Source organism: Larus michahellis, chromosome 5, assembly GCF_964199755.1.
Source record: "Larus michahellis chromosome 5, bLarMic1.1, whole genome shotgun sequence".
Classification (NCBI taxonomy): Eukaryota; Metazoa; Chordata; class Aves; order Charadriiformes; family Laridae; genus Larus; species Larus michahellis.
Genome location: NC_133900.1, coordinates 37618317 through 37904212, shown reverse-complemented (window position 1 = coordinate 37904212; position 285896 = coordinate 37618317). Strand labels below are relative to the sequence as shown.

At 45.2% G+C, this 285896-nt stretch overlaps 6 protein-coding genes across 14 annotated transcripts in view; 2 read left to right on the top strand and 4 right to left on the bottom strand.

Annotated features, from left to right (window-relative positions):
• The window catches only part of LOC141744207 (uncharacterized), a 13698-nt gene extending 2893 nt beyond the window's left edge, over positions 1–10805 (bottom strand). The window contains exons 1-26 of the mRNA XM_074589641.1: positions 10656–10805; positions 10076–10195; positions 9561–9680; positions 9252–9479; positions 8906–9019; positions 8691–8810; positions 8277–8402; positions 7970–8176; positions 7634–7802; positions 7332–7500; positions 6859–7084; positions 6344–6469; positions 5923–6138; positions 5403–5711; positions 4947–5159; positions 4173–4760; positions 3545–3760; positions 3110–3348; positions 2898–3027; positions 2382–2560; positions 2079–2265; positions 1504–1722; positions 1093–1276; positions 602–803; positions 367–531; positions 1–76 (exon numbers count right to left, since the gene is read on the bottom strand). The exon at positions 1–76 is cut by the window's left edge and continues 125 nt beyond it. Coding sequence (XP_074445742.1) covers positions 1–76; positions 367–531; positions 602–803; positions 1093–1276; positions 1504–1722; positions 2079–2265; positions 2382–2560; positions 2898–3027; positions 3110–3348; positions 3545–3760; positions 4173–4760; positions 4947–5159; positions 5403–5711; positions 5923–6138; positions 6344–6469; positions 6859–7084; positions 7332–7500; positions 7634–7802; positions 7970–8176; positions 8277–8402; positions 8691–8810; positions 8906–9019; positions 9252–9479; positions 9561–9680; positions 10076–10195; positions 10656–10749 — 4942 coding nt within the window. The 5' untranslated portion in view covers positions 10750–10805. The remainder of the gene's footprint in view (positions 77–366; positions 532–601; positions 804–1092; positions 1277–1503; positions 1723–2078; positions 2266–2381; positions 2561–2897; positions 3028–3109; positions 3349–3544; positions 3761–4172; positions 4761–4946; positions 5160–5402; positions 5712–5922; positions 6139–6343; positions 6470–6858; positions 7085–7331; positions 7501–7633; positions 7803–7969; positions 8177–8276; positions 8403–8690; positions 8811–8905; positions 9020–9251; positions 9480–9560; positions 9681–10075; positions 10196–10655) is intronic.
• A 25531-nt stretch (positions 10806–36336) lies between these two features.
• PPP1R3B (protein phosphatase 1 regulatory subunit 3B) lies at positions 36337–42889 on the top strand. Of its 2 annotated transcripts, XM_074589640.1 has the most exons (3): positions 36337–36452; positions 37046–37326; positions 39395–42889. In XM_074589640.1, the coding sequence occupies exon 3, from the start codon at positions 39426–39428 to the stop codon at positions 40284–40286; it is 861 nt and encodes a 286-aa protein (XP_074445741.1). In that variant the 5' UTR covers positions 36337–36452; positions 37046–37326; positions 39395–39425; the 3' UTR covers positions 40287–42889. The 2 variants fall into 2 exon arrangements, with proteins under 2 accessions (XP_074445741.1, XP_074445740.1); XM_074589639.1 differs by lacking the exon at positions 37046–37326 and having other exon boundaries at positions 36384–36452.
• A 33919-nt stretch (positions 42890–76808) lies between these two features.
• ERI1 (exoribonuclease 1) lies at positions 76809–93255 on the bottom strand. 6 transcript variants are annotated; one of them, XM_074589638.1, is made up of 7 exons: positions 93142–93255; positions 86650–86825; positions 84005–84215; positions 82662–82745; positions 81898–82007; positions 80563–80677; positions 76809–78666 (listed from the first exon to the last, which is right to left on the bottom strand). In XM_074589638.1, exons 2-7 carry the CDS (start codon positions 86700–86702, stop codon positions 78424–78426), a joined length of 816 nt encoding a protein of 271 aa, XP_074445739.1. In that variant the 5' UTR covers positions 86703–86825; positions 93142–93255; the 3' UTR covers positions 76809–78423. The 6 variants fall into 6 exon arrangements, with proteins under 6 accessions (XP_074445739.1, XP_074445737.1, XP_074445733.1 ...); XM_074589636.1 differs by lacking the exon at positions 93142–93255 and adding an exon at positions 88657–88750; XM_074589632.1 differs by lacking the exon at positions 93142–93255 and adding an exon at positions 87695–88238 and having other exon boundaries at positions 86650–86820.
• MFHAS1 (multifunctional ROCO family signaling regulator 1) lies at positions 89314–124708 on the bottom strand. 3 transcript variants are annotated; one of them, XR_012587362.1, is made up of 4 exons: positions 121351–124708; positions 95009–95135; positions 93142–93572; positions 89314–91530 (listed from the first exon to the last, which is right to left on the bottom strand). XR_012587362.1 is itself a non-coding variant. In XM_074589631.1 (3 exons), the coding sequence occupies exons 1-3, from the start codon at positions 124544–124546 to the stop codon at positions 93569–93571; spliced, it is 3327 nt and encodes a 1108-aa protein (XP_074445732.1). In that variant the 5' UTR covers positions 124547–124708; the 3' UTR covers positions 92119–93568. The 3 variants fall into 3 exon arrangements, 1 of the variants encoding a protein (XP_074445732.1); XR_012587363.1 differs by lacking the exon at positions 89314–91530 and adding an exon at positions 92119–92265; XM_074589631.1 differs by lacking the exon at positions 89314–91530 and having other exon boundaries at positions 92119–93572.
• A 7240-nt stretch (positions 124709–131948) lies between these two features.
• Positions 131949–275524, top strand: TNKS (tankyrase). The gene is made up of 27 exons (XM_074589629.1): positions 131949–132479; positions 143810–144034; positions 166659–166754; positions 207712–207748; positions 208634–208709; positions 229971–230065; positions 232990–233056; positions 233520–233706; positions 235712–235833; positions 238463–238554; positions 238639–238717; positions 246939–247110; positions 250934–251013; positions 252045–252190; positions 253204–253369; positions 256035–256254; positions 256528–256637; positions 259164–259352; positions 260466–260703; positions 261386–261468; positions 263432–263552; positions 264185–264282; positions 265649–265723; positions 266925–267030; positions 267886–268072; positions 268837–268993; positions 270474–275524. The coding sequence occupies exons 1-27, from the start codon at positions 131981–131983 to the stop codon at positions 270558–270560; spliced, it is 3810 nt and encodes a 1269-aa protein (XP_074445730.1). The 5' UTR covers positions 131949–131980; the 3' UTR covers positions 270561–275524.
• Positions 275525–275599: 75 nt separating this feature from the next.
• On the bottom strand, positions 275600–281691 carry DUSP4 (dual specificity phosphatase 4). Its single transcript, XM_074589630.1, has 4 exons — positions 281172–281691; positions 278169–278305; positions 277512–277731; positions 275600–277280 (listed from the first exon to the last, which is right to left on the bottom strand). The coding sequence occupies exons 1-4, from the start codon at positions 281572–281574 to the stop codon at positions 276895–276897; spliced, it is 1146 nt and encodes a 381-aa protein (XP_074445731.1). The 5' UTR covers positions 281575–281691; the 3' UTR covers positions 275600–276894.
• Positions 281692–285896: the final 4205 nt, after the last annotated feature.

Genomic DNA, 285896 nt, shown 5'->3' with positions numbered 1-285896 from the left:
TCAGCAGGCACAGGTGGGAGCAGCCACGCGCCACGCAGGGGCTGGGGGCCACAGGGCGCAGAGCTGGGTGCATCACCTGTGGGAAGGGCAGGCTCAGCCTCAGCCCCACCAGCAGTGGAGCTGAGTATGACTGACAACACACCATGCTCCCGAGGCCTGGACATGGCCCAGCTGGGGGCAGGATGGTGAGGCAGAGATGCTCCAAGAGGACCAGAGACCCTTGACCACCAGGACTGCTGCACAAGGATGACTGCGATGGGGGTACAGCTCCCAGTGGCTCCGCACTCGGAGGATGGCAGGGCCATGCAGGGTAGGAGCCCCAGCAGAGATGGTGCAACAGGGTTTGGGGTTCCCCCAGGTAGATACCTGAAGGCCATGGGGCTGCCCGTGTCGCTTGAGCAGCACAGTCCTGTTCTTTCCACTGGTCTTGTCCACCTGCTGCACAGACCATGCCTTCCTCTCCGACCAGTAGAGCTGCCCCTCGCACACAGCTGCCGCGAAGGGGCTCTGGACCCAGCCCAGCTGCAGGACCTGTCAGAAAGGCCATAAGCGCCCACCCCAGCCCCCATCAAGGCCCTGTCACCAGAACCCCACCACATACCTTCACACTGGTACCATCCAGATGTGCAGAACCAGCGCTGCCCAGCTTCTCATCCAGCCAGAAGATCCTCCAGGTGGGGAGGTCAAGGGCCAGTGCTGTGGGCCAGCCCAGCCCCTGGGCCAGCAGCACGTGCCGCCGACCCCCATCCATGGTGGCTTCCATCAGCCGTGGGTGGCTCCCGACTTCTGACCAATACAGCAACCTGGCGGGAAGAGAGGTGCTGGCCCATGGACCTGCCACAGCATCGTCCCAATACCAGGGCAGCCCAGAGGAGCTGTGTGGAGCATCCCATCTCATCAGGGACACACTCAGAGCTCCACCCAGGGCAAGGGCAGCTGCCCGGGCTCCTTATTCCCCAGCTGCACAGCCCCAACAGCACCCAGTTGGCACCATCCCAACTCTTCCCCAGCCTGTTGCCTGCCTCTGTGGAGGAAAATAGGGCAGTGCACGGATGGCAAGGTAGTCCCCGTGTCCTCTTGTCCCAGCCTTACCCTGCCAGAGGCCGGAGCACCAAGGAGTGGGGCTGGTCCAGGTCCCCATCCATCACTACAGTGTACTCTGGTATCCCTCGCCAGGCAGCCCCCAGGTGAGTGGCCAGCACCTGCCCTGCTGCCCCATCTGTCCAGTACAGATTCCTCCCGAGCCAGTCCACTGCTATACAGTCTGATCTCACACCTGCAACGTGCCCAAGAGTCAGCACCCCTAGGGTGATACCTGCATGGCCCTCTGGCACAATGCTCCCAGCGCAGGTGCCTTCCATCCCCGGAGCTCTGGCTCCTCCCAACCCTGCTCCCACCAGCACCTCTCCATGCAAGGGAACACAGCCTGGCACCCCCACTATAACCGGGAGATTGCACAGCCAGAGAGGCAAGCCCTGCTAACCCCACACTGTCACAGCCCACCTTTCACCAGTGTGCCTTTCTTGGTCGAGTTGAGGTTCTGCCAGCGGATGCTCTCTGTGGCCAGGTCCATCCAAAAGACTTTCCCCTCCACCAGGTCATAGTCGAGTGAGAAGACAACACGGTCTTTGTCAGCAGCAAGCAGCACCTCCTCACGCCCACTCCGCAGGCCATAAGACAACACCTCTGACTGCACAGCCACCAGCAACACGGGCTCTGGTCCTGGAGCAACAGAGAGACACCCAGACCTTGCTCAGTGCTGGTGGCCCCACAGCCTCAGCACACACAGGCAGGGAACACGGCACTTACAGACATTGGAGCTTGCTGAGTCTCGGCCCTACCGCATAGCATGTTCCCCAGCTAGTGCAGAGGGATTTTCCGACCAGCCACAGGCTGGCAAGCAGCAGCTTACAGCTGAGTGGGGCCTGGGAGACCACGTGGCAGAGGGGACAGGGCCATTTGCGGGACTACAGGGCTCCCAGTGGGTAGCAGGCACAGGGGGACAGGTACCCACCAACTCCTGGTGTACCCTAGAGTGCCAGGGACCCTCAGGTCTCCTTGGCCATCCCAGGGCTTACCAGTGAGTTTGCAGACATGACCATCAGGCTCCAGCAGGTAGCCAGGGAGACAACCACAGCTGTAGGACCCCGGGGCATTGAGGCACGTCTGGGTGCAGGCTTCCTCACGCTGTTCCATGCACTCATTTATGTCCACGCAGGACAGACCGTCCTCAGCCAGCCGATAGCCCGGGTCACACCAGCACCGCTGTGGGGAAAGGGGCCATCAGGGTCCCCCCTAGGGGACACAGGAGGCTCCCTCCTGCAGCTGGACCAGGGCAGCATGGCAGGGGAAGCCCTTGGACCAGGGGTCCTGGCACTCACAGGGCCCTGGGGCGAGGGGTAGCAGAGATGAGCACAGGACCGGTGGCAGGGCACAGAGCAGTTCCCCCCTTCATCTGAGCCATCTGTGCAGTCCCGTCGGCCGTCACACACCAGGGATGCATTCAGGCAGGCCCCCAGCCCACATGGGTACTCGTGACTCTGGCAGGGAGCAGGTGGGCCTACAGGGACACATGGGGAAGGCTGCCCTGAGCCTCACCCACCAGCTCCTTTTGCTCAGCTGGAGCAGAATCAGCTGCTCCTCCAGGGTGCCTGGGGCTCAGTGCAGCCATATCCAGCGCTGTGCCTGTAGCCTGGCTTCAGGCTATCCTAATCCCAAGGCCACCAGCCCTACACGGACAACAGCTCCGTGGCGTGCCTGGAGCCACCACAGATGGTGGAAGAGGCAACGAGCACACAGGGCCTTTCACCTCGGCACAGACACGTCCCTACCTCCCTCTGTGCTGGGCACCCACCAACCACCCCTGGGTGAGGGCATAAAAGCAGGGTGTTGCTCACAGCCAGCCTCGTCGCTGCCATCCGTGCAGTCACTCTCTCCGTCGCAGCGCCAGACATCAGGGATGCACTCACGGCCATGGGAGCAGCTCCACTGCCGGTCCCCACACAGCCTTTCCTCCCAGGGACAGCCCTGCAAGAGCTGAGGGTGAAGAGGGCCACCAGCCCTCCCGGGAGCGAGTGAGGACATGCTGTGTCCCCATCACCCCACCCACCTGCTCGTCTGTGCCATCCCCACAGTCGGCGGTGCCGTCGCAGCGCCAGGCCTCCGGCACACACTCCCCGCTGCGGGGACATGTCACCTCGCCTGTGCGGCAGAGCAGCGGCCGGGGCACAGCACAGCCCTCCTCATCCGAGCCATCCCGGCAGTCGCGGTCGCCATCACAGCGCAGGGCCAGGGCCACGCACTGCCCGCTCCGGCAGGAGAACTCGGCTGGGCTGCACTCCTTTGGCACTGCAGGCAGGGCCAGGGCTGAGCTGGGGCACTGTCCCCATCCCCGTCCCCATCCTACGGCACTGAGCAGGGTACAGCCCCTCCAGCCACTTGGCAGGTTGCCCCAGGCTCCTGGACCCACAGGAAACCTGGTGCACCCACCTGTGTGGCAGGCAACCCCCAGAAGCCCCCGTCCCACTCAGCCCCAGGGTCTCACCACAGCCCTGCTCATCGGTGTGGTCCAGGCAGTCGGCATGGCCGTCGCACAGCCAGCTCTTGGGGACGCAGCGGGTGGCAGCATCGCAGCGCAGGGCGCACTCCTGTGTGGGGCTCCAGCAGCCTGTCTCATCCGAGGCATCGGGGCACTGCGGCACCCCATCACAGCGCTCCCCAGCACCGATGCATGTGGCTCCGCTCACACAGTGGAAGGCACCTGGGGAGACACAATGGGGCCTTGCTAAGCCTGCAGTAGGCAGCCAGGGTGCCCAGACCCTCTGCTGGACCCCCAGAGACCTAGAATAGCCCCACACTACAGCGACAGGTCTTGGTCCCTCCTAGTCACTGCATCCCAGTGCATCTAGGTCCCAAGTAAGGTGACTGAGGCAGCCTCAGCTCAGCGACGTCTAGGTCACCACGAGCACCAGGGCCAGCCCTGTCCCCTTCTGACAGGGCCTCCAGCCCCATGCCAAGCTCAAAAGAGCCCAGCATGCCACATCACCAGCACCAGAGCCCAGGACACATTCAGACCTTCTGAGGGCTCCATCCTACCAACCCCACCAGGAAGCAGACAGAAGTCCTAGTACAGGGTGATCCAGCGGCACAGGGGACAGAAGAATGGCTCCTACCTGGGGTGTCACAGAGCTGGGCACACCCATCTTCATCAGAGCCATCTGCACAGTCCTTCTCCCCGTCACACATGTACTCCTGGGCCACGCACTCAGTGCCATCACGGCAGGGCACATGTGTGCGAGGACAGGACAGACGGAGGACTGGGGTCAGATGGTGTGCAGTGCTGGATGGAAGGGGTGGGGTGGGTGGCACTACCCGTGCAGGACTGGTTGTTCGCTGGGTGGTAGTCGTTGGCTGTGTGGCAGTGGTCTTGGTTGGCAAGGACCGAGTGGTGGTGATGGTCGTGCTGGTGGTGGTGGTGCTGGTGGTGGTTGGCTGCACAGTGGTGGTTTTGGTTGGTGTGGTCCGGGCAGTGGTTGGCACAGGGATGGTCTTCTTGGTTGATGTGGACTGGCTGGTGGTGGTTGGTGTTGTGGTAGCCTTGCTGGTTGGTGCAGGAGTAGTGGTGAGCACAGTGGTGGTCTTCCTTTGCGTAGGTCTTGTGGTGGAGGTGGTGGGCCTAGCAGCAGTGGTGCTTGTGGTTGTCCTCGTAGTGGTGGTCATCGGTGGAGGGAGTGGGAGGGCAGACCCCTTGCTTGGTGACACTGGAGAGGCATGGGAACATGAGCCTGGATTTGGGTCTGCGCCCTCCCCATGCTCCAGGCACCTCCAAGAGCACCCCACATGGCCACCAGCAGCCAGGGACCCTGCCCCAGCTCAGAGCAGCAAGGGCCACCCAGTCCCATCAGGTACAGCCCCAGCACCAGGCACGGAGCCACAGCCACTCTTACCAGCCTGTGGCTCTGAGTCAACGAAGGCCACCACTCCCTGCACGCCTGCTGCCGGCATGGAGAGCACAAGGACCAGCGTCCTCCGGTCCCACAGCAGCAGATGCGTCCCGTTTGCTGACACCAGGTATGGCTCAAAGGCGGCCGCAAGGCCGTGGGACCAGCTGGGTGCCAGGGTGACTGCTTGCCTCTTGGTCAGACTCAGTGCCTGCAGGCCTGTGAGGCAGAGGGATGGTAGTGCCTGATGGCCCGCAGGCACCCCTCATGGCCCACTCCATGCCCCCACAACCCACAGTTATGGCAGGGACCTCATGGATGAGGCCATGGGCCCACCCATGGGACAGAGTCTGCCCCATGAGCACCCCACTGCCCGGGCAGGGACCTGCTGCATGTAGGGGTGGTCACTCCTGCCCATAGAGACCACCCCTGCTCCCTGCTCCAGATACCACCAGAGCTCACCCAGGGCTGAGCTCCAGAGCAGGCTGAAGGCTCTGCTATCCATGGCCGCAGGAAGGTCTCCAGGCCATGTCTCGTTCCAGGCGTCCCAGGGGGCACCCCCAGCCAGGCTCAGCTGCTGCAGGGGCTGCCCACGGGCCAGCCAGTACAGAGTGCCGCGCTGCCAGTCCAAGAAGAGGTGCTGGATGATGCTGCGAGCACGGTGCAGGATGCGCGTGGACATGTCGGACGCCCGGATCACCCCGATGTCCCTCCGGTTACATGCGAGCCAGTACAGGTCACCCGAGCGGATGTCCACACGGGCAGAGCAGACTTGGCAAGCAATAGGAAGGCAAGCAAGTTACGAGGCTGTCCCATTATCCTGCTTCTCCGCCTGGGTCCCCCCGACCCAGGCGCACAGCTGCCCAGTGCCTCGGCACGGCCCCATTGTGGGCACCATGGGGCTGCTGTGCTCTGCACCCAGGAGAATCTCAGGGAGCACCCGGAAGGGGAGCATGCCCTCCATCACCCCATAGGGTTTCACCTGGCAGCCCAGTCGCAATGGCCTCTCTCCTGCCAGGGTGCCCCACGACACGCAGCAGTGTCCCACGGTCATCTGTCCCGTAGAGCATGGACCTCTGCCAATCCACGTCTTGCAGGTGGAGGGAATGCTGCCACTCCTGCACCCGTTTGCTGTGTGCTCCGGGACCCACCTGCACCAGGGAGATGGCCTTCTCCGATGCATACACAATGGAGAGCTCTGTGGAGTACAAGGGCAGTGTGTGAGCATGGCTCCAGGGGCACTGGATGGGGTCACCATCACGAACCGAGGCAGAAACATGACAGCACTGGTGTGTGCCAGGAACCTCATCCCACCGAAGCCACAGCTCCTTATGCCCCCTCTGACTCCCACAGGGATCCATCCCGCCCCAGACAGCCAAGCCCACCTTGCAGACCCTGCTCACCTGCGCACTTCCCTGAGGGCAGGAGGAAGAGGCCCTCTGGACATGCACACTTGTAGCCCCGAGGGTGCACAGGGGACAGGAGGCAAAGGTGACTACACAGGCCTGGAGCACACGCAGCAGTGTCCCCTGGGAGCAAGGGGACATTAAGAGCTCAGGCAGCCATGACCCCCCACAATGCTTCTCCCCTTTCCGCAAGAACCACCAGCTGTCCTGGGGCTGGATAAGGGCCGACTACCCCAGGCAGGGTAGCAGTGTCACATGGGGTAGGAGGGCTCAGCTCTACCCAAAGCCATGGGACTTGGCAGCTTTCCTACGGGTTCATACAACCTCTCTGTGACAAACCCACAACCCCGCACCACAGGGCCAGGATAGCCATCACGTTGTCCCATAAAGTACATCAATCGGGCAGGAGCTGGTGGGCTCCAGGACCCAAGGACAGCCTCTGCTGGCACCCAGGGAAGTGATGGGGATGGTGCCAGCCCTGCACCAGCGCGGGCACCTGGCAGGGTACTCACGGGGAGGCTGCTGCAGTGCGTGCAGCACGGTGAAAGCTGAGATGGGGGCACGGAGCAGCACCGCGTGCTCCTGGGGAGAGGCCTGGGTGGCTGACACCAGCTCTGTGCCATCAGTCCAGAAGAACCGGCTCTCGAAGACAGCCAGGCCCAGTGGCTCTGTGTGGCTCCGCAGGACAGCAGGAAAGGAGTGGCGCCCACTGCCATCCACCCGCAGCGTCTCAATGGACTGGGGACAAGGCAAGGCATGGTGACCACATGGCACCCCCACACCCTGGCACTGTCCCGCAGCCACAGGGCTCACAGTGGTGCCTTCCCCCTCCCAGCCCAGGGATGTGTGCCAGACCCGGGCACTTCTCCCTACTCCGTCCCATGCCTTGGCTGTAGCCACAGGGGAACTCTCCCCACTCCCACCTCATTGCGTCCCAGCATCTGGGGAGGGGGGAGGGCAGAGCCCTGCTGCCCCACATCTCTACCTCCTTGTACTCGCTGATCCAGTAGAGCCTGCCAGCCACATGGTCCAGGCTCAGCCCCACAGGCTCCTCCATGGACACCACTGTGAGCTCCCGCCGGTTTGAGCCATCCATGCCGGCTGCAGCAATGACTGTCCGGCCCCTCTGCCCACGGTTGACCCAGTACAGGGACCTGGGGGCAGGGACTAAGCATACACTTCATGGCATAACACCAGTGCTGCCACAGCCCCACAGCAGGCACAACACGGTCAGCACTGGTATCACTCACCCAGGAGCCTGGGGCCAACCCTGGGCTCACTCCTCACCTTGCAGCTGGATGCACTGTCAGCTGCTCTGGTGCCACGTCCTTCCCCAGCACTGTCACATAGCCCCGGCCATTGCCCAGCCCTGCGCAGATGGCTGTAGGGTGGCTGCTGGCCCAGTACAGCTGCCCTGTGAACCAGTCCACGGAGATGCTGTTCACCTCCCCGGCATCTACAGAGACAGAGCGATTTAAGGCACACCACCTCTGCTCCAGGCTGGGAGGCAAAATCCAGGTTTTGCCCCTTCCTCTACAGCAAAGGCAGGGCTGGGGTGGCAGGCCAGCTCTCGGCACCCATCTCAGCTCTGCTACAGCACCCAGCACCCTCGCTCCTCCCCACCTGCATAGAGGGGCCGTGTGCCCTTCCCTGGGAGGCGAGCACGGAGCTCGCCCTCCTCTGTCAGCCAGTAGTAGGTTTCCCGGAGCAGGTCATACACCAGGGCACGGGGTTCAGTCTCGGTGGAGAGCAGGGGTCGGTAGGCTTGGGTCCGCACATCCAGAAGAGCCAGGTCCTCCCCCACTGCCACCAGGATCTGCGTTGCGTTGTCTGCCAGAGCGAGGGGGATGCTACCCAGTGAGCAGGGACCCGGCTAGCTGGCGGCACTGCCCAGCCCCTCCGACAGCCTGGGCTCCCCGGCTCACCCTACCTGCCACTTCGCAGGCAGTGCCGTGCCGCAGGGTGTAGCCCTGGAGGCAGGCGCAGCTGAAAGCACCCGGTGTGTTGCTGCACATCTGGCTGCAGGGGCTGTACTCCAGGGAGCACTCGTCCACATCTGTAGGGATAGGCACTGCCAGGAGCCCGCTGCACAGCTGGCGAGCTGCCCCCAGACAGGACCACCACTGTTCCCCAGGGACCATAGGCAGGCTCCCTAGAAACCAGGACCTGGGCCCCAGCATGCACCAGCTGCTGCTGGGACATGACCCAGACACAGCCTTTGTGGGGCCAGGCAGGAGTAGGGCTAAGGCAGGTGTTCCCACACAGCCCTGGCCCCCAGCAGACTCAGTTCTTGGTGGCTGAGGACTCACATGCCTGAAGTGTGTGTGCCCTGACCTCTCCTTACCAGCACAGCTCTGCCCATCTGCCTGCAGCACCCAGCCGGCCCCACAGGAGCACTGCACGCCCCAGTGTGTGTCAGCGCACGTCTCCGCGCAGCCCCCGTTGCGTACAAAGCAGCTCCGGCCTGCGGGGGCACATTGGAGGGGTGACATGACGTGGGATGGCTCTGTGGCTCGCCCCAGCCACAGGGACAGTGGCCAGCAGCCACATGCAACTCACCACATGTGCTGGGCTCGTCAGTGCCATCCAGGCAGTCGTCCTCTTCATTGCACATCAGGGACTCCAAGATACACTTCCCCTCATCACACCGCACCATGCCAGGCGGGCAGGGGGCTACGGCACACACAACACATGTCAGGAGGGCAAACCCATACCAAGGTGGGCACCAGGGCTACCGTGGGTCCCAGGCTTGTGGGGAGGCCCCGCAAAGCATCAACAGATTCCTGGGATGTTTGCCACCACCCCAAGTGGAGCTGGAGCCTAGGAAGGCAAAGTACACCCCCTACTTTACCCATGGCCTGGACAGGTCTCACCCCATCGCAGAACATCCAGGGTGCCCACTTACCGCAGACATCTTCATCCGAGGAATCGCCACAGTCATCAATCCCGTTGCACTTCCACTCGGCCATGATGCACACCCTGTTCCTACACTGCCACTGCCCGGGCAGACAGGGCTGCTGGGGACACCCCTCCTCATCCCAGCCATCCTCGCAGTCCTGGTGCCGATCGCACAGCTCCCAGTGCGGGATGCAGTGGTGGGTGCCAGGACACTGCACCTTCTTTGCCCCACACACTGAGGGAACAGAGCAGCACTTGAACCTGGCCCCATGCCCCCAGCCACCCCCACTCAGCCCACCCAGCAGACACTACATACCACAGTCCTGCTCATCAGAGCCATCCAGGCAGTCAGCAGCACCGTCGCAACGCCAGCTGCTAGAAACACACCGGCCATCGTCACACTGCCAAACATGGGGGTCCCCACCACAGGCAACATCTGCAGGAACACCACACAATCACTGGGACCTACCGCTCTGGCACAACCACGAGGCTCCCCTCCGTCCTGGCAAGGGGCAGGTGCTGGCTGGGTGCCAAGGGGCGGACCCACAGCAGCACCCAGCAGGGCTCTCTGGCAGGTGGGGGGCTGCCTTGCTCAGCATAGGATCCAGAATCTGTCCCCATGCCCCAGACATCCCCCAGGAGCTCTGGGGCACACAGGTCCCTGCAGGGTGCCACACAGGAGCCACTGGAAGAGCCAGCAAGGAGCAAGGTGTCTCTGGCCTGCCCTGCCACACCACACCCCAGAGCACCAGGGCCCCTCAATGCCCTCATAGCACAGCCCCCCAGGCCACCCCGCGACTGCAGATGGGTGCCAGCTCCCCCCCAGCTCACCACACTGCTCATCCGTCCCATCAGGACACTGCTGCTCGCCATCGCAGAGCCAGGGAACAGGGATGCAGACAGTGCCGCAGACAGCCTGGCGTGAGGCTGCACACGTAGGGCCGGCGGGCGCTGCAGGAGAGAGGGACCCCAGCCCATGGTCAGCCCAGGAGATCACCATCACAGAGCCCCCTGCATGATCCCAGCGTGGGTCCCAGCACAGCCCTGCGGTGCGGGGGACTGGCCCCAGCCAGGCCGCCCTAGGACCTCCTGCGGAGCCGGAGGGAGAACCGCAGCCCCTTTTTTTCCCCCAGGGAAGGCAAGGACCCCCACCCAACCGCCCTTGGCAACAGGACAGAGCTCCCCAGGGTGCAGGGACCCCCACGTTGTCAGAGTGGGAAGGATGCCACAGGAGTCAGGGACCCCCACATCAGTGGTGGGGAAGACAGGGACACCCCAGGGGGCAAGGACCCTCCCATAGCCCATCGCGGGGGGAACAGCAAGCAGCCCTGCGGCGGCGGCCGCCCACCGCAGCCCCTCGGGATGGAGCAGGGACCTCCCTGGCCGCCCCCCCACCCCGGTCCCGGCTCACGGGCGCGGTGGGTCCCGGCGGCGGTCCCGGTCAGCGGCAGGAGGATGCTGAGGACGGCGAGGAGCAGGCGGAGCGGCGGCGGGGGGCGGCCCATGGCGGCGGGGAGGGGCGGCTCCGGGGGGCCCGGCCGGCGGGAGGGAGCGCGGTACCGCTGCCGCCGCCGCTGCCTTTATGCCCGGGCGCGGGCGGCCATTGGGCACCGCGGGCACCGCCCGCCGCCGGCGGAGACCCCGGCCCGCCCCGCCGCCGCGGGGGCTGCGCCGGGCCGCCCTGGGGAGCCCCCAGCCAGGGCCTGGGGAGGGGCGTCCTCGGTCCGCGGTGCCAGGTCGGGCCCCCTCGGGGCTCACCCCCCCCACACCCCCAAAAGCTGGGCGGCGCGAAGGGTCCCCGGACCCCCCCCGGCCGCCCCGTTAATCGTCCGCCTTATCGGGCGGGGGTTGTTGTGAGAGCCGGCCGTGTGAACCGGGGCCCGCAGCACCTGCGCCGGGCGTGGGAAGGCAGCGGCAGCCTTGAACGCGGGGGCTCCCTCCGAAAACACCGGCCCCGGGGCGGCGCGCTGGCCCCCGCCCGGCCGCCGCCGGTCCTCGACCTTGAGGGCTGGGAAGGAACCGCTAGAGCACAACAAGGAGAGCAAAAGCAGCGGATGAGGGAGGAAACCAGCCCAGCAACAGGATAAGGCACCCGCTACCGCCTGGGAAAGGAGCCCCCTCCCACCAGGCAAAGCGAAGGGGCATCGCCCAAGCCGAGGAGATGGCCACGGGGAGCTGGCAGCCCCGTCGCTACGTGCCCAGGGGAAGCTGCCAGTATGCTGCTCCTCCATGGCCTTTGGCTTGCCACCCGGCTGTGTGGTGGCATGAGTGTCTGACCCCCCCAAGACCAGTCTGTGCTTCAAACACATCCGTTGCCCCTGGATGCTGTGCATTTATCCTCTCTAGCCACCCTGTGAAACTTCCCCACAGGGGCAGTTACCGCTGTGGGTACACACTTGCTGGCACCACTGTCTGTCTGTCTGTTCAGACATATACAAAGGGCCTTTGCTTAGGAAGGGAAAGCTCTGAGGTGATCTCCTGCATGCTGTGGAAGAGACTGGGTACCAGCTACGGGGCCAACACAGGAAGGGCTCTGGCACAGCCGAGTCAGTTGGGAGCTCAGGGCAGAGGTACCATCAGGTAGATGGAGAGACCAGGGTGTTGCACAGCTCTGGGTGAGGTGTCCCAGAGCACTGGCACAAGGGAGATGCCCCAGGCCCATGACATGGCCAGAGAGACCAGGATGTGGTGCCTCGTGAGCACTAGGTACCCCCCTCTGCCAACACCATCACAGCACAGCCCTAATACACACCCCTACCAGTGCTGCAGCCCAGCAGGCAGATTTACCCAGCTGTCTTCTCCCAGGGGCAGCATCCCAGCACAATTGGTTTCCCCAGGCAACCCCCAGGGAACAGGGGTGTGCAGGTCCCCTGGGGGATAAGCATCCCTGGGGCAGGGGCACCAGGCAAGGGGGTCCTAGTGGTGAGGGAAGGGAGTGGAAAGGACAGATGGACACACAGCGGAGCATTATTCAGGCACCCCCAGGCCATGCAGAAAGCCCCCACGCCCTCATCACCCTTGCAGACCATCACTGAGAGCCGTGGTAGGTCCCTGGGGATCTGCCTCGTCTCCAGAGGCTGCCCCAGCTCTGCCACCCCCAGCATACGCTTTTCTCCCCAGGATGTCCAGCACTGCCTCCACCCAGGCACTGAGCCTGGGTCACTGCGAGAGCCAACCCAAAGAAGGGGACAGATAGGGTCCCCCCAAGACCAATACCTCTGTGATGGGAAGGAAGAGGACAGCACTTTGGGCAGGCCTCCTACCTCCCTGGGGTGCCCAGCATGTATGGTCCTTTTCCTGCTTTCCATATCCTTTCCTCAGCCTGGCAAGGGGCCACGGCAGCCTGCCCAGGCGGATGTACAAGTCTCTAGTAGTTCTCTGGGCTGGGGGCTGCAATGTGCAGCATCCCTGGGAGACTAATGGGCTCTCCTTGCCCACCTGTCCTTGCATTCAATTTAATTCCAGCGTGGCCTTTGCCTTCCCCTGATATCAGGCTCCCCCCATGTTGTAACCTCACCACCGAAGCAGTAATTCCTCGTAGCAGCTGGCTGGGAAGGGCAGGTGGTAGCAGAAGGACTGTGGAAAAGGGTTCAGAAGTTAGTGGATACAGCAGAAATTTCTGGTGCACCTGAGAATTAGCTTGGGCAGCTGGGGCGGAGAGGACACCTTGTGTGGCCAGCCTCTTAAAATGTGTGAGTTTGGTTTTTTTAAAAAGCATGATTTTAAGTCAAATTGTTTTAAATATATGTGTATAGATAAAAGAACATACAGGCATATGTATGCACAGACAGTGGCCCACTGCACACAATTATATTCCTGTGCACATTCAGTGGCTTGTGCTCTATGAGGTACTGGGATTTTTTTCCCCAGCTTCTGGAGATATTTGTTGCATATTTTCAGGTTTTTCTTTACAATTCAATCAGTTTGGAAGTCTCCTTTTCTCACTGGCATTTACATTCTCCCTTCTCTGCCTCCAAAAGCTAAGGGGGGGGGCAGGGCTTGAAGATAGCAGAAAGCTCCCACAGAAGCAATAAGAGGGAGCAAATCTGCACTCACTTGATCAGCAGCATGCAAAATGCTATACAGAAGTCCAGCACTATGTCCCAATAAGTGCCAAATAACTTTTTCACCTTTAACTATTCTTAGTACAGCAAACAAATTTTTTAAAATATCCAAAGGCAGTTTCACATTAAATACTGTGATGAATTTTATAATGTTCATATAAAATTATGTGTATCCTTTCTGCTATATGATTGATCAGATTCCCTTCTCATTATTGGTGTAAGAAGTTTGAAACTATTCCTGTTCCTTTCCAGTTCCAGTTTTCCTTTAAGCACTCTTTTCCTAAAGGTGAGGAATGTCATGCTTGTAAATAAAAAGAAAAAAAAAAAAAGAAAAAAGAAAATTCAGGGCGATACCCTGCTTCATATGAGTTATTAAGCTACTGCAACCTTGTTCCCATAAAGAAAGTACACTTCTACTTGACTCTGTGCTGTATCTGTGCTCAAAATTAAACTGCCTGCAATCTGTTATCCAAAATTTATTCCAGCAGAAAAAATGGATTTCATGAAACACCCATTTCTTCCTAGGAAAACATCCCATTCAATGTTTAAGTCACTAAAAATAACATTTCAGAGCATTCAAAACTATTTCAATAGAGGTGTTCTGTTTTTTTTTTAATTTTGGTTTCAAAAACTGAAGCTTTTTCCAGGTAACAAAAATCCCTTTTTCAATCCTGAACAAACAGGCTGAATACTTTGTGCCGGAGAACTACAACTCCTACTTCAGCATCTGACCCACAGCAACCCAAAGCATTGTCCGTGCTGACTGCAACGCTCCCGCGAGACTTGTGGGGTGGTGCCCCAGTGCTGGAGGACTCCCTGACATCCCAGGTAACCCCAATAACTCCGGTCTGGGACAGCCTTGCAAAATGGGTTACAGATGCTTTGCCAGAGGGACAGGAAATGACTGGAGACATTGTCCTTCATTTGTCATTCTTCTACCTTACTCCTTTAGCAGCATTGCCTTTCTTTTGCTGTAACATTCCTCCAAACTATACCCTTGTGACCAGCACACTGCCCAGCACCAGCCCCAAAGCAAACAGCAGCAGCGGTGGCATCTGCCTTGGTGGGTATTTTAATGAGCAACGAAGTGCTCTCACAAGCGGTACCTCCAGCCTCCCAGAGCCTCAGCATAGGCAGGAGGAACACCAACACTGAGACATGTGGGCAAATCCTCCCACAGGCCAAACAGCCCTGGAAAAATAAGTTTACAAATCTAAGGCACTGCTTGGGAGAACTAGGAAATATTAGCACCTGCTGTGACAGAGCCTGGCAAGAAACTGAAAGTAACATCATCCTTCACCATAGTAATCTTTCCATTAATTAACAGGGTTGATTTGGAAAGGAACAACATTCAGGCCATCTGGAGGACTAATTTTATGAATGCACTAAGGAAACAATTTCTTGGTCTCAGAAGTAATAGCAAAAGCTACGCTCCTCTCATCACCCTAGAAGTGGCTGGAAACTCGATGCATTTGCCCTCATGCCATTTGCTTCGGAATAGAACAGGAGAAAACAATCTTTTTAAGCAGCAAGTGAATTAACGGGATAAGGAAATTGAGCCGGTTTCAACCTCTTTCACTGATTCTAGAAAATAAACACAGAAGGTACTGTTTGGTGCCCAAAAGGGTACAAAAAAGTTTGCTTATTTTCTAAAAACTCTAGGCTCGTGATTGCATCTCCACCACATCCTTGTCATCCTGCTCTTCCCTAGCCCGCTGAGAGTTATCCGTGAGAGCTGGGGAAGATGGAGAAGGAAATCAGGACCTCCACTCACAGATGCCACAACCCCCTTACCATCTCCCACCAGGGCTTCACCCATCAGGATCTGCCTGTGATGTCTCTCCACGCAGCCACTGGGGAGCAGCAGAAGGCTGCAGGAAGGCCCTGCCTTGTCGTCCTGCTCTTCCCAGGCTCCGAGTTATCTGTGAGACCTGGGGAGAACGCAGAAGGAAATCAGGACCTCCACTTTCAGATGCCACAGCCTACGCCCAGCCTTACAGCCACCCCTGTCGCACATCCCACCTTCCAGCCTCATGGGCTGCCACCAAACCCTGCTTAAAGCTTCCCTGCACCCCTGCTGAGGAGGCAGGACAAGGTGGTACAGACTCTGCTAGGAGGCCAAGCACAGGTTTAGCCCAGGACAGGATGATGTGGGCAAAGTCTCCTGGCCCTGGTAGCTCTGACCTGGCTCTGGGGCTCTGATCCTTCCACCTTGGGAACACAAAGGAAAATCACTGTCAGCCAACACCAACAGGGCAGGAGCATCTCCCCAGGGTCGTAGGCAAGCCGGTCTCTCTGGGGGATAGCCGTGCTAGTAGGACATTAGGGGCCTCCCACTTGGTGACACACATGCTCATGTGTGTGTATATATGCACACACATATATAGACAGATAGATATATGGATTCACACACACCTATATGGACGTTGAAGGATAGTTTTCAGTTCTTTGATGCCCTGCTCCACTGAGGTGTCTCCTGACAGGCAGGTCCACGAGGTCATTTTATCCTGGACACGATATTTAAAGCAATGTGAAATGCTGCTGTCCTCCCTTGCTGCATGTTATGGCTGAGAGCGTGGGAAGATGGGCAACCCCGCCATGAGCAGCTGAGCGTCCCTTGCAGGGATTAAGCAGCACAGCGGCTGGATAAAGGGCAGCACTGACTGCTGCTTACAATGATTGTGGATTGAATTCATCACTATGGATGTCTTGTCGGCTCTCATGGGCAGTGGTGGACCCATCACTGTCTCTTCTGGCTTCATCTCTGTGTCCCACCTTGCTTTCTGGCACAGTTCCTCTGCTCTTCACAGCAGCCATGCTATTGCACACACTTCTTGTTCACCTGCTTTCAGCCAAGCTGCCACCTCACACCAACATGTGTCTACCCTTCGTGTCCAGGACCTGGTAGGCCAAATTTGTACCAGGAAACTTGGAGGCTCCTTACCCCAAAATAACCAGCTGTCCACACCTTCCTCTTCCCCATACAGAAGTAAAACTCTTCACAAAAAAATAAATTGCAGAGGTCTTCCTTCTGTTCTCTTTTTCCATCCTCTACTTAATAGCTCTAGGTTCCTCCTTGCTCATGCTCAGTCTTTGGTTCTGCATTCAACACCCCTGGCAAAGTTGCATTCTCACTGTGTCCCTTGGCTGAGCTCATTATCTAACGGAGTAAAAACCCAAATCATGAGAAAAGGTCCTTCTCTTCCAGAAGCAATGAACCCAACATTGCTCCAGCATCACAGATACCCATTAGCATCACATTGCTGTTTTTAGCTGCTTAATACAGCATACCAAGAAGAAGAAATGTCTTTATCGTCTCTTCTCTAGATGCACGTAACTTCACAAGAAAACATCTCATTCACCGTTGCTTGGAAAACTAGCCTGGCTTTAATATGCCCCCAGAACAGCTCCTACCCACCCAGCTTTGACCAGATTTATTTTTTAAGAAGAATTTGGCTTTCTGATTTCCAAGAGTCTGCAGATTTTTCTTCCTTCTCTATGTACTGAAGGCTGCGTCTGCACTTGGCCACTGCTGCTAGGCTCAGCTAAAGCAGGGACCGGCTCATACACATGATGGCTTCTCATCTAGCCCACCCATGTGTGTTCCCTCCATGAACACCTGGGTACACTCAGTCCTCACTGCCAGCAGCACAGTTGGTATCCTGGGCTCCCGGACCAGGATGTCCTCCTTGACTCATGATATCGCCCTGGAGTCACTGATGCCTGCCCTGATGTCTGCTCTCAGTGTTTGCAGTAAAACCTCACTTTGATTGCTCCAGACCTGGGGTGACGGTGCAGCCCACTGCAATGTGAGGCACATGGTGAAGACACTCATGCAGGAAGCAACAGCAAACCTCGTCTTCTACCAATGCTTCCAAGGTCACTTCTTTAATGGCTCCAAGCAGCGCCGAGAGCTGCAGGGAGACAAAGAAGGCTATAAAACAGGCCAATCTGCCCTCCTCTCAGACTATCACAGCAGATCTTATTTATTGCCAGTGAGCAATAAAGCATTATAACCCTGGGACAGCCTGTGCTCCACACATAACCTCCCTTTCTTGTTCCCCAAGGAACTTTCAACAAAATTAAGGGGGAAAAAAAGCCACAAAGAAAAAGAAATTATCTTTAAGGAGGAGAGAGAAGACTGGGAAAATGTGCAGTTCTCCCGGAAACCTCACCCAGGTTCCAGTGATCAGCATTTCTTGAGCCAGACAAAGTGTCTCCATCTAATAGCCCTTGATGGCTTAGTTCTTCAAGGTATCCCTTTTTGAACTCTTGCAAGCCTCAATATCCCACAGCAGGGACTTCCTCCTCTCAGTTCTGCACTGTGGGAAGAAACCAGCTCCGCTTGCTTCCTTGTAACAGGACACCCAAGAACTTCACCTGGTGAAAGACAGTTCCTCTTTGTCTCTTCACAGCTGTACCTCATCTGTCCTCCCAAGGCTGAATAACCCTAGCTTGTTCCTGTTAAGAAACAATTCCAGACCTTTAAAAATCCTTGGTGCTCTCCTCTCTCCCTGGGGAAACCATAGCTGTGCAGAGCATCTGAGACATGGGCACACCCTGGCTGCAGAGACACTGCTGCAAATGGCATTTCCATTTTGTTCCCTTCCTAACTATTCCTAAGGTCTGCCTCAGACATGGTAGGAGTTAATCCATTCCTTGGTGTCCTGTGAGCTGTAGCTAGCAGCCAGGTGCCTGTGAAACAGGACGTCCCTGCTGCTGGCACAACCTGCACAGCTTCCTTTTGACGGTGTGCTCTCCTGGGACGCGGTGTGGCCAACCCTCACTCTTCAGCCAGAAGGGGGGGCTTCTCACCTTGCACCATCGGCTCGGATTTGAGCACAAACCCAGTGCAAATCCCAGACGTAGGCTTTCATGTGCAGGCATCCTCACAGGGCACTCCTTGCATCTCTGCCTCTACCACACAGTGAGTTGCCACATATTTCCGGGATAATCCTTCCCCTCCAAAAGCTCTTCAGAGGCAGCCAAGAGCATGCTGTGCTAACCGACTGAGTTACCTCAACCTGGCCCACACAAAGAGATGACAAGACCAGGTTAGCGCTGATCATGAAAGCTCTCCCATCACCTCGCAGGATGTTGCTCTTCAGCATCAGCACCTGCACTTCCTGGAGCAGATGGCACGGTGCACTCCAGGGGAGAGAATGGCAAATGCGGAGACCCAGACTGCTTTAAACTAGGTGTATGCGTGGTTTTGTTCATCGCAGCCCATTCATGTCTTCCTTCTTGATTGTCAGCACTGGAAACAATATTATCTGTGTGGGAAATGTGCCTTGCTGCCTGCTTCTCATACTGCAAGAGCATAGAGGACACCTTTTGGTGTGGGGTTCCAGGAATGGTGTGATAACATCAGGCTATCTGCAGATCACCTTGAGGATACTGGCCTAGGAGACCCAACAGCTGCGATCATACTGTCTGGAGTTGGTACGAATCTTGTCACTTCTCAAACACGTGTTTTGCTTGGGGACTTTTGTCACCTTCCCCTCTCCTGATAGGTTTCCAGACCATCTAATTGAGAGAGAAAAGCAGCAGGATGGGGTCAGCCCCTTGCAGTCTGGCATTGTGATGCAGCCGCTGCTGCCAAAGTCAATCACCAGCAGCTGTTTCTCTTACCTAGCAGATACCAGGAAGGTGGGCATTTGGAGCGTCAGCCCAGGCAACTACAGCTGTTTGCTATTGCAGGGCCCACATTTTGCAATGGGCTTTGGTATGCGCCGTATTTAGTCTTTCCTGTTGAGTGTCTGTTTGCCTTGAGTCTGGAACAGGCAGAGAGATCCCAATACTCAAGCAGAGGGGAAGAGCACTCCAGGAAGATTCAATGGGAGCAAGAGATGTAGGCAAAGTTGGTATTCCTCCTTGGAATAACACTGCCTAAATCCTACTGATTGCAAAAGTCTCATGAAGGATGAGCATTTTGGCTTTATTTCATGATTCACGGCAGCTCTACTGTCTGCCAGATCAAACCGCACCGCACACTGCTTTGCACTGACTGGGCTTTTAGCCCCTCACAAAACAGTGCTGTTGCCACACTGCCCAAAAGCAGGCAGCCAGGGAGCTGGGGCTGCGCCCAGAGCATCTTGCTTAATCCCACGAATACCAGTCCCCACAAAAATAGAAACAATTGCCTTCTCACAGAGCAGCTCGCTGTATCAAGTTTCTAGCGCTCACAGCAACCAAGATAAATTAGTATTATCTTTGTGTCTGGTAGATTAAATGGTTTCTTTCCTGTAATGTTAAATAAGCGAGGGAATATTTTTTTTTGTCTTTTGGGGATGCAGGGAGTTTGGGGTATCGTCTTACCTTTATGACAGACTGTGCCCACTTAATTTTTTTGCATTGATGACATGGAAAGTGTGCTTGAAGCCAAAAATGGAGCGTGTTTGCGATACATAGCAAGTGTGTTGGCAGAGGGAGGCTGGTTCAGTTAATCAAGCAGCCCGCATTATTTAAAACAATCCTAAACCTGCAGCGGGCCCTGCAGTTAGCACATCATCTCTGGAGCTCAGCATCTGGGACGATGCTGCTGTGGCAAACTTGCTGGGATGAGACTGGAAAAAAAGCGGAGGATAGAGCCCTGTAGCCATGGCTCTGACACTGCCTCGATTTTCTTATAAGAAGTATTTAAATGGGCTTGCCAAGACTGCTTCGGAGGCTAGTCTCCCATCTCAGGGCAGGGTTTCCATTTCCAAGACGTATTCTTTCTTTCATTTTAGTGCCAGAATTTTAATCAACTTCAAATGAATAAACGCGAAAGATTTGCCTACACGCTCACCACCGCTCGCTGTAACTTCAGCTTGTCTCAGGTGCCTTTTGGTAAGATGCCCCACCAGCCTTCCCTGGAAAACCTGAGGGAAGATTTTTAAATCTCCTGTAATTTGGCCTGTCTGTTCAAGTGGAATGGCCAGAAGCTAGCAAGGTCCTGATTTTTAAGGTGTGCAAGGCCTTTCTCAGAGACTGGTAGTCTCCCAGGAGGTGCCCAAGTGCATGGGGAAGTGCTGATGTCCACCCTCCGGAGCACAGCCGCCTCTCGGGAAGCGGGCGGTCTCTGCATTTTCCCATCACAGCAGTGTGGGAGTGCCGGGGCTGAGCATTTTGTCACCCCTTGGAGGGACCGTGCCACTAAGTTCCAGGACACAAATCGCTGTGCTCATTTTCTTCTTTTAGGGTGGCACCCTCTTTCATTCCTCCCAGCTCACTCTGGTTTAACGCCATTTCCTACAAGCAGGGGTTGTTTGATACCAGCCACTTAGTCTGTGTGGCCCTTTCTCAAAACCTTTGAAACCCACAGGTCAACAGCAAGCCATAGGTCAACATTAGGCCCAAGCATAAAGGTCTCCAATACATCCTGTTCCAGGAAAATCAAGCCCAGTAGAGGCAAAAGACCTCCTAGCATGACCTCCCTTCAGTCCCTGCAGCGCCATCAGCCAAAGACAGGGAGCCATAAGGCAATGTGGGGTGCTGGCTCTGCTCTCCATGAGACCATTTGCTTTTCTCCCGCCTTGAGCACCCTTGGGATACACTCTTACCACCACGAAGGAAGAGCTTTGCAGGGAACGGTAGGATTGTGACCTTCAGCGCACATCTTTCCTGCAGTGAGCCGATACTGCCAATCTCTTCGGAAAGCCCTGGGGCTGGCTGTGGTAGCATGTCTATTGCAAACTAGAGCTCTGGGCAGCCACAGATTGCAGCATCTAGCACAAATGCACGGCCTGGCTACTTTCTTCCTGGGAAACAAAGGCATGCGAACCCTGGGACCATGACTGTTGGGCTCTTGCTTCTTAGAAGTGCACCTGTGCTGATCCAACCAAACGTGTTTCCCGTGGCATTGTGGCTTTTTGGGAAGTACCAAGGGGCTGATGACACTGGCATGAGCAGACAGCACTGCCTGAGCTGGCTGGGAGGGAGATGGAGAGGGTGCACGGGATGCTGTCATGCAGAAGATCCTGTGTGTGATTGGCATTGTATTCAATGGTTGTGGGGAGAAGCTGTCCTGAACAGACTGTGTGGTGTGGAGATACAGGGGTAAAGACAGGGCAGCCCAAAATCTTCAGCGTGGGTGAGCCGTCCACCTATCTAATGTATGCCAGGATGCAGATTGCCTTATTCATGAAGAAAACGCACATATTTAACCTGGCATTCACTATTGCAGCCCCCATCTCAAATTAGGGCTGTCTCAGGCCCTTTGGGGAGGTGATAAAGGCTATAGGAGATTAAAGGTAACTGGGACAAGCTTAAGGGCTGTGAAACTTCCTCCCCCATTAGCCACACACGCATATAACCTGCCAGGCTGTTTGGTTTTCCAGAGATAACCCTGGGGTTACACCGTCGGGAGCGCAGACTGTCTGAGCCTGCCAGTGCCTCCCAGCCTCGCTGAGAGCCCCAAGCCCCGGCAGCCTCCAGGGCAGCACACAGCACAGCACGAGGACCAGCGGGCATGGTAAATAACTGTGGCTTAATTAAACAGCCCCAGCCTGGCAGCAAAAAGTAAAACAGCAGGAGCGAGACTTTGGCAGCTCTTGGCCTTGCAGGACTACCACGAAACCAGCCACCAGATGTTTCCCCAAATGCCCTACCTATCTCTGGAGGAAGAGGCGAAGCAAGATGCTCAGTCTAGGGTTTAGCCCCTCTGTGGGTGGCTGGTGTTGCGTAGTCCCTGTTGAGCCATGCCAGCCTGGCAGGGCACAAGTACTCTGATGTGGACTCGCTGCGCTGTCCTGAGGCTACCTGAGAGGCCACTGAGCACCTGCCAAGCCCCCCCTGCATTCCAGCCAGGGAAGGCTTCTTCACAGAAAGGAACCCCCAGCCACCTGGAAGGGACATGGGAGTCTGGAGGCTCCTCTCTTCAGCTGCAGCCCAAGGCCTGGCAGGGGGGTTGTGTTGACTTTGTGCTCCAGGGCTGCAGAGGCATGTGTACAGAGCTCACCGCCCTGCGCAGCAGCTCTTCTCAGAATAAATCTAGGACTTCAGCCCTGAAGCTGGCAGCACTCACAGCACACCACCTCTGTGTGATGGGTGGCCAGCACGGACCCCACAGCTGCCCTCCTGCCTCCCCATGCAGAAGCAGGGGTTGCTCCGAGCCAGGCAGGGAAAGGCCCCACCGAGTCCTGTAATGTGCCACCTACAACAGGGGAGCTCCAAGACCCTGCCTCAGATCCTGTGTTTCACCATCACGGTCCTGCCATCAGGCAAAGCAGAGGGACTATTCCCATCAGCTCAGCATTGGGCAGGGTTAACGCCATTCAGTCTGAAATTCCTGGGTGCTCCACTTCTGGCTTTTGGAGCCTATTCCCCAGCCATGCTCAGTTTCCTACCCTTCTGTGGAGATAGCAAAGCTTTTTACTGCTAGGTTCAGCCCTTGTTTCACTTTGCTCTTGAAGGCCACTGCAGGGTACAGAGACATAGAATGGAAACAGCAGGCCAGGAGCAGAAAGAAGAAGGCTGGGTAACTGTCTGCAGCTGGTTTCCCAATAAGTCTGCGTGAATTCGGGGAGAGGATTGCCACCAGAGGATTTTCAGCATGTTTACATTGCATCTGCACTGGATATGAAACAGGCACTTCAACTCAATAGACTCTTTGCCAGCCTTTCAACCACCCCTGCAGAGCTGGGACTCCCATGTTGCTCTTGCATTTGCAAGAAGGGAAATGGGGGTTTCCGCTGCCTTCCCCCAGGCCCACCCAGAGGAGAAGTCTGGCTTAGACTAAACTCTGTGCCAACAGGCACCCCAAGGAGAGGGCTGTGCAGAGGCACTTGCATAAGACACAGCTGCCTGTGCCTAAGGCAGATCAGCAGTGACCTCCCAGGGAGGGCGGATATGGAGAGGGAAATCTCGAAGTCCCAGAGGGATGACAGGGAGGCCACAGTGCTTCTTGCTGGAGGCATCTTCTGAAAGGTATCTGCTCATCACGTTTGTTTGAAGCCTGGAGTTAAGACTGAACTAATCAGATGTTAACCTGTGCACCCCAAAGAGCATCTGCCACCAACACAGGGGGCTTTGCAACAATATCCACAGGGAACATATCTCTGTTGGCTACAACTGCTCGATGTGAGCACCTGCTTGCTTCTTCCTCCAAACTGAATCCAGGCTAAGACTAAAAGCCACTAAACAACTTGAAAAATGTGGAGGGAGCTTAAATACCCTTTTTCATGAGACAAAAGGGAGAGCAAGGTTGGGACACGGTTTACTTAGAGGTTAAAAAATAGCCTCCAAAAAGCCATAGTCACATGACCACACAGCAGCTGGCTGCCACTGGCACTGAGCTTATCTAGCACGCTCCTCCTGGGTGCGAGCCCATGCCTGTCTCTTGCAGTCTCTAGCTTACCCCAGAAAGCAGCATGCTTTATCTCATGCTGGGGCCCATAGATCAAGATATCTCAGATAACCCAGTAAAAGAGCTCAGGAAAGCTCAGGGCCCTTTTTTGGATCACCTTCGGTCACTGCGGGATGTGGTCACTGAAATAGAAATTGGGTCACAACCTCTGGTAAGAGCAAAACTCATCTGGCATAGGAAAGGCAAACCATGAGAGAGTCTCCAGTCACTGCTCCAGTTTTTGGAGCTGAAACCTAACTTTGATCTGCCACTGAATTTACACCTTGATCTGACGCCGTCTGCACTGGCTTTGGGTCAGACGCTTCAGTCCAGACTTCAGGAGATTGCCTGTGGACAGGACAATGATACGCACCACCACAGAGTCCTGTGAGACATGGAAACTTATGAAAACCATCTCTTCCCCTCTCCCTGTGATGTTCCCTAAACCAGGCCAGCACAGTAGCAACCCATGATGAGGATGCTATGGCTGCCAGTGTCTCCAAAACTTCACCCAGGGAGGCAAAGGATGAGGCCTGGGAACTTGGAAGGGCAGCAGGGAGAGCTGTGCCCCACCGTGGGACATGGGATGTCCCAGAGGGAGCTGGGGAGGGCTGTGGAGCTTCTGGGGTCCTACCTCAGTGGCCAAGCTTGGTGACCTCTTGGATGACATTCTGACAGCAATGTTTTTGCATTGGAAGCACGGGGCACATGACACAGAATTTGAAGGGCTGCCCGGCAGTCCGGCATGCGTGGCTTGGCAGGCAGGGCCACTCCTCATCACCCAGGGGTTCCATGGAGTTCAAGCTCTGGGGACTGCCTGGGAAAATGACCCCTCTCCTCTTGCAGCTCCGAGTAGGGCAGGCAAAGGACGGTCTCCGTGGTGCGTTTCAGATGCAGCACCATGCGAGTCTCCTCCGGAGTGAAATGTGACACTGAGTGTGTGGGGCAGGTGCCACCTCCTTGCATACCAAGCCCCACTGCCCCAGCCCCTGTGCCCATATGAGGCAGTCCCCAGCTGCCCTTATCACTATTTCAGGACCACTTGAATTCCTGGCTCTTATCAGGCATTTTCTAGACACTTGAGCCCCTGAGCTCAAATGCCACTAGGCCACATCTGGGCCCTTCCCTGCCCACACGCCGACCCTGCTGCTCAGAAGTTGGGGTACCAGCGATGACATAAAGGGCAGCTTTTGGATGATAAACTGGTATTTTGCTCAAAGGATCACAGAAATCACAGATTCTCAGGCTGCTACTTCTCATGGCCCCGTTTATTATCAAGCAGAGGCTCATTTCACCTGCCATAGGGCAGGCAGCTTTGAGTTTTACACCAGTGATGCTCACCAGTGCCCTCGTTGCTGGTCCCAGCTCTCCCAGTACAGTTACCAATGCTGCCTGGGTTCTCCAGATGAAGCACGTGGGTGGGGAAGGCTCATCTCAGGATGGCCAGTCACTACCTGTCCCTGCAGGTGATTTCAAGCTATTTGCAAACTGCAGGAGCATTTCTACGTGGGACCCCTTGGGTTGGGAGGAGGATTTGGGCAGCATTGCTCTTTGCTCTGCAGCTGTCCCTCTGCCGGTCGGATTTTGCCTTCTGTGAAGATTTCTAGGGAGAAATGCCAAAATATCTGTGGCGCTAGCTTTTTTGTGAGTCCTTAAGCTTAAATGTGGTCCATCTTCCCCCGCACCCTGTCTGGTAGGGAGCTAAGGCCTGAGGAAGAGAAGAGCTAGACAAGCCTGTAGTGATTCCTCTCCAGATTACTTCTCCAGCCAGCTCCATTTGCAGATCAAGGATTTCCTGAAAAGGCGGCAGTGTCTTTGTGTGCAACGGTGGCATTTTTTCCTTCTGTGAATGCGTCTGGTCCCTTTTTGATCTCGCATCAGTTTTTAGCATCCACAAGCTTCCGTGACAGGGAGTTGCACATTTTAGGTACACCTCCTTTACAAATGGAAAAAAAATTCGAGTGGTCTAATGCTAGCAGCTGATGGGATGACAGGGTCTCTGATATAATCTTCATTCACGTAGTTGGTCTTAGACCGGAGTGAGCGGTGAAACAAACCAGCCAAACTTATTTAAGGGAACAGCACAGACAGCAGCTGAGCGTGTCATGGGTAACAGCGATGCCCAGCACCAGCCCATCTGGGCGGCAGCGGGAGCTGAGGCAGGCAGGAATTTGCAGAGGTGCAAGAGCCACATGGCGCGCTGTGGGCAAAGGTCTGTGAGCCAGATCCCTTGCACACAGCCCACAGATAGGCTTATTTGCTCTACGCAGAATAAGATACCTCTGCACTGGGAAGAGATGCATGTGTTTACCTTAGATTAGGATTAATTGGCTTTCGCATATTTGATTGCTTCCTACAGATTAGGACAATTTTATATTAGTAATAAATCAATTAAAGGAAAGGCTTTGCTCTGAGACAGTGTAGTGAGCTCACGCTCATCTACTACTTCCTATCCACAAGAGCTTTGAGACCTTTACTAAACCATTTTGAGTCATCCTCATTTTCTTTCTTTCTTCCTTTCTTTTCCTTCCTTCCTTCCTTCCTTCCTTCCTTCCTTCCTTCCTTCCTTCCTTCCTTCCTTCCTTCCTTCCTTCCTTCCTTCCTTTCCTTCTTTCTCTCCCTCTTTCTCTTTCTTCTTTCTTTTTTTCTTTCTTTCTTAGACACATAATAATGGATTTCATACCACACTGATGTATGAGTTCTCCACGTCTTATCTGCCTCCCATCATTCTGTACTTGCTCATTTTATCACATACTCTTAATTTTAAGCGCTGTGGTTTTTCCTCTGAGAGCCATGGTCCCCTGAGATGGGTCTATGAACTCCCACAGAGCACATCAGAGTGATCAGTAGCCATCAATGCTTTCAGGGGGCAACAGTTTCAAATGGGGACAACAGTTTCAAATGGGGAAATATAATATAATCATATAATCATGGACAGCTTTATGTGGAAGAGAGGTTTGGAGGTGTCCGTCCCCTCCCCACTCCTCATGTGAGGGCCACCCTAACTGTCAGGTCAGGATGTTTAGGGCTGCATGCAGGTGAGGCTTGATGGTCCCCAAAGACAGAAATGCCACCACCTCTCTGGGCCATTTACTGCTGCCCCATTCTTCTGGAGCAGAGTGGTTTCCACCTATCCCATCAGAGGTCCCTGTGTTGCAGAAGTGCCTGTTGGCTCTTGTCCTTTCAAGGTTTGGCTCTGCATTCTCTGTTTATATCTCACGCAGTGAAAGATGTGTCTGCGGCCCCATCAGCCATCTCTCCTCTGGGCTGAAGAAGCCCGGCTACCTCAGTCTCTCCTTCTACACCATGTGCTCCACACTCTCGCCAACCCGGTGGCCGCTGCTGGGCTGCAGCTTGTCACCATTTCTCTTGTACCAGGAGCCCAGACTTGACACAGTGCTCCATGCACAGCCTCAGCAGTGCCCGGCAGTGGGGAACACAGCCCTGACGATGATTTAAGAGCCTCAAACACTGGAATGACCCGGAAAAGGCAATTAAAGCTGGAGTGCGGTGCAATGCCTTTGACATATCACAACAATGCCTTCTGATCGTAAGGTGATAACACACCCACAGGCAGAGTGGGCTGCAAAACAAAGGAAGTCCACTCAATAAATAGGATGCATGCTCGCGCAGATTAGAAATGCTGGGGCCAGCAGCACCAGCTGAGGCAGCCCTCAGGCCCGTGACAGACTGCCCGCTGCAGTGTCCATACCGGATGGAGACATTGCCTGCTCTGCAATGTTGGTGTCAAGCACCCGCCCTGCCCTGAGGCAGCTGCTTCCAACCCTTTATCTAGAGATTTTTTAAAAATATATTATTTAACTTTAGAAATCTCTACGGTTAGCTTTGCACTTAAGTCTTAATTTGCAATTTATGCTTTATATTTTCTATTACAAACTGCATATTGCAGTTATGTTCAAATATTTATTGCCATATAATATATAAATACACATTTTCATATTTATGGGTGTCTAATGAAACATATGTCTCCCCCCTCCCAACACCATTACCCAGACTACAAGGCAGCAATGAGCCAGGAATACTAATGAACTTGGCTCTCACCTGGTATGAGAGCTGAGGCCGAGAGCAGCCAAGCACTGACACGTGGAGCCAGCTCCATGATCAAAGCCCCTGGGTTAACCAGGGGCCACCGACTGCTATTTATAGCTGCCTTAGCTCATGTTTAAGCAGAGGCTTTAAAAAGCTTGGGGGCAGTTTGGTTGCCAGGATAGTTCCATCCTGCACGTGTGGCACATAGTTCCTTGCATGAGAATGGTGCAAAGCCCAGATTGTGCCATTGCAGAGCCTGGATCAGGCCCTGGCTGTTGAGGAGGCCACAAACAGCTTGGGTTAAGCTGTTAATCAAATAGTACTTGATTATTTGATTTGATTGAGCTAACTTTGCCTACCCTTTGGAGGATCCAAGCAAATCCCTTACCTGAGCAAACCCCCACCACAACCACAACTCTAGTGGCTGTGGGACTGGGGGCTACAAAGGTTGTCCCAAAACTGTCAAACAGCTCAAATCCAACTTACATCAGCAACGACCTGAGCTGCACTAGGCCTTGTAAGGGCTCTTATGGAGGATCCAACTAGCAATGACCTTGAGGGAGAGGAAGTCGGAAGCCTGGACTTGAAGTCATTTCAAGATCACACAATCAACAAGAGCTGAGAAAGTTGGCAGGGTTTGAGGTGGGTCAGCCCTCCATGGGGCAGCCAGCCTAGATATACAGCCCTTCTCCAGGATGTGACAGCACCTTCCTGTCTCTGGGACGTGCTGCCGACGAGACCCAAAGCTCTCTGTGAGTCTCAGATGATAAGGTTACAGAAACCAGCTTCAGAAACACAGTGTTTGGTCTTTTACAGGCTGTCACCACAGTGGGAGCCTGAACATCGCAGGAGACCCAGGAAACAGGTTCTGAAGTGACCCTTACACAAATGGAAATAATCAGTGCAGAGAGTTTGGTATTGCCTGCAATTTTTCAGCATTGCACTATTAGTTTTGATGGAGTGGTACTGCACAAAATTGGACTAATGCAGTGGGGATCAAAGTATTTTTGAAAGATTAGGAAAGATGGCCTATCAGTAGAGACCAAGTGGCATTTGGCTTTCAGAAAAAACACCTGAGTTATCATTGCAGTTCTGGAGGTATAAAAAAATCAAAACCTAAAACAGATCAAAACCTGTGGGACCATGTTTCTTTTTTCTCTGCAACTGAGGAGCTCAAGAGTAGATGATGTTCTGCTCTCTGAGCTTATTTGAGAGTAGGGCGTAACATTGAACTCTTGCATCTTTCCATACAGACAGATTCTTAGCCCTTGCGTGCACATCTTTGTGCAGGAGTGTGTCCATGCGGGTATATGTGTATGTGTGTGCCCATGCATACGTGAGAGTCACACTGACGCCACGTTGCTGTCCCCTTGCACAACATGCGAAAAAGCAATATTGCATTCACTTCCTGTCCCAAACCCCAGTCATCCGAAACACAGTGGTCACCGGGGGGTGTTCAGCTGCTATGCACTATTGCACCTCTTCTAGATTTGCCTCTCCTCCATCGGAAGCAGCTAAGTCAGCACATCCCATTCCCAGCCTACTTGTGATGACTTTCAGAACCATCGTATTTATTTCAATTTACTGATTTTCCTACAGCCCCTGGCTATTGCTATTATTTTTTCCAGCTTTGCTGGTGCCACCTGGTTCAGATCATTATAGGCCAGTCTCCCATCTTACAAAGCCAGCAACCTTCTCCTTCTCCATCTGCTGTGTTTGCACCACCTTGATCTGCCTTCCAGCACTTTAACTTCTGCTCGGGAACAGAGGCATCCAGGGAAACTTGATGGACACTAAGCAGTTTGTTTTAATTTTGTGAGGGGGGTGCATTTTCTTTACGTTGGTTTTCAGCCACTGCAGGATCCCAGCGGTTGCTGCTCAAGGCTGGCAGCACCCTTCTCTTCCGCATGCCATCCCTTGTGGCAGAGGGAAGCTGGGCAGATCAGTAATAGGAGATGAAAAAAGACTAGAAGAGGAGGGATGAAGGAGACAGCCAAAAACGCTCACAGGCTCCATGGCCTTGGGACACGCACTATTCCCAGCTGTCAGCCCTGGAACGCTGCTTATCCTACTGTCCGATGGTCTGACTTCCTCCTCCTCGACCAGCAGCAGCCTTCCTTTGAATAACAAGCCTGCTTTCCAGATCCCGTCAGAGCTATTCCCGACCCGGGTGTGTCTCTCGTCTGCAGGCACATTTCCTAAATTCTGCCTTGTCCAATCCAAGTTTAGAAGTCCTTGCTCTGGTGCAAAGATGCTGCGCATAACCGATCCCTGCCAGGTGCAGATGAGATTAGCTCAATCTTGTGAGATCAGGCAGGGAGAGAGCTGTCTCTGCAGGATCCCGAGCACTCAGGAGAGGAGGCAACGCCAACCTACCTGCAGACAGGGGACTGACTTACTTGTATGCACCAAACCTGGGATCTCAAGTGACCTACTTAGCGGCATTTCATGTGCAACTTCAGAAGCACAGGAACCCCAGAGGTGGGTAATTTTTGCTAGCCGTCAGTTTCTTCAAGTTTGTGGATAATTAGGTAAATCCTTGAACATCACCAGTTTTTTGGTTTATTTGTTTGGGGGTATTTTTGTTGGTTGCTTTTGGGTTTGTTTTTTTTTTCCTGGGATTAAATTAAAACTTCCAAGTAAAAAGGCCAGGTTACACTTGAAAAATGTTTTCAAAGAATGCAAAGGCTGATGACAGGAGTAGCTCCAGGTGTCCAGGTGACCTCCTTCCCCACCACCCTCCATTCAGCTCTTGCCTTTACCGTTGACATTGCCTTTGAGATACAATTTAAAAGTAATCCATCTTGTTCCTGCTAATTTTCAGATTCCCTCTATAATGAATGCACAGAGATTGGCAAATTTGGACAGCAACAGATCCCATCTTTCATTGACACTAATCTTAGGATGAGATACTGACAGAGGCTCAGATGAAGGGCATGAACCCCTGAGAGGACCTCAGGATGGTATTTATTATCAAGAACTACATGCACCCTTCTGTTTGGCCTTTTCTCTCTCAGCCTTCATCAGCATACAAGTGCCTTTCAGGCAAAGCACAGTCTCTCATGCAAAGATAAGCCCTCTGAGTCCCCAGGCCTGGATACATGCAAGTTCCCAAGACATGTGTCCCGCCAAATAAGGTTTGCAGTCTTTGTAGGGCACCAAAGTTAAAACTTACATTGCTTCACTATGACTTGTTCATCTAGGGCATATCCAAGTCCAGCCAGTGGGACATTTGTATGGTGCAAACCAGGCAAGCTGTCAATGCAGTTGGACTCGTTCAGGCTGCCTGAGAGGAGCTGAGCATCCCTCGGTCTCTGCAATCACATTGGTGTATCGATGGAATAGCCCCGATTCCTCTTCATATTCTTGCCCCTCCAGCCCAGCCCTTGCTGTCCCTCTCCTGCAAGGGCACACGGGGAATTTGTAAGATTTGAGGTTCTAGTCCAGGGTGTGTGTTTATGCTCCTTTTTCCCTTCATGTAGGAGGGCACATATTGCTTACAGATAATTTTATTATTTTTTTTCCTACATTGAATTTTCTCAGCCAGGTACTTCTGGTTTCAAGCAAGCAGCAGAAGTCATGGAAAGCCACTGTGTTTCTCTGCATCAACTGAAGTGTAACAAAGAAAAGTTGCTAGGAGATCAAGCCAGACACCTCCACAGTGAATGTTCAGTAGGGGAAGTGATGCTCCCAAGAAGAAAAAGTAAGGATGGGTACACAGTTGTTGCACTGATGTGTGCAATCTTGGGGCAGACAACCAACCTCCTTTCTTTTGCTATGATTTTTCCAGGACTTCACTGATGGGAATGAAATTTGTAGACTGCATGAAAGCAAAGTCCTGGAGCAGCTCTCTGAAAAGAACATCATAGATGCTGAGAAACCAGGATGTACCCTTCTCTTCTTGGAGGGGTTTGCCCAGTTTTGGGTCCCAATCTCTGGGGAAGAGGTTGTTTTATGGTGGTACCCTGCATACAGTGCCTCACCTTAGCACAGCTATAACATTTTTACAAGCACATTGTATGCCTGGCCAAGGACTTAACTTCTTTGTTGTTCCTGCCCACCTGTCATTTGGTCGCTCTACTGTCATTTTGTCTCCTTGTGCTGCTCTTTGGGCTCTTCCTTCACTGGAAACACATTCCCTTTTTCTCTGCGGGGACCAGCTTTCCTTAAGGCTTATAAGGCAAATTTGCCTTAAGGAAAATAAGTAGTAACTTACTTGCATTCATTTCCTCCCCCATAACCTCCCTTTTTTGCAAGGATTTTCATGGTCTCTCTTGCTGGGAATTTTTATTATTAAGAACCACAGTTTTATACTACCCAGTCTTTTTCGACAACACACAGTACCAGATCAGGCTTTGCATCTGTCCCCACACTATCTTCTCTGTGCACGCTGGGCTGGAAGGGAAGGCGACATGTTCTGCAGCAGGGCAGAGTACATGTTCCTCGGGGTGCTTGACCATGAGCGCATATGAGATCCAAAGGGAGCCATGCCAAGGTAAATATCCTAACTCAGGCCTGCAGCCAATGTACTGAAGTAACTCCTCATTTCTGTACAGAGCCAGGAGAGGAAGGGGGGCTCTGCCTTGGAGCACAGGTCCCCAAAGCGCAGTCAAGAGCCTTAACAGAGAGCAGGATTCCCTTTGATAGTGGGGCACATTGAATGCTCTTTGCTTAATTTGCTGGGATGGCCACAGGAGTTGGAGACCTATGGAAATAAAATAAGGGAATCCCATCACCTGACAGGGCTTCTTAAGTCCTTTCTTTGGTGGAGCTGTGTTTGCTGTGACCCAACAGGAGCTGGACAGGGGCCTGGGACCACAAGGAGCTCCCAAGCAACACACGTCAGACCTCAGTACACAGCTGCAGCTAAGACTGATTTGGCTGGTGAATCACAGAGCGAGAGAAGCTTTGTTTCCTACAGATTTCTGTCATGTTGTCCCTCTCTTCTGCTTTCATTATCCCATCTTTCTCCACCGCTCCAAGACCAGCTCCGTGACACATGCTATAGCTGGCCAAGTGCCTGTCAGTGCCATCTGGCCAGCTGGTGCAGACACTGACTGGCCAGCGGGACACCGCAACCAAGTCCCACTCCACTTTTGCTCGGTGAGGATGTTCACTGGGTCTCTCCCCACCAGCTGTTGATTCTCACAAAACTTAAAAGAGGTCTGTAAGCTCCCCCCGTCAAGCGTGGCTGAAACCCACCGGTACATCGAGAAGGGACAAGAGAGGACTGACGGCCAGACAGACACAGACATGGAGACATCCTTTCTGGATGATGGTACGTCATGCCGCTGATGGCCATCGCTCCTGGGGCACTGCACTGAACTGGCCTGGCTGCCTCTCCCGTTGTACCCCTGTGCTGCCCAAAACAGCCTGTGTTGTTTCGGTCAGGCTTTCCTCCCTGACCACATGCCCTTGATGACAAAAATTTTTCCAAAATTAGTTTCTCTCTTTGCATTTTGATATGAGGCAACATCTGATTAAAATTGCTCCAGAGTTACCCTCACAGCCTTGTCATAGGTGGACTTTTAAAATAAACCTTCCTCTGCTTGGTGCAAGCATCGCGGCCTGGCTCAAAGGCAGCAGCAGTTTCTCAGCCCTGACAATTTGGAAATTGCTGACAAGCGCCAACGTTGCAACAGCATCAGCCGCACCACCATGGCAGGCACCATCTGCCTCCACAGGCTGCTGCAGCGAGCACAAGGAGCGTGGCACCTTTGCTGCCACCCCAAGGACTTCCAGCAGCCAGGCATGGAGATCTCCCCCCAGACCACACCACCGGGCTCTCCTGGACAAGCTGGGGCTGCGGTTGGGTGTGGAGGGAAGTGCAGGGAGCCGGGGCCCCTGTGCCCATCGGCAGCGATGAGGGATGGCAGCTGGGCTGGTGGGGAGAAGAAGGTAGCAGGAGGGGGCTGCTGATCTGGGAGAGGGCACAAGCGGTGGGATGGGATCTGAAAGGCCCCTTCCAACCTACACAATTCTATGGGTCTATGATTCTATGGCAGCAGCCCCGGCGCGGCTCCCTGGGCAGTGCTGTTATATCAGCTGCCCCAGTGGTTTACAACACTCGCCCTTGAGCCTTGGCCCTGCAGCCTGCTGCGGTGTGGACACGTTGCACAACACCCCCAGCCCTGCTGCCCTTCCCTGACGGGGCTGTCCGGTGGCCAGTTGCTGGGAGGCTGAGCTGTTGCAGCATCCTGCTGGTTCCTGACAGGGAGGAGAAGATGCTCCATCCACTCCTGCCTCTAACAGGGCACCAGAGAAAGTGGCAGGACCAGGAAGGGTCCCCAAGGACCTACTCAAGCCTGCTGGTAGAGGTGGGTCTTGAGGGAGTGTGGTGGGGAAGGAGGGCTGACCCACAAGAGAGATGGAGAAGCTCTGCCTCCCCTCCTGCAGCATCCCAGGGGTGCAGGAGCCACCACATCCTATCCCAGAGGGCCCTGGGGTAAATCCTGAAGCTGAACTAGGAATAAACCCCAGACCTGATGGAAGAGTGGGACCCTCCTTCCAAAGCTGTCTATCATGGATGGGACTGGTTCTGCAACACTCGCTCAGGGAGAAACACCCCTGGAGCCTCTTCCCCATGCCATGGAGCAAGCTCTTCCTTGTCCCTCATCAAGGCGGGAGGGGTGTAAAGCTGTGGGGAAATCACAAAGACCACTGTGCAAGGACCCAGCACAGAGCTAAATATAGCCACTATCTCAACTGCCCAAAGATAAGAGCCTGTGTCCACAGCCCGCCACAACGCCCTGCCCTGGCTTCCACCTACCTTTGCTTTGGGAGCAAACACAGAGCAGCAGTTGTGAAACACCCTGCCCTGCTCATGGCAAACAGGGCTTGTATCTCAGAGCAGAAATGCACCCTCAGCCACCTCGCATGTCTTCCTTCCCTGGCGCTGGGGGGGCTGGCCAAAACCCACACCGCTCAGAGGCTAACTGCCATCTCCACCAGCACCTCCGTGGTACTGAGCAGCAAGCAATGCACAGGAGAAACCTACGTCAGGGCAAAGCAGTAAGTATAAGTCAGGTCGGGGCTTCCCTATTTTTGGGCTCATCCCGTTAAACTCACCACTTCCACCTGAATCTCTCTGGTGTCCCAAGATCAGTGGCGCTGAGCCAGGCAGCGGTGGCCCTGCCTGGATAAGGGGAGGCAGCAGTGGAGAGGGCCCATGGGCTGTGACCACTTTATCGTGTCTCTGCCTCTTGCTGCCAGGCAAATCGGAACATGGTTCCCTCATCCCTGCTGTAAACCCCGTCACTAAGTCACACGTGCTGAAATCCCACCATACCCTCGGCACATAAAATATTGCTGGAAGTCTGCAAGCCTCCTGCAGTAGATACACCTTTCAGCTCTCTCTCCCCCATTTTAAATCTTATCACTGCCTTTATCTGAAAAGGGCTTTTAAAACAAAAAAACAGCATGGGTTTTTTTTCCCCCCTCAACAAAATCGTTTTGCCTTGCAGAGTAACATGTTTCTGAAATGGCAGCTTCCAGCAGGAAGTCTCTGGCTTTAACAATAGCTGTATGTGTTTCCACAAGTTAATTGAAAACAAATGTTGACACTTCAATCCTGCTTTTGTGCTCTCTCAGGGAGTCGAGAGTGAGCAGCACTGCTTGCAGCTGTGCCGTTAGAGGCCAGATGTGGCACAAAAAGAGGAAAAGACTATTATCCCCACTATTGCCGTGGGGAGAAGGTAGATGCACCATCCCCACCTTGCAGCAGGCTTTACAGCCTCCGCTGCTCGCCCAGGGAGGCAGCAGTTGTCCCCAGAGCCGCTTCCCTGCCGGGGTGGCCAGTTCTGTGTCCACCTTCTGCGTGGGGGAGGACACTGGGCTCTGCCGATGCTGACCCAGGAGCCCTCCCGGGGAGCCGAGACAGGCACTGGCAGCAGGACCCCTTGGCCCAGTCGGCCCTGCAAAGCAGCAGGGGTCTGTGCCAGAGCATCGCCTCGCCCGACAGATGTTTTCAGGGTGCGGGAAACACCTTCCCAGCTGTGCCCAGACAGGGGCTCCCATGGGAAAGGGTCTCTGTGACAGCTGTGTTTCTTTCTACTGTAACTCACCTCTATGAGAAAGTAATTTTTTTTCCACTCCACACTTACAGATATTGTCTGGAAAGAGGATTTTGGAGTATCCTCTGGCGTTTTCTCCCTAGCACCATCCGTCACTTTGGTCACAAGTCGTGGCCGTGTGAGTAGCCCTCCTCCCCACCCGTCCCGGCGCACCCAAACAAGATCAGTGCCCCTCAAAAAGGCTTTCCTGCCTCAAGAACATATTCCTGCAGTTTTCGCCCTTATCTCTGCTCATTTGCGACGTCCGCCCCGCCCCGCTCTGTCCTCCTGGGCCGGTGGAGACAGCACCGTGACACCGGCCAGGGGCTGCGAGCATCCGAGCCCTGACACCGTGCCGGTGCCTTCTCGACAAAACAAGGGAGCCCTGCTGGGGGCCGGCTTGGCGAGATCCTTCCGCCAAAGGACGGGGTCCCCGGGGTTTGAAGCCGACGCCGGGTCGGGCAGCGCCGCCCGGTCCCAGCTCCCCCCGCTCCCCCCGCGCCGCCTCCCCCGCCCCTTCGCGTGCCGGTGACCGGCTTCCCATTGGCCCCCCGCCGGGCTGAGAGCGCGCTGATTGGCTGCGGCTCGGGCTGGCCGGGCGGGAGGGACGGGGTGGTGCGGGCGGGCGGGCTTAAGGTGCCGGGTCCGGGGCTACTTGGACGGCGGCGGCGAGCTGGGGGGGAGGGCGTCGGGACCGGCCTCATGCACTGCACCAGGTATGGCCCCGCCGGGGCGTGTGTCCTGCTGCCGCCGGCAGGAGCGTCCCGACCTGCTGCCGTTTGCCTTCCCGCGGTGCGGTGCTGCTACCCGGGGCGGGGGTGCGCTACACGGGACGCCCCAGGCTTAGGCTGCCCGGGTGAGCCGGGAGCGGTGGCGATGGGGCCGTCCGTCTGCCGGGCTATGCCCTGCTGCCTCTCCCCGGGCTCGCCGGCGTGGTGGCGGGCGGCTCGGCGGGGTCGCGTCGGGTTTCCAGCGCGGGTTTGGCTTGTAGAGCAGAAGGGACGGGATGCGGCGGGGGGATCGTACCGGCCGGACCTCCCGTGAATGTCTGTGGGAGCTGCCGTCGGAACAGCTCGGCCTTTCCTGAAGCGGAGCAGAGGAGGAGGAGAGGGCAGAAAACCCGAGCGCTGCTTCATCCCGCAGTGTGTCACCTCTAAAAACTTGTGGCTTTAGCAGCTGCTGCCCGTCCAGCCCTCTGCAAGAGGGTCCCCTGCTCCCCAACAGCGCTGGGAGCAGGGTGGAGGCAATCGAAGGGGTTTGATACGTGTAGCTGTAAATAATTCCTTTGCTCTGACTTCCTTCTTCCTAGAAATAGAGGACGGAAGCGTGAGTGGTGACATTGCCTTCTGGAGAGGGTAAAGCTGCGGGAAGATGCCCCCAGGCAGAATCTGGTCTGTCCTCCTTTGGAGAGGAGGGGGAAAGGAATGGGCCCCTGTACCTGTGCAGGGCTGCCTGCCTTCACCCCTTGCTTCCCAGAGCTGCCTTTCCTGTGTGCGCTCTCAAAAGTATTTCCCTGCTGCCACCTTCAAAGCATCTGAAGTTCAAGACAGCCAATGCTAGCGCCAGAAGGGAGACCTTCCTCTGTTAGCTGTGAGTTGGCCATCAGCAGGCTTTCAAGAGCAGAAAGAGGTGTCTGGGGTATCAAATGAGCTGAAAAAAGACAGTTCGTAAAAGCATGCAGCTCAGCCTAATAGTAGGTACGAGAAGCTCTTACTATTGTTCTTAGCTTGGAAAAAAGCTCCAGGTAATGCAAATCAGGCTGGATATTTCATGCCTTCATTCTAAAAATGATGAATAACCAATGCTTACTAAGAAATATGACTTCTCAGCAGTTATGGGAATTCAGCTGAATAAATTTTCCTAGGAAAAGATGCAATGCAGATGAAACTGGCCCAAGTAAGGCAGAAGCGTTGGAGGCTGCATTAGTTTAAAGGAGGAAATGACCTATATAAAGCGTGTGTGAACAAAAACTTGGCAGAACCAGGTAGGGATGAGCAGAACGGAGTTAGCAGACAGGTGGATCTGCTGTCTGTCTTGTATAGCTGCCCTTGAGCGGGAAGGAGGCAATGCAGAAGGAGCTGGCTGGTGGGTGTGTTGGGAAGCCAGCCTTGGCACATGTGCTCTGAATAAACAGATGCCCCTGCTGAATGGATGCTGTGAGAGCCCGCTCAGAGCTGCTCTGTTGGTGTTGCAGGGTGGGGAGTTAAAGCACTGAATTGGAGAGCGTAGTTCTTGCTTTTTCTTGGCACGGGAATGACGATCAAGTACTAGAGCTGGCTGTATGTGGCTTTGGCAGCAGGAGCTCTGCTGTGTCATGTGGCTGCTGCTACTGCTGCTGGCTTGTTCCGCTCCGTGGGGTGGGAGCAGCTTTGGAGCCTGGTCTGCAGCCAAACAGGGAATTTTTATTAAGGGAATACTCTGTGCTTAAGGTCAGCTGTAACGCAGTTGACTTAAGGGGAATGTGTATGATAAATCTGTCCAGCAGTTTATCCAGAGACAGGCCAAAGAGATTCTGCCAATTGCCTTCAGCCTAACCTCAGTGTAAGGGCAGGAGCAATAGGTGCGATGGTCTGGGAGCTGCCTGGCTGCAGAGGCTACTCCAGGGCTATATCTGGCAAGATGCTGGGTGGGAGCTGCCCTGGAGCGGGTACACGGAGAAGAATGGTGCTGCATCCCTGGAGGAACAGGCTGGAGGCAGGGAGGCTGTGGTGGAAGGGCACACAGCCTGTGTTTTCCTAGGGAAGGATTTGTTTCCAAAGGCTTGGTCAACCTTGAGTAGGTGAGTTGTGTTTGGCAGAGCTCTGTGACTATATGGATGATTCCCAGAGGCTCAGCACGAGCACAGTGGAGGCTTGAGGGGTGAACTCTGCACTGGAGGTGGAATCTGCTGGGCCATCTGAGCTGACATGTGTTTTAAAGTGCAGTAGTGGGAAGAAAGCAGCTCCTCTGTAGGTGTGGAGCTATGTCAGCTGAGTCTCTACCCTGCTGTTGTATCAGACTGTCGCTCTCCTTACAATACCACTTGCAGGCATTTTAGATGGAGCAGTTCTGGGAGACAGTGATGAGCAAAGTATGAAACTCAACCAAACAAGTGCTTTTTAGCCTCTAAAAATACCAGATATTTGGTGTTTTATGAAAGGTGAGGTCAGTTGTGTACAGTGGCTTGTGACAAACTGAGTTCCCGCCCCTACAAAAGCATCCTATGCCCTGGGCAGAGTCTCTCCTGGAGGAAGGGGAGTGCAGCAGGAATAGTGCTTTATGTAGCATTGAGGTTTGATAACTTCTGTTTTTTGTGGACATCAGCAGGACTGAGGTGTGGGCTTTGCTTTGGGTCAGAAATGCTCTGGAGCCTGCTATTGCTACCTTAGCAGGACAGTGCTTGTGTGTGCCTTCAAATGGTGACTGTCCCTGCAGCAATTGGAAGAGATCTTTAAGGGCACAACAGGCTCTGGTCCTGCCACTTCTGCTGTAGCACGTTTCTCATGGTGTCTGTAAATCACACCATGCAAGTACCTGCCTTTAAGCTTGAGGGACTTGTGGGGTGGATGGAAGCAAGTTTCTTTGAAATGGCTGGTGGGAAGTGGTGTAGCATTTCTCTGTCAAAAGTCATATTAAAATGCCTCTCTAACATCAACTGACCCTTCTTCTTATCTTCCAGAGTATTAGACTATTTTCCTCACAAACAAGCAATGGCTGTGGATGTAGCAATGCAGCTCTACCTGTGCTCTTCACCCTTGCGAAGAGAGAAGCGTGCCTGCAAAATTGCTCCGAAGCCAAGCAAGCCGTTGCGGCCCTGCATCCAGCTGAGCACCAAGACCACACTGAATGGGCCAGAAGAGGCAGCAAACTCCTTCACACACAACAAAGTGAAGAAGAGGGTGTCGTTTGCAGATAGCAGAGGCTTTGCTCTGACAATGGTGAAGGTGTTTTCAGAGTTTGACGATCCGCTAGATATTCCTTTCAACATCACTGAGCTGATAGACAACATTGTGGGCCTGACAACAGTGGAGAGAGACAGCTTTGTCCTGGATTTTGTTCAGCCCTCTGTGGACTACCTGGACTTCAGAAACCGCCTCCAGGCAGACTGTGTCTGCCTTGAAAACTGTATGCTAAAGGAGCGATCCATTGTGGGAACAGTGAAGGTAAAGAATCTTGCTTTTGAAAAGACTGTGAAGATCAGGATGACATTTGACACCTGGAAAAACTTTGTAGATTACCCATGCCAGTATGTCAAGGATACGTATGGAGGGTCAGATAGGGACACATTTTCCTTTGACATCAGCTTGCCTGAGGGAATTCAGTCCCACGAAAGAGTTGAGTTTGCCATCTCCTTTGAGTGCAATGGGAAGGTGTACTGGGACAGCAACAGGGGCACAAATTACAGGATCATACGGTCAGAACTGAAGTCTGCCCAGGAAGCCATCTGCCCCCCCCGGGGCCCTGACTTCGTCAGTGCCTTCGACCAGTTTGGGAGCCCTCGGTGCTCCTATGGCCTGTTTCCTGAGTGGCCCAGCTATTCAGGCTATGAGAAGCTAGGGCCTTACTATTGACCCAAGGACAAAGTCCTGATTTGACTAACTGTTGCTGGCATGTTGCAGGCCTCGGAGCTGGTCTGAACATGAGGTGTACGGAAAGGTGGAAGAAATATGGCTCCACGTAGCTCTGCATAAGCCTCCCAGCAAAACCAGATGTGCCATGCTCTGCTGGCAGTGGGCTTATAGTCAGGGAAGCATCTCTGGCGTAAAGGGCTGCCTTCCCTGCCTCAACTCGGATAACTGGCTCTCCAGATGCTCAAAGGACCAGGAGCCGTTGCTCATGTGTCTCTTCAGTGCTGCTACTCCTTCCTCTTCTATAAAGCTGCTAGTCTCCAGGGAAACACTACAGTGCTTATATTGTCTGTCCAAGCTATGTAGTGGTGGCTGGTTTGTATTGCTTGCCTAGTGTTAAAAGGCTTTTTCAAAATATGTTCTAGTATTAATTTTTAGTAGGCTGTACTGCAGCTGCAGGCTTCTCCTTGCAAAGCTAGCCCATGCCTGTTGGGAAGCGGAGTGGTTGGCTTGCAGGGAACGGAGTCCTCTCCTTGCACGCACCCTTGTAATGTGAAGTCCTTCCTACTGGAGGCAGAAAGGGTGTTTTGGAAATGAAAATGCAACTGTGGTGACAGGAAATGTGGCCCTACAGCCTGCTATATTAGGAGACGTATGTGCCTGTGGGAGAGGATCTGATCTGCTTAGTCACCAGCTGTTTTATCAGCTGATCTTGAAAAACTCTCATTAGACCCTTGGTGTTACCAAAAATAGAGATCAGCTGTAGCTATGTGGTGCTTGTAACACAGCTGTGGGTTGACAGCCTTGACTGTTGCCTTCAAAACCTTTCTGTTTCATTGATCACTTGTGATTGAAGATGCTTTTTCTCTGTGGACATCTGAAGTCAGCTGTTGGCCATGCTGGGCCCTGAAAATACAGTTTTTCCTCCTGTGGACTGTAAAACAGGGCTTTGTCCAGCTGGGGACCCAAGTCCTGTGCAGGAGGCTGTGCTCAGGTGTTGCAGGAGCTAAATGCAAACGGGCCACATGGCTGCTCTTTGATGTGTCCTGTTATAAGAAGATGACTGTGTACCTACTGTGGTGGAAGTGCCTTGACTGAGAAAGGGGTGGTGCGTGCGATCCCAGCAATGCTTTGGGATAAACAGGCTTTGGAAATTATGTTGCTTTTTAAAGAAAAAAAATCTCCTAATGATTTGTTACTCTGTGGCATGGACTGCTTGGCAGCTAATGGCATGGCACTGATCACATGTGAGGCTGTACTGGATGAACATCAATGTGCTGGGCTTCCATCACTGTTGTAGCTGCCATTTCAGCCTGTAAATGCCCAAGCTTTGCATCTCTGAGTCTGTAAGTGGCTCACCCTACCTGTGTGAAGGAGTGTGAGATGTGGGGTTATCCTGACACCAGCCTGGATGTGAAACAAATCACTGACGTGAGCCATTCCTATCTTCAAAGAGGTGGCTTGTCTTCTGGGCCTGTGCTGAGGTGGCCGGCTTGTGCAGTGCCAAAAAGCCTCACAAAGCTTTCTTGCCTGCTAGTTGAGCAGAATAACTTAATCCCTCAGCTCAAAGGGAGGGTGCCAAATAGTTTGTAGAAATAGAGGTCAAGGGAATCTTACTTTTTGTAGTGCATAAGCTTTATATAATTTTTGGGTGCCTATAATAGCCTATGGATGGGCTGGAGAGAAACAATGGGGTGGACTACTTAACTTTTTAAACCTAGCTTTTAATTCGGGAGACTACTGTATAAAATACTTACAAGCTGTTTTACCCTAACCTAGAAGGGATACTATGATCACTGTTGGATGCCAAAAGGGACAAGAAGAGCTTGCAGGAAGAATAGCTAACCTTCAATTGCTGCTTTTTCAAAAACATCAATGTGTGTCATCACTGTGCTTGATCACTTAGCCCAGGTGGTAAGTCTGCTTGCTGGCCCAGAGCTCATCAGGCTTGGTTCCTCTGTTCAAGAAGCTTCCTGAGTCAGCCCTTATAACCTGCATCTGGTCTCCCTTGAAGGGACTGTTGCCTAGCTTGGCTTGAACCTGGCTTTAAACTTAACGCAAGTCTGAGTGACACTTCTTTCTTTCATTTAGTGTATGGTGTTTAATGCTGTAAGACACTGACTGTAGAAAAGTCATGTTCTCCTGGCATGCTGTCGTGCCTATGGAGAGCTGTTTGTGGGCTGAAACAAGGCATGTATGTCTGGGGTGCTGTGGATGGTGCTATCTCCTTATGGGCCTGCTCATTTCAGGCTGTGGATGGGGGTGTGCTTAGGGAGGAACAAGAAAGATAAGCTAGAAGAGCAATGCCATAAGTAAAAACAAGGCTGGGAACTGACTATTTGACCAATAGCGGTTTAAAAATATTACTTGTGGCCTTTCCCCTTTTCCCTTTTTCCATTGCCAATGTGAACATAGAAGTGAGGGGTTGCTGTCCTCGCTCTATGCCTGGAAGTGCCTTGTGGGGTGTTTTGCATGTTTGTTTTTAAAAGATATTTTTGTACACAACATTCAAATGGAAAATGCACTTTATAATTGCCATGTAATGACTCTTTTAAAACTATAGTTCTGTTTTTATCTGATTGTTAAAATAAAGGTGGAACAAAATGTTGGCTGTGTACCTTTCCATCTTATTTAAACACCCATGGGGCTGGGGAGGTGATTTGGACACAGGACCAGCTTCCTGCAAATGGCCATTGGCAGGGAGGAGCACGCGTCCACAGTGGCCTCCACTGCCTGAAACAGGAAAGAGCTGCCTTATTCCTGCTGCCTTCCTGCCAACACAAATGCTTCCAGAGCCTTCGCAGCAGTGGGAAGGAGGAGAGGAGCCAGGCCCTTGTCTCCCTGCTCTGAAGTTTCTCTGCTAACCACTGTGTTCCTGAGCTACTCTTCACTCAGTTCCCTGTTTGCAGAGCCAAGAACAGCCTTTTCAGGTTTTTCCGCATTTATTTTAGGTCAGTCTTAGTCCTTCCCCCTACCTGGGTGGGTCTGGGATCAATGCTTTCTCCCTGCCTGGGTACTGGGGTGTAATGGGTGCTAGGAGAGGTGTTGCACTAGGAGGGTCAGGCTCTGTTCCAATACCAGGATCAAATGAATGTCAGACCCTTCTTCACCTCAAACTAGTTGTTCCTGTTGTTACTGCAATAAAAAGCACTGGCAGGAAATGTGCCCCTTTACAGGAAGGGAACAACTCTGGTGCAAATGCCAGCCAGGGCTAGTTTTAGGATTTGACCTGGCTCTGATCACCAGGGTGATGCCCTGAAGGTGTTGCATTTCAAACAATCAACTTGCCTGAGTTGCGTGGGTTTTTGCCACTTACAGATAAGAAAAGAAGGGAGGGGGGAGAGCACAGGTGGTCTTGGTGTGGGCTGGCTTGAGGGGCTTTGCAGGCAGTACTGCCCATCTTGCTGCACAGCCTTGCAGAGAGTGAGCTTAGCCCTTGCTCTGTACAGAAATGAAACTGAGCACCTTCTGGCTGTGGCTATTTCTGAGTCTCTCGCTTTCATAGGATGAACTGTCTTCCCACGGTGTTTTGCTTTCTGCAGCAGCTGGGTAAAGTAAAGCTTTTGGTTTCTCAGGTTCCTTCCCCCAGCCTTTGCATCACAAAGCTGAGCATGCTGACACAGTGGGGTGCAGGCCCTTCCAACAAGTCGTGAAGCTGCTCCCCTCCACAGAGGTATTTGGGATCTACATGCACCTGGGTAAAGGGTATTGAATGGTGTTTCCTGCTGGTCTGTGGTGCTTCCCTCCCCTATGGCTCAGGGGAGCCTGCACTGGTTGTCACCCACTGCTGTTTTGTGCCCAGAGGCCTTTCTGGCATGGTCTTTGTGGCGGGATTCTTCCAGGGGTAGCAGATCTGCCCAAAGGTGGCTGAGAACTGCTCTGCAGTAGGAGTGCTTGGATACTGGGAAAGGGAACAGCACAACCTGAAGGGGGGGAAGAAGTTATGTGTGTGTGACTTCTCACATGCGGGTGGGTAAGAGAGAAACCCTGCATGTAATCTCCTGCCTGACAGCAGTTGCCATGAGAAGTAGCATGAGGCAAAGGGCTTAAATTTCTTGGCAACCATTTGCCACCCCCTTTTCTCTCCGAATTCTTTGTCGCTGCCACATCTAACCAACTGCTGTTAATCTGTAGCATTTTTAATGGTGCTTTTTATTTTCTTTTGATCAACCACACAACACAGATCTCTCTTAAAAGGCTGTCTGTTTTTCTGGTTGCAGAGGGAAAAACCAAATATTTTTTTAAAGCTATTTGTGCCCCAGCACATCCCCAGGTGATTTGGGTGGCTTGGTCAGGGCTGCTTTCATATCCGAACCCTGGCCCAAGGTCATGAGTGAGACAACTGCATCAGCCATTTCCTCTAACAGTTTTGTGGCCAAAACCCCTGTGTGATGACAGTTTCTGTTTGACAGATAAGGAAGTTCAAGCTAAGCCTGCTGACATCCAGGGCAGCTGAGATATGTGGGCATTAGAAGGGCCAAGAAAGCTCTTGGATTTCTCTCCTAATGCCCATGCGTTACTTGCTAGAGCACACAGACATTGCAATTACTGCTTCTGTAAAGCCCTTAGTGGCAGGTGTGATTGTGCACTTGCTGTGTAATATACAGAGATTCCTTAGAGTGCTCCTGGCATTCCCCTCACCCCCAGCCTTTGCTCTGAGGCTCCCAAACCTCAACCCTGAGGGTTTTCAGTGCTACCTCTTGGCAGAAATAATTAAGCTGGGATGTCATGTTGACCTCAGATGAGGTGTTTGGAGGTTCAGGTTTCCTAAGTCTGTGCTCCATGGACAGCTCTATTAAGGAGAGGGGGGCAGGTGTTCCCCTGGTCCATATCCAGCTCCCTTTGCCAAGCGCGATCTCCCACTGATGTGGGGATGCTGTCCTACAGGGGAGCAGCTCTGCTGAACCACTGCCACCACAGCAGCCTCATCTAGAGCACATTGGATTGCAAGTCCTGGATGCGGTGACAAAGGCAGGATGTGGGTGCTCTGCACCTGCATCTTGGCAGAACAGGGTCAAAACTGTTTAAGAAATTTGTTAAAAGTAGATCCAAGCATGCTAGGAAGAGCACAGATGAGAGTTTGCTGCTCTTTTCCCATTCTCATGCTTGCTAAAAGGGTCCCTGCTAGGGAATATGGGCTGCCAGAGTTGTCCCCAGCCTTGTCTAGCTTCCAGAGCTGGTGATGGGCTGAAAAAATTTACTCTTTGAGGCTGCTCATGTATTGAAGAAGGTCCTTGAGTTCAGGTTTCAACGCATGCTTAGCTCATGGCCCTGCTTAATCAGAAAGTGAGGCTCTGTTGCTAACTGAGCATCAGACAACAGTGCGAGCAGAGCTACAGCTGAGACACGTGAGCCTGAATGTGGGGCAGTGACGAGCAAAAAATGTAGGAAATCCAAGTGAGGCTGACTGCTTTCAAACCCAACGAGGACAGTTCAGCCTGCTGTCTGGCTGCGTCTCTGTACAGATGCGGTATGAGCACCCCGAATTCTTGCCTTAGATGTTTGCTGGGCCAGACTCCGCATGGGGGATGCTCTGTTGAAAAACTGCCCACAGCAGGGTAAGATGCAGAGGGTAGGAAAAACGTCTCTGCCAAACCATGGGAGTGTAAATGCATCCAGATAGTACTTTGCTGCTGGAGCAAATTTTTATTTGGTGTTAAACGTAGCTCTTACAGGCATGCAAAGTGGAGAGTGACCTGTGGAAGATGTGTTTGCCTTGCTTAACACAGGACAACAGGAACGTAAGAGGGGAGAAAGACAGAGCGCATCATTTCCCAACAGCAGTCAGCACTTCTTCTTCGGTTTCCCCTCCGCAAACTGTCAGCAAATAAACCTCACTAAGAGACTGGGTCTCTGGGGGGATGTCTCTTATCCGCAAGGCAAGGGATAAACAGTGCTTCCTTTTTGTCATGTACCATGGGGCTTCCATGTAGTGTCTCCCTCATGCTCTACAGCAAGGCATTGCCCTTTGCTCTTCTTTCTTACCGTGATGCTGTTTCCTCCACCACCAGCGTATCTGTCACCAAACTGAAGCGTGAGTTTGGTTTCACAATGTCTTCCGCAAGCTTGTGTGTGGTCTGGGGGCAGGAAGGGCATTTGTGTGCAGTGGGAGGAGGCTGCACTGAGGGCACCCTGCACCCCTGGGAACAGCACAGAGCTTTGCCATAAAGCCAGCAGCGTGGGACTGGGTTGCGATGCTCCCAAGCTCCCCTGCTATTTCTACAGACTTACTCCTACTGGGCAGTTCAGCTGGCTCTAAATTATTGCAATAAAAAGTATTTATGTCCTTGTCTCTTTTTAATGGAGCTGAGCTTCAAACCAGCTGCTCTAGCCCTGCAAGGTTCTGCCGTGCTGCAGCCAGAGAAGCAGCCTGGCCTGTCTTTATCCTCCCCCTTGGAGGGTTACTGTGCCAGACAGTTAGCTGTCTTTAAAGACATGTTAATGACATTTACACAAGGCTTAAAAAAAGAAAAACGGTGTCTTTGTTGAAAAATAATTGCAGCTGGCGTGTTCCTTTGGTACAGATAAGTCAGAGCAGTCACGGAGTTAAGTACTTTGGCTCCTGGGACAGGGATATGGGCAAGGCCTTCCAGCCCATGCATTAGTCACAGAGCTCCTCTCTGCTCCCATGCTGCTGTGTAGTCTTGGGAGGAGGGAAGGCTTAAACTTCATAACCCAGGAGAGTAAGCTCAAAAGAGCATAAGAAAAGGGTTCAGGATAACTCCATAAATGCTTTTATAGCTTCCAGCTATTTCTGGTGTGGGAGTCTTGTTGAGACCATGCTGATGTCTTTATATTTAATGAATCCTAGATGTCTGCTCTAAGTAGGACCACTCACACAGCTAGGTGAGGTCACTCGAGGCCTCATCTATGTGGATGCTGATGACCTCAATGATGGATGTCACCACATCTCTGTGCCCTGTCCCAGGGCTGCACTGCTCTTCTGGGGAAAAGACACAGTTCTCAGGAATCAAAGCTCTGACCAATGTTGCAGTCTTGCCAAACTAACCTATAGTCCACCTCCCAGTGATACCCATTGAGGTCAGCCTGAGCAAACCAGACCCCAATTTCCTTCCCAGCACTCAGTATTCAGCAATAGGGAACTAATGATCTCCTGCACCTGCTTTGCATCTTTATGGTCCCTGCCAGAACAAAAAAGGAGCATTATCACCAGAAGCGTAATTCCTCAGTGTTTGTGTGGTGACACTCCAGCACTATGGAGACAGGCACTTTTATAGGAAAAAATATAATAGCCCTCTCCAGGCTCACTCAGGGTTTTACAACCATTCCCCTTTCACACAGTGTTCCCCTGGACACCTGGCAGGTGTTGCTTCTCCTGTATTTCCCTACTTGCTGTGATTTATTGGCATCTGGGTGGTCATCAGAAATGCAGAGTGTTTCTTCATCTATGAGCTCAGCTGAATGTGTCCTTGATGGCATTGCAAGCCAGGGTTAAGGGCAGCTATATGTGATGTGGTGACAAAGACCATGAGTGGCACCTTCCACCCCTCACTCAACAGCACACTTGGTCACTGGGGTAGGATATGTTGGAACAGGTCTCCCTCTTGGGCTGAGGTCTGTCACAGCCCAGCTTTACTTTCTCCAAGAAGCTGTCTCCAAGCAAATCAACTCACAATAGGAGGCAAAATAAAAATAAATAAATCTATTGAACCCTCCACTCCTCCGCGGTGGCTTCTGCAGGAGAACTTCACTTCAGAGACCAGAACAATCGTCACTTGAATGCTTTATAGCCATGCAAGAAATTATAGCAGACACACACTAACTTTTAAGTTGGTGGTCAACAAGATTTCTTAGACAACCAATGAATCGACACACAAATCTTTCAGTGCTTCTAAATGCCCTGCAATAACAGCCCAATGCTGGTAAACAGTGAGCCGTAAAGCCACCAGGGATGCACTCACTGGGGGTTAATAGCAGGATGACTGAGCATTTTAGTCATTTTTCCTTTTTTTAGATTTGGTGTTGCTGCAAGAAAACACAGCTTTTGTTCAGGCAAGCTGTCTTGTGAGTGCTATTTCTGCTAATAGGTATCCTGTTTTACTCAAAAATTGAGTATTTATTAACAGTTAAGTACAAAAAGCTTTTGCCACTACTTATCTGCACCAAACTGGATTTAGTGTTTAACCACTAACCTCGACAAATACTGGCACTGCACACATGACTTGGTGGCCCACTCTGAGACCTGGGAAAACCATGGTACTCTCAGGCCACTTAGGACCCTCAGAATCCAAGTCTGTCTTTGGGGCTGGGCACCATACTGAGATGACTCCAGCTGGCAACTCAGGATCACTTTGGAGAAGCTGGGAAGGAAAGCAGAGTTATCTCCCTCTGAAATCAGAGCAACATGTGCTAGCAAGGAAAGAAGATCTCTGAGGGCCTTGTCTTGGCCACAGTAATGTCTGTAGGATGCAACTGTTCCCTGAGTGAGGGGACCAGGAGCTTGCATTGGCCATCCTCCTCTGGAGCACTGGCCACATGGAGCAACTCAGCTGCGCTGGGAAAAGTTCACCGTCAGCCTTAAGGTGACTGAATAGGGAAGCAGGACCCGGCCACTCATCCCCCTTTGCCCCTTGCCTCTCCTCTTCTTGGAGTAATTTCTCAGGATGGGGGACAGGACCCTGGTTCCTTCAGCACCTGTTGGCCCACATGGCCTGTCAGGGGACAGCCCATACCAGCACCACTTGCCCTCAGCTCCGTTGCCAAAGACATCAGAGCCCATGCTTACGCACGTGGAAGTCACACAGGGAAGGCACAGAAATTCATACCAATGATCAATTATTGAGCTTACGTTAAAAACACAGTATGCTCTTTAAAGGCCGTGGAGACACCCAGCTGGTTACATGAAATCTACATCTCTTGCTACCTGCCAGCAGCTGAGCAGTGGTCCCCCGAGTCTGCATGTCCCCTTCCCTGACAGATCAGGTAACATGGAAGCAACACTGTCTTCTCCTCTCCAAGACTGTCCCCTGTCCCAAGAGCAGAGCATTGACCTGCCTCCCAGTAGCCAGGCAGATCCATTAACAGGCAGAAAGTACCTATGAAGTTACTGTCAGGCTGGTGTGCTTCATGTCATGCGCAGCGGGTCCTGTGCTGTTCCCCAGGTTGGCTCCATGCAGTTGGTTAGAGCCAGCCCTTCACTTGCCTGCAGCCTGGACTATTCACCTGCAAATGTCTACTAGACCGGGCGTTATTTCTGAGTGCTTGTTGCAACTTGTCTTGCTGCTGTGTAGCTGTCTTGTAGGATGTGTCTCAGAAGGCACAATGAATCAAGTGGGGTCCTTTCAGCACAAGCTATGATTCTCACATCATCCCCCTGGTCCAGCAGCAGCATCAGCTAGAACTGACAAAATAGCCCTTCGGTTTGCTAGGCTGACTTGTGGGTGCCAGGCTGGAGAAGGCCAAATTCTGGCTACATTAACCAAATAGCCATATATAACATACCCGTATTATTATAGCCAAATAGCCATATAACCCACCCCCGAGGAAAACAATGGTATGTGGGAAGCCATGGCTTCAGGTCATCTCAAGTGAAGCTAAATACGCTGTGTAAAGATATAGGATGGGCTACACTCCTACTGAGGAGAGGAGCCCAAGTCACAGGGAGGTGGCATGACCAGACCATCTGTGACCTCTGTTGTGGAGTGGAGAATATGGTCTCATGTTGTAGGGGCTGGGACAAGACCCTTGTGCTGGATTACACAAGTAGGCATCAGAAACACACACTCTTCTTGCCTGCTGTGTGCTGGAAGGGCTAAGTCCATCAAAACTGCAGCTAGAGTATGTCAGCTTGGGAAAATCCTGCCTCAGGGATGAATGTCTGGGATGAGAGAGTGCCACCATGCCTGCAGACCGTGCCAAGCTGAGCCAGCACAGGCTCTCAGGTTCCCCCTGTCTTACTACAGCCAAGCTCACACTCAGCGTTAAAGCACTGCTTAGATAATCAGAGGTTGCTGTCTCACAGCCACACTGCAGAAGGTGCAGCTCCTTTGAACACCCCTCAGCTACCTCCCAACTTGAGCCATGCTTTTCATGGGGCTGGGAATGAGCAGCTGGTCCGCCCTGACTGATTCTCTTTGGCTTCTCCATCTTGATGGTCCCTTTGCTGAATGGAGACAGGATGGCATTCTGGCAAGGCACATGCAGTTATTCGTCTTTTCTTGCCATCATCCAGCTTGTTACAGTAAATCCCCCCAGCAACGACAGGCATCTTCCCCCCATCATGGGTAGGAAGAGCAAGGGAGAAAGAAGGCCTCAGCTCAGCTTTCTAATTAACAAAATGAGAGATCTGCCACAGTCTGGAAAAAGCACCCAAATGGCAGGACCCTGCAGCTCCACCCTCAGGGAATTTGCATTTCTGACACTGAATCTGCCTACTCGAGAGAATACGCTTCCAGGATCAGCTGCAAGCAGAAAGACTTTTGAGCCAGTTATGAACAACTTTAAACAAGGCTCCACCCAACTCTAGCTGCAGCCAAACAAAAGCAAAGGCTTTTTTCTTCTGAAATACACAAGAGGTCATAAGCTAGCTCAGAGCTGTATTTTCAGCTCTGACGTTGCTTTTCAGCTCTGCTGCTTGTGTTCGTGCTTGGCTGCTTCTCCCTTTCCAAATTCCAGCAGTGGGTTGCCTTTCTTTCTTTAACGAGGTGAAGAAGGAAGAAGTTTGGATATCGTCTTACAGGAAAAGAGCAGATGCAATTTATAGCGTCTTGCACGAAGGGATCACTGAGAACAACTCGGAGCCTCAGACTCAAACCCATCTGAACCTGAATCAGTAGCCTAATTTTTCTAAGGTGTAGATGACCCAGCAAGAGGAATGAGTGAGGAGTGACCAAGGGGTGTTCCCAGTGGCAGTACAGACCCTGAGAAAAGAAAAGATGGGCAAATCTGAACCCTGGGGAGAGTCCAGAACTCAGTGTTTTCCATTGATCGGAAAGAGTGATCACTTCTCAGAGGAGCAACTGTTTGGTATGGAGCAGTTCCACGGCCCAGCAGACCAAGCTGTAAATAGAGCCCCAGGGAACCAGACCACTCCGAACTGGTGCCATTATTGAACTGTGGGGATGACTAATCATCCAAATAGCTTTCTCCAGGCCATGCAGGGAAGAAATGTCACCATCATGTGAAAAATTGAGACCATATGCTTCTAGGACGCTTTCTGAGAGGAGTGTGCTTGACAAAGCTGGTGTGAGTTCGAGACTGGTTCTCAGGTCAGACCCCAGCACAGCAGTCCCTCCTCTTCTAGTCCCAGGGACTCTCCCAGCTCCGGTCATTATTTTCACTGCAGCCAGTGCCTACTTTTCTGAAAGGCTGCTGCAAATCCTTCAAGGCCAAGACAGAGCTTGTGCTTTGTTTGTTTGGAAAAAAATGAATGCTAGGAAAAAAACAGATGCTGGAGTACTGCCTCTGGCCTCCCCTATCTGTGCCTGAAGGCAACTCCTCCATGGCAGCGGCAGCCTCTCATTCAGCTTGGCAGGTGTTGTCTGGACCAGAGCCATAGATGCGGGGTCTATTTCCTGTTGAGCACGCAACGGAGAAGCAGTTACCTGGCATAGCCTGCGCCAGAAAACACTTAGCTATGCACTTTAGCAGCTGATCTGACAACACAGAGGTGCTGGCCCCTGCTCCCTGTGCTTCATTCCGTGGAGCAGCAGGGTGATCGTTGCTTTTTCTTTCCATTAGGAAGCTGTCAGACATAACCTGGCAGCTGAAAGGAGTTCTTCCACTGTGCAATTAGTTTCTGGGAATTTGGGGTTTTCGCATCCCACCTCTTGGGAGGCCTGTCCCTCATTGTCTGTCTCTCTGTGCACCAGTAACGGAGCCAGATATACATGTACCAGAGCCTCCCCGGCGCTTTGGCCTGGTTATCCCGTTCTGAACAGCCTTGGCTACAGCTCCCGCATCTCTGGAGGGCACGCACCAATGGCTGGGAAACTGGGAGAAGGCAAAGTGAGCCCTGATCAAGCAAGGCGGCTGGTTATTACCAAGCTGCTATTTCTACACAAGAAGCCCTGGAGCAGCAAAACTGCTCGCCTCATGTACGTTCATTAGCAGCACAGATAAGAGCAGCGTTGATTGCAGGCTATAATTAGATCTCTGGGACCTTTCTGGACTGGCTTTCTCTGGCATTGTGCTACTTTGAAAGCACTTCCAATTTCTTTTTCTCATTCTTTTTTTGTTTTCTGAATGGTCGGGATGGCATTTCCCTATTCAGCAGATTTGGGACATTTTCTCCATTGTGGCTCGCAGAGCTCTCCCCAGCTTGATGCTGCAAGCCCTACACCACAGCGTCAGCAAAAGCTCCATTGTTTGACTGCTCCCACCCAGTCCCTTGGGCTGTAGGGTTGGCCAGACTGTAGGTCTCTTCTTAGCACTGCACAGCCAACCTGCCAGGCAGCCCTACCCGCTTTGGTTAACCCGCCAAGATGTAGTTTCATGAGCATCTTCCTCTGATGATCACTCTGATTTTCCTGGAATCGCTTTCTTAGCATGTTCTGCACAGCCGGCCTGAAGCTCTCCCAGAAAAGATGGATGCAGTAAGCCAGCACGAAGCACGTACTCCAGGCACAGTGGCCTACATGGAAATTATTACTTCTCCCCTGGAGTGCTGGAAAACAGCCTCAGCATCCACTCAAGTGAAAAGAGGGGAGGAAGAGCCAAGGGAAGGACCTACACCACAAAGGCCTGGTGTTCACGTAGCACCACTCCACATGGCAAATGGGACCCAGGGGTCTCCCTCCTTCTGGCTTACCCTCCAAAACGCTGCTGTATTGGTGACAACCACTAAACAAGGCCCTGCGGAGGGCACGTGCCATCATGACTGCACCACATTCATCTTTCTTTGCCACATCCACAGACCATTCCTGCATCTTCCACTGTGCCACCCACACAGCAGCCGGGAGGCAAGGGCAGAGGGGCCGGCTGCCCACCTGGGATTATGGAGCCAGAGGCAAATACACACCCCAAAGCTTGACTGACCCATGTGCTGAAGGAGGATATCTGAGGAAGCATATTTGTACCTCTGGTTTTGAACCCAAGGCCAAACTGGATGAGCTAAAGCATATTCAGGCAGAAATTTTTCACTATGAGGGTGGTGAGACACTGAAACAAGTTGCCCAGAGAAGTTGTAGCTGCCCCATCCCTGGAAGTGTTCAAGGCCAGGCTGGATGGGGCTTTGAGCAACCTGGTCTAGTGGGAAGCGTCCCTGCCCATGGCAGGGAGGTTGAGCTAGATGATCTTTAAGGGCCCTTCCAACCTAAACCATTCCATGATGATTCTATGATATTTTTGAGTGGCACTCTCTTTGAGGACAGAAATTCACCCAGGACAAAACATTTTGGTGATGAGCTACTTTTCAGCTTCCTGTGTTCTCATCAGAGACTCGCTGACCTCACGCTGACGTGTAACCTGAACTAGATATACTGAGGGCCTGCCTCTTCCCAATACCTTCAGGCAGCAATACAAACTCTGACCCACCCAATGCAAGTTAATCGTGCTATTTTCTGCAATGTCAACATGGATTTTATCCTATTGTTTGTGCTTCAAAGCTATGTGAATTGTTGGAAGCAATTTCATCTTTTTTCCATAGCCTCCCCTTCCCTTTCTCTTACCTAATCTTAAATTGCTTTTCTGCTGGTTTAAAGTTAAAGCAGTTTGAAGTTAAAGCTCAGCTCTGAGAAATGACTTTGTGAAACTGTATTTGCTTACATATTAAATTTGTTCTCTTTCTGAGATCTAGGCCAGATCTGCTGAGGTTAGTGGCTCTCATACAGGTTTATTTCTTGTCACTCCTCTGAACCCAGGAAGAACCAGTCCAGCAGAGTAAGCAGGTGATTTATTCTGGGTGATTTTCTAATTACCTATATCAGCTCTGCACGTGCAAACCACAGTATGTAGCCAAAAGGTCATCATTAGCAGAACATGGCCTGGCTGGAGCTGAGAAACTTGATTATAAGCAAGGCGTGGAAAAGATATTACAAGCTTGAGTTTCAGAGCCCAGCGCAGGTTCTGACCCAGCTCACACTGATTAGCAGCCAAAAATTTACGATCAAGATCTTCATCTGCAGATATGGCAGGAAGAAGTTCTCTGAGCAGCATGAATCGGGTCTCTCCATTGACTTTCTTTTATATGTAGGTGATTTTTGACCCACAACGGCCTTTTGGTACCTAAATCCCCATCTCCCCTGTGGGTCTTACAAGTTGTCTACAGCAGCCTGTAATAAACCACCCTGGAAACACTGTCAAATAATTTCTAGCACAGAACTGCCTGAGCAGTAGGACAAGAATGTTTCTAACCAGCAGGGTCTAAGGCCGGAGCCTCTCTCTCCTAAGACAACCATGGGTTTTCAGCAAATCCGTCTGTCAGAAAGAAGAGACAGCCACAACCATTTCTGTCCCAAGGCATTTGACAAGGCAACGTATAGTTTGCACTGGAGCCAAAGTCCATTAGTTTAGCAACAAAAAGCTGGCAGCACCTGACTTTCTAATGTAACCTGATACCACTATTTAATGTCTACAGTGTGAATTATTAACAGAGTTCCACCCCACGCCTTATCATTGGGAGGCTGGAAAAATCACCTGCTTTCAAGGGCAGGTTCAATTTCTTTTGTCTGACCTAGATTCTATAATTCCCCGCATCTTAGCCTTATTTACACTTTTAAATTGACATGCACAGTGTGTGGCTTACTGCACGATGTGAAGGTCACTGCTAGTGATCTATTGGAAAGCGACAAGCTGAAGGGGAGGCAAAGAGAGAGAGAGAGGGCGGTTCTGTTTTCTTTGGATATAGTTTGGCACTGAAAACACACATGCCTAAAAAGAAATGGAATGTTTAAAGGACACTATGACAGGGACAGGTTTGCAGGGTAAAGACAAATCCTTTCTTGGCCAGACAGAAACTCAGGTCGTCTCTGCCTCTTCCAGGCCACTCTCTCATGCTCCCATCTCCCCCTTGCCCTGTGCTCCCCTGGCAATCTCCCTGATAGAAACCCCCATTTCAAGTGTCCAATTCCCCTCCTGATCTCATCTCCCCGCCTCAGTTTCCCTCTGAAAACCCACTGTTGATAGAGAAGCCCATTATCATCCTCTCCTCTATCAGGGGCCAAGCCATGTCCCAGGTTTCTCCTGAGACATCCACAAGCTAAGTGGTACCTGAGCATCTGGTGCTCCTATACAGGCTGTGCAACCAGCCATGCCATGACGTGAGAAACGTGACAGCCATGCTGCTCAAGGGCCTGGCTTCTTGCCCGATAATTGGCTTGAAGACGACGGAGAAAAAAAAATTGTTTGCAAGAGTATCGTGGAGAGACATCAAGACAGAGCTATTAATAACAGGCGAGACATAACCTGCAGGCCACATGTCACGGGGCCTCATGGTGAGGCCATCGTGTGGTATGTGCAACTCAACGTGCCTTCGTGGGGAGGCAAATGTAACCCTCACTCCTGTGGGCCTGCAACTACTCAGCCTTTACAATGGATATCCCAATGCTTTGTGATCTTCTTGGGAAATACCTCAGGACCCCCAGGAGTGTTTTTCCCTTCTATGAATGACCTTCGCTTGGTCCTGTGCCTGTCCCCTACCACTGCAAAGGATGCCACAATAGGGAGGCATCATCCATCTTAATCCTCACTTAGCTTAGTTTACCTAGACTTACCTAGACACAGACTAAAAGAGACTTTGACGCACTCCGGGCAATTGCTCCCCCGATGGCTCCATTGGCAGCTCATCCCACAGGGTGCTACCGGAGCACTCAGAGGCTGCGTGACCGGGCAAAGCAGGCAGCAAATCCAGCAGACAGCAAGTTGGGCTTCCCTCTATGGCACGTGGATCTTGGACCTGATGGACACAATGCATTAGGCTAGCGACCTGCCTGCCTGTCCCCTGCAGCTGCTTAACTGTTGTGGAAGTTCCTCCAACCTCAGGACTGCAGATCCAGATGCTTTTCCCCTAGAATATACTGCATTTATTTGTAGCACCACAAGAATTTTCCTTGCCTTGTTTTCTGGCCACCTTCCTAATTTTTCCAGGGCAACTTGGGTTGTTATTTCATGACACGTCCAAAATCCTGGAAAGTTATTGCAAGCGAGTGCCCTCACTTGCCATTAGGATGTGCAGTCTCAAACTCCCCTTTACACAACCCTCGCTTTTGCATGCGGACAACAGCCCTGTTTCCACAGGATCCAGTCTGCTATCCAACACCTCATAGACCTCTGGTGATGTTATACCCAGCACAAACCATTACTCTGCGGAGTCTGATTGTCTCCCTTTTCTGCCAGCACCATGCAGAGACAATGGCACACTCCTTCACAGCAGCATTTTCTCTTCTGCAAACAACAACTGGCTCCTGCTTTACAGCAGCGAAAGCAGATGTCTTTATTTCACTGTGTTACTAGGAAGTGAAATTATTGCACACTATTTGCCAAAATATCCTTCTTCCCAGATTTCAGTATGACCAGAGATGGGAGGAAGACGCTGTTCTAGTTCCATCTACTTGAAGAAGTGTTTAGCATGCAGCTAAAGAGCAGAGCATGGCACAGCTAAACAAGAATGGGGAATATTTCCCTGTGACCAGGCTGCCTTCAAGACCAAACGCATCTGCCTAGAGAGCCTCCAGAGCCTCCTGGAGACTGTCAAGTCGGGGAACGGCTCTTGAGGCCAGCCTCTACCCCCCTTTCATGGGGTAGCCCACAGGGAAAGCCCAACCGCCCACATGGGAACCATCTTCCAGGACAGCTTCCAGCGCTACTCGCTCCCCATGACTGTCACATCTCTCCGGCCAAGGGACAGAGGTCTACAAAGGACCTCAGCCACATGTGTGAACCAAGCCCTGGTGTTAGAACAAGAGTAGGGACAGCCTCAGGGGTGACTCCATCCATGCATCCACCCTGCTGAAACAAGGTGCTCTGCACAGGGCAGACACCTCAGGGCACAGCTAAATACCTCCCCCTTTATAAGGAGGAGATGGAAAGAGGACAGTGGTCAGGGGGGACTGGCAGCTGGGTGGAGGACAGGGAGGGCAGCCTAGGAGAGAGGCTGGAGAAGGCTGATAGGGAAAGGTGGAGAAACCCCACCGTGTTCCTCCTTGTTGGCTTTGCTCTCCCCTCCTAGCACTTCCAATACACAACCACCAGGAAAGCAGCTGTTGGTTGATGAGAGGATGTGCCTTTAGGCTGGGGGAGGAGGAAGGGACCTGGAGAAGGAGCCCCAAGGCCAGAAAGGCAAGTGGAGATGCCCCAGCACCACTTAATGGGAATGATGGGAGACTGAGACTTCCCGGCCTGAAAGAAATGGCAATGAGAGGCCTCTTCTGTTTGCACGCATGCCCTCACAGGTCTGAGGAAGGAGTGCAGGGTTCCCCAGACTCGCCACAGCCATCCCACTCCATCATAGTGCTCCACAGCAGAGGAGAGTGAGAGGTCACTCCCCTGTCCAAGACACAGCAACAACCACAGGCGAGGATGCCTCAAGGTGAGGTAAGATGCACATTTCTCATACGCCCAGCAAGCCGCTCTGCCCAACAGACTCCCCTGAGGAAAGAAGGAGAAAAATGTGCGTTACACCCTGTCCAGAAGCCAGCCAGCAGCTCACAGTCACATCAGCTGTCATAAAACTGCAAAATTACCTTGTGGTTTAGCCGAGCCAAACCCCGTTGCTCTGAAATTAATTTAGTAAAGCATATGAAACTCCAGTCACAAGGCCCACGGGAAACACCCCAAAAGAGAGACATGAAGATTTCTCAAAGTTGCTTGTAGGGTAGGTTAAGAAGGCCTGCCTTAGATGACCATGAATGGCCATCTAAGTATAAGATAGCAGAATCAGCTGTGATTTTGCTGGAGCCAGTTAGACTTCGGAAGCGAAAAATTCTCCCCATGAGATAACCTGAAGTTGCTTAGGACCAAGCTTTTTGTAAGAAAAACCAAGCAATGGCTTGGTTAAGAGGAAGACCATAAGATTTTAAGAGGCCAGACATCAAGTGTTTTAAAACCACGTGATGGAACGTTTGGAGAAACCAAAACCAAAGTATCCCCTGTGCCTTGATTCACATTCACTTTGACCCTCCATCATAGTTTGGGGTGAGGAAAGAGTGAAAACTCTGTAGTTTTCTTGGCACAAGCCTTCTTACAGCATGTTTGAATTTACCATGAGAGAGGCCCGAAGGCTTGCGGGTAGCGGTGCCTGCATTAGGCACAGCTATGGCTGCCTCGCCAGTGAAACCCAGACACTCGACTTAAGCCTTGTGTTCGTTCTTCAGGGAGGCTTTTAACCGAAAAAAAGGATTAGCATGGAAAAAATTCCTGTGCGGGTACTGTGTGGGAGTCTGGGGCTTCGTTGACTCATAGCATTGGCAGAGCATTCCAAGCTGGGCTTCAGAGTTGGACCCAGGCCTTGGAGACCTAAAAATCCCAGTGGGACTTGGGCCCCGCTGCCTGGAAAGGCCCTCTGCCAGGCTTGGAGCCTGCTCCTCCTCACCCCGGCAGGCTTTATTACAGGTTGTTGGCTCCAAACCTTTCCTCTGGTGAGAGCAGTTGTATTTTCTCCAGCTGCTGCAAGTCTCCCTTCCTCAGCTGCTCACCCTCACACCAGAGACAGCTGCAAGCTCGCAGGATACCTGTCCTCCCCCCCGGTGTGAAATCCCAAAGTTCTTTGGTTTCTCCCAGGAGGATATGGAGGGAAGACAGCCCTCCTTCTTCCTGCACAGGCTAACGAGAACACATGGCTGCTATTCCTCCCTCTGAGATCAGGCGAGCAGAGCCCATCGCAGACAGGGGGTGCCTGCGGCAGCCATCCTGCCTTTCTCCTGCCTCCAGCAAAGTCAGACCAGCGATGCTCTTAAAGCACTGAAACCACTGTCTTGCACGGAGGTAACCAACACGGATCCACAGCCCTTCCACGGCGAGGACAGATCCACACAAGCCAGGCAGTGATCAGTGCCGAGACCTGGAGATGGGAGAAGCCTAGCGAGGCAGGGGAGGTGAAGTTTTGGAAGAGGCGAGGAAGAAATGGCTTACCTCTTTAGCAAGTCCATGAGGCAGAGATGGCAGCCTGTGAAGATGTGACAAGACACGTGATGCTGGGCCTTGTAGCAGAAGAGCCAACACTCCTACAGACAGCAAAAGCCCCACAAAAAGAGGTGTCCAACCGGCTGCCCTTTGAGCCAGCCTGGAGGATCTCCAAGGATTTCAAGATGAAAGGAGCAGAGGGCAGATGAAGGGGCCCGGCAGAATGCACCAGCGCAGCTCCAGGCAGCCTTTTGCACAAATGGCTGAATGCAGACAGAATGGAGGTCAGACTGAGAGGAGAGGGAAGCCTGGACGCCTGCCCAAGACTACCGAGGAGCAGTCTGACCGGGAAAGATCAGTCCTACAAAGCTTTAAGGCCCAGCACCGCTTCTCTGGGTTTGCTCTTGCAGCGAGAGGTGTGTGACAGGCACCCAGCCCAGTCCACCCTGATGGACTTGAACGTGACCGCAGAGGAATGCTGGGAAGCAAAGGCATTCACAAGAGATGAAGGCCATGGTGGACATTTTGGTGATGATTACCAGGTTCTAAGCCTGTTGGCAAAGTTTCCAGACACAGAATTTTCCCGTGAAGTCATCTGATGGGCCTGCACACTGGAGCCAGAACCTCACTGTCTTCCATATAGGGAATCAAACCTTGTGTCACTCCCTGCCCCCTTCTCCCCCTGTATTTCTAAATCCTGTATAAAAATAGGATGTTTCCGAGTTCAGCCTCCCCTAGTGAAAACCATAGGAACAGTTGCTACCCAAAACAGTGTTGTCATGAGTTGTGTACACTGAAAGACTGTAAAACTGGAGTGCAGAAGCCAGTGACCTCAGAAGAGGTAAAAATGGCTGCAAAATTACTCCCTCTCCATTGAAACGTATTGCTTTCTCAGCCAGTGTCTGCCAAAAGAGACAAATGCTTTTTAATTATTTGGTCCCCAAAGTCATTAAGTAGACTAGTACCAAGCTAGCTGAAGTCTGACACCTTTGCTTTTGCTTTTTTTTTTTTTTTTTAATAAGTCTGCTACATTTCCTTCAAAAAACATCTTTGCTGTGCAAAAGAGTAAAAGCCAGCAGTCCATGTTTAATCGTGTCCCTGTATGTTTGGCTTACGCGCACTTTAAGAGAGAGAGAGAAGTATGCAAACATGGGAACAGGGCCAGCATTTGCAAAATTCATGAGAAAAAAATCCCCACCGTCGCTGCTTCTGCAGAAGCACTGCCTCCCAAGAATTTATACTTACATAACCAAACAACAGAAAAGAAAACCGTGCAGCATGGTCACTTGTGCTTAGCTCTCCTTCCCTTCTCGCTCCAGCAGCACAGGGACATCAGGTCAGGGTTGTTTCTCAGCCTGTGATGCTGTGAGATAGGAACAGGACAGTTGAATAAGCTATCTGTAGTCTTCCTGTCAGTCAGATCTTCCTTGGTCAAACATTGCTCTTAGGAAGGTCAGAAGTCTGCAGGAAGGAAGGAACTGCTGCAGTAGGCTTTCAGTCTGCTGCAGCAGAAAACACGTGTGCCACTTCTCCTCCAAAGTGAGAATCAAGGCTGAAAATACCAGTAGTTGGAATCCTTCCCTAAGGACTTCACACTCTACGTGACTTGGTGCAGGACCACTGGTGGTGAGAGATTCCTTGTTGCTGCTGGCTTCTGGGAGCAGAAAAGCCAGGCGGGAAGTACTGAGATCCAGGATGCTCCTGTTGCTCCATGCTACTTGGCAACCAGACAGCCTATCACAGCAGTTTTCATCCCGTTCCCAGGAAGAGGGCAGGGGAGGAAGTCCCAGTGCGGAATCTGAGATCATGTGACCTCGTGCCAAAGCCCCACAGCAACTGTAGGTGAACACTGGCTAGCAACACCACATGCAAGCATACCAGTGTGGGACACAGCCGGGCTGCTGTGGTCAGGCCTCTGTCCACCATAAGGCACTAGGATCTCACAACACGAGACCCCCCGAGAAGGAGCTACATATGCAGCTGACCGTGTGTCCAAGCTGTAAGACCAATGACTTGCCTCTGGCTGAATAAGTGCTCTCAACTCTGAGCAGTTGAGCAAGGTGACCTCGCTGTGTTTTCCCACTCAGAGACCTCTTCTATGTTGCTGTGAGGACAAGCAGAGTACAGACCACCTTTGAACCAAACGCTTGGCTCTGAGCAGACCACGTTAAGCAGAACCCAGAATGAGAGCAGCTTGCCAGCAACTGGAAGGACTTCCCAAGCAGAAGGTGGCTCTCAAAAGTGTTCAAAAATACATAGAGCCCTAAAGTATTGTGTGGCAACAGCAAGAAAAGAAATTCTGTCTAGTACGAAGTCTTCTCTTCAAACAGAGACAAGGGACTGGCCCTGAATTTCTCAACGACTCTGAAACTCAAAGCTTTCGTCTTGGATGTTATTTTCTGTCAAGCACAATCCTTAAACAGAGTGTCTTTAGCAGTGCAAGCAGAAACTATTGCAGCTGGCTTAAGCTATGGACAACCATTGCGAAAATGCCTACAGTGGTGCCTATTTTCTGGAGGTTATTGCCCTCAGATATATTAGTGGTTTTGATCCCCCACTGCTAGTTGTGCTTGCCTCTCCGCAAAAGACTGTTTGAACTCACCTGACCAACATTTTGCTCCTGTTACAGTTGGAAAAAAGGACATCTGAAAATGTCCCTGGGGGGATGAGGGTCTCATCTTGAGAAAGGTCATCGCAAAATACAAACAAACAGCAAAGAACAGGGGGCAGTCACTTGAGCATGCACAACGTGGAAATTTATCCTCAGCTGATCCTTGTAAAGTAAACAAGCAAAACCATAATACCTCTGCAAAACTCGTACATCTCAGGGTACTGCAAATACCTGAAAATTGGAATAATGTGTGGGCTAAACACTACTTTGGTACATTCTTATATTTTCCTTGCTAGAGATCAAAAGACTTTCTGTATATGAAAAAAGCAAGAATTCTCTCTTTCAGTAGTCCACAGACAAATCAAGAGCCTGTGGTATCAAACATTGGCAAGCGTAGAAAAGAACCTAGGGCTGAAAAAAACCAAAAAACATCAGCAATTTGGGAAAAACTCCGGTGCTTTTTTAGGAGCCTGAGGAAAGGCTAGAAGTTAAAACTGGCCTGAGCATCTCAAGTAACACTTATGGCTACACACACCCTCCTGCTTTTTCTGAAGAACTGGCTACTAGCACTGGCCATGACTTAGGAGCCATTGGTCCTTCTCATCTCTAACTCTTTGTTGAGTGACCTTGGAAATGTACTTGGGGTCACCTCGGACACCTAAAAAAGAGCCATATATAGGCACTAAGCAAAACTGTTAAGTTCCATGTCTCGCCTTGACCCTTTCCTCAGTCCTGCCTCTCCCTGAGCGCGTTCAGACCCTCCCTGCCTGACGTGACATTTCCCCAGGTGTCAAGAGCTCAGAAGTACCTTGAATAAAAGATGGGAGCAGCACTATTTCTCCACACCCTGCCTCTCCCCTACAGTCATGGCTCAGGAGAAAGGCATGTCTTTGTCCATCACACGTACACCATTTATAACAGAAACCACTCTGTCCGAGGACTGTTCCTGCCTTACTGGTGAGGATTGTGGTTTTCCACCAACTTACTATTTTTCAAGCCTACTTACTTATAATCAATGCCTGGCTCACCCCAGTTTGTTGACATCTTTCTTCTGGAGGTCCTCAAACTGAATACCGTGCTTCTGATACAACCCTACAAACACCAAGCAGAGGGAAATCATCTCCCCTGCTCCCATCACCTGGGTGTGAGCTAGGCAGGAAGAATCACCTCTGAGGACTGAAGTCACATAGCTCTAGAACGTCAAGGATACTTTTGGGATCATCGAAAAACTGTAGTGAAGCCAGAGGAGCACCACCTAGAACTGTGCTTAGAGGTGTGGTTATTCTGAAAGGGAGACATCTCAAAGCTGACAACCTCTGCAGAAGTCAGGGCAGCAGCTGGGAGAAAGGGTGTTCTTGTGGATACCAAATCCCTGGGAATGTGGCCTGCAGGAAAGGCTTAGTCACTGGCAAAGATGCATTTGGGTGTTAAGTTTATGCTAGAATTACATTTGCATATTATCTATTCAGATCTCCCTTACTTTCCAGTCTTGTGCAATCTTGTTTTCTGAGTCCCATAGCACTCACTGGAGACTCCTTTTCATATTGAGCTTGCCAGTATTGGGATCAAGATGAAGTGGAATAAAACCTATAGCCTTTTGGAGAGAGGGTGTCCTACAGTCCTCAGAAAAGGCAACGAGAGGGAAGACGTTACCTACAGAAAGTTTGAGAGGACTGAGAGTCCAAGAAGTGTGTGCCACTTAAGCTCTCAGTGGACCCTGAACAAATACCACCACTGATGCTAAGAAGGTGATGGGGAAAAGTGTCATCAGGCTGAACTCTGGGAAGGTGTTCTAGATGGAAACCTGAAGCCAGGATCCCCCCTCCACCAGAGCTGAGGAGCTGTATTGTCAGTCTCCTCTAGAATAATATTGGCTACTTTACAAGTTTGTTTTTGGCAAGATGGTGAAAGACTTTGTGCCTGATTTGCTAGGTAAAAGGGGACTAGTTTGTAGTGATGCTGTCACACAAGGTCAAAGTCACCTGTGAAATAGCGCAGGCCCTGGGCCAAACACGGAGACAAGCCCACAATAGCATTAGCTGCCAAACTCTGAAAGCCTTTGAGTGCGGCATTATTACCTAAATTTAAGGGCAGCAGGACTGGTTGAATTATTCATTGCAAGCAAACTCTCTGGCAAACCTTAGCCCTGCTACCTGTTAACAGACTGGGCAAACTGCCTTTCTGTTTACAGATGTTTGCTATGCAGAAGTGTACGAACTGTTCATGCAAAACACATTTCAGCCTAGGAGCTGTCTGCCTGGCCTTTACTTCCGCAACTCCCTGCCCATGAGTTGTGCCATGTCTCAGATGACAGAGTGGTATCCCTGCTCCCTGCAGTGCCTGTAAGCCCTACCCGCGGGCAGAAGAGTGATACAGCCCAGGGAGGAGGAGGATTCTGCCTGTGAAGTGTGTGGGTAGATTTCAACGTCCTTTTTTTTTGCAGATGCTTGTGCATGTGTTTGCTTGTATCCATTTCCCACTCTTTCTTCTTGTCCTCTGGAAGATGATCCTCTTTCTCCAGAGGGTTTTTTTGCCCATCTGGAGGAGCAGAATGGAGACAGTGCTGAAAGTCCATCCTTAGATGCACTTCTACTGCTGTCCCTCTGTTTGCAGCCAGCGCTCTGTCCCCTTCTGCCTTCAGCAGTCTCCCAGCCATTTCCCACTCTCCCAACTAAATAATCAAAACAAAGCACTCGTGTGCTTGTGGAAGAGGCCATTGCTGTGCTATCAATGTTGCAGGCGCATCCTTTTGAAGCCTCGCACTACCCTTTCTAGATGCAGAGCTCCATTACCAGGGACAGTTGTTAGCACAGAAAAACTGCTTTCTGGGAAGAGGATGAGGCTGAAGGCAGCCCAGAAAGACTGGCTGCTCCAAACTTCTGAAGGGAAAATAAAGTACAAGAATACTTCTTTTTTTCTTTCTTTCTTTCTTTCGGGGGGGCATTTTTCTTTTTGCAGGGAAGGGCCAACCCCTTTCACACACACTCAGCTATGGCAGTGCCTTTGCAAGGCTGTGTTGACTGCCTTGCACTCTAGTTTCCTCCACTTGTTCTCACACAGTTGCACAGAAAGCAGCTCTGTCCTGCTCATGCAAGTGCCTTTTCATGTTCTACCAGTGGCAAGGAGACAACAGTCTCGGTCTCTGTGGTTTGTGCAGACAACCACAGAGATGGTTTGGCAGGCAAAAGTTGCCCTGAGAGGGAGTGACACCTAACCCTGAAAGTGCTAAGACAAAGCATTCCAAATGCAGCATTTTGCTCTAAGAAACTGAAATCCCTTCATCCCAGCTTAAATACTTGCACCAAATCACTACCAAAAAAAATAAGCATCACTCTTTCCTCACTTCAGCAAGTGCTTCAGAGACTCTTGCCATCTTTGAATCAGTTCAAGACTTCCTAAAGGTCAAAGGCTAAGCACCCCAATCTGCAATTGGGTTACTTGGCAAGTAATGGATTTCCACAAAGGTTGGCTCCTCCATCACTCTTGCACAAACAGGCAGTATAGCAGAAGGTGATCCCAACCCTAACAATCCTATAGCAGCTGTCGCAATTCATTGTCACTGAAGTGCAGAAACAAACCAACTAAATCCAGATCTAGCTATCTTCCTCCCATGCTTTTTGGGAAGACTTGCAAGCGAGCCAAACAGAAATATGTCCTAATTTCCCAAAGCCTTTAGTGTTTGGGAGCTGATGTCTTGGCCTAACAACTGCCTGGCTGCTTGAAATCCCCATCTCTGCAGCAAAGCCTCTGTGGGAGCTCGTATGCTGCACAGCAGCAGCACAGCTGCTGCCTTCCAGCTAAGTCATGTTAAGAGGCTGCGAAGACCAACGGGACAACTCACCCTCTGCAGGTACCTGTCTCTTCCTTTAAAGCTGATTGGGCCATGGGCTTGCTCCAGGGGCACCATTCCAGTGCCCACACACAGGTATGAGCAATAGCTCTACTGGAGATATCTCAGGTCTCAGGTCTGGCTTCCAGCTGCTGCTTTAGAAGACAGGAGGACTCCTGCAGGTCCCATATGGTATCTGCAAGCTTTGTGCAGATAGCTTAGATACCAGAGGGCACCAGACAGTTATGTTTAGGTAACTAAATCTTTCCCCTAGCAGGCCCTACAGGTCTTATTCTTAAAGGGCTTAAGATAGGATGAACTATGTGTTGTTTGTGTCAAGCTCTTCTGAGACAGGAAGAAATAAAGTGGGATTGGAAACAGGACTAGAGTGAAAATTATAAATCAATGGCAAAACCAGCAAGTGGGAACCATTTCTAATCAACAGGGATCCTTCTGTCACCTTGAGAAAATAGCCTCCTAGTTGGTCTCCATTTGCCCATTAAACTCTGAAAAAAATGCACACTTCATCATGCTTCCTTTAGATATTTTGTAGACTATGTCTGGAAGGACTCAGAGACACCTTTTCCATTTCAAGTCCTGTCATTTGAGGTTGTAGTCTCCAGAGTGGACCACCAAACCTGTTTTGGAGTGGGACACTGCGATCCCCTGCCATCCTTTGAGTTTGCCCTCGTACTGGTAAATCCTGGAAGGATGGCTCCAAGCACAGCCAGATTGCCCTCTGCATTCTGTGGGTTCCCAGCAGTCCAGTAGGTCATTGCTGCCTTAGCAGTGTGCTAAGTCGTGCACCAGACACCTTGCAACCCAAGGATTTGGCTGCATGTATGCTCCCAAGACCACCCTTCACACTCAAAAGCCAAAATAAATCCAACAATATAGATCAGTAGAGGATCCTGGCAAGACGTTCTAGTGCTACTGCTAAAATCACTGGCAGCTATTGGTTCCCAGCAAGCTTTCAAGAGAAGACAGCCTGTCACAGGAAACCAAGGAACAAAAAACAGTATCAGAGCTTGCTTTTAAAGCAGCAAAATCAAGCCATAAGTGAAAGAGAAGAGACAGCTGGAGAAGGTGACTTGAAAAGGTGACTTTCCCCCAAAGACATTGGAGCAAGAATGAACACTTTGCATTCCAGCACTGCCTGTGCACTGATAGATCTCTGCCCTTGCACAACTGCAGCAACAACTGCAGCAAAGCTCAAGGTGAGACTATAGAAAGTGACTTTGTTTAAAAAAAATCCAAACTGATTACACTCATACATACTCACATACATATAAATCACAAGTACTATGACATGTTTCCATCTGGTCAGTCCAGAACGCAAGCACCAAGGGTCCATGCTCTTGCCAAGATTACTTTAAATGAGATGGAAGAAAAAGAGATGCCAGTTGTCTTCCACCACCCTCCTGAACTTTCAGGTTGGTGAGCATATGCAGGTTTTAGATGTGCTCTCTGTACCTGTAGGAGCCCAATCAGCAATTAGGATCATCTTGCCCTGTCTCTGTGAATCATTAGGATATACTGGTTGTCTTTTGTCTCCTTATCTTAATGACTAATTGCTCCAATCCCATTCTTTTAATCATCCAACCAGCATATTTTTACGCCTTGAGATGTCAGGTTTGTCTTGTCTTGAGATGTCAGGTTTGTCTTGTCTTGGTTTAGGCTGCTCCTTGTTCATCCCATCTAGGTATTCTAAGGAGCTGTAGGCGTGCTGTAATTTTGATGACCAGCTAACACACGTGCCGTCAGCATTTGCCATTCTCATAAACCTCTAATGCCTTCCTTCTGGTGCTTCTAGACACTCCCATTCCTTCTCCATTCATAGCAATGTGTCTGTTACAAATCTCAAGAACTCCTGGTAGCATGAAAGAGCTGAAGAGCAATTGCTGACGTTCCTTTGCAGTCATCACGACACGGTCTACAGGGTTTTATGCTGTCAGCCCACGTGACTGCACGCACTCAGAGCTCTTGGAAGACTCAGTGCTAGAGCCAGGGCAGGCAGACTGCAATGTCACATTGCTCAACAAAGCATTTGCAGAAGATACCTCCTGCGTGTCCAGAGATGAGATGTAGAGCCAGCTGCTTTAGAGACCAGGAGATTGAGTAGAATTCCCTCAGGCAATGGGCCTGTCCCCAAGAAGAGCTCAGCCAAAATCACGACAGCAGTTGCACAGCCTCTTCCTCTAGTGGCAACCTACATTAAGATGTGGTCTACAGAAAAAGACAGTAGAGGGTTTTGGGGAGACAGCAGCTGAGGAGACGAGGCAGTTGATTTCCATTTCTAGCACTATCCTTACTCACTGCATAAACATGAACAGCAATTTAATTCTATGCCTGAATTTCACCCTCTTTAAAACAGGGCTCGTAAGTTCACCGTAAACTCTAGTCAGTGCATAAAATGTACTACACCTGTGCCCCTCCTTAAAGCAAGCACAGGGCTCAGCACATACTTTTGGGAGGTTACATTCTTGACATCGAGGGGTTGCTGAACTATGGTAAGATGCCATGGTCAGGATCACAGCATAGGGAAAGGAAAACAAGAGGGAGAACAAGAAAAGGTAAGCCTTAGCCCAGACACACAGAGCACAGCTGGCGCAGGACAGAGTGGAAGGCAAAAGAGGGACAGAAAGCTGTCAGTTGTACTTCAAGGGATGTTACAGACACTTAGTCTTGCCAAAAAACCCACAAGTGAACGCAGCAGTGGTTGTCTGCCAGGTTGAAGGGTAGCTGGTGTGGATAGAGGAAGAGAGGTCAGCTAGAGTACATGAAAACAGTCCAGCCCATTCTACATATGCTCCAGAACTCGAAGACTGGGGCGGTGGGGTGGGAGGTGGTGACACCTTACTTTCAAGACATTTATATTCCAAAAGAGAGATGACCATATGTACAAAGGGCTCTAAAGTATGAGGAACTGGCCAAGCTGCAGGATGTGCTTGAGGAGATTTTGTGCAATTTTTAAAAGATGATGCAGATGGCAGAAAAGAAGAGGAGGAACAAATGGAAAGCTCCCCACAGCAACGGCCATTTGCTGCAGCCACCAGCTCAGATGTTAAGCCATGAAGCCCTTTCATATACAGTATGAACATAGTCAGACAAGCTTCTTATATACCCAGTGGCACACAGCCAAGCTCTGCGTTCTTCATCTCTCAGACACAAAAGCTGATGTTTCCACCATAGAGTATTTTGCTCACTACCACAGCTACCAGGAGGGACCTGAATTAGGTCTGTGATCTCTTGGCTCAGGAAGGAAGTTTAACAGCCTTGAGCATGGCTACCTTGGTTCAAGACAGAGGTTTCATCCAGTATGACACATCTACTGCAACCTCTACGGAAGTGTTTCACACACAGACAGAATCAGCCAAGCACAGAGGAGTTCATCAGCTCTCTGCCAAATCATGCCATTAAACAACGAAAAAATTCCCATGTCTGTCAATCAGTATCCACCAAGGTGGGCAGGTCTCTTGGCTGGAGGACAGGAAGAAGGCATTTCCATTTTCTGCCTGAAACGGAGCTAAATCATAGGCTGTCACAACGATTCTGTTTTCTTAGTGAAAGAGCATTGTTTGAGGATCACTCATTTTGGAAGCCTTGATCCAAGACTTACAAGAACATCACTGTCTCCCAGACAGTGGAAGAAATTCTCCCAGCTATGGAAGAAAACTTCCTGCCAATATGTTGAGGCATAATGTTTATAATACAATTGACTTCCTCTATGGAGCTGCCGCCCTCTAAGCCTGTTAATATCTTGCTCTGTGCTAAAAGCTGCACCCCTGCTGGGATTGCTCCACAAAAACAGCCAGCAAGGCTGATCAAGGTCCTCCAGAGCTCCACGCTGCCACAATCCAAAGGATTAAACAGATACACAACGCTAAATGCTACACAACTATCACAAGGAAGTCTTGCTCTGAACAAAATCCTTGCTGTTTGTCACACACTCCTGTACTCAACAGCACAAAAACACTGTCTCAGCACCACTGTGTTTCTTCTAAAGTGCTTCCAATTTCCCGGTCCTCCTGAAACCATATGTAGACCTCTTCAACTCCCCAATCCCTCAAATACAAACCTTTACAAGATTTTTATAAGTTTAAAACCACCGTTTTCCTCTTCCAAGCTCAACACAAGTTTTCCATGCATGAAGGCTAATGACAATCTGTCAAGAAAAATCAAAGGCATTTGAAGGGGCTTACTTGCTGAATCTAGTAAAGCATCACTCTGCCTCCTCCACATGATGCTACACTTACCGACGCAGCTCTAGCGTAGAAACAAACGCCCATCGCTCAAACAAATACCCATCACACATCTAACTTAACTCACATTCGGTTTCAAAATGACCCTGTCCTCGCCACCACCTCTAACGGTGGCAGCAGCCCCAGAGGAGATGTGCATGTGATAGCAAGCATGAATGAAAGCACCATTAAACCACGCGAATTTGCCACAAGCCTTTTGCTATGACTTGTGAAGGAAGCTGAGAGATTCTCCATTTACTTACACTGCCCTCTCTACTGTTAGCATCTGTTAAATGTCTGCAGCGCTCAGGAACCACAGCACTGCACTACGCAAGCTCCTAACAGGGCAGCAGTTCCTGATCTGATAAGGTTCATAACAGTTAGGCTAGCAGTGCAGACAAGATTACAGCACAGAGTACGGCTGCTTCCAGACATGGCTTGTTAGAAAATCAGTACAAGCAGGGTCAGGAAAGGACTATTTCATGTAAGCAAAACAAGCAGGAACAAGGAGCAGGAACAGTAAATTCCAGAGAAGCCAGCTCCGAACCCAGGAAATTTGAAGTGTTTGAGAGGGACCTGAAGAAGAAACATGTCCCCGTGGCTCTGCAGATTAACAGGGGCAAACAAAGCACCAGCATCGCTGAAGGAAACTGCTCCCAAAGAGCCGCAGCACGCCAACAGACGGGCTTTGAAGGCACCATAGCAATTCCCTCCGACGCCAGATAAGAATGCCCGATTTCTTTTTTGGCCATGCCTCACCCAGGCTCCCCGGCTCCAATAAATGCCCCTTATCTACAGGGCTGCCCGTGTACTGAAGGCTGCCAAGTGCAGTGACCTGCTCTATGGTATTACTCTCAGCAGGACACAGTTTAACTTTCCAAATTAATACATCGCAAGACACTGCATTGGTAGGAAAGAACAGCTCTCTATCAGTAATGAGAAACAGAGTCCTCTGAGGAGTAAAGCTGGTCTGAAGGCCCTGTCTGTGGCCAAGAACGCATGGAAAAATCCCAGTTAACAAAGTGATCCCAGCAGCATATTAAGACTACCGGATAATCTACAGCTTGTTTTTCCACTTGGCTGGTTTTCACAGAAGCAGAGGAGTGTTGTTTGGAAAGGAGGTGGGGAGGTCTCTTGCCCAGCCTCCCTTCTGCAGCAGAGCTATCACTAACGTGAGTTTGGGGCGGGGGCTGGCTCCATCTCCCCTCTCTTTGTGGAGGACAGCAATATATGACCATGCTGTCCCCCAGACTGTGCTTAAATACAGCCAAGCTTAGTGCAGAAGCGGTCAGTCACCCTCTCTGTACACAGTGCCTGGCATCCCAAAAAAGCCTGTTCTCAAAGTTCACCAACTGTATTAAACACTCAGCCTATACGGATAGGTATAAGCACACACCTGGCCTACCCTGCCTGGATCAGCTAATAACGCGTCACTTCTCCCTTCTTTTTAGTCTCTATCAGCTTAGTCCCTATCTGCATGAATGGAAATTAATCACAAGTGTTCAAGTGCTTTCAAGTGGGAAAGGGAGGCACTTTGAGTCTCGTACTGCTGGCTGCTACACCTGTCTCTACATATAAAGTGCTTTCATGCTGCTCAGAGCATACGTACTCACAGAATCACAGAATCTTCAGAGTTGGAAGGGACCTCTAGAGATCATCTAGTCCAACTCCCCTGCTAGAGCAGGATTGCCTAAAGCACATCCCTCAGGGCTGCATCCAGGAGAGTCTTGAAAGTCTCCAGAGAAGGGGACTCCACAACCTCCCTGGGAAGCCTGTTCCAGTGCTCTGTCACCCTCACCATAAAGAAGTTTTTCTGTGTATTTGAACGGAACTTCCTATGTTCCAACTTGTGCCCATTACCCCTCGTCCTGTCACTGGGAACCATTGAAAAGAGTCTGGCACCATCCTCCTTCAACCCACCCTTTAGATACTTGTATGCCATAATAAGGTCTCCCCTCAGCCTTCTCTTCTCCAGGCTAAAGAGTCCCAGCTCTCTCAGCCTTTCCTCATAAGGGAGACGCTCCAGTCCCTCAATCATCTTTGTTGCCCTTCACTGGACTTGCTCCAGCATTCCCTGTCCCTCTTGAACTGGGGAGCCCAAAACTGGACGCAGTATTCCAGTTGTGGCCTCACCAGTGCAGAGTAGAGGGGGAGAATGACCTCCTTCGACCTACTGGCCACACTCTTCCCTATGCAGCCCAGGATTCCATTGGCCTTTTTGGCAACAAGGGCACATTGTTGGCTCATGGATAATTTACTGTCTACCAGGACCCACAGATCCTTCTCCTCAGAACTACTTCCCAGCAGGTCCACCCCTAACCTATACTGGTGCTTAGCATTCTTCCTCCCCAGGTGCAGGACCTTGCACTTGCTTTTGTTGAACCACATTAGGTTCTTCTCTGCCCAGCTCTCCAGCCTGTCCAGGTCATGCTGGATGGCAGCATGGCCCTCTGGAGTGTCAGCCACCCCTCCCAGTTTGGTATCATCAGCAAACTTGCTGAGGATACACTCTGTCCCATCATCCAAGTCATTAATGAATGTACTGAACAAAATTGGACCGAGTATTGACCCCTGAGGGACACCACTGGTTACAGGCCTCCAACTGGACTCTATGCCACCGATCACAACCCTCTGAGTTCTGTCACACAGCCAGCTCTCAATCCACCTCACCATCGCCTCATCTAGCCCATACTTCCTCAGCTTCCTAATGAGGATGTTATGGGAGACAGTGTCAAAAGCCTTGCTAAAGTCAAGGCAGATGACATCTACGGCTCTCCCCTCATCCAGCCAACCAGTTATAACATCATAGAAAGCTATCAGAGTGGCCAACCATGATTTACCCTTGGTAAATCCATGTTGACCACTTCCAATAACTTCCTGTTCCTCAACATGTTTGGAGATGACATCCAGAATGAGTTGCTCCATTACTTTCCCAGGGACAGAGGGGAGACTAACCGGTCTGTAGTTCCCTGGGTCCTCCTTCTTGCCTTTTTTGAAGATTGGAGTGATGTCAGCCTTCCTCCAGTCCTCAGGCACCTCTCCTGTTCCCCATGACCTTTCAAAGACGATGGAGAGTGGTCTAGCAATAACATCTGCCAGCTCTCTCAGCACTCACAGGTGCATCCCATCAGGGCCCATGGACTTATGAATGTCCAGATTGGCCAAGTGGTCTCTGACCCGGTCCTCCTCAACTGAGGGAAAGCCTTCCTCTCTCTAGACCTTTCCCCTTGCCTCCAGGGTATGGGATTCGTGAGAGACAGCTTTAGCAGTGAAGACCGAAGAAAAGAAGGCATTCAGTAACTCTGCCTTCTCTGTGTCTTCCACCACTAGGGCACCCGTCTCATTCATCAGTGGGCCTACATCTTCCCTAGTCTTCCTTTTTCTATTGATATACTGAAAGAATCTCTTCTTACTGTCTTTAACTGCAGGGACCAAGCTGAGTTCTGATTGAGCTTTGGTCCTTCTAATTTTCCCCCTACATAGTTCCGTTATATCTTGATAATCCTCATAAGTTGCCAACCCCCTTTTCCAGAGAATTTTCTAGAAGTTACTCAACTACTTATCAATTCAAACTATGAATTATTATGTAATAAAAAAAAAAAGGAACACAGCAAGGAGACCTCCAAGTCACACTCATTGCAGTCATACGTAAAAATAAGCGATGTCCAAGCATGGCATTTTGCTGAGCATGTAGCTGCCTGGAAAGGTGTGTCACGCTCCATGGCCAGCCTGTGGCCCAGGACCTGCACACACCACCCCAAAGCTGAACACAACCATGATGAAACAATTCCTGCTTATTGGGACATCTCTGGCACACAGAGGGCCATTTGGCTACACATGCTCTTTAAAAAAAATCAACATCACTGAAACAGGGAACGTAAGCAAAGAAGGTCAGAATCACCTGCAAGTGCTTTACCAATGCAAGATCATTGCTACCATTCATTTCAAACAGCAAAAAACACCATTAGCAAGAACTTAGCCAGGAAAGTAGCCAAAAAAAACCCACTGTATATCTGCAAGCAACATCACAAGATTTACAACTAACATGGGTATTCATGATGACACCAAGTTAAGACTGCAGGAGCAGGGCATGGTACTACCCGTGGGGCACCCCTGAACTGAGTGGCCACAGAGGAGACAGCTGCCAGAGCCATGCAAGCACTTCCCTCATCACAACGCACCCAGAGGTCACCTCTGCCATAAAGAGGTGTCAAGGCTCTTGTCCTTCATTCAAAAAAGCCTTTCCTCCACGCGAGGTCACTTAGTGCAAAGCAGTCACACTCCTTTAATTTAAGGAGCACATCCCTGAAGCTACTTCAGGCTTTTCTCCCACAACACAAAGTCCTCCACTTTAAAGAGGGCAAAAGCCAGTCAGTGTCGGAGGCTGCGAATGTGCAAAGACCAAACTAGAAGGAACCTGAGAGAGAAGCAACTTCTCATCCTCCAAAGCCTTGTCTGCATCTATACTTGCAGATCAGCACCCTGTTCTCCGTCAGATGAGCAGAAAGGTCTTCTAAAATGAAGTCTTAGCCTGCTCCCTACTCTGGCTGTTCAGCTGGCCACAGCCCAACACAAGGTAGAGCAGAAGCATGGACTGACCACCACCTTGCCACTTCACGTACCGCTGTTAGGGGAATCCTTCTGGTAAGCTGTCACTGTTACCCATGGGGCTATCAAATATAAAGTCCTCAAGAGGGGGCTAGAATGGTTTTTATTGCAACAGAACAATGTTCTATACGTTTAGCCCACTTCAAAAGACTATCTTCCACAGGTAGGACTTCCTACTTCTTTTTAAAAGGCCTGTTTTTTTCCCCACCCAGATTAAACAGAGCATACAAATATATCACCTAGCACAAACTTCTTGCTGGGGGAGGCAAAAGTTCACTAATGACAAAAAAAGGGAAGGGGAGGACTTAAAATAACAGCCTTGGGAACTGTAGTGGGAGAGAAATGAGTTGTCCTTTAGTGGAGCTGTGGTGAAAAAACACTGCTTCTGCAAGGTCACCAAAGAGCCTAAGCCTGCAGTGAAGCACTGAGAGCTCTCCAAGGGCATGAGAACCTCAACTCAAGGTGAACTGAGGTTCCTTCACCTGTTTCCACTGCTGAGATCGGCCCCCGCCTCATTGCAATGTTAAATTCCAACAAAACATGGAAACAACAACTACCTTGTTAAACTAAATTATTAAATGACCTTATTATAAGACAGGCACAGACAGGAGCTGTTTCTATGGACAACTGACCCGCTAAAACTTCCCCCTGTACCATATCTCACTAAGAGGTTGGTGGGATGCTACAGACTGTTGTGACCTCCTTCTCCCCAAGCAGCTGCTGACATTTGCCGGGGCATTTGTTCATGGAGACAGAGAGGTCATTGCCCTTTAACCTGCCTGAGAAACCTTTTTTTCCTCTCTAACACAACCCCAAGATTCTGTGAATCCCTCTCACATTCATATAAATACATATTAAGAAATCTACTTGAAAGTGCTCATGTTGAAATTTGTCTGCAACTCCTTTGTTTAAAGTTCGCTAGTGTTTTACAAAGGCTGTCTGCAGTAGAATTGCTCAAGTACAGCTCCTGAAATGTGAAATAAAAAAAAAACAAAACCCAACAACAAAACAAGGCCTCTTAATATATCCGCAGGATAATGTCTGCATGGTTTTTTTCTGCCTAAAAAGGACATTGTTTTTTACATAGCTGTCAATGAATTTTTCCAGCATGGGATGACTCCTCTAATAAACAATAATATTCATTACAGCAGAGATGCACTCAGCAAGCTTCTCTGGGCAAACAAACGAGATCAACTTGAAAAAACATTGTTTGGCTGAACACGAGCATCACTACTAAAATGACCATACCACATTTATTTTATTTTTTTTTTCCCCTCAAATGCTTCCTTCCCCCTTAGTATGAAACCATCCAGGAAATGTTATCCATTTACTGAGCGTTGTGAACTAGTCACATTCATGAGCTTTAAGCCAGCTAGCCATGGCAATGTTGCTAGTCCACCAGAGAAGACTAATCACGGGCCACGCTGAGACCAAGACCCCAAGACTGCTGAAGTCACCTCATGCTTTATAGAGTGAATTCAGTACCTGACATGTTAATAAATACCAACTTATCTTCATTAGTTTATTTACATTTCAAGTAAACTAACGAACATGGATAAAATTCACTTCATCTCAAAATCACAGAATCAAACATTCTGTGAAACGTTACGGCTTACGGTTTGACATTAATGCAACTTGGATAAAATAGTAGCTGGAATGATTCTACTGATTTCTGCAACTCTGATTAAAAAAAATACTCAAGCAGTAAACACAAAACAACTATTAATATTTAACCCTTATCTCAAAGTATCCTTTTGAAGTTATTTACAAAAACAAACAACTCTGTACTTAAAATAAATGATGTAAAATTACCAGGTCTCTTCACTTATGAAACCTGTAGTATAATCTGTAACAAATAAAGCTTTTCATCGGACTGTGAGCCTGGTTGCAGACCTGTAAATAAAAGACTGGTGACAAAGTCTATAATACTGCCAGCATCCCAAGGGGGGATCTGCTGAGCTAGACTCAATTTTATCATGGAAACCGGCACCACAGTAACTCAGAGAGAGGAAAAAAAAAAAAAAAGTAGATTACCATGGTTCTTCAGAAAAGAGGATACTATGGTTGCTATAGTGAAAAGCAAATATATAATTAACAATTTGTACAAAGTACGGGCTAACAAATAAATGGTATTTTCAGAGTAAGCATATCAGAGGCTTGGATTTTACCCTTCTGAAAATACATCAAGTATTGCTACAGAAAGAAAGGACACTATAAAGTTCAACAAAACTATAGAACCAGTATTTACTTTCAGAAAAAAATTAACATAATTCTAATGCACTTGTGTCTGCCAAAGTCTGTGACTCTGGAGAGAAAACTGCTTCCTTCCTACACATGAAGCAACCGAGAATCGACTAATACTTCTCTCTCTCACATGAATTTAAAATAAAGTTTTCACGCTTCCATTGATCCGATTTAACAGTCAGAAGAGCGAGGGGAGCTGGGAGGAGTCTGATTAGCCAAGCAGTGAATATTCTCAACAAAGCTTTATTATGAATCGGTTATTTTGTTTCCTGTATGTAAGTGGTAGAAAGAATGAATGAATTACAATACAGGGATACCAAACTAACTTTTTTTTTTTTTGACTAAGAGCAATCAAAATTCGTCATTCTGCTTTTCAGAACAAGCCATTCTAATGCAAAGTTGATCACATTAATGTTGTACTTCATAAACAAGCCCATAGAGACAAAGCAAATCAACACTTTGGTCTCTCTTGAATATCATCTTATCTGGGGTCTAGGAAGAAAGTAGAACTTTTTAATAATTAGACGTGGCCTTTACTAATAAAATTACATTAATCTTCCAATGTTAGATTTTGAGATAAAGGCATAGCTTTATGGTGGCAGAGGTACAGGAAGGTACCAAAAATAGTTGAGTATGTCTTTAACGATGAACTAGAAGCTTCTTGTTTTGTTTTATGTAACAACCACAGAGCACAAAATTTTGATGATCTGGCATGTTTTGAACTTATTTTTACTTCACTCATTCTTAAGTCCAAATGGCTGACAGTGTCTAGAAGCGACATTAAACGAAATGCAGATATGAGTGTAGCAGGAACAGGAGATACGATCATCAAAGTGAAAATCTGAAGAACCTTCTCTTTTTAAAGACAGGTTAAAAAAAATTACTATCATACTGCATTAATAGAATTTTTATTCAATACTCAGCTTCTATTTGATGTGGAAGCAGACAAACATATCCCTTAAAGAAAAAAAACAAAAAAAACCCCAACAAACCTAAGCAACGCAGTGCTTCTCTACCGCTTTAGAATTGATGAACATGCTCCCATTTCTCCTAGACTTTGTAAAAAAAAAAGCAAAAAAAATTACCAGCAGGAACCCTTAGAAGATTGCCTTATCAGGAAAGGCCAGCCTGACCACTTGCTATTTCAGTTCTTCCAGCAATGTCTTATTTGTGTGCAATGAATAATCAGATGCTAGATATCACTACAGTACAGCATACTGAATAAATACTACCCACAGGCTGGGGTGGAACAGCAGTGCACAAGCCCAATCGATCTTTGCACGTGTTTAAATTACATGCTCTTAAAAGCTTAACACTTTGCCTGGATTCCGCATATCAACCTTACTGCTAGAAAAGTTGCAAAAAACAACAACAACAAAAATCATCATTATTAAAAAAAAAACCAATGCCGTAACAGAGGCTTCAAAGAGCAAAGAACTTCCACACTCCTCTTTATTTCAACAGAGACTATTAGTTAAGGTGCTTTCAGATTCTGCATTGCAGACAGGTTGGCAGAGGTGGCCGTTTAATAAGCTGTTAACAGTCTAGCGTGTATCTGAGAGCAGTTCCTAAGGCAGAACCCCCAAATTTCTAGTTTCTGTAGCGGGGCATCTGTGGAGCAGGGGCTCCCTCTAAGGGGGCTGAGGAGGAGACTGTCATAAGCTGTCCAGCATGCATTCTCTCGTTCACCCGCAGTTCACAGCCATCCTGCAGCATCCTTATAGCTATCCTTGCAATGTTTTTAGAGTCATCAAGTCCGCTGTGAGGTCTCCCATCGTAATTCATGCCCAGCTTTTCAAGCATGATTGTCAGCTTGGTCTGGTTCCTAGGAACCTGATGGAGAAAGTGAACCACAATCAAGAATTAGGTTCTGTACCGAGTATTTTTAACCTAACACAGTGCAGTAGGAACATATGCAGATTTTAAGTCTACTTAAGTCACATACTACTTTCATGTTGGCTTTTGTCAGATCACTAACAATTTTAACTTCAAAGCACCTTGGTGAGACAGACACTCTCATTTTTGCAGAGCAGACACAGTCAACAGGAGCTTGTCTAGACTCAGGATAATCTCAAGCACCAGCTCAAGATGTGCCAGCGCTGGCAACAGTGGCAGCTGTGGCTTAGCTAGGTTTAACAAGCCTTATAAAAAAGGAATTACCATCCAAAGTGGCACTGCAGAAGGAATAAAATTTTGGTTTTCCTTTTAAATACCATGCGATTAAAGAAGCACCAGGCTCCTGATTCTCACTGACATCAAGCTTCCGAATGCCTCCAAACACCACAGGAACAGATCAGCAACACCTACAGCAGCCCATGTTTACAGGGATGACCAACAGCATGAACAGACAAGGAAGCTTAACTGACTTACCCATGCAAAGTGCTACACCAGCAAAAGCACCAAGTCCTCTCTTGATTAACTACTAAATATATGTTTGTTCTTTGGAAAAGCCAGAGAAAAACAAAAGGGTAACTTTAAAGGAAAATTTTAGTTTGTTGCCTTGGTGGTGGTGGCTGGGGTGGGGGAACACGGGTCACAACAAGTCCCAGGATATTGCAGCATCCTACTGGATTTAATAGCTAGGCAGAACGGTGACAGCACAGGTGCCAAACCCCAGCAATATGCAACTCCAATAATAACACCACAAACTGGGCAGGGGAGACATACTGCACGTTGTGGGATATTCCACAGGAAAGTTACAATACATTCGTTGTCATTAATTTTATCTATTGCTTAACAACAGATTCAACATCAGCACAGAATAGCTAAACAGAAGAACAACTATGAATGCTACAACTGTTTGCATTTATGACAAAAAATAATCACTAAAAATAAAAAGAAACTGTTTCCTCCTAAGTTACAATCTTCATTGCCTTTGATGAAAATGCAGTCTCTGCTCAATAGAGCAGGAAAAGGAAGGTATGTCTAGGTTAAAGCTGATAAGACAAACAAGAGTGTTCTGTGTTCTAGCATGTTTCCAATGGAAACGGTCAAGCCATGCAGAGAAGGCACAATCATAGCGGGAGAAATGCAGTAACCCTGTAATATTTGCCTAGCACAAAGTAAAGTTCTCTGCTTATTATACATGAACCTCTTTTTTTTTCCCCTAGAGATTACATTTAGTATGAAAAAGCACTTCAAGAGAAGATCACCAGTTAGGCTGAAATCATATTTAAACACATGGCTTAGTTCAGACTGACTGGGAATTCGCTGGAATCTCAATAACCAATTTTATGGTAATCTGACAGTGAAATAAAGCAGCAATAAGGTCCAGCAACGAACTTGGTATTACTCTTCTCTTGACAATTTGATTCCGCTGTATGTATGTCCTAATCTTTCTCTGTCAGAAGTGGAGATAACCGCATGTAGTGGTGCAAATTAGTTTTGTAGTGCATTACATGAAAACAAGAAAAAATAATTGAAAAATTGATAGAGTCTTTTCAGCCGACACACTTGATCTAAAAGCACCCGTATGACATTTTTAGACTGTCCTTCATGGAACATCTCCTGATTCTTAAAAACAAGCTTAAAATCAAAATGCAGGAGATTATATGATCTTCAATTAGTAAAGTGAGATCTAGGCATGAAGCACATTTGAAAATCTGGCCCCAGGCAACTAATTTAAGTACTATAATTTTATACTACACAAGTAAAGATGACAAGCACAACAGGACATGCTAGACTTTTAAACCAAATTTTCCCGCAAGAGAAACAGCAATCTGTACAAACCTTATAGAAGTTCCCATATGATTTACGAATATTGATCCACTTTTTGGCAAAAGAAGGGTATTTGATGCGGCTAATACGGCACTGGATGTTCAAGAATTTACTCATATCCCAAGATCTTAAAAAGTCAAAAGAGAAAAAGAGAACAAGATTAGAAATATATAATTCGGATGCCCTGCGTTCTATGTATTGCACAGCTGTAGCACAAAAAGCTGTCTTTTCTTTGGTGCTCAGGAGAAGGAAAACAGTTAAGGAAAGAACAAAATGCTCTTTTGCTATAATCACAGTAAAAACTTTTTTAATACAAATTTATTAATCATGGGGAAAACAAATAATGACATGAGCAAGATTTTCACTAGGATGGTTCAAATAAGAAATAGCATGCCAACTTCTCCACCTACCACATCTACTCCAAAACCTGCCAATAAACAAGATGTTTACACAGCCCTTGGGGAACCAAATGACACCTTAAATTTTCCTCATTACTTGCGTATGCATGCATCTTACTTACCATAGGTTACTGAAACAAGACTGCACTTAGTTTCAGGAAAACCAGACCTTTATGGAAAGAAGATGCTGGATAAGGCCAGTGCTAGATAAGGTAAGGCTCAAGCAGTATCTTTCATCATATAACAAAACTAAGATCATAAGAACAATGTTGCCTCACAGACATATCTAGATCTAAAGATCTGTTCACTTTGCAGTCATTAGGGGACTTGATTTTCCCATGAAGACCTTGTGAGAGAGCAAGTTCAGGTGGCACTTCAAGGACTAGTCAATCCCTCGCACACAAAGCTTGTCACAGCTGGGACCCACCTGAGCCACAGTCCTCTAAGCCAAAACAGAGAGCTTTCTGTGCTAGCCACTTCTCCTTGTTCGATAAACAGCATAATCCATTATTGCTTTATGGCAAAATATGCAGGACATATTAACAGCAACACCAAGAGACACAGAACACAACACAGCCACCACACATCTCTGAAAACTCAGATTCAGAAGAGCATATGAGTTGCTTAGAACTGAAATTGAACAATGTTATTTTCAGGTATTTTGTGCTATGTGAAAACTAGATGTAAACTGAGAATTACAACAGAAAATGATAAAAAGTATACTCAACATCATTTAGTTGCATACAGAAAGCTAGGAGAGAAACACTGCCATCTAGTGGATTTATACTTCATTTCAAATTATTTAGTTAGCTTTTCTCATTTTCCCAACAGGTAAAATTATAATAAAATGGCAAAATGGCAGTCATGACCCACCTTTAACAATATTCTCACAAAGATTAAACACTGTTTTTCAGTTTTAGACTGTGCTGAAGGTTACATAAGGACATACCCATCTGTCAACATGGAATAGCTGTACTTTGTTCCCAGTTCTCGCTGTCTCATCCACTCTATGACATTCTGCAGAACTTGAGGAAACGTATCAGCTTTATCAACAATGTCCTAAAAGAAGCAAAAAAAACAAGAGAGGAACATTTTTTCAGAAAAAAAAAAACAGCATGAAGTGTAAGAATTACATTGGTATATAGGCACACTAAACCACTCACTTGCTAAATTGGCTTCACAAAAATCTTTAGAAACAGATTACACATTAAAATAAGCAGACAATTGGTCAGATTTTTCTAAACTGAAAAAAAGCCCCACAAAAGCACCACTAAAAACCTCCAAATGACAACTATAAAGGTAACAAAATTAGTTAGCTGTTGAACTTAGATTAAAACCTTGGAGCTCGTTTCCCATGCTCCTCCTCAAGTCACTTCAACACAAGCCATTGCCATCCTAAGACTCTAAACCCTTTAGAAGAAAAATCTTAGAAAAGGAACTGACGCAATTCAAAAGGTGTTTTCCTCTGTTAAAGATTAAGTTTCTACACATGGATTACAAAGTGAATGCTTTTTCCTACAGCCCCTTACAAACACCTAAATGACCTACTTAGTGAAATCAGTTCTGTAATAACTGGGAGAGGGGGGAAAACCCCAAGAATTAAGAAAATAAGCCCTACAGAAAAATTACGAGGAAAGATTACCAGTCTGAAGACATCAACACCACATCTCTTTTTTTCATATTTTTTCTTGAAAAAACAGAAGCGCAAATTACCTGGGTGATTCCTGTCAGACTGATGCAGAAGTTTGAAAGCTTGGGATTAATCTCTGGCTTCACATATTGCTGAAAGGTATCCTCCTGTAATAACAGAATCAAACACTCAGTAGCCGCACGCTATGGAGCCCGCAAGGCAACTTCTCTGGCTTCCCCATAGCCAAAAGGCAATAGCGGCTACTTGTCCTGCTGGAGGCAAAAGGAGTGTTTACCTCCCGAGCCAATATGAGCCTCCTGACTGGCTATCATGAGATTCCCAATGGGATGGATGGATGGCTTTCCAACCGGAACACGTCCTTCCTCTCAGCCAGTAGGCACCAAAGAGCAGGGATGTGGATGCAAGAGGGGAAAAGGACAGACTGGAATAAAGGGAAGGATTGGGGTGGTATCTCTAAAGGGTCAGCTGTAATTCAAGGAAGGCAACCAGCCGTACACCTCAGACGCTGCATGCAAGTCATACACCTCTGCATGCCAGCCAGAGATAAACACAATGATCTCACTCTGGGAAACTGAGCAGTACAAAAAGAAAGCCCCCAGTCCCTGCTGCTATAGAAAACCTTTTGGACAGAGGAAAAAAACACGTTGTTTCCTACTACTCTAAAGGTAATAAAACAATCTTGATAATCAGCACAATCCTCATTCTGCAGTTAGTCACACATGCAGCTACAGTGACTATTGGAAATCCTCCTCCTCCTCTTAAAAGTTATTGATAAATGAACCATTAGTGAGAGGTGTGTGCCCTTCCTCTGCTTCACTGAGTCACTCAGTCTAAGTTAGACAGCAAGCAGTTTTTCCTAAAAGCTGTACTACAACAGAGTACTTGAGGCTGCCAAACGCCTACTAAGAATGTTTAAAATCAGGTTACACAGCTGTCAATCTGTCGGGTACATTGTGGAAATAGTCTAACCCACCAACAAGCAGAGTTCACTCAACCCCATGTTCTAGACCTCCGCGTTAGTCTCTTCTAGATTGCCTCACACAGGACCACAGAATTTGCTAATTCTTGTTAATGATGAATCCCTTGAATTCTAGAAATAGCTTTGTGGATCTTAAAGAAGGGAAAGAACAGCAGGGGGCGTGGGGGGGACACACGACTGAGAAACTGAAAGTCCCTCATGTCAGTAGACAGAGTCAACAGCAGGAGCATGATCTATTCCAGATGCTTTAACAATAGAAAGAAAGTTTTGTTTGTATGTAAAAGGCACAGAGGATAGATCTTCATGGAAAAAAAAAAAAAAAGGAAAGAGAAGTTACTCTTAATGAAGTTCAACATCTACCTAAAAACTAATCTAGACTTTCTGGAGCAAAGAACAGCATACCAACACAGTAAGCAGATCACTTACTATTTCCAGGGTACGCGTGTTTAGTAAGACAATAGGAAACTCAATTATTTCATGTACAAATTCAGGCGGGTTTCCTTCTTCACATGTTGCTTCAAAGTCAACAACACAGATGTAGTCATAGCAGCTGTCTCCATTAATGGGTTCCTTCTGCATCAGCTTCTGTTTCTTATAATAGTTTTTCAGCCTCTTTTTCAGCACATCTTTCACCCCTCTGAAGAGACAGAGAAAGTGACAAAGATCAGACTCTTATTTAATTATTTCACCATTGTAGAACTGAAGCTGTATTTAACATTTAAAAGTTCATCATTCATTAATCTCATTTTGAACATCCACACTTACGAAGTCTGAATTCAACTTCATCATACAGTTAACGCTCCATTATCTGTGATAATGCAGACGCTGCGATACCCCTGACAACTAATACATCTGGATATCAGTATTTGCGGACAGACCGGGAGGCACAGCGCAGAGACACTCTGCAGTCGCCTCTAGTTCAGCAAGACTTGGTAGTCGAAGCCTTTGCAAAGCCCAAGTCTTTGCAGATTGCTCCTAGGCGACCTCTGTCCCTGGAAGCAGTACTGCTTCACCCCTATCTCCCCGTGCCCCCTGCCTGAAGCAAATGATGCCCGAGGTATTTCTGCATCAGTGGCACAGGTAATGCAAAACCCAGCTACAATGCCCACATTTTAAATTGGTCTCAATTTAAATTTAAAATTGAGCTTGAGTAACTCAATTAAAATAAAGTACTTGAGATTTACGTTGTCAGAAAAACTTCCTGGTCAAGATCCTGCTTTTCAGGAGGATTGTGCCTAACGTGTAAATTGACAGTGGCAAGCAATTAAAGTTACTTACTGCGTCTTTTTAATACAAACATATGCAAGTGCAAGTGCCAGAACTGCCATGTACCAAACCAGAGCTGAATAAACAAGGATAATTTACTTTTCGAAGGAAGTTATTTTTGAAATTACACATTGCAAATGAAATCACAGAAGATGTAAGAGCTACTTGTATCAAGCGGTATTATCAGAGAAGAAGCCCACTGATTCACAAGGAAAAACTGGAATCAGACTACTAAACTGGCTTTTGAGAACATCAGCTTCATCTGCAAACACAGTTAACTCTTTTTCACTTTGGTTTATTAATCTAGTTTAATTCAATGACCAGTTCATTTAAAGTTGAGACAGTACGGGACCTGATGGAGGCGAAAATTACCTTTTTCTTCATGAAACCTATCAAAGAAGGTGAAAGAGGAAAAGATCTGCTATCAAAATAACCCCAAGGGAAAGGATGGTGTGTGGCAATCTGCTCAGTTCCCTACTACATTAGAGGTGATGCACTATTTGCTTACATGCAAGACATATTTTGACGAACTTAATTGACTATATTGACAAAAGAAATCTAGCTTAGCTAAAATACAAGTTTAAAGCTTTCTGCATTTACAACTGAATAAAAAAAACACAAACAGAAAATTAATAACCTAGGATGAAACCACAAACACATCATTCACAATTTGAATTCTGTTTTTTATTTTTAAATCAGAATGACTGCTGAATAGCTGTACAAATCTAACCTGTTTTACCAAAAATGTTATCAGATAATGATAAATTTTTTTCCTCCTGAGGGGATAAACTCATTTAACCAAAGGAGGAATTAAAAAAAAAACTATGCAGCCAGAACATCTGCAGACAGAGTGGAGGTGGCAGGCTGCACTTCCCACCCACACCATTTTGTTTTCTTTTATTCTGTTCAAATGAATCTCTGTTCCTTCCTTTTTTTTTTTTTCTTCCTCTGAACATCCTCTCCACTACAGTCGCCGTCTTCTCTAGAAAGCTAGACTTCTCCTTTCAGACTCCATCTCACCTTTCATATTCCCCCTTCCTACAGAGCAGTAACTTCTCACTTCGCTAACTCCCCACTAGCACCACCACTACTTCCTCATTGCTGCTGCCAACAGAAACAATACGCTCTGTTTTTCCCAGCTGACCTTCTTATGAACATCTCGCATTTGTCTGGCCACAGCAATATCAAAGGGTCTTGCAGGTCATTTCTGACAGAGCAGGAAGCACTTTCTGTATTCCTAGCCCTTTCCTCCTCCTCAGTGAGCACAAACCCAGTTTATAATACATTTATCTATTCATGTTATTCTATCTCAATATTTCAGATTAGCAACCTCTCCATCCAAAGGTACCTGTCCTCTGCATTGATTAAACTCCAAGCCCTATCACCACAGAGGTTCTAGCCAGTATCAGATCTGTACTGGGTACAGTAAATAAAAATACCTATGTTCTGAGTATGTATGAAGTTTATGAGTTTCTATAAACCAACAGTCTGCAACATCACCTGAGAACCCTTGCAGTTCTTTCCCCCTTGACCAAAAACACATGAGAAGTACCCTACAATTACATATTATTTCATGTCTTCGTGCTACCAGTCGAGACAGCACACATTTCTGATAACACATTAAGCAGTATCACATGCACTAATCCTACAACAAAAGCTGCATCAAGATTGCACATAAAACAACCGGCGTTTGGTGGCGTGTCTGCTTTGCGATTTGTGCGGTGTGTTTTTAAGCTTTAAAATAATAATTCCTTATGGCTCTACTCCTTCAAAAATAAACCAAAAGGTTTACAAATCAGCCCAACCTGGTTTCAAGCTTGAACTCTGCAAGTTTACTTCTGAGCTCCTCTCTGGTCATTCTGTTGATATAGCCATTGGTTATAGCAATTTCTTTGTAAACTGGATCACTGAAGTCATGCGAACTGGCAGTTAAGTTTTTCCCATTAGTTTCTTGATCACTGATCCTACAGTGCTGCCTACCCTAGAAGAAAGAGAAATCCAAAGGTAATTTAAGAGGGTCACAAGAAGCTAGAGCACTAAAATTTACATGTTGTTTTGGCACCAAAATGCAGTAAGGCATCGCACTGTTTCACTCGTGATCAAACTGAGTGAACTAGCTTAGGAACAGGTAAGAAAATTAATACTGAAGCCCTCTCTGAAACAGCATTTTCATTAAAAAATCAACATAGAGTAAAGGGATACTAACATGGGTGTCTGAAGTCATACCGAACAGCAGCTCAAAGAGACAAAATCTGAACGTGCACCCTAATTTCAACAGAAAAAGTTCTCTCTCTGGTATGAGCTGGCAAAACCTTGAGCAGCATCAAGAGATTTCTCTCAACACCTTAATTAACCGGAATCTGTATCGACTGAGACACACGCACAGATGTCCAATAAATGTAAAAGAAATAAAATAATTAAGAGGAAAAACTAACGGCACTTCGACTCTAAACGGTTACTGGCTGCCTTTGTGGGGGCAGCACACGGCAGGGCAGGCCTATCCCGGGCCCGCCGCCGCCGCCCACCACCACCACCACCACCACCACCACCACAGCCGCCGGGGCCTGGGGCACAGACGGGCGGCCCCGTGGCACCCCTCGGTAAGGCAGCACTCGGGCAGGCCGTGCCGGGCCCCACCGCACCGGCCTGGCCCCGGGAACGGCCGTGGGGAGGCGAGGCCTTGGGCGGTCGGGCAGCTGGACCGGCACGGGCGCGCCGCGAGGCGGCCTCCGCGCATGCGCGGGGGGCAGCGGTGGGCCGGGGGCGGCGGCGCATGCCTGGGGCGGCCATCACCGCCCGCTCGGCCCCGCCGGGGCCGCCCGCCGCCGCCCGCCGCCCCCGCGCACTCACCGGCGGGCAGGCGACGGGGCCGGGCGGCGCCGGCGCCTCGTTGGGGGCGGCCCGCGGGCGGTTCTCCTTCTGCTCCTCCATGGCGGCCGCGGCGGCGGGGACGGCGGCCCGTGGCGGGGCGGGGAGAGCGCAGAGCCCGCCCCTGGGCGGAGGGGCCGCCCCGCCGCCCCCCCGTCGCCGGGCCGCCGCGGTCCGTGAGAGCCGAGCAGCTGCTCGGCCCCGGCTCCCGCCTGCCCTCTCTGGGATAAAAAATGGTGGCGGGCGTCTGCGGGGGCTGCCGCAGCCCCTGCCTGTCCCAGCGGGCCCAAAGGCAGCCCGGGGTCCCGCTCCTCCGCCGCTGCACCTCCGCCTTCGTGCTCCTGCCGTCCCCCTGCGGAGCCTCCGCTGAACAGCCTCCTGGGTTTGGGGTCCCAGCAGCTTTCTGGAAGCTCCGGACGCGTTACGGGAAGAATGCACTGCGCAGGCACCTCGTTTATGCTTCCAGGTTCCTCTCCTCCTGAGGCTGACTGCGCAGGGCATCCTGAACGCGGATCTGGGACACCCATCACGTGTGGGTGGCCGGCTCCCGGCCACCGGAACGGTTCCCCTGGCCCCCATCCCCTCCCTGCCCAGGGAAGCTGCCTCGCATGCTCTTCCCCACATCCCTTAATCCACAGACAAGCAGCGGGATGCGGTGGATGGCAGGAGACACGTGTGAGCCCTCTGGGTCCTCTCGGCAAAGGGAGGAGGCCTCTTTGTCCGTCATGGGTCAGTCAGTTTTCCCCTGGTGCTTCTCACAGCCCTGGAGCACAGTCCAGGCACGTCCTCAGAGATTCCCCTTCTGTCCCTCAGCGATGGAGGACAATGCATAGGTGGCGCCCACCTGACTAACACAACCACCCCGACACCTCCACATCCGCCAGACCCTAAATAGCCTGGCATCTTCTCATCTGCCCTGTTGTGGCTGGGGCCCAGCCACCCACCCTCAGTCTTGTCTCCTGCCTCACTCCGGCACGCCAGCATCTTGTTGCAGACACTGCCATCCCTTCCCTTAGACCTGCTGTGCAGCATCGCTGTGTTCAGAGGGGTTGCCACAGAGGTCTGTCTTGTCTTCTCCTCCAGATGAGAGCAGTGATGGAAGTAGGGTCACACACAGTTGCTCCCTGCTCTTCATTCACCCTCCTGGTGATGCTGCTAGCACCCATGATGGCAAGCAGAGGGACATCTGTCTTACTGCTCTCACCTCTGAACAATGTAGCACCTGAGCAGGGTTCACAGGGAAACAACCTTTGCAAGAAAGCAAACATGGTACCAATGAGAATCACTAAGCTGGCCTCACTAACCCACAAAACATCCTAAACGGGGTAGGGAAAAAGCTGTTCCCCAGAAATCACCTGCCTTGCTGGAGTGGGCAATGGTTCACAGACATTAATCCACACAGGAGGGGGTCCATGCTCAGATCCACTGAATGCCAAAACTCTTGATGATTTTGTGAGTCATTTGCTAACAGTGGTCCTAAAAGTTCTGGCTCCTGGATTCAGAAAACCCCATACCTACAATTAGGCGCAGACGCTTACAGCAGCAGGGCTGAAGAAGGCACTGGAAGAGGAAAACCAAATCAAACAGCCAGGCCCCTCCTTGAGATTGAGATCACTTTTATTTTCAGTTGTTTTGGCGAGGATGTGTAGGCAAGTGTGGGTGTGGTGCGTGTACGTCTGGGCATGCATGTGTGTGTGCGCAGAGTCCTGCCCAGTGATGTAGATTATATGAATACCTGCAATTACAGTCCATGAACTGAGCCATGAAGCGCGTGATGAGTGCTACACTGAGGCCCACTTGCTTGCCTCTTCTTGTGCTTACTGCAGTGCAGCACCTCCACCTCCCCGCACTGCTGTTCCAAGGACGCCAGCCCAAGATCCCATCCAAAGGGCACGGGAGGAGCTGAGCTCCAGGATCTGGCTCCGCAAGAGTGAGCCGGTGGGTTTTCACCTCACTTAGTGAGCTCCTAAATACCATTTGCAGTTCCCTTTAACACAACCACACCTGTCTCCTCACAGTGAAGAGCCCCTACTGCTCTGACAAACTTTAACCACCTCAGAGGTACAAAGGGGAAGAGAACAGGGACCCCATGTAAGCTCTGGTGTTACAGCACAGCCAAGCGCATCTTGGGTTCCTGGAAAAGCAGCACCCACACACACTATTGAGTTTTCACAGCCACTGTAGAACTGTCGCATGGGGGATGCTGCAAGGGAGATGACCCGTGTTTCTGCAGCCCCCAGTCTCTTCCATCTGATTCGAGAGACCACAACGCAGGTTAAATCTCAATCTGGTCTCTGTTTAAGTTTAAAGCTGAATCTCCCAAGCTCAGAGCAGAGAGAGAATGCAGAAAGAACAGCATTGCCATGAAAGGAGACTAGTCAAATGCATCCTGGCTTTGTGTCAGCTTAGAAACAATCATTTCTCTGACCTTTTTGCCTTTAGTACAGTTAAAGCAGAGATGTCCCATCACCCAGGACGCTCTACAGCTGCCAGAAGCCTCCAAGTATCCCCTGCAAACCCTAAGATGAGCTAGATGTGCAGCATCACCCTTTGGGCTCCCTCTCACTCTACCTCAACAGATTTGTGTGCTGCTTAGGAACATGCAATTTCTCACAGGTTACACAGATCCAGCAGAAGGCAAAGCTGCTATCCTGGGAGTTTCAATTGGACGGATGCAGGTTTGAATCCCAGGTTTTGCTTCAGAGCATAACACAAGGTACTCCAAGACATGTTCCAGCTGCTGAAAGTCCTGCAGTGCAAAGCAACTCGCCAGCTCTGCTTCCAAACCTGTCTGCACCAGTTTCAGTAGGAAATCAACTGGTCAACAAGCAAAGGGTCTGCAAACCAATAAGCAAAACCAGCGCAGTCCTCTCGACTTAAGTAGTCATCTAGTACCAGGAGATTCTCCTCCTATTCCAAAGGGGTTAAATTCACTGTCAGCTCCAGGGAGAGACAATTGATGCCCCAGTCCCTTCTGCCCTCTTCATAATACACTTTCAGCAAAGGCTGCAGGGTGCTTCACAGAGGCCTTAGTCATTTCTAACAGTTCAGTAACTCTCCAAGCAGGGACAAGAACAGGAGTATAACACATGCTCTGAACTCAGGTATCTCTGCTCTTAAGGCATTGCCTTCTAAGCCCTCTTTCCTTGTGGCTTGACTCATGAAAAATAACGGGTCCTTCAAAAACATGGGGCCCTCATCCCTGGGGCTCAGGGATGTTAAGTGGGGTCTAAGAGGCAGGAGCTCAGCAAAGGAACACTGTGCAGAGGATTCCAGGATGCATCCTTAAAAGAGAGTGACAGCAAAATCAAAAGCACTATCAGCCACTTGGCTTGGTTCTCCTGCACAGATCTCCCACCTGGCAGTTGCAAAGGGGAGACACTTTTTGAACTGCATAGAAAATTAAATGGCTTTTGCATATTACAAAAATACAGATGAAAACACAGTTACACCAGTTACTAAACAGTGGGCGGATGAGCGATCACCATTTCGTATTAAATAGACCCAACTAGACTGATCTCCATACTGCCACACTCCCGGCATTACGGCTTCAGTGCGCACAGCAGACCGAGTGCCTGCAAAAGCCAGGTAATGCCGTGCTCCCACGGAGGTGGCATGCCCCGGCAGGAGGGCTGTGGTCCCAAGGAGCAGGCTGTTAAGACGTCTGCTCTGTCCTCTCACTCCTTCAATGCTCACGCATCCCAGACCAGATGGGCGCACTGGGAAACAGGCCTCCGGCTGGAAAAGGATTCCAGTTTGTGGTTTCTTTACAATGTGGTTTCCACGCAACGTCACAGCAACAAATCGCTAGTTTCTTCCTATGGAGAATGGAAAGAGAGAGGTGAGTAGCAGCAAAGAGAGGAAGAGAAGGCTGCCCAGCACAGGAGGTGACAGTAGGGAATGCTCTAACATAAATTCTGATATACCAGGGCCCTTCATGTCTCACGGGCAGAAAGACTCAGGACAAGGGAGTTTTCCAGCACTATTCCTGACATTCAAAGATCTCACCTCCCTTCCACTCCCTGCAGCACCACAGGCAATTTCTAGTCCCCAATTTATCAACAGCGATACATAAGCACCATCAATTAATGCTTCCCACTGACATAAGAAAGGTTCAAACGCCCATTGCCAGAGGTGGCACATGAAATCTAAGCCCAAGCTCTCTCCCCAGCTGGAATAATACCCTGAAGAGATGCGAAGCTGACTGAGTTGCCAGCTTTTATTTGGCAGCTTTTGCCCCCTGAAGTGAGGCACAATGGCTTGATTTCTTCCACCTGGCGTCCATAATCTCCTGCTAGAGTGGATTCTGCCCTGCTTTTCCCAGTGTCAAGTTCCTGCCAATGGGGATATTTGCAGCCCTGCACACAAGGCTGGTATTTGAAGAAACAGAAGCCAGGGGAACGTCACCTGTGCAACAGCAGCAGGTCCCAGCTGGATGCATGTCACTGTCTTGCACTGGTTGCAGGCCTGGCCAGCCTGCATCCTGGTGGTGACTGCTTGCCGACCAGTATCACTCATCCCAGGTCTGCCATCACAGCCCAAAGGGTTAAGAGCTGTACGTTAACACAAACATTTTAAGTCCCTCTTCTCTCAGACCTCCACCATCATCTGATGAAGGGATCCTGGCTCTGGAAATGCCTGCCTCTTTTTGATTTACAGTAAATCAAATATTTCCATGGAGCAGGATTCATACAGCCCCACTATTAGGGCTCAGCTGTAGGGCACAAACTGACAGCAACATCTTAGAAGTCCTCAAAACCACCTAGTAGGGAGAGAAACCAGCACTGTAGTGGCAGTGCTCAGCCTGCCCTTTCCCACATCTGGCCCAGGGAGAATGGCTGCTCACGAAGCACGGCTGTCAGGGTCAGCCCAAGGGGATCAGGGCCAGTTTGTACAACACAGCCACACACTGCTTCACTAGATCTCTGCACAAACATGCCTGGGTGGCCTTGCTAGGAGGAGGACCCAGATCTAGATTTCTACTGCTCTAGTGGCCACAATGTATGGAGAGTACCACAATGGCAACTCTGCTCTGTCAGGGGGGCTGGACTAGATGATTTCCAGAGGTCCCTTCCAACCCATATCTTTCTGTGATTCTGTAACTCCAGAGCATCCAGATGTGGCAGACCATGAGCTGTTGGAGATAGCAGTAAAGAAGAGCTGGCAGTTGCTGGGTGCACACTGACTGCCTTTTTTCCATCCCTGCGTAATTACAACACATCCTTACCGCTTCATGGCACAGCGTAAGTAAACACACAACGCAGGAAACATTTCCCAGCCTTTCCCTGCTTCTCCCACCACTCTGCCAGCCACCGCCCAAGCCTGCTGTGTGGGACACAGCCAGCTGTTTTGCAGTGGAGCAATTTTAAAGGCTTCACAGCATCAACCCCCTCCCCGACAAAGCCTTGGCCAACTGCCACAAAACTCACTTGTCCAGGAACAAATCCAGGGAATCCCGCTACAGCTCATTTCAAGAGACTTTCCTCCAAGCAGGTCTGAATTAAATGGTACCAAGAACATTTTTACATTCATCATGAGATCCAAATGGGTTTTCAACACACAACCAATGGGTCCACAGAATCCTATCCCCAGTGCTTTCCCTCTGGCCAGCGGCCCTGTCATCTGCAGCAATTGTTTTGCTTCATGCTTCGTTGTCGTCCCCAACCTCCAGGTGACTGCATCCACTCCAGCCACGAGGCCCCCACCTGGGAGCTGCCGCCGCCCCACAGCGTTTCAGAGTCCAAAGTCCCATTGATCCCCATCAGCATGCAACTCCGCAACTGGAGAGATGGGAGCACTGCAGAGCATCAGCCATGTTCTGCCCGGTGGAAAACCTTTGGCACCAGTACTGACGATTTATCTGGAAGAGGAAAGGATAAAGAAAAAAAACAATGGAGCAAGAGCAGCAGGGTTCATAGTGCTTGTGATGAATAACCTAAGACACACAATTTTATCTAGGCTTCTAAATAGGGAAGGTGAGGTCTTTAAAAGTAACATAGGCCTTTTTGAGAACAGAAGTTTCCTGCCAGGAGAACAAGTGCACAGGCATAGCCTGACAGCACAGTACAACAAAAATTGAAACCTCAGGTTAGAAATGTGCTGTGCCAAGTACACACACAGGAGGACCAAATGAATAGACAGTGGTGACCTGTGTCTCAGCGTCAGGGCAGCTACCTTATTTCCTGCCCCAGGTGGGGACTTAATTTACACACACAGCTCAACAGCCACACAGCACCAAAGCTATTCTCCAGCAGATGAGCGTATTTTGGGGTGGCAGGGTACCGAACAGAGAGAACAGCATCCAAAGCTACTTTCAGATACGCAAGTGAAAGCAATAGGCATTCAAATGCAGCACAGCAGCAGCTACCAGCAAGACACTCTGCTTGCTCCTCTAAGCTCCCTGCCAAATTCCTTTGTGCTACTCCAAGGAGAGCAGGCCACATCTGCATTTCTGTTCTGCGAGAAAAACTGTGCATCAAAAAGCCAAGGCACTAGCTGTTTTTGTGAATGTTTTTCCACATTTGTTCCCACTGCAACACAGTTCTGTTTTCCACGCACATCCCCGCTCTGTGAAGAACACACAGGCTACTGATACTCAGGAGGACAGGGCTTCTGTTCAGAGGGACCTCACCAAGTTGGAGGACTGTGCCAACAACAGTGCTGTGAAAATCAACAAGGGCAAGTGCATAGCCCTACACCTAGAACTGGACAACTCCATGCACCACCACAGTCTGGGGTCCAGATGGCTTGGGATCTGGTGGAGAACACGTTTAACAAAAGCCAGCAGCGCACCTTCATGGCAATGAAAGCAAAGCTGTACTGAGGGAGCCTCTGATGGGACAAAAGGAAAAAAAGTTCTGCCCCAGGAGAACAGTGTAACTCTAGAGTCCAGAGACGTGGTGGCATCTCCATCCTTGGCAGTCATGAACCCTCGCCTATACAAGGTTCCAAGCAACCTGACCCGGCTGTGAGGGTGGCCCTGCTTGCAGCAGGGAGTGGACAGAGACCTCCTAAGGTCCCATTCTACCTAAACCTGCCCATGATCGTATTATCTCCTGATCTTCCTGCCCACTATGTGTGTCTTGCATCTGACACAACTCAGCTCAGGGAACACCTCAACCCATTTTACTGTACCGCTTATCTTTTGAGCGGGCTGTCTACGTCCACAAATAACTAGAACAGTCCCCAAGCTGTGAGGCTGCTACCTTCCATAAAAAAGATTTAGTGGAGGCACGTTTTATGTAGGTTTTCTGGTGTCTACTGACAGGGGAATGGGGGTTTGCTTTCAGGTCTCACTTGGAACAAGGGCTGATCACAGTAGGAGTGGGGGGGTAAACCAAGGCAACATTAACTCGCTCGCTGCCATTCTTGGGACAGATGATCTCCGTCAGTCCCTCTGGTCTTGGCTGACTCAGCAGTTCTCCTGTGAATAAAGGAAACCGATGAAAACAGTTAAGCATTGGCAAGGCAGTTTTTGCAATTTTTGCTTTTAGCAAGCCCTTCCCCTGCCCTTCACCAAGTAAACATCCATGACCGATGCAAGTGAGCACTGTAAGAGGGCTTACTGGTCCTGCAACCCAAGCAGGTCTCATCTGTGTAACTATGGTGAATGTCCTGGTGATTACAGCTTGGAGACATGCTGCTCCACACTAATGTAACATCTGCCATCTTTCCTGTCTCTGCTTTGAATGACTGCACACAGATTTGAGAGCTCCTTAGGGATTCATAGCATCTAGATGGAGCCTAATGAGATGGAGGTTTTAGGAGTAGGTGTTTTAATTAGGCTTTGGGTACAGATGGGATCCAGAAGTTTACTTTCAATCTCCATGAAAGGGAAGAAGCTGACCTGTAACATCAGCAGGAAATTGGTAGACAGAGCAAGCTACAGATAATAATAAGCCTTATAATTCACATCTGCATACTACAGCCATCCGCACCCACAAAGCTACGCAAAAAGCAGCTGTCTTTCAGTTCAAGCAGAAGGATGCTACAAGGACCCTGCCGAGACCACCTTCTTTGGTATGAACCAGAAAGAAGATGGTTTGAAAGCACTGACACAGACCCTATTTTTGCATCACTTCAGTATTTCTCCTCTAAGAAATTCTAGGGAGGACCTCAAACCAGCCACACACAAGCGTGCTGGACCTTTTCTGAACCTGTATGGTATCTCCTGTTCTGTCCCTGAACAACCCTGCCCATTGCAGCTGTCCAGCCATTGCTGCAGTACTGTGATTTCTGAGCTGGAGAGACCCCACTGCTCTGCAATGGCTGGCCGGCTGCAGGGTGCCTCTCCTAGCTGCCAGAATAATATTTAGAATCGTGTAAAAATACTCGAGAGGATTCCCTAATGCCCCTTTCCCTGGGCGTGCTTGCCACAGCTGCTGTGGGACCGCTGCGGTGTACTGCAAGGGCTCTGGGCCACACTATACTCTGCTGAGCATGCAGATCGCAGATCCCAGCTCCCAGCCATCAGCTCTTCCCAAATGGAGGCAATACCAGCTCTGTACTCAGTAGCAGCCGGGGGCTCTCACACCGCATGGTATCCCTCTGCTAAATGAGCTGCGTCAGCTCCACTCTTCAAGTGCCAAGTTGGCAGCTCCCCACCGCTGGCACCCTTGCAGCATGTAGTCCAGGGCGAGGCACGGGTCAGCACAGGAAGAGGGGAAAGCCGGGTGCTGAGATGTGTCCAGTTCCGAGGAATGCTTCCCCAGCAGCTCGGTCAGAGCAACTCAGGTTTCCTCCTGGCTCCACTCCACACATGACTGGCCCCAGCAGGGCAGATTCCCCAGCCACTGACATGCCATCTTCTCAGCATAGTCCAGCCACAGCTTAGATGCCCAATAGCACCAGAAGCACCTCTTGATACTAGTCCGGCAGGTAGGGTCTGCTCTCAAAGGCATATGGGATGGCAGCATCCATGCCCAGCAAGGGCTCAATTCTTCTGCTGAGCATGCCCACACTGGTGCCGCACAGTCCCTATCCGAGGCAGAAGCACCAGGCCACAACTGGCTTGTGCCAGCTGCATCAGTGACTTCCTTTGCAGAGGCAGGCCAGCTGTAAGCAGGCTGCAGGCACAGGTCCACACAGAACTCTCTGCACCCATCCATCAAGCAGCCACTGTGAGCTGTCCCCACTTCCAATAAAACACTCAAGACAGATGGTCCTTGGACTCCCCTAATTTGAAATGCACTTGCAATAAATTCCTCTGCTGTTAAACAAAGAACATCAGAAAAATGTCTCCCTGTGTCTTGCTGTTATTGCCAGGCAGCCCCAGAAAACCAGAAAAGAAATCACACTTTGAAGAAATACTGCACAGCCTGCACAGCAATGGCACAACAGGCAGCCCCATCATGCCTGAAGCCACCCAAATGCCACTTCCCTTCTCTCCTCCTCACACTGTTTCTCTTCTTGCTTTCAAGAAAAAGCAGTTCCAAACCCCTTGGTTTTTCCAGAGCAAGAACACATCATTCAGTATCGTGAAAGCGGAGGGGAGGGCTTGGCAGGCAACACGCACGCACACAGTTCCTCTTGAGAGATACCCCACCTCCGGGGCCAGTAATTCCAGTTTGCCCCCACGGTCTGCAATCTGAATTCACATTTGGTTTGAATATCTACCCTTGTCTCACCACCCACACTCAAACCTGAAGTGGCAGAGCAGCTTTTAAGCCACGCTGACACGTCTCCCAAAACAGAAGAATCGTGACGGTATTTGCAATTCAAAGTTAAATCTGCAAGGCAGCGTCCTCAATTACGTGAGCTGTCACACATTGAAAGCAGCATTGCATCCCATCAAGCACGTACGCCACAGGGCTCTGTGTCCCCGTGATTCCCAGGTTTCCAACCCCAGGTTGACTTCCAAACTGCAGTATTGCTAAGAGTACTGAAAACACCAGCTCTGAAAGATGAGTCACAGAATCAGTGCATCATTAAGTGCTTTAAAGGCAGGGCTAATATCCATTAGATCTTAAACCAGAGGAGTGCAATAAGACTGGTCTGTCCGCTTGAGCCTTCATTCCCATGTCCCTCTCCCCACTTCAGGAATCCTTAGATGGTGATTTCTCAAGCAGAGTAGATTGCTGCCGGGTAAAACAGATGCCTGATTTGCAGGCAAACCCCTTCCCACAGCTCTTCAGTCAACCCTCCTTTTCTTTATGGCTTTACCTTTGGGAAAAAGCTCACTCTGTCCCCAGCCCCATCCACACCTTCTCCAGCCCCACGTCCATTTCCTGCTGGCATACACGCTGCTCCCCAGAAGAAAAACTTTTCTCACAGTTACTCCATGAGATACATCACATACCAAGTGGGCAGCAGGTCACCCGTGCATCCTTCCTATTCCTCCCCCTCCCAGCTAAGGGATGTCCCACTGCCTTCCCACCATAGCGTTCTCGTCCCCTTGTCTTTTCAAACGGCTCATCTTTGCTGCACAAACTCACCACAGTACTAAACCAGGCATAACCATCTAAATCACACTTCATATCATTGTTAAATAAAAGCCAGTGCAAATCCTACTGCAATAGGCAACCTTCAGAGTTGTAACAAAATAGTATTGAGACAGTGCTTGGATGCAACTCTACGGGACCAGAATCTCTTGGAGGTTTCAGAAACCTCACTATTCTAATTCGGAAATTATTCAAACTACAGGAGATTAGAAACAAAAGTCTTCAGGCCTGTGTCACAGTGGGAAAAAGGAAATCAAAAGAAGTATTGCACTCATACAAATGAAAAAGCTAAGTGCCTGGCATGCAGCGGTGCTTGCTTGGTTTAACTGTTAAGTATAAATGTAGCTGGAGCAGCCCATGTCTGCAGCACTTGTTCTGCCCCTGTGTACAGACTAGCTAGTCTGTATTTTGATTGCACATTCTTTCATGAGCATGTCACAAATTTTACTGGAAACCTCAGTTCCGCCTGCCCCCTCTGAAAGGTTGCCCTGCGATAGCATACACACAAACCACAAAGCCTATCCTAGTCTTGACGTGGCCTTGGTTTTGATGTTAACTTCCACAGAAGCCACTAAGGTTTTAACCAAAACTCTGACCACTTTGTCTTAAGGCTAAAGATGAACACAGTTGAGTTTTTGAAAAACAATCCCATCTTCCAGGAGACAAACCTGCATCACTAAGATTATTCAGCTAAATTAGGAGCACGAGCCCTATTTCCAAAGGCAGTTTAATGCTGGGTACTTGCTAACTAAGGCCTGATTTTTAGATGCATCTAAGTCCCAGTTCAGGTGATAGCAGAGAGGTTCCCACTAAGCCTGGCTGAAAGCACCTGCAAACAGACAGCAGATGCTTTAGAAGATGTTCTTTTGCTGCCTCTCCAGTTACAAGAGCACAAATGGTGCAGAGGAGTTGCTCCTTTCCCATGGCCACCCTCCTGGCTTTTTGGCACAGAAACAGGTCTCCGCAACTGGGTTAAAATGTACTGTACGGCAAGCTAAGGCTGAGACACAAACCGAGACCCTGTCGTGGAACTGCCATGGTCGGTGATGGTTGCAGCAAAAGGTGCTTTGTAAACTCCCCCAGGCAGATGGGCTGAGTGAGTTATGCTGCCCGCACCATTTAAAAGAAACCTGCTACACACGGGCGGTCACAGGCAAATGTAGAAACAAGCCTTCAGCCATGCCCAAAACTCTACCAGAGGGCCTGTTTCCTCCCTCTCTGCATAAGCCAGCTCACCTGAAGCAGGTATTTCTATATCAGCAAGATGTTCTTCGCTGCCACTGTTTTATCCCAGAACAGACACAGGCACAGTCAACTTAGAGCCACTTGTGTTGGGTTCCCGGGCCAGGGCAACCCCTGCACCCCCTGAGGATAACTGCATGTGCCAGACAGAGCTCAACCATGTATCCCCTCTCAGTGCACGAGGAAGACATTTCTACTGCCATATTTGCCCAGGAACACAGAAAAGCCTTGGTGTACACTTTTTGGTCAAGTACAGAGTTAGGCACGTTATTCCTGCTGTCCTTGATTTACTGTGATTTGGGGAAGGATGCCTCCCTCGAAGCTCATGCCAGTGATCAGACCCATGCATGCTGCAAAGCACACTTCACTGGCCTTTAAAAGAAAATACCCGTGAAATGCCAGATACCCATGACAAATCAGAGAGTTAGGAGGGAGGCTGACAGCAAGAAAAGCGAGAACTTGCAGGCGTGTTCGGTTACTCCATGCTGGCAGCCAGACAAGGCCAACTGTAATTCTACTTGGCTGCCTAACAGAGAGAAGGGTTTTGCACGCCAGGAGGAAAATCCCACCCGGACCGTTTGCCTTCACACAGTTCCCACTACCACGGCTCTGCTAAGTGGCACAAGGTTCCCTGTTCACATGTCAACAATCTGCAGCAAGGGCCCGGGGTGAGAGACTCTGCTCCGGCCTGCCGTGCCATCTTCTTTCTCTCAGCTCCCAGGAGAATAATTTGCACGCTATCAGCCTGATAGTGTTTCTCATTTTCATGTCAGGATCTGGCCTCTATTGGGACAACCAGGAAGCAGCGGATGAGCAGGGCCCTGGACCTGGCTTTGTTGTGCTGCTTCTCTCTCTTCAGTCTGCTTGGGACCTTGAAGATACATTGCTTATGCTTCATGACAGGGGCATGAGACAACCAAAATCAAGCTGTTCCTACATCCTGCCCTGCCTCAACACTGACCCACTCACTCCACCCCATGCCCCGCAGCTGCTCCAACCACATACCCACTGTTTTCCACAGCTCCACCACCCATTTGCTCTCCTACCCCTTCTCACTCTTCCTCCTTGCTGAAAGCCTTCAGGCACCAACCACTGCAAGTGGGTTTGGCAGGAGACAGACTTTACATCTCAGCCTCAACTGCTTCTCTGTCAAGACTCCTTTGACTAATCCTTGCTTGTGACATCTCTCAGCACAGCACCCAGCAGTCAGGCCTTCAGAAAAGCAGAAAATAAAACACTTCAACATTGCCTGTATACCAAAAGCACGTCCCATGCTTGGTTTCCAACAGCAGTCAAAAAACAGGGCTCACAAAAGAGCCCCAGGTCCCAGGACACCCCTCTGCTTTGCATGCAGTCCTAGCCCCTTTCATCCATACAACTGTGAAGAGACTGGGGTTGGAGAAGCTATAGCTTCTCTGCCTGTCTGTTAGTTGCTTTGAGGTTGAACAGCTGGAGCACGTACACAGTTAGATCAAACCTGTCACGGAGGCAGGACGAATTGAATAGCCACGTGCACAGATTTCCCCCTCTGCTGTAAGCACAGCCAATGTCCTCATGCGCTGGGACTTTGCAGCCAGCTCTACGGTAGATGAGAAATCTGCCAGCAGTCTTGGCAGAAGGAGGGGGAAGGAGATGGTGTCTCACACCAAGCCTGCTTCTACACCATTTAAATCTTGTCTTCACCACTCTCTGCTTAGATTAAACGAATTAGTTGCTTCCTGCAAATGTTTCTGTGCACGATGCACAAACTTGTTCTCAAAGGACTGCGCACAGAAAATACTGCTCTGTATTGGTATGAATTTTTAATATGCTCCTCACAGCACGACCTGCATGTCACGCACAAAGATACTTCCCGGAAAGTTAGAATTCTGCACGTTCCTTGATTTATTTCTGGAGCCCTGAGCAACCTTATCTACTCAGCCTGCTTGGAGCAAAGTGTTGAATAGAGAGCTCCAAGTTAGAACTTCATTTTCTTCTCACTGGAGGTTATTCTTCTGGCTGCAAACACAACAAAAATAAAGAAGCAGAAACATCACAAAAGGGAGCAGAGCAGGGTGAAATCCACAGTATGAAGACAAAGTTTCATGAGCCTCACATTGCAGTCCCAGCTAAAGGAGCTTAAACCTAACAATCAAAAAAACCCAACAAAAATCCCAGCCTGTCAAAGTGCCCCTGTGGGAGAGACCACTGTGGAAAAAAGCAACAGAGAAGAAAATTCTGTTGGTAAGCACCGATCACAACAGCAGGCTGGTGAACAGAGCCACCCATCAGGTACAGCACATGCTCAGGAACAAATCAGCCTGGGATTAAATATAGTTAAAAAAGAAAGGGAAGGCTTGAAAACAAAAACCAAAGCTTGCTCTGGAAATGTGCAGTGGGAAAGACGGCTGGTTGCAAGGCAAAGGATCAACCTGCAGAGATAAGTCCCCAAGACCAGAAACTGAGAGCACAGAGAAAGGATGAGGAGAGCAAGGAAGCGGGTTAGAGCTTTCCAAAATATGCAAAAGGAACTAATGGCAATTTGCCATTTCTCCTTTGAAGGGTTCAAGAACAAAAATGTCAGCAGTGACATCTTACTTGAACACAGAGCAGTCTTCTGCAGGTGCTCAGCTCCACTCTGGAGCATCACAACTGCCAGCCGACAGGCTCAGCCTTGGACTGCTGGCTGACCCAAGCACAAGAGACCTTTCCAGCTCTTGTATTCACAGCACCAGCTACCTCTCGAGCCAGCACCTCATCTCTAGGCCTCACAGCTCTGGCTGTGGACATGTATATGGCTCACCTTGAATATTTCCCCCAGCTGGCTGCACCGGAAAATGTTTTCCCAAGGCTCTTAATTCATGCCAGATGACAGAAACATGAAACAACCTCTGTGATGGATCTCTGGAAACAGGCAGGAGTGTTTTTCAGCTTGGAGCTGACGGGTCTAGGTCAAGCTTCAGGACCTAGAGCTGCCATTCCCCAGGCAAGGAACCCCAGACCCGTTGCAGATGCTGCACCCTGCTCAGCTCAGGCCCAAGCAGCTTTCCTCACCACAGCTGAGATCACTCTGCACTTCACCTCCTTTACCTCCTACCCAAGGAGCCACCAGGCTAATCACTCTGGCAGGAAGCCTGAGGCTGTGCCAAAGGGTAAGGTGTTCTGCAAGGCCTACCCAGGAGACACAGGGAGACAGATGCTGGACCTGGCAATTGCTACCTCTAATTTTAGCCACTCAGGGAAGGGGAGAGGTCAGAAGCTAGAGACTTAACCCCTCACTGTCATAGAAGAAGAGGACATTGACACACCTCAGTGGTTGCAAAAGCTCCGGGGAAGCCTTTGGCACTGGACCGAGTATACCTTTGGGTGAAGAACTTGAGCATTTTGGATACTTGACTCAGCAGCTACAGAAGGGTAATTATTCAAAATGCCAATTTACATCTCATCCACTAATTTCCCCAACATGAGTTATTTGAGATCATCCCTTACCAGTGTGGCAGTACGTGGTTTCCAAGTATAAAATTTGGAAAACTCTATGTTTGTCCCAAAACATTAGTTAATTATCTTTTTCTCAGGCACATAGAAGTTAATTATAGTTAGAGCTGGAATTCAATTGAAAGCAAATCAAAAAACCCCACACGTTCCCCAAACCATACAATTTGGTACTTCCTATCTCCATACTCACAAACCAGAATGGAGAGAGCAGTAGGAAGTCATCAAAACAGCTCCATCAAAATAACTCCAGGAGCACTCATAAAGGTTTGAGCCCTTCTGTCTCCTTCTGACAGTTTGAAATAAGCAGCTTGGAGAAATGAAGGATCGTTGACATCTAACTTATTCCTAAACCAGTGTGGGTAATTGATCCACCAGCAGCATGGCTACACGACGCATGCAACATCTCTCCTTCCACAACTCACGAAATACTGAGCGCAGAGAGCATTTATATCAGGTAGCACCGACATCTCAGCAAAAGGTGTCTCCTTGTCATGAGGAGAGAAGGCTGTGACTTTTGACGTCAATGCCCACCCCCCCAGAAACACGGGGGAGTGGGGAGTAAACATGATGCCATTTCACCACTCTGTCCCACCAGAATCCACCTATTTCAAATAGTATTTCAGCATGAGTAGTCTCCCGTGTTCAGCTTCATCTCTACCTGTTCTGTTGGGCACTCCATCCTTCTTCTACCTGTGCAACGGGGAAGGTGGGAGCAAGCCACCTCTGCCCATGAGTGACCAGAGCAGACACTGGAGAAAGGAAGCGACCAAAGGGGACAAGCAAACAGCACAGCATAAAGGTTCTGCAAAATGGGAGGGGGCACTGGGAAAACCTTAAATACAAAACAAAGCATCCTCCAAATTGCTGAATATTTTGCTGCCCTTCTAATACCAAAAAGCTCCTCGAATTGGCAGGCTGCAACACAGCACTTTAAGACGACCACAATACAAAGCCATGAAAAATTGATTTGCTTCATTAACATTTTAGGACCTTATTAGCTGGAACGAAATTGACTGTCAAGGCATTTTCAAGGCATTTTAAGGGGGAGCCATGGTATAATGAGCTCAGTGCGAATTATCTACATCCCAGAATAGAAACAGGCCTGTCACTGAGTAACCAAGCCCAGAATCTACCTTTTGGTTATTTTTAATTCCAGCCTTCAGCTGTATCTGCCAAGGCAAAGCACCAGCTGGAGAGAAAGCTGCAGCCATCCCTGACCTGTCTGCTCTCACCCAGAAACAGCAAGGTACGACTGCATGCAGAGCATCCACCCAAACGCTAGACACCACCAGCTGCAGCCAGTCCAAATGGCAACAATTCCCACCAGCCCTGAGCCCACCTTTCCAAACAGTAATTCCAAAGCTATTACAACCCCATCACAGAAGAAATACTGAGCCTTCTTTCACCCAGACAATTAGTGTGCTGCAGGTGCCACTAAAGGAAAAACAAAGAGTTTAAAAGAGCTCTCAAAGCCATTACTGTGATAAGCAAAGTTAACAGGCAGGATTCACCAAGGTCTGCAGGGAGTTGCCAGGACTAGTCAGCATCCTGCTAGCTCTGGATTTCTGTGTTTGGGTCACAACACGTTAACAGCTGGCACATGAAAAGCCAACCCCTGGAGGGGGTCTTACAAAACTCATTCCCGTGGACTTCCAGCCTTACACAAGCATTGAGGCAAGGCCAAGTCTCAGCTTGCCCCTCTGCTAAATTTAGAGAATTAGGCAAGACTGAAAGACATTTTTCCTCACAATAGTTTGGCTACGACATTGCACCCAGAACTGGCTGATCGTTTTTCTGCCTGCTCCAACACAAGAACGAAGAAGTTTCTATGCATGCACTGCGAGGTGCAAAGAAAACCAAAGGAAGCGGTCCAGCACCTGACCCGAGCTGCAGAACTCCCTGCTGCAACACACTGTAGATTCAAGAAGCTCACGAGGGTTCACAAAGAGACCAGACCAGTGTCTTTAAACATTACTAAAGAGACAGATCCCTGTGCTGAGGACAGACAAAGGCTGAGAGAACACCTGGGACAAGGTGGCTTGCTTCTTCCCCACAAGATGTCCATGCATGCTGCAGCAGAAGGTAGGATCCTGGTTACGCAGTCCCTCTTCTGGAACAAGCTTTCAGTAAAGTCCAGCTGGGGAGCGAAAGACCTGCAGTTTCCCTTGTAGTAGCCTTTTACATTCTAACACAACAATCCTTTGTTTGTTTTTCTCCAATTTGCCTGCCCTTCACAAGCCAAGAAAAAAACCAAACCAAAACACACATGCAAGACGTGTGTGTACATGTGCTGCCCAACAGTTTTCCCTGAGATTAAATAAACTCCTTCCTGGGTAAAAGTAATTTGGCTCCATGAGTTGCTGTTGCCCTAGGGCCATTCCAAGGCTTCAGTGCATTCAGCAAACTAGAGGGAGCTGTATTTTCAAACCTGTGTGGTAAGTATTCTCTTCCAGATCATTTAAGGTGAGATGCGTGTGCAATACTCCTCTGTAAAGCTATTTGGGTCACTCTAAAACCCTCCCTGTTCAGCAGGACAACCACAGAGCCCACTTAACCAAAGGAACAAATTATTTTTTCCCCCCTCTTCATCATCAACTGGTATAAGGAGCAAAGTCTAAACACTGCTAAGTCCCACTCAGGCTCAAATGTTAAATCAAGTAAGTGTTTTAACTGTTAATTGAACCAACTTGAACTGATCCCTATTTTAATCTATTAACATGACTTTCTACTGAAGCCACTTTACTGTGGAATTTGACCTATGCATGCACATCACAAAATTTATTCTAGGCTTGTGCTTAATTGGAGCAAAATGCCTCCTCGGTGCTTTTCCTACAAAGCTACCTGCTTCCTGCTAGTTAATAACTAACACCACACTACATGCTGACCACAGGTATGGCTTTAGCTGAGTAGGAACCTGCAGGATCACAGAAATTTCCTTAATTACAAGGGCATCAGATCTAACTTGCTTCTCTGCATATATTTTTTCCCTTTACTGAAGCTTCATGACTACATCCTTAGGTCAAGCGTTCCTTCCTTTTGAGTCAGAGTGTGATGTAGATTTGTGTGAAGTTATGTGGCTGAAATCAGAGGAGCAGAGCACTGAGACCAGTGGCCAACTCTCCTCTTGGTCTCACAGGTAAGGCTGGCGTTTTCTATAAAAGCATTGCTGGTGCACATGGCTGTGACCAAGCAGCACTCCACAGAGCTCAGAGCCTGAGTTTCCCAATGTCAACAGAGGTGGAGCACTGTTTCAAATCTTCTCCATTCGCTTGGTTTAAAGTATTTTTGTTATTACCAAAATTGCCATCTTTGAAGCCTCACTGAGCTGCTGGCTTTGCATTGTTCAACAGTCAAGAACAAAGCTCTGTCTGTCCTTTTACTATTAATAGCTTTACAAAATTTTTTTCTAACTTGTCCCCTTTTTCAGAGGGGATGAGAACCAATCTTTTATATATTTTTTTTTGTGGTGATTCCTCAGCATTTCCAATCACTTACCCATTCTTCTCTGAACCCTCTCATTCCCTAATATCCAAACAGGTGACAACTAATGGCTGTAAATCAAAGTAATGACTAGCTTTTGCTTACAAACACCTTTCCCCCCTGGCAAAGTGCTTATTTATGGACTTAAGATTATAGATTGTTTAACTACCTCTGCTGAAACCAATTCTTACTACTTTTTATTTTGCCACTGGAACACTTTCCAAAATGGTAAGTCATGTGAGTTCAGAAACAATAGCTTTGCTACTTAACTCCTGCAGAGTTCATTGCCTGCTAAATGCCATCTGGTCTGGGGTTCTCAGTGCCCAAAAATAAACTGCAGCATCCGTCTTCTCTGTTTAAAAATCGCTTCTAAGGCAGTCATGTTCGCTACTGAAACAGGAAGGAGCCCTGAGGGCTGTAAAGAACTCATCAGCCTCCCAGGAAGGCAGCAGCATTGCCAGGAGAACATTTCACTCCTCCGTCACCTCCTCTACCCCTCTGCACCTTCCCAGGAGCTGCCTGCTCCACCATGGGAGCTCTGGGACAGAGCTGAGCTCCTTCCTGGCCCCCTAACTATTTGTGCTGCAAATCTGTTTTACTTCCTGGTTTTCTCCAGGCAGCCTTCCACCAAAGGGATGACTCTCAGGTATGTACTCACCAGTGTCATTGTAACACAGCACTGGCCCCCTCTCCTTCAGATGTTTCACCAACCCACCTGAACTGCAAGCTGGCTGGCTCTCCTCTGCCCAGCACCGATCCCCTCAGAGGGATCTGCCTTGGGAGGACGCAACCTTAAAACTTCCCAGGCATTTACTTGTACTGATCAAAGAGGAGAGACTCAGGGAGATCTTAAGCATATGGTCAAGAAACTCCAAGAACGAGGACTATTGGTACTGGAAACGCAGGTATCAGCAGGATGCTTGCTCTGAAATGCCATTCAGTGCTGGAGTTCAGGCCCCAACCAGGCTTTCTCTGAGGGGAGATGAAGCAGATGTGGCAGCTCAAGAGATGGCTTCTGCCAGGAAAGTGGGCAAAACGCTAGCATACAGGAGAAGACGGCACATTTCAGAGCTACTCAGAGATCGCACGTTATTTCAGACAGTGCACTTTCCACAATACAATGGTACAACAACAACCGAAGAAATAAGGTCAATCACACACAAACTCACACAGAAGGCCATTACAAGAGAAGCAAAGAGCATCCCTTCCTCTGCTGCGCTTTGTCCAGGATTGCAGTTTGTTCTGAGATGCAGGAGGCCCTGGAGGACCACCAGAGTTTTGAGTATAGAGAGTTTAAAGGGGGAGCATGAGCCAGACTGGACTGGAAAGAGCCTTTCCTTCGCTCCACCACCACTGAAAGTTTGCTCTGCGAGGGAAAAATTCAGACAAAGCACAGACATACTGGCTACTCCTATTTGCGCACGTAAGGATTCTGCATGCTTGGTGCTAGTGGAAATCTGTCCCACAGCTCTCAACTTCACCAGCAGCTGCCTGGGAACCAGAGGCACTTGTGTCCCTTCCCCGTGATCTGGTTCCCTCCCACCCCCCTCGTCTTCCTGCATTTTTCTTAAACACACAAGCCAAGAGAACAGTTCTCCAAGCAAGGCAAAGCTTTATTAAAAATGACTTCTGATTAGAAAAGAGTTTTAAATCCTTTTGTAATGATGACCGGATTATCCAAATCATGCTACATTATGCAACTGGGGATAAAGCAGAACAGAGCAAGTGGCAAAAATGCCATCTCTAGCACAGCCACAACTTTGAGCAGCTCTCAAGCTCAATATTCACCTGCAAGGCTCAGATGGGGCTGGGCACACGTAGTATATCCCAGATAAGAAGAATCAAGCACGAGGCTTGCATGACGCAGCAGCTATAGAGCAGAGGCTGTTTTGCAACATGGCTTTCAACCAGAAGTGCTGTTTCAGGGGAATACTGCTGTTAAATGCTTCAGGAAACACAAGCAAGAGTGACAAGCCTCTGACCTGGAGCCTGGCCATGGGTGTGCCATAAACCATGACAGCTTGTCATGCCAGACCGGCAATGAACTAGAGGTCAGGCAAGAACTGCACTCAAGCTGCCCAACCTCCCTTACAAGGGCCACACTGCCACCATCCACCCTGCCATTCAGGAGCAGGAGCAGCCACCCAGCAAGTGAACGGCCACGCTGCTCAGCTTCACCTGGCCCAAGACACTCAGCCATGCTTGCAACTGCCAGCTTTTAACGGGAAGTGCATTTTTTTTTTTTAGCACCTGCAAAGTGCTGTGCCAGAAATTCAAGTCACAGATGTAATGTGACTCCCCAAATCATCAAGCATCCCCTCTCATCACACCCTCTTCAGCCCAATGGTTTGATTTTTTTTTTTTTGATTTTTTTTTTAAATGAGATCCCTGTGTGAATCACTAACTTGAGCATGGTCTTGCCTTGTTTGGCAACATTTTCGTAACGCTGTTTTTAGCTTCACTGCAGGCACTCGAAACACGTATGTATGTACATAACGTGTTAGGCTCTCTTTTGCTGTAGAAGAAAGATGTGATTTATTTCAAAGAAGGACAATGAACAAGTTAAAAATAACAGGCAGCTTCAAAAGCTTCATGGTAGCTTTCTGTTACAAATGAAGACAGAGAAAGGTACTTCCCCCCCCGCCACCCTGATTCCAAAGGAAGGTTCCCAACTTCTCTTTATCCAAAGAAGTCTTTACTTTGGCTGAGCCTTTGACGCACAAATAAACTGCTTGAGAGAAGACACGCACAAGACTCAACTCTTGATCATTTATTTCAGCATCTTACCCTAGGAAAGCTCCAAGCTGACCACAGCAGCCGCTTGCTGAGCTGAATTATTTGCCCACACAAGCATTGGTTAAGACCTTGCCAAAATCCAGTAATGATGATCACCACAGAGTCTGTGGACTCCCACTGGGCACACGCATGTTCCTCTAAGAAATTACAAACTTCTCACTTACTAAAGTTGTCATGAAAATGTCACCAAGGCTAGATCACAGGCTTCTGCTTCACCAGCGCAAGCAAGACTCCCTGCACAAAAAACCCAACAGCACAGGTTCAGGTACACAGATCTGACTGGACCTGTTAGCAAGGACAAAGCACACGGGAGCTTCAATCCCCACATAGGCTTTTAGCACTGCCACAGAGCTGGGCAAAAGTGCCTGGAGCTGACTGAAGTTCCAGAGTGAGGCCCGCATCACCTCCATTTTCACACACTGAATGTTTCTGCATAACTGTCCACCAGAAGCTTGGGGAAAAAAAAAAAGTAAGAAATAAATTCTTGCTCAGCAGATCTGTGGGATATTGTAGCCAGCGAGCCATGGTATCTCTTCCCAATGTCCCAGTTGTCTGCCTTCACTCCCATCTCAATGTGAAAGAAGGCGTGGGATGTTCGGAAACAAGTCAGAAGTCAGCTGAAGCTAGCAGTCAGCTATATTAAAATACAAGCTCAAAGCTCCACAGATCCAGCTTTAACAAAGAAGAATCTGACTTGGAAAAAAAATAACACACAACAGTAAAATTCAAAAGCTTGAATTATATATTCCTGACACCAAGAGCTCAAGGTGCTCAGCAGGCCATGATTCCAGCAGTGCATTTTCAAGCCTGGGATGGCTCAGTCCTGGCCCATAACAGGGTACAGTGAAAGGAATTCTGTGTATTAAAGAGACCTGTGAAGCTAGAGGCATGACCGGTTCCTGCACAAACTCCCACTGCACATGCAGTTGTCTCCCTGCTTTGGTGACAGTGACACACCATCTTCCCTATGCCTCTTCTGAGAATTCATAGATGGAGAGTGTGGAGGGGGTGCTAAAATTTATCACCACTGCCACTCACTACACCTCCAAGCCGCTGAAAGAGTTAACTGCTCTCCAAGCAAAGGGCTTATTGCTACCTTTTTTAAACAGAGCGCTGAGCCCCAGAGCAAGGTGGGGAGGGCCAGAGACCCTCTGTCGAGTGGACAGGGCTCGAGAGAGCTGAACAGGACTGCCAAGGGGCCCTGACGCTGCGCTGGCACGAGCCCAGCGTGAGCAGGCTGCCCTCAGAGCCCTGAAGCTGCAGCACGGCCACGTTACTTCACAGAAACAAATGTTGTCTTTTGTACTGTAGCCATCGCTTAGTGCCCAACCAAAACAGATTTAAGCTGTTCCATAGTAAAAATAACAGCAACCACGAAATGTTATGTCAGATCACAGGAAGGGGAAGCTCTTTTTTGATAGACTTCCTAAGTTTAGCAGCTTTGATAAACCAGAGTCATTTGGACATAAGAATTTTCCACATGCAGTGCGTGCATCATTATCTGAAATAAGAGCATCAAAATCTCACTCAGACAAAGAAAGAGCCTGTTCAAAAGGAAGATTTAGAGAAATGCACAGGGAGCTGAAAACTCATCTGGTTACACAACGTGTGTAAGTAGGCCTGGTGCTTGCTGCCGACTCCCTGGTTTGGAAACCTGCCACCAAGCACATTTGACCCCATCCAGCAGTTCTGCCTGTAAAATACAGCCGTGCACAGCAAGGAGGGAAGAAGCCCTATGCAGGCCAGCAGAGGAAACACAGACAAAACCCTCTGCCCCTCCTTGCAACAGCACAGACTTATCAACAGGGTAAGTCTGTGCCTCTCCCCCATGCCTGGGATGCCTCTGCAGCGTGGAGAGAAAGGTTCGCCTGCTTGCTCCTCTCTGGACACAGCATGCTGGCTTCCTGAAGACACAGCCCAGATGAAGCTTCCCCAGGAAAGCCAACCCATCCAAATGGTCTCCAAACTACGTGGAGATTACTTTGAGCCAGTACTGATCATCCCAGCTCTCACTGCTTGCTCCTGGACAGGCTGCCCAGCAATGTGGTGGTGCAAGATGGAGTTACTCAAAAGGGGTAACGGTGGGACGGAGGCTGGCTGGCTCAGAGCCCACATTAAGGCAGCGGAAGCCAAGCCAGCAGCTGTACCCTCAACCCACAGTGCTCTTTAAAACCAGTTTGAGCCCAGGAACAGCTTGCCACCACCGAGTCAAAGTTCGGTACCACACAGCTGTTGGCTCAGTCTGACACCAGTTTGTCTGGATTTACAATTCCCCGTGCCCTTGGGCAGCTCCTGGGCAAGTCTGCAATTTGCAAGACACCTTCCATGCTACAGATCTCCCAACCGTGCTGAGCAGCTCAGCTGCCTCCTTACCATCTCTTCTGCTCCAGCTCCTGTGGGTCTCATCATGACTAAATCCCCCTGCTAAGGAAGGTCATTGCTCCTGTGAGCCACTCCTCACTTCACAGATAGAGAATAGGATGAGGCATTACAAAAGGAAGGGGACATCTCACTTTCATAGCTGCCTCAAGTCCCCTTTGCTCACAGACAGACAAGGCCCCAGCTGCTCAGCCCTTTTTTGAGGAAAACACAAATGAATTGTGCAAAAATACATTGAGACATTCCCGATCACACATTGCAATAAATACAGCTGCATCTCGCTCCCTGTTGAGGATGTAATCCTGAAAAGTGCAAATGTTAGCAGTTTGACAATTATGCTCTTCTTCCCCATAATGTAGTAGAGGAGAACATGTGTACAGACTAGCAAGTTATACATAGTATAAATACAGAGGGAGAGTGGAAAGATACAAATGCAAATATCAGGATGGTCAGCATGAGATGACCGCTTTTCAGAATGGATCACTATCCCCAGCCATTACCCCATTTTTGGGTCCTTCGTTCTTGATTGATCTTGATTAATCTGAGAATTTTAATAAGAGTGATGAAAACTATCCAAACACAGGCAACAGGAATACTTACAGTAAAAGACTGATGTCAGGCAGCCAGTCTCAGACAGAGGTCCCCGCCTCTCCATCCTCCACACCGTATATTCTTTGCCTATGATTTCGGCTCTGCGCATTGCTAAATCCTTGCTTTCTAACATTACCTGTTCAGAGAAAAATTGCTTGCCATCCATACCCAATTGCTTCATTTAAGGAGGCGGCCACACTGAGTGAAGAAAGGTATTAAATGGTCAGCAACAGAGCTCCACAGCAACAGCTAGAGATGCAGCAGTATGCTGCTGCACCATGCAGCACTCTCGGTCTGTGCTGCAGGACAATTTTGCAGTTCTGTTATGTCCACCACAACGTTTCAGAGGCCACACAATAGAGATGCATGTTTCTTCTGCTGCAGGAAGCTCACCCTCTGCTTGTTGACTATATAGCAAGGGGCCTTACTCAATGGGAGGACACTTGTTTTGGGGTAGGTTTGGGACAAATCAACCTCTTTAGCAGTCCTCTGCTGCCAGCCTTGCATTGATACAAAGGCACAAAGTGTGCTGCAAATGTCTCTTGAAGTCAAGCAAGATCCAGTCACTGTGTTCACCTTTAATATTTTTCCACTGCGTGGTTTCACATGGCAGAAACAGCAGCCAGACACTTGTGAAGCAAATTAGGTCGAGCACCTCTGTCCCAAGCCAACCCCTGCAGATTTGGGTGCTGTAGAAACCATGGCCTATTCATTTTTTAGGAAGCTAATCAACAACCCTACCCTGCTACAGGGCAGGTACTATCCCTTATCACAGGCCACTGCTCACTGTGTTGCTGGAGAGGAAAACACCTGCTAAAAATGCAAAGAACATGCTCCAAGACGAATTCAACACACAGAGTTGGAAAGTTACGACACACAGATCATTTGAGAGACAAGTCTTGAGCAAAGTGTGCCACAATCTTACACTCTGTTAGGACAAAAACCTACAAGATTAATTTTATCATCAATCACAGACTGAGGTCCACAAATCCCTATCCTACTATTGTTGTACCTTTATTTGTTTCCTTCCTGTTACACGGTTAACAGGGGGAGCCTGAAAACTCTACAGAAAGCGATGGGTATCAGGTGAAGGAGCAGGGATGTCTCCCAAAATGGTCTGGCCAGTTTGCGTTCCCTCTCATGTAACACAAAAAAAAAAAATGCTTATCTAAACTCGATGCTTGGATGCATCCACCTTAAAACCGGGTAAAGGGGAATCATAAAGGGCCTTACAGAGATGAACTTAGCCAAGCTTGTGAAACCTCACTAACAAAAACCCAGCAGAAGGCTCCCATCATTTCATCAGCACAATTCAATGTAACCTAGATCAAGAACAATACAGCTCCTTCCCGGAGTATTCAAGCATCACCTCCAAGTCAGCATGTGGCAGAACTGGGCAGGTCTGAACAGGATTTGAGATGCAGCTTTGTTTTGCTCTGAAGGTTACTTGCCTCCACAGTTCAGTTTGGCCTGATCCTCACAAAGTGCTAAGCCTAATGGACTTCCCCACAGAAGTGCCTAGCTCACCTCAAAGCTGTTGTCTGGTTCATGCAGACCTTGCCATGCTGAACTGTCAATTCAAAATTAATGTTATCTTGTAAAGTCTGTAGGTCCTAGGCCAGTTTCACACCCATTCACAGGAGTCCAACCTAGTCACTGCTAAAACCATGAAGTAGGTGTACTCATTATACCTTTGGGAGAAGCACAGAGCTCCTGAGAATGACCACTGGGAAAAAAACAAATCTGAAATTAAGGTTTTGCTTTAAACCACAACCGACTCCAGCAGGCAGGCACTCCAGCAGTCACAGCTCCGTTCGAACACAGCCTCCATCCACTGGCCACAGGCAAGTCACCCTTAACCATGGAGCCTGCATCAGTCCTAAACTACACTGCCACTGACCACATTGGCAACCCGATCAGCACATTCAGGACAAAGCTTTAGCCAGGAAAATACCACAAGTACAATATGACTTCATTCTCCAGCAGCCTGCTGGGGCAGAGCCATAAGCCCTCAAAGATGGTCCAACTGAACTCCCCAAATAAAACTTCTCCCAAACGCAGCCAGCCAGTTGTTTCACAGGTCTTGAATCCCCCAGCTCCAGTTTCTTACATCTGGTTCCCAACAAAAACTGCTAGAGGACAAATCTCTCCCAGCTGCTCCACTGGAACAAGGGCTGCATCCACACAGGTGATCTTCCCATTACAGGCTGTAAAGTGCATCCACTCAACAGCTTCTAAAAATGACAATGCCTCCTCATCTTCTGTATGAGACACAGCTCCTTCACACTGTGGTCACCAGAATCCCATCAGCTCTCCTGCTGTAGAGGCAAGGAGATCACCGTATAGCAGACCAAGGAGGCAGGCTGAGGCTCCTACAACCCAGATGGATTGCTTTCTCAGACCTGTATATGTTCTTAGCTAGCCAGAAGCACCAACACATTTTGTTTGCAGTAGCAAGAGTCTGACTGTTATAACCGACACAGACTTCAAGGACTCCCTCCCCATTCCTTGTCCCTACAAGGTGCTTCCTTCAATAGTACATCTTTAAATTGGCATCCCACAAGCTCACCTGAGAAGAGGTGACCTTATTTGGCACCAGCCAGCCTGCTTACTCTCACAGTTGCCCACATCTGTATAGCAAGTGCAACTACCACAAGCAAGGAAAGGAGAGGGAGATAAAAGGAAGTAACTGATTGTCTTGTATTCACCCCCCCAAGCCACAGTTTTCTTTACTTATCTGCGGAGGTTATTATTCCTCTACTCAGGGCAGAAGGGGGAAAAAAAAAAAGTAAAAAAAAAAATAATTGTACTCTGATGACTTTCAAGAATTCAAATCTGACACAGAACTTTTCATTAAATACATTTCCTCCCTTCTCCCCTGGCAAATTGTTTTCAAGAGCCAAACAACTACCCTGCACTATTATTAGCAAATCACTAATTGGAGAGCATGCTAGGCTACCACAATTACCTGCTTAATAATGCAAATGCAACAAGACGCCACAGCATACAGAATTACCTAATAGATGCACTCATATGTTGCTTTTAAACTGATAACTTGTTTTTCAGAGCTCTATCCCAATGTCAAGTAACATGTTCTCAACATTACCAAAAAGCAACAAAGATTCAGCACTGTTGGTGATTTCCAGCCATCCTCTCCTGAGATGCAAAAGGAGTAGGACCTTGCAATGTATCTGCATGTGGATCATGCACATGATACATCTCAACCAAACTTACATGGAAAAACTTTCCACATGTGTTTTTAGAAAGAGGCACCACACCACCAGAAATGCGTGCACACAGCAGGAAGCAAAGGACATTTCATGACATCTGTGTTCACAGAGTGCTGAAGCAGAGCACAAATCAGTCCTCATGTAACCAAATGACTCTGGAGAGGGGAAATCCTACATTAACATTTCATCTCACCCCCACAGCCAGCAGCTTTTAAATAGTTATCATGCAATGAAACAAAGAATCATTTGATACTGAGCGTCTCTTTTACAGGTCATCTCCTGCAAAGACAAATTTCAGTGACTGTAAAAATAAAAAGCACAAACAACAACAACAAAAAAAGTAATGCATTAAAGGCGAAGAACTCTGCTTTGCTTCACTAACCAAACCAAAAAGATCCACTCAACCAAATCTAGTGTTTCCCTGGTTCAGTGATGGCAGCTAAAAGTCCAGAGATGATTCCCATGAGGAATGGGGCAGAGCAAGACAAGCTGTTATGGAACAAACCCAGAGTTTTCTTGTACCAAGCTGACATACCAGGAAACCTTTCATTTAGCAGAAACGCGTAGGAACTTTTTGCATAAGGAAGAGTATTCCTTCAAATAGTGTTAAATATGTACGTTACCATCCTAATTTCAAGTAATTTCAGTAAGTTCCATATTAGGACCCTTAAGAAAAAAACTGCTGAATACACAAAGCAATGCATGCAATACAAGGTCACCAGACACTGCAGGCAGCAGGACAGCTTTAAGAAGGCAATTCAAAGCCTCTGCCTCTCTTCTGGCATCCATGGTTGAGTTTGTTCCTCCCATTCCTATTTAACCCTGAACCAGGCCATCAGGCACAAGCCCAGCTCTGTGCTGGCTACTCCAGTTCTCCCCAAGGACTGGTTCCCACACCTACACCCCACTAGGCACAGTTCCACGGCAGCCATCCACGCTACACACCACACTCTTCCTCTGGCAATTCCTCTGCCTCCTCCAAGACCATGAAATGTTTGTTGTCTCTTTCCTGAATGTGTTAAATTAGAAGACGCCCTACCACAGCCACCAACCAAGAGGACCTCAAATGCTCACCATGCTTAACATGAAGGAAATCTCTAAGAATCCCTGGTGGTAAATAGACCGTGTTTCTACACCATTATGTACAGACAGTCACACCACTCAAGGTTGTTGCTTCAGCATCACAGAAATCAGCTCTTCTTGGTAAGCTCAATAATCAGTGCTAGAGCTTCCCCAGGTTCAGCAACTGATCTGTTCTCTTCTCCTCCTGAATCACAAGGCCTCATTCATCTTTCTCCTACCACCCAGATCATCCACGTCCAGTGCTCCCACTGTGCTCAGGTCTTGCCCTACTGTCTCTGATTATGCCACAGTACTCTGCTGAAGCCACAACCTTCAAGATAACGTGACAACAGCCCCAAACAGCTGCAGCATCTACTTTGAAAGTCAGGCAAAAAAGACTCCACCCTCAAACAGGGAAAATAAAAGGCTGCCAAATGCCAGCATCAGGCTCTGTAACAAGCAGGTGTTGCTCTACTGCAATTGTCTGTGAAAAACCACAACTGCTTACAATTTAATTACAAAGAACAATTAGATATCTGACATCAGCCTTTCATAGAGAGGCAGCTCAGATTTTGGAGCAACTTCTGAGCCCTTCTGACAAAACCAGTCCCGCCTGCTCTCTCCTCAGCTTGCATGGGACTTGACATCATGACACACCATGGGATCTTCCACCTCTCCATCTCCTGACTCCATCCCAGCCACCAAGGGAGCGCGTGCTTGCTTTTGACTCCAACTGATGGTGAGCATGGTTCACTTCCAATCACATGAATAAGGTGGCCTAGAATTAGCTCTGCTCTGGCCATGACACAGAGTCTCACAGGTAAGTTACGCTATGATACCTCCATCTGTACCCCTGAAGATGACTGGCATGTAATCCTTGCTTCTACTCACCTTTGATGTGGGAGATGGGCAGAGTAGAGGCTCATGATCTCCTCCCTGTTCCGACACCTTAGGAAGGGGGCAGCAAGGCAGGCAGGAGATGCACACTTCCTCTCCACAGGACACCTCTTGCCAGTCCTCCAGCATCTCTCAAAGCTCCTCAATGGCTTTGCAGCATCCTTTTGGAGAGGGGCTGCTAGGCTCACACACAGTATTACCCATGGCTTTTTGTCTGTTGTTACATTTTTAATCTGTGAAAACCCAGAATACCTTGTCTTGCTCGTGACAGCATTTTGCCTGTTTTTTGCCATGGACAAAGTCCCCGGCTTTCTTATGTCTGTGTTCACACAGGTAACTTCACAAGCAGGAATAAAGGAAAACCTCCGGTCAAACTCACCCCTCCCCCACCACCACTCCAAACATCAAAAGGATCACACATCAGACATCAGGACACTTTGTGCACACTACAGTGTGGAAGAGCCCAGGGTGGCCCAGACCCTGCCGAGCAGAGGGCAAGAGGAGACAGCAGCAGAGAAGTTAGCAGGTGCACTTGAAAGCAAGCTTAGAAAATCCAGTCACATTTGTCCAAACAAAGCACACATGTCTACTATCAGACAGACAGCAAATGGCCTCCAATCCACCAATTTTAAGTCACTTAATAGCTTATGGGACATGAACAACCTAAAAGTCCTTCAGTCTAGGGGCTAAAAGAATATCACATAGAAAAATTGCAGCATTTCACAATGCCTGTGACAACCCAACTGAGGTCTCATTGTCTTGGAGCAGTGGACTATTCTTCTTGGTCACTCCAAGCAGGGGTATACCTTTCTTAGCTTGGCAGGGCTTATCAGCCAAGTGGATGACTGCAGCCTCAAAGCACACAGATTCCAGCTCAGATGCCAATTCAATTACTATTTCACCCAGCCACAAAACTGTTTCAAACATGAAAACTTCCTTAAAAGGAACCCATCAAGGCATTTCTGTATCACTTATTTTCACTGTTTGTTTGCAATAAACCCTCAGAAGACTGAATCCAGAATCCCAATTCTTATTAACCAATTCTATGCACACTAGCTTGTTCTTAGAAATTTTCTGTGTGTATTATCAATGGAAGTTATAGAGGGTGCACGCGCAGGACAGAGGGAAGAAGAGGAAAAGCAAGGATTAATCCTCAACTCATGAACAACCAAGTCCCCTCTTTGAAGAGGATTCCAATGAAAATTTTGGATGAACAAAGAATGCACCACCAGTTTCATGAATGACGACACAGATTGCGCAACCAGACACACAGCCAGACCGCGCTTCCATTTTTGAGCACAAATTTGGCAATGTCTCTACAGAAATATTTCCCTTATTAAGGTCAACAGGCTGCAAAGCAGTTCTTCAGTGCAGTCCTAAAAAAGACCACAGCCCTATTTAAGAATTAACTGCATTGTAATTGCCAGGGATTTCCGCTGGAAGAGCTTGGAAAGAAATAGACATCTCCCTTGCTATGCATTTGCGTAACATTAGACCCATCTCTTTCCTATACCCTATTAAAAATTACACCAGCCACGATTCACTTGCATGAGAGCAAGCTTGGCAGCACGACTTTAAACACACACACCTCCTAACCAACAAAATTGGGGGGGGGGGGGAAGGCTTCAGCTTCATGATTGCCATTTAGGGGCTCCTAAAAAATCCTTTGTTCACAGGGCAGATACACAGCAAAGAATATTTTAGATTAAGTGCAGAAATACAGGTCTCTCCAAGCCAAATGGTGGTTCACATTTTTCATACAAATGAGATCATAGCTGGGCCAGATTTAAGCATCATCCAAGAAGACAAGCAGGTTTCTCGATTAATTGCAGCCTTTAATCACTCTTCAGCACTTCCACAGATCAGCCCTGCCTTTGAAACACATTTGTCTTCTCAACATGTTCTTCCCCTAGTTAGACCTGCATAGTATTTGTGTTAAGACAGTCACCCCCTGCCCCAGGGCAGGGCCACTTGGGATGGCAAGTCCTGTGCTCCTGTCAGCAAGGCCTGGCTTCTCCTCTGGAGAGCTTTGGAAATGCTGCAACTCCATTTCCACACGCAGCATCACCCAGGTGGCGTTTGGAGGCCTGGTATGTGAGCCCCTGCTCATCCCATGCCCAACGATGCACTGGTTACCTGCATCTCCCCTTCCCAGCACACCCACCCTGGCTCCCAAGAGAGAGCAATCCTTTCCTACCTCTGAGGTAGGAATACATGGCATATATGGCAAACATATATGGCACAGCCAAATCCTAAAGGAAAAGGCCCTTCGATTTCAGTGCCCCTCTTACGCTTCCAGACCTGCTCTGACTGTCACTGGTCAGCAAAGATGCCAACTGTTTGCAGACAGCCCGGCTCCTCTTCACGTTTCACTTTTAAAGCATCATCTACTCAGCAGGGAAAAAAAGAATCAGCCACAAAACATTCACAAACAAAAAAAAAGAGAAAAAAGAAGAAATGCATCTGCAGATCTGAATTATTCACAAGCTAAACCTTCGACAGCCTCCCATCACACCTGCAAACGTAGTTTGCTATCTTGGCTGATTTTGGGGAGGTTTGTTTTTTTTTCTGTTGGTTTTGGTTTGGTTTGTTGTTATTTTTTAGGGGTTTTCTGTTTTTTAGTCTTAGGGTTTTTTTAGAAAGCAGATCACATTGCCCCAGCCACCATGTCAGCAGCAAGACCCAGCCTGCAGATACCACTCAGCAACTCACACAGCGTGGGTTCACACCCCCCCAGTCCAACGGCTCTTACATAAGGCAGCACAGTTAGAGGGAGATGCGGTTGATGGAGACAGGACGCAGGCTGAGGAGCAAACAGCATCTCCTTATTTTCAAGGTCCAGAAAAAAACCCACAAAACAACAAAAAACCAAAACAGCCCCCCAAAACACACATTCTTCACAATTGCCTACAAACCAATTCCGCACCAGTGCTTGCTTTAACTCAAATCATACTCCAGTTCCCACACAATTTCAGGCTACCTGTAAAAAAAAAGAATGTTCCAACATACTTCCAACGTGGGTAGGTGTGTGTGTTGGGGTGTGTGTGTGTGTAAAAAAAATACACATTTTTAGAGCGCTGCTTGCAGTACAGACTGTTTTGATTTCATGAAGATTTACACACAAAAGCACCTTTCCCATTGCCCCCGCAAGCCCCAGAGCAAATCCAGCAGAGGAGGGAAGACACAGGTTAGGAGGCAGTACAGATGCTGCTGGAAAACACCACCAACAAAATCACGACTTTAAGAAACGACAGCTTTAAAAAGCACCGCAACTAGTCACGTTCCAGAGGAGAGATATTATGCTTTTTTTGTTAGATGAAGGGGGTGAGAAGAAGGAAAATAATTGCTCTCAAGAATAGCTCCAAAAGGCGCAGTCTGGGAATCACTTCTAGGTGAGACACTTAAACAAAGAAGATGGAGTATCCCTCTCTCTCTTCAGGGAGGAATGCTTTCTGCTAGAGACAGGGCTCAGATGTGAGAAAGTGTTTGTTATACAGGGCTACGGAGACCAACCCACCCATTGTCTACCAGCAGGAGCTTTCCTGCATTCAGAAAGGCTGCAACACAGGCCAGGTTTTGGCAGTAGAGGGTTGAAGGGGGAGACGGGGGCCACCTGCAGTCTTTTAGGCATCTCTATCCATGTTTACAAATAACCCCAAGGAAGGGGGAGCTGCAGGGCAAAGGGAATGAGGAAAAAAACCGCAGTGCCATTCAAAGGAATGAAAACAAGGAGAAGGATAGGTCAGGGCCTTTTCAACAATGTCACCGCCAATGCTCGGGGCCAAAATCCAAAACATAGAAAGAAATGGCACGGACAAAGTGGGATATAACACCCCCCTCATCTCAGAATAGGGTTATTTTAAGCCTGTCTCCTTGGAGCTACCCTAATATTTTCTCTCATGACTCAAGTCACCAGGGAAGGGAGTTAGAGCAGAGGAGAAGAAAAAAAGAAAGAAAGAAAAGAGACAGAGCTAAGACTAACACCATAAGAGTCCCTTCCAGAAGGGGCAAAGCCCCAGAAGAGGAGGAAAGCTGGGCTGTGGCTTACCTGGAAAAGTGTGGGGGTTGGGTGACCCTCTTTTAAGGCACTTTGAACAGAGGACGTGCACAGTGTAGTACAGGCCCGGCCATTCCTGGAGCAGGACATTCAGTTCTTCCACTAAAGGGGTAATAGCTTGCCAAGCTGTCCAGATATTTGGTAGGGACGCATGACTAGCGATAGACAGAGTATCTGGCTGCAGAGCTCCCCTGGCAGGCCGGTAACTCACCACCACGGGCACCTTTCCCCGGTAGGCATAGATCTGGTATTTGCCATCTGACCGCTGAACCACGTGGCTGTTAATCTGGACGCTGTAGCGTGCAAACAAGCCGGGTGGGAAAATGAATGGAAAGCTATATTCAATCTGCAGCTGCTCAACCACAAAGGACTGTCCGCTCAGATTGGCGCCGTTGATCCACGCCTCTGCATGGGGCACCTCGTTTTTCACGTAGCAGGGAAACTTGTACCAAGCAGCCGCCCCATTTAGGGGCTTGCATTTGGGTTTGTTGACACAGTAACAGAGGCCCATTTTCTCCAGCAGCTCCAGGATGAGCTGCAGATCCTCCCTGCTCTGGATGTGGGGCTTAAGGAGGAGACGGATAACGTGGGCAGGGAGGAGGCCATGCAGCAAGAACCCCTCCACGTAATGATGGAGCTGAGTGGCTCTCAGTTCGTCAATGTGGGTGTCGCTGAGCAGTTTCTGGAGCAGCACAGTGGCATCCCGCTGGCAGAAGACATTGAGGATGTCAATGAGCCGCGGCAGGTTGTGGAACACGTACTCCCGCAAGGTGAGGTGCTCCTCGAAGTAGAGCAGCTTTCCACTCTCGTGCAGGTAGGACAGGGCGCTCTGGAGCCGATCCTCTGTCAGGCCTGCCTGCAAGCCCAACCGGGCAGAGTCCCACCAGCTAAGCCACAGCTGTTGAGCCTGTGGCTGGAAGTGCAGCTCCTCCAGCACTTGCCAGGATTTGGGCAACACTCGATGCAGGTTTGGGAAGATATCCCGGTGCTCAGCCACTGAGAGGAGCTTGTCCCGCAGGCGACGCACCTGGCAACGGTCCCGGCAGCTGAAAGGCAGCACTGGAGAGAGGATCTGTGGGCGGTGGTTGAGAAGGTACTGAAACTGGGCTTTCTTTCGCCGCAAGTTCTTGTCTGAGACCCCATAAAAGGCAGCATGCGGGCTGGAGCAGCGCAGGTCAAAGTCCTGTCCCAGTGCCTCGTCCACCTGCTGGACCAAGCTCTGGAGTCCCTCAGCATCCCTCTTCTCCTGCTGAGCGATCTGGTGATGGATGTCCAGGCACTTCTCTTCCAACTCCCGCTCCGCACAGAGGTCAGCGTGGGTTCCCACCATACACACCACAGCATGGGGCACCTTGGAACCAAGCCAGTGCAAGAAATAGCCCACAGAGGGGTAGAAGTGCTGAGGGACATAGGCACTCAAATTCACCACCAGCACATACAGGGCTCCAGGAGAGAGGAAGAAAGACTGGATCACATCATAGCTCGGGTCCCCCGCCAACTCGTACACAATGAATGTCAGGCCCCTCTCTGCATCCGCTGTCCAGTCCATCACCTCAATGCCCTTGCTGCCTCCTGACAGTCCTGGTGGTACTTGGGAGGCATCCGATGGCAGCGATGGTGCAGGGCATGGTGTTTCCCCTGTCACTCGGTGAGAGGGCACGTGAGAAGGGATGTCCTGCTGCTCAACAGGGAGATGTTCCAGCTGCTGCGTGGCAGGTACCCATGCTGAGGAAGCATCCTGAGGCTCCAGGAAGGGACAACATCCAACTGGCACTCTCCCAATGTCCTGCTGCTTCCCAGGGCACCCTCTGGGCTGGGTGCTCCCTGCTTCCAGATTTCCCATGTTCTCCCTCTGCCCATCCTCCTCCATGAGACATCGTCTCAGCAGGGTCTTTCCTGCATCCTTTAGGCCCATGAGGACAAGCTTGAGGCGGGGTTTGAGGGCAGGCTGGGAGTGGGCCAGCTCGTGCTGGTAAGCTGCAATGTAAGGGATGCCTTTCATGCACACCTCATAGGGGGGCTGGATGAGGGGGTTGTCTTTGATCTTCCACAGGGTGACGCGGGAGAGCTGCCCGAAGCCCTCAGGCAGGATGGCAATCTGGTTGCCTTGCAGGACCAGCTCCTCCAGGCTGTGGAGGAGCACGATGGAGTCAGGCAGGTAGCGGATGTGGTTGTTGTCCAGCCAAAGGGCGCGGAGCTGGCGGAGCTGACAGAGGCGAGGGGGCAGCAGGGTGAGCTGGTTGCGACTCAGGTAGAGCTCCTCCAGGCTGGGCAGCGCCAAGATGGCAGTGGGGAAGTCCCCCAGTAGATTGGAGGAGAGGTTCAGCATCTTGAGCCGCTGCAGGCTGCCAAAGCCAGCAGGCAGAGCCCGTAGCCGGTTGCCGTCCAGCATGAGGCTCTCCAGGGCACTCAGCTGGCAGAGGCCCTCGGGCAGGGCCGCCAGCCCGGTGCCGCTCAGCCAGAGGATCTTGAGGCGGTGGAGGGCGGCGATGCCCTCGGGCAGGGCCCCGAGGTGGCGGTTGCCTGAGCAGTCGAGCTCCTCCAAAGCGGCCAGCTCCAGCAGCGGGGCGGGGAAGGAGGGCAGCAGGTTGTGGTCGACGTCGAGGGCGCGGAGGTGCCGCAGGTGGCCCAGGCCCTCGGGCAGGCGGCGCAGGCGGTTAAAGCTGAGGTCCAGCTCCTCCAGGCGGCCCAGCTCGGCCAGGCGGGGGGGCAGGCCCGGGCCCTCGGCGCCCAGCTCGTTGTGGCTGAGGCTGAGCTTGCGCAGGCCCCGCAGCCCCGCCAGCGCCCCGCCGTCCCCCAGGCCCCGCAGCCGGTTGTGGCTGAGGTCGAGTTCGGCCAGGCGGCTCAGGTGGCGCAGGGCGGCGGCGGGCAGGCGGCCCAGACGGTTGCGCCGCAGGCTGAGGACCCGCAGCCCGCTCAGGGCGGCGCCCACCTCCTCGGGCAGCTCCTCCAGCCCCCGCCCGCTCAGGTTCAGCGCGTCCAGCTCCCCCAGGGCCGCCGCCGCCACCGCCGCCGGGGGCGAGCAGCGAGACGCAGCGGCGGTGGGGGGCGGCGGCGGCCCCCCCGGCGGCCCGGCGTCCGGCTCCGGCTCGGACTCGGGCTCGCCGGGGCCGCCCCGCAGCTTCCGTGCGCGCAGGGCGGCGTCGCGCCACAGCCGCACCGCCTTCGGGGGCTCCGTCTGCGCCATGGCCGGGGGAGCGGGCCCCCGCCCCGCCCGACCCTACCTGCCGCCGCTGCTGCTCGCCATGGGCGCGGCCGCGATGCGCGTCGCCGCCGCCGTCGCCGCCGCAGCGGGCTCGGGGCTCCCCGCGGCTCGGCGCCGGCACTGCCAAGCGCGCCGCACCGCCCCGCGCACGTAACCGCCGCCGCCCCGCCGGGGGCGGGGACGCGGGCACGGCCCGCCCCGGCCTGTCGGGAAACCCCCGCCCGCCGGGCACCGGGAGCTCCTCCCGGGGTGGAAGGGTCGCTGCCGCCGGCCCTGAGCTTCCCAGCCTGCGGGGCTGCCCCTTGCAGCGTCAGCCCCCGGTGCGGGGGGGGCGGTGGTGCCGGCAGCGATAGCGGCGCCGGGGCGTTCCCGGGACCACGGTGTGTGAGAGCAGCCGCCGCCCCCGGGTCGCACCCTGCCCCCGGGCTGTCTGCGAGGTTTGCGAGCCGCTGGGCTCACGGGGCACAGCTCACCCCGTGGGGGAACAGCAAAAGCTCTTTGTACTGCGGATCTCCGCGTCGTTTCTGCAGCAGGCAAAGACTGGTTTTTCATCCAGCCCTGCAAGAAACCGAGATTACGTGCGAAATTACGTGCGTTTCCGTGCTGGAGGGTGCGAAACCCGGTGACCCTCTGGTTAGTCAGAGCAACTCTGCCACCTTCCTGCCGCGCTTTGTTTCCTTTGCTGCATACATCTGGCCAGATCCTCAACACTGCCTTCTTCAGGATCCTCAGCCGAGCTTTGCTCCTAGGGCTCAGAGAAACGCGCCTGGGAATTTACAGTGCTGCTACATGGTGGGGAAACAGGGACTTTTTATAGTGGGACCGCGATGCAGCCTGATAGAGGCTGCGGACACCCAGATCTCCCGAGTTGTGTGACTCTACCCTTAAAAATGCTAGCGATGCACTGTGGCCAAAGGTTTGGAGGTTTTAAAATGTTACCGTTTTTGTACAGTACTGACTACTCCAGCCTGCTTTGGGGGCCTGAGAACAGTTGCGTCCTCCCACCTTCTCATATTGTAACAGCTACCGTTAAAGCACATGCTGTAAGCTGTTACTTCAGAGCCACGAAGAGAAAGAAAAGCATTTGAAATGAAAAGTGGGCCTTGGGACAATGAGTTTCACAGCCTTTATTCTCTTCTTTATTGTGGAGAGCCCCCACAAGAATGATGCGTTCTCTTTTGGATGGCCCTGCAAATCTAACCACATTCACGCTTGGAGAGAACTGACCCGGTGCAGAGTTATAGTCACCACACTAAATTACTAAACTGACTAATTACTAAAACTACAGATCGCAAAGGCTCAGTTTCGGTTCCCATCTTTCCCATCAGTAACAGACAAGCAGGGGCAAAATCACCTTTTGAGGCCCTCTGAGTCCTAACAAACCTTGACCAGATTTCTGCTAAATGCTTTTCTGAGCATGAGGTCACCCCTGGTTAGGCAAAAAATTGCAGCATTAGCTGGTAAAGCCAAACAAAGAATGCAAAAGACAGGGAGGAAACCGCACAGGCCTGAGAGAAAGCATGGCTGTGTGAAGGTAAGAACCAGCTTACAAACCTTATGAAGAACGACTGAGGGAGCTGGGGTTGTTTAGCCTGGAGAAGAGGAGGCTGAGGGGAGACCTTATCACCCTCTACAACTACCTGAAAGGAGGTTGTAGAGAGATGGGGGCTGACCTCTTCTCCCTGGTGACAAGTGATAGGACGAGGGGAAACGGGTTCAAGTTACGTCAGGGGAGGTTTAGATTAGATATTAGGAGACATTTTTTCACTGAAAGGGTTATTAAGCATTGGAATAGGCTGCCCAGGGAGGTGGTGGATTCACCATCCCTGGAGGTGTTTAAAAAAAAGGTAGATGGGGCACTTAGGGACATGGTTTAGAAGTGGCTCTTGTCAGGGTAGGCTAAAGGTTGGACTCGATGATCTTAAAGGTCCCTTCCAACCTCAACAATTCTATGATTCTAGCTCCAAGCAGGGTTCAGGAGTTGCCCAAAGCCAGCGGAGGCAGCCCTGGGGGCTGGGACCATGGTTTGGCTCCGGAGACATTACTCAGGCTCAGGGGGAACAGGTATGCAGGGATGCTCATGATCTGGAAGGCTCTGCTGGGAGGGACTAAACCTGAGGATAAAGCTATTCCCATCCTTCCTGCTTGGCTGGTGTCAGATCCTGACCCTGGGAAACAGAGGTACTTCATGGACACTTCCTAAATTGTGCCCATCTGAGCTATTTTCCAGGCTTGTCCTCCTTTATTTTCAGAGCATCCCTGCATTGGGTCAGTACATCTTTTATTTGGGCTAACCCAGTTTTTGTATCTTTGCTTTTCCTGAAGATCACTGGGGAAGTAGCCCTTCTCTGCGTGCTGGAAGGAGCACTCTCCTTCCCTGCTTCAAAAGTAGCACATTCAATTCCTCCTGGGGAACAGTAATCCTCTTCTCCTACCTCCTTGCCCAATTGCTTGTAATACCAGGTCAATGGTTTCATTTCCAACTGTTTACATGCAAAGCCACTCAGCCTGCTGTTATCAAAATCAGTTTTTGAAGCAAGAAGACATTCCTAGAAAGAAAAGATCTCTGCAGGGAAAATTGACTCTGGCATCAAATTTGCCACCAATTTTCTTCCTCCCTGTGCCTTGTGCAGGTAAAGACAGAGAAAGCAGCATTGTTACTGGGGGCTACCCAAGCCAAGGCAGGCTCCTGATAGTTCTATGATCTGCAGCAAGTGTAACCTGAAAAGCTGCCACTCTGCACTATCCTCTTGCTTCCCACGGGAAAACTGGACAAACCCCTCCACCAGTGACGCTTCAAGCAGCTGCTTGACTCAGCCAGCTGAAAAATACCAGGGAGAGAAGGGTTTATCTTCATTTGCTTGCTACTAGAGGTCCTGGCCTGTGTTAAACGCATCTTTCTGACAGCATGCAAGGACAGCCAGGGAGGAGCTGGCCAAAGCAGGGGAAGTTTTGACTGTCAAAACCCCTATCACAAAATATGCAAAGCAGCAGGAGCTGAATGCCTCCCCAAGGTAATGAAGAGCAGGAGGAAAGTCATGCAGCAGTAGTCAAACTCTGGTGAGCTCCTGTACGTGGTGAATGAAGCTAAGACGGAAAAAACACGAACAGCATGCTGGCACAAAGATGTGCCCAGTGCTGCTCGGAGGTTGTACAAGGAGGAAAGCTCTGGTGCTTTCCCACAAACCTTACTTTTTATCCTGCACGGATGCACAAATCTGTGAATAACTTCAAACAGCCAGGGATGGTGTCTTTTGGCTTCTTCAATACATTCATCGTGGTTAAAGCTGCCAGTTGTGAGCGAGATACTTTCTGGGGAAAGGGAAGATTTTGTTTCTCAAAAAATGTAGCTTTTGCTACAGATCTAGATGATACCTTGTCTTCCCATCTGCTTACGCAGAGGAGAAATGTTTCTCCAGACAAGACTTCCTCACTTCCTCCTGATTTACTTGTCAGCATACTACAAGTCCATTAAACATGATCACTTGCATGCTGGATGCTGCTTTTGGAGCCATTTCCTATTTGTTGGAGCTTAAAAATATTCAGAAACCACCCCAAGCCCCTCTCCTTGCTGCCGTCAGCTGGGGCTGAGAGGCAGGTGGCTGTAAAATTGCCAGCAATGCTATAAAGCATTTTGCTTAAAAAAAAAAGAAAAAGAAATGAATCCCATTTCAGTGGATTCCATTATATACCAGAATTGCATTTGGAGTTATTAATTTTAAATAGTGGCCCTGGAAAGTCCTATTGATGGGATTTAATTATTCAGCTGAAGTCTGAGTTGCCTCCACTTTACGGAGCCCTGCAGCTGCATCATTAATAAGATTTCTATCTAAAGCACTTCCCTCCTGGGTCAGGTAAAAGACACTGCATTATCAACAGTATTTTAGAGCCTGACTCTGGGCTTTGTGGGACAAGAGGTGCAAATGTAATCAGCCACTTGTGACAGGATGTGAACCTAAATCAGCTCAACGTAAGCATCAAGCTGCTGCTGCAGATGCTGTGGATGTGGGGAGCGCTGAGGGCCACTGCAAAGCTCATGGGCTCTGGCTCCAGCTCCCAGTGAGGCTGGTACCCCCTCGAGGGAGCGCTTGCCCTCCACACCACCAGACACACAGCCCCGAGGGTAAAAACCCCAAGTTCCCACTTCAGCAGCAATTGAGGAAGCCATGTTTCCAAGGGCTCAGTGGCTGCCTAGGGAACAAACAATTGGTTTCAAAGATCCTCCCCATGTTCCTCCTCAACTTTAAGTAGAAATCCGGTAAGGTTGAGGAAATTTTGCCCACACCTGCATTCCCCACACTTTTGCCCACTCTTTCTGCAGGAATTATATGAATCTACCCCAAGGCACACCACGCCAGATACAAATGGTGATGGCAGCACTTGAAAGTAACCTGGACATGCTTTGGGCAGTGTACAGAGAAGGGTTGGAGAGGACAGCACTGCTGCTTGCCTCATGTCTCTGAAAGGGAGCAGTGCTGCTGTATATGTGAGGCAGGAAGGTGGAGGCTTGGGGAAATTGGGGGCTGCAATGGGATAGGGACCCCCACCCAAAGGTGGCGGTCTGAAGAGAAGGTGCATCCCCAGAACCACTTGGCATTACACCCTGTGAAACCCAGGGCCAGGTCCCACTTCCCAATGGACAAGTCTCATCCTGTGAATCCTAATCCCTTTACTTGTTCCTTCCCAGGCACAGCTTTCATAGAATCATAGAAAGGTTTGGGTTGGAAGGGACCTTTAAAGATCATCCAGTCCAACCCCCTTGCCGTGGGCAGAGACATCTTCAACTAGATCAGGTTGCTCAAAGCCCCATCCAGCCTGGCCTTGAACACTCCTGATGAAGGGGCGTCCACAACTTCTCTGGGCAACCTGTTCCAGTGTCCAAGAGGTCCATGTCTCTCTTGTATGGAGGACACCAGAGCTGGATGCAGTACTCCAGGTTGGGGTCTCACCAGAACAGAGTCTCACCTCCTTGACCTGCTGACCACACTTTGTTTTATGCAGCCCAGGACATGACTGGCTTCCTGGGCTGTGAGCACACATTGCTGGGTCATGTCCAGCTTTTCATGCACCAGTACTTCCAAGTCCTTCTCCACAGGGCTTTCAGGAAAGGCTGACCCAGAGTGTAGTGCTTCTTACTTGATCTACAACCATCAATGAATTTTTAAGGCCACCATGAATCCCAAATCTTAAAAAGTATTACTTTCATATTTTAAAATCTTTCAGGAAGTAGAACAAGTGTTTGCGTACTGATACATTTCATAAAAGTGATGCTGTCTGTAACCTTGGTTTATGGGCAAACAGAGAGGGGTAAAGGAATGTGATTTGTTTGGCATCGATGCCACAAAAGCAACTGGCTGGTGAAATATAGACTGCAGGAAGCCAGTGGTGAGCTGAACATGTGCATACTGATGCTCTGGCCTCTTAAATGTCTTGCAAAGCTTGGTACTGACAAAGCGGGTGTTGCAATTCGCTTGCAAAGTCCTTTTGAGGGTTTTGAATTCAAAGAAGGCTGCGAAGCAGCAGCTATCTAGATTCGGGTACCTGGGAAGTCTTGCCGAGCCTTGCAGTGCCTGGTCAAGGCTCATGGCTTCAAAGTCATGGCGCAAACAAGAACCGAGCTGGGCACATTTAAGTGGATCTTCATTTACTGTGCCACAAGTCAGGGAGAGTGATTTCCTGCCTACCTCCTCATCACTGGAAGAAAGGTACTTAGTAGCCCTAGACCAAATCCTAATTTTTTCTGAATTCCTGTTTTCTGACTTTCTGTGCCCCCAGTATTGGACCTGGTCAGTGCGTCTTCAGGACATCAAATGCTTCCCAAAGCCCCTTTCCCTACCAAACAACTAAAGCGGATTTGTTTGCCAGGCTGTCTACCACAGGACCAGGGTGGCTGGCTGGCAACAGCCATATTCCCTCCCTTTAACCTGACTTACTCGTTACTCTCCCCATTCTCGGACCCATGGCTGCTGCCCCACCAGTGCCGGCAGCCCCAGTACCTGGAGTACTGGGAATTCTCCAGGAATTGTTGCTGTTGATGTTTTTCCTCCATCCTGGTTTGAGTGACAAAGGACTAATTTCCCTTTCAGTAATTTTACTTTTCAGTAAATTCTCTTCTAATGACTGGGAAAACTCCACTGTTAGAAGACACTACTGTCTGAATTTGTGAAAATATTTACCTTATAACCAGCTATGGGATGTGAGTTTCAAGGTCTCACTGTTTTCGAGCTTGCCACGTGCAGGGTTGAGGAAGAGCAAGACCCAGGCACTTGACCCAAGCTGGCGAACAGGATTATTCCATACCATGAATGTCACATTCAACATAAATTAGGAAATTTTCTGAGGAGCTCTCTCTTTCCCATGATGGCTGCGATCCAGAGAACTTCTTGCCCCAGTGCTGGACCCCTGAGCCCTTCCCTTCCTCCCAAAGCTGCAGCTCTCACAGTGTCCGACATTTGCTGCCCACTGCTGGGAGTGCCCAGCTACCTGCTCATAGAACGGGCTGAGTATAATCCTTGTATATTTTATATTGGTATCGGGATCAATATTGTTTTTTTAGTGTTGTTAATGCAATTCTCTAGTCTTATTCTACTAAATGTGTTTATATTTCAACCTTTGTGTTTCCTTGTTTTTTTCCCCAATTCCCCTTCCCGGGTGGGGAGAGATAATCGGGTGAGAGAATAATTGCCTGAATGACAGTAAATCGTTGTGGGTTCCTCAAATCATAACACCAACTTAAACAACTTATCCGCAAACGGGGTCTATATCCTCCCTGGATACCAGTCAGCCAGAAGCACTTCCACCTCGTCTTCCTGCGCCTTTCCAAACTCAAACCCAAATCCTCACTGGAAATGCTGCCCCCTCCCAGTGGGGACCTGCCCACTCCACAGAGGCCCTCGCCGGGCTCTCCCTCTACGGGACACCCATGGAGGGCTCTCTCCCGCCCTAAGCACCGATAGCTCCATCCTGCCGGGCCGCACTTCCCTCCCCGCTCCGCCCCTGACCACCGAACACGGCGGGGAGCCAGTGCCCGGGCAGGGCCGGCCCCGCCCCGGTCCCCGCCCACCCGCCCCCGAACCCCGCCCCGGTCCCCGCCCCCCGGTCCCCGCCCCGCCCCGGTCCCCGTCCCCCGGTCCCCGGCCCGCCCCTGTCCCCGCCCACCCGTCCCCGGTCCCCGCCCACCGGTCCCCGCCGCACCCCGGCGGCCCCCAGGGGGCAGGCGCGAGCCGCTGCCCCTCAGTGGGGCCGGTCCCGGTGAGGCCGCGCCTCCGCCCCTGGCCCGCCGTAGGGCGTCACGTCCGGGCGCCGCGCGTTGGGATTGGCCGGGCGCGGGCGGAAGTGTGGGCGGGGGTTGCCGCCGTTGCCGCAGTGACGGGGTCCGGGAGGGAGGGGGGTGGCGCCGGAGGGGGGAGGGCGAAGATGGCGGCGCCGCGTCGCTCCCAGCACCACCATCATCATCACCCGCCGCCACCGCCCGGGCCGGCCTCGCCGCCGCCGGCCGCCGCCTCGCCGCCGCGCAGCCCCAGCCTGGCATCGGCCGACCTCGCCCCCGCCGCGCAGCGCCACAGCCTGGCCGGCCCCGAAGGCGAGGCTCCCCCCGAGGCGGAGCGGCCTCCGGCCCTGGAGTGCTCGGAGGGCACGGGCGCCGCCGCCCCGGGCCCGCCGCCGGGCTCGGTCAGCAGCTCCAGCAGTTCCTCCTCGTCCTCCTCCTCGTCCGCGTCGTCGTCTGTCGCGTCCAGCCCGGCGGCGGAGAGTCCCGAGGCGGCGGGCCCGGGCGCGGCCAGCGGGGCCTTCCGCGAGCTGCTGGAGGCCTGCCGCAATGGGGACGTGACGCGCGTGAAGCGCCTGGTGGACACGGGCAACGTGAACGCCAAGGACATGGCCGGCCGCAAGTCCACGCCGCTCCACTTCGCCGCCGGTGGGTACCGGGACCGGGGAGGGGCCGGGGTCGGTCCGGCCGCCCGTTCCCGGTGAGGGCAGTGTCAGCGAGAGCCTCGGGACAGGGAGGGCACCGCGCCCGATCCAGCTGCCCGGAAGGAGCATCCCTGGCTTCGGGGAGCGGAGCTCCAGCTTCTCGGGGGCCGGGAGAACTGGGGCCGAAGCTGGGGGGAGGCGTGTGAGCGCACTTCCCCGGCGGCGTTTCGCTGCAGACTGGGGAGACGGCTGTTAAATCTCCTTCTTTTTTCCCCGTCATAAAATGGAAGAAGATCCCCCCTTTGAGTGAAACGAGTGGGAGAGGAGATCCCGGAGGCGTAAGGGTGGCTGTGTGATCTAAAAGTACAGACGTTTTTCCTCTGTATTTGACACATAGGCTGCAAACTTGTGTGTGTGTGCTTAGGAAGTGAGAAACTGGAATTTGGGACAAAGTCGGCTTGAAGTTAAGGGTTTCATGTGTATTGTAGTAACTCTTGAAAGTCTATGTGATTCATGTAGACTTGACGGGAAGCAAAGTTGATGCCTTGTGTGACTCTTTTTTCCTTTTATTTGGCCATAGCTGTTGATTTATCTCTGCATTTCTTGTGGTCTTAGCAGGCTGGGGAAGGATGTGAAGTAGAACAACTGAACTTGATCAGAAGTTACAGATGTGTGTCCAGGAGAGAATACGCCTCTTAGTGCAGAGAAGAGATGTCAGTGTGATCAGAAATAACGTCGTAAAAGCTGTTAACAGTGAGATCCAACAGCTTACGTTAACTGGAAGTAAACATTACTTTCTAGGATGTATAGGTATTACAGGTTAGCGTAGTCTGTAAAGAGAACATTCTGTACTGGGGGCATAGGGCATGTGAAGCTCAGGATAAAAGTAAAATGAGGAAGATGTTTTAAATCATCAGCCCTAACTTAGGACTTGCACAATTGCTATGTCTGTGGTCAGGCTGAGGGCTTTCTGACATGTCCTACAGTGTTACGGGACTGGACTTTATGTAGTAAGGGACACAGATCTTGTCTGAGCTTTAAGTGCTGCACTAGTACACATAAATTACAATAATTAACAAGGCTGTATTGAGTAGTTGGTATTTAAATGCTGGCATATGGCTCTAAAGTGCTGTGTTGAAATTGCTAATGAATGTTTTATGGCACAGCGTTGCCTAGAATTCTGAATAATGGTGTTCAATTTATCAGTCAGATAATACTCACTGAGATTGTATGGGTTTGTTTTCATTTTCAAAGTACAAGTGGTATTTCACGATGGAACTTTTGGTCCTGAGCTGTTTCCTTTCCATCCTTCTCTGATCCCTGAGCTCTACCAGTAAAGTGTGACCTTATGCAAGTGGAGTTTAAAACACAGTGCACTTCTGCAGTACAGAGACAGACTTAATTTTAGTGAGCCCTGGAACATAACGCTGGTACAACTACATGCGTGCATGTGAAGTTGTTAATGTTTTGGAAAGCTCTTCTCGAGTCCGCTCTGCTTGTTTTGGATTCAGACTTAAAATTAGACCTTGCTGCTTCCCCTTAAACTCTGATCTCAAGTTGTAACTTCAGTGCTAGTACAAACTCTAGTGCTGAAGCTGTAGTTGTAACTTCTACTTTGATTAGAGAAGAAATGGACAAAACTTGCTTAAGGGGATAAAGCTTTGAAAGTCGACAGTGTCAATAAGATGTTACCGTAATAGCACTGGAAGGTGCTTTCTTGTAGCATGAGGAAAACAGCAGATGAAGTTTTCATACCTAACAAATTCCTGTAGCTATCATCCTAGATTTAGAGACTTTCGTTAGCTACCATACATATTTTATCTCAAATCACTGCAGTATGTCTAGTCCAAATGGATTTCTCATGTTTGTACGTATTAGGTGTATTTCTTATTACGGAGATCTTGGGGTCCTGCATTTTGGAAGGGCCTGTAAGCACATTGTTTGGATGCAACTGATCTTATGCAGTATATATCTGTGAGCGATGCAGTTTGTTGATTTGATTTCCTTCTCCTTTCTGGGCAAGAGGAGAAATAAAACTTGTTTGCTTATGAGCATAGGAGTCTACTGTGTATATGAAGCTGTGTATATGAAGCATAATGGCTCATGCTTTATGAGCCATACCTAAGTATGAATTCTGTGGCCTTCACTGGGGGAACAGGAGTTGGAGGGTGCAATATGCAGTGTTTTAAACTGCTTATTTCAAACCTTTTGAAGCTAAACTCTTAAATGACGAGAGAGAGTTCCATTTCTGATCTTGTGATTTATGATAGAAGAATTCTTCTTCTAATTTCTTATTCACCAATTTTGGAGGTAGCTGGATTTCCCTCCTCCCCTCCTTCCCCCGGATACTTGACTTCTCCTTACTCTGTCTGGTTTTCTCGGATGTCCTTTTTGGCTGCAATGCCAGGCAGTTAAGTTACTTTTACTGTAACAGGGAAGGACAACTTCCCTAGTTCTAGTTTTTTGTCAAAAGCACTAAGTTCAGGTTTCGTTAAGCTTTGTGAGGTTTCTAGTTTCAAAATCACCTTTATCTCCTTTCTTATGGCAGAAGGAAGATAAAATGGGTGACTTCTGAGAGCACTCGGAATCCTTAGCATATATGTAAGCTGGGGATAAGGTGAGAACTGAAATCTCTGTAATCAATTATTTAAAAAGCTGAGGATAGATCTTAATCTGTTCTAGACACTGGAGTCATCTGTCCATTATCCACTTCCAAATAAAGTGTGCACAGGCACATCAAGTTGAAGCAACAGTGTTATCCAGATTTTCTTTATCTGGGATATCTGAATTGTCAATTGATCTGAATGAAGGGAAATCTGTTCTTCAGCTCTGTGCTGAAATGTCAGCTAGTGTGCTGAATAAATCTGACTTGCTTTGGTTAGCTATCAATAAGGCACAAATTAATATTTAGGCCATACCAGGGTGATAGAGAGTTCATCCTCTAACTGGACCGTTACTCTGTCAGAGCCTCTCTTGAAATCCTGAATGTTTTTCAGGATGTGCGGTGTTCAGCTTTTCCTTTCCAAGTGATTTGAGGGATTCTTCTGTAGAAGTACACATTTGGAAAGAGGAAAGCTTGGTAGGGTCTTGACTGCTGTGTGGACTGCAGGATATTTGGGTCTCTGGTACCAGCGTAGGCTGTGGATTTTGTCCAGCAACATCCAAGAATCAGAGTAAGAAGCAGATTCTAAAGATTTGAAAGTGATTGAGTGACTTCAAAACACAAAAAAGAAGTTAAGTGGAGGTATTAATGTATTAATATCTCTTGCATTCATTTTTTTCAATGAAAATTAGCTGCTTATAATTAAAAAAAATTTAAAAAGCAGCTGTGCTAGGCACGAACAAAGGTATGTTTGGCTCAAGGTTTTAACTCTGCTAGTGGCTAAAAGCAGATGTCTAGGGTACGCTTGCCCTCTTTGTACTTGATACTTCTCTGACTATTCTTAGTGCAGTTTGTAGCTCAGCAACTATTTGAGCAAGACCCTGTTTTTACGTGGGTTTCTCATCCTGTGGTAAGGAGTTCCACTGAACAATTGGAGTGTTAACTGGTATTAAAAGTAACTTGCTTCCTCTTGTATTTTCCACCATCTTCATTGGAATATCCTGTGTTCTGCTTAATGGTTCTCATCTTCAAACTGTGTTGAATGAGACAAACTATTCTACTCCCTTGCCTTTCCATTGCACTTCTTTGATCTAGAGATGTGTTACCTCTTTCCCTTGAGAAGGATCTTAATTGTCATTGTTGATTTCACCAGATTATGAACATCTTTACTGTGTTATATGCCCATCACTAGTTGAAAAATTTTGTTATGCCTGTGCTGTCTGTTCTTGTAAACTGGCTTGGTAATCCTGTTTTTGGTGATGATGTTGTAACAGAGTTGACAAAATGCATTTTTATTCAGCTTAACCAAAGGAGCTGGTTGTTCAGCATGTATGTGAGAGGTAGATTTTTTTTTTTTCCCTTTGGGGAGTGCTGTTGACTTGGTTTTTTAATGGGTGCATGATTTCAGTCCATGTGATAATGTATCGCATTTAGGTATGCTTTGCATGGGGTAGAGTGGGACTTTACTCTCAGCGTACATATTTTCCATATTTTCTGTGAATTGTTATGTAGTTGAGGTTGGGGAGGCTGTATTGGTCCATTGTGTTTGAAGCAGATTGCCAGGGGATGCTTTCATGGCTCATTTTTGTGTGTCATCCTCCACTTACAGCACTCACATACCAAGGTTGGCTTTCTAAGACTCTTTCTACCTTTAATATGCCTAGATAGGGAGGACTCCTGCGACCTTTTGTCTGAAATCCCAGCTTTTTCCTAGACCTAGCAAGAATTTCTAGGAACTGGTTTGGTAATGGACTTGCTTTTTCCCTTCTGAAACAAAGTTTAGCCTTACAAAAGGATATATATGTATTTGCTGCTGACACCTTGATTCATATGGTTAGGCCATGCCTTACTGGTAAATCATTAGTAATGGCGCCTCTTTCAGAAATAACTAGGTGGATGAACCTGATAGAAATAAGCTGAGTCCTAGCTAATTTCTTCAAATAGCCACAGTCATAGGCTTGTCCAGTTCCACACCCATTTAATGAGAAGTTTAACTTTTTTTTTTCTAATCATGAAGTTACCCCCTCAAGTTCTTAAGCAACACATTCTTTTAGCTTTACGGTTATTCTCTTTCTATCATTTAACCCAAGGATAAAGAGAATACTATTAGTAATTGCTGAACTGTGGCTCAATGCCCACTTCTGTAATGAGGAAGAGGTAAAGGTTTCCAGAGTGGCTTTTGGAAGGTATGGAGTTACGATCACAGACTGGAGTGCTCTTGTTGATATCAGCCCAAAATCAGGTTTGGAGAAACCTGATTTAGGGTGACTTGTTAGAGCATCAGTAATATTCCTTGTTTTCTTTCTGCTTGCATCTATAGTAATGGCAAAAAGCTGTTTGGGGAAAGTAGTCTTCTGTAAGTATGCTTTTGAAATCACTAGTGATAACTGTTGGAAATACTAATCTTTTTATGAAGGCTAACGTATATAACTATTAATTGGGAAATTTCTGGAGCACACAACTTTAATACTGAAGGCAAAGGGATCTCACTTGGGTTGGAAAATAGTCAGTGGTCAGAGTTTAAGAGGAGAGCTGATCAAATTGATTTGTCGACTCGCAAGCTGTTAGTCATAAAAATGCAAGCTTCCTCAACATGTGTGAGATAAGCACTTGAGGAGGGAGAACTAATATAACTGTCTACTGAGTGTTCCTTGAGGGAAAGGGGCAACAAGTAGTTGGCAACTTATGATGCACTTCCACTCTGTGCAGAGACACCTGAATTGACCACTCCACTTCATGGTGCAATGTACAACAGGTTAGCTTAAATTGCTCTGGAAAGCCTTGCTTGAGATACCATTCTTAAACTACTCTGACTCATTTTGTTGAGGTTGTCTGATACATCCTTGCCAAGGAAGACACGTCTGACCTTACTCAAACAGTTGTTTGTATAGTGAAGTCACTGATTAATTCTGCCTTGTCCAACTTAAAGCAGGGGTAATAACAATTTTCAGCTGGGTTCATATGCACAGAATGAAGAGTGCAGATTGTGTAGTCAATTAGGAAATGTCCTGGCAGCCTTACAGACTCAGAGCCTGCAGGATGCAGACTTTTTAATGTAAAAAGAAAAATTGATAAATTACCGGCCTTGACTTTGAAATTATTTCTTTTATGTTTTTATAGCATTTGTAGTACATGAACTCTGCTAATGTCACAAGCATATTACTTCCTAGGAAGTTTCAGTTTGCTTTGACTGGTAACTTACTCTCTTGAATGCTCTTGCGATGCTTTGTACAATGTATTGATCTCGTTCCCATTTAAAATCCTTTGAAGGAATTTACAAGAGGATATAAATGCAAAATCTCAGACCTTTGGTAATACTGAACCAGGTGCCCTTTTTCACAGTGTGAAGGCTCTTTAGTTTACTTAGTTAAATCACTCAGTTTAACTGTGTTCTGCCTAGTGAAGTGGGAGAAGTGCTGGTGGCTTTTGGAAGAGCTGTCTTGGGGGGAAAAAAATCTAGTTTTGGAATGTGCAGTACTAAAGCAAAGAGATGTGCAATGACTTAGCTTGAACTTCTTCCATCCTTTGCTTACAGTTTAAAACCATTCTCAAAAGGTCGTGTGTCTCTAAGATGTGTGCCTCTCCACTTCAACGGCTTGTATTCTCATATGAGCTATGTTTAGTGCTCTAACAAGTGGGATTACATTTAGTAAGAGCATCTTTCCTGCTTTGCCTAAGATCACAGTAAAACCTATAGGTATGCTTAATTATTATACACTTTTGTAAAATTTAACTCCTTTTGGAGTCAGTGTGTTAAAAGCAAGCAGGTGAAAGGAGGAGGAAAAATGCCTAGTGAAAGTTGTAAGTCTTCCATGTGATAACTTAAACTCTTCACATAACAGCAGCTTTGCAGAGGTTGGAATTGGCGTTTGGAGGAGTTCATGCTATGTTGTGATCAAGTGACATTAACTGGGCAGTGGATGAAACTGTACAGCTGTACTTAAACTGATCAAACCGACTACTTGATGTGTTGTACTCACTGGGGAAAGCATTCTTCCATTTCTAGTGGGAAATCCATGTATTTATTTGGCTGTTTTTTTTACCAAACTTTCTGAAAATGAGTCTTGAAATTGGGCAACCAATTATGTGGCTTCTGTGAGTGTTAGTAATTGTCTGTAAACTGTTACCCTGAGAAAACTGAACACAGGTTTAATATGGAAGCCCTAACGGGAGCGCGTAACAGAAGGTATCAACTGATGTGCCTGTTGCTTTCCTTGTATCGCCTCCCTCATCAGTTATTCAACCTGTTCACTCTGTTACCTCTTGTTACTTAGGTTCAATGCCACGAGAAGAGATGGGACAAGACAAGCTTGTGGGCTGTGAGCAGGGTGTGAAGGGGGAGTAGTACAGATCTTGGCAGCAGTAGTAAGCATTTGGTGGTGTCTCTGCGTGCTGCCTTGTCTTAGGGCATTTAAAAGTTTTATTTAGCTTAATTTTCAAGCTGCCAGTTTACTACCTACAACTTTTTTTTCCTCATTTTCAGCCTAAAGTGACAGATATAAATTGGAAAAAAGGCAAGAATACATCACTGGCAAAGAACTAGTTAAGTGTGTTTTCTTTCAGTTGTCTGCCTGTCTCTTGATTTATGTAAAGCTATCATAGCTATGTCCATCTCCTGGCTTTCGCCAAGCCTTAGTCTTCAGTTGTTTCTGTGAGATGACTGGAGAAATGAAGAGCCTGTCAATTGCTCTGAATTTTTGTATTTTCTTTGGTTTGACTGATGAGTGTTTCACCCTTGAATTTAGGGTGTTCTCTTGCTACTGCTTTTTTTATAATGGGATTACTGCTTCCTTTCTCTCCTGGGCAATATGTTTTCCGAGGTAGTGTGACTTGCCTGAAACTTCTAAATTGTGTGAAGAAGCTAAAATCGATGCAAAGCTTGTGCATTTTACCTGTGTGAAATAGCCCAGGCTAATAAGGGACTCTGCCTATGAATGTGCTCTGGGAGCTGGCAGGTGAATCTCATCAAAACAACTTGCATGCTGGGCTTTTAAATGTGACTCTCCTCCATGCTTACCCTGGCTTTGGATGTTTTCTTTAGGAACCTTCTATTTTATTGTGTTTTGGGATCATTGATTAGAGGTACTTTCTCAGGAAGGCTTCCATAGGCTTTGTAAATTAACGTTGCACTGGAAATATGCAAGAGTATGATATTTTTTTAAAGTCATCTTAAAGATGACTTTACGTATGACATTTTAAAGTCATCGGTTTCCTCAGTTTCAACCGAATTATATGTGCTTCATCTGTCACAAATGGCTTGGCATGAGTCTGTTGTTTTTTACAAAAGGTGACCTTGATACTGCAGGAGTTTCAGTAATTACAACTGCTTTGTCAGATTGGGTTGTGTGATCATTTTAAAGACTTTCTGGCACTTTGTCTATTCAAGTTCTTACAGGTTTGCCTGTGGTGCTGGTAAGGCAAGCTGTTCCCTTAATTGGTTACTTTTTCTCTGAAAGATGGGTGGTCTGGTAGGATAAAATCACAGTAACCTTTACTGTGCTTTTTGAGGACTGAACAGAAGAGCTAATTCACCAAAAACTGTAAAGTGTTTAATGCTGGCATTTCCAAAGATACCTTTGGATGACCCTACATCCAGCATTACCTTGAAGAAGTATGTGTGTAGTCCTGAAAATCACAACACTGAACAATTTGAAAAGGAATCTGGGTTTTCAGGCACTGTCAGGTTGTTTTTCCTCAAGAGATAAGAAATATGTGTAAAGCAAATGCTCATGCAGTTTCAGCATAATTTTTAGTAGTTCAGTCTATAAAAACAAAAGGCTAATAAAATCTGTTGATTTACTGTTTACCTGAAAGCATCCTTTTCTAATTCTTGTCTTGCTTAATTTTCCTTTGACAGTCAAATGAACGATATAAACATGGGAACCTTGAGGACTTGCTTCTTGGTATTTATGCCTCAGGCCTGTTAGCTTTGCTGTGGGACCAGATACCCTTTGTTTGCTGTTGTACCCACTAAGTTGTCATTTTCTATTTGAAGTCTCACAGGTGATGTTCCTGGACTATTTTATAACAGAAACAAACAAAAAAAAATCAGGTTTTTTGCTAGAAGCTGCAATGATCTACAGTGGCAGTGGCCTTGCTGGCAGCTCAGTTAAGAAAAACATGTCTTCTGCTAACATTTTTGTCATGATAAATAAGTATCACTTTTAATAATACCAGTTTTGATTTGTATGTTTCCATTTCTGTGGTGTAATTTCTAATGTGAAGTGATCAGTATATAATGTACCAGAAAGCTTTGACTCATCTGCAGCGATGGACTAAAATTGGATTGCAGAGTGGGGTGCCAGTCCGGTTGTGGGCCCCTCCCTGCAGCTGATATGGCTCAGCAGCTTGTGGAGCAGCTGCTGAACTGCTGTTTATCCCCATGTATTAAAGAAAACATGCTTTGGTATCTGCTTGGTGTGCTAACTTGTAATTCATAGTGGTCCAGCATCTGTGCTGCAAGCAGCTGAGGGCTCTGTGCAGTGGGGATGGGGGAATCCTTACAGCTATGCAAAAGTAACCAGGCTGTACTTGTTAACTGGAGCCTTTGGGCTACGTTACCAGGCAGGATTAACCAAGGTGTGAACTGCTACAGTCTGTACTACCTGTGAGTATCTGTGTGCATATCCATGATGGCTTCCCCAGACTGGTCTTCCACCTGCTTGCTTGTGTCTCATAGAAGAATACTTATTTAGGCAGAAATTAAGATATTGCTAAACTGTCATCAAAACTCTCAAACCATGATAAACCTCAGTAAAGGGGCTTTTTGCTTTGGCCCTGCCTGCCTTAACCATAGTATTAGTCAGCGTCTAGAAAACTTCTGTCCTTGAAGAAAGGGTGTTGAAGGACTCAGTGCTTCACTTAGGAGACTGTAAATTCCTGTCGAATGGCTAGCGTGCAGCTTCACTGAAAGCTGGATGTCGAGTTAGAACATTAGCCTTAACTGGATAAGCTAGTGTGGATGCAAAGCTACTAGACCTGGCTTACAGATCTCACCGTATGGACTGTGGGGGGAAAGCCATGTTAATTCTGCACCACAAGTCTGCATAGCTGTAACTAGCGCACTACTCTGGCGAAAAGGAGCCTTAACTCATTGAAATGCAGGTCCTGTCTGGGGACTGCAGCTCTGGGGTATAACGTTCCAGTTTGAGAAGTCTTTGTGCATGAGTTGTTGCCTGCCACAGAGGTTGCTGACTTCTGAGAATCATTTCTGTCACTGTTTTAGCAGCATTTTGCTGCGGCTGAGTTACATGGTCACCTGGGGGAGAACTGACAGGTTCTTTGTTGCTTCCCTTGAGCTTTGCGTTTGCCTTCTAGAAGGGAAATAATATCTTTAGTTATGTTTTCGATCCATGATCTGTGAAGTTAATATAGTCTATATGCTGCCAGTTAGCACCACTGTGATGGAATTTCACTTGCTGCAGAATTTAATTCAGCTGTTTCATAAACATAGTTCATATACGTGGGATTCTTCATACTTAAGCTGGTTGGTATCCATGATTACCAGAAGACACAATAACTCCTAAAGTGACAGTCTTTTAAAAATTCCAGTGGTACTGCTTTTAGCCCCGAGGTTTGTAAGAAATGCAATGCAACCTTTGAGATGCAACTTCATACAAAAATGAACACTTCTGTTTTAGTTCAAACTGTCCCTCTTGGGCCTGATGCCTGATTTTTGTTTCTGTCCTGTAAGGCAGTGGTCTCCAAAGTGGAGTGTGCAAGATACTTCATTGGGGCACAGGAAGAAAAATGTATTTTGTACAATTAGTAAATGTAAAAGAAATTTTATTTAATCTTTGTCTCAGCTTCTTTAAATTTATATTTTTGTGTATGTTTATAATCTGTAATAATACAGTAGTGCATGTATATATTTATAAATGTACATATAATGGGGGGTATGCTCAAAAAATACTTTACTGATAGGGGTGCACAATCAAAAAAAGTTTGGAGGCTGCTGCTCTAAGGCATTTGGGGCAATAGGAAGCACATACGGGCACTAGAACCTTTCCAGGTTTGTCAGAGGCTGGCATGGTGATGAAGGATTTTGAAGCATGTTAGTTTAATGATGCTGGCTTTACGGTGATGTTTTTTCCTGGCCATAATGGAGGCTGTGTTCCTAGGCTGGGGCCTTTCTGAGGTTTTACTTCCCAGCTGAGGTCTCAGTTCTACTTATAGATGATTTCTTAGTCTCTCTGTATCAGTTTATCAGTTGGAGGTAGTCAGGCTTTTTGAAAAAGAGCAAGAATGTAGTTTGGGTTGAAATAAGGTTGTTCTGCTTGAGCACTGACATTGTCTCTCAGTGTCTATTAACCTATTATAGGTCCTCTCCAAGAGAAAGACCTATATCAAGAGATAGTATGTAAGACACTTGTTTTAAGTAATACATATTATACTAAATTTTTAAAATTAATAAAAAAAACTTCTCTTGAAAAAGAATGGCAAGCCTATTGTAGAACTTCCTTGTGAGATAGAGTAACAGCCAGTCTGGCTGATTATAATACAACACTGTATTATAATCTGTATCATTATACCCTGTCATGAGTGTAAGCGCGTCTACCAACTGTTTTTTGAGCAGGTGAATATAGTCTCACTTTATGGTAAAATGGACCAAAAAGTAGAAAAGGGACATGAATAATATCGTTTGCCTGTACGCTGAACTAAGAGTGAACAGTTTTAAATATTAAATCATGTTGTTTTACCAGACGAATGAACAGAAATATGTTCTCTTACAGGTTTTGGAAGGAAGGATGTTGTAGAGCATTTGCTACAGACAGGAGCCAACGTTCATGCTCGTGACGACGGAGGGCTGATACCCCTTCACAATGCCTGCTCTTTTGGTCATGCTGAAGTGGTTAGTCTGTTACTGTGTCAAGGGGCAGACCCAAATGCTAGAGACAATTGGAACTACACTCCTTTGCATGAAGCTGCTATCAAGGGGAAGATAGATGTGTGTATTGGTAAGAGTCTGTCTTTTCTTATATTGAAACTGTACCAGATATGTTTTGTGCAGTTGTAATTGTTTATGTGCTGGACTTAAGGTGAAAGATACCACTTGTTCATAAAGCTAACTTCTTTTAAACCAGCAGGTAGGTATAGTGATAGTCATTTAAGACAAATTTTTTAATGTTATATAATGCAAACTTTGCTAAACTTGCATCTAAAAAACTAACATGAGGAGGCTGGGTAAAGTCTCCTCCTCTGTTAAATTACAATAGTCAAAATCTGAAGATGGAAGTTTGTCTTTCTTCATCGCTCTTGAGAAAACTAGATTTACTAGGTATACAGTCTTTGCTTTTTGGGCTGCTCTAGATGTCGTCTTAGTGGTTAGGAAGATGGTTAACCATTCATTCCATACAGTATGGGGAAACATCTCATTAGTCCTTTAGAGCTTTCAAATACAAGTTACAGGACACCATTGTTCAGAGTGGTTATATATCTTCAGTGTGTGTGCTGTAGCCTGGAGCCAAAGCAATTTCAGATGAAATCGAACACTTCAATAATTTTAAATATATCTAGAACATATAAAGAACTTTTTAGTCAAAACGTTTTTTAACTTTTATGTTTTTTCTCAGCATACTTAGTATTACTTTTTTTCTAAGTGGGAACTTCTATTTTTATTTTTTACGCTCAGATCAGTTCCTTGAACTTATTTATCAATTCTGGTTCTTCTCACATCTACTAACTTGAATAAAATGGTCTGCTCAACATTGTGTATTTTATCAAATGTGGAAAGGAAAGCTTGATTATTTTTTTTTTAGGAACCACAGTTAAGATCATGAACGTGAGTATTGTTCTTAAGTTATCCAGATAACAAGACACAATGTTCAGAATTTCAGATAATGTCTATTTGCTTAAACACTTATTACGTAAAATCCCTGCAGAGACAGCTGCAAAACCTACAGGGCAAGTTCTTGCATTAGCTTTATTGCATTATGTCATTACATTTAAAAAAAAAAAAAAAAAACCAAACAAACCCAACCAACCAAAAATTGAGGGAAAGAAAATTGGAGGAAACCTCCAATAAAATTTTTTTTACTCTTTCTTCTTTTTCCAAGGGATGTGATGGACTTCATTCATTTCATCTCTGTGCACGAGCTAAAACATATGGAGAATATTCTCAGAAGTTACTGAGTATGGTGTGCAGCAGTACTGTGGGAAGAGATACACTGATATAGTAGGTCCTAGTAACAGACTATTGTAACAATGGTGAATGGAAAAGTAAGATTAATTCCAGTCAGTAACTGGAGTTTTGTATGTGACTTAAAGGAAGTAATTTGATCTGTTCATTGCTGGACTCTGCCTGGCTTTGTCAACTGCTGACAGAAAATACCAATTAAATGGGAGAAGGTTAATGGTAAAAGACTCCTTTACACCTGTAAAGAAGGACTGGGTTTGTTTGCTTTGGAAAAGATTTGTCTTGCTCAATCTTTTAAAACCTTGTTATAAAGCAGAAGGGGTTACAGCAGAACACCTTTGCATTCTTACGTGATAAGATGAAAGATTGTTGCAACAGAATACTTTATGATTTTGGGGGGCAGCATGGGTGGTGTAGCTTTAGGTGGTTTGTCTAAAGACTCTCTGGTCCTCTTTGGAGGAGACTGGGCATGTCAGATCAAGGTGGCAGGCAGATTATGTGGTACATCAATTTTGATGTACAATACTGGCAGTAATTTGAGATTATTTAGATCTAACTTTCAAAGAACTGATGATACGTTTAAAGAAGTTGTGGCCTTGGTGCAAGCAAGTACAGAATCAAGTTTATGGCTTGTATTACACGAACTTCGTTATGTGTTCCATGCACAGATTAGATCTATGATTCTAAAAGTTAGCTGTTAGACTAAGGGGATGATCCATATATGTAAAATATTCAGCACATGGTACTGGTCAAATCCCAAAGCTCTTCTGCTCTCTGCTGCAGTTGTAGGGTTCCTTGGAAGCACTGGGCAGGGCTGCAGGACTAGATGCAGTTCTCCTTGCAAAGCTACTTGCAGGCAGATTGGAGTCTGGTAATTTTTTTTTTTTTAACTTATTTTATTTAAAACAAGCAAGTATGATGCTGTTGTGCTCAGTTTAGTTATGGATATCCATGTATGTTGTACTTTAATTAGATATTTGATCTGTCAACGCAAGAGTTATTATTGAAGGCAGCGTCACAAGTCACTATATTTAGTATGTGCCATAGCATGATGCTTCTTTGGGATTTAGTTGATTCCATAAAACTGCTAGGACATGGTTATAGACAAAGAAGTCTATTTCTTGTTTGCAGTGAGTTTGTTTGCAATTTATATCTAGTGGGCAAACATGTTTTGCTGTCTTTAGCAAGCTCCTGTTTCTTTTCAGTAGTTTTATATACAATTTTTATATTAAATCTTCAAAGACCTTAAAAAAAAATCTTTTGAGGGAACACATTATACACAGGGATAATGGAACAATGGTTGCTTAGGGCACAAATTCTGACTAGGAATACTTAAATAGCTTTGTAGAATATATGGTACAGTACTGCTATTTACACCTTAAGTGTAGACTATTACAGATATGATGGATGGAATTGGCCTGTAAAAAATAATGTAAAAAACACATTCTTAGAGTGTTCCTTTTTAAACAACCAAGACATGCTTTTAAAAAAGCATTAATTGAAGAATTGTTTCTGGAAGTCCTGGCATAACCTAGAATTTATTGCTGAACTTAGATATCTGTCTGAAAACCAATAGACTGTGTAGGAATTAGTCATCTAGCCACATTTTTGGCTACCTGTTCTTGGCATCTTCTTCCAAATGATGTAATGGGATAGAATTTTCCAGTTTATGTTCTCTCTTTCCCTTCTTCTGTGCTACCCCATTCTGCATCTTTTCTTTATCATGTCTAGTATAGAACACTAGTTCTTTTGGCTGCTTTACAAGTGAAAAATGGACAGAGTGGTAATTGATGATAGTGCAGAGTTGCAGCACATTCATGAATAATGATTTTCCAGAGGAAAACTCAAGGCATTGAAGTGGAGTGGGAAGACCAGCAAAAGTTAGGTAGTGATTGCACTGCAACTATAGAATGGTCTTGTGTCTAGTACTGGCCTTGGAATGGAGTGTGCTTATTTGTGCTATACATACCATAAGTGCTCAGCTGTACAACGGAGTTTGGCTAACAGGTACCAACCCTGCAACTGGGAAGCTTATGTGGAAGTACAAAGTGTACATGAACTGATGAAAACTCATGAGACTATGCACAAACTCCAGGAAACTGTAAGGTAGCAAATGACTCATATGATTTCTTGTGCTTCTGTTTTACAGGTTGCATATTACAGTGATAGGACAGTGTAGGAGCGTAAAGGGACAGAATGCATATGTGCTGAGTTTGGGAGGAATATGGACTGTAGCTCTTTTAGGTGGCAGTTGCTTTTTTGTCCTGGGACTGGAAGCGTAGGAGATCTTGGAGGATAGTAAGCACTGCTCAGCTGGTTTGCTGACCATCTCTTACAATATATTTAGTCACTACGGATTTGCTTAGTTGCTAAGTAATTGAATCCATTTGAAAGCGTTGTTTGCTATATGTAATCAATTTTTGGACTAAATGTATTGAAGCTTTAAAGGCAATTGTTAGATAGTGTTCTCTGGTATTTATGGCTTCTAGGATTGCTTTATCTGTCAGGAAGATGCATTTTCATTGTCTGTGGACTGCTTCTAGAGCTAATGAAAAGTCATTTTGTTCCTCAGTGTCGTATTTGCTCATGGAATAATGAATGAATGGTGAACACTGCAAAGTGTGTTTGGAGGAATGTTGCGAAGTCAGGGTGGTGACTGTTCTGCTGGTTGGACTGGGGAGAAAGGATGATCTATTTTTTCATCTGAAAGTCTATACTGCGGTCAGACCAAAGATCCATGTAGCTCACTTTTCTTCCAGCAATGACATGTAGCAGATGCTCAGAGACTGTGAATGGTTTGAGTGTACCATCCTTTCTCATGGCAATCAGCAATTTAGGAACCTGATAAAGTAGAGGCTGCATCTGGACTGTGCATGGCCATCGGTATACAAAATTCTTGGAAGATAGATCTAATAGCTTCTTAAATGCTGCTATACTTTTGGCTTTGAAGATGTTCTGTGACAAGAGAATTTTGTAATTTAATAGTCTTGCAGGATGAAAACAACCCTTCCTTTTCTTTAAAACATTATTCTTGATGACTTTTATTGCAGGCCATTCAGGAATCTTCTGAGAAATAGTGAACATAGTGAACAGTCATTTCTATTTGCAGTCTGCATGTCCTTCGTGATTTTATAGTAGGCCTCTATCTTTTCTTCCCTCAAATGTCTCTTTTGCAAGCCGTAAAATGTAGTCTTCTGGTATTTTTGTCTTTTTCTCCCCCTCCCGCTCCCCCCACCCCCCCAAGGGTGAAAGGTTGGTGTGGAGAGTACAGACATCAAAACTGGGTGTAGTAGATTTATAGGGTAACTTAATGTTCTTTCTGGTTTGGTTTTCTGGTTGCTGAGCACTGAATGGGAGTAGCTCCAAGGTATTTCCTGAGTGGTAACAGCTCTATTAAAACTGTGTTTGTGCAACACACAATTTTTTTGTTAAAAAAACTGGGCTAAAAATAACTGTACAGAAACTTTGCTTAGGCAGTCTGTCCAGGCTTGCTTTGCTTTCCACTGTGTATGCTTCTGCAGAGGCTGTAGTTGTTCCTGCAGAGACTTTTTTTTTTTTTAGGTGGATCTCCAGTTAAGTGTTGTGAGAACACTTAACTGGAGTTAGTTAAGTGTTCTAGCCTAGAAGTGACCTCAGGTGTCATACACCTCCTAGTTTTTAAGGGCATTCTTCACAAAGATGCAAACCCTGACCATCTTTTATGGTGATGCCATGATTTATGGATCTGAACATACAGGGTACTTTAGTAATTTTAGGGAAATAAAAAAGCTAGCTACTGAAAAGCACCCTTCAACACTGTACAAAACTGTAAAAGTTTTTTTAAATTACTTTTAGTCCATCCAGTGCTAAGGATCCATCAGGAATTCTTTAATATGACATTAGACCAATGTTTTTACTGGCTTCTTCTGGGCTAGTTATAAAACTTCCTGCAAAGATGAATTTACTGTCTCAGTGCTATGAAGTGATCTGTAATGGTAGCGTCAAGAGGCATTTGTCTCTCTTTTTGATGAGAGAACTTCTGTGGAAGCTGATTTTTTTTCCATTACCCTTTCTGCAGTTGAAAGACAGAGCAAGCAAGCAAACTAAAACTTTTTTAAGCTAGCAGGTTTTCCAACATACAGGTCCTGCCCTTAACATAGGGATCACTTTATTTAAATGTCTCTCTCTTAACATGTCAAAACATTGCTCACCCTGCTGTGCTTCCTCATGACTGGGGAAGGAAAAGAATTCATTAGCTGTTATCTTCTGCTATTACCTATCTTTAGGCTGAAATACGTGGAAGGAATATGATGTCACCCTGTCTTGCAGGGCACATAAACCTTCTGTCGTGATTTAAAAAAAAATAATCTACGAAAGGTACTTCATGGATAGAACTTAGTGCACGGTAAACCTTAAAGCAACTGTAGAAATAGTAATTTGCTCAATCATTGAACTGCTCATCTATTTGGTCACCTTGCAAAGAAGGCACATACAAAAAAGAGTGAAATTATTACAATTTATGATAGTTTTGAGATTTCAGAATGCTTAAAGCATTTTGCATTCCAAGCAGAGGAGCTGTCTTGCTCTAAAACTTAGAGCTGTGTCTGATTTTACTACCTGAAAAATAAAAAAAATCACAGGAAGTGCTATCAAAGAGCAAAATTGTGCAGTTTCGGGGGGTGGAGAGTGGGGCGGGGTGAGGTGGGGGGGGGACGACTTTATCATCTTAACTGAAAAATGATTACAGTGACTATAGATTTAGCTGCTGGATTGACGGAAGCCTGTAAGAAGACTAGTAGCTTCTTAATAAGTATTAGAGGAGGATATTGGTAACCGAGGTACATTGGGAGCTGGTTATGCATGTTGTTTGTTGGAGACATGTACTGAATTCCCAAAGACTGTCTTGGAGATCTGGTGTTCTAGAAGGAAGCTTAGATTCCAAGAGGCATCCCAGGAATCTGGTATTCGGAGGCTTGTAAAATCATTGGAAAATTCTGTCAAGTGAGTACTTCCACATATTTTTTTGTAAACAGTTTAACTAACTGTTGCTGCTTTTTATATCGGAAGATTCTTAAGTATTGTTAATATTCCTGCTTTGACTTGTATTTGAACTTTCTTAAGCTGCAGGACAGCCTAAAGAACTTCAGGCTGTTCTTGTGTACCAGAAATGTGAGTTTTGTTCCATTAGGAGGACACAATCCTTACAGTGGGGGAGATATCCTGTCTGTTGCCTGCAGTTAACATTGACATACAAAGCGAAGGTACCTTGTGGTTTGATATGCTTAAGGCCATCTGGTCCTGATTGACAGCATCTATCTATTATCTGTCCAGATATGCAAAATAAGAATCCTGGCTATTCTTAATAATACTTATTACTCAGATTCTTACAGATCAAAGCCAAATCTGTTGTGGAAGCAGACTCATCAGGCTGTTCAGGTTATGAATTCTTTTCGTCTTTTTCTGCTCTGTGAGTTACAGCATGTGTATGGAACCCTGCTTCTTTGAGTAGCAAATGATTTTAAATTCTGTGCATACACAATGGCTCAAAGACCTAATATGCTTAAGTCTACTTATACTGTTTCTTCATGGGGTCTTTCTCAAATGAAGCTTGCACGACAGCAACCGTAGGTTGAAAATTCCGTGTTTTAGATTGAGTGGAACAATGCATTTGCTTTCTCACTGGAGTTCTTGTTCATGGTTTTAAATGGTTTCACGTCCTCTAACCACTTGTTTGAGCTATGTCAGCTTCTAAATGTCAGTATTCACAGAACTGAGAGCTTCTTGGGCTGAATCTTACTATGTTTCCCACTGTGTAAGTCTAGTTCAGGCTAACCTTATTGCAAGGGATCTGAGAATAAGGCCGCCTTCTCTCCGAGCTGGTGGGGGTGGAGGAACCCATGATTGAAATCATACATTGGTAATTTGGAGGCATTGTAATACTGTTGTCATAGTAACAATGGACTGGAGTGTGAGACAACAGGGCTTTTGTCAAAAGCAACTACAGAAAATGGTTTGTGACGCTCTACCATGGCATATACAACTGCAGTGCTCCCTGGTGGACTTTGGCAAAAGGACAGGAAGGAACTGGGTTACCAATTTCTGTATGTGAAGGATACCTCTTCAGTACGTGACATCTGTGTGCAGGCAGGTCTGTTAATGTGGTGTAGTCTACAGGAGCTATTGCTACGGGAAAAGGTGCCAGAGTAAGATGGGGTTGTTTGCTGTAAAGGCTCCAGGGAATCCTTTCTGCTGACACTTTGCATCTGTGCGCATGTAGCTATGATTGATGCTTTATGAAGAAAATCCTCTGTGAGCAGTGTCAGTTACCCATGTGTGCCTGACAAAGGTCTCGGCATGCTAGGAGCCTTGAAATGAGTGGATCATTGACTCAAGGTGGAAATGCCCTACCACAACATTTTTGTGAGAGGACCAAGCATTGAGCTGGAATAATCATGAAGTTATATCCTCTTCAGAAACAAAATCAACAGTAAACTTGATAGCAGAGAGGATAATGCTTTGTAGAAATAGAGTAAAAATGAGCCTTACTTCAGGTGAGGAAGACTTGTCTGTAGGATTTTGCCAATAAAATGACTTCTTGTTTCCATATCTGGAACTAGTGGTGCTCAGGGCTTGTAAAATCTGTTGTGTTACTGTGTTGCTTATGGTCCTTAAGGGGTATTGTTTATATTATGGTATTTGTATTGCTAAAAGTTGACTGAAATTCAACTTCATGAAGACAGGTTGAAAATGATTGCCTTGTCTGAGGTTTCATACACTGTGTATATTCGGCAAGCCGTCTGTCTTTCTGTTAGGTTTGAACTGTATCTGTGGGTTTTAGACTTTTTCCCAGTTCTATTTCTTTTTTCCTGAAATTCAGGTTTAAAGAAATTAGTCTCTTTGCCTTGTTTGGCTGCTTGGCACAGCAGAATCTGTGGAGGACAAGAAAAGAGTAATTTATTTTATGATGTTTCTTTACAAGTGTTGATTAAATCAGAGTCTGGTCACTTGCAGCAAAGGAGATGGTATGATAATATGCAAAACACTGTTGGAAAACTTGCTGTAAGGCATTTATGGGAAGTAAGGTCTTCAAAAGTACTGATGTTAGCTATTAGCAAATTGAGACGGGGGGAAGAGGAAGTTGCATATTATCCAAACAGAGTAACGGAACAGATACTGCTCTTCCAGACACTGAAACTGCTTTCAGGTGTCCAACACCAGTTTACAGTGGCTTCCTAAATATCTTGCAGAAATACTTAATCTTATGGGACTATGCCTCCAATTACTGTAGCACTATCTGCTTATAGCTTCTCAGAGGAACCATGTGGTCTTAATGCAGTTCACATGTGGTTTAAAAACAATGTCTAGATATATATGTAGCCATTAAGGCTTAAATGAGTGGGGCCAATTCTAGCTGAATTCTCAGATGTTTTCTTAGTCTAATGGAAAACATTGATTAAGGTATTACTGTAGGATATAAAGGTCTTGCTTGTAAAAATGTGCAGGCAATTAAGTATTTGTCATAGAGTGAGCAAAGAAAGGTGTCTCTCTCTTAATGATTTGGTCTTTCTGCAATGCAAAGCAAGTGTACAAAATTAACTACAGGTGATTGAAGCCTACTGAAAATACTGTGTGCTTGCCTCTTGTTCTGTGTGGTCCTCACTTCAATCTTTCATCCAGCTAGGGCTTGTGATGAACATAGACTCCCATGCTCCAGTAATTCATTGTTTTTCCATGTTCATGCAAATGTACCATACTTCTTAGACACAGTGATTCCTTTCTAGAAAATGCTGAAGTGTTTGATGTGAATCCTGCTGTTCATGCAGCTGTGTGTAGTCTTTATGTTTTGCTGATGTCTTGTCCAAGCAAGCAGAACTGAGTAATTTCTTAGTTAAGCACTGTGCTCTTGACCTAGCGGTTGTATTGGATACTGAACTCATATGACAAGGGAGCCAAAAGGAACTGGATGCCACGGTTTGTTTTTATTTTCTTGTTTGGGGTGATACAAGGATGGTGCAGGACACAGGTGTGACCGAGGAGAGGAACCCTCTCAGACTGATCTAATGTGCATGCTTCCCTAGCATGAGACCTGCAATAGTGATGATATCTTACCTGACAGATTGTGGGATTTTTGCAGCGTAGAATATTTGCTTGTTGAGGACCTAATGCTGAATAGGATAAGACTTGCACTGCTCTGTATCAACAGGGCCTGGCAGTGATCAGTTCTGGGACTGGAGAACAAACGGATATAGCTCTGACCTTTAAGAATAGAAAGCAACGTGACTGTTCTATGTAATAAAGTGGTCTAAGGTAGTGGCTGGGGAAGGTTCCTGAGACTGATACATGTAGTACTGCTAGCTAGTCAACTGTTAGTAGAGTTCTAAATCTGCTTGAATTTAATGTATTCTTAGATTCCTGATGTTTATTTAAGAAACAGAATTTTTGGGAATACCCATGTCTTCTGGCCAACCTGTAGCTTTAGCTACAATTTCAGGGACTGATCAACTTGGTATCGCTAAGATTTCATGTAGTTCTTATTTCTTAAATATTTGGTAACTGTTGTGGACTAATGAGTTTGCAAAATTAGCACAAGGTTCAAGTTTTATGCAAAATACGCAAAAGTTATTTGGCATGTTGGTGTTTTTTTAATCTTAAGAGTTCCAGCTCTTAACCCCACCACATTGTTAGTGTGTGTTCCATAGGGTGTGTGACTATGATACCATCCCCAAGTTGCATACTGTTGAAAGCTGGTAGGCACTGAAGTTCACCTCTGGAAAAGGCTGTGCTCTTGGATTGTGACTGTTGTTTGGTGTTTTGGTGGTTGTGTGTGTGTTTTTTTTGTTGTGTTGTTTTCTTTTTCTTCCCCCCCCACCCCCTTTCCCTTGTGCTCACCTCACTGAATGGTGGGTTGAAAGCTTGTGCTAGGGTTTGAATCTCTTAAATGCATATTCCTCTGCTGCTAGAAAGAGAAACTGTTTTTGATTGTGCATGCACCCTTTCTGTTTCAGAAAAACGGTAGATCCAGGACAGATTTGAAGAAACTTTTAAGACCTCCTCAGTTTATGTTACTTTCTGGGTGTTAGATTTTAGTGCACTGGCAAATAATGTGTTCTGATAGCCACATAGCTAATGTCACATGCAATCTATCACCTGACTTCCACCAGGATTTTTTTTCCCCCCAAAATTCACCTGGAATAAATGGTTAATGTATGCAGGAGATTGGAATTGGTCTTTGGTTTCTCTTAACCCTCCTTAGTTATTTTTCCTCTTAGGATGCTACTTGTTGACCTGATTTGCCTTGATGGCTGCTTTTGCTTTTCAAGAACACTGAAAGAAGGGCTCTTAATCTGTCAAGTGGGATATAAGGGTTACAGCTGACACTTATTCAAATAAAATTTGAAGTAGAAAGGTGAGTTTGTTCAGAGAAAAGTGAAATTGTGACCGAGCAATAAAGACTTGTCCTTAAAGTAGCTTTCAGCTTGGGATATAGATGAAAACATAAATTGCTTGGACAGTAGAGCAGCAGTTAAGATTTCTAGCTGTTCAATAAATAGCATACTAAAACAAATGCTTAGAAACTAAGTAGCTGCAGAATTGTTGCTTTCAAGGAAAAGTGGCATGATTTAGGTGTGGCATAGTGACGCCTCAACCATCTAAAATGGGCTTAAATGTTTAGGTTTTGTTGTTTTTTGGTGTTTGGTTTTTTTAAAGCTTTTTTGGTTAAAGGGTCTTCTATTCCATTTTGCACACTAACAACATATGTGTTCTAGCTGACTACTACTTGAACACACTTACGTGTGATTTTTAAGCACCTGTGTGAAATGGGCACAAACTGAAACATGGGAGGTTCCTTCTGAACATCAGGAAACACTTCTTACTGCGAGGGTGACCAGTCACCAGCACAGGTTGCCCAGAGAGGCTGTGGAGTCTCCTTTCTTGGAGATATTGAAAAGCCATCTGGACACAGTCCTGGGTTGTAGGTGGCCCAGCTTCAGCAGGGGGTTTGTTGCAGGTGATCTACAGAGGTCCCTTCAACCTCGACCATTCTGTGATTCTGTGAAAAAGGAGTGCATGGGAATGGCTGCAAATAAATGGGATTGAATAAGTGCTTAGTGTACTGTCTCTTACTGCTTGTTAACTCAAAGAAAGTTTGTGGTGGGGGTGTTGGGTTGTTGGGTTTTCTTGGTGGTATGCGGGTTCTTTTGGTTTTGGTGGGGTTTTTTGTTGTTGTTTTTTTTAACTTAAGTGAAGCTTCTAGAGTTCTTACATTTTGCAGCTTCATCGTGGAAGCCCCAAAGCCTCCTTTACACTACACAACTTTTGGTGTGGATTGTGTGCTTGGGGAGGAGAGATCTGGAATGACAGAGCCATCTCTTGCATGATGCAAAAAAACCCCCGAACAAACAAAAAACTGCAGTGGCACTAAGGTTTTGAGGTTGTTCTCTGGAAGACTGCATTCTACATAATCTGCATAGACCTTTGTTTTCTCATTGTTAGCTAAAATGGAAAATTTTAACTTGAAAAGTATTCCATCCAAAAAAGGAAACAGGAATATTTACTTCATTAAGAACAGGTCACATCAAGGCTTTAAATTGCTGTTCATGTAGGCTGAGCAATCTACCAGCTCTGGCTCTTTCTCTGAGGGCAGAAGGATATTATCAGCGTGCTGTGCTGCCTACACCCTCTGGAACTTTCTGCTTGTTCTCTCTCCCTATGCGTATTTAATCACTGGTAGGCAGAACTGGCATACCAGGGAGTGATTTTGTAGTGCTTCCTACATACAGAAAACTTAATCATAATTAAGATGCACCTACTTATGGGGAAACAGTTGTGGGCAGTCACTGAGGGAGGAGGGAGCCTTTTAAAAAGGTATCTTCTTGCCCTGCTGGAAGAGCTCTGACTGTTGCGATAGCGCTTGTTGTTTTGGTTGTCTGGTTCAGATCCTTTTCCCCTGCCCTACATTGATTAGAGAAATCTGATCTCTGGAACACCTAGTGCAAACTTAATTCTAGAATACATTGAAGTATTGTGCAGTGCATTGGGAAGTGAGGTTTATGGTATGTATATACAGACCAGGAATAAGGCTGTCTTGCTAAGAGGTTGAAACGTCAGTGAGCAAAGTCTAAAATCGCTTCTGGTGAAAACAATGAGAAGGCTGAGACAGAAGAGTCTTTATGAAAATTTAGAGCTTGCATGAAAATAGGATAAAGTCCTCTTAAAGTGATGCTTCGTAACACTCTTTTTGTCTAGATGCTTTTTCTCCACTCAAACGAAAAAAAGTTGGTACTGGGAGACCTTGTTCATGCTGCTGCTTTGATGATTTCTGATTGCTGCCTTGAAGCCTGTTTCTGTGAATTGTTCACCAAAGTCGAAGGAAAGTCTGACCTCTAAGCACTTCCATTTCGTGTTTTACTGGGTCTCTGCCGAATTTGGTAGTTGCATCCTGTTACTGTAGGCACGTTCTGCAGCATATGAATAAACGAGAAATTGCCTTTTAAAGAGCAGATCTGTGTCAAGAAAGTGAGATGTTTGATATGGCTGTCGTCTGTCCCTGATGGACCAAATGGTCATTTGAGCCATGAAGCAAGAAGTGCCTCTGCTAGAAACCATCTTCCAAGCTGTCTGTATGTATAGTCTCCTGGCAAGGTAATAGAAACATGCAAGCAGGTGCTATGATTTTATCTAGATTAAGTCACATTTGGCCAAAGTACCACTTCTTTGCTAGAGGTGGCTTTCTTTTACATAGAAACAACAATTTAAGGCCATGTGTCCATATCGTTTTTAAAACTGTGTATCTCCAGGACCTGGCCTGCAGAATTACAATCATAAAAAGGTTTGGGTTGGAAGGGACCTTTAGAGATGATGTTGTTCAACTCCCCTGGCGTGGGCAGGGATAGCTTTCACTAGATCAGGTTGCTCAAAGCCCTGTCCAGCCTGACCTTGAACACTTCCAGGGATGGGGCATCCACAGCTTCTTTAGGCAACCTGTTCCAGCCTTCCACAAGTTCAGGTAGATGACATCTGTAGCTTTTCATTTGACTGATGCAATCATTCTATTGTAAAAGGCTACCAAATTAATCAGGCATGATTTGCCTTTAGCATCTCTAATCAGCTCCCTGTATTCCATGTGTTTTGACATGTCTTCCACGAGGATCTGTTCCGTGACCTCGCTGGGCATGGAGGTGAGGCTGACTGGTTGGTAGTTCTAAGAGCCCTCCTTTTTACCCTGTTTAAAAATGGGTGTGATGTTTCCCTTTGTCCAGTCACTCGGGATTCGCCCAACTGCCATGACTTTTTGAATATGATTGAGAATGGCTTGGCATTCTCAATCAGCCAATTCCCTCAGGACCCTGAGATACAACTTGCTGAGTCCTATGGACTTATGTATGTTCAGTTTCCTCAGGTGGTCTTGAACCTGATCTTGGCTTACAATGGGAGTGGTGTCATTCTGCAGTCCCTGCCTTGAGGTTCAGGGGCTTGAGAGATGTGGGAAGAGAGGCAAACTGAGGCAAAAAAATTGTTGAGTACCTCCGCCTTCTCCATATGGATTGTCAGTAGTCCTCATGCCTTATTTATAAAGGGGAGGTATGTTTTCTTTAATCTTCCTTTTCTAGCCAATGTTCCTGTAGAAGCCATTCTTATTATTTGCATCCTGTGCCAAATTCAGCTCCAGCTGTGCCTTGGCTTTCCCAGTTCCATTCCTACATACCGGGGCAGAATCCCTATACTCTTCCCAGGATACATGTCCCTGGTTCCATTGCCCATGCAGTTCCTTCCTACACTTTAGTTTGACCAGAAGGTCCTTTGTTAGCCAAGCTTGTCTCCTGCCTTCCTTGTTTAATTTCTTCCATGTGGGAATTGAAAGCTCTTGTGCTTTAAGAAAAATGTCCTTTAAGAGCTGCCAGCCTTTGAGGAGCTGAGGGCAGTTTCCCAAGGGGTTCTATCCATTAATTCCTTAAACAACTGAAAGTTTGCTCTCCTAAAATTCAGAGTCCTGACTGTATTCTTCACCTGGCCTGTATCCCTCAAGATTGTGAGTTCCATCAGGGCATGACCACTGCAGCTCAGGCTGCCACCAACTGTGACACTCCTAATTAGTTCATCTGTGTTGGTAGGCAATGGGTCCAGTAATGCTATTCCTCTGGCTGTGCTCTCTGTCACCTGGATTAAGAAATTATCCTCAAAGCAGTCTAGGAGACTCTTGGCCTGCTTACAGCTTGCTGTGCAGCTCTTCCAGCAGATGTCGGGGTGACTGAAGTCCCCCAGCAGGATCAGAGCCTGTGAGTGCGATGCCTCCTGTAGTTGAAGTAAAAACTCTTCATCAACAAGTTTCCCTTAGTTGAGCAGCCTGTAGTAAACACCAACTGCGAGGTTGCCTTTGTTGGCTTGGCCCCTAATTTTTACCAATAAGCTCTCAACTTGTTCATTGCTGTTTTTCGAAGGCAGCTCTATGGAGTCAATCTTTTTTTTTTTTTTACAGAGGGCGCAACCGCCTGCTTCTCCTTCCTTGCCTGTCCTTTCTGAATAGTTTCTAGCCATAAATTGCAGTACTCCAGTTGTGTGAGCCTTCCCATCATGTTTCAATGATAGTGATTAGATTGTAGCTTTCTAGCTGCACAGTGGTTTCCAGCTCCTGTTTGCTACCCCTGCTGCGTGCATTGGTATAGAGTCACTTCAGTTGGCTCATTGACTGTGTCACCTTTTTAGAGGAACGTGCCCTAATTCCTTTGAGGCATTTCATAGGTATTTCCCTCTTGGTTCCTAATATATCAGCAGTCCCTGGCTTTTCTCTGTTGTTCAAAACTCCATCACTTTCCCCTGCTACTTGTATGCTGCTTTCTCCTGCTGTCGAAACTCTCATTTCTGCCTATGCTGTTGGAGACCACTGTTCTAATTCTCTTTACAATTTTTTTGTTTCAGCATAGTGGGGCCTAGTGTTGCTTTTATAAGCTTCTGTTCATCTACTTCATACTACTGCAGTCGGCATATTTGTTTCTTGCTCTGTCTGGCCCCAACAAAGAACAAAAGCAACATGCTGGTTCATTGGGACTAAAACCGTTGTCTGGGGTAATGGGAAACTGGGATGCCCTCAACAAGGGGAGTAGGGAAGGCAAAATGATGGGAAGTGCTTGGAGCCCACATTGACTCACCAGGACTTTGGCTGGTAATGTTAGCTGTAGTCTTAACTAGAACAACAAAACGGTCCTTTTCAACTGCTGTCACTGATACATGTCATAGAATCATAGAATGTGTTGGGTTGGACGGGACCTTTAAAGGTCATCTAGTCCAACCCCCCTGCAGTAAGCAGGGACATCTTTTTAACTAGATGAGGTTGCTCAGAGCATCATCAAGCCTGGCTTTGAATGTCTCCAGGGATGGGGCCACTACCACCTCTCTGGGCAACCTGTTCCAGTGTCTCACCACCCTCATTGTAAAGAACTTCTTCCTAATGTCTAATCTAAACCTACCCTGCTCTAGTTTAAAACCATTACCCCTTGTCCTATCACTACATGCCCTTGCAAACAGCCCCTCCCCAGCTTTCCTATAGGCCCCCTTCAGCTACTGGAAGGCCGCTATAAGGTCTCCCCAGAGCCCTATACTGTCCTTTTTTGTGCCAGACAGAGCATGTCATGCCGTTCCATGATGAACTAGATTGGGCAAGTGATCAGTTTTCTAATCTGCCTTGTTGCCTAACCAAATGTTTGCAGACACCCAAAGCAAGGTGGGGCAACATAGAGCTGGGGATGGTGATTCTGGCAGCCTGGTCTAGGTGAAACTGTAGCCTGTGATAGTGCTGGTTTGCGGCAGGGGGGGAGGGGAGAGCAGCTTTACAATTCTTTGCAGTTCTTCAATGATTTTTTTTTTTTTTTTTTTAATCGGGAGGGGGAATAGAGACTGCATGCTCTTCTGCTCTTTGACTTAAGTGTTGTCTATTCTCATCCTACTAGAGATGCTCCTTGTTCCCCTGGAGCTTGGTATTTGCACCCTCCCTTCTCCCCTTCAAGCTAAGCACTGTTCTGCACGGCCCGTTTGTCGCAGGGGTGTTGGGACTAGCTGGACATAATTTCTCATCTTAGTGAGGTCCTTAGCCTCTGCCTCAGAAAAAGCAGCGCTCAGCCTGGAAGAGTCCACTCCAGCCTGCCATCTGAGCAATAAAGCCCTGCAAAGCAGTTGTGGTAATGCAGGGCTTGGAAGTCTTCAGCAATTAACTGTTTGCAGGCACTTTTGTTGCTGGAAATCCAGTCTTCTGCAACTCTTCCTTAGTTGTCCTACCTGCACCAATGGAGATTTTTGTATTTCTTCCTGAAGTCCCTTAGGGTTTAGCTGCTCACCCTGCCTTTTTTCTTTCTTCTCGCTGCTTCTGCGTGCTCTTTTATGTTTGTGTCTGTTTCTTCTACCAAATGCATTCCTATCTTTCTGTCCCTGATCTGCCACCTGGTTATCATTTCTTACCAATAAACCACCCGCAGTGCTCCCACATATGCCTGGTTATCACCTCTAACCTACCCTGACTCCAGACTAAATCCTCCAGCGTGCTTAGCCTCTCTGCTCTGTAATCTCTTGGTTCAGCTTTGATGGCTTTCACTATAGAGGGGCAGTCAGCAGCACAGGACCTGCTCCTCTCCTTTTTTTTCTAGCTCCTCTTAGCTGAGCTGGCAGTGGCGTTTGAGGCCGTGGATGTCAGTGGGTCAAGTAGTGATACCCAATCCTTTAGACCTGTGTGCAGCCTCTGTAGTGATACTGCCTCTCATGTTTTCACCTTGTAATTCCAATGGCTGGGCAATATAGCCTTTTTCTTAATCATGGAGCCAAGACTGGGATTCTTCACAGAGATGGAACTTGATCAGTGATACGGTTGGGGGGGTTAATCTTATTAGCTGTATCTCATGTTCAACTTTTTGAAGCAAAGAGTGGGGTGCTACGACTTTAGTTATATGGGATCATTTTGCAAAAAGGCTTATATATCTGCTAACTTGCCAACATAGGATTATTAGATCTTAATCACAGAAGTGTAATTTCTAGGCAAGAAATTGTTGTTCTTGTAACATGAGAAGATGCTCAAAACCTTAGTGGTTTGATTTACGTGTAGAAGTAGTAGGGGGAGAAGATGCATATAGCATTGGCTGGAAAAAAAAATACTACTTTGGATTCCACTGTGTTCATAGAATCATAGAATGGTTTGGGTCAAAAGAGACCTTAAAGATCAACTAGTTCCATCCCCCCTGCCATGGGCAGGGACACCTTCCACCAGACCAGGTTACTCAAAGCCCCATCCAGCCTGGCCTTGAACACCTCCAGGGATGGGTGTTGTCTAGATGTTTTCGGAATGTGGAAGTAAATGAGCACTTTATATTTTTTGTCTGGTATAACTTGGAAACGTGTCCTGCATGGGACTAGAACTGAGGTGTGTGTATTCCTGGGACCTAAGGTTAGTGAGAGACTGGCCAGCTTTAAAGGTATCCTTTAGCGAGATGAAGATAGTGTTTATGTTGTGAGTCAAAAGGAGGGCTTTTTCTTAGGCTGTTTTCTCTGTACCTTGATACTTTGGGAGAAAGTAGATAAAGCTACAGTAATATGGTTTGGAAAGGACCTTTGGAGGTGACCTTCAGAAGGTGAAGTTGAAAAGGGTGAAGAAAAGACATATACTATTGCTGGGGTAGCTGGAAGGGACTGCAAGCACAAGGCTGTGGGACAGAGATAAAAGAACTGGTGGCAAGGGAGGAGGTAGTGGTAGAGCTGTGAGGAACTGAAGACTCTGGAAATGTAATCAAAAGCAGTAGACAGCTTTAAGTACAGATACTTCTGGAAGGTCTGCCTGTTGTTTTTGCATTTTTCACTCAACAGTCAAAGGTTTGGATGTGTCTCTTTTTGTACTTACATGCATCCGATTTGAAATCAAATGTGAACTTTTCCATCAGCATTCCTGTAACTATGCTCAGGAAGCTTGCAGATGTTTGACCTAGACAAACTGTAACAGAAATATTCTGATCTTTATCATGCCTAATATTGGGATACCCAAATTGATTTTTATTCCCATTCTATTCCCATTGTATTTCTGTCTTTCAATCAAAAATGTTTTCCTTTGGCGCACTTTTAATTGAGGCGGTATGAAAGAGGAAGGGCTAAGTACTTGGGTGATGGCTTGCATGTAGACAAACTCAAAAAAAATATTTTTTTTCTTCTAATAAATCTTAGTTCTCCCTTGTTGCTGTATAGTTACCAGGGAAGTTTTTGCCATGCTCTGCTGGTGAAAATGTGAAGGCTGAAACTGCCAAAAGTAAAAATGTTTGTTCTTGGTGGGTTTGTAATTTGACGGCCAAATGAGGTAGTGTTGGTTAGCTTCACAGTTCAAAATATCTATGCCAGGAGGCTGTGGGCCAAGTGTTTAATTTTAGGATTCATCCTGCTGTAGGAAGTTGGCAGTAATCTGAAATGATTAGTGGTTGTAGTTCATGCTCTATGCAATACCATAACTTTTTTATTTGGTGGGAAGAATGTGGCCTTTCTTATCTCTATACTGGTCTGGTATAATAGCAGTGTAATTAAATAAAGCATTTCAGATGGTATGTGAAGATGAGAAACTTTTGTATTGTATCAGTTGCAGTGAGGGTAAAAATACAATTCTGTACAAAGCACAGTCCATGTTTGCTCTATAGTTAAGCTTACAGGACTTTGATGTTCATACACAACATGAAGATTCAATTAAAAGAACTTCTTTACACTGTAAATATGGTCTGTGTGAAAGGCAGGGGTAGCCGAGTAATGGTACTTCTAGATTATGATGGGCTCTGCCTGCAGTACAGAAAAATACTACACCTCAATGTCCCCACTGTCCAGAGGAAATAAACCAGCATATCAAAATATGTTAATTAACAAGGTTCTAGGAGTGAATATGTGTGCACACCATCCTTACGCTTGCCTGTTAACAGCAGTCTCTTGATAGAAACTGTTGCCACATTTCCTTTTCAGGCTACTCAACCCATCCTCTGTGCAGCGCTGTGCAGCGTTTGAAATCCAAAATAGCTACAGTTAGCTGGAATGGCTTGTTCTGTTGTTTTTCATTATAAAGGGAATGTTTTTCTCAAACAGGAGATCTGTCTTGACATTTTTACACATCCCTGGTGCATTGAAAAGGAAATTTAGAGAGACACGCTGTGTCTAGATCTCAAATACCCTGTAGTTAGAAGAGATTTTGTGTTGGGCTAAAGTGTTAAAGGTTTTGAACAAGCAGGAGAACATTCAATTAGAAGCTACCTGTGGTTTGCCGGATATAAAAGTACAGCTGCATTACACCAATAGGCTAAACATCAAATGCTGGATTTCTTTTGTTAATTCATGTTGATGACAACATTGCTCACTTGGATATCTTTTTGTGAGATTATGTACTAAAAAAATATGGAGAGGATAGAATCAAATAGTCAATAGAGGAAATGTAAGAATAAGATTGCCTTTGTGACCTGAATTTGCTTCCTTTATTCATCTGCATTCTAATACAGCCTGTATCTATATCACTGGCTGCTTCTCCCAAGGTGCTAGTGTATTCGTTTCATAGAGTAGATCTCTGTCTGGAGGACCGAATAAGGGGGCTGTCTGCAGGACCATACCCTTGGCTGTTGGAGGGGCTGAAAGGGTTATGATGAGTGGAATGAGTGATTGCAGAGACAAGAAGGTTAAGTCTTATGGGTTACAGCAATTGAGTTCTGACAGGTTCTTTTCCTGAACCTAGCTTGGCCTCTTCGAATGCGTGTTCCACAGGCAGTCACTAATTGAGGGTTTTTGCAGGCAACCACCTTAAGCACTGTTAGTGAATTTTTAATGTATTTCCCTAGGTTTTTTTTTAAAAAAAACACCCAAAAACCTGACACAGAAATTTTTTGCAAGCTGTGCCAGAACTTTGTGGTTCATTAGCATGACTGAACAGGTGAGATACACTGCATAATCCTTTGTCATTTTAGCCAGAAGAGGAGCTGAAAGGATACCGTGTTGTCATCTTCTGCGTGTGCCAGCAGAAGTAGCAGAGCAGTGTTCTTGATTGGTTTGCACGAGAATTGCTGAAGAATTAAGACACTCGAAAAATGGGTTCTTCTATTTTAGTATGTGTCTTGGCCAGTTACAGATCCCTTTGACATCTCTACACCTGTTACCTCTCATTTTTCAAAGTCAGTTTTCTTGCACTGTAACCTGCCTCAGGTTGGCTTCACGTGCTGGTCCAAACCTCCAAACTCTGGTCAAATCCCAGTCGTTCCTCTTTTCTGGTCTTTCTTCCTGGACTTTTTCCCTGCGCTATTATCTCTTTTCCCTTGCCACATCTTCTTGTTCAGTTCTCTCCCCTAGCTCTTTGTCTCAGGCTTTTTGCCATGTGAATCCTTCACTGTCTTCCCATCCAGTGTGTGCCGTTTCATTGTTTTGTACTGCCTGCTTTCTCTTGATAGACACTTAGTTGCTGGTTCCCTCTTTTGGTGTCCTGCTCTTACCCTGATGCCTTTTGGGACAAATGGCTTCCCTGTCTTCCAGAATATAGATTCACTAGCAGGATCCAAGAGAATAGAGATGGAACATACTGAATGTGTCTCTCCGTGCTTACTTTGTTTACTGCCTACTATGTTTTAAAAAATCTGCAAAAAGTCCCGTTCACTACCTCCCTGCTGGAGTATGCTCAACTGGCTTGTGAGGCTGGCTCACAGTCAAACATACCCGTGAGTAAGATCTCTAAGGGGGTGGTAGTGTGTATGGCACAGATGGCATCTTCAGAAACGTAGGTGCTAGATCTTAACAAGCTTCGGTGAGCACGTGCTAGCTGAATTATTTTTTTTTCCATTTTGGTGTCTGCGTCTTGATATGGGGGGGAAAAAACAAACAATCCATCACCAAAAAAAAAACCTCCTAGGAAAAGCCCAATCTGCCTACTTGAATCTTGTTTCAAAAACATGGGCCAATTGCACCTTCTTGGCAAAGAATACATTTAGTCAATTTACTTCATCAAAGCACCAAATTTCAGCAAATGTTCAGCTTAGGGCAAGCATGTAGCATAACATCCTGTAAGCAGAAATATATGAAATTTGGCAATGTTAAAAGCATTTAAAGTCAGGATTGTATATGAAAAGAGGTTTGAATAAAAACAATAGTATCTGTTAAATTTTTAATCTAGAAAAAAGTATGTTTCTGAAAAGGCTTTTGCCCTTAAAGTGATATATGTAATATAATATTGGTAATTACTTTTGTTCTGGATTGGGTTATGTTTTTTTCCTTGTAAATCCTGTCTATGAAGTGGTTTTGCATCCTTAGTTACAAAAAGTGTTTGCAAGTGTCTCTTTGTCTTGGCTCGTTCAGTCCAGCTATGTCTCAACAGACACATTTACATGAGCAACGATAAATGTTGTCTGCTTTTTATTACATGTTTCCTTGAGATTGAGTCTCTGCACCTCTGTATACTGTCTGTATACTGCACCTCTGTATACAGGTGCAAAGTAATTGTGTAACTGTCACCCTGAATTTGTAGTATGTTATGCTTGTTTTGTACAACATTTGGGGAAACGGAGAATCGAGGCCCTTTTTATGAGACCGCTAATGTTGCTGTGGACTTTGTTTTCTAATTCAGTAGAAAATGCCTTGATCTTGAGAAGGGGTGGTCTGAATTATGTTGTTATGCTGTTGTTTCTGATCAAAAGAGTTTATAGGTGAAATGGTGTTTTCCTTTTTTTTCTTATGAGCTTTTCTAGATTTTAATTTACTGTATCAATGCCTTCCTAGCCATATGGTTGCATATTGCATCTAAGTATTTTAAGTACTTGAAATTTTTATGTGTTAATAGGTTTAGTAGGGAAAAGAAATACCAGTGAGAATAATAGTCCAGACTGCAGGGTACCAGGTTGCACATCTTACCCTATTTGTTACACTTCTTGAAGGCAAGCCGGTATGCTGTTTCTTAAGATATTGTGCGCAAGTGAGCAGCCACGGAAAGGCTGGAGTATTACTGATTTACAGAGGCGGGATGACTTAGGATGTTCAGCAGGAAAGGGAACAGGAGTGGTAACAAGCAGCAGTAGTGCTAGTAAAGGCAGGAGCAGGTTCCACAGCAGATTTCCCAGTGTGAGTCAGTGAATGCACGGCTTCCCAGCTAGCTGTCAGGAGCCCAAAACTGAGCATTGCAAGAAATTCAGGGCTCATGTTTATCATGGGAAGTCATGTGATCTTACTATATCTTAACTTGCCAACTTAGCCTTACTCCAGAGAAGATCCTTTGCTGCAGTGCTTAACCAAAAAAAAAAAAGAAAGGGGAAAAAAAAAAACAAAAACAAAAAACCAAAACAGAGAGAGAGGGGGAAAAAAAAAGAGAAGAAAAAACAGAAGGAAAAATAAAGAAAACTGTGCAATGTGTGTTTATGCCTACATCATGCCGAGGAGACACTTAACAGTAAATAATCTGTGTATCCCTGAGGTAAGATACTGTTTCTGCTTTCCCTGCACAGTGCTGCTGCAGCACGGAGCTGATCCAAACATTCGGAACACCGATGGGAAATCTGCGCTGGATCTGGCAGACCCTTCAGCAAAAGCTGTACTCACAGGTAAGATGCATACATCTCTCAGCAGCATTACCTGTAGTTCATTTTGTGTGTATAAGTTCAGCATCATAGGAGCCTTCTGCCGTTTTGGATTTTCTGTTGTGTAAGACCATTTTAAAACTGTCTTTTACCACATTTTATATTGATGTAGCTGTCATTAATCTGCGGTGCTGCTATAAGTTTGCTTATTCTACTTATGCTAATGCTGTAATTTTCTGTTATAACATCATTCATTATTCACTGTTTCTATGTTTTTTTTCTTTGTAATTGCTACCCAATATGCAGATTGAATAGAAGCCCCCAACCCCTGCAAAAAGGCAAGAAAAAAATCAGGTCAATTGTTTTAAGACCTTCACTGTTGAGCTAGCAAGGACGTTTGTATAACTATAAAAGTACCTGTGATCTGAAAGACAACCTGCTACTGATTGCAGAGATCAATAGTTACATTATATTTTGCTGCAGATTCACATGCTACCCTTTCCTTCCTCTTCCTCGTTAGTCATTTTGGGTAGAACTCTTTCTCACCCACCAATTTTTTTTTCTTTTTAGGGGCTATTAGCTGCCAAACAATATGTTTCATGAAAATATTCTACAGATACAACTTTGTTTTTACAGAATTTTTTTTTTTATAAATTAAGTGTTGTAGCATACCAGTAAGCATAAAAAATATAATATAGTAGCCTGTCAAATCGGTATCAAGAAATACATGGTCCTCTGTGCTGATTTTGACATCTAGGAAATAATGTTTAGAACAAAGTAATCTTGAATTTTAAAATATATACAATTAGGTTTATAGAAAGGGATTCAGCAGCTGAGCTTCATTTGAAGAAATAGCTATTTTTCTTCTTTTGCCTTTATTTCCCCTATTCTCTCTCTCTTTTTATTGACAGCTTAATTTATAGGCTATGTGCTATGCAACACCCGTATTATTTCTTCAGATTATGTTCAGAGCACAGCAGCTCCCTTCGCTTTGTCAGGAACATTTCCTCATCTTCTTTTTCCAGTGCGCTGACTGCTATACATAATTATCTACAGCTCTGCAGTGATTTGAGAGTGCCTTCGGAACAATGCACTTTAAATACATATGATTTAGTTTAATTACTCAGTGTCAAATTTAAACACGTTCCTACACTGTTAACACTAATGTTAACTGTGCTAAGCAGGTTAATCTGACTTTTGGCTGTTAATGGGTACAGTTATACAGATGCTGAGGACGGAAAGGGCACCAGGGAGTCAAGGTACCTCAAAGGTGTTAGTGGATGTCTGGCACTTAGTTTTGGGGAACTTGATATATGTACATTTTGGGGGTTCCAGGCTCTAGAGTTACTCTTCAGGCTATGCTCAAAGATCAACTTCAGGGAACAGCAGAAGATTTAGGAAGGCCTGTGATGGTGACTTCACATCTGCTCCATTGAATTCTCTGTGCAATAGGTCGCCACATCGTGCGTTAGGCAATGGAGAGGGCAACATGTCATAGCAAACAAGTGGAGATGGGTTAGAAGCAGCTCTCTGAGAACGTCCTGTCGAGTGCAGCAAGCACTCTGTGTCCCTGGCCTCACCCCTAATACCTTGCACACTGGCATCCAGTGACTGCAAGCTTCCCCAACCAATGGATGTTACCAGGTTGTGCATATAAACACCCATGCACAGAGCCACTTCTGCTGCTACTTAGGTGTTGTATTGTTCATGAAAAGATGTAATTTTTGTACGTGTTTATTCTTCCTAGCAAAAGAATCAGCTTTTTTTGTTTTATCAGCTTTGTCCTCAAGGTGGCTCTTGGCTATGCTGGTTTCTCTCTGTGCTGTGCACCTGAGCTCCAAGCTGTGTAAACAGGGTTTGATTCAGGCTTTAGCTGCTGTATGATTCACAATAACTGAAAAAGCTGACACTGGATGCCATTTAAGTGGAAGCTTTCTATTAAGAGCTTAATTTTTCTGGATGCTGCCCTGCTTTCTAGTATCTCTGTTAGGCTGCTACTTTCTCATGCATTTTCCGTATGTTGTTACCTTCAGGTCTTCCTTCATCCCTCTAGAAGAAGGGGGCTTAAGGGATTTCTTAGGATCTCTCTGGCTTGGGATAATCTTTAGCTACAGCAATGCTTTGCAATTAGGTGCATCAGGACTTAAAGGTATTACCGGATTAAGGATGAGTAGGATGTATTAACTTAATTTTCAGTATTTAATGTTGAATGCTGAGATTTTAGAAATGTTCATATTTAGAGCTTTTAAAAGTGGAGTGTTCCTGAAAGCACGATCTGCAATTGTTACTGTATTTGCATGTTTAAACAGCATGCCTGTCAAGGCTGTTCTCATGATGTTATTTTGGGTTCCTTTTTGTATCGATGTCTATGACCATAATAGACTTTTCCACATTGCTGCTGTATTGGTTGTTGGAGAACAAGGTTCCCCTTAATACTTTTTTGATCAAGCGTTTGCATAAGTTCATGCATTGGTGTTAATCACTTTACAAATGAACTGTGATTATAGTCTCTCTTTGACCTCCAACTTAGCAAAAGTGAACAGAAAACTTGTTGGTAATTGGTTAAATCTTTTAAATTTGACAAAGAATTCTGTATGTGTTTTTAAAAGGACATTTCTGCTGTGTAAAAAGCATTTCTGGTGTTCTGGCAGCAAATGCTGAATCCACAATGATTTGTTCTTTTCTGTCTCCCAGTCTAGAATAAAGTACAGTATCTTTTTCTCCTGAATTACAGTGAGGATATATAATGCAGTAGTTTCTGGGATGACTTCCAGCCATTTTCTTGCAACGCGCTCTTAAAATGTGTGTTTTGTAAAGGATACATGATGCAAATGGAAGGCTAATATTTTGACGGAAATGGACTTTGAAAATTTCTTTGTAGATTAAAGTGAATTTTATAGACATTAAACACCAAGTTCCAGCTTCTTTAAAAAAAAAAAAAGGTGGGGGGAAGGTTATAGAATTGGGGAATCTGCTTTTTACTACTTAAACAGGAAGGCAGCCTTTTTTCCCCTTCTGCAGGATAAGCAGCATTTGTGCGAGCCAAGCACTTCATGACTGAGAGGGTGAATATTTTTTTTTTTGTTCTTCCTTAGTATCCCTTACTGTTCCTGAATGAGGTTGTTGGAAGAGGACTGTAATCTACTTTTTCTCTAGGCTGCAGTGGTAGTAAAGACTCCAAAACCATATTGCATCTACAAAACAGAGCTGTTACACAAGTCAAATTAATATACTAGTTAATTTTACTTTAGTTTTAATTGCCTTTGGGGTGCGTGGTTTCTGAGATGGGGACTCATCTTTGTTGCTGTACATAGCACTGTGGGACTCCCATTCAGAACAGGGCCTTTGGGAGCTTTTGCACTACCAGTCATATTAATCTTCATTATGCTCTTATGCTGCTTATTGCCTTTTTAAACATTAATATCCTTTTATTTCTTTCTGGTACAGTATATGAAGAGCCAATAATACTGTTAATGATTTATGTGAATGATTTATTTTGATTTTTCACACAGTGATGCTTTTTCGCCACTTCCCCATATTATCTGCTGCTTAGAAATGCTTTTTCTATGTGAATGGTCGTTCTTTGTACTTGAGCAGTTTCCAAAGCTGTTAGCAGGAGCTGAAGGCACTTTCATTGGATAATATGTTCTTGACTGCTCCATGCCACTGTTTTGCAGTGTTGGTTTTGGTTGGTTTCAAGAATTATTCCCTTGCAACAGGTCAAAATGAAAAAAAGTTTGGAAACTGCTGCATCTCCAGATTAAAGGAAGATTTCTTGGGTACAAAATAATGTCTTGTTTGTTAATAGAACAAATTTTCAAAGTTAAACAAGACTCTGATCTTCCTACTTACTATGGAAATAATGTCTTTTACAAACAAAGTGCGTAGGTCCTATTGAGCATTTCTCACTTCTGCTTTTTGGATGTGAAGGACAGCTTGATGGGTGAAAGTACAGCTGGGCTAAGGTTACCAGAAGTGTTAATGAAGATTCATGTTTTCATCTATTTGTCATGTCAACTTTTTAATTTAAGTGAGGAGCATAGTCCATTTCTTGAAATATATTTGCACAATTTATTTTTTTTAAAGTGAACTGTCATCTAGGCATACTTTGCTTGCAAGGAAGGGAAAAATCTGATATTTCACTACAGAAAGTTTACTGAACTTTAGAGAGTGAAAAATGGGTCGTAGGAACAATTCATCCATTTTAACATTAGCAGGAAGAGAAGAAATTATTTTAGTTTGGGTTAGTTTTATTTTCACTGTGGCACCTTTACAGCTTGACCTTCTCAAATCCTTCTGGGTTGGTGGTGATTCCTTTCAGATACTCTTAAGATTTTGAAGGCATTTTGGATAGGCACTAGCACTTCGTTTTGTGAGGTGCCCACCTCCTCCCACTTTCCTCTTACTTGATCTAATTCTTATATATTGTATTCTGAAATCGGATCATTTGGACAAGGTGTACCTTCTGTCTTTAAGAAACAGTATAACAAAAGTTAATGCACAAGGAGAAGCGTTTTAATGGTAAGGAGGGCACGTCCTGCTATAATGGTTTGGGCCATAAGTTTATCTGGGCCATCATCCTTTCTGATGGTGACACCGGGGTGTTGCTGCCTTAAAGAAAAGTGCAAGAAACCCAGCAGTTGAGGTATATCCTTGCCCTGCAGAAAACCTTCACCTTATTTGATATAGGCTGTTGGCATACGTCTTGAAGCAAGAGGTCCGAAGGGCCTTTCCCAGCACTCGTTTGTGCTTTGAATGTATGTTTTTTGTTATTGTTGTTTGTTTAGCACTCAGGTAGGTCTACTCTCCTTGTTTTTACCAAGACCACCTCAGAAGGAAACAAGCCATCTGCTCTAGTTCACTGATATATGTGTCATGTAATGCTTTTATGTTTGGAGTCCGTGGTGATACTTTACATCTACTTTCTGGAAAATTACGAGGATTATCGACTTTCCTTTGAGAATGCTAGGGCATTGCTCCTACAGTCTTTGGAAAGATGTGTGCAAAATGTACTTGTGGCACGGACCTCATGTAAGGTCTACCATTTAGGTGTCTCTCATCTAGAAGCTCTAACGAGATGGTTATATAAATCTTGTCTCCTGTTTTTAGAGATCATCATGATTGTGACTATCTTGTTATATTTGTAAATATATAATTTTAAAAAATCTCATTTAGTGTGTGGTCTAGTTCCCGCTTTCCTCTGAAGGAAGCGCACAGGTTACTTGGCAGTCCAGGAGTTAAATGCTTTCCTTTCTCAGTTCTGGCATGGTCACATTTCCGTTTCATTTCACATTGAGAGGAAAGAGGCAGAAACAGTCCTCTCTTTGTTCTAGATGCCATGCCAAACTTTGTGTGCACTTGTTATGTTTCCTCTTCAAGAAGAGCAGTCCATGTTCTTTAGACTTCGTAAAAATGAAATTGCACTTTGGTGATACTGCCAGTATCACTAATTCTCTTTACACTTTCCAGCACTCTATTATTATTTCGAGACAGCATATCTTGATTTAAGTGCTGGGCTCTGATATAACATCCAGTTGACTTCTGTAGTGATGATCTAATAGCTTTCATGGCATTTTTTTTATTCCAAGTTTTGCTTTGTATTACCTCTGTGATTGCAGAAGGGCTAAATGTTTTATGGGAGCCTCTAAAGGAATTCTGAATTCTTAAATTTGTGGCTTAGATTGCAGTAGAATTCCAGATGATTTGTATTATGCATGCAGTGTTTATTGTTTTAATTTGTCAGTACTCCTTTGGTCTACCCATTTTATTGCACATTCCCTCAGTTTATCTTAGGTCCTTCTAATTTCTTCAGTTTTCTCTGGTAATTGAATAATATAAGTGTTTCCTTCAATGTGGTAGATTATTTAACAGAAGTTCCAGTGTGTTTTGTCATGAAAGAAACAAGTTTCTCCTGCTTTTAAGTGTCTGATCCTTGGAAGTACTTTTGTTCTGATTCTCTGACTACATAGCTTCTTTAAGCTCTCACTGAAGGGCTTGTGGAAGGATTCATGTTATGTTCTGATGCCTAAATCTTCCATTTCCATGTTTTAATGCTCTGGATGCTTTTGTTTCATAGTGCCTAGTTTTAGGATAATGAGAGCTTCTCCTCTCTTTCCCCCTGTTCCCTCTTTTAGAGACGAGTGCGACCATCCTCATCTTCTGTTTAAACTTAGTTATGTGTCTTGAAAGGGCTTCTTTTGGAAAGTGGCTGTCTGGCTAGATCAGACAACTTTTCCTTCTTATCCTCTATTTAGGCAAGGAGTTAAAAGTCTTTAGTCTGTTGTGTAGGTGGTGAAACAAGAAGGGGCACTGTGGGATACAGGATTGGTGCTCTTATGAAAAGTGTGGTTTTGATTTACACCTTTGCTAGGTTTTTCACTCTTTCAGCTTTCCTTTTTACCATGATATCCATTTAGGAATATTTGGTAAGAACTCTTTGAATGGAATCAAACTCTTAACTTGTCAAAGGTACAAATTACTTTTTCAAAGCTTTCACAAAGCACCTAAGTGCAGTCTTTCAGTTCTCCAATTCTCAGCTCTGCTACTCTATAGAGTTTTGGATGCTTTGAAAGCTTTCAGAAACCCGATGTACACAAATTTATTTAGCCTATGCTACACACTGAAATTTAACATCAAATTCAAAAGAGCTTTTCTTCCTAAGATTTGTTGTTATTCAAATGGACAGAATAACAAATGAGATCTCTAAACCTTGTAAGTAAAGAGCCCAAAATGTGTTTTCCATGCTGCCCTAGGAAAAATAATTGCAGAAATGTGTAAGAAGCATTTCTATTTCCACAGTGCATCAGAGCACTCATCTTTTTGTTTCTTTGTCTTGAGCACTGACCAATCTTAAACTTCATGAAATTTTTTCTTTTACTCTAAATGTTGATTAGATAATTTTATTTTTGGTTAAATTTAGGATTTGTTTGTTGGTGTTTTTTTGCTTAGTCTGTGTTGTACATTTACGGTTATTAATGGCAATTTCTGCCATTCCTGAGACCAAATACTACTTTGATCTCTACTACATCTTTCCATTGTCCGTGCATAACTTTCTGGATTGTTGTACCAAAGTGGCCTTCTCACACTGTATACTGCATGCGATAGTAAGCCAGGGTGAAGTGGTGTAAGAAATGAATGGATGGCGAATGTTATATGATGTAAGTTTTCATTTGTTTGGTTTTGTTTGTAAGATAGCCATGCTGCAGTTGTAACTATTTCAATGTAGTTTTTGTGTATTATCTTTGATTCTAATGTGTAATCTAGTCTGTAAACAAGTATGGAACTTTCTTGAAAAAAAATTTTAGCTAGCTGGATAATTCCTGCAAACAAAAGTTCACATTATCTCTTGTACTGTAACTTCAAGAGTAGCCTTTCATAGTTGAACTGTTTTCTTCAGAAAGTGAAGCCACATTTAAATTTTGAAAGTGGTGAGCCACCCTCAACTGTGAAATCTGTGGATCCTGTGAACGTGCAGACAAAAGATTTAAGACTGTTTTCTCCAGGCTGAATAGATGAATCTGAAAGAATGTTAGTGTTGTGTAAGAAAAATACACTGACTAGGAAGTGGGAGAGGCAGAAAATCTTAATTTTACTTTTACACATGTGTTAGGACACAGACTCCGCTTATGAGACTGCTTACTGTTCCCCACTGCCTCATTCAACAGGACAGATGGCTATGCACTGGGGAGGAATCAAGACTGCACAGTGAAGTACAGTGCTGTCCGCATGGCTCCTGCTTCATTTGCTGCAAGAGTTGAAACCAAGAGTGAATGGTGCAGGACACGAAAAAAAGGCTTACATATGTGATTAAGGCAGCTAAATATTTCCTTTGGAAACAGGATTTTCTTCTTGGTTCTGACCAATATTTCTACTTGGTCTGCAGTGTCATTCTAACATGCTGAAGAACAGTGGGTTTTTGCTATTCTACTTCATCTCTGTTAGCAACTGAGTAAAGATTCATTGCATCTTGCTATAAAGCACATAGGTGTCAAGTGTCTCATGTGTTACTTCACTGCCTTCCAGACAAGGAAGCACTGTTAAAAAGGCTAGTGTGTGGTAGAAGTAATAGGCTGTTTTCGCCATTCTTTATAAACGTGGTGATACTGGCTCATGAAGCTGTTTCTCACAGTAGTCTTATCTGCTCTGTCCAGTGCTATCCAGCTTCTGGTCCCAGATCCAGGACCAGGGCTTGTCCTTCTTAAGCTTTTTATCTTGGTCCCCACATCCTGCCAACACCTTCGCATGCATGTGTATGTGCACCCCTTACTTGAGATGTCCATCTTTTACCGTGCCTGTCACTAGGCCTGTAGATTTGGTGGTTTTGTTCCCGCGGCTCCTAATCCTGATTGTCTTCTAAATTATTCATGCAGAATCCATGATGTCTTCAGCTCCTCTGTCTGGCTAGCTTCCTGACTCTACGTCTCATTCTCCTCCTCCTCCTCCCCACACCTACATGTTCTCAGTTTCTGGTATGACTTCCATTCTTCTTTTCTTGAGCTAGCAAAATAACTCCTTTGAGAGTGTTAAATAAATGCCCATATTTCAAAAGAATTTCAATACAGTGAAGAGATTGTGTTATGTTTCAGGTTGTTAATTGTAGCTTTCTAACCTCCCTCTTTTATACCAGTCACGTTTTATTTTTCCTTACTTCATTTCCACAGGAGCTGTTTCTGAGTTTGAAGGAGAATGCAAACTTGGGATTTATTTTATTTTAAAGGATTTGTTTCTTTTAAAATGACTAACCTGGCCAGGTGCTTTGGCTTGAAAGGTCATACTGGAATAATCTCAGTAAGAAGCATGGTTTTGATGCCCTGCTTGCAAGCCCTTACTGAGCTGACGTCTTCTACTAAGAAGCTTTGTCAAACTTGAAAGTATGCATTTGAGGAAGATTTGCTATGTGTGTATACCAAATTTAATAATATCACTAAAAGTAAATCCAGAAATTTAATATCACTAAAAGTAAATCCAAACCTGATTGGTAGGGATATGTCAGTCTAGGAGAAGGTTTCTTCCAGCTCCTTCAAAGTGAAAAAGAGCTGAAAGTAGGTCCTTACAGAAGGTCTTGGTTTTGTCACATTGCTACCGAGCGCTGTGGCTGTGGTGGGCACTCTTTCTGTACAGAGCTGCTGCACCAGTTCTGTTGTGGTGACGGTGGGCTTGTTCTTCCCAGCTGGAAAGTGCTCCCGCCTTGCTGAGTGCCCGGCACGGGGCGCATCCCGAGGTCTCTATGGCGCAAGGCACCTGGGTGGGTCAGAACCTTTCTTTCCCCCTTTAATTTTACTGCACACATGCTAGATGTGATTTAATTTCAAGGATAAGACTTTAAAAAGTAGTTAATACTCAGGGGCTTGGGTTCCTGAGTTACATATTGTTAATTTAAATGCTCAAGTGGTTTTAGGGCAATATTTAGAAAGGAGAAATAAAATTACTTTTTGCTTCCATTGTTTCCTTATGAGGCATTAAAAGTCTAAAAGAATTTTTGTACAAATGTATTTAAAAATGCCTTTACCTATTGCTTATGTAACTTTTATTTCTTTGAAAACCATTGTGATTGTTCTCATGTCCCTGTGGCTTCATTAACTTAAGTTTTAAGCTTGTGATTGTTCTCATTCAGTAGGAAATACGTTTTTAACAGTATGTCTGAAAATTCTTCCTTAGATCAGACAATGTATACTTAAAGTTGTGACAGTCCTTTGTGGGTTTATTTGTGCTCTTTGAAACTTCCATGCTTCAGGTTTTGTCTTGCCCTTTTGCTGATGGTGCCGCTCTTGTAGCAGGGTTTGAAGCACAGCATCACAGCATGTGTCTTTGTCTCAGATATCCCATTTCACCCTAGGATGCTCCATCATAAATTGAACAGGGATGTGCATCGGACTCTGCTGTTGCTTTTGCTGCTTCCAGCAGTTCCTATGTACATTCCCATTTATGCAGTAAATAAAGCAGGTGTCCTGCAATTAGTTTGTTGTGCTGTCCTTCCTTATTCATTACTGAATATTGGCTGTCATTTTGTAGAGTGTGAGTGAGGGATCCTACAAGAGGGAAAGTGTGGTATGACCATATCAGAAGGGAAGGCCAGAAGTCAACCAGATCTTGGAGGGGAATGTGTTTAAATATAAATAGGCCACTCCAGCATCTCCTTTTTCAGTCTTTCCCCAGCGTTCTCCTTTACTTCTATCCCCCATTTGCCCTGACCTTTCTAATCTAAGCTACAGTCTTCATCAACCTACAGTTTAGACAGATGGGCTTGGATTTTTCAGATTGGCCATACTAGGCATTTCTTCTAACTTTGGACTATGTTCTGTCACGTTTCAAGCCTCTACTCTGAAATATCTAAATGTTAAAATTTCTTCTCAAAGAAGTTAGAAGAGGTGCTATATCTTGTTCAAATGCGCAAAGCATTATCTGTGAGTTTTGTGGACAACACAAGCACTCTTTGTCTTGTAGTGCAATTCTTTTAGTATAATTTTAGAAATTACACTGAGCTATGCAATAATTTCAGCCTGAAGGAGTCAAAGTTGGCAGAATTACAATGGAAACTAGTCTTTAAATCATAATTGTTAAGTAACCTTTAGTTTCTTAGCAGCTATCGGAATTGCTACCAGCTCTGTCTACGATTAGTATATTGTAAAGAGTCATGTTTCTTGGATGCAGCTTGTTTTGCTTTCATGTTCTTCCGAGCTTAGACCACCTATCTTGAAGTCTTTCACGGAATCACGGAATCTTCAGAGTTGGAAGGGACCTCTAGAGATCATCTAGTCCAACTCCCCTGCTAGAGCAGGATTGCCTAAAGCACATCCCTCAGGGCTGCATCCAGGCGGGTCTTGAAAATCTCCAGAGAAGGGGACTCCACAACCTCCCTGGGCAGCCTGTTCCAAATTAATTTCGAAATTAATTTCAGGGCATAGGGGACTTCTATAATTGTAGAAATATGTAATGGAATTGACCAGACTTACTTGACGAGGTGATCTGATTGAGCAGGCTCAGATACAGTTTACGTTTCATGTGGCCACGGGTTAGTTCGTTGTTGTGCTGCACAAAACTTTCCAGAGGTGAATGAGGAGATACAAGAAACTTATTCTTAATATCATGTAACTTAGACTATCACTTCAACTGGTCTGATGGGGCTCATCTTCCATGTCCTGACACGAGCGGGGTGTCTAAACCCGGAGGCCATCCGCCCCACTCCTTCTGTTGAAGGGGCAGTAAATTGAGGAGAGAAGGGCAGGGGAGGAAGGTAACTTGAAGCAAATACCTGTAACATCTTCTTTATTGTACAGGTTGCAAAGAATAATCTGAGCCTGTAAGAGACTCCATTTTCTTTCTAGAAATATTCCAAATGTCCCTCTACAGTTGAATATAGCACCATTTGGAGTCTGAACATGGAGGCTTGGTGCATGTATCTCTAATTAAAGAGTACACTGTATGTAAGATTGAAATAGAACCGCATTGCTTCTGTTGTATTTTACACAAGCTTTTTAATTCTGGAGAAAGTTTGTGTGTTATACTGGGGGTGTGGTGTGTGTGTGGAGTGTTTTCTCACATGTACACACACATGCACATGTATGTTTATATTATCGGCAAAAATGAGGCAGTTCTCATGTGTTAGGTAACAAGAGTATAATTTTTATGTAATTACTGTCAGAAGTGTTGTTTTCCATTGGTGCATGAAGAGACTTCTAGAATGGATGCTTCTCAGGGAATGCATGTTTTACTGTTATAAGTTTCTGAATAAACTGGTAAGTTTCTACTAAACTAAGTATCCATTTCAGTGGTGACTTATTCATTCAAGGTATCAAAAATAAGTATTGACTGCTAAGATTCCGAAGTCCCAGGCTTTAGAGTTTTTTGAGCTTGTTTGTTTCATCTTTCCCATTCAAAATGCAGTCTTGGTGACTATTTTTTAAGAAATTATAAAATTTTTAATTTAATTGTTAAAATTATTTAATTGTCAAACAAAAATCATCCTAAACCTACCTTCACCTCAAACAGAACCTAGCTTAGATATGGCAAAATGCAAACAAACCTCTCCCAGAAGGCTGGAGTGAGAGTGGAGAAAAACGACTTCCATAGTGTTTGTTTTATTTCTTAGTTTATCATTGTAAAGCCAACAGATCCTGTGGTGAATAGTGCTGATGCATGAACTTGAATTTCATAGAATATGGTGTGTTTAAAATTGTTTAGGTAGCACTAAAAAAAAAAAAAAAAAACACAACAAAAAAAACCCAAAAAAAACCCCAAAAAACCAACCCAAACTTAAAAATTTGTTCAAGTACTTTGAGTACTTTTGTTTGCTGAAAATTTCAGGCTCAACAGAAGATTTATTAGCTTCATTTCATGCTTTCTAACTATTCGTTGTGATCATTAAATAGCAATCAAGGCTGTTTCTGTGTGACGAGAGATCACTTGTTATACTTCAATTTTCACTGGGAAGAATACGTATTAGCATTTAAATTGAAATTGCTAATTTCTCCTTGTGTATGTCCTTAGGGCTCAATCCTACCAGATGCTGAGCACTCTGGTTGTAATCCAGGAAAAATCTGGGGTTAAATTAGGGTTTATTCAGACTTTTAAATGTTGCTTGCTGAAGCAGGGCCATGATGTTCATCATCTCTGAAGATGGAGGCCTTTCCAGTGAAGATCTCACTGGGTGGTGGTGTGCTCTGGGATACTATGGGTGACTTGAGGGCAGTGGCTGTAGTCGGCGTCTTGTGAGTAGGCAAATAAAGCCATGTTCCAGATTTCATAAAATAAATCAAGTTACTTATTTAAAGTATTTTTTTTCTGCATGCAGTTATTTTAGGAGAAGCATAATATATGGGTATAGAGGAATAATGCAGGCCAAAGCAGTATTTCCCATCAGAGTAATAAGCAGGCAGGCCCGTTATTTTGCATTTTCTATTTTTATTGTCTTCATGGACAAAGGAACATAGGTGGGATTTTTTTTCTCTTTAAGAATTCAAATTAAAATTTCTAAGCTGTGAGAGCATGTCTTTAATACGATGGTTGAGTTTTCATGACTTTTCTGTTTCATAACAGTTTCGTAACTATCCCTGATGGCTCTTCATTGAAGCTGTTGTGCTCAGGTATGAGAAGGCAGGACTTGTCCTTCAAGCCTCCTCTGTCTGTGTGAGTCAGCCCTTTTTGGGTGTCTGTCCGACATACTTCCTGGCTACAAGATGGCTGTCTTGGTACTCTCCGTAGAAATGGGGGCTGACAGTTCAAATGCCTTTAGTCCTGGGGTTAACACAGGATCTCTTTCCTCTTAAGCTTTCTCCCACAGCCTCCTGCAGTCACTGCAGTGCAGTCTTATGCTTTGGGGGTGTGGTTCTTCACGGTGGCATTGGCCCGAACCTCTCACAATTCAAGGGCAAACAACAAACCTTGGAAATCTTCCTATGCTGATTACTCTTTACTGCACACAGCACAAGGGAGACATAGAACAATATCCTTTTTTAATTGCCTGCATCTGTCTTTGGTCCCCTTTTGTACAAATTAACATTGTCGCTTTTTTTCCTTGGCATTCAAGGGTTCTTTCTTCTTCTGATTTCATGAGCAGAGTTGGTGGTTCTAGGTGGTGGACTCGTTCTTCCCATGCTTCCTGTTCATCGAAAGCCCACCTGATGAGGCTAATTGCTGCTTTTTTGTTTGGGGTGTTTGTTTTGTGGTTTTGTTTGTTTTGTTTTATACTGCTTTTCTGGAAGCTAAAAGGATTTCACTTTGTATCAGGGCTATTGTCAGTCTCTTGTGGATGTAATACGTGGAGACTCTTTCAGGGCTGTAGGAGTTTTCTCTGAAACTAGATTGAATTTGTCATTTGTACATGGCTCTTCATCAGATTGTCATGAAGGTTCACAGTTTAATTTATCATTAGCTTTGTATTAAGATTTATGCTAAACCTCTAGTAATTTTGGAGGCGATTTTAAAAAGCATGACCTCATTGGGAGCTAAGAAGTCATCTATGCCTTTGAAAATGCATCAGCTGTGGCCTTTCTTTATCATGACTCCTTTCATAAATGAAAGAGAAGCTCTGACAACAAAGATTCAGCCTTCCATGTCTCACAAGCCTGTTTGTTTCCAGGATGCTTTAGAGATTTTTTGAAATTACATTTTTCTTTGTGATTTTTACCTAATTTAGTAGCACTTAATCATATGTTTTATAATTTTTCCCCTGTAGTGCAATGGGACTGTTCTTATGCTTACAAGAACTATATGATTAAGTGCTCTACTTGGTTGATGGCATTGAACAGTTTCTAATTTTAACATAATAGTTAATCTATTGTCCGTCTTGCACCAAGACACAAAATTTTGAATTGGTTACCACATTGTTAATGGAAAATTTTCATGCATCTGGCAAGCTATAACATAAATTAAGCAAAAGTCTTTTGGTGCTTTGGAAATGCATTGATAAGTCATACTCAATTATGTTGTAACACTTAGAGAACCAGAATTAAAAAACAGTAGACCATAAAGTATGAATGTATGTGTTCTACGCTATTGATGATCTTTCATAAATAGTTAGTAAGTACCAGAAACCTTTGTTTCCCATGATGCTTTTTCTACTCCTGTTCCACATAGGTAGCTACGTTTTTGTTCAGAGTAGAATAATAGTTTTCAGTGGTAATTTAGAGACCACGTAGCTGAGATTTGTTATAGGTATGATATATAGACATTGGTGTCATTTTACTTTTCCTTGGAACTGCTAACAGGCCCAAAACTTGGACAAAAGAGGATTTATCCTCTGTTGTGATTCACATAGTCTAATAATTTCCCTTATAACAAAAATAGGCTGTGTCCTGATATTTTATTAATCTGAAATTTTTTAAGATTAGGCTTCCCTCTTTATGGATAATAAGCTTATTTCTCTGCTGCTTTGTTCCAGACTCCACAGATCCTGCTGCTTTGGGTGATAAAACTTATTAGGCCATACGTGACTCATATTTTTCATTGTTGTATATATTAGTCCTTTTAAGCAACTTGGGACATGACATGAGGCAGCAGAAATCCTGTGATTAGGTCAGCTAAGTTTGATCTTTGAGGGTTGATCACGAGAAGCAAGTTGCAGAGTTGGGGCCTAAATTAGCAGTGAGAAACATAAGCTGTCTCAGTGGACAAGAACTGTTTTATAAAATAAAAACAAACAAACCAACCCCCTCACATTTATCAAGTAGATAAAGGGAGCACAAAATACTTTCTCTCTCCTCTTGAGGTCGTGGAAGAAAGTCTGTGAGTTAATTCTTTCCTCTTCTGATTTCCCTTGCTTCTATGCATTTATAGATGCATTGCTGCATAAAGAGGATTGTATCGATGAGCAAGCGGTTTTTAACTGTTTCCTTTTAGCACTTCGTTGGAAAATTGTTTTCATATCCCCAAGCTTATTCCTTTGGAAATGGCAATTTGTATAGCTGTGGCTGAGAGAGTTAGGACAGCTCGGGTGTGAGGGGAGGGATGTTCTAGGCTCCACAGAACATAGGGCAACTGTGTCTGTGTGAAGTCTGGACAAAGTCTTTAGAGTAGAAATAAAATGACATTGGAATTTAACTGACCCATAGATGTAATGGTCCACTGCCACAAATCAGCTGAAACTTCCTTTATTAAAACCTGAGGTCAATTATACAGTTATTTCAAGCAAGTTTCTACAAAGCTGCAGGCCTTGGAAGACATGAGTGATTGGCTCCATGCAAGCAGCAAACTGACAGCAAAGTTCATGTCACCAGGTCTCTCCCCCTGCACCTTCCTCAGTTTCCTGCAGTGCCTTTATTGTTTTCACAGACTTTACTTTGTTAGAAATGACAGGAGGACCCTGAGGCTATTCCCTGTGTTCCTTCTACTTATTCTCTTTTTGCATTTCTACTTGATGCACCTTGTTTCTGGACAATATCCCTCTAAAAATTAGGTGCCGCTCTTGCCTTTCACAGACCATTTTACTTGCTGACACATGGAAAAGGCAGGCAGACCTGACAAGCCAGAAGACAACAATACAGGGTTTGCCTAAGATTTATGAAGTACATGTTGTGATGAGCATATTATTTACAGCAAAGCAGCGGTGGGTTTAATTAAAATCACTAGACAGTGCTGTTATCTTGAAATTTCAGAAAAATACCATTTCAGACAATGCCAGTTACTTTATTTCTGGTAGAGAGAAACACTGTTCTCCATGCTACTGAAAGTAGAGAAAGGAGCCATTGAGCACAGGAAGCCGATCATCTTTTGACCACTTTGAAGAAGTCTGTATTTGTATTGCCTTGAAAAATGATATTAACCAGTATAGGAATTAATGTATTCTGTGTTGTTTGTCAAAATGGTGAACCAAGAGTCTCTCTGGGAATAATCGGATGCAAATATATAGACCTGAGGAAAACCTACACAGTGCTAACAGATGTGTACATTTTTTTCTTTGTATTGCCAGTTGTTTGAAGGATGAGTCTCACGATTGTTTAATCATGAAGCTGTAGTAGATAGTGAAGTCTTGAGATGTTTATTAATCCTAAAGTTAAAAGGAAGCTAAAAGAACTGGGCATGCTTCTTTTTAAGAAGAATTTTTAAATTAGTCCAGTACACTCAGCTTACTTTACATTTAAGCCATGGGATGATGTTCTTTGGCTGTATCAGGGTTTCCTGAACATCTGAAAGGTTGACCGAGACCTATTAGTCATCTCCTAAGTAACTTGTTTACTGCTCCAACACGGGATCCCTCTTCACAGGTTACAGTCCTTCATGAACTTCTCCAACGTGGGTTCTTCCCATGGGCTGCAGTTCTTCAAGAACTCCTCCAGCATGGGTCCTTCCTATGGGGTGCAGTCTTTCAGGAACAGACTGTGCCAGTGTGGGTCCCCATGGGCCACAGCTGCCAGAAAACCTGCTTCTCCATGGGCTGCAGCTTCTTTCAAGGCATATCCACCTGCTGCAGTATGGATATCTCTTCTGGCATGGTCCTCTATGGGCTGCAGGGGGAATCTCTGCTCCAGCACCTGGAGCACCTCCTCCCTCTCCTCCTTCTCTGACCTGGGTGTCTTCAGGGCTGTTCCTCTCCCATTTTCTCACTCCTCTCTCATCTGCTGCACATTTTTGGCCCTTTCTTAAATATGTTACCGCAGTGTCACTGATGGGCTCAGCTTTGGCCAGCGGTGGGTCTGTTGGAGACAGCTGTAAGTGGCTGAGTCCAGCACAGGGCAACCCTATGTCCTTTCTCAGAGAGGCCACCCCAGCAGCACATCCTGCTACCAAAGCCTTGACACCTGCACCCAGTACAGCTTGAAAGCTAGATACATGAAGTCTCCTTTTGGCCATGTTGAGACTTAAGTTTGTTAAAAGCAGTGTTAACTTCAACTCACAAAATGAGCATCTGCTGTAATGATTGATGTCCACTGTGTACCGTGTATTATATATACAGTGCTGTCAGGCTAATTTGAAATACAGCCATCTGGAGTTTAACCTCAGTTATTTAACTTTGCCCATACCAGAAAGCCCCTGAGGTCCATGGTGTGAATATATCAGTCATTCTGTTTCTATCCTGCACATAATTTTGTCTGCAATGTGTTTGTATCTTCTTTTTTTTATTTTTATTTTTCCCCCAACAGAAATCGTGTTTATGTGAAGAAAAGTTTAATCTCTCACTGTAAAACAGCCTAAATTTGCAAGTGGCTATCTTCATATTAATTCTTATCGTAATTGGGCACAGTGTAAAAATGAATACAGCTCTGGCTCAAAACTGTGCAACTTACCTTTTCACATTTTACATGTGTTTTTTTGGAAACACTTTTAAATCGGGGATATTGGATTTTTCCATTTTACATTGTTACCTGTCATGGAAAATATTTGCCCCTGTAGAAGTTAGACATGAAAGATTATCTAAATATTTGTGATTTGGGCCCTCAAAAGACTTACTCCTGAATGTGAGTAATGATACTATTTTCGCAAGACGTATCTGTTGGAAGAAATACATACTACTCTAAAAAATTTAAATATCCCACTTCTGCAGTGATTCGTAAAGTTGTTATGAGAGTTTCAGCTGTAATTAAAGAGAAAGTCTGTTCCATTAGAAGTAGCATGATCTTTCAGGTCTCAAGGATGATTTAAATGCAGAATGTAATTTGTTAGTGTGCACTAAGAGCAGCTGTCATTTTTGGTATACTTGACTTGTGAATTTTAGTCATCTCTATTGCATTTTGCTTTATAGTCCCAGCTACAAGTCAGGTAAGCATTTTTAAAATGTACCTAGATTTCACTTGGCATTGCAGCAGTGATGGTGTTAATATTTATCTAAACAAAAACCTCTATAACATTAAAACCAAAATTTCATACTAGTTAAGATAACACTTTCTACTTTAAAGAATGCATTTACTCCTCCATATAGAGCAAATATAAATAAAACTGAGGATATTAAGTATTGCATTTAATGGGTAAGGAAAATGTCATACTGTGTGACAACTTACCAGACATTTTATTTCTTGGCGTTTTTCCTGCCCCAATAAGTCTCTAACATTTTCCAAAGGCTTCAGAGGTAATACTTTAGGAAATAATTTTTGGATTTTGGCATCACAGCCAGAATAATAATTTAGAAGTTCACAGGTATGCTTCTAAAATGTCCCTCTACTCCCTCTTTTCTCCATGGGAGATCCCTAGGAAGCACTTAGTTTCCTGTTGTATTACTGTGATTTTTCGATGTCCATTCTAGTCTTTAGGATTAGCAGGAGAGGGGTCTTGAAATGGCTCTACAGAGCCATTCACAATGTGTGTATGCTGTGATGCAGAAAGCACAAAGGGAACCACTTGTGGCTTTTTCTGTTTCAAGAAGAGAGCCCCATTGTGGGAGACAGACACCGGTGTATTTGCAGTGAGGTGGGACCAGTTAATATGTAGTTACCAGTGTGCCAAAACCCATCCTGACCTGAGAAGCAAGTTGCCCTCTGAAGGTACCATCAAGACTGCTGAAAGAGAATTCTTTTCCGGGTCCAACTCCCAGGGCTCAGGGTGGTGCTACCGCTTGTGATTTTCTTTTGTGCCAGTGTATCTTGTGCTTCCTTCTGGAGACAGGCATACTTTTACCAGGAGGTCACTCCTCTTTTTTCCCTGTTAATAGTATTCTATGCGTCAGGTATTCAGTCTGGTAAGCTTCCTTCAAAGATACTAAAAATGTTTTTTGTCTCCCCTTGGTGTAGGTATTTTAGCCTTGCTGCAGGCCAGGTGCGCAAACCTGTCAATCTGAATACTTGCTACAAGACAACTGGAGTCAGTTTTTAATCAGACTTAGGTGACCTAAGTCTGATTAAAAAGGCCACTTCTTGCCCAAGGTGGTCCTTCTGAGAATGTCATGGGCATGTAAAAGGCATTATTTGGTATGAGACTGCTGTATCAGATTCATGCCAGCATGCTGCATGATCTACAAAGATATATTTGTGAAAGGGTTCTAAAAAAATATCTTCTCTGTTTGAGCCTGTCTCTCTTGTTGCTGCAACGTTCTTACTGTGTTTTCTGGTTGCTGGCCCAACAAATGCTTGTCCTGGTTTCCTGTACTTGATAGCTAAAGCAAGGAAGTGTCATCAGGCCATGCTGTTTAAATCAGAATTTGCCACGAGTCTGTTCAGACAAGTTTGCTTAAATAGAAGCACTGAAATTATATAGTTCAACAATTCTGCTTGATCTCATTTCTTCCATCTTAGTTGTCGCTGGCTTCTGGGTTTAACAGAGAAATTAGACTGCTGGAGAATGAGAAATGCCTGAGAGTGATTTATCAATGTTTAGTTTAAGCCTACCGTCAAAGTTAATGGATTTATTTCTTTTTTTTATACTTTACAGTTTGGAGACCTGAGGTGTAAAAACTGATTTGGTGTCACAGAATCACAAAAACTCTGATTGGAAGGTACCTCTGGAGATAGTCTAGTCCTACGCACCTGCTCAAAGCAGAGTCAGTTGAAGCAGATTGCCCAGGACCATGTCCAGTCAGGTTTTGAAAAGCTCCAAGGATGGACACTGTAATGTCTCTGGGCAGCCTGACGTCACGTTTGATCATCCTTACAGTTAAACCAAAAAAAAAAGAAAAGATTTAGTGACTACAAAGTAAGAAGAACAAGTAGTTTTTTCAGTGTCTGAAACCAAGTATTTCTGTTTGGAAGCATCACTTCTCAATTGTTGCTCCAGGAAGCATGTTGAACTGTATCAGAATGGGCAGGGAAAGGCAGATAAATACTCTCAGACTTCTCACTCTGATGTGCTGAGTGGAGGTGTACCGTGGAAGAACTTGGGATAAAGGTTAAGTTTCTTAGTGCGAGGAGACAGGTCTAGAACAGTCCCTGAGCATACTTTGCTGTTGGCCCTCTTGGGCATGTCAGAAGAGCTGGCTTTGAGTAGACAAGAGCATCCCTCCCCTCTATATACTGGTGAAATGTAGTTGGTGCTTCCTCTCCTAATAAAGTAGCTATTTCTGTACTTTCTGTTTCTATTACACGGTGAGATTACATAAAATACTGAAGAGCTCTTTCTGTCTTTTGTTGCCGCTTTGCCTGAAAGTTTCAAATGACAGCTCTTCCTTTGTGTAGAGATGGTCATTTTTCTCATATTAACATGCCTGGAATCTATTTTCTGTACTTTTGCCTTAATTCATGTTCCTCCTCCCTTCATCTTTCCATTTCCTCCTCTGTTATATTTGGTGGTTTTTTCCAAGTTAGATTTTTAGTATGCTGCTTTTATATATTGTCAAATAGGCTTGTCAAAGTCAGGTTCAGTTCTCTGCGTTGCAACTACAAAGCCTTAGAAGCCTTTGCTTACTCTTCTGTCAACAACTCTAAATAGTGGGGTTTTTTTAAAGTTGTTTTGGTTTTGTTTGGTTGTGTGTTTGTTTTGGTTTGGTTTTTTGTTATTTTTTCAGTCCAGGGTAACTCTAGTCTGGTCCAGTCCTGTGGAATCAGCACCTACTAGCAGTTGGAGTGCCTTAAGTAAGGGTCTGGAGTACATCCTTTTGTGGATTTTCTGAGAGACATCCATGCATTGTGCTCCAGCATGTGCTCCAGTGTATGCACAAAACTGCAGTAAGTCAGGATAATGAAGATTACTTTGAAAGCCCTCTCCAGATCTAGAAGAAAACACTTATGAAAATACACCAGAGTTCAGAAGTGTCAGAGGCACCTTTGTCAGCTCCTCTTGTTACAGCCCTCTGGTTAAACTCTTCCAGATCATTGAGCTAACCCAGACTTTTACAGTAGTTTTATGGATTGGCTTTGCCTTTGGCAGAAGTAAGGAGAGGTGTTTCTATGCGTGGAAAAAAGGTACTTTTCTTACAGGATTAGCTTTTTTTCAATCACCTTCCTTTTCATTCTGTTAATGCCTGATTTATTGTCCTTAATTCTTTTGATCTTGCCATGCTATTTTTAACGCTGTTCTATGTTATTGAAGCAATCAAAGCTTTTTTTAACAAATTGAGGAGTGTCATCAGTATGAATTTGCTGGCATTTGTGTATTGCATAAACACAGGTGTATGCTTCAGGTTGCAGTATTGCTATTGCTCTTATTGTTCCACTCTTTGCAGGTGTTTGCTAATTATGTAGGCAGGTGCCATGAATCTTGCTATTGTTTAGAGGAGTGAAGACTTGGAAGAATGTCATCAGATGCTGAATATGTTCACCTTGTTATGTTGTCATTGCCAAATGAGCGTGTGCTTGCATGTATCATAGCAGTTAGGTCAATATGGTTTAAAAGCCCTGCTTCTCACATACACTGTTGTGAAAGACTGCCTTGAGCTCCATCTTATTATTGGTGAAGGCAGATAGAAGAACTTTACCTGTAACAATGCACTTACCAGTAGCCGGTGTGTTTTATGAGTACAGTGCAGGGTGTCCAAGTGTTTGGAATAGATTTAGATGCAAAGACTCTATTTTTAATATTTACTTTTGTTTGTACATATGCTATTGGTATTCAGGAAAGTTTGCTACACACCAAAGAAATATTTGTACACCTCAATTCACCTGGAGGATTCTTAATGTCTCTCTCAATGTTAAAATAATTCCCATCTGTAACCCTTCTTTCTCTTGTCCTGGACCAGCTCTGTTGCTGTCCTGTTTTGTTTCTTTTCCCTGCCTGTCATAATTGTCTCTAGAATGGCTTCTTTCTATGTTTCTGGGTGCCTATGTACTTTGAGAAAGTTATGTCTGAAACAGGTTCTTTTTTTTTCTTCCCCCCCCCCCTCCTCCAGTGCTCTCCAGAGGGCTGAAGTACACTTCTCCCTGCTTGACAAACAAGGAGAGGTTAGAGACGTTTGGAGTGAAACTGCTTGACAGAATCAAGTCTGCATCATGTGGAAGTTGAAAGAAGCGCTGGTCCTAGCTTGTCTGACTTGAAGACTTGGCACTCCATGCAATGCAGAAAGAGTCCAGATTTTCATAATTCAGTACTCACAGTTGCTTATTGTTCCTTTTGAGTGCTGAGTGCTTTATTTAGATAGACTGATAACTATTATTATTCAGCCCCACCATTACACAATGCATGTGTAAACCATTTCAGGAAGGAAGGCTGCCTGTGATAATGGCACCAGGTAGAGCAATTGATTATGTGGCTGCAGAGGTATCTTTTACTTCGGGTTTGTGCTACTCACCCTTATTGAAAAAGCAAAATGACATGAGATGAACAACAGATTAATGAAGTAGTGTGCAGACTTGTTTTCTGCATTCTGAAAAAGGTGACAGAGTAATGCAAAAAGAGGTCTAGAGATATTACAGGCAGGTAGTACTGTCTTCCTTGAGAGCCATGATAATCTGACATTTATTGAAATAGGCGTATGTTTGCGGTGGAGCATGGCAGCACAGTGCAGGGCAGCAGGCCAGAATTCATTCTAGTGCTGGTTTGAGCTGAAAAGCAAGGGACTTTTTTTTTCTTTTTTTTTTTTTTGATAAAGAATTGTGATAGCCCTTCTCTGTAGTTGCAGTTCAACAAAGCACATTAGACATGAGAATATCAAGGTCAATAGAGCTGCTCACATGAATGCTTAAAGTTAAGCATACTTCAGTGTGTTCTAACCATACTATTTTTGGGACTCAGAATAGGCATTTTTTTAATCTACAGCTGCTCAGTAGTGGAAAAACATAAATAAAATTTGAAAAGTTCAGATGAAAAGGAAAAGAGCTGAATTAAGCTTGAAAGACTGAAGATAAAAGGTACAAGTAAATACAGAGTGAATTGATTTTTTTTTTTTTAATTCATTTGTTTAAAGTCATCTTATTACTACTTTGGTGGCCTAAAGGACCATCAAATCTGACCTTCAGGATTCTTTTATGCTGCCAGAGCAGCGTAAATGAGCCTTTGTACATTCAGGATCAGAACTACGAAAACCAGGAAAACAGAAGACAGTTCTTAAAATTGAAGCAGAGGAGGTTGAACCTCATGGAACTTTCTGTATCATCATCAGCCTGTACTGTTAAAGATGATCATGACATATAATTTGATTAATAAATTGACTATGCTCTAGCATGCAAGTGTTAAGACAAAACATCTGCTGAAAGCCCAGTTCAGAAATCATTCTGTGCTAGCTATGAACCTAATAGTTTCCAGCCTAAAGGTGTTCATAGCCATTTTACAGTTGTTCGTTCCAGTGCCAGCAATGACACTTAGCATATGGAGATCTTCAGTCCTCTGTCTCTTTCCACCGATTTAGAGGGAGGCTTAAGTGTGGCTGTGAAGTAAAGACAGATAAATGGCCTTGAGTCAAAGTAGCAGAGCATACAAAATATCTCAACTTGTGATCTGAGCTTGAATTTTCAGCAAAATTTGTAAAAGCATATTATGAATGGTGCTTGGGGTTTTTATTGTTTTGTTTGTTGGGGGTTTTGGTTTTTTTTTGTTTTGGTGGTTTTTTTTTTTAGAGTATGTGCAACTAATAGCCACAGGGTTAATGGCATAGTGCTATCGCAGCAAGTTGAGCAGTTAATGATGAAAGTCCAGTAAGGAAAAAGAAGGTGAAAGGGGCTCTTCAGTATAAATATGCAAAAGATGCGAGGACTAGCAGAGAATTGTGATATGTGAAATGCTTCCTGGAAGGCTGCATTGTTGGAAGAAAAACTGTTACAGTAACGACCCCTGGAGCAGAATCCCCATACCTTGTCTGGCCTGGTTCAGTTCCTCCCATGGTGCTCTCCTTCGTCATATCACAGTTTTGTGGGGTTTGGTTGGGTTCGTAGTGATGTTTTCATAGAATCATAGGGTTGGAAGGGACCTCTGGAGATCATCTAGTCCAACCCCCCTGCCAGAGCAGGGTCACCTAGGGCAGGTTGCACAGGAACGCGTCCAGGTGGGTTTTGAATGTCTCCAGAGATGGAGACTCCACCACCTCTCTGGGCAGCCTGTTCCGGTGCTCTGCCACCCTCAAAGTAAAGAAGTTCCTCCTCATGTTTAGGTGGAACTTCCTATGCTCAAGTTTGTGCCCATTACCCCTTGTCCTGTCCCCGGGCACCACTGAAAAGAGCCTGTCCCCATCCTCCTGACACCCACCCTTTAAGTATTTGTAAGTGTTGATAAGGTCCCCCCTCAGTCATCTTTTTTCCAGACTGAAAAGACCCAAATCCCTCAGCCTTTCTTCATAAGAGAGGTGTTCCAGTCCCCTAATCATCATAGTAGCCCTTAGTTTTTTTTTTTCAGTCTGTTCAGTCTAATGGCAGCGTTGATAACTGCTGTGGCTAATGTAGTGATCGGCCCTGCCAAACCACTGCATGAACTGAAGGTATTCCCGTGGAATTAAAGGTATTAGGAATCAATAATTCAAGCCACAGAGTAGGCTGCCCCCCTACTTTTCAGCCCAATGGTTTGCCTTTCAAGGATAACCTGATTTTTCTTCCTTTCAGGTTAATGTTCCTACAATACCTATACAATGCCCATCTGAACTAATAATTCCCCGCTTATCTGCATGGATAACGTATCCATGTTTTCCTTTTAACCATCAGTAATTGGATGAAAGATTTGTTTGGGGTAATTTATCTTTCTGACACTGTCACATACAGTGTGTGTCATCTTTCCTTGAGAATTGTTTTTGACCTGTACTTACGGTTGAGGTCATGCATGTGGATCTGAAGTTGCTCGAATCAATCTCCCCTTAAAGGGAGGCACTGAACTAGCAATGCCACCTGTCTTGATATATTTATAACAAATTCCTCCCAGGGCTTCAATAAAAATGGTGTGCTGGTTCCTTCAGTGTTCTTGGATGATGTATAGGTAGGAGCACATTTAACTCTGTTTTTCTTTTGTGATGTTATGCAGTTTCCATTTCTACATACTTATTGCTATTTTGCTTTTGTCTCCATGCTCTATATTGCTGTCCTGTTTAAAAACTGAGGCGAAACTGGTGTGAAGAAAACTAGGGCTGCCAAGTGAAGAAGGAGGATGTTCTGCCTTCAGATAGCGTTCAAGGCAAGAATGAGTAAAACATTAAAAACAAATTATTTCTTCACGAAGGAGCTTGTCTTTTCTATCCATAAATTGCAGGTTGTTGTCTGTAGCAGTGAAATATCTGTAGTATTTCACAGATGAAGCATCTTTCAAGAGCAAAATTAAGATGGTGAAGTACTAACCTAGAGTTGGTGAATGAACCAAGGGAGGCTGAAAAACTGACTGGTGGTTCATGACTTCCTTGTTGGCAGAAAAGCAAAGTGTGTTATATTCCAGAGAGAACAGCATTATTTTTCAGGTGTTGGGGAAAGACAAGCATGGAATTTCAGTCTGCAAAGAGTATAAGCAATGATTTGAGGCTTTTTGGAGGAAGTAGGGAAGGGGACTAGGGTAAGGATGTCAATATGTAAAATAATTTGCAAACAACAAAAAAAAAATACTTAAAAGATATCTTCAGGAGACTGTTATTCATAGATACCGTTCTTTTTTTGTCAGGTATCTATTCTTTGAATAAAAGCTGTATACAGTCCAGTACTGCACTGCATTGAGATACGAGGACTGATACTATAGCATTTTCTAGCATATATTTTAAAATGTTGTCATCAGAACATATTTTAAAATAGTTGCCTGTTCTGTAGGGTGAAGATTTTCGAATGGCATGTTTCTTTTCTATAGTCCTATATGGACTATATATTTTGAAATGAAACCTTTTGTGTTTTCTGCTGTTTAGTAGCATTTTCAGCACATAACTTCATTGGATTATTTATTGGCCACAGAGCATCACATGCTCTGCAAATTTGGGTTTACTTGCCTTTTTAAGAATACAATGTTGTTCGTGTCTGTTTGAAAGAATAAACCGAATTGTGAATACGCCAACATATTCTTGCCATTACACAAAATAGAGTTCAGTTTGGGCAGGGAAGTAGCTTTATCCTTACACAAGCAGCAGACTCATGGAGTTGCAGCATTACTAGCAACTTTCATCTGACCACCATCTTCAACAAAATCATCACGTTTTGCTATGCTTATGTCATCTGGCTTGGCTTATGTCAGACACATAAGTGCCTGACGAGGCTGCCAGGTGTTCTAGGGAATGAGCCTTGTATGACTGTAGGTAGAGGAGCTTGTCAGTATGACTGTTGTGAAGACAGCAGGAAAAAACCTATGATGCATATTGGTACGTTTGAATACCTCTCTCACATCTACCACTGTCAGCCCTAAAGCAGGTGCTTCCCATGACAAATTACTGATTCTGTGCCGAAATCCCCCAAGTTTCTGTACATGGTCTACTTTTGCTTGTGGGAAGGTAATGTGGAAGGGGGCGGAAGTAACAAAAAACAAACATGGGATGGCATCAAACCCAGGGAAAATGGGCTATTCATTTCTGAAAAGCTTTTGAATAGACTTGTGGAGAGCTGGACTCAGTAAAATACGCACTTTGCTTCGAGCTCTGCTCCTACCAGCAGTGGAGAAGGAGGGCAGAGCCTTCAGAACCTCCCCTGTGAATACCTGAGAACTGACTATATTTGAATCTATTATTTTTTTAAAATAAATTCTAGCCTTCACTAATAATTTTATAAAAGCCATTTCTTGATGGTCATATTACACTTTCTACTTTATTGTAGTAGTAATAATAATAACTACTACTCTAATATAATCTGCTTAGAAGATTAAGCACCATCGCTCCTGTAGCTAAATGCTACTTTCTTTTGCAGTCATTGACATGCCCAAATCATAAACAGGTCAGTGTGTGTTCTGTTCCTCCCTGAACTCCTGCCGACTTCACTGGAATGGTCAGGTCTCTAGTACTCCGTCCCAGGAGTGAAGCAGACTGTAGGCTGCTTTGACATCTTGATTTACATCCATGGTTAAACAGCCCAGTCAAGAGTAGTCTTGCTTCAATATGTGGTCAGTCTGAATTAACCTTCTTTGGGAAGGACTTCCTTCGGTGGCCAGCTTATTGCAGGAATGAATGCAGGGAGCCAAAATTTCAGCTATCCTTTGCCTGCAGGGTAAATCTCACCTGTTAAAGGTAATTCTGTGCTGAAATTGAACAGATAATCTGGTGCTGAGAGACTGCTGCCAGTTTGCAGCACCATCCAAAAACTTCAGTCTCCATTCTGCAGTTGTAGGGAAACATAGGGTTTTGTTCTTGTTATGCATTCTAAAAATGTGGGGCAAAGCAGACCTGAGCAAAGGGATGTTATTTTCTCCATGATATGCTATTTCATGTGTGGCTTTGCTGGTTAGTCTCTTATCGTCCATTGCCCTCGAAGTGAAAGATTTATTTTCTCTGACAGAACACAGAAAAATAACCTTTCCTTTGCAGGGAGGTTTGCAGATTCCACTTAATTTTTGACAAAAATCATAGCAAAAAATCTTTTGAGAACAACTTTTCCGGTTTCCAGTAGTAAGCAATCTTTTTTTTCCTTATATGTAAAAAAGAAAAATACAAACCAAAAGACCTCAAAAAACTTGATGATAAAGCTAGGGGGGTGGAAAGAGCAAAGTAAGACATTAAAAATCAGCAGCATATTCATATATCTAATCCGATACTTGTCTAAGAATGGAGAGGATAACATTTCTGTGTTTGCGTTGCAACTCATGCTGGTCTTCCCCGCAAATCTAAAAGACGGGTATTTTAAGTGATTCCTTTTCAAATGATGCGGTATCCTCAGGGAGCTAGATAAGAACTCTCATCACTTCTCATTCTAGAAATTGTTGGTCTAGTTACACAGTAAATCTTGCCTTTCATGGATCTCTTTATCTCTTGAAGTCATGTTGATCTATACAGAGAAACCTCTTCCTGATCACTGGCGGGGAAAATGTAGCTTCATCTCAAGAATCCGCCCACTTACTGGAAGATGGTAGATGTGTGTTTTCCTCCTGGAGAACTAGCAAATCAGAGGGAAAATAATTTGACTTACATGCATTGTGCTTCTTGCCATATGTGGCTGTACCGTCCCGTGCAGGATATTCTCCCTTTGCTAAGGTTAGGAGCAGCATCTTGGGGAAGGTGAGAAAAGTGGGAAGGAAAGGGAAGGAGTGTGGCTGTTTGCTGAGACCCTGCTGCTTAGCTGCTGGCCAGGAATCCCTCCCTAAATGCACTATACTTCCAAGTATGGTTCAGGTTGTCAGAGGACATGGCTGACTCTTAGAGGGAAATTTTCTCATGAAGCACCATCTGTATGCTCAAGAATTATGAGGGCTTCCATATCTAAGCATGGCATTCTATTTGGGCCAAAATGGTAAATCTAAAAACTGTCTTGACAAAAACCAGATGTAGACTGATGTCTTGCACTGTGACTCCTAGATAGCCCACAGCCAGGGGTCAAGACTGCTGGTATGACTGTCGAACAGAAAAAGGGAAAACAGAAACTTTTAGTACTTCCCTCCTTTGAATGATTCCACGCCTGTTCCTTTTCAGCTTTGTGTCCTTCATCCAAATCCAGAACCGTTTTGATTGTAGTAAAGGATGTTACACCAGACATATATGCCAGAACTGGTTTAATGGCACAGTGTGATCCAGCGAGAGCTGTCCTTTCTCTGGGAGCTTGTTCTTCCTCCCTGCAGTTTTCGTTGTCCAGCTCTCTGAAGACAGACACAGTTCTCTTGTAACCTGTCTCTGCTCTGCTGAAGTATGCTCAGAGGGTGGTAAAAAGGAGAGTCAGTGTCAGGAAGCAAGATCTCTCAGTAACAGATCTCATCATCTCCTGCATCAGTAACTGGGCTCTAACAGAAATGGATAAGCAGGAATCCTAAGCTGGTGGTGGGGAAGGTACAGTATTATTTCTCCTTGATGGTATGTGCTCTCTGGAAGGAGTTGTAATACTGAGTTAGCTCATGCTGAACTAATACACCTAGGACACAATAGAGAAACCCTGTGTTAACTCCTGCATGGTCCTCTTTTATTTTATGTCAAATGGATTTTTAAAATACCACTTTTTTGGCATTAAAAATGAAGTGTACCTCAGAATAACTTTGAAATAAAGCCGTTGGCAAAATAGTCTGGTTTAGGAGCTGCTGGTAATCCTATTAGCTAATAAGAGGATCATTTAAATGTATTTTTGTGGGGATATTTAAGATCCTTAATGGTTGTGATGAATGAGGAATGTAGGAATACTTTTTGCCCAATTATATTTTTTAATTACTTGAGGTAAGCAGAGTCTTTAAATCTAGTGAGAATTACTGGAAGTAACTGAGAATGGAAAGCAGTATTTTTTCCTACTTCATGCAGAACATAATTAAACTACCTTTCACTGCAGGTCTGCACAGAAACCTGCAGAGCTGTCATGCTGAGAGTACACGCGGTTTATGTATTTCCTTTCTGGCCCGCAATGAATAGGCAGCATCTGGTTTGGAAGATGCTTTATTCATGGATATACCTGTGATAGTGAAGCCCTGGCGTTTAGTATTCCAGTGCAATAGAAGTAAAGTGCGCGTGGTGTATCACCAGTGTCAAGCTGGACATAATTAGTGACTGGTTTCCATAGAGTCATCTTGTGTAGGGTATCTCTTGAACAGACAGCCCTGTATTCCATTAGGTGAAGCTTTCTGTGCATAAATGAAAAATTGAAGAATGAATGCTCTCCTTTGGAGGTGAAACATAATGACAGCAGTGGGATGAACTAAAGCTTTTGTCTTTAATTAATGACTTAGTATCTCTTTCCTTTTATCAGCCTTCTTTTTTCCTGTGGTGCTATACTGTTTCTACTCTTTGTAGTGAACCATATTGTCATTTAGGGCAGTGAGGTTTTTTTGGTTGGTTTTTTTTTTTTTTTGGAAGAAATCATATGTGTAATCCTGTAACCCATCGGGTATTTAACCAGCAAAGCATTTAAAGCAATGAGGTTGATATAAGGGACTGAAAATGTTTACAAGATTTAGGCTGTATGTAGTATTTAATTATTCTTTCATTGTTGGTAAATAACGTAACCCTTCACAGCTAGACCGCCTGCATTTTGGTATTAGGTATTATTGCTGTATTTCCATCTTGTGATATGTTATTCCAACAGGAATAGCAAAAAGTGACTGAATGTAAATAACAAATGCATTTCCCCCTAGCTGGTGCTTTAATAGGTATTTTTTAGTGAGAACAAGAGTTTGCAGATTCAGATTCCTAACATTTTTCTGTAAATCCAAATTTCTTCCCCTTACAAAACACCCTTGGTCACACGTAGGGCACAGAGCAGCTCTTTGCTTGAGTACCCAGAGACCACACCACTGCTCAGATCAGGCAAACGTTGATCAGAGTTACTGTGACTGATTGCTGCTAGTGCAAATGTGTGTTCAGAAAAGGCATTAAAGATATAATTTTTAAAAAGTAGACAAAACAAGGGAACTGTCCCTTTGAAGTATATATTCCCTATATCATAAGATCTGATGGGAAAGGATAAGGGAGGGGAAGGATGTATCCAAGTCTAAACGCAGTTCTTTTTTCCTCTGGGGTACCATCACCAGTCTTGTATCAATCCACATATCCTGTTGCCAGTCATGCTGCTGTCTCCTCTCTCCCCAAATTGTACCAGGCTTTACCTTGTTTTCCAACTGTCTTTTGGCTCAAACTGGTGAATAAAAACCCACGGGATGGGAAAACTTGCCCGCAGCAGTGAGGCAAAATTATTTGAATTATATGGCTTTAAAATAAGTGGAACAGCGGTAGGGTTGTTTTCTTACCTTTTTTGTTGTGGGGAAATGCATAGTTTTTAAAATATTTAAACTGAACTGTTGACAGATTAGTTTTCTGTTTGGCGTGACAAAATTGTTCATTATAAAAAAATATTATCTCTGTTTTGACATTGTTTTGGTAAGGATTTACTTGCAGTACTTTGCTTAACTGTTGCATAAAAATAAGTTGACTCTTTTTTTCCCTTTAATGTTATCTCTGCTCTTGGTAATAAAGATAATGTTGTGGCATTGTTCTCTTTAACTTCTAAAATACAGCTAGGTGGTTTCGTTGCTGTGTGCTTGACAGGTTTGCCCTGTGTTTCCTCCAGTTACGCAGGATTTCCTTCCTTCTGCTCACTACTCTGTGGCCCAGCAGGCCTAGGAAATGTTTTGTGTTTTTTGTCTGGGAGGTAGAGAAGTGATTTAACTGGATTTGAGTTCCTTCCAGGGTATGTGCTGCAGGGCAAGCGTGGCAACACACGTGCATTTTTTATGAGGTGGCAGCCTCTGTTTTCCCAAGCACATAGAGTAAGTTTAGATACATGGGGCAGCTTCAGATGTACAGAGGAAAGATTGTGCTGCTCAGTAAAAAACTTTTAGTTGGTAAAAAAATAATTTGGCACACATGTAGGTTTTATGTTTCATTCATTTCCTAGCAAACATTAAAAGAAACACTTCTTTGTACTAACAATTTGTACAGATTTAAAATCCATCATGTTTGCTATATCTAAGAGAGTATGGATTTTTATTTTTTTGGGTTGAAATAAATGCTTCTGTTTTGAATCCAGCTTTTCAGACACAGTGTTCCGAGCTTGCTGGCATGTTTTATCTACAATGGGAAGATTGGAGAGATCACAAAACTTAGTCTGCTCATGTTCACTCCAGAGTTCTTTTCAGAGAAAGATCAGATGATGGAGCGTAATTTTGGAGCTTGCTTTTATACAATATGGCTTTCCTGAGGGTTATATTTTTTTTCTTGCTAGTTTTCTTCCATGCTTTGTGTCAATTATAAACAGGTGTTTCTGCATGCATCTGGGGGATCAAATAATTTCCTTGTTTGAGGAGATTGTTTGGAAGGACAGGGGAGGGAGCTGGCTTTTGAAAGCAATGCACTAATTTGAAAGCAGCTTATTTCTCCTGCTCAGTTCTGGATATACTGCTTGTCTGTCTATCCACATCTACTGTACTCAAGTCATTGACAAAGAGAGTTTCTTAGTTCTTTGTCTTCCTTTGGAAAAATTTCCTAGAAATCCTGGAGAGAAAATACATATGCGGACATATTACAGAAACGAGAAAGAAGTAGTTGCTGGAAAAATGGAATACCACCGTTTATTAGTTATTAATATGGAGCATGGCTTGAGTAGTGGGAATTACAGTGGAGTTTTGTTTTTGCTGATAGCTGGAATTAATACAAGAAATGTAAGGAAGAGGGAGAGCCATGGGAATGTTGCCTTTGTGTTAGGCATGAAGGGGAGGGTCATGGGGAATGCTCAACAGCTCTGGAAACACAATTGAATTTCCGTTTCCCATGTATGTTTCACAAGAGATCTCATGAGTATTGAACTTTGAAAAGATGAGCCTCAACCCCTTCAGTTTTTCCCTCTCACCAGTGTGTTTTGATTTGCAGAAGGTTTGGTTTTTCTCCTCAGTATCTTAAAATTCTGCAGTTCTTTTTCCTGTTCCAATTTCAGTCTGAAGACATGGCAGATGAGAGTGGTGATGTGTCTTCAAGAAAAGTACAGCATTCTGAAATAGCACAGTTGTATTGAAAATAATACAGTTTTCACACTACAAATAAAAAATAGATGTGTGCCTGGTGTTTATATGAGTAGCGTGCACTAATGTGAAGAAATTGAAACTACTTGCACAGATCCACTAAAGAGAATGAGGTTTAGAAGATTTGTCAGATATATTATTTCAGAAGAAATTATATTGTAGGGTATGATAACATTCTTGAAGGTAAGGTGATTACATAGATTACCACATGATGGGTGGTTTTAGTGTGGGGGGTTTTTTTTGTTGCTTTGTTGGGTTGTTGGTTTTGGGGTGGTTTCTTTTATTTATTATTATGGTCTTGCAGTGCGATGTCTTGTGTCTTTTTCCTGCACATTCAGGAAGATTCCTTTCTTTGCTGTGATTGACTTAGCTTCATCTTTGTGTCCTATGATTTAAGGGTTCAGAAATTTGAAACCCTCTGATAAAGGGACTTTTTCATCTTCCTCCCACTGTATGGTGAAGGAAATCTGATAGCATTTTTTAACAAATAAGTCAGCACCACTGAAAAGAGTTCCTCTGAGAAACAGAAGTATGTTATTTGCCAAATGTAAACTTAAAGGTGCTGTAATTGCATGTGCACCAGAGACCCATTTTGATATACCACCTCATCCTTCTTAATGACCAAAACCCATAATATACATGCAATTTATACTTAGATACAAAGATAACATTTAATAACCACTGTATCTTATATATGATTATATATGTGCTTTGAATTGATATCATAATAGACAAGAACTTTGTCCATCACTTAAGATCCTAGCAGAGGTTTTGCCAATCTGCTCTATATAAAGCTGCAGATTTCCCAACAGACTGCTTCCTGCCAGGCCATAGAAGAGATCCAGCTTTCTGTTTCTAGAAGACTAAATCAGAAATGCTCTGGATTCAAGCTCTCCACCTAACTGAAAGTTATTCCAGGTAGGATGCCACTAGCTTAGCAGTTTGATAGAGTTGTAGCCAAGACCAAATGATGCTTGCTTATTTCTTTAATTCCCACTCCTCTTAAAACATGTCCCTGAAAGCACTCACTATTAGCTGAGCCATTTTCGGTTTTTAAATTTCTATTACATATGGCTAACTTGAATCTGCATGCACAGTTCTTGACACATCATCAACAAAAGAGGCAGAGTCGAGGTACCAAACCTTTCCTCCTTGGTAACATTCCCCCTTGTCAGCAGCTTGTTCTTGAAGACATTATGTCCTGAGTTGCTTTTCTGTCACTCTTGTTATATAATAGAGTTGCTTTGGTGTTTTTCCACCTGTGACAAGAGCTTAAAGCTGTGTTCCTGGTCAAGCCAGATAGCTTATAAAATGAGCCCATTTACTTGTGAGAAACAGCTGAGTGGAGAAGTGCAAGAAATTAACCCTAAACAAGTGGGAAGTAAGGGAGTATAATAATAAAATCTAAAATTATTATTTTTGTTCCTCTTCCTTCTCGTGTGTTTCTTGTACTTCGTGGTTATAAATGCCTTTTCCCAAAGGATATTATCTCAACATACCTCTCTTTTTTTTTTTTTATTGTTGAAATTTTTTTTTGCTGTGTCGAGTGGTTATTCCCACAGCATTGTGCTTTTTGGATCGTAAGAATACCTTGCTCTGATTTAGCTCCGTATTTTAGTCTCATTTGTTGCTTTTCTTATACACAAAGTTAAATGGGGAAGAAGGAATCGATGAGTATTTTAATGGTGTGATTGGACCCTTCCAAAAGCAGACACATTGAGAATAAAATTTGAGTTTGTTAGGAAAACAGTGTTTAAAAAAAAAAAAAAAACAACAAAACAACAATAAAAGAAAACAAACCCAAAAAATACAAACACGCACGCCCTAAAAAAAACACCTAGTACTCTGTCATAAGCACTAAAAGCCTCCTGCTCTGATTATAACTTGAGTATTTGTTTAAATACTTAAATACTACTCCAGAGATTGCAGTGGATTAAAAAGGATGGCATGTGTGGATGTGTGCTCATTGGTAGCTCATAGATCTGTGAAGTCCTGGAGAGTCAGAGAAAAGGAGTATTTTAATTTATTTCTATGGTGATTATTTCTTTGCTAAACTCTATTTGGATTCAGGTCCGTAGATTGCTTTCTCTGTAGCAACGCTAACCCAAATTCAGAGTCTCCATTTCCCCTCCCTCCTTCTGCACCATTTTCCCTAGGCTCTTCACTCTCAGGGACCCATTTGGGTGTCCACAGGCTGAGCCTGATGAAGTAACAAATCTGATGAAAAAACAAGTTCTCAGCCACCCCCCTCCCCCCCCCCAGCTGCATTAGGACTCTGATGCTGTTTTCCCAGCAGCTCCATGCATTCCTGTGCTATCAGAATACCTGGTTGGAAAGGCACCAGAAGCACTTAAATGAGGAAAAAGGAGAGATTCTGATACCCACTGTCTCTACTGCTGTGCCAGAGAGCCCATGCCCACTGTGTTGCTGGATAATTGTGAATACTTAGCTGAAAAAAAATCTGCTGTGCTATTCACAAATACCTTGTCAGTCTTAGCATGCGACATGTATTTTCAAAAGTGGTAGTTCAGGTTTTCAGGGTGGGCAGCCAGTAACAAACGGTGGTCTGCACATGGTCAAAGTCAGATGTAGAACTGCCATGTTTTCTAATGGAGCAAGATTTCATCCCTGACTTCCAGTGCTGCTGAGCCTGCAGCTGCCAAGAAAGAAGCAGGAGGTCCTGAAGAGATCGCCGCCTTGAAGGTTAATGAGTCAAGCTCAGTGGGACTGAGCACTGGTACAGGTTTCCCAGGGAGGTTGCGGAGTCTCCATCCTCGGAGACTTTCAAAAACCGCCTGGACACAGTCCTAGGCAGGCTGCTCTAGGTGGCCCTGCTTGAGTAGAAGGGTTGCATGAGAGGACCTCCAGGGTCACTTCAACCTCAGCCATTCTGTGATTGTTATATTCATGAGTCTTCTCTCCCCAGCCTGTGGTCATGGTTGCACATTAATCAGGCCCATGGCCTTTTCTCACATATCTAAGAAGCAGGATACCATTGGGTAGTGTAAAATTTTTCGCCGTTTATCATTACTCTGGAGATTTAAACTTGTAACTGTGATTCCATATGATGTGCAACTTGTTCATCCTCTTTAGTTTTTCAGTTTGGTAGAAAATATTTTCATCCATTTTTTCCCCGTTATTTTCTGCTGTTATGTTGGATAACAATGGCTTGATTTAATCTGTGAGACATTATTTTTTAGGGAATTGTTCTCACTGTGGAAAACTGACACGATAGTTTGATAATGCAAAAACTGCTTTGTCCAGGTTGATATTTTGGCTCCGGCTGTTTCTTTATTAGCTGACATGTAGGGGAAGAGAGAGAGAGAGGAGAGCAATTCACCTTGTTTTGTAGTGTAGATGCATTGAAAACGCACTGTTGATTTATGCCATGCCTTCAGATAGGTTTTTCAGCTTGCAGTAGTCAGATGAAATGTCAACACTTTGAGGAGAGAGTAAAATAGGAGTTGGGAGAGAGTAAAATAGGGTTATTTGTCTGTAAAGTACACTGTAGGGCTGATTCATAATGTTATGTTTTTTCTAGAATTTGGGATTTTTTCATTTGTCTTGAACATAAGCGTATATGATGGTCATGTTTCACAGACTCACCTAATAGGCTTAAAATTTCAAGGTTGCTAGTGAATTAAAGCTAGAAGTGGATTGACTGATTATTCCTTGTATCTTTTTAATAACAGAATTGATTTATGCTGGACCTAGATTTTCACTGCGACCCAGTGTAACACCACATAATCATGTGGTACCAATAACCACAAAAATGGGAAAATGGAACCCTGAAGATGGGAAGCAGGAAGAACAGGTTGATAGTAGAGGAGGGCTCATGGAATCTGGCTGCAAGAGGCTGGTTGTGCTTTTCTGGCTGCAGCTTTTATCATTAAGCTGGAAAGCACAAGTGAAATACATACATTAGGAGCTCATAAAGATTTCAGCCTGTCACTGTTGGTGCGTGCCTGTCTTTCATGCTCCCAAATACAATGTTCCTGCATGTGTCGGTGTATGTCTCTGGCTCCACTCTGCTTTTAGTTACTTTCATCTGCTACGGCTAGATTTAAAGTGGCTGCTGATCAGCATGTTGTCTCAGTGCAAGGCAGGTCTCCTGTCTTCCTCTGAGGTCTCAATTGAGCTTCCAGCTACTGATCTGCTTAACCGCCACTGATGTCTGATAGCTAATAAGCATTTGCTGCTAATCAGCTGCTGCAAAATGCAGCTAGGGCCAGGTTCAGCAGTGGCTGCGTAGCACATGGAGCCGTGGCCACTGTAGTTCACAGCAGCTGATCAATGGTCTTGGAGATAACTGGTTTTTCTCCTGGGATGGGACAGAGATAGGGCTAGTTAGCTGCCTGGTGGTAGTTGTGTCTTGAAAAACTGATTATCTGTGGTTACCAGTGGTAACCTCCTAGTTCCAGCATAAATGGAACAGCAGTGGCACGATCTGGAGCTGGGAGCAAGTAGAGAACCCGATGGTTTAAAGGATGCCGAGTGAGCTGTAAGTAATGAACTTAATCAGATGCAGTGAACACCAGACACTGAGCGGTTTCTTCTTACCTACTGGCTTTTGTCTGACAAGATAGGAACAGGGACACTGCTTTGGTGTAGCTCTCTCTGCTCCCCAGTTCGCACCCTTTCTGTCCTCACCTTCAGAAATTCCCAGGCTTGACTGTTTCTGGGATACCCAGCATGTGAAGGTGAGCAAGTCCAGTGCTCTCCTTGTGGGCTGCCAGGCCAAGAAGTGGCAGTCTTTCTGGGCTGTCTCTCTGGGCTCTCTTGTACGGAGAAGGGAAGCGTGTCTGGCAAGTTCTCACCTACCTAGTGTGGCCGGATGTGTCTGGTGCTGTGGCCATGTATTGTTTGTGCTTGCTGTGGAACACAGAAAGGACAGGTTAAACTGAGATATGGTGGAAGGGATATGGATAGCAAATAGATGAAAATTGTTTACAGTATTGTTGTAATTTCAGTATTTCAGTCTTGGTCTTCTGTGGCATGGTTTAACAACATTAACTTTCACTCCTCTGGCAGAAAAGCTTTGTGCCATACAAAATATTTCTGCTGAAAATCCTCTGTATTGACACTGTGATTGGAAGGATGTTTTCCTCTCAAAGCTAGCAACTGCTAAGAGATTTGGAAGAGTAATTCAGGCTGTTACCTGCACTTTGTTCTGCAGATGCCCTTTTGCAAAACTATAAATCCTAACCTGCCCAAAGGGGCTCTTTAAGTGATGTTATTAGCTTGGTTCAAGTCAAACAATTTAACATTCTTTGAACAGAAGTATTATGTGAGGTTGATAGTCTGTACTCCTGTACTTCAGCTCAGAACTTGAAATTCATCTCTGCCACAAGCATGCATGGTTTGTTTTCAAATGCTTTGCAAATGAATATTTTATTAGGTAGCTGTGGCCAAATGCTGCAGGATGGCCTTTGATATGCTTTGTAGCCAAGCGGCTTTAGCTGTGTTGGCAGAGCCCTCTGGTGGGAATGCAGCCTGCGCCAGCAGCAGCAGCCGGTCCTGCGGGCAGTGCCACCCACTTCTCCCACATGCCACCAGCCAGCCCTCTCTCTGCTCGGTGGCATCCCACCAGCCGTTGGCTTGTTGGCCGAGGGGTTCCCCTCCATCCCATTCCTAGCCAGGAGAGCAGAGCCCTGTGGAGCGCACTAGGCCTTTTTTTAGCAAACCTGATGGTGTGCTGTAGGCGCGTGTATAATTTTAAGTGCTGCTTTGCAAAATGTGACTGCTCTTTGAGAGTAGTAAAGTTAGCTAATTACAAGATAATATTTACCTAATCCATATCACAGTGCAGGAGAGCTGTGACAAATTTCAAGAATTCCTTGAATGGATTTCAATGGTATCTGTAAATATTTTTTTTTCTAAAAGTACCACTTAGTAGAAGTAACTGATTTACTTAAGCATACAGTGGGACATTACTAAATCAAGAGCCACAGCCTTCCAGTTCTGCTTTTCCTAATCAAGGTATTTGAGGAAAAGGCTTTTGTGTTTTAAACTACCAACTTACTGAGCAGGAAGGAAAAATGTTATTACACTTGTCTAACCTAATAGTATTCAAAAGCCTAGTTAGGACTGCTAGATGCACTGCCAAACCAGAATGTGCAAACAGGTCTTTTAATCTGATTAGGTCCCTAAAGTGTTGATATAATACAGGCCAATAACTCTCCTGCAGGAAATCCAGCTGTTTGAGATTGTTGCACAAGTAATGCAGTAGTAATAAAGTGTCTTTTTTTTCCTCCTCACATGCTGTCCAGAGCTTTTCATTCACCATTGATTTGAAACGCTCACAACTGTGCCTAGCATTTTATCTTCGTTAAAATGAAAAAAAAAAAAGGAACAGGCACGATGGCTTGAAAAGGCAATTGCCTGTGGTGGGCAGGAACCCCCTCTGATGAAGTTGGAGAGTGGCAGCAAGACAAAGGCAATCATATTTTTGTGTCATTTTATTTGTTTCATGATCAAGCTTTCATTAAGACAGACATCTAAATTCTTCCAAAAACTAAATTAACCTTCATGGCTTATATTTGAAATGCTAATTGCAGTTCTTTCCCTTTGCGTTGAACTCATCTGCTCCGTAGCTGGGGTTCAGCAACACAGAACCGCTCAGTTAAGAGACCTGTCATGCGAGAGGCAGTCGCGTGGTGGAACTCCTTGCTGCAGGCTGTTGTGAATTCCCAAAGCTGAATATGTTTCAGAAAGCAATTAAACACACTTGTGAAGGGAAAATTCACTAGTATTATGAGATGCAGATACTGCCTTTGTCTGAGAATTCCTCAGCTGCAGCCAGAGGGTTGGGGTGGGATGTGCATGGCTGTGTGTATTCACCCTCTTCCTCCTCACCCTTGGGTGAAGGCAGGGTGCTGAACTAAACACGGCTCCTTTAGGCCCTGGAGAGGGCTGGTTTTGTTGTGGTTCTGGTCCCCCTCTGCTGATAACCAGAGGAGCTGTGGTGGCAGGAGTACTGAGCTGTTCCCAGTGGAAGAGGGCTCTCACCCTCCTCCCGCATCCTAGAGAAATTCTTTGTTGATGGATATTGTTTCCAGAGGAGCCTTCCAGTTTACCCGCAGTCCAGTCTGGCATTTCCCATGGCCTGATGGCTTTCCTTACCTGTAACAAGAGTTTCACTGGAAGCTTATTACAGATGCACATAGGAGGCAGCACAAAGGTGTGTGTTTGTTTGTTTTTTCTTGCAGGACAGCTTCATCTTCCTGTTTCTCTTACAGTGTTGTGGTTAGAGACTTAAATTCTCTGGGAGGTCTCTGCATCTTTTGGCTCTTAGGATACCCTCTGCTCTGTGACTTTATGAAGCTGCTTAAAAGCTATTTTTCAAATTTCTTAATTGAAACTCCCTTCAAGTTATATTGCACAATGTCATAATGATTCAGATTTGTAGAATATGGTTGTACTTCCACAGGTCATCTTGTTCCATGCTCTTTTTAAGATATGCACGTGCAATTTTAATTCTGTGATGCAACAACCCTCCTGAGTTGTCTATTGTAACTCAGAATTTCAAATGTAAATGTTGCTTTAACATTACGCGTGGTTATCTCTAATCTCAGTCTCGTAACAAAATCTCTTGGAGAGTTCATGCTCTTTTGTCTGTGCTTTTTATTTCATATGCCTATTTTCTTGGAAAGTGGCTGATGATATAATATTTGGAATTTTTTAAATAATCACTGCTCTTCTGAAGAACTTAGTGAAATCTAATATTACCATTCAAATAGGCAGGTGAGAGCTTTGGAGATCGGTAATTTGTACCTTTTAAAAAGCCGCACTGCCTCGCTTTTGTCTCAGAATTTATTATGCTTCCCAAGTATAATGTGACATACTGAATAGGGCAGGGGGTGGGGACATTGTCTTCAGCTGACATGCTGTTATCAGCGGGACTGTGTTTCTGGACACAAGATTTCGCAGTCATTGGTCGTCCGAAGAAAGCCTTTCCATCTGAGGATTGGACAAGAAGATGCGTCAATTTGCTGCCCGTCTCCAAGGTACTGGTGATGCTGCCTCCACAAGCTGGCTAACGTCACAGCTCCATCACCCAGCGGGGTGTGGGCTTTTTTCTCCTCTTCTCTGTTTTAATTCTGTATTTGCTTCCTACTGCATTTCTTAATCTGTCTTCTGCCAAATGCTAACAGCATGATATTTTGCAATCATTTAGGTGAATACAAGAAGGACGAACTCCTGGAAGCTGCTAGGTGAGTGCTGCTTAGAATATAAAGCATATTTTGGGGGTGGAAGCAAGAGAGGAAAAAGGATTTTTAAAACAGTAATGTTTTGTCATTGCCTTTCCGTGAAATAATGCAAACAAACCACTTCATTAGCATAGATCTCTTTGGACTTTACAGTCTGGTACAAATGGAAAAGCCTGTTTATGTAATTGAAATCCCCCGCTATGGTGGTTATAAGGTTAATATTGAGTTTTTGCTTTAAGCTGCTTAAATCTTCTTTATCATTTTGTGACTGTTCTTTTTAGGGTCAAATTGAATATTGGAATTTTTCTTTCCTTTTGGTTTTTACTGCTACTTTAGGATATATTTTGAAAATAGGCTTTATCATAACAGAACATAAGGAAGCCTATACAAAAGGTGTAAAGTTCAGTTGTATATTCCAAAGATGCTTTCATCCTGCCTTCTAACAGCACAAGACCGTTTTATATAGACTGTTAACCCTTCTAAAAAATTTCTGGATGTTGGTATGTAGTTTTTTCAAATGTTATGGGCCATATGCTATGAAAATGTATTAAATTTAGAACATTTGATTTGGCAAATGGCTTTCAGAGGATCCATAAAATTAGATAAAGGAAATATAGGATGAGGTTAAGGAGAGAAATTAAGAGGTGGTTTTGCATGATTTTTTGTAATACACTTAACTGCAAATCTAATATTTCTTTTTTTCCTGTATTTACCCTTGGTTTTGAAATGTTCAGAAGATCTTTTAGCCATCTGATATTCTCCCTGGCAGAGTAGAAATTTCAATATACTATACTTTGATATCCAGCTCCTTAGCAAATGTTTTGCAAAGAGCTCTCTCTTTTTTTGTTTTTTCCCACCTTTCCATAATCCTCTCCTCTGCATTTACAGGAGCGGTAATGAAGAAAAACTGATGGCTTTATTGACTCCTTTAAATGTGAACTGCCATGCAAGTGATGGGCGTAAGGTAAGTTAATGCCTGCTTTGTATTTCTGTTATTCAAGAAAGGCCAATTTAACCTTACAGGGAAGCATAGATGTATAAACCAAGAGAGTGTATGGGGGGAAAAACCTGTGATGGCTTTTCACCATGAAATTAAATGCTGTGTACTTTACACTGGCAGTTGTGACAGATCAACAGTCAGTGGATGTGGATTTTGTGTGTGTCTTTTCTTTTAAGTGTCAGACCCTAACATACATGTAAAGTAAAACCTTAAGACCTTTTATAAAAAAAAAAAAACAAAACGTACTGTTGCAGATGAATAAAATAACTAAGGGATGAAAGTTGTTATTTGTAATTGAACATTGTCTGGGTGAGGTGGTTAGTATTCGGCTTGGCTCCTAATGCCCTGCCACGTAGACTGTATTGATGTGCTTAACACCTTCTGCATTTTCTTAAATTTTACACTATTGTTTTGACGTTCTCTGGCAGGGATGTTTGAATGAGTTAAATTAAGGATTAGGCTGAAACTGGAGGAGGGAAGAAAATACAGAGTGAGAAGTAGATCCTATGATTTTTGATGTTTTAGGCATCAAGATGATGGTCTGTCTAGACTGGATTTACAAACGTTGGTTATTTTATTAATTTTTTTCGTTTCTGTGTACTAGAATGTTCTTAATCTGCATCTCTTAAAAACGTCTCTCATGTGTAATGGTACGTGTCACTCTTGGAGAGAAAAGCATGGGAGTGTTTTCCTTTATAGTTTTCTTTATTTTTGGTGGAGTGTTTTGGAGCATAGCGTAAAGATCTGCCCATTCTGGAGCTATTGTGGAACAGCCTAGTTCCACTGAAATCAGTGGGGATAGGCCAGTTGACGCTGCCTTTTACATTAAAAGAAATGTTGTTACTGATTATGAAAAATGTACCTCCATTGTGAAAATACTGCTATTTTTAATACACATTTTAAAATGTTTTCTCGGTTGTAATACCTATGATACCTAATATGTGAAAGAAAACCCAGTCAGTTTTCGCTTGTTTACATTTATCACTGATTGGAAGTTTTATGAATCTTCCAGGTTTTTAAAACAATTAATTTTACAATCTGAGGACGGGTAAATGAACAAGGGCTTTATTTAGTTCAGCTGTGTCAGAACTGGTGAAATAGTCCCCATATTTTTAGGTTAAACGTATTGCCTGTAGTTCTTTGTTTCCCTTTTCTTTTTTTTAAGACTTTACTATTAAAATGAGATTATATTTAGGTAATAATAGTGCAGAGTGTTGTTATAATTAAGAAGGTGGTATACAGCAGTGCCTTACTAAGTAACTGAGTCCCCATCACTATTGATTCAAGGCCAAAGGGAGAGTTGTGATTCTGTCAATATAGAGAGGAATAAGCCCTTGCAGAAGTGTTATCTACAATATTTATCACTCTTAAAACAAAAAAAAAAAAAAACAAAACAAAAAAACAACAACAAAACAAAAAACAAACAGCACAAAAAACCCTAAACCAAAACAACAACAAAAAATAATGGAAAAAGCTAGTGGAAAATATTTATGAATTATTGCTGTCTCTGAATTACTTTGAAAATTTATGCCTAAAGCTCAGAAAGCATATTGCAGTTAAAGCTAACCAATGTGGACACTTTAATAATTTGTTTGTGTGTTTGGTTGTTGGTAAATGCACTGATTATTAAAAGTCCTTTTAAGATGGCTTGCCGTTTATATTAATTAGTTTTTTTAAATGATGTCTACCATATCTTTATTTTTTTTCCCACTGTATGTGTACAGACTGTCAAAGGTGAAGTAATTCTCTCTAGCAAGTGTACTATATAACTATTATGTATTTAATTTTTAAGGCAAAGCTTTCAGGTCCTGTACTAGTGCAAGATTACTTGGGATTTAATCATTCTAAGCTGCGCTGCAATTAAGTGAACTTTTCAGCCTACAGCACAGCATTCTTGTAAATGAAAGTCTTCGCTGGTGTAGCTGCCTCCGATTGGCCAACGCTGATTTACAGCAGCTGAAAATTTGTCCATTTTGGAAGTCGGTTTTTGCATTCCCTGATGCTTTTCATAGTTATTTTTTCCAGATCCCTTGAGTTTTCAAGCCTCAAACTTATCACAGCATAAGGCCACAGACTTAATGCAGCTGTCAGGGCAAGGAAGTGCAGACTCTGCGGAGTGGCCTGAGGTTCTCAGCATCACGTGTACTCTGCAATACAGACATAGCCACAAATTCTTGTGCACATGCTTCTCCAGTTTGTGCATTTCCTCGGCTTTGCATGTTTCTGAGATGCCCAGCATTACTCTCATAAGGGAAACATTTAGCTTGGTAGGTAGAAAAGTAAATTGAGTCCCAGTACTGGAGGGGTAATTATTTTTTCCATATAGCAGGGGATGGTAGAGTGTTGGGTTTTTTCATATTTTGGGTTGTGAGTTTCCAGAAGTTGTCATCTAACACCCATTGCACTAGATCTGAATAGCAGAATAGTCAGGATATTGTTAATCACAGTATTGCTTATTTCATTGCTATATGCACTTCAACATTTCTTTTTTTTTTTTTTTCCTGGGGATCTCTTGTGTCCCATGCGTTCTAACTTCTGGAGTTCCTGGATTTCCCAAACACCACATCTGCTGTGAGGGTGTGCTTCACAGAACATATAAAAGGGATGGAAAACTCTAATGGTAGCTTACTGGTTTGAAACCAGCTTGGGTTGGAAATAATAAAGACTTACTGTGTTCTGTGTGCTGCTTGCAGGCTTTTCGAAAAGTACCGATAGCCAGAGTCCGATTCCTACTGGACAGGAGTCCGTGCTGGTAACACAGTTACAGCTGGTGCTGATAACTATCACTCCATCTGTTTATTTAGCATAGAGATCAAAAACTGAATAGGAGTGAAAACTGAACTTGCTTCTTCCCCTCCAAGTCACAGTTTAGATAGATTACGTGAGCATTGTAGAAATGTTCACATTACTGAAGCTCTTCAGCTGTTGCCTGAAGAGGGAATTTGTTCTCTGTTACTACTCTTGCAATTATTTTCTGGAGTGAAAAATGAAGGTGTCTGTATGCAAACTAAAAAAAAATTTATACATCAGGAAAAGCATTCCTGCATACCAAGGATCTATGTAATTTCTGAGGTTTTGTTTTGATGACCAAGGAAAATCAACAGTAATATCTCAGAGAAACAACTATTTCATTCAACTACATAATGGTTGATTTTTGAGGAAGTATTGGTTTATGTGCCTGTTGAATGTATATGAGGGCACAAGTAATAGTGCACAAGTACAGAGCTGTGCAGTACAGCGTATGCAAGTTAGTGTTATGCAAGGGTAAGATTTCAAAAGAACTGTTTGTTTTGAAACTGTCCCATTTGCTTGCTTTTTAAAAAGCAATACCTGAGCTGAAATATAATAGTCATTTTTCATGCCTTTTAATCTTGCTTTGATTTTTTTTTTTTCAAACCAGAGACTGAGAAATCACAGAATTGTTAGGATGCAGTATTGTATGTAACATAAAATTTGTGTGTTATACCACTTCTGTTTAGATTGCTTCACAAAGTATTTGCTCTGTCAAAACAGAACTTAGACAAAATGCTCGTGGGAACCTGCGTATTTCTGATGGGTCTGAAACTTCACTGTGTCCAGGCTCTGAGCTCTGCCAAGCTGTTTAGTCTCTATGTAATCTATAGAAGTAATGACTTCTAGAAGACATGCTACAGTATGGAAATTAACAGACGGTACTGAACTTTCACACTGTTAAAAAGCCAAGCCACCCATTTACAAGTCTGTCTACATAAACGTGTGTGGGCTCTGGAGACCTGCTTTACAACCGCTGTTATTTTCGCTTAAATATTTTTTTCCTCTGCAGGTATCTTTTTCAAGACTCAGTTGTGGGTGAATTGTCAAAAAATGTTTTTGACTATTTTAAAACAACAGGTTCCTACCTGCTACAGGAAGCTAAAGCTGTATTATTTTGCTGGATTTCTGACTTGTAACAACAGTCACAGCTTAACTAATCCAGTAGTTAGTGGCAACAGACAGGCTTAAAATAGAATGTATGATGCTTGCATGTTGAGTTGAAGCCATCTCTTAGCCCTCTCATTTCCTTTAGAAAGCCATTGTTGACACTTGAAAGGTGTTTCAGGAAGAAATTGATGTTGCCTCCATTTTTAAAATAAAGTAGTATCTGAGCTAATAAGGAAGCACTGGTTTAACAATTCAGATGAGGACTCTTCTCTACAAGGCAGACTTCCCACATCACTTCTTATAGAATCATAGAATCTTCATGGTTGGAAAGGACCTTTGAGATCATCGAGTCCAACCAAACAACCTACAGTCTCTGCCACTAGAGTATGCCCTGAAGTGCCACATCTAGACGTTTCTTAAACACCTCTAGGGATGGTGACTCAACCACCTCCCTGGGCAGGCTGTTCCAGTGCCTGACCACTCTTTCAGTAAAGTAATTCTTCCTAATATCTAACCTAAATCTCCCCTGCCGCAGCTTCAGACCATTTCCTCTGGTCCTGTCATTATTCACCTGGGAGAAGAGGCCAACACCCACCTCTCTACAACCTGCTTTCAGGTAGTTGTAGAGGGCAATGAGGTCTCCCTTCAGCCTCCTCTTCTCCAAGCTAAACATGCCCAGCTCCCTCAGCCTCTCCTCATATGACTTGGTCTCCAGACCCCTCACCAGCCTGGTAGCTCTCCTCTGGACCCGCTCCAGCACCTCAATGTCCCTCTTGTACAGCGGGGCCCAGAACTGAACACAGTACTCGAGGTGAGGCCTCACCAGTGCCGAGTACAGAGGCACGATCACTTCCCTACTCCTGCTGGCCACGCTATTCCTGATACAAGCCAGAATGCTGTTGGCCTTCTTGGCCACCTGGGCACACTGCTGGCTCATGTTGAGCTGGCCGTTCACCAGCACCCCCAGGTCCTTTTCTGCCGGGCAGCTTTCCAGCCACTCTTCCCCAAGCCTGTAGCGTTGCTTGGGGTTGTTGTGACCAAAATGCAGGACCTGGCACTTGGCCTTGTTAAACCTCATACAGTTGGCCGTGGCCCATCGATCCAGCTTGTCCAGGTCCCTCTGTAGAGCCTTCCTACCCTCAAGGAGATCAATACTCCCACCTAGTTTGGTGTCATCTGCAAACTTACTGAGGGTGCACTCAATCCCCTCATCCAGATCATCGATAAAGATATTAAACAAAACCGGCCCCAAAACTGAGCCCTGAGGGACACTACTGGTGACCGGCCGCCAAGAGGATTTCACCCCATTAATCACAACTCTCTGGGCACGGCCATCCAGCCAGTTTTTAACCCAGCGAAGAGTACACTTGTCTATGCCATGATTCACCAGCTTCTCCAGGAGAATGCTGTGGGGGATGGTGTCAAAGTCCAGATAGACAACGTCCACAGCCTTCCCCACATCCAGAAGGCGAGTCACGTGGTCATAGAAAGAGATCGGGTTGGTTAAGCAGGACCTCCCTTTCCTAAACCCATGCTGGCTGGCCCTGATCCTTTGGCTGCCCTGCACTTGCCGTGAGAGCTCACTCAAGATGATCCTCTCCATGATCTTTCCTGGTACCGAGGTCAGGCTGACAGGCCCGTAGTTCCCCGGATCCTCCTTCTGACCCTTCTTGTAGATGGGCGTCGCATTAGCCACCCTCCAGTCATCTGGTACCTCCCCTGTTGACCAAGACTGTTGATAAATGATGGAGAGAGGCTTGGTGAGCTCTCCCGCCAGCTCCCTGAGTACTCTTGGGTGAATTGGAACTTCTTGACAGCTGAACTTCTTGACAGCTTTCCAAAGTGAACTGCATCCAGCTGATATGGTAGCTATTAGCAATGGGAGGTTGGATTTTTGTTTTGAAGTTGGGTTTTTGCTGGTATATAATATCCTGCTGCTGTACTACATTACACATGCTCAAATCATGCTGGCACTAAAATACTCAGGTGTCAGTTGAATAAAACCTTCTCTTCCTGCGAGGGAACCCAGCTCCTCTGGTCAGGAGCTACTCAAAAACCAGTTTGTTTTGCTTCTTTTCTCAAGGTTCATCTCTTTTGAAGTAAAGCAAGTATCTGAGATTTTGAGCGCTTTGGAGCACAGGACAATTATGTTTCTGTAAAATAAAATACATGCCTCATGTTTTGAAAGCATCTTTTCCATTGATCTGTAGCAGCTGTGTTTTGTATTTACATATTGTATGAACTATGTGAAAAACAGCAAATACCACGGCATTACCAATGAACAGCTTGGTCTCAGGCATTTGTTCAATGTGAGGCAGGAATTGCTACCAGAAGGCAGCAGAGAATGCAATTCCTCCACAGCTACATTGTTTTTCTTCCTGCACCTTCCCTCCCTGCCTTGTTCCTTAGAAACTAGAAATGTAGAAATTTCTCGAACGAGTGAACCAGGGAGCCTGCACACAATGCGCTTTCCCAGTGCGGGATCATCCAGCACTGTGGATAAAGCAGTAATCCCATAGAAAAAAAATAATAGGCAGTTATTTATTAAAAAGCCATTTCTAGCATGCATGCGATCCTACTTCATTTTATTTCACTGTAGTCTTCTGGCCCTTAATGCCCCTTTCTTTGTTTATTCCTAGTTTTCAGTCCTTAAGATCTCCCAGTACCAGTCCTTAATACGTGGTGTTATGCCTCTCCCATGCCTCTGTTGTTATGCCTTTCCAAACCAGATGTAGACAACCCTGGATCTAGAGCACAAGTAGCAGGCCTTTGCAGTAAGCTTTGTGAGTCATAGGAGGGAGATGGACTTGCCTCTTGATTTTGAGGCTGTTTCTTCATCCTGTTTTCTTCATCCCATTCCTTCCTGCCATACAGGCATTAATTTTTCTTGTGCATGGCATCATTCAGTTTCATGGATGCAGGGTACAGATGTAAGAAATCCAACTCTGAGAAGGTCTACAATGCAGTGCCGAGTATGAGCATCCTTGACCTGAAGCAACACCTGTACAAGATCTTGTGTGTGTGTGTCTTGTGGAGAGGACGGAATGCCCCTCAGCTCCTGGTGTGGGACACTTCTGATACCAAGTAACATTCTCTTGGATGGGGATGCGTGTTCCTTCTCTTGCCTCCTCTGCTTCCTTCTCTCTATGTGCATCTAGCTTGATCAGCCTGTAAACAAAGGGCTGATAAATAGAAATTGAATTCTAACAAGATCAGTTGAGTTATGTCTCCTCTTACCAGGGAGTCTCCAATTTGCTGCTGGTAAGTGGATTTGCCAGCCCTTGTTCCAGAATTCTGGTTGTTCTCAACCATTTTAATGAAAAATCCTGCAGTTCAAAAGAAAATTGGTATGCCTTCCAATTTCTGAGTCTATATGGAACAATCGATCCATGTTTTCACAAGCTTTTTCTTTACAGTTATTAAACCTACAGACTTCAGCAGAGGTTGAGATTCTCTGCTCTAGGGGCTGGGTGTTGAAGAAAAATGCTATGCATTGCAAGACTTGTGAACAAATTGTGTGCTGGTGACACTACAAACCTTTACAATAGTGTGCGTTTTTCTTGTGCTGCAGTAATAAAAATGAAAACTAATACCAGATAAACCTAACTAATACCACATCTGTGGTGTACAGATCATACGCAGATGAGTATGGAACATCTTTTGAAAGCAGTTATTTCACATATAATAAAAAGTGTTGTTTAAATGTTGTGAGAATACACACTTTTCTACAAACAAAAGTGCATATTTGAGCAAAAGACTTGTGAGCACATACTTGATGCAAGGCATTTTTGTCATACCCCAAGGGTATGTCTGAATCTTCGTGTGTATTCTACGCATATGTGTATTTTTTTGTCACATGTAATATTATTTAGTGTCACAACGTACATCTTATCTTCCCCAAGATTTTGTGAGCTTTTTCTGCTGGTATACATTGTTTGTGGTGTTTATAGATATATCAAAAGTCTCTAGTCTCAAGGCTTATCTGCAACAAAAAATAACTTGTGTGGAGGAGAGGAGCAAAGGAATCATACATTGAAACCAGATTAGTAGTTGACTCTGTATATTGTTGGTTCAGAACAAGGTTTCTCCTTTATTAGTCTAATAAAATACAAAATTTTTAAAATATATTAAAAAATTTTTAACTAGAGAATCTCATTTTATTTCAGAAAAAAAGACAGCTCCACATGGAGTAAATCCAAACCGGTTATTCCAGAATAACTGGGTAGACAAGCCCTTACTGAATCTGCTCACTTGCTGCTTACTGGCATAAAGTGTCAGTGTGGCTTTGATGAAGTACTATAAAACCACTTTTGTGGGTTAGAAATGTGCAGATTTGGGGCTCTTCGTTTGTGGTCCTGCAAAGATTATCCAGAAGTTTCATGATGCATGATTACAGCTTTTTGGAACTGTAGTTATCAAAAGAAGCGGTAACAATGTACCCTGTCAGCTAATGTTTGCTAGCATAAAGTTGGCCGTGACTGGTGACTTCTAAACACTGTAGTCTTTGTTGACACCGATCTTGAATGTGTTTTATGGAATGCATGTGTATCAAAGGTACATCTAGTGGTTTGAATGTGTGTACATACATAGATATAAATAAATTTAAAAGTATATAGGTGTATATATACCTATATATACCCACATATATATTCCTATACACTGTCATATATACCTAGCTATGTGTACTTATATATGCGTATGTGTATATCTCAAAAGATATAGCTAGGTAATGTGCTTGCCTAGGGGAAGAAGTGAGCCAGCACTGCCCTATTTCTGCAAGCTAGTTTTCTGGGGACTGAGGGAGGATGGAGAGCACGTCTATTTCTATTTAAAACAAAAATGTTATTCTGAAAGCTTGTTTCAAAAATTTGTGATTTAAGATCCGTCTTTACTGTGGTCAGTGCCGGCTGCATTCTGCAAGTGCAATAATTGTTTGTGCTGCTTCTGCAGCCTCACCAGTGACCCATATTGGGTACAGGCATGTATACAGTCATGGGAGAACATGTCATCAGATGCCAGCTGCTCTGTGACAACTGACCTATATATGCTCTTATCCCAACCCAGCTACGAAGTCATTCACAGTTCCTGAGTAAATGAAGTGAAAAGGGGCAGCTGGGTCCAGCCTCAGTTATTCTGTGATACCTTGGTGCCCCACAGGAATATATTTGTATGGTCCATACCCTCAGCTTTGATTTGGATGGAGGGCTTCACAACTTTAGAGCCTACTGCTGTGTATGCTATAACTAGGAGGACTGACGGAGGGAAGAAGAAAGTCCTTCTAAGCAACTCTTCCTTAGTGAATATGTGCCTCAGTGGTGAAAATAAGTACTGTAGATCAGATGCAGACATTTTTGTACTCTTTTCAGCTATAGCTGTACTTCTCTGTAATTGAGTTAAATATTTTAAATCAAAGTCTGCACTCAAAATTAAGGGTCCTTCCTGCATTTAGGTAATGGAGCACTGTGAAAAAGGTGACATTTCCAATATTACAAAAAGGTTACAAAGCAAATGCCATAATGTTCATGATGTGCCTGGGGCAGAAGTGCACAATGCAGTACACACAAAAAGAACATTTAAAAACGGCCATAACTGTATTTTACCTTTAAAATACCATTTTGTTTATTTAAAAAGATAGTTCAAAGGATTCATGTCAGAAATAGTGACGAGTTATGCTCTTTCTTATGCTGTGATCCCATCTTACTTCATCAGCCAAGCATGGTCAAAGTGGATAACACAAGAATCCCTCCCCTGACTTCGTACGGTACAGATAACTTGGCTTAATTTCTATCCCTGGTGTCACTTAACACTCTCTATAGCCAAAGATTATACATTTTGAATAAAATGTGAAACTGATCTACCTGCTCTAAGTTTTCTGTTATGGGATCTTAAATATTTTCCAAAAAAAATTTCAGTGAGTATCCCTTCACCTGTTTTAATTTTCTTCAGAAATTATTTGAAGTGTAGTCTATCATGTCCACAATTAGAAAATGTGCACTTGAAGGACAGGAAAGAAATTGTTTGCTCTGTAATCATTCTCTCTGTATTGTTATCTAAAAATCAGGAAATCTCATTAGTTAGGTCTTAATCAATGTGCTCCTCAGGAAACCTTCAAATGTATTAAAGGTGTGGGGGTTTTTTATACCTGAACTGTTTCCCTTTGATGATTAGCTTCACACAGGGGACGGCTTTTTGCATTATGCTCTTATCCGTCTACTGTCAAGAGAACATGCCCGCTCACCAGGGTCCTGGTACAAGAATGACTTGTTTCTTCTAAGCTGTGTACCGTGCAAAGAGTTCCTTTAGTTCCTCCTCAATGATTTCTCACCTGCAACAGCTCCATTTCTTGCCCTAGCATCACCTTGCCCTACTGGACTGTCTGGTGGATTTTGTATTCTTGGTGGGTTGGAAGAAGGATTTATGGCTGATTTGAATTCCTTTCACTAGTTACTGCTCAAACTGGTTTTGCCTGTCTGATTGTATTTTTACCTTTAATCTGCTGGAGTTTATGATCCTTGTGATTTTCTTCAGCTTGTAAATTCAGCTTTTTGAATGATGCCTTCTTAAGTCTAGTAATCTCTTTTAGTTCGCTGTTAGTCACACTGGCTTCTTCCACTTTATCAAGCCCTTCCTAATAGAAGGCATGCGTTAGCACAGCAGTTCCAGTATTGTCTCCATTAGGAGTCTTTATGCTGTCTTCAAGGACTTAATTCTCTTAGATACCACTTTTAGCTTATTGTTAAAAAAACTTCCCAATTTTTTGCATAGCTCCACTTTCTGAAGGCTAGCACAGTCATGTTGGATTATTTTAGCAAGCGTTTCCCCCGCAGGTAAGTTGAATCTAAGCATGTTACAGTCACTGTTAAAAAGCAACTTCTACTGCAAAGTTTTGCACCAGGCGTCACTTGTTACTTGGTACCAGCTCAGTAGTTGCATTTACTCCTGCAGCCTCCCTAGCCAACTTCTCTGTTAAACAATCACGGATACTAACCCAGCTGTTAAATTACCCAAAGCCCTTCTGTTTTCTGCCGTTGCTGCCTCTCTGACTTCTCTGAGCGCATCAGTTATCACTTGCTAATACAACCCCATCATTGACTTCATAGGTAATATGGGTAACTTAGAGTGATCAGTTTAGTTCTAAATGAAAAGAACTACAAATACTTATGTGCAAAGAGAGGTGTATTTTCATAACCATTTCTAAAACTGTTGTTGAAGTTGACTGAGCAGGCAGCAGATGAATAATAAAAAGGGAGGAAAATGCCAAAATAGGGCATTGTAATTGATGATGGATGTGTCATTGATGAACAAGAAAATTAAGGTTATTTGATTAGTCTTTTTAAAGTAATATAATACACTTGTACTTATAAAAGAGACTTATTTCTTACGGATGAAATTATTTAGAATATTCATATTCTAATAACCATAACTTTTCAATTTTGAAACATACTAAAAAGAAGCGCAAGATAAATTCACTGCCTTTTTTCTTGTATTTTGCAAGGCTCCTCTTCAAAGGAACAGGGAAGCCTATTTGACTGGATTATAAAGGCATTAAATTCTGAAATTTGCAAATTATCACTGTAATGCAAAAGGAGCATTTTGTACGTTTAATTTTGTGAATGATTTTAGATCTCGTGTTTTAATTTCATGCCAAAATATAAGGCATAAATATTTATTTCACACTGAGCACTGGAGCTGAAATGCAATCAATTTGCAAGTGTTCTTAACAGAGTTCATTCTGACCCTAGGTTCAATAACATAGTGAAGTGCTGGTTTGATTGTCATGTTAGCAGAGGGAACAGTCAAATTAATATATTTTGAGAAGCTTTTCTTCTTTCTTAATAATGTGAAAATCTTATGAACTGAAACCTGGCAAGTTTCTAGTCGGAAGGGGAAGGAGGAGAAGCAAAGTAAATATTTAGAGACAGAATTGGAGAAGTGGTAAAAATAATAAGAGATACAAAAAGAAAAGGAAATAAAAGATTGATAGTTAACTGATAGAAAAAAGATTTTGATAGCAAGTGGAAAAAGAGGAGACTGAAACAGCAAAAAATAGCAGAGTTTTGGTTCTCTGGTGTTGCAGCGTGCATCCTCTTCAGATTGTTTTAATGTCGTATGTAGGCCTTCCCCAGGCATCTGGCATGGCTCTTTGGAGAGGAGCCTCTCATTAGCACTTGTTTGTGCTGCCAGAGCAACACCTAAATATTTCATTAAAACGAAGGAACAGCAGCCTGAGCAAATAATTAAAGAACAGAATTCTGTAGCTTTGGACACTGACTCACAGAACAGATAAAAATGTATGCATTTGTCTTGGAAGAGGGGAGAAAGTTGTCTCATCCTGCTTTCCTGGAGTCATAAGCATTTGCAACTTGCAATTTGACAAGATTTGACAGGTTGAGACTTAGGCTGCGGACTGTGCTGGCTGGCACTATGATGCTTTCAAAAACTCTGCAGAAACTTGTCTATCCATGCCCCATTGCTCAGACCAGCATCAGTAGCATCTGTTCTTCCCCATGCACTAAACTTGGAATCACAGCTTCCAGCGTGTGACTTAACAAATACAATTTCCAGTTGTTGACAGAAGAGAATCTTGCATGCCCGTGTGCTCGGTCCACCAGCCCTGAAGTTTGTTCCCTAGCTGGCAGGTGTTTCCAGATGCTCCTTGGAATACTAGAGGTTTGAATAACTGTAGTTAATAAGATTGCAGGGGCAGTTTCTTCTTCCTGCCTTTGCCTCAGCAAGAGCCAGTTGTACTTCAGTGCCCAGATCAGACTTGTCCATTTTTGACTTGCATTTCTGACAGATTCCAGGTGATGAAGCAACAAAAATGGCCATCCTGGACACAATTATACTGTAAGTAATTCCTGTGTAGTGTTTTGCCATATCTTTCAAGGCAGTATCTATCTCCTTTTAGTGTTAAATAACATTAGCAGCATTCTCTTAGGAGAAGAGAGTGGGTCTTTACTGTCATTTCATCTTTATGTAGCTCAGCAAGCCACTATTCCCTCAGCTGCCATCATCTATCACCAAAGAAGCAGTGTATACTTCTCTACTTCTCTGATAATCCATCTCAAATTCCGTCTCCCCGTGTCGTTGAGTGCTGCTAGAGATCTTTTCTGTGCTTCTGAATGTGGGAAAACTGCAAATGCTGCTTCATGGTCGAAGCTCCAGAATTTCTTTTCATATTGCAGTTCCATCCCCAGCCAAACCTTCATGATTTGCCTGTAGAAATTGAAGAGATTCTTGTAAGGAACAGTTTTCTGAGAATACTACAGGTTTGTGAGATATGTTTCAGCTTTTCTGACACATCCTCTGTGGAACTGTTTTACCAAATGGGTGATAGGTTAAGATACATGCAAATGCATAAGAGTTTCAGGAGTGGGGGGTGTAAGGAGGTGTTGCATTTTAATTCTTGTTTAGAAAGAGATTAAGGATTACTAGTGCCTCATTTATGGTACCTGCTTTTTGTGAAATCCTAAGATCGGAGGTCAAGGTGCTGTTCCCATATAAATATTTAGATATCTCTCCCAGCCCTTTACCATTTCCCTCTTGGTCTTCTAGGTCAGTCTCTAAAAGTAATGGCAGCAACTTAATATGGAGTTGTTAGGGAATTAAGCTTCCTAATTCATATTTGGGAAGCCGAGATTCCTTTTATCCCTTTGCCATACCTGCTTTTTCTTGTGGATCACATTGATCTCTGCCTTTGAAGTTCATTCCAAACATGATTGCTGCCTTCTGTCTCACAGTATCTCTTTTTCTTCTGGCTTTTCTTTTAGCCCTTTTTTCTGCCAAGTAACAATGTTTTTTCAGGTTTGACTTTGTTTCCTTTTCTCTGAAGTAATCAATTTGAGTTATTTTCTTTCTTATATAGCTATTGTTAAGAGAATAGCTTTCAGAGGTATCTACATGGATTAAGGATTTGCCTTCTGGTGTCAAAAGACAATAATCTCCATAATTTTGAAAGTCAGGTGTCATTTTCTGGAGAAACCTGCTGGGCAGGGAGACTGTGTTTTTTCTTCTGGGATTTAATAAGGCTTTTACATGGTCATCTTCAAACGTCTGTCTTAAGCCTTCCTCTGCAGATGAAACTTTCTTTTGTTGTGTGCTCCTGCAGTACTTGCATGTTTTCTCTCCTGTCAGGAAAGATATCTTTGCCCTTTACCCTCTTCTGCTTTTGGGCATATCTTGTTTGCCTCCACTTAACCTGCCTTCTCTGTGGTGCTGCTGTTTCTATGCTAGCAGGAGGAGCTCCTGAGCAGAAAAGTGAAATCACTCATTTCCTGTTCTTCCTTCTTTTAACCTCTAAGAGACAGAGAAACTCTGGTTATTTCTTTGTCTACCCGTGTGCAAGATGATGCTTGTCATCTTTTCTGCCCTTCTCTACCCCAGGCATCTCTGTGATTTAAAAAGCTCTTCTCTCATAAGTCTCCTGCCCCTTATTTGTCAACACTTAGCACAACTTGCAGTGCAGCAGGGTCACCATATATGTCTAGAACTGATGTTTTGTCACACAATGGCGAAGCTCAGAGGTACAGTCAGAAACTTGTATTGTCTCTCAAAGGTCAGATCTACTAGAAAAATATTTAGTAGTCAGTAGTCTGGACATTACGGCCCTCTGAGAAAGAAGAGGTTTGAATACTCATGGAGATTAGGAGTAAAAGAGTTCTGGTCTGTCACACAAGTAAATAATTTCCCAATGAGGGCTTATTCTGTCTGCGTATTTGCAGTATTTTTATTCTGTTCTTCCTGTGCTTTTTAACTCTCCAGGCATTTCATTACTTCTTTCCATTTCACCTTTATTACACATTCTTATATTTTCCTCCAGTTTATCAACATCTGCCTGGTCTGGAGGTGTCCAGCACTAATTTGCAAATAACATGTCAGGTGTCGTTTCTGCACAGTTGAATACAGAGAGGAATGTTTCTTGAATCTGTGATCACAAAACAATGCTTTGTAGCTGGTACACATTTCTAAATACTTCTAGGGGAGGTATGCCATCCCTGATATCTGACCTGATCTGGGCTTTGTACCACAACCCAGGTGGTATGATACCTGAATAAATTTCTGAAAGGTATTCAGCTGCAAGGAAGAATTCCTTTTTAATGCAGACTTCTTCTTTGTTCTCCTTCTGCCAAGGGACAGAATAAAAAGGAATGCAAACGTTTCTCTTACTCTTCATGTAATCCTCATTTTCGCCTGATAATGCCCTGCCCTAGCACTAGTCTATATGCGAAATCAAGCTGGTTTTGTCTTCACTGGTTTACAGGTCAAAACAGTGGATCTTCTCCCCCTTCCCCCATACCCCCCCCAAAAGATCATCTGATATACTAGAGCTCTAAATTAAGATGCTGTGTGACTTGCAGATTCTGAGTAGGTGAGCCATTCATTTCGTTTTCCCTGTCATTAGCTGTTAGAAAGCCCCATGTGAAATTTGTGATGTGATGTTTCTCTGAATTTTACTATAGTAAGTCTGTCCTGTTCAACAATCCAGTTAAGTACTACTGGCTGTATTTTGAAGCTAAAGCAGTTAAAATTAGCACTGGAAACACAATGGAGTGAGAAATGCCTTCTTTACACATTGTTTAATCCCTATCCTTAGGAATTGTTTTTTGTGGTTGGGTTGGTTTGTTTTTTTAACGAAAGAAAAGCAGTTTAAGTTCTTCATCCCTGTGCTTATTTATCTATAGAGTTTTAACTAGTTGCAGCTAGTTCATCTACAGTCAGCAGTCTGACATAACTTGTTTTCCTGGAGCAGCATTTATGAGTTTGTCCCTAAAGTGCAATTGTTGACCATGAAATTAAATAACTCGGTACTGCTATAAAATGATCAAGGAAGTTGCACAATTTAGGTGGCTGAAGTTGACAAGCCATGTGGCTGATGAACAGAAGCACAGCTCCTTTCCTGCTCTATTAAGAGCATTGTTCTCTAGCTGAGGTTTGGGACCTTTATTTCTGTAGTACCTAATGTGCAAGAGCATTGTAGCTTGCGTATGAAATAATTATTTGGAGTTGTTTGAAATACGTGTTTCTAGAAGGCAATTTTTTTGTTCATGGTGACATGTCCAGTCTACCTGCCATACAAGCAAATGTCAATGAGATATTTTCCCAAGAAAGCTTGCAACTGAGTCTAAGATTGAAGGTGTAAATGGGCATGTTGCATAAAATTGGAATGCAAATTGGTATCTGGGCAGAAAGGAAAAGCCTGATCTTTCCATAGTGGAAAAGTTCAGGAATGTGTCTTCAAGATTGTCATGTTGTTGCAACTTGTTTTCTTATGCCATTAATCAGAATGATTAAGTGGCAACAGGAGGTATTCCACTCACATCCAGTATGTCTTCCTGGTGTACACTCATGATTGATGCTGTTCATTTTGGAGAAGTCTGTAAGAGAGCAGCATCAAGCAGACACAGACTATTGCAATTGGAATAAAGATTCTATCATAAATTCTAATCCAGTGAAGAGGGAATTTTTTGCCTGCTCAGAGGTTTTTCCTTAGTATACCAGATTCAAATAGTCATCTTGCCCAGAGTCAGGACATCTTGCAAAACTGTGAAACAAAGGTCTCTTCTGTGATTAGAAGCCTCTCTGCTCTTCCCTTAATTCAGAGAAGGTGAAACACTGTTTTGAAGGGACCTTGCGAGACAAACTACAAAAGCTTAAGGTATTATTTTTATTACTACTGCTCTCTACAGGCAATATGGTCTGATTAGAATAAAGATTTTGTTTGACAAAAGTTAGTGCATACCTGCAATTTCCAAGTTGACCAAACCTGAAGATGGTTATAGACAAGGTAAAATAGTCACATATATTAAAGTCTACATGAAACATTTTAAAAACCCTCCTTCCCCCTCCTTTTTTTTGACATCCTTTGTCAACAGGGTGTTGTAGAAGAGTTAACAATAAACATATGAGTGTCCTTAGATATCTTCTGCGAAATCATACTTGTTTGTCTATCTGCATAAGAGCCACCCTTACTGGTGCCTGTCCATGTTGGGGACCTTTTGAACATGAGAGTAGCCGTAATACATCAAGGCCAGAACTGGCTCTCAAAGTCAGGGTGTTGCCTCTTTACTGCAAGAATGCCCTTCCCTTAAATGATGATAATTCTAAATTACTGTATAGTGTCATAAATGAGATGTATGATGAGACATCATGCATGTGACAAGAGGATTGTTGTTTGTTGATTTTAATAGCCTTCAGGATGAGAACTTGAATGAAACACATTGATTAAGACTGTTATCAGATAGCACTATATAGAGACTTTAGTAGCAGAAAGCAAGAATAGACAATATTAGTTCTTAAAACAATTCCTGCAGCTGTTATTGATCATGCAGATAATGCATGATATAAGATCCTTACATAAGATCTCTCAGTTTAAAGTTGCCCATAAAATAGGCGATTCATAATTTGAATATGAAAACGCAGCTTTCTTCTGAGGCTGCGGCAGCATTGCCATCGAAGAGGTGCTGAAGACTTTTTAGCAAGGTCGGAAGGGAAATGGATGGTGCTTGGAGCCAGCACTCACATGTTGCCTGTGGACAATTTGTTGAAATCAATTTTCTGATTTAAGCGGCAGCAGCTCATCAACGTGCAGCTCTGGCAATTCCTCAGTGCCCCTTTTATTTAATTGCAGGTGAAGAGGGGACAGCAAGTCCAAGGTGGCTGACCTTGAACAGGGATCATCAAATCAGCTGCTGGTAACAAAGCAGTGTGAAAATACCTAAGGCTCAATAATATCAAACTGCTGTCTGTACATTTTTTTGAATCTAAAAAATGCATTTCTCATATTCCCAGGTAACACATTTTCAAAAAGACTGCAGGCAAAAATACCTCCGTTAGTATAAATTGTAGGTATACAGGTTGACAGTGATCACCATCTTGTGTACAGTGATCTTCCTTCAAATGCACAGTACCTGCTTTGACTCAATTACATCTGCCATAAAACTTTAAAATAATGTGAGCATCTCACATGAGGGTCTACTTTACTTAATAAAAGTGGAGTTACACTTTTTTAATTAAACTAGCAAGTAAGACAGTGTGATTGGCTTGGTAACTGTGAATGTGAGTCTTGGAAGGTAAGTGCCCTCTAGGGATTCTTGTTAGTCAGTCCCTTGCCAGGTATTGCAAGACATGGGAGGAGGGGTTAATTGATAGCTCAATTAAATCTCTTTCCTTAATATTAAGTGATTACTTTAATATACCTTGCAGGTGCAGTATACAATACTGCTGTTTTTGATAGCTGCTTTCTACTTTTCTAGTGCCATATAAACAGTGCATTAATTTTAAACATCAGTCTCTCTACTTCCATCGTTCACTTGGGTTTTTTGTTTTGTTTTGTTTTTTAGGGCTGATAATCCCATATAATGAGTGGTTTGTGTACCATGACGTTATCTTTTAGGTACTTAGTTTCTGTAATCAGCATACAAGCTTGTAATGCAGATTAGTAATTTTAACTATTAAATCTGTAGCATTAATCAATGCTCTTTCTCACAAGAAAGGAAAATAAGTCCTTAAAAAGTCATTGAAGTAGGGCCTTCCTGCTTTCTCCTTCCTGAAGCATATGTAAATGCAGCATTTTTAGGAGCCTTTTAGCCAACCTAAAAAGCAAGTGGCAGCGCTGGCTGGTGGGTTTTGATACACCAGACCTGAATACAGGGGGAGCAGCCCTCCAGAATCACTGCCTCTGCACACCCTCTGTGTGTGCTCAGCTGTCCTTGCCCCTCACTCAAGTGGCCTCTCTGGCCCTCTGACTGCCTGTGTCTCCAGCACTGCGTGGTCCTCCAGGTTACATGGTTCGCAATTGCAGAGTTGAAGCATGCAGAGTGGCAAACATCTCAGCCCCGTCTCCAGGGATGGGTGCAGGGAGCATCACTTACCTCCTCCTTGGAGAGGCAGCCACAGCACGGCACACGGCTTCCCTGAAGCTGCTGTGGATCAGAAGGCAAGCACACCAAACATCAGGCGCCTGGCTGAGTAACTAACTCCTGGTGCGTTGGAGAAGACATGGTATTCTGTGTTCATTCTTGGGACTGTAATGTCTACATGGCCTTGCTCGGGGAGAATGAGTAGCTCACCTTCATGAAAGGCAGGGATATCAGTTGTCTGAAGATTTGGGATGACGCTGTTTTGTTTCACTGACATCATTTGTCTTGCAACTATAAGCTTGAAACGTTTTGGGTTTCTTCTCTAGTGAAGTTATTTGGCAAATACAGGTCTAATAACCTTAGAAATACAAAATGCACAGACCCAACTCGAATCATAATAGTTTTAATTTTAAGCAGTGAACAAGACTCCAGGGTTGATGTATATTTATTGAGAACATCCCTATTAATAATGCTTAATATAAGTAAAGCATCATCTTGGAAGAGTGCCATCGTTGTTTTAGAAGTACCATGCAGACAAGAAGGGATGTAGTTTAATTGTAGTGAGGTTAAAGGATCCTGCAGTGGTCCAAAGATTTAGTGTTTGCTCCAATTACTTCTGGAGTTTAAACCTTTCAATACACTGACTTTTCCTCAGTCAATTTCAAGTTCCTCTCAGGTTTCCTGGGTTATTACTTCGGTTGATAAAACTGGATTTAGTAACCAGACCAAGGCAATTGTCAGAATAAACAGTACTAAAGTATTCTGCCAATGTCAATAGTGGCATAATCTTTATCCACATTTTCATTATTGTTTATGATATCCAGAAGCCAGCTATTTTATAATAGGGACAGGTATGAAAAGAATATAACATCTTTTGGTTCAGTCTGAACTGTTAATTCAGTAGTAGAAGACTTCCTGAAACAGAATAATAGATCCTAATGATTTGAATGGCCAGATACTTGAAAGATTTGACCTGTTGTGGTGGTGGTGCCATTTTGTATTTTGGAGACGCTTTAGGGATCTTCAGGTTAGGAATGTTAGAAATCCTTATATCGAGTACAGACAATTCCGAAGATGGGTCTTAAGGAAACTTGCATAACTGCTTCCCTAAATAAACGGAATTACTCAGATGTTTTTGTTAGAGATGTCCCGTGCTGTCATGTCTCTCAGTACAAGCTCTGTCCTCACTGTGGTACACAGGACGCTTGGTAGGTGTCAAAGTAGTTATTCTTTCCGGAGCAAAGTAGCAAAGTGCTGAGACTGTAGTAAAATATAATACAGACTACTCCAAGTTATGACCATACTAAATATGTGTTAATTCCTGGAATTCCATACCATTTATGGGTATGTAGCACCTGCTGCTGTTTGCCATGGATGAGATCATTTGTCTTGATTTTTGTTTTTTAAATCTCGATAATAGTGAGAATGTGATGTCTCACCTGTAATACTGTATAACGATCTTTTAATGCTGACAGTAAATCTGTACTTGGCTTAATACTGTGAGATACGTAAGTCTTCCCATGTGTTCAAGCTGGTTTATGTATGCGGTTTCACTGTAATAAAATCATGTTATTTGGTTGCGCGCCACAAAATAAATTACAACAAATATCCCTTTAAAATCCTCTGCTTCTCAGCCTTGGGAAGGAGGAAACGTTACCCATTTGTGTAAGAAGTCAGTTCCTTCAGACTGAGACAGCACACAAAACTTGCTTGATAATAAAAAGCTTTTAAAATAAACTTTGAGGGGAATTACCGTTGTCAACTTGAAAATTCTTTTGAATTAGTTTCGGTGAAAGATGCTATTATTACTGTGTTGTTATGCAGCAAGGTATGTTACTGCTAAAGAGGTGTGTTTTGCAGAAAACTGCAAACTGCTTACAGTTAGTTCCATGTGTACTAGCACAGTACAGCACATGTATGACTACTTGTCTGATGCAGAGCTGAAGACAAATATTCCTGCTATGGGATAAATGCAGGGTTTCTTCTTCTGCAGTTTGCTTCTTCTGCGCTTGTTGCAACAAGCATACATACAAACAGTGTTGTAACCTGTGACTATGCAGCCCGAACTGCATAAATTTGCTTATGAATTTAAAAAATAAATTCTAGAATTTTAAAAATTATTTCAATTCTAGTATTTGAGGAAAAAAAAATAGCCCAAATCAAACAAAACCCCTGAAACCCAAACAAAACAAAGTTGGGCCATTATTTAAACTTTAAATGATGAACTTGTTATTGCCTGAGGAGATTCCTGGATTCTTCCCCACCTTACAGAACATTTATTTGGTTTGACAACAGGAAGGGCATGCATGTGCTGTGTACTTGTTAATTTGGCTAATCAGAGAAGAGAAGTCTAACTTATCTTGATCCGATGTGTAAGAGAAACGAGGAGTACTTAAATGGCAGGGAGTGCAGGACTTCAAATTTATGCGGCTCTCATTCTTCATCTTTTTTTTGCTTTACTTTGCAGTCCACTCCTTTACACCTAGCAGCAGGCTACAACAGAGTTCGAATAGTCCAACTTCTGCTTCAGCATGGTGCAGATGTTCATGCAAAGGATAAAGGGTATGTACAATGAATTGACTTGTTATCTATTTGCAGCAGTGGTTTTGTGTTCATCAAGATGAGGAATTATTTCTCTGTTTCATGTTGCAGCATAATGTCAAATAGTTGTCTGAGAATGCGGCGTTTGCTTCCAAAATCTGAGTGTGGTTCATCGTAAATAGGCTTTTGTTAGAGCCTCAATAATATATTACCTGTGATTGCACTTGTTTTAAGTCTTCAATTACACCTTTAAATTTTTTCTAAAGCTTATTATTTGCTTCCATGCACAGACTACACTTTCAATCATGGTTTTCTAGCATTATTTTAGGGAAGGTGATGGGGAGAAGGTACACGGGCTTAGTGAAAAGCACGTGCATTGAAAAATTTCTGTATAGTCTCATTAGCTTGTTGCATATGTATGGATGTAATTCCAAGTAATATCAATAACACTCATGTGCTCACTACTAGTGGTCCTTAGGGACCTATCTTGATTGATGTTGCCAGCAAAAATCAAGGTGTAGTCAAAGCTAAACTATTTTATTTTTGCAGTAAGGATGGTAGTTACGTAAGACACCAACAAAAAATGCACAGTAGTCAGAAATCTGGAATGATACGTGTTTTACATTGTTCTCAGCCATACATTTCTGAACTCCAAGGTGATGATTCTCATGGTACTTTGCTAGGAACACTTAGTCTTAACACTGTAGAAATTGGGCCCCTGGTTAAAGCACGCATTTTGTATTCAGAGTCCATAGAGATAAGATATTAATGAGCGTGTGTTCTGTCTCCATCAGTAAACTTGAGGCGGCATTTCCTATATCTTTGTTTTCTGCTGAGTCCAGCCTAGTGTTAAAAGAGATTTTAAATTAAGGTCTTAGCTTTTTTCCTTTTTTTCTTTTTCTTCCCGAAACCAGTCCCAAGCATACTTAAACGCTTGAAGATTGACTAATTGTATTTGTCTTTACTTTCACTCTTAATGACTTTTTTTGATCAGAATTGTGAAATGTGTGATGACCGATTATGTAAGTGAAAAAAAACCCAGAGAAAAGCTGCATGTAATACCTATTCGGGTAGATCCAGCATTGTTAAGCAAGTTTCAGGCACTTCACACCTTTCCGAAATTTCATAGAATCATAGAATCATTTAGGTTGGAAAAGACCCTTGGGATCATCGAGTCCAACCATCAACTCCACTCTACAAAGTCCTCAAAGCACTGCAGTGTAGATGCTTTAATGAGGTTTGAATGATCTGCTTGGAAAGTATGAAAAGTGTGAAAAGAAATAACATTGAACTTGGGGAGGGGGTGTCCAGGGAGAGGATGGAGAAAAAATAAGAAAGAAAAAAAATGTATTAAACTTAAAAATGATTTAAACATACTTAGTAATACCTGATAGCCCAGTAAGCTCCCTCTGTTTTTTCTAGCAGCATCACGCATTTGCAGTCAGTGTGGTATTTTGGTTTTTCTTGCTGTTTCTTATTTATACATAATTTATAAGTAAATAGGCTATAAATAAAAGTAATTTATCATTTATGGAGCTAAATTTAGGATACATTGATTCTAGACCTGTTAGATTTTCTTCAATGGGGTCACTTTGGAGAGAGACCTGAGGAACTGTGATGCATCTTCAAAATGATCATCACTTTTTGTTAGTCCTGGAGAGGACCACAGCGAAGGAAGCAGCTCTTTTTCCACTGGTCCTTTCTTTGCCTTACTGCTATTATACACAAAGTCACAATGTGCTGGAAAAGGGGAGGGTATACTGCAGAAGTGGTCAGGTGGCTGTCTTTGATGAGACCTTGAAGGCCTCGGTTCTCTTAGATGACCATCTTTTTGGAAGAGGGCGGTTTTTTGAGTGCTCTGTGGACTAGATGCTCTTTTTGCATCTCGCACATGTGTAACCCATATGTTACAATTAAGAAAAGTAGGGATAGAAAATAACAGTTTGAAAAATTTCGCCAAAACAAATTTCCCTCTCCTGTGACAAATGCAGTGCTGCTTCTGAGAGCATCTACCTTAAAATTAAGTTTACCCTGTAATCTAGTACTTGCTGTCCCAATGCTCTTTGATTTTGCAATTCTGTGAAACATCCCCTGTATTTTTCATAAATGGTGAAGAGTTAATTATTGGTTTCTGTGTATTACGCATCCTGATTTGTTGAGTCATAGCTAGCCTGTCTTGCTTGGCTTGAATTAAATTAATTTTGTCCTCTGTAATAATTGTCCTCTTTGCATCTCCCTTTCAATGCATGACTTTTTTATTAGGTTTTGTGCTTTTGACTAGATCCCTGTTATTTACTTTGCTAGTGTCATTTTTAAGTACGGCCTCCAGTAATATAGCTGTACAAAAATTACAGGGACTCTCTTAGAAGTATCTTGCACAGTTAAATAGGTTGTACTGTAAAAGATGGAGTAAGATCAGGTCATTCCACAGTTTGGATCAGCAATTTCAGTGTACTTTCTGTGGATATTTGTATATCTTCATAATATATCTAGGAGTTATGTTAGCGTTATCTGGGGAGTTTTGCCTTTCACGTACCATTTTAAATAAACAGGAGTTCATATTTAGGCAGAAACAGAACACTCTCTTCTCTTGAGCAAATTGAATGTGGAATGGGACTTTTCCCATCCTTAATAGGTTAAAGAAAGATCATTCCAAAGCCAATTAATGCTAATCTTACTGGTAGATTAAACATCTGTGGCTTGTTACGGCCAAATAAAAAAAAAAAACAAAACAACCTCCATTTTAATGCCACTCTTAAGTAACGTGTTGTTTGCGAAGGTTAGATTTTTCCATTAGTTTGTTAATCTTAATTTTAAAATATTTGAATATTTAAATATTTTAGATCTAATTTTATTTCTTCTCATCTCTCAGTAGAGAGAAAATTGTTCCATCATCTTTAAAAATCCTGCTTAAATAAATCTGTCATTTGCCTTCTTCCATACAGTGGTCTTGTGCCTCTTCATAATGCATGTTCATATGGACACTACGAGGTTACAGAGCTGCTGCTGAAGGTAAGCAGAAGGATGAAGAGTAATTAGTGTAGAGTTAGATGTGTTAGGTGAGATATGAACTGTTTATATCAGAGTTGAGAAGGAAGATGTTTTTGGGTTGGTTTTGGTTTTTTTGTAGTAACAGGTTTCAAACATCCTGTATGTCATTTCAGAATCTTTCTGTGGTACAGTATATGGGGTTTTTTCCCCACCTAATTTCTCTGGACACTCAGTAGTGTTTCATTTATTTGAATTTTTCTGTTAAGAAATCTGTTCTACTGAAAAACTAGCTCATAGAGAAATTCCAATTTTTTTGAGGATTCGACAGTATTTTTGCATCTATGGGTATTTTTATAGTTACTTTTTGCATTTGTGTTCATGTATGAAAGAATGGAACCAGTTTTTATAATGAAATGAAAATCTGTAAGCTTTTAGTTGTTGAAGCTGATTTCTTACTAAAATAAGGCTTTCTTTGCTGTGCTAGCACGGTGCCTGTGTGAATGCTATGGACCTCTGGCAATTTACCCCCTTGCACGAGGCTGCTTCCAAGAACCGTGTCGAGGTCTGCTCCCTCCTGCTGAGTCACGGTGCGGATCCCACATTAGTCAACTGCCACGGCAAGAGTGCGGTCGATATGGCTCCAACGCCTGAGCTAAGGGAGAGACTGACCTGTAAGTGTTTTCAGACTGGAAGCAGTTGTCAGTAGGTGTAAAAGGGTCCTTTCCTTTCAGGCCAGGTTCCTTGTACTTCACAAGCAGATGCAAAGCAGCAGAGTAACTGCAGCTGTGCCTCTCACTTTGAAATACGCAGACACCTCTGATATACTGTTCGTGGTATTATCTGGTTTTCTTAGATTTAAAATGTTTGAGGTACTGCTGAATCTGTGACTGTGGGAGTTTTTGATGCTTAAAGTCCAGTTAAGTCACATAGGAGGCTCTGTATCACACCTAAAGAGTAACTTCCAGAAGGTAGGTAGCTTTGGTGTGCGAACTTGAAGAGATAGAAATTCCAGCACCTTCTGTTGTAGTCTGTGCAGTCCCTATGCTGTTTACAAAACAATGTTTGAGCTCTAATTTGAATTTGTCTGCCTTTATTTGCCCTCTTTTGGGGATTTGTTTTCTCATTGTTATAAACTGTAAAAGGTAATTAAATGAGACAAGTATGGAAATAAAGCATTATGAAGTTACAGAAAACTCCTTCTTGAGAAGTAGATTCTGAACTCAATTTTAAATAAGCTTTTGGTTTTGTCTGTTACCTTGCCAATATAGCAGAAGCCCCCTGACACGCTAAGAATGTGATCCTTCACTACTCACAGTCACAGCTAGTCAGGTTCTCATCTGTCACTGTTCTATGCCTGCGAAGGCGGTGAGGTCATGTGCAGCAGAAAACATGGCTCTAGGAGAAAAGAGGAGAGCATTACTTCTCTGTTCTCTATTCTGCGCTAAATTTGGAGATGCTTCTGACTTTGAGGCAGATTAGTTTACCATTTGTTTAAAATTAGCAACCAAGCAAAAAACCATCTATTTTAAACTTTGGTTTGTTTATTTATTTATAGTTCCTGGAGAGGAGTGGGGAAAGTTTCATGTCCATTAATATCCACTGAAATGTGTACACAAATGTGAACGTTATGCCAAATTTGACAGTATCTTGATAGGACATCCTGTATTTGCATACCCAAAATAACATGTTTAGTATATTCTTGAGTTCTTTGGTTTTATACTTTAGGAATGATATTACAGTTATTTGTTATTTCAAGTTTTATTTGTACTTGTGCTTTGTGTAATGCTTTGTTTACAAAGAAATTCAAATTCTATTTGAAATGAAAACTTAGAAGTTACTGCATTTATTTTTATTTCTAAATCCAGAAATGCAGCAGATGTTAAAACAAGGGTGGGAGAAGAAAACCCCTCTTAACAAGCTCAGCATTTCAATCTTGCATATGAAGGAAAAATACCGTTATTTTTACTGAGATTGTTGAGCTTTTTTTTCTGTTTCCCAGGTTCAGATGTCATTTTTGCTAACCTACCTTTCGTTTGTACATTTTAAGAAAAACACGTTTAGTCCTCAAATTCAAAAGTATTTAAAACTAAAGTGAACTAGTTGCTGAACTGAACAAGATGTGACACTGAAAATAACAAAATTACCTCTCAGTACTTGCAAAGATATAGCTGCTATCAAAACCTGTTTCATCTTTGTAGCAGACTGGCTTCAAATGCTTAGATGGTTAGCCTTCTTGAAGACCAATAGTTTAATATTTTATGTTTAAATTTTATGTTGAGGCTTTACCTTGAATTATGTGTAGTTGTAAATACAGTGAGGTTTTTGAAAAGCAACAGTAATGGTTTTTTCTGAAGAGCATGTAATAGCATTGTACTCACTCGAACACATAAGTAAGTAATTTAGAGGTCACATATGCATTTAATATCGAGTGGGTGGAGGATAAGAGAGAGAAAGCTATAAGGATTGTACTCAAGGAATCACTTCCCCTTTCCTTTAGAAATGTCCCTTTGGTTTCAGTAGGCCATATTCCATGTTCTGTGTCCCAGGTTAGCCACTATCTGAAGATGTACAGAAAAACTCTTATTTCCTCATAATTTGAGTATAGTGGCCTTTCTCCAATAACATTTATCAATGTGACATGTTGCTGAATATTAAATGTGTCTTTTTCCCTAACAGATGAATTCAAAGGACACTCTTTACTGCAAGCAGCCAGAGAGGCAGACCTAGCCAAAGTGAAAAAGACACTTGCTTTGGAGATCATTAATTTTAAGCAGCCACAGTCGCATGAGACGGCACTGGTGAGGTTATACAGTCAATCCATTTGTTTTATGATAAATGTGGTAGTAGTGCTAGTTGAGGAGTTTTATTTCTACACTATGAAAACGTATTCATCATCTGAGATTGAGAATTTGCCATCAGACACTTTATAATGTTAAAATTAAACCACCATTATAGAAATAACACCATATAATTTTTATTACTTTTTTTTCTTCCTGGTGAATTACAGAAGCCCCCCAGCCACTCCTCACCTGTTCATTTTTCACTTCTCTGCTGCTTTTTTCCCCATCGCTCTATTTTTTGTTTGTTTGTTTGGGTTTTTTTTGTTGGTCAGTTGCTGTCTTTTTTCTGGGGTTAAATTCTATTCCAGTGGACCAGTGCTTCCTTCATGTTTTATGTGCACAAACTCGGATTACAAATTTTCTTCATAGGGTATGTAAAATTCTGGTGAAAAGAGACACTAGATGTATATCACAGGCTCTTACAGGATTAGAATAGTACTGACAATGCCATATTAGCTATGGAAGAAGGGGCCTTTGAGTCTTTCCTGACAGTATCGTGCTCTTACTTCATTGTTTGAAGAAACAGTGGAGGCAAAGAATACAGCCAGTATCCCAGATGCAGTGGAGATCTTGAAGTTGAGAGAGACTAATGGTATTATTAAAAACTGTTATAGTTACGATACTTTATTCCAGTGGAACATTTTCTTCACAGTGGTAGGTCTCAGCTGCAGGCATACAACTGCATATTTAGCGTTATAAATATTGTGATGGTGATCAGAACATTGTGTGTTGACTACCAAGCATCCATATGCTCTATTCATTCCATGGAGGACTCGGCATCCTAGCCTGAACTTAGAGGCAAGACAGCGAAGAGATATTTAGAGGCTGAACGTGAAGGCAGTAGGAAATTTGGGATGATGTTATCCTTTCTTTCCTCAGTATATCAGCGGCTGATATGTGGCATTTCTTTAGCTGTGTAATGATCACTTAGTAGTCCTGTGGTGTTCTTTGCTCTTCTCTGCCCGCTTATTCTGCAGAGACGGCTAGGCAAAATGGGATATTTTAGCTCTATTGATCTCTTTGGTTCACTGTCCAGTAAGTGTTTGACTGTGATTTCTCAGTTTTTGCCTCCTGTACTTGAGATTCCCAAGTGGTCTCCCATCCAAGTGGCAGGGCTTAACTTCCAGGGTCAGATAAGGTTATGTACAACCTAACTGAGCGATTCCTGTCCTAAGTATGATATCTTTTACCATGGGGCACTGGGGTCTGTGCCCTATTACCCCACAAAGGCCAAAGCAAGCACCTGGTTTATGTTTCAGTGTTGCTCTGAGGTTTGGCAATATTTGAGCACTTGTGTTGCTTTTAGTGCTGCTTTAACCTATCTGTATTTCCTGCCAATATGATATTATCTGCAAAGCCTCAAAAATACTGTCACTTTTCAGAGCAAAAGTTGATCTTAATGTTTACTTACAAAGCTTACCTATGTGAAACTTGGCCATGCTCTGCTGATAACAGCCGTGTGGAAGCTTGAGTGGCAGTTACTTCATAGTGAAGGCTGAGACTAGGCAGAAGATGGTATTGCTACTTATTAGCATTCTGTTTGGGGTCTGTCTCATTGTAAAGGCTATTGTTCTGGTATTGGAAAGTATGAGAACTTTGTTCCAGCAGACTGTCTGCTTTTTCCATGTTACTGCTTTAAAACATGGGTAAACATAAACACAAAAATATTCAAAAGTATCTCCTGTTTCTCATGTTCTGCTATCTTGACACATCCAAACTTGAGACAAGCATTTCTGGACTGATTTTAAAGCGCGGTGTTCAGCTTATCTGGAACCGTACTTGTAATTTCAGGCCTCAGGAATGGATTGATAGGGCCACTGTTGAAAATGTCAGGACAGATTGAGTCTAGTCTCTGCAGAGATTCAAAGACAAAAGGGAGGAACAAAGCACTCACTTCTGTGTGCTGAATGCACAGATAAACCAACAAGCAGACCCCAGCCACATTCAGGAGAATAGTTACACCTAGCAAAGGGCTGTATGGGGTTCCCACAAGGGCAGGCTTGAGCATTGAAGAGCAGTGTGGTGAACGACGTATCTTTCTCATAGCATGGAAAAGAAGATACTTTAAGAGAACATTATTGCCTGTTTATTTATTACATAATTTGTAACTGGGTGCATGACAGAATTGCCAGCGGGTTAACAAGTTCAATACAGGCTGAAATAGAAGAATGAACAAAGCAGCATTCAAAAGACACGTTAATCAAAACAGCAGCAGAATCTTAACGGACCCCTTTGGAGTCCCTCTGTAGGAAGTTAGGCTGTTTCGAGCCCTTTGTCTTTACCTCCTTTGTGCATTATGTGCTGGTTTTGTCGTGAGACCTTGTTAATGTAGTTGGGAACATACCACTTTTTTTCATTACTGACAAATAGCTTTAAAATGAAAACTGTTTTTCTGAGAAGAATAATTTAGCATTGATCACTGGCTTGTATTTTGTTCTGTATGTTATATGTTTTGGCAAAAATATGATGGATTCTGTTTGTCAATTTTGTCATCTGATGTTTAGCAGAATAAGAGATGAAGTCATGGATCTTAAAGCTCTTTGTCATCTGTGAAGTTGAAATATAATTTGTATTTACTTTTTTGCAGCACTGTGCTGTGGCCGCTGTGCATCCCAAGAGGAAGCAAGTTACAGAACTATTGCTCAGGAAAGGAGCAAATGTTAATGAGAAAAACAAAGAGTAGGTTTCTGAAATTTTTGAATTTTCCAAAGGACTCTGCCGTACTAGGAATGTAAAACTAATTTATTTTTTTTTCTCCTCTAGTTTCATGACACCTTTACATGTTGCAGCTGAAAAAGCTCATAATGATGTCATGGAAGTTCTGCATAAACATGGAGCAAAGGTAAATTTACTTAAATATGTTTTATTTAAGGCAAAAGGCAAGAAAAAGATATATATTGATTAAATGCAGTGTTAGTTTTTATGATAGTTGTTGCCTTTTTTTTCTTGTGTTAACCTTGAAGTGTGTTTATCTTGGATCAGTACAGAATGTTCAGTAGTCCCGTTTGAAAATTAGGTCTTCTCTCCAAGTAACTGAATACAGGCTTTAGGAGTCTAACTTACTCATTTTTAATGAATCTTGCTACTCATTTCAAATAAATGTGGTCATCCGGATGCCTCTTGTTGCTTTATTTTGTTGGCTTGACAATATCCAATGTCTGAGTTTGCTGATGCTGAGTCCAGCGGTCTAATGCTGTGCATCCCTTAGCGCTTGCTTTCTTCTTATTCTCTTGGCCAGATTGTTTTGCCATGCCCTTCAGCCATTGATAGGTGCTGACCAAAGTAATTTGTAAGCCTATGGTGAAATTTGCATAGAAACAAGTGGTTCAGCAAGTTATTAATTAAAGGGAGAGGAAAGTATAACTGTCTTTATTTCGGATGTCTTTTAAGCATCTTTCAGAAGTATTTCAGAATTATATTTCTCTGAGTTTTAGCAGCAAACTTGATGTTCGTGGTAATGATATACTCAGCTACTTAATTTTCTGAGAAACTCTTCTTGATGGGTATGTTCTTTGCATTGTTTAAAATAAAAATGATCTCCTTGTTTTTGCTTTAAGGGGTCTCACATTACTCTGAGCCTTCATCTTCATTCGGGTAGCTAGAAAAGAAGAAATATACGTGTAATAACAATCTACTGTGTCACTCTTGACGTGCTAGGAGGTGCGAGCAATATAATTGTCTCCATAGTCAATACTAAGTCTTTTTATTTTGAAACAATGAAATGTAATTTATCAGCCTGTATGAGAGCTCATTGCCAGATTTCAGTATCTAATTCACTTGCATAGTACTTTAAAGGCATTATAAAATAGCTTAATAACAATACCGTGACAGAGTTTATCTGAATTGAGAATCCTGATGCAGTGGTGACATGCCAAGATTTTCCCAGGGGTGAACGCAGGGCCAGAGGTCTCAGAGTCATCAAAACCATTCATTATCGTTTTCACAGATTCACTCTTACTATCATATCTTTGCACTAAAAGTTAAAAAAAATCATTTTGCCATAGAAGTAGATACCTCATGGCTTTATGGATCTGATTTTGCACATGAATTCAGTACTGATGGTACTTGGGTAGGCACTGAGCTGGACGTGCTGGAGTTTCAAGTGTATTGACACCCAAGTGCTATTTACTTTGAAATACAAGGAGTTTCTGCTTGCTGAGGGTTTCTGGAAAGCCTGCTACTGTACTCTAGGTATTTAAAGTAGTGCTCTCTTGAAGATTTAGCTCTGTGTAGCCAGGTTAGGAGCAAGCTCAAAGACGTCATCCTTACTAGAATGGCTCAATTTTATTGTTTATGTCAGTAGCACATTCTGACGATAGCTTGTAATTCTTTTATGTCCTGAAGCAAGGGTTCCTAAATCATGATCCATGAGTCATTTGTGGACTGAGTGATGGTGGTGAGTGTCCCGCAGTTATCTACAGAACCATGCTGAGTGGTGTCTTCTATTGTTTTATCCATTGGCAGTGTGCAAATAGAGGTACGTTAGTGGTCATTGAAACTCATTCTTCATTCATATCCTGGTGTATGCTTGCTATGTTATTCTAAGGATAGCCATTCACATTTAAGATCTAGCAAAGCACTTAAGTGCATGGCAGGAGACCACTCATAGTTAAAATTAAGCCTATATTTCTGTACTGCAATGGATCAGGTCCCTCTTTATTTGTGTCCAAAGTTCCTAAACTGTAAAACGGTACCTAATGTAATCGTGGCTTTTCATGAGAGGTAGGTCATTAAGGCTTATGAAGCACTTTGAAGTTCCCAGATGGGATATGCTCTAGAGTATTAATTAGTTAACTAGGCTTATTTAATTACTCTAAAATGTTTGTCTTGTGTATTGTCATTTGACCTCTTGCTCAAACTTTGACTGTAGGCAATCAGTTTATCAGACACTCTTAACATTGATATTTCTTTGTTTCTGGCTATTGGGACGTGGCAGCTTTAATCCCTGAAGCAGGCTTTTTTATTATTTTGTTTTACCATTTGTTGTGTTTCTGGAAGCTTTTTCTTCCTGTTTACTCTTTTTGTGCCTTGAATTTTCGTTACTTCAGAAGATGTAGTACTAAGTTCTTTGATCCTGTCTAGTCGTGTTTTTTTACGAGAGACGGTTTTCACAAGCTAGTGAATCCAGTCTGCCTGCAATAGCAGCTTCACAGTGAATATCCATTTGTTCTTTGAACAGCACACTCCTACGGTTTAAATACCTCTTTTCCATTTTGATGCTTCCTTTGCTGAGGTATTTGCAGGGAATGGATACTTCTTAGCCTTTGTTTTGGTAGGCTAAATGCCTCAAATGCTTAGTGTTCCCTCATAAGGGAACATCGACATTTCCTAATGATCTTTATAACCCTTCTCTTTATTAGCACCAGAGGAAATCTCGGAGCTCAGGCAACAAGAATGGAATTCATTCCTCCACTGCCTTACATGATGGCACTTCCATATCTCTGATGTAAATGCTGGACTAATGCATATTGGGTCATATTTGCCTTTTTAATAGACATGACACAGTAGTACTCAGACCCTTCCTGTAGTATTGTAGTACTAAGAGAATCTCAATATTTATTTTTATTTATTTTTTTTCTTGCTAATTTTTCATATCCGTGCCCTTTGGCACAATTCTCCTGTGCCAAGATCATTAATGAAAATATTAAAACAAAATTATCCCACAACCAATCACTAAGCAGCCCTCCCCCTTTCCATACATTCAGTTCTTCAACCAATCTTTATTTTTCCATATAAACTAAATAAAAATGTCCTGTGTGATCCCATATCAAATGCTTACTGAAGTTTGGATGGATGAGACCTACCATATTTTCTTTGCTTTGCAACCATTTCTTCTATCAAAGGAAAGGTACGGTATAAGTCAGCTTTAATCTACCTTCTGGAAACCACTACTGATTATAGAGAGTGTAACAATTTGAAAAAGATGAGTAACTGGGGCTTCAAAGAAAGTGTAACTTTCTTCTGAAATCCAGTGCCAAAAGGCAGAGAGCTGACCCACAGAAAAACATCCGGTAATGGATTTAGGAGACAAAGTCATGTAAAGTTTTGTAGATTGAAAATAATTTGTGGTTATTTTAGCAATAGAGAGGAAACTGTTGTTTTCATGAGGAGCAGCTGTGATCTGTGTCAGACAGTAGAAGTGAGATAATGTGAAGTATGCCTGTTTGAGTAGATTTTTCTTGTTTTGTGAAATGGACTGAGGCATGGTAAAGACTGCTTTAGGGAATTTGTTTGGGATGAGCAAGAGATGGTTCGTGGTCTTGGAGCTGGATTTAATTATCCTTAATTTTATCACTGTGTGAATTTGCTCTTTGAAGTATGTCAGACAAAAATAAAAAAATGAAGGACTGCTTGAATAACATGTGCTTGATCTTGACATATTTTACAGAATTATTTCTAAGAACATTAGTATTGGCAAGAGTCAACCTATACCCGCAAATTACTTACTTTGGTGTGTCTTGCTGGCCCTTACTGACAACACAGACTATAGATTAGTAATTTGAACTGTGAAGTCGTCCTTGGTGCACATCACTTGCATATTGTCTAACCAATACCCATTCCATGGTCAGTGAAGATACTTTCATTAGCTTGTTACTTCAGTTTGCAGAAGTTGACTGTCAACTGTACATCTAAAGCAGAGGTGAGAAACCTTGGGCTTTCTTAGAATTTTCTTCAAGTGTTGGTCATAAGTGTCTGTGGTTCTAAATGCCATACCCAGTTTTTACTTGTTTGTGTCAACTGCAGTGTGAAACAGCATTTCACACCACTGCTTATTTGATGTTGAATATCCTCGAATTACCTTACGAAAAACAAAATCAGAGCATCTACAAAGACTCCTCAAACATAAACTTTTTTTTTATCAGACCCGTGAGCAAATCTTGAAGTGCAACGACTGTATCTTTGAAGGTGGTTGAAATCCTTTGTTTAAAAAGAAAGTCATTTGAAGGGGGTGAACTAATGAAAAAGTGGCGTTCATCCCGTTTTGTTGTATTGCTAGGTAGTTGGATACCTCTTATAACTAGCTCCTTGTATGAATTTACAGATACATGGGAAATTTAATATGTTCAGAAAGACATTCGGCTTTCTAGCAGTGCAGAAGAAAAGGATTAAAGTCTTTTCCGAACTGGAATGATTGTTGGAAAGAAAGACCTGCAGGCATGCAAGTTCACTGGTATCTTGGGCAAGTGTAGAGACGTCATGAATGCTGTTTGTTTAACTTTGTTATGTTTCTAAAGGATACTGTTGAAACTATTCTTCTACAAGAGAAAATGAGCCTTTCTAAGGTCATGTTAGACAGTGTCCCTATTCATAGCGGTAGCAGAAATGGCTTCCTTCTGCTCTGCTAGAAGGATCTTGCTGTAGGGATCTTTGCATGATACAATTATTTCTGTGCATTGGAGTAGCGTATTGCCAGCCTTTCATGATCATGGATTTGAAAACTGTCATCATCTATCTAGACCCACAAGACAGGCTTAAATGGTTTTGAATAACCTTGTTGTGTAATACATTTGCTTCCAACGTTTTAGGTAGAGGTATGATTTTCTCAGGAAAGACTAAGCATTAAAAAATTGAATTTCCTTTCAGAAATGTAGCAGGTTCTGGACTACGATGGTTAACAACATGAAGAACTCTGTGATCTGTTGCAATTGTGTGGTTCAACTTTTCTCACTGCTTAGACATCCAAACTTAGTGACATTAATCTGAAGCTTTTATGCAAAGGGACATATGGCTGGATCATGTAGGAGCTGTCAGAGTGAAACTAGACCTCTTTTCTCTTTTATTTTTTTCCATTTTTTTTTTCTTCTGACAGAGCTTGAAATTGCCACCAGCGCCTCTTCACCCCTATCCTGTTGTATGCACAAAGACACAAGACGTACTGCAAGTTGTCTTCAAAATAAATGCAGCAGGAGAGCAGTTAGAACATGTGCATTGCAGGGAAGGATACCGTGATACTGGAACTGCTGGCAGAGCACAAGTTCCACGTTCCAAGAAAGATCTCACAGAGAAAACTGCAGTGCTTGGAAGCTGTTATCTTTTGTGCTGCTGTAGTGTCAAAGAGTAGGAGGATATTTAGGGCGTTTGATACCAACAGAAAGCTCATATGCTTATGAAGTCTTGAAAAAAAGTTTCCTGAACAGGTCTCAGCTGTTGAGCTGCCACAAGTGCCTGATAGCCAAGGGACTACTGCTGTAGGTGTGTACACTGTTCCAAGACAGCCGCGGTGCAGGGAGGAAAAAAATCTCTTCAGTGTCTGATGATACATGACCGTTTCGATTTCTCTACTGCATCTATCCAGGATGGGGAAAAGGAAATTAAAGGGACAAAAGGGAAAAACAGAAGGAATTCTGCATTGGGGAAATACACTGTATAGGACAGGATCTTTCCATGAAAAGCCTTACTTAAAAACACTTTGTTTGATAACTGCATTCTGCTTTTATGTTGCGAGTTGAGCAGTGGAGTGATTGCTCTCATACTAAGAGGTGAAGAAGCCAGAGCCAGTCTGCTGTGGAATAAAAGCTGTCAAATCTGTCATTTTTAGCTCCTTGCAGGAAGCTTGTCTGCAAAGTAATTCAGAGCTGCAGCCTTCTAATTTCAGACCGCTTATAAAGGAGACTAGTTGAATATTTGTCTTTTTTTTTGACTGGTGCAGCTGGAACAATATGCCTTCTCAGCACACAAATAAGGCAGTACACCTTGGATATTTTGCATTTTGTCAAATAGAGTTTAAACTTTTGAATTTGAAAGGGCATGTTTTTAGACCTAGTATTGAGCAGTGGTTAACCCAGTCATATGTCTTCCCAGGTTTGATTTTCATGAGAGTTTAATCTCAGTTTGTATTTCGATTTGTAATGCTCAAATTGATTTTCATCTGGAAATAAATCCTGTTGCTTTCAGGCTTAGCACGGTACATTCTTGGGTTGGTTTTAGACAAGTGCTGCGTGATTGGTGAGATCAGATCTGCCTCAAAGTGAACGTATTCCCCATGAAATTACCCTTCAAAGCGTAATTCTGCTCCTGAGGGAAAGAACAACTTCATTTGGTGCATGCGTCCCTCTGTCAGCTGCAGCCCTCTATCCCAGAAGTAAGCAGGCATTTCTGGTGGTTGGTGTTCTGCCACAAGAATCGATTGTTGGCAAAGATAATTATTTGGAGGTGAAAGGAGACCTGCATAAGACATGTGAGATGATGGATCTGATGACTCTGCTAGTGTTCTTTTCAAATGAATAGTAACATTTTTTCCAGGTACACAGTCAGTATCAAATTGTGCAGTGTGAATGCCTTGCTGCTATTCTTCAACAATTTGTTCAGTACGGGCATGTTTAACATTGGAATTCAGTGTTACAGAAGACGTTAGTTAAGATTCTCTTTCTTGGGCGAATGGAGTGTTATCAGCTACTTCCAGAATCCATAAGTCTCATTTTCTTTCTGCCTTCACTATCACTAAACCTGTACAGTCCCAGACTTCTGCTTTTCTTCATGCCCTTATCAGTGGTGAAAGGTATCTGGTGTCCTGAAACAGATGAGGATCATCATCTGAACAAAATGATGGATTTGGGACATTCAGCATCTAGTTAATATTTATGATAGCAGTAAGTTTTTATTTAAAACAAAACTTTTAGGGAAATCCCATTAGAGTGGCATGAGCTGAACACGGTTAGAAGAAAGCAGAACTGTTCTCCTGTGCATCTTCCTGCAAGAGAGGTTTGTGATCTGAGAAATTCCTGCTTTATCAGTCTGTAGAATTGTTAGGGATATAGAAGAATTTCAGACAATATCGAATCATATTCCACTTTATTTACGTGGTGGTTCTTTGTTCTTTCCTGTAGCTTGGTATTGTTGTATTACAGGTATTTTACTTAATTTTTTTTACCGTATCTGGTAGTAGAGATATTTTCTACATAGTTACCCCCTAATTAAATTCCATTTAGTTACAGAATGCATGTCTTACCCAAAATGTTTTTTCACTAGTTTTCATGTAAAGGTAGTAGGATTTGCAGGCTGCATTTTAGGTGAGACATAACAAGCAAAACCTTTGTTCACTGCCACTGCAAAGATTTTGAGAAGATAAAAAGGTGGGGTTTTTACAGTAACAGAGTCTATTATGCATGCAGTTCACAGCCTGCAATCCTTAGGCCTGGAAACAGATAACAGGTTCTGAGTTGCTTGCAGAGAATATAGAGCAGTGTATTTCATAAAGTGGTAAAAAAGCTGTTGGACATTTGCATTTAAATTTGTCATGAATTGCTGCTACATACAAAGTGTCTTCTTGAAAGGTTGTTTTCATGAGGGTTTTTTTCTGCTTTTTAAAGCTTTCTATTATTCTCTTCCTTTCTCTGATAGTGAACCCATGGAGATGCTTCTAGTTATTTAGATACTCCGCTAGATCTTGACAGACAGATAGGTGTCCATTATATCATACTCTTTGAAAGCAATACTCCATTTTGCCTGTTTATACAGTCTTGTATTGAGTAGAATTATATCCAGTTATACTTAACATTTCTGTAAAAGTACAAAAAGTGAGGAGGAAATGGACTGTTTGAATCCAGCCTCTTTTTTTTTTTCCCTACTCCTTCATAGAATTCCTACTCTGACATCTTTCCTTTGCTTTAATTCTTGGTAGTGAGTAATGTTAATTCCCCTTCTGAGGACGACAGATGGTAATTTCCTTAAAGCAGGAAGATCATTGAATTGTTTGGTTAATTATTTACCTGCTTCTCCTCTTCTGTGAGAATTTTGCTTTTCTTGCACAAGGTTGATCTTCATTGAATTTGCAAAAGCTTGATCACTATTTTAAGTATGATTTTTGGAATCCTGTGCTGTCTGTTAGCCATGCAAACAAATAACCTGCATTGTTAAAAGACAGGAGAGCATCTGCAGTAAATCATCTTTACATTGGAGTGTTTACTTGTTTTGTCAGTTGGTTTTGTTTAGTTGCAATGCAGAGGGATTGATAGAGAAATTTGTATGCTGGAAAATTCTTGTTACTGCCCTTCTTATTAAGGGCAGGGATAGGTGCAGGCTTTTAATTGTAAAAATATCTTATATTGCTGCTGATTTTTCAGATGAATGCACTGGACACACTTGGTCAAACAGCGTTGCACAGGGCAGCATTAGCAGGTCACTTGCAAACCTGCCGGCTCTTGCTGAATTACGGCTCTGATCCCTCCATCATCTCTTTACAAGGCTTCACAGCGGCACAGATGGGAAATGAAGCAGTGCAACAGATTCTAAGTGGTGGGTAAAAATAAAGGCTTGTGTATTTGAACTTCAGCTTCTCCCTTTACAGCTGTGGATCTTATTTCTTTTCCAATGTAAGAGACTTGCAGTGTTTTCTCATCCCTCCCCTCTGCTGTCGTGTGCAGATATCCGCAGTATGTACTGTGTGATATTTTTTCTTTTCTCGTGTGTTTTTTTCTGAAAATAAAAAGCCCTGCTCAATGCAGTGATTTTGTGCAAATTGGGAAGAAAATAAAGATCCTGTGGATTTAGAGCATGCTGCTGTACAGGGAGATTCTAGGAAGGCAGATGTGGGGAGTTCTGGGCTTTTTTTGGTAAAAAGTCCCAAGGCAACTGGAATATTGCTAAACATCTGAGAAACTTTATTCTTCTCATCAGCCACCCTGGTAGGTGCTCCATACTTTAGCAGTCACAAGCAGAGTATTACTGGCAGAAAAATATTGACAGTTGCTAAACCATTTGAACTTTTAGTTCAAATCTCTTCCTTTTCCAGCAGAGAAAGATTTTATTGTGACAGTGCTCTGGATACTCTTTAGATTACAATTTGTTCATATCTTACATTAAAAAGGTGAATAGATATTTGAAGAGGGTGCTACTATTTTCATGTAAGTGCTTGAGAGTTGGCATCCTCTTACCCTATGTCACATTTGAATTTCTGCAAGTAGAGAGAAGAATAATTGCATCAGTAGCTACTACAGAGCAAGTAACTCACCTTACAGTGGTATATGCATGTAGTCAAAGAAATGCAGATATCCAGATAGATGAGAAGACCCATTGTAGGTAGAAACTCCATTTCCTTCAGTGGTTTCAACAATATTTCCTTAAAAAAGGCAAAAAAAAAAAAAGGAGGGGGTAGCATTTTACAGCAGTGCAAGGAAGGACTGTTTTTGGAGTGCACCCACTCCTGAGATGTAGCTGGTTACACAGGTAGTATCACCTGTTTAAAATATGCACGAGACTGTGTGTATGTATATTGAGAGAGAAGAATATTAGCTGTGAATCAGAAGAAAGTAAACATATCTCCTGCTGTTAAAGATAATAGGAGTTTGATTTTAAAAAAAATAGTAAACTTAGAAGTATTCTGAAAGCATTCATTTGATTCTGAGTTTAAGATTCATTTTCACTGATTTACCTTTTCTTGGAAAACTAGTTTCAGATGTCATACTGAATTGGTTTTCATTGGAGAGGCAGCAGCCTTTCTCTTACATACCTGAAGGTGTGCAAGACTGAAAGATTCAAAAGCTGAAAAAATGCAGGTAGTGTAGGGTTGTTGACACTTTGTTCTCTGTGTTTCAAAGCTAGTAAATGAATGCTGAAGTTATTTATCAACTATTACTGCGTGTTCATTTTTGTAAGATTGAGTTAACAAATTATTTCTTTTAAATGTTGAAGTTGTTTTGATAGATATTATTACCTGACTCTTGAGTTCACAGCTTAAAATATTTTCCATATAGTATTGGATTGGTTTTTTTTTTTCACACTTGATTGCTGAGCTACTTCCCAACTGAGATAACAACCACGAAAACAGCTTTCTGATGACATAGTGGCCAGCGGATACCACTTTCCTCTAGCTGCTTGAGATTTTGGTTGCAACTGGTAGGAGTATGGCCAAGTAATGTAAGAAAGCTCATGAAGTGAGCTTGTTAGTTTTTTCAAATGGTTATTAGAAAATGCTGCTAGTTTTGCTTTTCTTGAAGGGTAAGATTTGTTTTGTTTCTTTGCTCAGTGCACAGCCTTTTGGCACTTAAGTTCTATCTAGTGAAATTGAAATGTCTCCTTCCTGTAGTAATTAGATTGTGTTTCTGATTGATTTATTTTTTTACCCTCACCAAACTCAGGGTGTTGGCTATCTTGTGAAGACAAGGACAGAAGTCCAGAGAAGACATAAATGATTGCTAAGGAGCAATTACTTTGGATCTAGTACAGGACGTAGCCTCACCTATTCTCTCCCTACCTCAGGATGCTGAGGTGGTGGTGCTGTTGGGGAGAGCAAGGGAAGGCAAGTAACTTCAGGTGAAGAAGGTGTGAGCTGAAATCTTATGCCACTCCAGCAGCAGCAGTTTGATGCATTCTGTGCTCTGCCCACAGTCACTAACATTTGTGTCAAACTACTGCTGCCGTCCTTCTCTTGCAGCATGTGTTTGAATCACTTAGAATCATAGAATCATTTAGGTTGGAAAAGATCTTTAGGATCATTGAATCTAACTGCTTTCTAGTGGAACTGCTCCAGAGGATCGAGGTGGACTCGAGGAAAGGAGCTGGCAGCTTTGGCTGTATTAAAGGTGCCACTGTCCCTCTTTCCTGAGCTTTCTCAGCCTCTCCTTCAACTGAGAGCATTTCTTCACCTAACAGTTGAGTTTGTAGGAGATGCTTCTCACTTCCTCTTCCTCCTCCTTCTCCCTGCAGTGAGTATGGAGGCAAGGAGGCAGCAAAAGACCACAAAACACTGATCAAGAAGAGAAAACAGGGCTGCAATAGGAAATACTACCTCAAAATGAATAGATAAGTTGATGTCCTTCTGTAAGGATAGCTAGTTAAGAAAATAAATATCCCTTTACCCATTTTCCACTCCTGTGATATAGTCACAGATTACATTGCAAAGTTAGGAATTGACTGGATTCTGCAGAGACTGTGTTAACGTGTAAGTACCTTCTCAGAACATCTCTGGGGTTTCCTCTCAGGACATAGTACCAGTTCTCTAGATTTAAAGAAGTCTTCTAAGTATTTTGGATGGAGTTGCATGCCCATCTAGAATGCGTTTAGCCTGTTACAACACTCTGACTTTCTTACAGAATTCTTACAGAGGATTGCAACCCCAAGTTCACCTTGCCCTGTTTGTTTTGCCCTAGGCAGTCATTTCTGTCACTGATCAGGCAACATGCTGCCAAAACTTCTATTCCATAAATCCTTGAGCTTGAGAGGAGTGGCTTCTACAATAGAAAGCAGTTTCTATTACAAATGAAGGGATCAAGATTGCCTTTTCAGCTCCTTTTTGAGCAACACTGAAGAGCTCTAGGGGCAGCTCCTTTCCAGCCATTTCTTCTTCCTTCCATTGAGCATGCTTGCTTTCTCACAGCCATATTTCTAATGAGAAGTGGGGTAAAAAAGAGTTGTGAGGCCAAAACCTGTCATTGTCTTACAGTCATTTAAAGAGGGAAAAAAGCATCTCTTTAAAGATCTCCTTTTAATCACTATGTCATTCTTCTGATTCTGTTTTTAACCACCCCATGTTTGTAACAAGGGACAAATTTCATTGTTGCTATGAAGTGCCGTATAGAACTGGAGCATCATAAGGCAGGCAGTCACCATGTGGCCAGGGCTGTCTTAGAAATCCCATCCCGTTGTCACTGCTTTGTAGTAGGAGACATATCACGAGTGTAGAGTGCAAAGGCTATAATTCAGCTGCTGAATTGCGCATATTTAACCCTGGCTGTACTCTGGTGCCTCATGAAGTTTGCTGAAATTGTTGAGAAAGGTGCTTTTATCTTCAGCAAAACTTTGAATCTGTCTCAGTGAGCGTGTAGATTTCTTAAATGCAGAAATGGTCATTTTTACCATACATAGAATTAGCAAAACATTGAAATTCTGTTTGGCAGGATAATATTGGATTTAGGGTCTAAATCTGACTGGTTTACACTGAAACTAAGGCTCCTTATTCAGCCATTTAGGCAATGTGAACTTGAACGTCACAACTCCCACTGCATTTTTACAAATGGCAACAGACCTTTTTTTTTCTCCTCAGTTTGGAAAATATGTTAAGCAGAAGTTAATATAATTTAATGATCCTTAGTAGTCCTAAAACATCTTTTTCCCTTTGTAGAAAGTACACCTGTGCGCACATCTGATGTGGATTATCGGTTGTTAGAAGCATCCAAAGCTGGAGACTTGGAAACTGTGAAGGTAGGTTTGAGCAATTCATCTTAATTTTCCACTTTGTATTGCCGTGAAAGACTTGTGGGAAGCCTCTGCTACCAGAATTGTGTAAGTAGTACCCAGTGGATGGTAAATCATAAAAAATGGGAAGGCAAATCTCTTCATTATTTTTTTCTAGAAAGTAGCGCATTAAGATATGCTGAGGTGTTTCTCTTGAATTTTTGGTTGTCGTTCTCCTAGTCCTTCACACAGTCATGTCTTCAATGGACTCAGATGCAATGTTGCAGATGCAGCTGTAATTCTTTGACGCGGACCCTGTGACCCTCGCAATGCCAGTTTAGTAGAAACAAGCCTCAGGTGCATGATTCAGTCAGAAGGCAAGCAAACAAAAGTGTTAACAGGTAGCAGACTTCACATTTCAAGCCATCCTTAATCTGAAGGTGAAGGGTCAGGCTGTGGAATACCAGCATCACAGGAAGGTTTGATCTCGTCTTTCTCACTTGATCTGTGGGCAAAATAGCCTACAGACAGACCGTTCTGCATGCATTCTCGCCTTGAACTTCAACATGATACATATTAATATTCAAACAGCAGCAATTTTGTGCACCAGCAGCTCCTTTGACTGCCAAGCTCAATATTTCTAGATTTCTGAATAGAACATAAGGTGGAAATGGTAACATATCTGGAGAAAGTTACATGGCCTTTGAACCTGGTGCTTGGTGATTTAGAGGCTCATCCTTTCTAATACATTAGGAATGTCTTCATACCGCTTCCATCATTTAAGTCTTGTTTGTTATAGAAGTACTTTCAGCCATAAATTTAGAGCAGCTATTTTTTTAACATTGCTTAAGTAGAAAGAAATTTCTTGAAGCCTAACTTCTAAAAATTTGTATATAATAATAAATGGATCAAATTTTGTGTTGGGGTGTTTTGGGGGCAGTAGTTCAGGTTTTTTCTTTTGGGGTCTTTTTGTTTGTTTAACTGTTTTTTGTTGGGGGGGGATCATTTGTTTGGTTTAGTTCTGTACTAGATTTTGGGTTTTTCTTTTGTCTTTGCAGCAACTTTGCAGCCCTCAGAATGTGAATTGTAGAGATTTGGAAGGCCGTCATTCAACGCCACTGCACTTTGCTGCAGGATATAACCGCGTATCAGTGGTGGAGTATCTGTTGCACCATGGGGCAGATGTTCATGCCAAAGATAAAGGGTACTTTTCATTCCATGATACGCTCTGCTGTTTTCTATTAGTGAGACTTATACCTCCCCTCCGTTCATTTTGCTTCAGATTTCAGTAACCATCATGTTTTTCTCTTAAAAATTTTTCTCTTTCCTTTTTGTTCTGCATTGTTCCTGACATCACTGTAGGGAGATTTATAGACCATTAACGTACACATGGCTTTCTGGCAAAGCTGTTGTCATGTACGTAGTTGGCACTGTAATACATGATCCTCTTTTCCCCTTTTGCCCATTTTGGAGACTTTGTTCTACTTAAAAGCATCCTTTTAAGTTATTTCAGGTGATCAAAAATTAGTTTTGAATTGCATGGGGTAAAATACCAGGATTGTCCCTGGTCATTTTTAAAATTCTGCTAGTTAACTTTTATTAAGTTATTTATTCAGTTAATACCCAGTTAAATGATACAATCCATTTACAGGTTTTTGCATTATTTGCAAATCAGTCATGTAGAATAGCCTGATTATGTTTGATCTTTCACTCCAATATAGTGGTTCGGGGTGGGGGATAATTCATTCCCAATGCTAAAACATTTCCAATACTGAATTTTCAGGCTTTTCCTGAAAGAAATGTTTGGGTATTTTTCTGTATCTATGAGGCGTGCAGTGCTTACTAATAACTGTACTTCAAACCCCTTGTATAGTGTTATACCTTTTCTGAAATTTACAGTCAAATGTCCAAACTCAGGACATCAGCAATTCTGGTGATTTAGTTTTTGGCTGTTGCTAACAGCATTGAAGTTACTTGCTGTGGAAGTTGTAACATTGGTGCTTGCTGAGTATTTAAAAGTCTCATGGATGAGAACCGAAGGAGGGTAATGGAGTTTTAACTGTTGTTTTAATAGCAGTGAAATAAAGCTATGAAAATTGAAAGACTGAAAGATGCCACTAAAGTCTGGTGGAAGCGGGAGATTGATTTACTGGAACTTTGTATGATTGGATATTGGATTTTATTTTCTGTAGCTATTAATACTTTGTCTTTGATTAGTGGCTTAGTACCCCTGCACAATGCCTGTTCTTATGGACACTACGAAGTGGCTGAACTCTTAGTGAGGCACGGTGCTTCTGTCAACGTGGCAGACCTGTGGAAATTCACTCCTCTACATGAAGCAGCAGCAAAAGGAAAATACGAAATCTGCAAGCTGCTTTTAAAAGTATGTGCTGGAGTTCTCACACGTGTCTTTAAATGTTTTGATGTTTGTTTTTGCTGAAGATTAATTAATGCAAAGTCAATGGCATTCAGTGAGTTCTTTATGGTGTCTTTGAATATATTTTCATCTTACAATTGTCAGATAGTTTCTTGTGTAATGTCAGTTCACTTACAAAGAATCATCAGTACAGTTACTTTTTCCAGTACATGTATCAATACTATTAGCCAAGTAGGACAAGACTCTCAAATGGGAAAAAGCAGCTGAATTTGTGTGAAAGTACAAAAAAAACCCACCTTATCCTATTTGTCCTTTTCTGGAATGGTTACTGCAATTAAGTAAACCTTTGCAAGTACTTGTCAAGAGTGTGTTACAGAGCAATAACTGACAGTGGGATCCTAAATGCTGTCTGGCATGTGAGAAATTTAAAACTCTTGTGTTAATGTATAATTTATCAAGCTCCTGGAGGAAATGCATACTGGTATACTGTGGAAAAAATACGCAATTAGTAGAAGAACCTGTAAAAAGCATGAGGTAATGCCAACAAGTTTCTAGTGAGAGACTTCTTAACATAAGGTCATATCCTGCTGTGGGAGGGCAAAAGAGGGTGCTAGAGTAGAATTTCTTGCCACTCCTATTTCTTGTTTTAGCCTTGTCTGTTTCATGTCCCTCTGAAGCACGGCACTTAAAATAAGCGTAAGTCAGAATGTGGATAGTCCTAAAATGAGGTTCTTCCGCATCTTCCCAACTTTTCATTTGCTGTTACAAAGCCCTGCTATTTCCCTCCTATCTCATTAATTATTTCACTTGATTACCAAAAAAGCGTTCAGTTTGAAATATTTCTGCAGTAGAAACCAGAAGATATTCAGAGATGTCTGTGGAGCAGGCATGATGGTGGCCCTGTTAGTAACACCTGAATACAGATGTTAGCTCACACCATAGGAGCTCTCATGATCTCTCAAGCACAGTGTTACTTTAGAGACACTGGAGGTCTCTGGAGTTTTCTGATCATTCCACTGGGACTGTAGCCATTTTTTGTGTTCAAAGGATCCTGAATGGATGTACAACAGAAAATAGAGAGGTGATGAAATCTTTTTTAAATCACTGTTGCACAAGAGCTAAGTATGCCGTTAAGGTGACAGTTTTGTAAAGGCTCTGGGTGTCCATGGATATGTGCTCACGCTGCAGTTTGCTCAGGGCTTCTTCTGCCGTGTCTCTTATGCCAGCTGGCAGTGCTGTCAGTTCTGCTGAGCGGTGGATGTTGAGCTTGACTCCTCCTGACTTGCGCTTTTTCTGTCCTGTCCTGCTTGAAGAAGGAAACAAAAATATATAGGCATTTTAGAGAGACTTTCTTTTTTTCATCACCTTTCTTTAAAATTACCACCTTCATTTGTTTCTATGCCTTTGAAGGGGTCTCAGAAGACACTGCCTCTTCATTTAGATATTTATTCTGGAGAGTATTTGAATAGTTCCAGTTTTGATGAGTTTTAAATTAAGGGATCAAAGATCGTATGCTGGAGAAGTCATTGCAGTTTAAAAGGCTTTGTGCAAAGAACGCTGTCTTCCCAAAAGTACCACAGATGTGGAGCTGGTGTTCTGTATAAGTGATACTCTGTCATTTTTTGTCCCTCGCTGTTTACCCTTTATACCCTGAGCATTGCTGTACTGCTTCCAAATACAAGGCAGTTAATTTCTTCTGCTGTCCCCATCCCCAGCTCGTTCCCTGTGGCTCACACTAACACAGCTTTGCCAGCATCCCCAGTGAGAAATGGCAGGGTAGCCTTGCTGGCAGGGGTTGGACCACTGTGATTATTCTGAAGGGGTCAGCTAGAGAACTGTAGTGCCAGCACCTGCCTCTGCCTTTATCTATCTTTGTTTTTTCCCCGTTGCTGCTGAGAGTGAGCAGGGAAGGAGTTGTCCTCCCACGAAATTGTATGTGGACATGATTCACACCATATGCTGTATGGAGATGTATGCTTCCCCCTTGTCCTGTGCCCCAGTACTGTGTTCTTATCGCTGGCTGATGTGCATGTTTTACCTGTGCAGATATACTCGAGCAGTCATCCAAAACCACTTTCCCACCGCAGTGTTTTCTTCACTGCTTTCCAGGACCTATAAACTGCTTAAGATAGTGCTGTTATCTGTTGGAAGTGTAGAAATCAGTGCTTTTCTAGTTCCCTTCTGAAACAAGTGCCTTTCAATAGCAGTGTGGCATTTAGTGAAACTTGGGGCCTGGCTTCACTAGCTCAGAAAGGTGTGCTGAGGAGACACCTCTGACAGCCAGTTTGCAGGAGAAGGGAGGGATTGGCCAGCAAGGAATTTGCAGTTGGCTTTTCTTTAGCACTTGCTGTGACAGTAGGGTATAGCTAAATGCAGGATATGCTCCTGAACCTGCTTCATTTGCAAACAGAGCAGTGGCAAGACTTGCGGAGGGCTGCCATTCTTGCCTGTGGAGTTGAGATTCACACAGCTGTGTTGCAGACTGTTGCTTTAGGCCTAACCTCCTGGATTTATTCTCACATGCCTACTAAACTAATGAAGTTCTTACTTCATGATGGGCTGGTCTGCAAAATCTCCCGCCTCCTATCTTGTGCCACAAAACAGTGACACAACTTACATGCACTGCTCTGCTCATGGTTGTGACAGTATCATTCCACTTTGGTCTTTGCAGCATGGAGCTGATCCAACAAAAAAGAATCGAGATGGGAACACTCCTCTAGATTTGGTGAAAGAAGGAGACACAGATATCCAGGACTTACTGCGAGGAGACGCTGCCTTGCTAGATGCTGCCAAGAAGGGGTGCCTGGCACGAGTGCAGAAACTATGTACTCAAGAAAATATCAATTGCAGAGACACCCAGGGAAGAAATTCAACACCGCTACATCTTGCAGGTGGGTGACTCACCAAGTTTTGAAGGCTTGTATATTAATGATAGGACTACAAAAGTTAATCACCAAAACTAGGATTGGTATAGTAAGTTTCACAGAGGATTGTCCTGTACAGAGAGTTAATAACTATGGCAGCAGGAGGTAATACAGTTACTAGAAAAGAGGAGCTTTTGCAGTCAAAAAATTGCTTTAGCTTTTCTGTCTAATATTTTTAATATTTTTTCTTTAGGTTAGCTTTCCTAATACCTGATTTCTTTTCCTGTGCCTTTTCTACAGCTGGTTACAACAATTTGGAAGTAGCTGAGTACCTTCTTGAGCATGGTGCTGATGTTAATGCCCAGGACAAAGGAGGATTAATTCCCCTACACAATGCGGCATCCTATGGGGTAGGTGCAGGCGTTCTTGCCATGAGTAGACCAACAAGGAACTCCTTAAAGTCATATCCAAAGCCCTTTATTTTGCAGCTGTCTTGCTGTGAACATACTTCAGGTTTTAATGCCGTGAAATACTTGTTGGGCTAAGTTGCTGTTGTGAGTCCTGTTTGCAGTCCTACAAATCTAAATAAAACACAGATTCAGGTGTGCTGTAGCAGTTAAAGTCTGTGATTTGGAAAGATCACTAGAACATAGCTTTTATGCAGGCAAGCAGATGCATGGCATTGAACAGTGTTGAATTTGGATGGCTGTTGAAACAGAAAAGACCCCAAGTTGTCACTGAAAGACTTGAATGGAAGGAAGAGAACAATACCAGGGGATTGCGTCTAGGTGATGACAGGGAAGTGGAGGTCTGTCACAGCTGGTCTCCAGTGGGGAGGTATTGCTAAAGCTGAAGTGTTGAAGGACTACTGAGCTTGTAGTATGGGTGTCCTCCTGGGCAAGCTGTCTACTGCTGTGGGGGTGCAGTGGCTGATGCAAACCATTTTGGATGACAGAGGCCCTCCTTCCTCCACACAGGAGGAGGCATCTATGTGTATACCAGTTGAACAGATGTGTGATAGATTTGCTTATAAGCAGCTGTTAATTGGGATGAGGTGAGAAAGAAATCTCTTGCAAATAATTGTACAGAGACAGTGCTTGAGAAGCTCCCAGCAGTGTGCTTATGGTCAGACAGAGGACATGAAAGTCAAGAAGTGGTGTTTTTGATGGTCTTATGATATGCTTTGTCTGTTACTCCCTGGCACAAGAGCAGCAAAATCTGTGAGAGGTGATTGTAATAGAACCACAATTGCTTTCATTTGAGAGCCAAATGAAATAAGAAGTACAGCGTTCACCTTGTTTTTAAGGAGAAGCATATCAGTGAAACTCAGCCTGTGTCATTTGCATTGGTTCTTTACGTCAGTCTGGGATTCCAGTGTCCTAAAGAGCAAAAAGCTCCAAATGCTGCTGAAGGTTTAGAAATGCAACACAGAATTCTTCTATGGTACTGGATCCTAATACCAAGCAGTACTGTTCATCAACGTCTGCCATAACCATTAAATTCCCCGAACATCGCTTAGATGTAGAGATATATTCTGTTGCAAAGATTGTGTTCTTTCTTTTCAAGCATGGGAAACCAAAACACACATTTTATGTGAAGGCAAAACATTCCTTACTGGCACAGGGAAATGTTAGAGATTGGTTCAAGCTGATTATCACTTCTAAAAATCATAATGCCAATCTAATCTGGTTTCCTTACTTCCGCTAGGAAAAGTTAACAAGGCAGCGATTGGTGCTTTTCCATCAGCTTATTTAGTTAAGAGCTGCTGTATGATTTTTCTGTGGCAGCCCACGCTTCTCTCTGATCTGTCATCAGCCCATTCAGATCTCTGTGATGGGAGGTAGAGAGGCGATGAGTGCTGGCTTCTCAAGTTCATAGCTGGCAGGTTTCACAGCCTCAACCTTTTCCTCACAAAGTATCTTCAGTTCTCCCACCCAGCACTTCCTGCTGTGTGTCCCTCAGTAGGGTGGCAGAAAAGTCACAGGAACAGCAATTGCTTTAAAAGTTTGGCAGAGAGGAAAAATAAGGTCAACAGTCATTTCAAAGCACACTTACTCAGAGAGCAGGCCCTTTTACAAGAGCTGCTGAGAGTCACTTAGTTGCCATTGAGAGGAAAAACGAAATCCATTGGCAAGTCTTTGCGCTTCTGCTTACAATTTCAGTGTTTCACACTCCTACCTACTCATTTTGACTACCTGCTTTTTTATTTCTTAGCTGTATTGCACAAGTGATTTTACTGGTCAGAGACAGCCAAAAATTTTTATTTGCCAGTTTTCTGTTCTCTTACCTTTAACTTGGGAGATTTCAAGGATGGGATATTGATGGAAGTATGGGATTATAAGATCATTACTTTTATACCCCATGTAAAATAGTTGTCCCTTATGACACTCATAATGCACTTTATCAGTTACAATTCTCTTATAAAATATGATTGGAGAAAGAACAAATTTGTGCTGCCACGGGTGGGTTCAAAATCTTGCAAGAAAGAAATAAAGTATGGCAAAGGCTTCTGTGTACAGACATTTAAGTGGTGGTGCAGCAGTATAACAGGTTGTAATTTGTGTTTTCTGTTCAAATTTGTCTACAAATACTTTGACAATATTAACTTTGTTGGTTTTATGCTGGATCAAGTATCATCTGCTCCTGCAGCTGACACAAACTTCATGTACTTGGGGTGATTTGGCAGGAATATAATTCTGTGCCTGATCCCAATTATGCATGTGCTGGTGGACGATCAGGTAGTGCAGTTACGTACCCAGATGACCATGGAGCTGCAGTATAAAGTGAAGAGGTGCACTGCTACATAGACACAGGAGGCAGAGAAGTGAGTTAAAGGAAAGAGAAATTACAGGGGTCTCTAAGCATCGTTACCTTCAACATGCAAAAGGAAATTTTTACCAGTGTCATGTTGATTAAGATGTTCTTGTTTTTTTCAGCATGTGGATATAGCAGCGCTGTTGATCAAATACAATACATGCGTAAATGCAACAGATAAATGGGCGTTCACACCATTGCATGAAGCTGCACAGAAAGGAAGGACACAGCTCTGTGCTCTGCTGTTAGCTCATGGAGCAGATCCAACCATGAAGAATCAAGAGGGTCAGACACCATTAGACTTGGCAACAGTAAGTTCATGTTAGTGTGCCAGCCACAGGCTGCTCTGGAGGATTTGCTCTGCACATTAAATGGCTTTCTATGGCTCCCTGGCATCAGCGGTCCTTACCTTTTGCTGTGCTGAGGTAAAGGGAGATGAGCATCTCCAGGGTGTCTGTTTGTGACCTTTTACCCATGGGTCCAGGCTTTTTCCTTTGTCCGAGATCTTTGTTGTGTAACTCCAAAACAACATCCTAAGATTTGCAGGAGGCTATCAAACTTTTTCTGAAACTGGCATCTGAAAAATTTCTTGTTAGTGATGGCAGTGGCAGCTGGCTAAAAAGTCTAATATGATTACCTGAATATTTATGTCCCAGGTTAACCAGTCTTGATGGGGCAGGTAATGCAACCAAATTGGATGCTGTGTCTGGTTATAGTGTGATTATCTTTTAAGGCCACTGATTGCTTTATGGAGAGTGTAAGAAATATCCTCCAGAATAATCTGAGCTCTGGAAAACTTGCTTTGTCATGAGGGATATGAAAACTGAGGGAAAATGAGGATATCTTAATCATGTTCTACAAGAACATGCAAGGAGAAAATTCTTGAAGATGAGGGTCCTGCTTAATTTAGTCAACAAAGGCTAAATCCAATTGTTAGCTAAGTTCATACTTCTCCTGTATCTCCTGTCTTTTTTTTTTCTATTATAACTCTAAAAGATGTGATTATAGCAAAGGCAGTGGTAGTCTTTCCATTGAAACCTTGATTCAGTGCAAAGTGCTTCACCAGAAGTTGAGCCTGACAGAGAAATTATGAGGTGGCATTGCCTGGTCTGAGTTGTGAAGGGTTTCAGATAAAGTTGCTGCATTGCTCTTCCTGGCTTTAACACATATGAAGTCATTCTGCCAGAAAGGAAATTAGATGTACCTTCTTACATACCTTTAGAAACGGGGAGAAGCCTATTCACCTACGTCTGAGCAGTGAATCAGAATGTTCTTGCAACAATGAATTCCTGTGTTAAAAAAGTTGGCAGTTTTAATGGGGGAACAGAGCAATCAATTAAAACAAATTCAAAGAAGAATTCTTTCCAGAGATCGGTGACTTGTGATAATAGAATCTCACGTTGAATGTTCTTTCTGTTTTTCAGGCTGATGATATCCGAGCTTTGCTGATAGATGCGATGCCTCCAGAAGCTTTGCCTACATGCTTTAAGCCTCAAGCTACTGTTGTTAGTGCCTCCCTGATCTCACCAGCATCTACGCCGTCCTGCCTCTCCGCTGCCAGCAGTATAGATAACCTCACTGGGCCACTGGCAGAACTAGCTGTAGGAGGAGCATCAAATGCTGGTGATGGAGCAGCAGGAACTGAAAGGAAAGAAGGAGAAGGTGCGTTTGCTTCTGGACAAGTTTACATTGCTAGAAGTGCAGTAGTGTCACAATAGGCCTTGCTTGATCTGAAAAGTATTTCTGACTAGCCAGAAAATACTGTACAGCTTGAACTGTTATCTTCATTTTAAAGTGTCTGATGCTTGCTCAGTTCTTATGTGTTCTCCTAGGAGCATACTTGGCTGTTTGGCTATGTTTGCTCTCAGTGATTAGGTCTGACTATAAAGGCAGATCTGATTAGGTGCCCAGATGTTCGTTGTTGATTTTATACAGAAAATCCAATGAGAATTATTTTGATGAAGGAATTATGATTGTGATGGCTGGGAGATTTTGCTAAGGCTTCTTTAACCCTTTGATTAATATCTGGAATCCAGGCTTTATGTCAGCATCTAGGTGATTACGTAGCAAAAATACACCCACCTTTTCTTTCCTTCCCTTTCTAATATGAGCCTGTATTTGCCACAGATCATTTGTGCTTTTTAGTAGTTGATTCTGTAGGAACAGTGGTGATCTTTGCACTGAGCTTTCACACAGTGGAAGTGGATTGTTTATTATAGACATAGACAAATTGATTGTAAAAAGAACCAGAGTTCGGAATTTTGAGAATCAGTGGTAGGGTTTTGTTTTGTTTTTTTTTTAATTCAGGTGCGTAGGATATAATGACTTGTTTCTTCTCTTACAGTTTCTGGTCTTGATATGAACATTACCCAGTTCCTAAAAAGCCTGGGTCTTGAACACCTTCGGGACATCTTTGAGACAGAACAGGTAAGTGGCAAGTCTCATCTCTGTTAGTATGTTTAAAAGATAGACTAATCTAATAAATTTGATTGATGTTTTCATTCTCTAATTGAAAAAAGAAACAAAAAAACCCAACTTCACATCTACAAAAAACCAAGTATGTCCAAGAAAACTGCAGATGAGTCACCAGATACTTCATGGTGAAGTTGAAAAACCTCTGAAAAATCTCATTTGTTGTTTGATCCAGATATCCAGTGTCTTTCACTGTCTTATACATACATGATGACTGTCAATTTGGCTTGTATTCTGAGAGTTACAGTAGACCTTGTGAACTTTGAACATGATGGCTGTAACAAAATTAGGTTGGAACGTCACCAGCGGTCTTCGGGAATGTCCTTCAGCAGTCTTGATAACCAAACAAGCCTTCCACCACCTGTAGCGCTGCACGTGACACTTTGGTTAGATCTAGGAAACCCTGTAGTTTGACTATAAGCTGAAATAAAAATCTAGTTCACCAGGGTGTAGTCACACTAGAGAACACAGAAATTACATTTCCTAAGAGGTTAGGACTATAGCATTAATTGGGTTTTGCAGGGCTAACAAGTTTCAAATGGAATTGAGAGATGGGGGGGAAAAAAACTCTGGATTTATCAGTAATTCACAATATATGAAAAGAATACAACTAATGTTACAGTTTCTCAAGCTTATGTTACTTTTTAGAGCAGAAGTACCTCTAATGTATTTGTAGACTCTTTATGTACCATTTCTTCAATGTAAGTGTTACAGTTAAATAGATAATTTGTTCACATGAGCAAGATAAACACAACAGTGGAAGTGAAAGGTACAAGTGCAAGAGACTGGATTTGATGGTTAATTTTTCCCAGGCCTCTGCTGCTGATCTTTTACAAGGGGTCAGTAAACAAACATTTGAAATGTAATGCGTTGCTTACAGAAACAGTTCCAACTGTTTCCATGAAACGTTACAGGAAGTATCTCCCCAAAGTTAAAACGCCATATAATCTTTTTTCCCTTCTTATACATGAAGTATAAGCTCTTTTCTTTAATTTGGAACCGCTTCTATTAAGAAGCGAACCAACCTCAAACCATCATATATTCTATTCACATTTCTTTTTTCTTTTTGGCTTTGTTCTACTTTTGCTTCCTTAACTCCTAACCTGTTTCTAAGATCTTCCCCTGTTAATAAGATTTAATAATGCAAATCGGATTCACTATATTCATTCATCGTTTTGAAAGTGTTTAGCTCCTCTTGTAAGTTTCTTTCTAGTGAAAACAAGCTCATCTTCCTTAAGCTTATTGTTTTAAGCTGCTTTTTCTAAGCACTGCAGTACCTTCGTGTGCACTTTTTCTCCTTGACTCTAGCCACCTCCTGATGCTTTCTAATATCTGGGTTTCTTCCCTTTTTTCTTTTTAATATTCTGCTGCACATGAGGTGTTTCTTCAGTGGCTTTTCCACAGCAATCCCAGTAGGGTTGTTTTCTGCTTAATTGGGCAGATGTTCAGTGTAGCTATTATTTTTTTGCTTGAATTGCTTTCTTTTGAATTAATGATACTCAATTTGTAGTGAAATACTCATTTCTGTTTGTGCAGTGAAAATAACTACTTACACAACAATGTGAAACTTTGAATGCTTCGAAGATATTCCCAGATTTCTCCCAGCATTTCCATGCATCCTTCTTCTACATAAGTAAAAATGCTTTTGAGGGCCTCCTGTGAGAACCGGCTCTTGTTAATTGCTGTAAGAGAAGTAAAAGCTTTGCACAGCTTCAGGCTGTAGCAGCTGGGTGTGGTCCTGTGATAGGGAGAGGCTTGCCAGAAGGTGGCAGCAATTAGAAGTGCATCAAAGCATAAAATATATATACAGTCTTGGTTGCACCATGAATACATTCCATTTTCTGAACTGATGGGTCTTCAGCCTTGGGAATTGGACCAGGTTTGGCAAGTGAATTTCTGTGGTCTTTCACCTTTGCAGATAACCCTGGATGTGTTGGCGGACATGGGGCATGAAGAGCTTAAAGAAATTGGGATCAATGCATATGGACACCGCCACAAATTAATAAAAGGTGTGGAGAGACTTCTAGGAGGGCAGCAAGGTAAATATGACGCTTTTACTCGTTAGTCTAAGGGTAGCATACAACAGGCTCCCAGAAGTCACCTTCTGTAAATGTAGGCGTTGTCGCCAGGACTTGAAAGAATCCAGATGTCAGGAAGATGTACTTGCTGGCAGACCTCCTGACTGGGTGGGTTGTGACAGGTAAAGAACATGTTGAGGAAATAGAGGACTGAGTGATCACTCGCCTTTCCAGAGAATGGACACCCCTGAGGCAACTGTGAAGGCTGTGCCCATTTCCAGGGACTCTGTTTCACCCAGGCAGGAGCTTTTGGATTGACTTGCCCTACGTACCTACCCTCAGGCCAGTTATCTCCTGAAGGGTGGACCTGATGGAGTTTTTTGCTCCCCCACACTTTCCCAGATGCTTCTCTTGAAAGCGGAAACAATAAAATGCAGTTATGTCCCACATGCATTTTCCTTCTCTCTTGAAAAGCCTCTGCTGCTAACAGAGGCATTTTATCTTTCCAAGGTTGTGCTTCTGCCTTGTGTTTATTTTGTATTTCCTGCTGTACTGGGGTTATTTAAGAAGAATAATGATGATGCTGGATACAAATAGAGCTGGTATTGTTTTTTCCTGTTGATTTTTATTCCTTTAATTCCTTCTCTTTGCAGGCACCAATCCTTATTTGACTTTCCACTGTGTGAGTCAGGGGACCATTCTCCTTGACCTTGCTCCTGATGATAAGGAGTATCAGTCTGTAGAAGAGGAGGTATTGCAAGTACCTTTTTTAATGCTCCTGTGGCAGTGTATTTCTCTTTTCACGTGTAACCCATCAGACCTTAAAGTGTGCAATGCGTGTTGAAAGTGATAAAATATGCTTTGATGTGTGAATTGCATAAATCTGACATGAAGTTTAGGGCTCTTCATTTGTCTTTATGTATAGAGCAATGGTGGAAATTACTTTGCTGTGTCCTGCCAATTTTTTTTTTTTAATAAGTGGTCTCTTTGTTCGCTTAGTGTTATCCCAATTTTGCTTTGTTGTTGTCATCATGTTTTGGATGTCATCTCATAGCAGGCATTTCCACAGCTTTCTGTAGATGGGTTGACCTACAAAAATGAAAGGCTGTGAATGAAGACCAAGGGATGAAGGCCTTGCAAGTCTGTAGGCATTCTCTGTGCTCAGGGTGTTTCTGCATGTGAACCAGCTTGTTTTCTCTTGTCTCAGTGCTTAGTTAATCTGTAACCCAGATAAACAGCTCTTGGATAATTGAGAATTGACGGTAATTTTGTCTCCCACACACACATGCTCTTTTATTTAAGTGAACTACAAGCAGATACCATGAAAAGAGACTTTCTGAAGTGCTGTGTTTGGAAGAAACTCCATTTTATTGTGCATTTGCTATTTGTGTAGTGTTCCTACGCTGTAGCACAGAAGCATTTGGAGTCTCTTTAAAAGTCTAGATGTTCAGGATTGCTGCCAGCTTCACCTGGAATATTTTTGATTAGTAACTCTGTAAACTGGAGTTTTTGCAGATCTTTTTTATAAACTTTTATGACAGAAAGGGTCACTTGTCTGCCATAGTAAATTGCAATATTTATTTGAGCTGATGCTAAATGTTGTTGCTGTAGCTATAAATACCTCTGGAAGAGACATGGTGAAACCGTTGAAATTTTCAGCGGCTGCTAATGACATAGGAAAATTTACAGTGCAAGCATTTTCCTATCACTAAGAAATACAAACTGGACTCATTAGAAACACATTTGTTATTACTTCAAAATGATCTTTTTTGTATATTCATTTTTAAAGATTGGGGGTTTTTCTAATCTAAAGCAGGTTTTCTAGTTGTGTATGATTTTGGTAGTGCCACTATTCTCGTTTTTCCTAAGTAAATTTTTATTACAAGATCGGGTAATTGCATCACCCAGCTTCTCTATTGTGGAACAGCATAGCACATTGGATGCCTGAGTAATAAGGGTGTACCTCAGTTTAAAATTGAGAATACTTTTTGACACCTTTTAATTAATTTTCAATCAAGATTGTCTGTTGTTACCAGTCATATACTGAGATATTGCATGAATACTTTGCCTTGCTAGCAAGCTTTGTGTGCTGAACGTTGTTGTGTTCATTTATGTAGATGCAAAGTACAATCCGGGAGCATCGGGACGGTGGAAATGCTGGTGGGATCTTCAACAGGTACAATGTCATCAGGGTAAGTTTCAAAACCTCTTAATTCTATGTGGTAAAATAAGTTGTTACTTATGCAAGCAGGCAGAACTGATTTGATGGATCACCCTTTTATGTTTAAAGTTCTTTATTGAAACAATATTCAGGAGCAGAGTTAAAGCAAGTGCTAAATGCTAAAATCAGACTGATGGTGTGCTCTGCAGATGGAATGAGGGAGAAGTGTCCACTTGCACTCTTAAGGGAGTCTGAAGAACTGATATTGAAGACAGAGGTGGTAAAGAGCCTGACTTAACGTTTCACAACCTGATTTAATTTCATAGGTCTATAACTTTTGTATTTGACTTTGCAGCACAGGTTTTGGTTTTTTTCTGAGAGTAGTCTTTTCTTGCCTTTTTAAAGGAGATTTTTGGGAAGAAGGAAAGGATGAGTATGACTTTTTATTAAAAGTTTCTATCTCCCTATGCTACTTTGGATCTTGACACCTCCTTCTTTGCCCCTGCCAACTAGAAAAATACCTTTTACAAGCCCTGGCACATCAGGAAATGGAGTGTTGTCTTTCTGAGGGAAAGTACACTTCCTAGTTCCTTTTTTTGGGAAGGAGGAAATAGAGGAAATCAGAACAGAACTTGGTTCCTGAGCTCCAGCAAACCCCTGCTACATATCTGTTCAGAGCCTTTGCAGCTTGGACCAGTAGATCGTGTGTCCTGAAGTAAACTCTGCTTCCATCCTACTCCCAGCCGAAGGTGAAGTCCTTTACAGAAACCACAGCGGTATTAGAGCATGTGGCTAGAACGATATCTCAAGATAGATTAAACAGCACATCTTCTAACTTCTTTCCTCAGAAGTTGTTTCTTTTCATAAAAAAATTCAACCTAAACCAGACAGCAAGCCTCAAAAAGCTAGCTCAGATTGTTCAACAGAGCTCAAAGCAGAGATGGAAGGAGTTTCAGACAGTTTGTAGTTCTTGGTGGTATTACAGGCTCTGAGGGAAGAAGCCTGAAAGTCTTAAACCTGAGAACTTAGGCTGCAATTTCAATTGTCTCTAAGTGTGTGCTACAGGCTTATTTGAAAGACTTTGGCCTTGCATGCAGAACAGCCATGGGGTTTCTTCATACTATTCATGTGTCTTACTCTCAGTTTCTCTGTCAGATTTATGCAAACTCTGTGAATCTGTATTCCATTTCAATTCCAATTCAAGTATGGTTGGACCTGTTGTACCATTGCAGATTCAAAAGGTCGTGAACAAGAAGTTGCGGGAGAGATTCTGTCACAGGCAGAAAGAGGTCTCAGAGGAGAATCATAACCATCACAATGAACGCATGTTGTTTCATGGTAAGGAAGTGATCTCTATTTGTATGCACTAGTATTTAACAAAGGAAAAAAAAAAGCTTAGAAGGACCCACAGGCAATGTTAATGTTGCTCTGTCACCATCCTGTACAGTAATTGTATTTCTACTCTAGAAATGCAGGGGTGTGAGGGGGGTGGAGTTAGTCTGTGTGGTTACTGCAATCCGAAAAGCTACACTAGATAAAAAAATACATTTTAAAAAAAAAAGGAGGGGAGGGGGTGGAAGGGAGTTCGCTAGGCCATATCTTAGTCATTTCCAGTAAGTCTGCTGTGAGAAAGACAGGCTATCTTCTAAAAGAGGGGAGTGGTACACAATAAAACCATTTTACTCTGGCAGTTCAGGTAACCATCAGGGAAAGGAATCAAAACCAACCATGAGTTTCAGCAAGATGTTCTTTAGAAGCATCCAGAAGTACCTACAAATGACAGTTGCCTGAGGGTCCTTCTGCCCTAGATCCTTCTATGATTCTGTGTAGGAAATTGGTTTGGGGTATGATTGTCCTGACATCTTGCCCCATCTTAACGAATACTGACTGCTGGAGAAGGTGTGCACTGACAAGATAAATTGCACTGAAATGTGAGTGGGGGGAAAGCCATTTAATGAGATCTGTGAAATGAGTAAGAAATATGAGTCACACGTGGGATCTTGGTATATAACGATAAATCCCACACATCACTGCATCCTGCTGGGCATCGCCCCCTTCCAGCTGACTGAGCACTCTTTCTGGTATTTAATGGTCTATTTGAGGCAGACAAGCTCCTCTTGACATAGTCCTGTATTACTATAGAGCTTAACAAGTATGTATGATAACACATCGTTTTGTGTCATTCTGTTCTAGGGTCTCCTTTTATTAATGCTATCATTCACAAAGGATTTGATGAAAGGCATGCATACATTGGAGGAATGTTTGGAGCTGGAATTTACTTTGCTGAGAACTCCTCAAAAAGCAACCAATATGTGTATGGGATAGGGGGAGGAACGGGCTGTCCCACACACAAAGACAGGTCCTGTTATATCTGCCACAGGTATGAGTCCAGCAGAGTTCCCTGTACGTAATTCTGGCTGTCCTGGTTTTTACGATCCTGGCACAGGATGAATTGCAGGGAAAGAATAGCCACCTGAGCTTGGTCATGGCAGGAAGAATGCAGTTTTCCATTTGTCAGGGCTGAACAAAAAAGGATACAAATGCAGCGAGTCCCACAGAAAGGTCAAAAATTACATCTAAGCATGCAGCGAATATAAATCAAAGTGAACTGTGGCTCAGGAAAGAGGCTTGAAACAGCAAGTTTGAAAATGAAGAGTCAGGGGAAAATAGCAATTAAACTCCAGGCACTCTCAGAACAAAACTGCAGTGCAAAGTGGTGGTCAGCAGTACGGTGTTGTGCTATGGTTCAGATAATTTTGGAGGTGGTGAACAGGACTTAATCACAGTTTTGTTTTGTACTGGAGTAGATCAATGCTTTTCGCACTTTGACACCTGTCCATACCCTGCTGGTAGGAACACAGAGAGAGTTTCAGCTTCTTTCAACATCTTTATATAAAATGAACTAGAACAGGCCTCCATGTGAGGGCTAAACAAAGTGTGTGTTTTCCCTTCTGCATGTCAAGAAAGACTTTTTTTTTTTGTGACAGGTTTTATACAGCCTTAGAACTGGTTTCTAAAAGTGTTTCTCCAAAAAGCCCTGAGAAATTAATTGTAACAAAATAAACTCAAAAGTCTGACATCATTCTGGAAGCATACAACTCCCAGTAAGGTATTTTAAAGTGATGTTTTCTTTTTTTCTTTTAGACAAATGCTCTTCTGTAGAGTGACCCTTGGAAAATCCTTTCTTCAGTTCAGCACAATGAAAATGGCTCATGCCCCTCCAGGGCACCATTCTGTTATTGGCAGGCCAAGCGTGAATGGACTTGCATACGCTGAATATGTTATCTATAGAGGAGAACAGGTATGTAGATTAGCAAGGACTGGGTTTACTGAAGGGCAGAGCTTGGAGCTGGAAAAGGGATGTGACTGATTTCCATACCAAATGTGCTGTGATAACCTGGTTGATTAGATTTTTATTATTTTTTCATTTAAATGTGGAAATGAACAGTGAACTGTATCAAGCCAGCCAATGCTACTCCTGTTCACTGAGCTGCTCTGATTTACAACACGCAGAATTGCCTAATTCCCCCTGTGCAGCACTGCTAGAGTCTATTAAGAGTTGTAGTTTCTCTCAGTAGGCACTGTTTCTCCCATTGCATTTTACTGGCATTACTGCATTAACAAGAGCACATGCATTTCTGGGGCTCTTGTACATATTGAGGATTTGGGGCTTTTTACCTGTAGATTCCCAGCAGTGACAGTATCACTGTCTGCCAGAGACTACCCTTAAATGGCAGATGAAGTAGCACAACAATCTTCAGGAGCTGATTTTTAATCTGAATAACTCAGCTAGACCCTTGCTCTAGAAGTGGTTTGCTTACTACTCTGATGGCTCCAAGATTACATCTTAAATTCAGGTTGGAAGGGACCTTGGGGAGGTCACCAGGTCCTGTTCATGCTGAATACAGACCAGATTGCTGAGGGCTTTCTTTGACCACGTAAGTCTTGAAGGCCTCAGAGAATGGCATTTCACAGCCTCTTTCAGCAGCTTGCTCCTTTTTTCAATTATCCTCAGAGTAAAAAATATGTTCTTTGTATGCAATAGGAGCCTCCCCTGTTTTAATCTCATTCTCCTGCACTACTCCGAAAAGAGCTGTTTTCTCAGTAGCCTTCCATATGTGATGGAAGATTGGTATGACGTTGCACAAAACCTTCCCTTTTCTGAAGTGAACAAGCCCATCTCCCTCACCCTTTCCTTGTTTATCCTAAGTGCTCTCCCCATGGCTACTTTCTTGGTCCTTTGCTGAACTTGGCTCCAGCTTATTGCCATCGTTCTTGTATTGGAGGGCCCAAAAGTTGTGTATGGTTGTCTAGGTTCCTCTGAATAGGGCCATGTCCTCCAGCAACATTAGCTTTGTTCTGGGACTGAACCTCCTGCCAGCTGTTTTCCGAAAACACTGGACAGATTACGTGCTTTGGATGTGCCAAGTATTTTACTGCCAGTAAAGACATTTGCAGGTCACATGGCAAGTCAGTGAGCATTTTGGGGTCGGACTACATCGGTCATCTGAGATTTTTGAATAACTTGCAGGCACTGACTGATCTGTAGGATTAGCTAACAAGGAGAGTAACTCTGGTTGTGAATTCCTGTTGCATGCAGAATCTCTGGCAGTGTCTGCATGGAAGAACCATCTTTTTTGCACTCTGTGAACAGAGAGCTGATCCTTGCACTGTCCTTCCTAGTCACTGTTCAGTGAAATCCAAAATGTGACCTTGCTGAGCGTACCGTACCCTTGTATAAAGTAAAGTTGTTTTTTTTTTTTCCCTTGATTTACTTTCAGGCATACCCGGAATATCTCATTACATACCAGATTGTGAAACCAGAAGCTCCCTCACAGACAGCAACAGCAGCAGAGCAAAAGACCTAGTAGCTACAGAGCAGTGAAGAAGGATGTGACTTCAATCTTGGACTGGATGGATACGTGTTTCAGAAAATCAGTATCATATAAAATTCTTAACAACCTGGAAATAAGCTGTATGTCTTTTATAAAGCATTGCTGTCTTGGATACGATAAGAGTAACTCTTGCATACTCAACTGCTACTGTTCCTTTTGAGGAAAGTTTACAAGGGACTGCCTTTTAATAACATATCTCAGGCTCCTAGTCTCTGCAGTTACCAAGTGTAAAATAATGTTGTTTTGATCTAGATTTTGGGAACATTATTGTGCAAACGGAAATCTTTATCAGTGCCATCTCACATGTTAAAATTTCAGACACTACTATCCTAGTTATTTTATTTGCAGATAGATTGCATTAAGCCCATAATTTTCTTTTCAGCATACGCCATTCATTTTATGTTTTCAAGAGATCCTAGTCAACTATTTATTTTCCTTTTGTATTCTGAAGTTGAGCCGGAACCTTCTTAAAGATATTTTGCACAAAGTCGAGTTGACTAAAATCATTAACAATGCAATATGAATTTCATCTGAGAAGGGGCTAGGTCCAGTTCTTCAATATAGGGGTTTTTTGCACGCCTCTGAGCAAACGATAATATGAGTGAGTGTAACTTTAGAGTGGAAACAAATCACGTTAGTTCGCTGCTTTGTCTGTGTGAGTGTTCTGGGGGAAGCCCTAGGAAGTGTTCGCAAGGGTAAATCCAGCGCTTGTGCTTGGAAGAACTTCCTGAAAGCAGGTCAATGCCCTCTGCGGGCATCTCTAAAAGAACGTTTTATAAGGCTCCTATTAAGTACATGCAGTTTGTGAAATGTTCTCCAGTTACAGTGTTGTATGGTTTTGCTGGGAGATAGCAGATGAAGAGTCAGAAGATTGCATACACGAGGGCGTATCTGGTTCATGTCCCTCCATAATATGAGACCCAGTAAATGGGTTCCAGACTGGTAAGGGAGAGTGTATTATAGCAGTTTCATGTCACGTCTTTGTGTGTGACATAACATTGAAGAGCTTAAGGGATTTACAAAAATAATAATTTTTTTAAATATCGATTTTACATTGTGATGAGAACAAACTTTTAAAACATCAGTTGGCAAGTGGATTTGTTTGCAGGTATACCAGAGAACAAAGCTAGGATTTATTCACTCTAATCCCCTTCCCGGCAAGTTCCCAGGTTTATTTCACTGGGTAGGAGAAAGTTATTTTTAAGCATTGCATAGCACAGCATCAAACAATTTCAAAAGTCCCCCCTCGTGGAGGATATGTATTTAACAAAAGTAGAAACTGATTCCTTTTTTGTGTTCATTTTACAGCTTTAGAGAAGGCTGAAAATGGAGGCATGTTAATTTTTTTTAACAACCCGTACCAGGAGATGTGCTTCAGTGTTTGAGCATGTAACGACTGGAGAACAAAAATGTTCCCTTGAACACAACACGCTGTACATTTCCCTGTCAACCAGCACTATTTAGTATCTGATGATCCAGTTCGTGCATTCAGGTTTTATCCCCCTTAAATCAAGGAAAAGACAGAATAGTGTGCTTTTAGTTTATAAAAATATATGCTCCCTACAAGTGGGATTTTGCTGACATGTTTGGATAAAACAAACTTAAACCTGAACAGCTTTTCACTTTCAGCATTAAGACACAAAATTTTCATTTTTCACATAAAGACGTTAACATTGAAGCAAGTTACCCTCATGGAGGAATTTCACCCACTGTAAAATCAGTCATTTGATGCAATCTGGCTACCTGCACATCATCTGTTTGTAATATCTCTGAAGAAAACCTTAGATATAGCAATACTCCAACAGATCTTGAACTTCGGGTTTTATTTTTCTTGAGCTGGCAGTGGATATACAGTTCCCGCTTCATTTTGTGACCTGATGAAATATGTAGCTTTGAAGTCCAAGCCAGGCTCTAGCCTAGTTGTCCTTTTAATCAAATTTCGTTGATAAAATTGGGTGCTTGTATTTTGGCTACTTGTTTAATAGTGTTAGGATTGCAAAGATCACCACTAGGCTTTGAAGCTTTGTATTCATCATTTAAGTTTGGGGTTTGTTTTTAACTTAGTTAATAATGGAGTGGGGGGATGTGACTATCTACACTAGGGTTTCAGATAGCGGTGAGGGTGAGTGCTGCTCACCATCCCCTGTTAGACATAGTTTTAAATGGTAAAACAGTTGTGCTGCTTAGGTGAGCAAAAAATGGTTAACGTGGGTGTGGAAGTTAAAAGCTTTACATCTTTCAAAAACAAGAACAAACCTGAAAATGAAAACCCCACCAAGCCCGCACCAGATTCTGTTCTTGCTTGTTGTTTCCTGTGTGCTGATTGAACTAATGGCTAGTCTGGATTTCTTCTGCAGCCTTGAACTTCTAGAGGCTAAAAATACTGTCCAGTATCTTCGAACTGCCAGTGTTAACGTATCTGATGTTCTGTGCAGAGTAAAGGTGCTGTGTGAGGAAATCATTTTGCAGTGGTTTTTGTCTCGTAACGACGTGATCTCATATCCGTTTGTGGCCAGACACAGAGGAGTACCCAGGCTTGATGATGCATCTGTGTGTTGCAGAAACCCATGCAGAAGTAGCCGCTGCCTCTCCTGGCATATGTTGTTGTAGCTCCTCTTGCAGTTTAAAACAAAGTGAGGATCTGACCATCGATAGCAAAGTTCCCCATGAAAAAGCTGGTTGTCGTGGTAGAGCTGCTAGAGCTGCAGATGGCAGGTTGTTAACGGTACAGATGCTGCTGCTTTAGCTGAGGGAGTTAACTTGATGCCTCCTAATTGTAGAGAATGGGACGTTAAAAATAGCACGCCCTCATAACCAGGGAGCTGCTGCCTTCTGAGAAAGGAAGTAGTTTGTCAACTTTCTGAGAAGGGCGGTCCCCTGATAATGGGATGCTCATCTGCAGCACTGGAAGGCACGGCAAGAACTGAGGATGCAAGAACATGCTGGGCTAAGCCATCTCATAGGCGTGGGAGCCTGGGCACCTCTCACTGGCTCCAGAAAGAGCTATTCCTGCTGGGACAGAAGGTGGTGTCTGCTGGGGAAAGGGACAGTTGTGTCTCAGGCCTGTTGACTTTTGTCCGTGTCCCTTTGAGGCTGCATTTTGAAATGTCTGTGCAGTTCGTGACAGGACCTTAGTAGGCAACACAGAAAGAAGCTTCACCACGTAGCAAAGAAGGGAGGGTTCTGCTCTCCGTTGCTGAAATTGTTTCCATGAGACAGATGACTTAGGTACCTGGTGCAGAGTGACATTGCAGTCTGAATGCTGTCAACAAAACTTCTGTTAGGATTAAAAGCAGAGGGTACAGTACCTTAATAAGGTGTATCTTATTTCCTCATCCTTATTTTTATCTGACAGTTTATTTTGATCCCAGCTCCACGGAGACTGTTACAAACCTCTTGTACTAATTCCACCGTTCTGCAGTCACTGTTGGTCTTTGTGTGGTATCGATGTTTTCTAACCTCCGTTTTCAATATTTGCACGTGATGCGATTGAATCCCACTGCATTACGCAGCAGGAATTTATTTTGCCTGCAAACTTTTATACTTTGCTTATTGATAACGGAATACCCCAAAACACAATTCTACACTGAAGCAAAAAGAAAGCCCTGCAAAATGTTGTGTAGTGCTGGCTTTGGTGGGCATCAGGCACAGAGAAGACATGTGGTATATGGGACGGAGTAGCTTCTGGAGAAGGACACTTCCTTGGCTCTGGAAACCAGCTGATCCTACTGTTTGTTGTAGGTTGGAGGAGATGTCTGCTCCCCCATGAATGCGTGAAGTGCTGAGGGATGCTAACACGTCGTGCCACTGCGTGGCCTGTGGCAACTGCTTAAGACAGTGGCAAATCTTCTTGAAAAAGACTTCATCCCTGCAGTGAAGTCAGAGCGCCTGCACAGTGCATGCTTACCTAGAATTTCCACATGGGACTGTTAACAGAAATTACCCAGAACAGATTTTTCCAGAAGATGGGTAAAAGGAAGGGTCCAACCACAAAACCAAATTAGTTTGAACGTTGCTAATCATTCTCAGAAGCTGAAGGTCAGGAAGTGTGTGAATTTCTTTTTAATGGGATTTTTTTCCTTTCCATGCTGCTTCGCCACAGAAAAATTAGCTCAGAAATCTAAAAGGAGATGTAGCTGATGCATGCTTCAGTCATTTTAATCCAGAGCGCGCTCCGGATCTTTCAGAGAGCATCAGGACACGCGCAGAGCTGGAGTGGCAGTGTTCCCACCTCTCTGAATGCATCGTGGATGTGAAACCTAGAGGGTCAGGGGACAGCATATGCGTGTTAAAACTTCTGAAGCAAGGTGAATGAGCCCATGAATCAGTAGGGAACACAGGAAGAGGATGCATTTCCCATTACGCTAACACATATGCCTGTCAGGTCGTATTATCCAACTGGTTTTGATTTATCTATTTCTGTCTTACTGAAGCTGTTGGTGGCAAGTTTTAGTGTTGGTTCCATTAACTATTAATGTAGTTTGATTAGAGTCTCTGTATTACAAGGTAATTTTGACACTTCCTTCTTAACATCTGCAGAACTTGCTTCAGCTTTGGAAATTGAAATGGGAATTTTTCTGTGCCACAGTCCCGTAAACTTGTGCATCTTCATTCCTAATTGCTTTCTCTGCCAGCCCAAATGGCAATTGGTACCTGGGGGTTGAGTCTTTAGACCCTTTTTTGTATAACTTGTTTTCATAACTAGCCCTGTGTGTTTCCTCTCTTGGTTGCCAATTACGTGGAGCTGGGTTATCATTTATTTATTTCCTCCTTTACCCTCTCTCAAAGAAGACGATGGGCAGGTTCTCAGCCTACCTACAGGTGGACTTTAGGTAACATCTTTGTAACAACTGAGTTTGATCTATAAATGTGCTTGGCTAAATGTCTGATCCGCAATACTTGTAATAGTTTAAAATTCAATAAATGCATTTTTAACAGTTGCTCTGTGAAAGCTGAGTATTTGCACAAACTGCTGTTCTCTCTTGGTCTTAGGACAAACGCATGCCAGCCACAACTGTTGAAAACAGTTTTATTTTTATTTTCTCCAAACAATTTGTTTTCTCCCTCCCTCAAGCAATAAATAAAAAGTTAATTTCTAAAAAAAAAAAAAAAAAAAAAAAAAAAAAGAACAAAACCATACATATGTACATCAGCCACACAGGCATCTTGTGTTGGATTTGGATTGGACTGTGGGGGGAAGGAGAGAGGTAGGGTGGGAAATAAGGCTCCAGGAGGGTTGAAGATGAGGCATGTTCTAGGCTTGGACCAAAAGCTGCAGCAGCGTTGCACAGGTGAACACGACCCAGCTCAGGGGGAGAAGGGGCAAGTGGATGTTGGACAAAGAGTCCAGCCTGTGGCACACACCAGTCATGAGGTGGAGGAAGTCTGGAAATGCTGAATGGATGGATGACATCCTTGGGCCCGCCACCTGCTGCTCTCCATTACAGTCCAACCATGTCCCACGCTGCTGGATGAAGAGCAGCAGTGGGATGGATGGAGAGGAAACCGAACACAGTAATGAAAAGCTCAGACTGCTGCCCCCACACCCTCTGTATCCTCTTGAAGACACAGGAGATCGGACATAAGTTTTGCAGGAACAAGAGATACAGAGAGGCAAGAAAGGAGACGTTTAGGACTAAACCTCCTCCAACAAACCACCTCCCAGCCAGAGGTTGCTCTCCCCAACAGGAATGGGCTCAGCTGGTGACTTGGCAGGTGCCTGCCAGCTCCTGCATCGCCTCCCCAGGTGCGGGCAGGGGTGAGGCTGGCTGCAGGCAGCCCTGTGCCACCACTCCTGCTTGCCCCCAGGCCCTGCCTGCCGCTCTGCTCGTCGCCCAGCACACCTGGCTCAGGTAAGCAGCACCCACCCATGACTCTTTGTGCGAGGGGGAAGGACTGCTGCGCGATAAAAAGAGGGTATGCTCCCTTTTCAACCCCGATGAGCTAGAGGCAGAAATAAGGGGAGAAGGGGAAGTGTATTTTTTTAAAAAAAACAGGACAATAAAATAGGGATGGAAATAGACGAAGACCAGGCACTTGAGGAAACCCAGTATACTTTTTTTTTTTTTTCTCCCCCAAAGAGCCTGGACAGTGTCAGGGTTTGTGGCTTTCACAAGTTTCATGCTTTCAAAACATAAAATTAAAAAGAAAAACAACCAAGATGAGGTAAGAAATTTCTCTACAAAAAAGACGTTGAGTCCAGGGTGAACGGCAGTGTCCAGCACTATTGCTTAACAACACGGGGCTCCATGCCCACCTGCCCCCTCCACGCCTGGCACTATCTGCCTGGCTGGCCTCAGCCTCTGAGCTAACAGCTGGGCGACGTGGTGATGGGGCTGTGCAGGTATGGGAGGCTGCTGGGGGTGGCATGGACACCGACAGAGACTGGGAAGCTGAAGACAAACTGGGAGGTGGGGGTGGAGGTGGCCTTGCCCCTCTCCCGCAGTGTCCCCGAGGGGCTGACAGCTTCCACTGCGCATGAGGTGGCCAACACCTGCGACTCAAACTGCAGCAGCTGCCCCATGAAGCTGAAGTTAGGGGAGATGATGCTCCGGCGTTGCTTGACAAACTCAAAGGCCTCCTCCAGCTTGACACGCTTCTTCATCATCAGGTAAGCCAAGCAGATGGTGGCGGAGCGGGAGATACCAGCCTGGCAGTGGACTAGGACCCGGCCACAACACTCCTTCACCGAGTCTGGAGGACAACAGGGGATGAGAGGTGAGATCAAGGCCCTTCCAACAAAGCCCAACCCCTCGCCAAACCTGCAGGTGGTGGCTGACCTCCCTCCACCAGTGCAACAAATGGCCTGGACTCTGCTGGACCCCAGTTCCCTCTGAGCCAAAGGCTCCAGGTCTTTGAGGCAGGAACCTCCCCCCAGCTGGTGAAGGAGACACATGGACACAGCTCTTCTGTGCAGGTACTCACCGATGTATTCAATTGCCTCCATGAACCAGGAGCTGATGTCAGCTTTGTGGTTATCCTCCACGGGGATACACTTGTACTGGTAGTGCCCCTCGAAGTGGTTGGGGCAGTCTGAGGAGACGTTGAGCAGGGCTGTGATGCCCAACGCATCAAGCATGTCCCGCCGGGCAGCATGGTAGGCGCTGCCAAGGTAGAGGAAGGGAAGGATTTCCACAGGGCCACCCTGTCACAGAGAAAAACAACAGATATGGGGGTGACCAGGGGACAGGGCAGGGACACACCTGGGCAGGACACACCTCCAGATGGCTTGGAGGCCCCGAGGAGTGCAGGAGCCTGGCACCTGATCCAGGGACCCCAAAAGAGGGAGCCGAGGCTGCCTTCCTGAGCTGTTAAACCCCTTTCAACCCTCCCTCCCCCCCCCTATTCATCCCGTTCAGGAACAGGCAGGAGTGGTTAACAGGGTTTGGACTTGTCCACTCCGCAGGGAGCACAAATGCTCTGGGATCAGGAGGACCACCACGCTCTCCCATGAGAGGAAAGGGAGCAGGGCTTTGGCTCTGCAGGCCTCAGCTGAGGGAGAGCAGAGAGACTCCAGCAGGACCAGGCCGCAGTGCTGGAAGAAGCGGTCAAACTAGCCAAGCACGGTGCTTCTAGACATACCTGGTCATGAAGGGGGGTCCCACAGGAACTGCAGCCCAAATCCAGGGGCTCGGCGCTGGTGGGGGGTGACACATTGCTCAGGGACTTGGTTTTTGCACAGAATTCAGGGTACTCTGAGGAGAAACGCTCATAACCCCCTGCAAGAAGAGAGGCAGAAAGCGTTACCCCAGGCTGCATGCACAGCACTGCAGAACAGCAGAGACGGAGCTGAGGCGCCTCACCGTGCCCCTTGCCGCTAGATGATGCTACAGCAATGGGGAGTGGTCTCCTTCCCCAGGATGAGCAACCAGGCTCCTGGCAGCAAAAGGGGGAACCCTTGAGGACCCACCACTCCCTTGGAGCAAGAGCTCTGCAATGCTCTTGGCTTCCCAAAGTCTCTGGTCCAGGGTTTAGTCCCCTACATGTCACCAGCCAAAACCCCAGACAGAGGCCAAGGTCGCTCTCTAAGATGAAGGAGAGAGGATTTGTTGCCAGCATCCTCTGACTTTAATGGGAAAAGCTGCTCCCAGGCCAAAGACTGTTCAGTTCCCAACTTCCCCCGACACATCATCCTGACACAAAGCACAGGGAGGTCTCCCCCTTTCCCAGCCTGACCCTCCAGCCCAGAGCTCCCAAAACAACAGGCCAGGGAAGCCCTGGCACTGGCCAGGTAAAATGAAGCTAACCCCACAGCAAAGCAGCTCTCCAGAGAGAGGTGTTCACTGCCTCTCAAGGACACGCGTGTGAGATGAACATGGACATGAGCGCCCTGTGACGGAGCAGCTTGCTCCTTTGACCTGCTGCCAGGGGATAAGCAAAGGTGACCTCAGATCTTCCTAATGGCAGGGAAAACAAGAGCAAACTCCATTGACTTCCCAGGATGGGGAAACTGCAGAGCTGGCTGCAGATAAACGCTTCAGGTGAGATTTCCCTCTCACATTCAAATCAAATCAACAACCCTGACACCCTTATGGAGTTTGAACTCAAGTCTTAAAACTAACAGAAATCAGGTATTTTACTATCACCACAGGAATCTAGCTAGACCAAGCCCTGGCTCCCAGGAAAGCTCCTGAAGACTCCCCCCACCTGCAGGACCTTTGCCTGCAGATTTGAGCTTGCCAGAGCGCGCACAGCAGGGCACATATTCCTCCATCCAGCCTTAGCTCAGGCTGCCCTGAACAAGGCTGGGTGTTCAAAAGACTAGTGGATGCAAACGTCTCCAGCAAAGCAGCCCAGGAATCGCTAGGCAGCTAGGGACCAGTAGTGCCAGCACCTCATTGTCCTTTACGGTTTCCTCCCGCTTCGGGAGGAAGGGCTCTAGTACCTTACAGCAGAGACGTGCATATGCATCACTGGTTTTGCATTGTCCCTCCCACGTGAGCAGGACAGTTTGCAGAGGCTGCACTTCCAGTGCCTGACATCCCTTCGCAGTCCTACTGGTTTGATGTGGAGGAGCACCTAAAACCGAGTGCCCCTGTTAGATGATCCTCAGGAAGTCTGATGTAAAAATCCCAGGACCTACCCCATCCCACTCCGGTGACCATCACACCACCCTAAGCTGCTCAGGGTGATACGTGGAAACGCGCTCCCTCCTTGGAAATGCAAAGTGTCCCTTTCAAACAGTCAAAAGTGTTTCTCTTCAATGTATCTCATCAGATCTAATGCCGGTTCAGTCAAGCACCACATCCAGCAGCTCCATGCAGTGGTGTGCAGATCCCGGCTGTGCGTACAGGCTCTGCCCGGCGCAGGAACCATGCTCTGTGGGTGCCCATTGCCAAGCAGCACCCAGCCGGGCTGTTTCACAAGGAACCTGGCAGCAGTCGGACCTGCACAAAACAGATCCGGGTCTTCATCCTGACCCGCACCCAACAGATCTGCATTTGGATCGGCACAGTGCTGGGTTAGCACGGCCCTTGTGAAATATGAGCCAGCTCAATGATTTTAATAGCTCTGTGCCAAGCGAGGAAGAGGTCTCCAGCGCCAAGACTGGGTCTCTAGGAGCCTGTTCCTTAAAAAGAAACAATTGGAAACCCCAAACAACCTCCCGTGAGAGCCACAGGGGCACCAGCAGCCCTCAGCTGACAAAGGCCACCCTTGAAGCACAGCAGCATGTCCTGCCCCCAGCACCACGATAGCTCCTGGCAGAGGACCCGAAAGCACATTCCCGAGCGAGCCCTCGCTGTGCATGCACTCCCGCAGCAGCGCATCGTATCGCATCCTTGGAACAGCTCCTGCTGTTTTTACTGTATCTAGTACAACAGGAGCGCTACCTCCTCCATCTATCAAGCCTCTTAATGGATTTGCTACTCTGCATACGCATCCTCACCCCTGCTGTAAGTAAACCAAGGAATAAATTAACTCTCAGGCTGTAAACAAAAAAAGAAAAAAACCCCACAGAGCTCACGCAGGAACCCCAGCTGAGCATCCCCCTCCCCTAAATCATCTCACGGCAGCCCTCAGCTCCAACTGCTCACAGCATCTCATTTAACGCATGGCGGGGGGGAGCCCCCATCGACGCTGTAGCCGCAAAAGGAGCCCACAGGCATCCCCCGGGTGGGGGTTCTGCCCACTGCAAAGCCACATCGGCGTGACACCAGGTATTTGGTCCTGCACAGATACCTTCTCCGCACCGCGGGGCTGGGGACGCACTCAAACAAAGAAGGGGGGGATCCCCCCGGCTTCCCTCGGGAGCGGCTTGGGCCATTGGCTTTGCCCCTCGACCCCCACCCCCGCACCCCGGGCTCTGCCGGCCGGTGCCCGGCGGCTCCCCCGCCGCCGGCCCGGCCCGAGGCGGCGCAGCCCGCGTTCCCCTCGGGCCACCCAGGCGTGGGTCGGGTGGATCGCCCCAGGACCCCACAGCCTGGCTGGCTGCGCCCCCTTCCCCGCAAAGCGCAGCACCCGCCCCCCACCCCACCCGCTTCCCCCGCTCCGGCTCCGAGCTCCGGGGGGCGGGAAGCGGCCGGACCCCATCCCCAGCTCCCAGAAGCCACCCCGGGTCGTCCCCGTCCCCCCCCCCGCCGGTACCTGCCAGGAGGCGGATGTCGGCGCGCGCCGTGTCGCGGCGGAGCGCGCGCACCACCAGCGCCACGGTGCTGTCCTCGCGCAGGGCCTCGGCGCGCGGGCTGCGCTCGTCGTACACCACCACGGCGGCGTAGAGGCCGGCCCGCAGCCGCGCCCGCACCTCGCCCTCCGCCGGCAGGATCTGCTCCAGGCTCACCGCCCCCTTGGCCCGCCGCCGCACGATCGTGTTGCAGCGGACGTTGAGCGCCCCGCGGATGTGCCCGGCGCTATGGGCCAGGAAAGGGCGGCAGTCCAGCACCAGGCACCGGCCCGGGCCGCCGGGGCTACCGGCGCCGGCCTCGTCGCGGCACACCAGGCGCTGCAGCGCGCTGCCCTCCATCTCCCGCAGCCCCTCGGTGGCCACCATGGCGAGCGGGGGGCGCGGGGGAGGCGGCGGGGCACTGCGCCCGGTGCCAGTGCCGGTGCCGCTCGCGCACCCCCGCGCGCGCGGCGGAGCCTTTACTACCCGGCGGCGGCCGGCGCGCGCCCCAGCCCCGCCCCGCGCCGCCCATTCATCCCGCGCCGCGGCCGCATGAATGGACGGAAGGCGGTCGCCGGCGACGTCACGGCCTCCATTCACAAAAAAAAAAGAACCACCACCTACCCGGCCTCTCCGCCAGCCGGCCATGTTCTCCTCGGGGTTTCTTTTTTGTGAATGGGGGAGAGCTGCGGGCGGCGCCGCGCCTTTGTCACGGGGGGGCAGCCCTCGGGCGACAGGCCCGTGCCCTGTGGCACCCCCGCCGGGACCCCCTGCGGGTCACAGGATCTGCAGGGCACCCCTGCGCGCACACATGTGCACGCGCGTGTTCACGCGCTGCTGGGCACACACACGCACGCACTCATGTGCACACACATGTACACACGCACTATAGAGCACGCACGCACACACACACGCACATCGCCGGGCACACACATATGCACACGCTGCACACACTCCTCCTTTGTCCCCGTTCAGGCTGGCCTGGCTGCCACAGCAGGGGGCATTAAGACAGACCCGCTGAAAGCTCTGCAGGGTCCCTCTGATTACGTTTCTGCCACTGCCACGTTTTCCCTGTCAGAAAATGACAGCTCATTAGCTGCAGAGCCTTAAAAACACCACAGCACCCTGCCAGGGAAGCAGCCCCGTGGAAGGCTCCTCAATTCGATTCCTCACGCGGAGGAACACTATTTTCAGCTAAAAGCCAAAGGTGCAAATCCACAGCCCTGAAGTGACCCCAAAAGGATATCCCATAACCACCACCTAAACACGAAGCAGTCATTTCACCCAGAACCCCCCTTTGGGGCTGCTTTCAAACTAAAGCAATGCCACAAATGCCAATGCCAGCAACTGTGCTTGGCCCATTTCCTGCATCCAGACACTGGCCAGTCCCAGGTGAGTCTGCTTCAGAGACCTGAAGGCACTCAGCTACCCTGATGCAGACCTGGACATGGTGAAAGGTTAAAGGGCCATGGATATCCAATCCCATCTGCCCCAGTTGCTGCCTTCCACAGGGGGCAGCATTTGGACAGGCAGCTTGGCGTCCCCTCCCCTGCAGGCCCCGTAGCTGTTTATCTGGGCAAGGCAGGGTAACACCTTGCTGTGTGTGCCTACCTGGGAGGAATCCAACCTACCATGCACGGTCAAGGCCTACAGCTGGTGACACTCCTGTGTCCCATTGCCGCCTCTCCCTTACGCTCTGCTCTGACTGCTGCCAGATTCTCCCCTCCATCTGCATCAGCCTGATCTTTGTACCCCTGTTTTTTGTGTGCTGTGCCAACCCAGTGTCTGCCAAGCCAAATCAGATTAGCCAGGGGAGAAACATAGCTGCCATTTGTGTAGTACACCCCACTCCAGGAATGTGTTTATTTGAGCCTGTTGCCTAATACAATAGGGGTGGAAGGTTAATTTTCTCCCATTCCAGCCTGCATCAGACACAATGAAAGAAGAAACCTATTTCTACTGAACTAAAGCAGACTCTGACTGGCCAGTGACATGCCAGGGACATGCTTTCCTCCTTTAGAAAATGCTGTCAGAGACCAAAAAACTCAAACTGAGAATCTGATTTCAAACTAATTAAAAATTTTGCTCTCGTAGCAACATGACTTGAACTTAAATTGGACCATCAAATTGTCTTAGGAAGTTTTACTCAAGAGCTGATGCCAAAATATGCTGTTTTCTTTGCTCCTCTTGGGCAGGAGATGTTGGCCACCACCACGTGATGAGCTAGCCTGCTGTCTTCAACGCCTTCTGCACTGTTCACTCCAGCTTTTACACTAAAATTGGATGACCAAGGGCCCAGAACATGTGTCCTTGGGGGCAGGGCCTGGCATCCCAATTATTCCCTTTCTGGTGCAGCGTGTGATGGGGCCAAACAGGTCTGAGGTGGGAGAGGAAGGCAACACTGGCATGAGGGGGGGATTTGGGCTGCTGTCCCTGGATGTTTGCATGACCATTGATGGAGGACGTTATTTCAGGATGGAGCATGGATGGGTGTGTCTGCATGTGCATCTGATGGAGATTTCCAAGAGTTTCCACGTGCCTGAAACCTCCTCTCCCCATTGTGTATCCCTTCCTGCTGTCTGTGTGGAGGTGGCAGGTTCTTGGCTCACTCTTCCTGGAAAATAAACTGCACCCAGCCAGGTTGCTAGAAATGCCATTCTCACAGCTGTGCTCCTGGCTGGTCACATCTGGAGCTGATGTTGTGGTGGGAATGGTCGTGCCTTGCAAGGCAGAATCCACAAGGCAAAAGAAGCAGCACAATTACCTGGGGTGGAGGGGAAGGGGGGTGTAAAGGACTGGGACAAGGGAGAGGAATGGGGGTGGGAGAAGGCCATAAACCTTCATGTCCTGACTTTGCAAACCTGGAGATGCATGAAAGCGAATATTCCTGTCAAACAGCATCCATATGGAGCAAACTGAAATACATCCTGCTAGAAAACAAACAACCAAAGAAAAGAAAGAGAGCAAGAGGCATTCATTTCCTTTGCAACGGATAAAAGAATTGTCTTTTGTAGGCCCTGGCCAGAAGAGGCAATTGCGGCAGGAGGCTGAAGGGAAATGGATTGTCAAAGGAGTTGCACATTTGGATGATTAAATGTCAATATGTTCCTTGAATTAAGGAAAAGGAATTTACACCTCATCTCACTGTGGCAGCGAAAACCAAGTTAGAGCCAGGCTGTAAATTTGCCAGCCAATGGCTACCAATTTGTTTGGCTATCTAAATGCTTTTCCTGCCCAGAGAAATGCTGAAGCATGAGTCCCCCTGGGTGGCCAGTGGCTGCCGTGGGCAGCTGCTAAGCTGCTGAGCTCAGTGAGCCCTCTGGGCTCCTCCAGGCTTTCCTGGCTCTGCTCCCCCTGGCTCCTGGCCCCAGCGCACACACGTGGGCTCCTTGGCGTGCTGCGTCACGCCGCACGCCTCAGCTACCTGGCAGATGTGCCTGCATCTGCGCCACCTGGGCTGGAACACAGGCCAGGATCTTGTTATGCTGGAGTTTTTCCAAGAGCTTGATACCCTCCGTCCTCCTGGTCAGACAGTCCGCCAGCTGTACGGCTGCGGGTGGACAAAGCACAGAGCTGTATCCCCGCTACTCTTGGCATGTGGCAGCGTGAGGATGCTGCCGTTTTCCCCCAGCAGCTCCCAGTGGTTAGCCAAAGGGTTGAGTGATTTGCCCTGGCACGCACAGGAAGCCTTTGGCAGAAATGAAAGGCAGAATCAAGGTCTTCACAGTTTGCAAGACTGCACTTACCCACAGAACCCGGCCTTCCCGGAATGCCGCAGGGTCGCTGCTCCTGTCTGTCCTCATGCAGCACCTCACGGTGGTCCTTTTGTGGCGTCTCTCTTGCTCACAGCTTTCCAGGCCGGGGGAAGCATCCTCCCGTCTGCAAAGGGCAGTTCAGCAGGGAAAGAGTTAACAGATTCATGTTAATAAATTCAGGCTCTCTTTTCCTCTAGGGCATATTTGCATATTAATGGAGGGGAATTGTAACGAACCTGTCTAGGGAGGCTAAAGGGAAAATTATGCAAGGTTGGCTGAGAAGGTGGAGGAGGGGAAAATGCTCATTTCCAGTGCTTTCCAGCCCCTCAGCTGCAAAAGCATGTGAGCAACCTGAGCTCCCGGGCAGCGCCTTGCCGAGTGGGACACCCTGGGAGTGAAGGGAGTACCTGAGCGCAGGTAGCTATTCGGACCCACCTGCATCCCCCCTGGCTTCTCGCGGGCCTGCTAAGCTTCACGTTGCCCCTGACATGCTTTTATTTTAAACCCAGGGCCAGAACAGGAGATTTCAGCAAGCGTGTCCCACATCATTGCCCTGTCCTCCCAGGCATCCGGATGAAATGCAGCTCTTGATGCGCTGTCAACAGAGCAGCTCATCCACAACTCGCTTTCATCACAGGATCTCTCAGGGCTTTTCAGCAGCACCGTGCTGCTGAAAAAGGGGAGAATGGAGCCAGGGAAGGGGATTTGACCGAGTCTGGGATGAAGCGCCTGCCGTTCCCATGCCGGCTCCTTCACACCAGGCTGCAAGTTGCTGCAGTGTATGCTTGAACCCTGCCACAATTTTTGTTGCCTCAAACTCCAAATCCCCACACGCCAGCCCAAAAGCCTCTGACAGCACATGAAAAATGCCAGGATCTTTGCTAGGTCTGCTTTTCCCACTCTCTGCTGAGGCATCAGTTTATAATCCCCACTCCAGTAGACTGCCCTACAGAT

Coding starts and splice junctions, on each gene's coding strand:
- ERI1 (XM_074589634.1), bottom strand. CDS start 88,239: ATGGGTGTCCCAGATCCGCGTTCAGGATGCCCTGCGCAGTCAGCCTCA. Junction 84,216..87,694: donor GCCCCGTCGCCTGCCCGCCG/GTGAGTGCGCGG, acceptor CTGTCTCTTCAG/AGGGGTGAAAGATGTGCTGA. Junction 80,678..81,897: donor TATTCCATGTTGACAGATGG/GTATGTCCTTAT, acceptor TGACTTTTTAAG/ATCTTGGGATATGAGTAAAT.
- MFHAS1 (XM_074589631.1), bottom strand. CDS start 124,546: ATGGCGCAGACGGAGCCCCCGAAGGCGGTGCGGCTGTGGCGCGACGCC. Junction 95,136..121,350: donor CAACCCCCACACTTTTCCAG/GTAAGCCACAGC, acceptor CTTTATTCACAG/GAGAACTGCTGAGTCAGCCA.
- TNKS (XM_074589629.1), top strand. CDS start 131,981: ATGGCGGCGCCGCGTCGCTCCCAGCACCACCATCATCATCACCCGCCG. Junction 207,749..208,633: donor GAACTCCTGGAAGCTGCTAG/GTGAGTGCTGCT, acceptor CTGCATTTACAG/GAGCGGTAATGAAGAAAAAC. Junction 230,066..232,989: donor GTTCATGCAAAGGATAAAGG/GTATGTACAATG, acceptor TCTTCCATACAG/TGGTCTTGTGCCTCTTCATA.
- DUSP4 (XM_074589630.1), bottom strand. CDS start 281,574: ATGGTGGCCACCGAGGGGCTGCGGGAGATGGAGGGCAGCGCGCTGCAG. Junction 278,306..281,171: donor CGACATCCGCCTCCTGGCAG/GTACCGGCGGGG, acceptor CTCTTCTTGCAG/GGGGTTATGAGCGTTTCTCC. Junction 277,281..277,511: donor GGAGGCAATTGAATACATCG/GTGAGTACCTGC, acceptor GTTGTCCTCCAG/ACTCGGTGAAGGAGTGTTGT.